The sequence below is a fragment of the Mytilus edulis genome, chromosome 8 (assembly GCF_963676685.1).
Source record: "Mytilus edulis chromosome 8, xbMytEdul2.2, whole genome shotgun sequence".
NCBI lineage: Eukaryota > Metazoa > Mollusca > Bivalvia > Mytilida > Mytilidae > Mytilus > Mytilus edulis.
In genome coordinates this window covers 79,565,359-79,853,716 of record NC_092351.1, presented here as the reverse complement: position 1 = coordinate 79,853,716, position 288,358 = coordinate 79,565,359, and the positions used below count along the sequence as shown (strand labels likewise).

Genomic DNA, 288,358 nt, shown 5'->3' with positions numbered 1-288,358 from the left:
CCTTTGATCTTGACAAAAAAGTAGTTTGGTACTGGAGGAGAGTACTGTTACTAAGATACTGTTGTGACTTAGGGAAAATACTAATGTACAAGTCACTTGGTCTGATTTAGATAAAACTAACAAAGAACTTCTGCTCAAGGACGAATATGGAACATTTGTGGAAAAAGTCCATCATCTGCATTACAAAGGTCTATGATTCAAATAACACACCAATCTAGGAAAATTATTACTATAACAATGTCTTACACAACTAGTGGGAGATATTATGGACATAATTGTGCAAATCGTGATACAAGCATGAAATTTGGTATAAAGGTTGACTAAATGATACAAAAAAAAAAAATCCGCTGCTGGCCAGAAAAAAAATCATTTTTTCAAGATGGCCACCACACATTTCGGAAATGGCGTCATTACAAATTGACAATAATTCGTTAATCCTTTTAAAAAAGGTGTGTTATACGTAAAATCCAATGTTAGATTTGATAAAAAGTAAATGACAGTTCCTAAATTACGACTACACAATACATTAATGAAACTAAAGGCGACTTCCGGTTTCAAAATGCCGGCAAAAAAGTCAAAAAATTCAATTTTTATACTTTCAAGCAACTTCACAAGGGATGTATAATCCAATGTAAGTTATGATAAAACGTAAAAAAAAGTTCTCAGTACGACGAAACAACACATAAATGAAGAAAAATAGTGACGTCCGGTTCCAAAATGGCGACAAATACGTAGAAAATATTTTTATAATTTCCATCAACTTAACAAGTGTTTACTCACTTTGTTAAGTTTAAATGCCTAGTTTAGTTAGAAAGACATATTTTATAATTATCTGATAGTTGCCTATACAACAACCCGTACAAGGAAGGTCAGAACGGTAGCATCTACAGTTACCAACACAGCTCGGTTTTCGGCTCCGCATTTCAAAATTTTCTGACACGAGGATGCAACGGCAGTCAAAGAAGTCCCTTTTGGTTTCCAACTGTCATTGATTCTTTCTTTCATCCAACCACAGTGTTCATGACTTGGAACACGTACCTGTCGAATACATGAATCAGGCTGAGCCCAAGCAACTCCTCCTTGATATACTTCTCTTTTGATGTGCTCTGGAAAAGAATCTCTTGTAGGCGGAATTGCATCACAATGCCGCTGCTTCCTGGCAAACAATTCACATCTTGCCTCGCTCCATACTTAAGCCTAAAAAAACATCCTTTACATCTGGAAAACCTTCCGTTGTTAGCCAAGCTGACCTTTTGCCTTTCTCGTGACAATTCGACAAAGTGCCACATCCACTAAATACATGGACTAAAGGAAAAGCAGCTACACAAGGACCAAACGCATGTGATATGTCACGTGTAGGAAGCCATCAAAAGTCGTTATTCCTTCCATAACCTATCCGCAATTTGTTCTACCTAATTTTGCGATTGCTGCAATTTTTGATACTATTACATCTGTGTCAGTACTACCTAAAATTACATTTTACAACACTTTTCATAATCATGTAGAACATGGACAAGCATTCGTGTATCTGCTTCTTCATGATTACAAGGGGATAGCTAGCAAGTATCTTTATTGAAAATGCAAGTAACATACACATTTGTATTAGTCTCTTAAGAAGCAATTTTGTCAGCAAGAAACTTGAACAATTTCGTGTTGTTGTCATCTTCACAGAGAAAACTACTCCATACCCTTGGTGTTCTACCAGAACCAACACCATTCCATCTGGCACAAGAATCTTGCCTTTGTCTTGTCACAGCCTTTAAATTATTCATTTAGTAAACATCAAATACAATGTCTACTTTTGAATTCTTATCGATGCAAGATTTAACATAAGGCAGTATGAAATCATTAGCATAACCATCAAATATTTTTGCCCAACTTTGTGACCTGGAATTAACCATTGCTGCCCCACCAACGATAAATGCGTCCGAATTCGGATCAGCAAATCGCAGAATGTTTCATGTAGACCCATTTGCAGCGATTTAATACCACTATTTCAAGTGACATCCTGAGATAAAGACGGGGGAGCAGTTTGGTTTCTATGGATAAAGAAATATTTCAAGTAAAACTGTTTACTGTGACAAGAAATGAAAAGTCTAGAAAAGATATAGCAATCACTTTTAAGGTTCTCTACCTTTGTTTTTGACAAAGACATTTCCAGTTTCATTTTGCGGCCAAAATAGAAAGTTGTTCTTTTTTATTTGGTTATAAAAAGCAGGTTTTCCTTCGTTTTCCATTTGTTTCAAAAGATCTTCGTATTGTTTGGACCAATATCTTGGAGTTTATTTACATATCTTGCCTGTTTCCGAATCAACAATTTCCTAAATGAAGTATTTTTTTACAAATATGACGACTCTTCTAGAAATGAATTTCCAAACTCGTTCATACTTGCAAAGCCTTTAAAGTTGTTTAAAGAAATCTTTTTGTGTTTTCGTAGAGTCTTCATTATGTCGTTCGTCTGTTTTAAAATGACCCAAACCACTAGATCTTTCAAATTAATCTTCTAGTATACTGACTCCTGGTCCAGCTACCATCTATTTGTCTAAATGGGATCTTTGATTAATCTTATGGCACCGATATCGCCCTTCACAATTGCATTATTCTGTTTTTGTGTTACAAGAAAGAAATTTACTGGTCTTATGTGCAGTGAAATTATCATTTTTAAATGCATTGCCACCTGTGGGTGATGTTCGGGAAAGGAAGTCATATCTCGGAGATGAGTCGGTAACGATCGAGCATAATTTACACGATCAAGACCTAAAACAATACGCTATCATGCTTTATATGGACTCATGAAATGAGCATAATACCAAAATCAGAAGAAGTTCTTAATTTATAATTGAACGCCAGGAATTAAACTGTGGTCGAGATGACTCTATTTCCTTACACCAGTCTTTTAAATCACTGAACGTCACAGAGTCATGACATAATTATATATTCTGAGTTTAGCTTTCATAGTCGGAAATTAACAATTTTTAAGCAAAATACATGCAGTTGTCTAATGCGCCTGTCTAGTCCTAGGTATATTTGAACATACATAACAAGTGAAACTGCGAGCTACTGCTCACTGATGATACCCCCGCCGCAAGTGGATAATATTAATAGTGTAAAAATATGCAAGTGTTCGGTAAACAGGAAGTTGTCGAGTGATGAATCTGAAAACGCATCACACGGTAAAGCTGACTTATAAAAATCCTGAAACCAAATTTCAGAAATCCTTGTATTGTAGTTCCTGAGAAAAATGTGACGAAAATTTTTAACTTGGTTATCATGTGTAAAATCATACAAGTGTTCGGTAAACAGGAAGTAGTCGAGTGATGAATCTGAAAACGCATCACACAGTATAGCTGACTTATATAAATCCTGAAACCAAATTTCAGAAATACTTGTATTGTAGTTCCTGAGAAAAATGTGACGAAAATTTTGAACTTGGCTATCGTGTGTAAAATCATACAAGTGTTCGGTAAACAGGAAGTTGTCGAGTGATGAATCTGAAAACGCATCACACGGTATAGCTGACTTATAAAAATCCTGAAACCAAATTTCAGAAATCCTTGTATTGTAGTTCCTGAGAAAAATGTGACGAAAATTTTCAACTTGTCTATCATGTGTAAAATCAGACAAGTGTTCGGTAAACAGGAAGTTGTCAAGTGATGAATCTGAAAACGCATCACACGGTATGGATGACATATATAAATGTTGATACCAAATTACAGAAAGGGTGGATGTATAGTTCCTGAGAAAAATGTGACGAAAGTTTCATGGGACGGACTGACTGACGGACGGACGGACGGACGGACTGACGGACGGACGGACTGAGGGACGGACGGACAGACAGAGGTAAAACAGTATACCCCCCCTTTTTTAAAGCGGGGGTATAAAAAGAATCTACCGTTCTTGGTGTTGCAATATTGGCTTCAGTAAGACATGTCTAACCCTATCACGCAATTTATCACCCAGAGTTTTATAACAAGTCATTTCAATGTGCAATCCACCAAACATGACGATACACTTATATTTTCCTTACATATCAGGCCATTCCCACTGAATTTGCTTAGGCATTTCCAAAAGTGGCTGATCTGCAGTTACATTTGATGTTTCTCCACATTTACTGCATTTTCGCCTTAACCATCGAATACCTGAGAATTGCCTGGTAGTGTATACAAATCGCTCTTGATCATGATGTCTATAAATAGTTTGCACATGCGCAAAAGTGTGAAACACATGTGTATCATAACCTTGAAAAATGTTATTAAACCAATTCATAATATCATTAGAAATCCAAAAACACTAAATATATAGTAAATAACCCAGGTGATGAAAAATTTTAGGTTACAATAATTCATATTTGTGAAGAAACACATTATTGGTCTTCTTGTTAATGTACATTCATGAAAAAAATTGACAAGGAATGTATTTCGGAACTTATGTCATTTTTGGAAGATGCATGTTTTGAGCTCTTGTTTACCCAATTATAGAGAGAGGAAATAATTTTGTATTTTTAATTGACGATTTATATTAATTTCGTAAATGTGCATCATAAAAATTAAGTATGACTAATTTCTTTTAATTTTACTAATATTATTGTTAATGTCTATTTCTTAAAGACGCATCTTATAGATTAGGAAATATCTCTATTTTACATTTCGATTTGAGAAAGACGTTGCCAGTAATTTGGGTAATCAGGGCTCTGTTAAAGGACGAAACGTTAGAAGGTGACTTATGGGTATATACAGAGGCATTTTGTCAAGTAATTCCATTCGTGCTTTTTTATTATTGTTAATGTCCATTTCTTAAAGACGCATCTTATACATTAGGAAATATCTTTATTTTACATTTCGATTTGAGAAAGACCAATTAAACTTTACTGAGGAGAAAGTTTTGATAAATATTTGAGGAATCTGAAATCTTCGTTAAAGGACGAACAATAAGCAGGTCTGGATGAAAATGTCCCGCTGTGGCCAGGTAATATGTCTTTAGATAAAAGAAAAGAAGATCCGATATTAATGAGATGACTCTCTATCCAAGTCACAATAACAAACCTTAGCTGTATTTGGTGGTAAACGGACAGAAAGTCACAAATTTGGTAGGACAAAAAGTCACAAATAATTTGTTGACAATTGTTTTAAAAATTAAGAGAAATATCTTGAAATATTTACTTTTAAATACATATTTTCATAATAAGTTTAGGAAATGTGTCATTATACACGCAACATCAAGATTTATTTAATTTTAATCATGCAAAAGATATATTTCTTTATTTAATTTTAATCATGCAAAAGATATATATTTCTTGACACCATGCAGCCATTTAAGTGCCAAGCCACTTTGACATTTTGTTATTTTAACAATTCTTTGATCGTCTTTGATATTGTTTTGATCAATTTTGTTTACAAAGTTGGTTTATATACAATAGCTAAAAACAAATTGTAGAAATAAGCGGTTTTTCTTCAAAGAAAATAATCAGAAAAATAAATTGCGACTTTTTGTCCGTGACTTTCTGTCCTCCATTCTATTTGGCAAAAATTTCAGGAATACTGGTCCTATACTCTTCGACTTCATATGGCCTTTTAACCTATTTTATTTGAGTGTCACAGACGAAACGCGTACACAGTTTTAATCCTAGTATCTATGTCTATCGGTTTACCCGTTTGAATGGTTTTACATTACTAATTTTTGGAGCCCTTTATAGCTTGCTGTTCGGTGTGAGCCAAGGCTCTGTGTTGAAATTTGAACCTTGACCTGTAATAGTTTACTTTTATAAATTGTTATACATATGATCATATAGTTATGATTACTATTTATTTTTTTTAAGTATCCTAAAGTTTTCGTTTATAGTTAGTTTTGTATTCACTTGACTAAGGATCTCGTTGCCACGACACTGTATATTATCCGATTGACACTAGCAACGACAAATTTATTGGGTACGTCTAAACACCGCTCAGGACCTCCTGAGTGCACTCAGGACATACAATGTGCACTCAGGACCCTTTATAGTCATCGTATTTGCACACAGGATGGATGAATATGTTTGTTACATGCTGCTTATTTAAGAGTTAGATTTTGGTAGAATTTGAAATCGAACTTAGATAGATATGTTAATTCTTGTGAAATAATGAGGGCACGTGTCACTGATTACACAACTACTGAGCCGTGAATTATCCAATCAACAAAATTGATTGGATTATGTTTATTGTTGTTTATGAATTGTGTTGTTAGTACTGTACGTGTTAGCACCCATCAGAATTGAAACTGGTCGTTATGAGAATATTGATATTGAAAATAGATTATGTTTTAACTGTACTGATGACGTTGAAGATGAAAAACATGTTTTGTTAAACTGTCCTGTATATTCAGATATTCGTAATGTTATTTTTAACCATGCTAGTATTGTTGATGAGAATTTTTTACATATGTCTGATAATGATAAATTTATATTTCTTTTACAAATGAAAATATGGTATTTTATACTGCCAAAATCTGCTATGAAATTTTAATAAAGCGAAAATGTATTTTATATTCATGATAGTTGACTTAAGTTGTATTTGTATTATAATTTAAGAAAAATTGTTTTATAGTCTCTCATAACTCTTTATAGAGTGGCTCTTGTTGTTAATTTGTGTTTTAAAAAGCTGTATATTTTATATGTAACAAGTGGTGAGACTTTAATAAAGTATTTGTCTTGTCTTGTCTGTTACGCTTAAAATGAATAGCACTATGTTATTAAGTTTTGTGAAAGTTGCAGTGTAGACATGGTAGAGACTGATAAACATTTTCTTATGGCATGCACACTTTATGACCTTTTTCATGAATGTTAAAAATTTATTAAAGATTTTTACAGCCTTGATATTTATAACAAATTTCCTGAAATAGCAAGTTTCGGGGGGGGGGGGGGGGGGGGGGGGGACTTCAAACTCTGTGCAAGAAGACTTAGTCGTGGTTTTGAACGTGGTTTGAACGGATTTCGTTTACTTACAAATCATTTAGAAATAATTACCAAATATGATAATTTTCAGAAAACGGAGACAAATTAATTTTTCAGAATTTATTTTCACATTTGAATTCGTTCAACTGAAGGCTTGTATTACAGCTAGACAAGAACAACTTTAATGAGAAAGATACATCTTACCAAATTTGTTAAAACACTCGTATTACTCAAGAATAAAATTACTGGAAAAGAACGATAAAAATGAGAAAGTTCACGTCTAACTACATGAGATTTGATTATTTGAAAAGCGTATTTTAGTAAGAACGGATTCCATTTACAAAACCAAATCTTAATTCATGAAAAGTATGACAAATTTATTTCCCTTTTCAAACTCGTTTAAGGAATTTATTACAGGACAAGAACGAGTTCTAATAGGGGAATAAATCTACCTAAATGAAATTTTGATTGAATCGTAATGTTATACATACACAGCCTCTCATTGGTTAAAAAGTCGGTTAATTATTAGAATGAATCTCAAAGACAAGAAAATAGAACAAAACACACACACACACAATTATATGAATAAGAATTAGAACAGAATGATACCAATATATTTATTTTTGAATTCAACGCTATTTTTAGTGAGTGATCTGTCCGGAAGCCCTGGAGTGCCACGGAAAAAAACTACAACTTGCGCATGAGTTACTATCTTGCGCGCAAGTTGTAATGTTTGTTCATGGAACTCCAGGGCTTCCGTACTATTGTAATATATCTAGAGATATGAAAATACGAAAGAATTATTCTTTTAAATTTTTTTAACTAAAAATAAATCTTAACTTTTTATTGCACGAAATCAGAGACATATATATGTGTATATATGTCTCTGACGAAATTTTAATAAAATACGAAAATCTGATTCTATACAAAGAATATAATAACGATTTTTTTTTATCTATTAGGTTAATGAAATAAAATGAATTTTATGAACGAAAATTTCCTATATATATAACTATATATGTACATTTCTCATATTTCTCGACTGGCTTCAATTATTACAAACACAAAGAAAAGGTTAACTTTATTTAATAGTTTTTTTTTTCTAAAACAATATATCTTCATTGTTCTTTATTTTTCAAAAGACATCTTGATTTTGCTTGTTTTCAAAGCTTACTTGTATGGGGTTTGTACCATCACTAATCACTTCTAATTATTAAAGATCAAACGACCTAATCAACATGATAATTGGTATTCAATATAATCCACGGTCATGCCTGACATATTTCCCAAAACGACACGTGCCGATGAAATCTTCAATAACTCCTTAAATGTTAAAATAATTTAATAAAAACAAAAATTATTAGATGGAAAATTAAATTATCTATCGAATGCATACCTCCACAACTCACTAAAACATATAGTTCGTGTCCTGAGTGCACTTTGTATGTCCTGAGTGCACTCAGGAGGTCCTGAGCGGTGTTTAGACGTACCGAAATTTTTTACCTATGTGACGCGCATTAATGAATAATTGTGCAATTGCATTACTTTATAATATTTAAGTGTCAATAGATGTGTTAAATATATCAGTTTACATTGCTTTATTAATATATTTTATGTTAATTGGCTAATTATCTTAAAGAATGACCATGATGAAGTGGTAAACTATAAACGACAAAGTTATTTTACCTTTTTACCTGTACGGTAAATATTTTTGACGTTATTCGTATGACGAGTCAAGTATGCATCGGACATAGACATTTATTTCAAAACCAATTGTTGGTATGACACGGGCTGTGTTCTTCTCATATATGTTACTAAACCCCTAACGGGAAAGATTGGGCATGATATTTACATGATGAAGAAATAATCTTTCAATCAGTGTAATTGAAGTCTGGAGCTGGAATGTCAGTTAACTGCTAGTAGTCTGTTGTTATTTATGTATTATTGTCATTTTTTGAATTTTCCTTGGTTTAACCCTTACATCTTGTGACGTCAGACTCGGACTTCTCTTGAACTTAATTTCAATGTATGTATTGTTATGCGTTTACTTTTCTATATTTTTAGATGTATAAGGTGAGGGTTGAGATCCCACTAACATTATTAACCCCGCTGCATTTTTGAGCCTGTCCTAAATCAGGAGCCCCTGGCCGTTGTTAGTCTTGTATGGAGACAAGGGTATATTTATCCTATTCATTAAAATGGAGTTAAAGATGATCCATCTAATTATAGAGGCATTGTTATTAATAGCTGTGTTTGAAAGTTATTCACAAAACTCCTCAATTTACGATTAGATAAATTTCTTTTAAAAAACAATGTTATCCCCCACGAACAAATAGGATATACTAAGGAAAAACGTACTGTGGATCACATGTTCATTTTAAGATCCCTTATTGAAAAACATACAAAAAAGGGAGTAAATTGATTTTAATAAAGCCTTTGGTTCAATTTGGCTGCAGGGGCTTTTCTATAAACTGAGAAACATTGGTGTAAGTGATAAATTTTATCATATATTGAAAAACATGTATGCCAATACTAAATTATGTGTCAAATTTGGTCATAATTCATAATTTGACTGATTTTTTTATTTCAATCTGATGTTAAAATATTTATTAATGAAAGAATGATTTTGATATCTCTAGTGATCCAGCAGTCTTAAATAAGAATCCATTGAGTTGTTTGTTATATGCTGATGATATGGTATTGTTATCTTCAAGTGGAAAGGGACTGCAGACCTCTCTTAATAAGCTGTCATCTTGTTGCTTGCAGTGGAACCTGAAAATAAACTATGAAAAAACTAAATGTGTGATTTTTAACACGTCTGGTCGCTTATCGAGTTCAAAATTTACTATCAATAATATCACTTTAGAAAATGTTAAACATTATAGATAGAGTTGTATTTTCAGCATCTGCTGCTTTTACAGAGGCTAAATCTGAACCTTATCATTAAGTGAATCACTTCCAAAAATTTCAACATTCATTTATATATTTGACCACACATTTCAGCCAATTTTACTGTATGGATCAGATATATGGGGTCCTGACAGTCCCTCGACACTCAAGGATTCATCTTCAATTTATAAACTATGTAATGATTTTATACTTGAAAAATTGAATGTAAAAAGTTGTAAATATACACTTGGTGTGAACTGAAAGAGCACAAATAATGCTGTCATGGAAGAAGTGGGACTTTACCAATACAATTGTATATTTTATTAAGCATCCTTAAATATTGGATAACTTTAAAAAAAAATCTGATGACATTTTACTAAAAGAAGCACTGGTACTATCTGAAAGACTGTATGAAGGTCACACTTCATGGTATAGTTATATTATTAAAGTTTTGGAGCTTCTGGATCTCACTCCCAACAGTTTACTACACAAGAGTAAATATTGTATTTTAGTCATGGGAAAACTTGAAGGATTGTATATAAAAGAATGGAAAATTAACCTTTTTTATGATGTTAGAAGTATAAATAACCCTAAAAAATAAACTCTTAGGAACAATAACGGAGAATAATCGTACACGAGGTACCACTGCTTCAAAATGTTTAAGATGATAACTTATTGGCAGTTCAAAGGCAGGTAACTGGGACTGGTTCCGGTTCTGGCTCCATCCCGTAGTGCTTCTAAGCGTGGGTACACATAGCGGCATATCATACCAACTCGTCGGAGACTTCTGCTCATCTGGATGTCCGCGTATATCCTCGCACTTAAATATAAGTTGAAGACATTCTACTTCCCCACTTACTTTTTCATAACATACACATGTTCACTGGGGTAAAGCTGATGACCGTAACTGCATTCACGGTCATCCCAAGATGTCGGATGAAAAATTAGGTCAGTTTCTGTATTGTCTGTTTAAGTGTTTCTATATCATTTTCTTTACAAATCATACATTGAAACGATGTAAATTTATAAAAGAATCACTCGAAAATCACTAATTACTTCCGAGAAATGTGCATGAAACGGGAAATTCGATTTGAAAAAATCGTTAAGATGACCGTAAATCATAATCAAAATATTTTCAAGATGACCGTAACATAAAACAAGGATGACCGTGATTGGTAAAAAGATGACCGTAACTTGTAAAGGATGACCGTAATTTGTAAAGACTGACTGTAATTTATATAGGATGACCATCAATTCTAAGAAATATCCGTATTGTATTCAAAGCTTTTTTGTTGAGTTTGTCGATCTCAATAGGGGCACAGTTAGCGGATATAAATATGTTTCATAAATTTCTTTTTTTAAACTATAATATAATTGGCCATATTTAGGATTTGTAACAATGATAGTAAATTGCATATTTCTCGTAAACAATGAAATATTTATTGATATCGACGTTAAAATTTTAACACAAATTGACAGTGATACGACGAAAATTTAAAGAAACATGAATGTGTCCCTAGTACACGGATGCCTCATCTACACTATCATTTTCTATGTTTAGTGGACTATGAAAATGGGATAAAACTGTAATTTATCAATCTTATAGTTCAGAAATTTTCGTGTCTGCCCTTCCATTATGTGAATCAAGAAAAAATTCCCCAAAACTGGTAACGATTGTATCGAAAAGAGAAAAATCGAGTGCACCTTTTTATGTTAGGGCATGTTTGGGTGTATATTTTGTCTTTAAAACGTACAAAGCAAGAGTATTTTATATAGCATCTCGCTTCAGATTCTATCATTATTATATATCAAAGCTACAGGTTGACTTTATAACGTAAAAAAATGACAGTACGAAAAGATGAAATATATGGGTCAAGTGAGATACCTATCTAATGAATCACAAAAACAGAGTAGGTGTGTTCGAATAGCTATTTTTTTCTAAAAGTACTTGACGATAGTCTTTTAATTTGGATGATGAAAATGGATATCTTCGAAAAAATATGATTTTCTTGTGTGTGATAACTAGGGTTTATAATCTTCAACCACTAAAATTGTTTAGTCTGCCCTTCCACGAAATATTTAATTAGAATTTTTTTAAATGCTTAAGAATTTTCAAAAATTCCATCTGACATCCGAACAGACAATATTTTTAAGTTGAATCAATGCAGACAAGATCATTAACTAATGCTCATTAGCTAGTAGATACATTTGTCTTTTAAAATATAACTGACATATAACGATCGATCGTAATGGTGCTATGTGGATAAATTTATCAGTTTTCAAGAGCAAAATTGGCAGAGCGTCATCCCTACAATGGCTTCCATTTCTACGATTGTGAGCATGAACTGGAGTAATGGGGAGATAATTTTGAAGAAGTAGAATCCTGACTGTATGAATAACATTTCTGTATACATTGTATATACAAATTGACAACGTTCCACCATGTGATACGCTTTTCGTACAATACTATTTTAAGGATCTACTTTGCTGGAGCTCACCTTCACTAGTTTATTAGAATGATATTTTCAAAATATTTCTGTTATTTTATTTGCACGACAAAATGAAAGACGATATAATATCAATAGGTGTACATGCATTTTTTTTGGCATTTTTAAAAATGTGTATTTATTATATGTCATTAAAAGGAATCCAAGAAACAAAAAAAAATCTTATGTCGAGCAGTTGAACTGTGCACCGCATTTTTTTCATTATGCTTGTAAGGTGTCATTTTATCGCGCTTTTGTAGCATGTTTTCCCTTCCTGTTCATTTGCATGTCTTTTGGCAAATTCATTTTAAAAATTAAACACTCTACTGTAAAAAAGATACATATGGTAATCTTTGCATTTAATTTTTTGAAGCACGTCTTATTTTCTTCTACCTATAGGATAAAACTCTCATATTAATATGTGTATACCAACACGATTAATCATTTGATACAAAAAGATAGTTATATAAATACGGATATTTCTTAGAATTGAGGGTCATCCTTTAAAAGTTACGGTCATCATTTACAAATTACGGTCATCTTAAAAGCAGTTACGGTCAGCCTTGTTATGAATCGCTGATTCTGTTACGGTCATCTCGATTGTGATTTACGGTCATCTTGGCGATTTTTTCAAATCGAATTTCCCGTTTCATGCACATTTCTCAGAAGTAAATAGTGATTTCCGAGTGATTCTTTTATAAATTTTTACATCGTTTCAATGTATGATTTGTAAAGAAAATGATATAGAAACACTTTAACAGACAATACAGAAACTGACCTAATTTTTCATCCGACATCTTGGGATGACCGTGAATGCAGTTACGGTCATCAGCTTTACCCCAGTGATGTTAAATAATGCTTAAATTTTATTATATAAATATACCCTCAATTTCTTTTTACACGGGCATTAAACGACCTAGCACGGGATTCGAACCTTGCCCCCTTAATAGTGTTGCTATCTGCATTGCACGCGATAGCCTTATCCCCATTGGTACTTGAGTGCATATCATCATACGACTAGGTAAGACATTTAAACTTAACATTGTATATGACTTGAGTTTACTCTAGAACCCTGAGCTCTTCATGAGCTGGCTCTACCTCCACTATTTCGCAATTTGAATATTTGCCTGTTTAGAAACCATAACGGAGAATAATCGTACACGAGGTACCACTGCTTCGAAATGCTCAAGATGTTAATTTATTGTCATATCGTGGGAGGTAACTGGGATTGGTTATGGTTCCGGTTCAGGCTCCACCCCGTAGTGCTCCAGTCATGAAACCACATAGCGGCATATCATACCAACTCGTCGCAGACTCCTGCTCATCTGGATGTCTGCGTATATCCTCGCACTGAAATATAAGTTGAAGACATTCTACTTCCCCACTTACTTTTTCATAACATACACATGTTAAATAATGCATAAATTTAATTATATACATATACCCCAACAGAAATTTAAACAATGGAAATTTAACGACCTTGCACGGGATTCGAGCCATTGCCCTCTTGATAGTATTGCTATCTGCATTGTAAGCTAGAGCCTTATCCCCATTGTTACCGGAGTGAATATCATCATATGGCTAGGTAAGACATTTAAACTTAAGATTGTATATGATTTGAGTTTATTCCTGATCTGAGAGCTCATCAATATCTTCCAAAACCAGTACTCAGTCAACTCAATATTCCCTACAGAGCTTACTATCATCACAATTGGAGCGGTGGATCTTCCCAGTGACATAGATGATTCTTCCACCTCCAAAAGTCTTCCTTCATCTGCATCCAAGAAGGTATCTTCTTCGTCCAGTACACAGTCTACCATCCCCAAGGGTGACTGGGGTATAGAAATATGGTCACTTGGTCTTCTCCCGACCGGCAGTAAAACGCTTGCTGAAGTGGGGCGTCCGTTTGGCTGTGCGGGATGTATCAAGTTCGCAGTCACGTCCGTCAGAAGGGGACGTTAAATCCGATGCCTCGTGTAAAGAGAGTGCCACGCTCTTTGCACGTTAAGAACCCTTGCAACAACTCTTTGAGGGGTCCGTAGGTGGCCTGTTGCAAGGCAAAATTTCTGTCCCTATCCAATATACCCTCATTTTCCAGTGGCAGTCCAAATTTCCCCGACCATAATCCTAGATGGCCTCTATTACAACAACCTACCTATTGTATTTATTGTGAACTTGTTCTCGTCCTGAATATGCATGAAATATTTGCCACTGGACGTTAAGCAACCAACAATCAATCAATCACAGTCTACCAGAGCCCCATCTCCTCTTCGTTCTCAAGAAAAGAAGGATGTCCAAAAGAAGCCAGGAAATACATCCTCTCAGAAGTCTTCTGATTCGAGGTCGCGGGGTAGGGGTCGAGGCGGAGTAACACCAGCTGTGCGTAGTCCTGGAGATCGACGACTCTCCTCGCACAACAGATTTTCAACACTTATCATCGAAACTGAAATGGAAACCGAAAGTGTTCCGTCACCCGAAAGATCACGATCTCAGGGTGAGCGAAATAAGAATGCTGGCAAACTCGACAGCATTCGCCCTTCTTTTATTAAATAATGACAAATATAATCCAATGGAATTGCCGAGGTCTTAAAATAAATCTTCTCGAGTTAACACTTCTAGTTCAGTCTTTTTTACCTATTGCATTTTGTCTTCAAGAAACTCATCTAAAAGAAAGTGACAACGTATCTTTAAAAGGATACAACATGTATAGTACATTTTCTAAGGTAGATGAACGTGCTTCAGCCGGATCATCCATTTTTGTGAAGGACAACGTCATTCATAGCACAGTCCAACTCACAACGGATCTGCAAGCAGTTGCAATTCGTTTATCATTAGACAAAACAATTACATTATGTTCGATATATATTCCACCTAATTCAATTATCGATAAAGCAAAACTCAAAAACCTCACTGATCAATTACCCTCACCATTTATACTTATGGGCGACTTCAATGCCCACAATCCATTATGGGGTAGCAAGACTCATAATGCCAAAGGTAAGATCATTGAGGACTTTGTCTCTCAAGAAGGATTATGCATTTTTAATGATGGATCTAATACGTATCTTCATCCTGGAAACGGGTCTTATTCTTCTATTGATATCACTATATGCGATCCCTCTCTGCTTCTGGATTATTCATGGCGTGTTCATGATGATCTATGTGGAAGTGATCATTTTCCAATAGTACTTGAACATCTTTTTAATTCTGCCCAACAGAGAGTACCACGTTGGAAACTTGACAAGGCGGACTGGTCCTTGTTTGAGAATCTCTGTCGAGCGGAACTTCAGTCAAAGATGTTTGAGACTGTGCAAGATCCAATTTTAACTTTTAATACAGTTCTAACGTCAATTGCTGACAGAACTATTCCTAAGACCTCGGCAAATCCAAAACATCCCATTGATGACGCATGTGATCAAGCCATTGGTGACCGTAAAAAATCTGAAAGACGGTTCAATCAACAACCAACGACGGAAAACTTGAGTAATTTCCGTATTTTTCGCGCTAAGGCACGGCGGACTTGTAGGCAAGCCCGACGAACATCCTGGAAAAAATTTGTCTCGGGGATTACATCTCGCACTCCGATGACAAAAGTTTGGAATATGGTAAATAAAATTAAAGGTAAAAATTCTAAAGCCACTGTAAAACATTTGAAAGACGGCAATAATTTATTAACATCTGAAAAGGATATTGCCAACAAACTTGGTGAAACTTTTGCGAAGTCTTCTTCTTGTAACAACTACAGGGAAGACTTTAAAAAAGTTAAAAAACAAAAAGAAAAAATTAAATTAAACTTTAAATCAAAAAATGGTGAAAATTATAATAAACTATTTTCTCTTGAAGAACTTAAAACATCTCTGTCAAAAGCCCATGATACAGCTTGTGGGCCTGATAATATTCACTACCAACTCTTAAAACACTTGCCAGATTCCTCGCTAGAAGCTCTCTTGCAGCTCATGAATAACATCTGGGAATCTGGTGATTTACCATCAATCTGGAAGCTTGCAACCGTTGTGCCTATTCCAAAACCAAGTAAAGATCATACGGATCCTATTAATTATCGACCAATTGCTCTTACCAGTTGTGTCTGTAAAACACTCGAACGGATGGTCAATGATCGCCTTGTTTGGTTCCTGGAATCCAATGGACTATTAGCCAATATCCAGTGTGGATTCCGACAGGGTCGCAGTACTCTTGATCATCTTGTTCGATTCGAATCATTTGTCCGTAATGGTTTTGCGAAAAATGAGCATGTGGTGTCGGTCTTTTTCGACCTTGAGAAGGCCTATGATACTGCATGGAAATATGGTATTTTAAAAGATCTATTTGATATGGGGTTAAAAGGCAATATGCCTAATTTTATTTCTAATTTTCTCTCTAACAGACAATTTAATGTTAGAGTTAATTCGACCATGTCTGATCTTTATGATCAAGAGATGGGTGTCCCTCAGGGCAGTATTTTATCTGTTACATTATTTAGTCTTAAAATCAACAGCCTTGTTGAAGTTTTAAAAAGTAATATTGAAGGTTCATTGTACGTTGATGATTTTTTAATATGTTACAGAGGCAAAAATATGAATAACATTGAAAGACAATTACAATTATGTCTTGGAAGAATTGAAAAATGGGCCTCGGAAAATGGTTTTAAATTTTCCACTTCAAAAACGGTCGGGATGCATTTTTGTAACAAAAGAAAATTGCATCTTGATCCAGAACTAACTTTGTACGGCAACCCAATTAAAATGGTTGATGAAACCAAATTTCTTGGTTTACTTTTCGATAAAAAGTTAACCTTTCTACCCCATATCAAAATGTTAAAAGCGAGATGTTTAAAAGCTTTAGATATTTTAAAAGTTGTCGGCAGCACTGACTGGGGTGCTGATCGCAACATTTTACTCAATTTATATAGATCTCTTGTTAGATCTAAACTAGATTATGGCTCTATAGTGTATGGCTCTGCAAGGAAGTCCTACATACAGATTCTCGATGCTGTGCATCACCAAGGTTTGCGTCTCTGTCTTGGCGCATTTAAAACCTCACCAGTTGAGAGTCTGTATGTAGAGGCTGATGAGCACTCACTCACTGACAGACGTTTGAAGCTTGGACTTCAATATGCTGTCAAACTAAAAGCCCATTCAGATAAACCTGCCTACAGCTGCGTTTTTAATCCGATTTATGAAGATATTTTTGCAAAACATGAAAATAAAATTCCTCCGTTAGGTTTACGTTTAAAACCACATTTAGCTTCTTTTGATTTAAAATCTGTTGCTCAAGTTCAAACTTGCAAATGTCCTCCATGGGAACTTCCCAAACCAAAAATGATATTTGATCTCCGTGAACACAATAAAAATAAAACAAATCCTCTTTTAATTCAGCAACACTATGCTAAAATTAAAGCCGATTATCTAGATTTTTCAACTGTCTATACTGATGGATCAAAAGATGGTGATAGAGTTGCATCTGCTGCTGTCTTCAGGGACAGAGCTGCAACCCTCCGTTTGCCATCTGATGCATCCATCTTTACTGCTGAAGCAGAAGCAATAATTTTGGCTTTGAAATTTATTGCTTCTTCAGATAAATCCAAATTTATTATATGTTCGGATTCACTTTCATGTTTACAAGCTATACGAAATACTAAAATTAAAAACCCAACAATCCTGAAAATTTTATATGTAATGAGGAATTTAAAAATTCTTCTGAAAGAAATAATATTTCTATGGGTTCCGAATCATGTTGGAATCCTTGGAAACACAGCTGTAGACCTTGAGGCAAAGAATGCCCTGGGTGACCCTCTATCTAACTGTGATATACCATATACTGATTTTAAATCTAATATTAGAGAATATGTTTTTAATATATTGAAAAATAAATGGAGTAAAAAAGATGATAATAAATTGCATGAAATTAAACCTAGTTTAGGCAAACCTTTTGATAATATTATGTGCAGAAAAGATCAGTGTGTTATTACTAGATGTCGTATTGGTCATACTAGAATAACACACGAGTATCTTTTAAAAAATGAAAATGAACCACAATGTGTTCCTTGCAACTGCAAGTATACTATTAAACATGTTTTAATTAATTGTATTGACTTTGCTGATATTCGTAAGAAGCATTTCAATGTCAATAATATGTATGATTTATTTAATAATGTTCCATTTACAAATATTGTTGCTTTTTTAAAAGAAATTGGAATTTATTATAGATTATAAAAATGTTATATTTAAATCGATTTTAATTTTTATCACGTTATTTTACTGTTGATTTTTATTTGTATATACTCAATTTGCTTTAGTCAAGAATTTTAGTATATTGAAGGACTTTTTGTCTTATTTTAAAAATATGCTTTAAATTGTAAAAATATTCGAATTAGCTCTCGCCGCGATATAGCCTTTTTGTGCTAATGCGGCGTAAAGCAACCAACAATCAATCAATCAATAAACTTAAGATTGTATATGATTTGAGTTTATTCCTTATCTGAGAGCTTATCACGAGCTGGCTCTACCTCCACTATTTCGCCCCACATCAGTAATTTGAATGATGGTCGGTTTAGGAAACATAACGGAGAATAACCGTACACGAGGTACCACTGCTTCGAAATGCTCAGGATGATAATTGATTGTCTTATCGTGGGAGGTTACTGGGATTGGTTATGGTTCTGGCTCCACCCCGTAGTGCTCCAGGCGTGGAACCACATAGCGGCATATCATACCAACTCGTCGGAGACTCCTGCTCATCTGGATGTCCGCGTATATCCTTGCATTGAAATTTAAGTCGAAGACATTCTACATCCCCACTTACTTTTTCCTAACATACACATGTTAAATAATGCATAAATTTAATTATATACATATACCCCAACAGAAACTTAAACAATGGAAGTAAGTATGGACATCACAATATAGAAACAAATTACATAACAATTACATATGTAATAATTATGTCATAATGAAATTGTCACAATTTGAAAGATTAATCATTGGTCTTTCTGTTGGTTCCTCATTTATAGAATTTAAAGAAGGATAAGTGGAATTACATCAGTTTAAAGATGTCTAATTGGGGATAAAAAAAATCGTTATATTGTGCTACCTTAATAGTATTGCTATCTGCATTGTAAGCGAGAGCCTTATCCAAATTGCTACTGGAGTGAATATCATCATACGGCTAGGTAAGACATTTAAACTTAACATTGTATGAGACTTGAGTTTACTCTAGAAATCCGAGCTCTTCATGAGCTGGCTCTACTTCCACTATTTCGCAATTTGAACATTTGCCGGTTAAGGAACCATAACGGAGAATAATCGTACACGAGGTACCACTGCTTCGAAATGCTCAAGATGATAATTTATTGTCATATCGTGGGAGGTAACTGGGATTTGTTCTGGTTCCGGCTCCATTCCGTAGTGCTTCAGGCGTGGAACCACATAGCGGCATATCATACCAACTCGTCGAAACCTTCTGCTCATCTGGATGTCCGCGTATATGCTCGCACTGAAATATAAGTTGAAGACATTCTGCTGCCCCCTTATTTATAAACAACATACACATGTTAAATAATGCATATATTTAATAATATACATGTACCCAAAACAATTTTAAACAATGGAAATTAAACGACCTTTCACGGGATTCGAACCTTTGCTCCCTTGATAGTATTAATACATGTTGCTGCATTGTAAGCGAGAGCCTTATCCTCATTGCTACCGCAGTAAATATTATAAGTAAGACATTTAAACTTTAAACGGAGAATAATCGTACACGATGTACCAAAAATGCCTAAGATGATAACTTATTGGCAGTTCAAAGGGAGGTAACTGGGACTGGTTCTGGCTCCATCCCGTAGTGCTTCTAGGCATGGAACCACTTGCTTTTTTCATAACATACATATGTTAAATAATGCTTCAATTTAAGTATATAGATATACCCCGAAACAAAGGAAATTAAACAACTTTGCACGGGATTCGAACCGTTGACCCTTTGATAGTATTGCTATCTGCATTGTTAGCGAGATCATTATCCCCATTGCTACCGCAGTGCATATCATCATATGGCTAGGTAAGACATTTAAACTTTACATTGTATATGATTTAGTTGACTCCAGCTCGCTCTACCTCGACAATTTCGCCCCGTCAGCAATTTGAATAATAGCCGGATTTGGAACCATAACGGAGAATAACACGAGGTACCACTGCTACGAAATGCTCAAGATGACAATTTATTGTCTGTTCAGGGGAGGTTCCATCCTGTAGTGCTTCTAGGCGTGGGACCACATAGCGGCATATCATTCCAACCCGTCGAAGATTCCAGCTCATCTGGATATCCGCGTATATCACTGAAATACAAGTTGAAGACATCTCTGCTTCCCGATTTACATTTTCATAACATACCCATGTTAAATAATACATCAATAAATATATAAGCCTGCATTAATATCTGAACTGTAAGCGAGAGCCTTATCCCAATTGCTACCGGTGTGAACATCAGCAGATGGATTGTTAAGACAATTAAACTTGACATTTTATATGATTGAGTTGGTCTCCAGGACTGAGAGCTCAAGTTTTGGCAGATCAGGGGAGGTAACTGGGATTAGCTCTTGGTCTGGGTCAAACCCTCAGTGCTTATAGGCTTGGGACCACATAGATACTAGTCGGGATACTCCTTCTCATCTAGATGTCCGCGTATGTCAGAGACTCCTGCTCATCTGAATAAAGGAATTACGACTACAAATACACTCATATATGCTTATTACTACTTGCCGGCATATCAACGATTTTTAGGCACAAAAGTAACCGTGAAGTCAATTGGCAATGTATCTTGCACATGGTGTATTTGTTTCTTACAAGTCTTACAAGTTTAAATTTAAACAATTGTAATTGATTTGTTCTGTTATGTTGTTTTATTTTTCTGATGAGTTATGTATCCGTGTATAGACGGTGGTAAACATTTCAGTACTAGTATCTTTACAGTTTGTGATTTGGCGACAAAATTGTTGTTGACTGCATTTGTTACATATAATATCATGTTCAAAAAACTACTTTAAAGGTTTCGACGAATTGTTTTTATGCGCCCGTCAAAATTTTGACGGGACGTATTATGGTATACAAATGTCCGGTGTCCGTCTGTCTGTCCGGCGTAAACATGTCGCACCGTCACTTGAGAACGACTTATCCAAATTTCATGAAACTTAACCTAGTTGTTTCTTATGATGGTCAAATGATCTGTATACTTTTTGGTGAAAATAAGATTAAAACTTTTTGAGTTACGGCACTTTGTAACTAAAACAGGGGGGTGTTTTTTTCACATGTCGCACCGTATCTCAAAAACGATTCTTAATTATGGCTTAAAACTTTAAACACTTCTTAGTTATATTAATCTTAATATCTGTATACTTTTTGGTGATGATTCAAAATTTTATTTTTGAGTTATTGAGTTTTTTGTAAAAAAGGGGGAGGTTTTTTTTACATGTCGCACCATATCTCCAAAACGATTTATGATTATTGCTTAAAACTTTACACATGTTTTTGTTATATTAATCTGAAGATCTGTATACTTTTTGGTGATGATTCAAAATTTCATTTTTGAGTTATTGAGTATTTTGTAAAAAAGGGGGAGGGTCTTTTTACATGTTGTGCCGTATCTGAAAAACCATTTATGATTATTGCTTAAAACTTTACACACTTCTTTGTTATATTAATCTAAAGATCTGTATACTTTTTGGTGATGATTCAAAACTTTAATTTGGAGTTATTGAGTATTTTGTTAAACAGGGGAGGTTTTTTTTACATGTCGCGCCGTATCTCAAAAATAATTTTTTATTATTGCTTAAAACTTTACACACTTCTTTGTTATATTAATCTAAAGATCTGTATACTTTTTGGTTTTGATTCAAAATTTTATTTTAGTGAAATTTATTTTTTTGTAAAAAAAACCAGGGTTGGGGATTTAACATGTCCCCGCTGTGTCTCAAAAAAAATATATGGTTGCTGCTTTAAACTTTCTCAGAAACTAGTTATGATTATTGCATAAAACTTCCACACAAGACGTCGGGCGTATCATGCGCCCATGGCGCAGCTGTTTATTTGTTGTTATGAAACTTGTATACAATGGCCTTATTTTAAGTTATGTGTATATTACACTAGCAACATGTAGGCTTAATTTCTATAGAATTAATTCTCGTGTTATTGGTTATGTACAGGCACCTACATCAGTTTGACGGCAGTTGTCCCTTGGATATATGTAATAATGTAAACACATGAATAGAAAGTAATTCAAGAGTATGGACAGTCATAGGATTGCACACAATAAGCGATACATTATTTTTTCTTTGATACACGTAAAATTATATACTAGTAAACTAACTGAATAGTCAAAATGAACCAGAATGACTCTATGAATCAAGCAAACATCCGAAAAAATATGATAGAAACTTTTAAATTTAATATAACAACACAAAAAAATGCAAATGTTCTGAGCGAGGTTCGAACCCTTTCTTCAAAACCGTCATTTATTAGTAGTTCTGTGCTCTACTGGTGGAGCTACGGCGATTCTTATCACTATAGCTCTTATTCAGAAGCTATATTGGTACAATTTTTCGATGTTACAATTTTTTCTTTAAAAAGTTGTTTTTTATGTAATAAGGACACACTAAACCAATTTCATTTTTGAAGTAAAAAGTAGTATGAGTAACAACAGTCATAAAAAGCATAACTTTTTTTTGGTTTGAAATGTCCTTCTTGGGGGATTCCCTGTTTTTTCCACATAAAAACACCCGAAAATCCGGATATTGGACTTTCATCCTTGTTTAGGGTTAAATTAACTATTGATCACACATATCATACTATATGTAAATAAAGATATTGATCAAAAAGCATTTTTATTTTTTGTTTTTATAGTAAATTTTACTCTGTTGGCACTTTTTAAAATTGGCCCTTCTGTGAAAAAAATCCTCGGCATATTGGCCCTACCTCTTTCGATGTCATACATTTTAAATGATGAATCTGAAAATAAAATTAGTTCGCACCTAAAACTGCAATCCTGCATTTCTGATTCTGGAACATTAGTTTTAAAATGTTTTACAAAAAAGCAATGAATGTGTCTAGGAAAAGCATATGACACAAACATGTCTATAAAAGATAACACACAAGCTATGTGTGATAATTTACTAGCCACTGTGCCTAATTTTATGAGTATTCCAAATGTGGGCCCACTTACAAAATCTGAATACCATGAACAAGCACAAGTTGTTGAAAACCTTGAACAAGCACAAGTTGCTGAAGACCTTGAACAAGCACAAGTTGTTGAAGACCTTGAACAAGCACAAGTTGTTGAAAACCTTGAACAAGCACAAGTTGTTGAAAACCTTGAACATGTACCAGTTGTTGAAGACCGTAAACAATCTGCGGCAAAAAAAGGAAGTAAGAGAAAAAGAAAATCATACACTTCTAAAAGAAGGATAACAAGAAAGAAAAATTCGGAAAAAATTAGAAAAGATGAAATTGTTTTCTCAATCTGTAGTTGCAAGTTTAACAGTGTTGATGAAAGGATACAATGTGACAACTGGTATCACAAAGAATGTCAGAATATTACAGCTGATCAATTGATAGATAAAACAGAAGATGATTGGTATTGCATGAAGTACTGTGAATAGATCACCAAAACAAATTCCGGAAGTTTTTGCGTTAAGTTATTTCAATTTGTTTACTTAAAAAAGACTGCTATTTTTTTCTATTCTATGAGGGAAACCTTAATAGCACAGGAACTTGTCGCAGAAAAATATTCCTATATACCTTAATTCTGAGACCAGTGCCTGTGCTTCAAATGCATATTTGCTTAACCTGAAATTTAAAAACTCAAATGTTTACATGTATTTATTCAATTTATGAAACATTTTTCCACATTGTTAGAGCTAATAGCTTGACATATAACCTGGACTAATAAGAAATCTTAAATATAGATATATATAGATAAGATGATATGTCATGATTGCCAATAAGAGACCAAAGACAAAATGTCAAGACTGCTTTTTAACCATCATCTGTTGTTTTTTTTTGTTGTTGTTATAATTTTGTACATGTATGCAGTTATGCAGCTGACAGCTGTATTACACAGGCAGACAGACACACACACACACAAACAAAAAAATATATACACAGGAATACACCAAGACAAATGAAGATTCAGATTTTAATACTATGAAGTTGTACATTTGATCTCTAAATAGATAACAGTTATATTTTAACAAGAGTTATTCATCTTTGTACTGTGCTCTGTATTTTCATATATATCTTTGTTCTCTTAAATAATAAGTATGTATGTTAAGATATTGTATGCTGTGTGGCTGGTATTAATGGTCAGATCTAAATGAGCTTTTAAATTTGATTAAAAGAAATTTTAGTCTATGCAAAAGATTACAATGGATTACATGCATCATGTATATGTTAATATACAATGTTTTATCAAAGTCTTAATTTCTTTGTTGGATTTTCAGCAGAAAATGGCTTAGCACCATTTCCACCTCCTTTACTCTTTCTGGATACTAAAGACTGTCCTAAAACAACACTGTTTATACCAGTTCTATATGTGTTTTATGTTGGATGAGTAGTAGGTCCATGGTAGAGTGATCTTTGTTGACAAAAAATGTTTTCAATTATATCACTGTTCAGTCTTGCTGGTACAACTTCAGTCTTTAGGACTTCAATGCAAAAGGTGATGAGCGACATTATCCCATGGTAAATAAAATCAAGGTCTTCTCTTGTTTCCATGGTAAGAAGACTCTTGTATCGCTTACTTATAGTGTCATTTTGACAAACTTGTTTTCCCCATGATTTATGCCAATTATATGCAATACTTAATTTCATTATTCTTTCATCACTCATATCTTTTACAGGCCGCTTATCAGTGAAAAACTCCACCAATGTACTAGAGTGTTCAAGAAATTGGATAACTGCACTTAATGCCTGCTGATCAGCTTCACCACTGAGAGACTTTCTATACATTTTCATTAAATGCAACATGTCAACATTAAGTGTTTCAAATGCCAGCTTGTTTCTCATTTTTTGAGCATTGTTAGGGAAGATGTGCTCCTGAGTTAATTTATTGTGTATTGGAAACCTACGGGTATTACGATTCCAGTTATATGCATCGATCCATATCTGCCATTGAATTGTACAGCTTTCAAATGATAATAGTCTCTGGTCATGAGCTTTTATTCCACTGGATAACACACTATTACGGATTTTTTTGATAAGATGGCAGGGGACCATGATAAAGATAATTTTTCTTAAAGGGTTTTTGTAATGTGAAGCCACCATTTTTGTCAAAAGGGGGTCATTTTCAGGAAAGCACGGTTATTGCTAGAACCGTCCATACATAAGTAAATGGGTTTAAAACCCCATTCATATAATGCATCAATGCATTTCCAGGTTGTGATAAATATGTCAGCAGGTGCAGCTTGTGCATTAGGATAATTAGCAAATGGCCAACGGAAGCCAGTTATTCCATGGAAAATGTACTGCATTACATGATTTGCTAATTTACTTTCACATTTACTTTCATTGGAACAGTGCATTAACATAACCTCAGGTTCACAATCTACCAATCCAAACAATGAGGTACCATTCCCATGGTTAACTATTTGCAGGTCCTCTTGTATGGACATTTCATCCAATAAAACACCACCATAATAGCCTTCTATTTCAACCCTCAGCCTAACAGCCTCATTTTTCATCCATGCCATCATGGTAGGAATTATACCGGGTTTTTGTTTTAAAGCATTTTTATATAAATATAGAAGACTTTCAGATGGCAAGTTTAGCCAACCATTTCTTGTAATGTTTTTGTATGCAGAAGGATTTCTGTTGTATATGGTCAGTCCCATGCATATTATTTCCTTTGGCCATCTAACACCTTTAGAATGATTATGTGATGAAGATTCAATTTTCCTCAATTGATCAGTTACATCTGTGTTTTGCTGGGTTGCTGGATTAACATTGTCCTTGTCAGAGTTTAACAGCATCTTTGATCGATCATATTTTTTTTGACGCTTGTGCTCAGAACATTTAATACAAGTATGAGATTGAGAATTTATTTGGACAGTTCTCAAACACTCTACTGTCTTAGACTTGGTGTCTGTTAAGCAGATTTCTTTAACACACAGTTTGCTTGAAGCAAATATATCAGACTCATTTGTTTCAAGAGTAGCACCATAACATAGACCAACTGTTCTTAAACTTTTAAATAGACCCTTTAACGATTTCAAAGTGAATATGATACTTTTGCCAATGAAAAAGTCAGAAAGATTTATGGCTTTCCCAGCCACAAAAAGCCCAATTAGTCTATCACTACCTATTTTCAACTCCATCAGAACTGAAGTTCCATTTAATTTTTCAATATAAAGATATCCTAATGTTTGTGTAGTGGTTGTATTTTCTAAAACATTCCATTGCTGCGGAACATATTTGTTAATATCTGCAAATCTGATATTTTCACCAGGCTGTATATCAAATTTGACCCCTTTGACACTCAGTATAAATACACCATTTTATTTCAACTTGGACTTTGTTATACATGGAAAAATGGCTTTAAGCATTTTGAATATGCAGTTCTGATTGCAAATTTCCTTTACATTTGGGATATCACTGGACGCTTTGCTATATATGCTCTCTATGGATATGTTGGGACTTCTCAGTAGTTTATTGTCATCAATATCCAGATTTTTAGATAGCCTACAAAATGTTTGTTATTTGTAAAAGACAAGGCTAAAATATGTCTTGGTTAAATATAACCTCAAAATAGGTGTTAAATATTACATGCATATTCAGGAAAAAATGAAATGAATGGTTTTCCATGAAATATTTTATTAAAGGGAACATGACAGGCTCTGATAACTAGTTGACTGTTTTAAAACCCGGTTCAAATATTTCATGCAAATTCAAGACAAGAGGTTGGTTATAACACATAGGTTATAATTCCAAATAACAGTTAATATAATGTGGCTATAAAGGAATTTGTAGCAGTGGAAATCGCATCAGATATCATACATGTATGCCCCACAAAGCAAAAACATCATGCAAACAAATGTCAAGGATAGAATTATAGATCATTGTATCAGTGGGACCACAACCATAGTTATATATCCACTTGATTTGAAGGCAGCTGCTGGAGCGTGGCATCAATTGCAATCATACCATATCTCCTTATTTTGTGGGATTAGAATGTATATAGAATATAACCATTTTCATTTGATTTTCCAGCTTCAAGGGGTTCTGCAAGTTTAGGATTTTAAAAATATCAATTACTATTCAAATAAGGATTGACATATGTTTTTGTTTTGTTTTCCCTACTCAAAATGATATTAAAATGTTATTAGAAATATGCATACCATGAACAAATAGCATTATTAGCTAAATACATCTTTTCATTCAGTTCCATACTTCAAAATTTCCCGCTTTTTAAACCTTTTGGAGTTATCTCAATATCTTATGTAAAGTCCAGAGAGAGTCTGAATGATGTCAATAAAATGGGAAAATCTGAGTTCTAAAATTAGAAACTCCTGACACATTTGACAGACCTAAAAAAACACTTATTTGGGTTTGTTTCACATTATCTGTAAAGAATTTACAATAAAGATAATAATTTATAGTCAGAGGGAAGCTGGCAGTTTTTATTTTAATAATTTTTATAATAATTCAATCACTGCGGGCTGGGTGTTGCCAAAGTTTGAGACGAATGTCAAAAAACATCCCGTTGACCGACTTCTGAGTCCTGCTTCTAATGATCCCGACAACAATGATAGTCGTGTCATATACCATTGTGTAGATAAATCAATTTAGATTTACGGCATATTAAGTTTAAGTAGGTTTGACAACGGAGAAATAAAAAAAATAACGGGAATTCGGGACTGGGTGTCATTTTTCAAAAAATTTAGTTAAGTACCTTATGTTATATTAAGGTATATAGGGAAAAAAATTTGAGACAAGTGTCACTCACCTTTGAATAAGTTCTGGTTTGTTTCCAGAAACTTTTACACCACGGCACTGTAACCATCTCTTTAGTCGGACATTACAACTGCCCTGAAAATCATTTAAATCTATTTTTGCCCCGGCAATATCTTTATCAGTTAATTTTATTTTCATAAAATCTTGAGTGGATGCCATTGCTATTCTGCTTTGTTTGCATGAGGTGCTGTCACGTGACCAATGCATGAATATTCTTCTTCTTCCGAATACGGGAGTAGACTCCTAGGTAGGAGTGTAAAACTTCCCGGAACTTGTGTGCTATTCATTACCAATTATAGTCGCCGTCACATAAAATTGGCACAATGTTTTTTGTCTAAATTTTCTTAAATATCGACCGCGTTTACTAAAGATCATGTTTTTCAATTAGCGGAATACAAATCCTGTCCAAATATCCACTACTGTCATACCTTTTATTGTGTTTGCACTGTATAATCCTGACCTTCACATAATCCAAGATTATTTTGTATGGTGGAATCCGACATTGTTATTACAGGAAGTGTTGCCGTGGAGTTCCACGTGCTCTCCATTTTCTTGTGTCTCTCGGAGCTTTTCGTCATCTTTACGTAAAAAGCGCGGGAAATTGTATCATCAATGACAATGTGATATTACCAGAGAATAACGAATGTTATGGCATAAGGGATCCTCATAGAAACCAAGATGGCGGTTTTACAATGTAAATAATCTTGAAAAATGTGAAGGTCAGGATTATACAGTGCAAACACAATACAAGAGGCTCTCAAGAGCCTGAATCGCTCACCTTAATTCGTTTGGTTAAATCTCTCATCAATGATTATTTTGGCTTTTCAATTTATTTAAATGTTTTTTGGATCGTCCTATTTTCTTCAAAAGCCAAAACAAATAATCATTTTCTCCTATGTTCTATTTTAGCCATAGGAGCTATGTTTCTTGACATACAAGGAAATAAAATATAAAATTTATACTAGATACTCTGAAACTCATTTAGCCTAAGTTTGGCTGAAATTGATACAGCAGTTTCAAAGGAGAAGATTTTTTAAAGTAAGTCAACATGATGAACAAATTATGAAAAAAGTCTTTAAAGGGCAATAACTCCTTAAGGGGTCAATTGACAATTTTTGTCAAATTGATTTAATTGAAGATCTTACTTTGCTTAACATTATTGCTGTTTACAGTTTATTTCTATCTATAATTATATTCAAGATAATAAACAAAAACAGCAAAATTTCCTTAAAATTATCAATTCAGGGGCAGCAACCCAACAACAGGTTGTCTGATTCATCTGAAAATTTCAGGGCAGATAGATCTTGACCTGATAAACAATATTACCCAACGTCATATTTGCTCTAAATGCTTTGGTTTTTGAGTTATAAGCCAAAAACTGCATTTGACCCCTATGTTCTATTTATAGCAATGGCGACCATGTTTGTTGATAGATCATAACTTCGGATACAATTTACAAACAAGATACCCTAAGGAACATTCAGTTAAAGTTTGGAAGTATTTGGCCGAGTAGTTTCAGAGGAGAAGATTTTTGTAAAAGATTACTAAGATTTACGAAAAATGGTTAAAAATTGACTATAAAGGGCAATAACTCCTAAAGGGGTCAACTGACCATTTCCGTCATGTTGACTTATTTGTAAATCTTACTTTGCTGAACATTATTGCTGTTTACAGTTTATCTCTATCTATAATAATATTCAAGATAATAACCAAAAACAGCAAAATTTCTTTAAAATTACCAATTCAGGGGCAGTAACCCAACAACAGGTTGTCTGATTCATCTGAAAATTTCAGGGCAAATAGATCTTGACCTGATAAACAATATTATCCCATGTCAGATTTACTCTAAATGCTTTGGTTTTTGAGTTATAAGCCAAAAACTGCATTTGACCCCTATGTTCTATTTTTAGCAATGGCGACCATGTTTGTTGATAGATTACAACTTCGGATACAATTTACAAACAAGATACCCTAAGGAACATTCAGTTAAAGTTTGGAAGTATTTGACCCAGTAGTTTCAGAGGAGAAGATTTTTGTAAAAGATTACTAAGATTTACGAAAAATGGTTAAAAATTGACTATAAAGGGCAATAACTCCTAAAGGGTTCAACTGACCATTTCCGTCATGTTGACTTATTTGTAAATCTTACTTTGCTGAACATTATTCCTGTTTACAGTTTATCTCTATTTATAATAATATTCAAGATAATAACCAAAAACAGCAAAATTTCCTTAAAATTACCAATTCAGGGGCAGCAACCCAACAACGGGTTGTCTGATTCATCTAAAAATTTCAGGGCAGATAGATCTTGACCTGATAAACATTATTACCCATTGTCAGATTTGCTCTAAATGCTTTGGTTTTTGAGTTATAAGCCAAAAACTGCTGACCCCTATGTTCTATTTTTAGCAATGGCGACCATGTTTGTTGATACATCAAAACTTCGGATACAATTTATAAATTAGATACCCGAAGGAACATTCAGTTAAAGTTTGAAAGTATTTGGCCCAGTAGTTTCAGAGGAGAAGATTCTTGAAATAGTTTACGACGACAGACGACGGACGCCAAGTGATGGCATAAGCTCACTTGTCCCTTCGGGACAGGTGAGCTAAAAAGGTAGGACAGTGGTGGATATTTGATTGATTGTTGGTTGCTTAACGTCCAGTGGCAAATATGTCATGCATATTCAGGACGAGAACAAGTTCACAATAAATACAATAGGTAGGTTGATACGATAGAGGCCATCTGGGATGATGGTCGGGGAAATTTAGACTGCCACAGGAAAATGAGGGTATTTTGGATAGGGACAGAAATTTTGCCTTGCAACAGGCCACCTACGGACCCCTCAAAAGAGTTGTTGCAAGGGTTCTTAACGTGCAAAGAGCGTGGCACTCTCTTTACACGAGGCATCGGATTTAACGTCCCCCTTCTGACCGGACGTGACTGCGAACTTGATACATCCCGCACAGCCAAACGGACGTCCCACTTCGGCAAGCGTTTTACTGCCGGTCGGGAGAAGACCAAGTGACCATATTTCTATACCCCAGTCACCCTTGGGGGGCAGTGGATATTTGGAAAGGATTTTAATTCCGCTAAATGAAAAACATCATCTTGAGTAAACGCGGCTGAAATTTAAAAAAAAATTGACAAAAAACATGGTGCCAATTTTACGTGACGGCGACTATAGTAACGTAGATGCCGAACTTTGCTATTTATAAGCATGAACCCCATGAACCTCTGAGGGGTTCATGAAAAAAATCAGAAGGTTCCAAATCAACATTTTGTAATGGCATTTTTGTCCTTGTGGTTGAAATATTAATATTTTTTAGATCTGACCTTTGAACTCAATTTCACAAAAATGTGACCACTTTGGTTTTGAACGACCAAACTTTTCTTATTGTACACGTTTTCCTCTTTCCATCGATATATAATTTAGATGCGTGTTTTTCCGGACCATTAAAATTTTAAAAATTGAACTCTGGTTGCAGTGCTACTAGCAACGACAAATTTATTACCTGTGTGACGTGCATCAATGAATAATTGTGCAATTACATTACTTTAAGATATTTAAGTGGCAATAAATGTGTTAAACATTCTTTATTAATATATTTTATATTAATAGGCTAATTATGTTAAAGACTGACCATGATGAAGTGGTAAACTATAAACGACAAAATTATTTTACCTGTACAGAAAACATTTTTGACGACAGTGGTATGACGAGTCAAGTATCCATCGGAACTAAACACATGCCAAAATCAGTTATGATGGTATGATACTAAACCCTTAACGGGATCAGTTTAATTAACCGACCGTGCAAGGGCTGTATAGCCAGTCAAGGTCGTTAAAAACTTCCATTTGTTGTTGTTTAATTGAAGTCTGGAGCTGGCATATCAGTTAACTGCTAGTAGTCTGTTGTTATTTATGTAATATTGTTACTTTGTTTATTTTCTTTGGTTACATTTTTGACATCAGACTCGGACTACTCTTGAACTGAATTTTAATTTACGTATTGTTATGCGTTTACTTTTCTACATTGGCTAGAGGTATAGGGGAAGGGTTGAGATCTCACAAACATGTTTAACCCCGCTGCATTTTTGCGCCTGTCCCAAGTCGGGAGCCCCTGGCCTTTGTTAGAATTATTTTTAATTTGAGTTTCTCGTGTACAATTTGGAGTTTAGTATGGCGTTTATTATCATTGATATAGTATATACATTTGTTTAGGGGCCAGCAGAAGGACGCCTCCGGGGTGCGGAAATTACTCGCTGCATTGAAGACCTGTTGGTGACCTTCTGATGTTGTCTCTTTGACACATTCCCCATTTCCATAAACAAAAAAGTGCACATACATTTCCGCGGAAGCGTGTACTGATCCACATTAAGCATAGGATTCACGGTGGTTTTGAAATCTCTTCACATACGAATTGTACCTTTTGATTTCATAACGGGGACAATTGGTGATGCCCATTCACTTGTGTCGACTGTAAATGGCATTGGTCTAGCTTTTACAAATTTCGGTAAATAAGATTTATTATCATATTTATTATATATGCCACACCTGCAACAATTAAAAAGTAGCCGTGAAGTCAATTGGCAATGGATCTGGTAAAATGGTGTATTTGTTTCTTGCAAGTCCAAATTCTAGTTGACCCATTTCAAGTGGAGATGGCTAGACACTCTCTGGTCAAAGGCTTCTACTTTTTTCTCGACTCCAGACTGATGGAATGATTTCATTGTTTTATTTCTTATTAGTTGTTCGAGCCTTCTGCTCATTATAAACTAACGCGCAAATGATGCTTTTTAAAGCTGACCTGCATGCTTTCTCTTTTTATTTTCCCCTTTTTTTCACGAGCTTTTTCGCATATTCTCCTGTATTCCTTAACCTGAGCCTCAATTTGAAGAACTCTTTCGAGGTATCTCGTTCTTATTTGATTGATTAGCGTCAGCCTTCTTCTACCCGTTTGCGATTGAAATAACATCAGTATAGAATAATTTAATTTCGGATTTCACGCAAGTTCTGATTGGCTGACGTCGTTTTGTTTATCAGCCCATAGACATAATTTTGTCAGATGACCGTGCCGTCATCTTCCTGATTTATTACGGTTTAAAATGGATTTAAGAATTAAATTTTAAGAAATGACTGCAACATTTCCCTGCCTATTCGAAATAACATCAAAAATGTGATGCACACTTTGAATAACACGCTACGCCGGTTATTCAGTGTGCACCACATTCATGTTATTTCTTCATAGACAGAAAAAATATTACAGTAATTCCTGAAATAATAAACGTTATAAAGACAGCAAATGTAATTAGCGCCAGAAACGTCAATAATTGTATAGAGGAATGAAGTAAATCTTCTCTAAGCGAACGGACAAGCGAACTCTCCGGTAGATGAACTAACGTCCATGCATATTTGTAGAAATTCATATTTCCTATAAAAAAACTTTCTTTTTCTCTTTTGGAATTCTTTATAATGACGGATTTTATTTCGTGGATTTCGTTATAAACTGGAAACAAAGAGGTATCTAATGAGACATTGTTCAGATGCTTTTACAATTGCTAAAACATCTTGCTCATAACTCGACCAGGGACAGTTTTTTTCTAGTATGTACTGTACCACTAGTTTTGGGGATTGTTAAAGATTTCAATACCGTCATGTTTTATATTATCTATATTTATTTCGTTACAAAAAGTAATGAACCTGTGCAAGTCGGCTTTATCGTACATCAATCTTTGTGGAGTGCAGACTTGATTTTTTTTTACCGGTTTTGCATTTAATACGGAGAGTACTGGACAGTGATCAGAACCTAGTTTATTATCTAAAACTGACCATTGGCTAGCGAGGCTGAGGCTACTTGTGTTCGGTTGCATATTGCAGTTTGAAATATACCTATACCGTCGTTTAAAATTATCATGTTATTTTGATCTATGACCTTTTCAATTATCACATGGCTAGGTAAGACATTTAAACTTAACATTGTATATGACTTGAGTTAACGCTAGAACTGAGAGCTCTCCACGAGCTGCATGGCTCTATCTCGACCATTTCATCCCCATCAGGAATTTGAATAATAGCCGGTTAAGGAACCATAACGGAGAATATTCGTACATGAGGTACTACTGCTTCAAAATGCTCAAGATGATAACTTATTGGCAGTTCAAAGGGAGGTTTCTGGTTCCGGCTCTGGCTCCATCCCGTAGTGCTTCTAGGCGTGGGACCACATAGCGGCATGGCATACCAACTCGTCAGAGACTTCTGCTCATCTGGATGTCCGCATATATCCTCACAATGAAATATAAGTTGAAGACATTCTACTTCCCCACTTACTTTTCCATAACATAGACATGTTAAATTATGCATAAATTTAATTATATACATATACCCTCAATTATTTTTTAAACGGGGCATCAAACGACCATGCACGGGATTCGAACCATTGCCCCCTTAATAGTATAGCTATCTGCATTGTAAGCGAGAGCCCATTGCTACTGGAGTGAATATCATCATACGACTTGGTAAGACATTTAAACTTAACATTGTATATGACTCTAGTTTACTTTAGAACTCCGAGCTCTTCATGAGCTGGCTCTACCTCCACTATTTCGCAATTTGAATATTTGCCGGTTTAGGAACCATAACGGAGAATAATCGTACACGAGGTACCACTGCTTCGAAATGCTCAAGATGATAATTTATTGGCTTTTCATGGGAGGTAACTGGGATCGGTTCCGGCTCTGGCTCCATCCCGTAGTGCTCCAGGCGTGGAACCACAAAGCGGCATGGTATATCAACTTGTCGGAGACTCCTGGACGTCCGCGTATATCCTCACACTGAAATATAAGTTGGAGACATATTCTGCTTCCCCACTTTTTTATATACACATGTTAAATAATGCATGAATTTAATTATATACATATACCACAACAGAAATTTAAACAAAGGAACTTTAACGACCTTGAACGTTATTCGAATCTTCTCCACTTACATTTAATTGTATACATATACCCTCAATTTTTTCAAGGCTTAAATATGCAAAGTCTGTGTTAAGTTTTCTGCCGGTGAAAAAGTTCATCAATCACAGGATGAAATACAAAATCATAGGAGTCTTAAGCATTGCTTTTTTCATTTCCGTGTTTTATTTCTGACTGGTCAATACTTCCTTGAACTTTAAACGACTGCATACCTAGTAAATCTATTATATCTTTCTGCATTTTATCAATGGTTGTAATAGTGAGTGCATGCATTTAAGAACTTTGAAAACGTTATCTCAACTTACTAATTTCAAGAAACTTTTCCCTAAATCCATCTCCCCACTTGGAAACACAATGTGCTTCATCAATAACAATGTTTGATATTTTTTTCAATTGCCTTTGTGCATACCGAAAAGGCCTTTTTGCTTATGAAGTTCCCTGAGATGTCCAATGATGTATTTTCTCTGATGGTACAGTGATAATAGTGCATAAATGTTTCATCAAACTTGACAGAATGCTTGTCGTATTGTTGAAGTTGCTCTGTTATGATTGATTTGGGCGGTGGTATAACAATCACAGCACTTGACTGCAACAACGGTAATGCCTCGAAAATCAGTGACTTGTCATAACCATTCCAGAAAGGATTAGTGCACTTTATAAGCATTGAAGAGGTTATATTGTGTTAGCTGGTTTGAAGAGGTTGTATTGTGTTAGCTGGTTTGAAGAGGTTGTATTGTGTTAGCTGGTTTGAAGAGGTTGTATTGTGTGAGCTGGTTTGAAGAAGTTGTATTGTGTGAGCTGGTTTGAAGAGGTTGGAAGCTCTCTTGCAGCTCATGAAGAACATCTGGGAATCTGGTGATTTACCATCAATTTGGAAGCTTGCAACCGTCGTGCCTATTCCAACATTTTACTTAATTTATATAGATCTCGTTAGATCAAAACTAGATTATGGCTCTATAGTGTATGGCTCTGCAAGGAAGTCCTACATACAAATTCTCGATGCTGTGCATCACCAGGGTTTGCGTCTCTGTCTTGGCGCATTTAAAACCTAACCAGTTGAGAGTCTGTATGTAGAGTCTGATGAGCACTCGCTCTCTAACAGACGTTTGAAGCTTGGACTTCAATATGCAGTCAAACTAAAAGCCTGTTCAGATAATCCTGCCTACAGCTATAAGTAGACGATTTGTAATTCACTTCAAGAAATAGTACGATGTTGAAACAATATTTCAGTTATTTTTTATATAACGTAAGTGGTTAAAGACATTTTGGAAAATATTGTTGGCATGTCAAAATGTTAGATTTTTAAGGTAAAGCACGATTCCCATCACACAAAAAAAAATGGAATCATACATATTTTGAAATGAATAATGTCTAGAAAGGTAAATTTATGAAACAAAAAATGTATTTACTCAAGACCACATTTTTTGTTGAGAAAGTTACTTAAATGAGACATGTTTTGCATAAGAAAAAAAATATTACAACAGATTCCAGCTGTATACGTACTCACATAACTTTTAATTTATTACTTTAAAAACATATAAAAGTTAAAAATATGTTTGTCGAATGATTCACAAATAATGAAATTAATTTAGTTATTTCTTTTGCTTGTGAAGATTGTCTATTTTTTGGCAAAATCTCATAAACGTATTTTTTTCTAGAAACTCTTGGCCCGCTAGATTGCTATTCTTTCAGGACCATCTCAACACTAATTTTTTATTGGGTTTTTACACTCCCTCATCAACTGCTCTCTTTCTTGTACATTCAGCATTTTCAGTGATCAGGTTTGTTGGAACAGGGGTGGACATGACAGTCATCGGTTCGTCCACTCATCAATATCGAATGAGTTGGTGGGCATGAACGATAATGTGCCGCTGGTGATGACTTCTTCAATGATTTGAGAGGATGAAGAGACACATGTGACCAGCCATGAGATGTTTAGGCTTATGGAGGTATCAGGACCAAAATGAGTTTGCATTTTTATGACGTATACATAGATACAAAACACCTAGAAAGTGTTTTTGGTCGAATTATAAAAATTAATAGAATTATGGACATTTTAGTGAGCTGCGATTTTTTTTTAAATAGTACCTCTTTGCAATATTTTTATGGTTTATCTAATTTAGTTCTCCTTGCAAGTTGACATACTAGTATTGTGTGTTTTTTTGTTTTTAGTCTTTCAATTATCAAAATGTAACTTCAGTGAACTAAATTTATTGATAAGTGAATTTGAGTTTAATTAAGCAACCATGGATCTAGTTTTCAAATAAAATCACTCAAAACTTTCTTTTTTGGCTTTTTAAGTAGAACTTAAAATGTGTATGTCACTCAAAATACGTGTGTTCATACATGCACTTGTTTTGAATCAGTAATTAGTATTAATTTACAAATAAAACATGATAACTGTACTTTAATGTGTCTATATTAGAGTAAAATTTTATTTAGATTTCAGTGGACACAAAAATTTTCCATTTCTACTCCTCTCGTGTCCATTTTTTTTTGTTCATTAAGAACATTTCCTTGTTTTATCTCTGTCCTCAATTCAGTCACGTCCGGTCAGATTGGGGACGTTAAATCCGATGTCTCGTGTAAAGAGAGTGCCACGCTCTTTGCACGTTAAGAACCCTTGCAACAACTCTTTGAGGGCCCTGTCCAATATACCCTCATTTTCCGGTGGCAGTCCAAATTTCCCTTACCATCATCCCAAATGGCCTTTATTATGACACGACCTACCTATTGTATTTATTGTGAACTTGTTCTCGTCCTGAATATGCATGAAATATTTGCCACTGGACGTTAAGCAAACAACAATCAATCAATCTCTGTCCTCAATTACTGTAATTTCACTACACTCGGTGTAAACCAACTAGTTGGAAAGATCCACCGTAACAAACATTTAGTTGGACAATATGTACTTCATAGTTATGTATATCAAATGAAAACTGAAAAGTGAACGTGTGCCCACTTTGCTTTAATAGCTCATTTTATTAAAGATATTGAATGAATGCAATGGAAATATAATATTTAAAATCAGATTCAACACAAGTAAACAAGTCAAATCATTTTCAGAAATATTCATACATGCTGTTCCTTCTAACATTTCTTTTTCTTTTGGTCTAGATGGACTAGGTTGCTAAAAGTTGCGCAACTTCGTTCAATTCTATATCTGTTTGACTTTCATCATCTTCTTGTAATTGAAACGTCTCCTTAGTTTTGAGAGTACTCTCTTCCTCATCTTTGTTATGTGCATCCACATGATCATCCTCAACATCATTCTTATCGTCATTATCATCATCCTCATCGTCGTGGTTGATAAGTTTCGTTGGAACTTTTGGGCCAGTTTGTTAGTTCCGGTTTTAGCATAGATTACCTTAGCCGTATTTGGCACCACTTTTTGGAACTTTGGATCCTCAATGCTCTTCAACTTTGTTCTTGTTTGGCTTTATAAATATTTTGATATGAGCGTCACTGATGAGTCTGATGTAGACGAAACGCGCGTCTGGCGTACTAAATTATAATCCTGGTACCTTTGATAACTATTTACACCACTGGGTCGATGCCACTGCTGGTGGACGTTTCGTCCCCGAGGGTATCACCAGCCCAGTAGTCAACATTTCGGTGTTGACATGAATATCAATAATGTGATCAATTTTGTAAATTTTATGTTTACAAAACTTTGAATTGTACGAAAAACTAAGGATTTTCTTATCCCAGGCATAGATTACCTTAGCCGTATTTGGCACCACTTTTTGGAATTTTGGATCCTCAATGGTCTTCAACTTTGTTCTTATTTGGCTTTATCAATATTTTGATATGAGCGTCACTGATGAGTCTGATGTAGACGAAAAGCGCGTCTGGCGTACTAAATTATAATCCTGGTACCTTTGATAACTATTGACGTATTTGCCAAAGAGGAACTTTGTGGTTAGTTGACAAATAGATATAAGATGTGGTGCGATTGCCAATGAGACAACTCTCCACAAGAGACCAAAATGACACATCCAAATAGCAATATATAAAAGGAAACATTTATAGATAAATATACGGCCTTCAACACGGAGACGTGGCTCACACCGAACAACAAGCTATAAAGGGCCCCAGAGTTACTAGTGTAAAACCATTCAAACGAGAAAACCAACGGTCTAATCTATGTAAAAAACGAGAAACACGTATACATTACATAAACAAATGACTACTGTACATCAGAATCCGAATTAGAATTAGAGGCTAAAAAGGGGGGAAACTAGGGTTTTCTGGTCAATGGACAATTTAGACAATTTAAAAGCAGTGAAAGGGAGGTAATTCAAAAACAGTTAACATACAATGTTTGGTATGTTCGGATTTACCTCTCTTGCACTACTTGTAAATATTGTATAAAGGAATGTCAGGTTTCGAACTTATTGCAAGAAAAGGGGGGGGGGGGGGGGGGGGGGGGGGGGGGGTAGTAGTAGTTTTTCAATTTTTTTCCAAATTTCTCAAATTCCAAATTTTGGAAAAGTTTAAAGATGAAATCTGTAACAGCACAATATAGCATTATATATTTGTAAGATCTTAACATTTGTTGTGTTACAGAAACTCATATAATGTCAAGAATTTGATCACAATCCAAATTCAGCGCTGTATCAAGCTTGAATGTTGTGTCCGTACTTGCCCCTACTGTTCAAATTAAATCAAATGATGCAACTTGCTCATAATGCCGATTACTAGTAGTTGTCCACACTAAAGACACTGAGACAGGACTTGTCCTTTCTGAGTTATTGTCAATTCCTGTGAGCTCGAGGCTGCCACTCGTCAGCATATATTCAATCTAATGGATAAAGATTTAAGTGATAGGCAATTGTCACAGGTAACATTTCTATCTATGGGATCAGACAATGCAAGTGTAATGATAGGTCGACAGGAAGGGTTATATGCCTACGTCTTCTTAAATGATTGTTTAACGGATGTGTTTGAATGTTCACCATGTGATCCCTGATTATCAGTATTTGTATCTATCGTGGATTGCGCGATTTTCTCAACTAATTTGAGGAGTTGCGGATAGTAATTTTTACAAAATTTTCATGATTAATTTCTTGACACTGAATCAGACCAGTCTTTATGAAGAATGTTAATTTATACAAAAGTTTATTATCTTTAGTTGATTTAATGTCAACTGTAACTGACTTGAGGGACTGGCTTTGGGATAGCGTCCGGGTGGGTAGGGGGGCTGTCAATCAGGAAATTTCTTTGTCAATGTTTTCCATTCCGCACTTGGCTCTGTAGTCTTCCATTCATTGAAATCATTGCCTATAACGGATGAAATCTTCCAAAATTCCTAAAAGCATTGCCTATAACGGATGAAATCTTCCTATCTTCACTTGATCTTAACAAACTGAGACTCAAATTAGACAACAGGAATATACTCATATTGTTAAGCACCTTATAATAGTATGCAGACTCATTGCGATTTGCCTCTAAAGTGGAAGATAGACACGGACACATTTCCATATAATGTATCATGTTGACTACACACCTGTCCGAACCGATTATTTAAGGAGCGAAAAAAAGTTTTTATATTCTGCAAATTTCTCAGACTGCAAGGATGGTTGATGTGTAACTAATCCATATGCACATTCCTGATCTGAAGACAGATATTTATTTTATTAATCGTTTTTTTTTTAACCAAACAGACAAAATGCATTGTTATGTTATAAAATTCACACCAAGTTGTATCATTATCTGTATGTAAAGAACAGAAATAATTCGAACAGTATAAGGTCTATTATTTTTAATCTCCACTCGCCAATTATATATTTTTAATTAATTAATTAAAAATAGCACCTTTAAAGTTAATAAAAGTCACCTATTAGATAAAACTTTCTCAAATTTGAAATTTAAAGATAAGCTATAAATCAGAACATTCAATCGTTGTAAATGCATATATATATATGTATATATATATAAGTATGTCTAAGTCAGTGACAACTCTACAACATGTTTATCCATCGGATCACCAGCAACTGTCAAACTCAGTATATGTTGATTATTGTTGCGAATGTCGATAAAGGCTTATAATTGAAAAAAGACTTTTTGAAATTTGAAACTGGATTTAGCCTGAATATACTCTTGCCTGGAAGAATGACTGCGCATCCAGTCCATTGCCTAGTATTTGTTTAAGCATGTGCGGAAATAATTCTTCATCAAGAAATAAACCATATTTTGATCCGCAAAAAATATTCTGCTTTTACAGTCGACCGGTCAAAATCTAAATGGTCTCCATATGTTGCGGGTGAATAGGAGTACAGGTCTTATGTTGCGGGTGAATAGGAGTACAGGTCATTTGAATTCTTGAAGTAAATATTTATTTTATAATTACTTCCCTGTATTTGGAAATGGTTGACTTACTGACAGCTACATACATACCAACATGTCCGTACTGTTGTTTGTACCGAGGGGAAAAAAGACTAGCTCTCAGATCTGTACCTACTGTCTTTTTGTTGTTGGGATGTACAAGTACCAGGCCACGTCTACTTGTATATTTATCCATCTGATGAGTTAAGCCTTTTTCAACTGATATTTATAGCTGGTTCTTATGTTGTACTGTTATACCACTGTCCCGGGTTAGGGGAGGGTTGGGATCCCGCTTACATGTTTAATCTTGCCCCATGATGTTTGTATGCAAGTCAGGAGCCCTTAATTAAGTGGTTTGTTGTTGGTTTATGTGTTACATATTTGTCTTTAGTTAATCTTGTGTACTTAAATAAGGCCATTAGTTTTCTTGTTTGAGTTGTTTTATGTTGTCATTTCGGGTCTTTTTATATCTGACAATGCGGTGTGGGCTTTGTTCATTGTTGAAAGCCGTAGTGACCTATAGTTGTTTATCTCTGTGTCATTTTGGCCTTTTGTAGAGAGTTGTCTCATTGGCAATCGTACCACATCTTCTTTTTATAGACTTGGTAAAGAATACAGAAGCAGTAGGTAACCCTAACAATGTCATACATCATAATATATGTCTAAAAATACAAAACCGATTTAAAAACATTCATAAAAGAAGAATTACATGGGACATGGTTTTATGTCTGAAGTTTATGTGATATTTTATGACATGTATTGTCCCAAAATCGACTGAGATATAAGTGATAGAAAAAGCAAGGGTTGATAAAAAACTATGTATAACCTGAAAATGCTATTGAAGGCTGGATATTTTTTTTAATTTCGGGAAAATTAATAAACAGTCGGGAAAGTAAAACATATTTCAGTTCATTCATTGCACATACACGGATCATTTTTCTCTTAAAACTGGTATAACTTCTGTCCGGTAGTTTCCTCTCACGACATAAATTGCAGTATATTTCAAAAAGTTCTTTTCAAGTATTTGTTCTGTATTTTTCCATGTTGAAAACATGCAAAATTTCTAGTTCAGGGGCCGTCCAAAAAGTTCTGACAGCCATAGGAAGGTGCATTGTTGGTGGTTTTTCTACATCTTGACATTGCGTGTCCCCTTCATAATCCTACACGACATCTTGTATATGGTTTACATCTTCCCTTTCTTCAGTTGGCTTTGGACTTTCCACTTCTGGTTTTTCGGCAGTTGTAGCTGTAGCGGTAGCCTGTGGCAACTGAAAAGGTATGCTTTTAAGAAGACGGCGAATTTGGAGTTTCCCAACGAAGGACAATTCTATTTTCCCTAGCATTTCTTTCGATTGCATTGTAAATTGATTTACAGGGAGTGTCGAAAGCATTGGTTCTATATGTTGAAAGTTTACAAACCACTTCTGCTGAATCACTGCTACACAAGAAAGAAATGTCAGTGTATCAAGAAGTTGTCTAGCAATTAGTCTTTTCTTCCTTTTGTTTAGCTTATCCATTACCGGTATAATCCAAGGGAATGCTGTTCCTCTCAGATATTTAAATTTTCGAGCAAATATCAATTGTCGCCACTCAAGTCTAGTATTATTGCCGTCTTTAACCTCTCCGCTTCTTCTTTATCCCTGGCATCAGGGGAACACAGCGCAACAAATGAATTTGGGATTAACTTGAAAGTCTTGTTTCCAGCTGCATCCCATGTTTGAATAACAGGGAAACGCACTTGTTGATTTTCAATGATACCTGGAAATTAAATGATATAAGTTTCAATATTCTCAATGCACAAGTGAAATCGGAGATCATTCAAAGTAAATTTAGCCGTAAAATTACGACCTTTCTATAACTTCGTTTATTCGATTTTGTTTATGACAATTTATTAAAATGTTTAAGATAACAACGTAAACAAGTCCAGCAAACAGACTATACATAAAATGTCCAAGTATTACTGACACACAAAGCTCTATCAGTACACAAGCAGCAATGATGAAATTCACCCTAAGCCTACCATATCATACAATAATCTATGTCCTTAGCTGCCTTTTTGTTTAAATCAAAATGTATATGTTTAGATTCTGATACTTTTAGTGGCACATGATATCTAGACCTACCATATACATATTGCTTTCCATAAAGATTCCATAAAGATGTAAACATTTGATTTAAAATGTGTAATGCTTCTTTTTTGTCTTTTGGCAAGTTATCCGGTGTTAGTGTTGCCCATTAAAATGAATAATAAAGTACCCGAATATAGAGAGGGAGCTATGTCTCCAAAACAATTATGTACAGCAAATTGAAATAAATAATGTATGTATCAATACCTGATAGAATGACATCTTGAAACTGTAGGTCTACTAGAAAAGAAACTCAAGCATTCGGATACACACTTTTGAAGCTCGTGGAGAAGCCATTTCTGTAAGCCTCATGGCTATATCTTCCCTGGAAATTTGTCCTATACTAACTCCTTTGTAAGGTGAATTAGGTTTACCTTGTAGATGTAGGAAAAAGGCATCACAGCTACCAGGAAGTACACTCTGACTGACAAACGAATCTTCCAGAAACTTTTTTATGAACTGTTTCCCCAGAATTTCACACGTACTGTCAAGGAAATTGTGAAAACCGTAGAAAGTTTCTACCTTCGAAATTGCTGTTTTGGACTTGAACCAAATTTTAAGTGGTGGTGGCCTGTCTCTGTAAATCCTAGGCCCCAACGCAAGAAATCCAAATTGGCCTGTTCTGCAGTTCATAAGACTTACTGCACCTTGGCCAATTTTTACTGCCTGTTTGTTCGATGAAGGTGGTGCAGGACTTCCCCATAACATCTTTTCAAGACATAGCTCTGAAGAGAAATATGAACATATACATTGTGCAATTTTATTTTAGGAAGCCAGTTATGAGCATTTTTCACATTTTTGTTATTATTGATCATGTTGATTAATAAATTGCAATGTATCAAGATAATTTGAAATTCCAAAGTCATGTCTGTCCAAAAGAGGATCAATCTGCCTCTTCAGTTCATTAGAATTTTCTGGTGGAATTGGACAGTTGGTGGTATGTACATTTACTGCAGTTCCATCTGCGTCTTCAACTGGAATTGGTTCATCCCAATCAATACCAAAGTCTTCTTCCTGAACTATATCAGTTTCAAACATTTCTGTAACTGCTACATTGTTACTGTTGCACAGTTGTAATGCACCCCGTAAAACAATTGCTTTTGTGTTTTTCCTCTTTCTGTTCTGATTTTGTGATTATTCCACATTTATTTGAAGGTGTCCAGAGATCTTTTGATCCTTGCCATAAATACATAATGTAGTGACCATAAGTGAATTTCACTTTCCATATCAAGGATGCCTTCCCTTTCCATAAAAGTGAACAAATCATAATATACATTGGTGCATCCACGATACATATCTAGCCAAAATCTTTCAATTCTTTAGTTGTGGACACTTTTGCCTTGTAAGATACTTCCTCTGTAAGACCCTTTTTGTAAGGTCATGAAAGTGGCCACATCTACATTCTCTGTTCCATGGTCAGTTCTTACTCTTGATGGTAAACCATATTTCTGAAAAGCTGGTAAGAACGATTGGAGAACTATTGCTGATTTATTGTTTGTTGAAATGGAAAGGAAAACTATAAGCCTACTGATTCCACCAATTCCTCCGTGTACAACAAAACGCCATCTGAAAAAAGAAAGAAATGCCTTTAAGTTTATTTCTATTAAATGTTGGGATGCATAAGCTGTAACTAGAGACTCTTTTTATAGCCAATGTTGCTCACCTTAGGTCTATGTGCATATTAAACAAAGTACAGACGGATTCATGACAAAATTGTGTTTTTTGTGATGTTTGTAGATCTTACTTTACTGAACATTCTTGCTGCTTACAATTATCTCCATCATTATTGAACTTGGCAGAGTACTTACAGTGGAAAATATTTTGTAAAATTTACTAAATTTGTTAAAAAATGACTATAGAGGTCAATTACTCCTTAAAGGGTCAATTGACCATTTTGGTCATGTTGATTTATTAGTTTCAGGAGAAGAATTTTGGTAAAGTTAACGATGACAGACCTTTTGGGCCAGGTGAGCTAAAAAGACTAGTTGTCTTCACAAGACAATGGGACGGAAGGACACACAACACGATCCCACCACTAGAATGGGTATAAAAAGGACTACCATGTTTCAAGGCTTTTTTATTTAAATCTGATCTGCCTTTTGTGGCAAATAACCTAAATATTAAGTGTAAGAAGAACCCTTGTGTAGATCAAAAGTTAACCACAGGGGGACAGACCACAGTTAAGTAGCAGTATACATATATTAATATCACCACTAATGTCAGAGTGAGATGGGGTATAAGACTTAAAAACTATGATTTTATACTATTTTTTTTACTACAAATAGGGTAGGATAACCATACATGGTTATACTATTATCTATTACAAAAATGAATAAATATTGCTTGTGCTGTTGAAGTGCTTATTCAAGTCAAATTTTAAAGAATGTCAATGATTATGAAATAATTAGAATTTTCTCTTCAACTGGTCTAACTCCTGAGCGATAATGATATCTTCATGATCTTAGCTTTCCTATGATTAAAATAAACTGTTGACACAGAAATAGGTCTGGTCTGTCCAATATTGATAGTATATATAGTCATTAGTGCATATGTTGAAATTCAACTCTCGACATTGCTTTATATGGCACTTCATACCATAAATTATTGACAATATATATATCTCCATATCATAATAAGCAAGAATGCAAAGTAATTATGTTGAGGAAATGTCGTTTCAAATATACAAGGACATGTAACATTTTCATGAAATAAGGTTACCTTAGTACAAAACCTTAGTACAAAAAGGGCAATTAACTCTTCAAAAATGGTCTGAAAAACTGACGTCATGATATGCAAATCTCCATTTGATAATAAGCAAACATGCATAAAATGTAGAGGTTATGCATACAAACTTTTTGATGCAATATTCTAAAAAAAAAGGTCAGTAACATTAATTTCTTTAAAAATGGTCCAATCAAACTGCCATTATGAAAAATGTGAATCTTCATATGGTAGATCAATGTAATAAGCAAGCAAGCATTTACAGTTTCGAGGAATTTCCATTTAAAATTGAAATATTTCAAGTCATAAAGAGCAATAACTCCTTCAGAATGGTTTAATCACACTGCCATAATGATATGCGATTCTCCATATGACAAGACTTCATGCAGTTTTGAGAAATTCCTATTTAAATTGTGACAAAAGCTAGGGTGGGGAAGACAACAATTGTAGGCCATGATGTAAATAAAATGGCTCTCATGTAAATTTGTATCAATTTCACAGATCTAGATCTAGAGATGAAACAATAATAAATACCTTATCAATTTATGATTCCCATCTACATGACATAATGAATTAGGACCTGCAACACGAAAGTTACGTCTTTGCACAACGTCACACCATCTCATTGCCACAGCTGCTGGATCAAGCCTAACAAGAGCCTCTCTCACTCTGGTTTCTTGGCAAAAGTGACCACAAACTTTTAATCTTGCTTGAATAGACCTGTAGCCTATATGGGGATTCTCTTCTTTAATTGGCTGCAGTAGCTGATCTAAATCATCATCACATATTGAGTTATACTGTTCCGTTGTTGACAGACCGTAAAACCTTAAACATTAAAAATTTCTTAGAAATCAATTATTTTAAAACACAAAAAGAAAGTTTTTCTTCACTTTTAATATTGACAATTTGTACATTTTACCCTTTATCAGATTATATAAAGTTCAGAGCATATAAACCTTGAAAATTGATTTTGGGAGTTTCAGTTCAAACAGTTTAGGAATTAGGGGCCAAAAAGGGGCCCAAATAAGCATTATTCTTGGTTTTCGCACAATAACTTTAGTATAAGTAAATAGGAATCAATGAAATTTAGACACAAGGTTTATGACCACAAAAGGAAGGTTGGGATTGATTTTGGGAGTTGAGGTCTGAACAGTTTAGGAATTAGGGGCCAAAAAGGGCCCAAGTAAGCATTATTCTTGGTTTTCGCACCATAACTTTGGTATAAGTAAATAGAAATCTATGAAATTTAAACACAAGGTTTATAACCACTAAAGGAAGGTTGGGTTTGATTTTGGGAGTTTTGGTCTCAACAGTTTAGGAATAAGGGGCCCAAAGGGTCCAAAATTGAACTTTGTTTGAGTTCATCAAAAATTGAATAATTGGGGTTCTTTGATATGCCAAATCTAACTGTGTATGTAGATTCTTAAATTTTGGTCCCGTTTTCAAATTGGTCTACATTAAGGTCCAAAGGGTCCAAAATTAAACTTAGTTTGATTTTAACAAAAATTGAATCCTTGGGGTTCTTTGATATGCTGAATCTAAAAAATGTACTTAGATTTTTGATTATTGGCCCAGTTATCAAGTTGGTCCAAATCGGGGTCCAAAATTAAACTTTCTTTGATTTCAAAGTCCAAAGGGTCCAAAATTAAACTAAGTTTGATTTTAACAAAAATTGAATTCTTGGGCTTTTTTGATATGCTGAATCTAAACATGTACTTAAATTTTTGATTATGGGCCCAGTTTTCAAGTTGGTTCAAATCAGGATCCAAAGTTATTATATTAAGTATTGTGCAATAGCAAGAAATTTTCAATTACACAGTATTGAGCAATAACAAGAAATCTTCAATTGCACAGTATTGTGCAATAGCAAGAATTTTCAATTGCACAGTATTGCGCAATATCAAGAAATCTTCAATTGCACAGTTTACAGATACAGTTAAGTCAGCTTCATATCTTGACTTACATCTAGAAATTGACAATGAGGGTCGGTTGAAGACAAAACTTTACGACAAAAGAGATGATTTCAGCTTTCCAATTGTGAACTTTCCATTTCTAAGTAGCAACATTCCAGCAGCACCTGCATACGGGGTATATATCTCTCAATTGATACGATATTCCCGTGCTTGCATTTCCTATCATGATTTTCTTGATAGAGGGTTACTGCTCACAAGGAAGCTATTAAATCAAGAGTTCCAAATGGTGAAGTTGAAATCATCCCTTCGTAAATTTTACGGACGCCATCACGAGTTGGTTGACCGTTATGGAATAACCATTTCACAAATGATATCGGATATGTTCCTCACGTCGTAACTACAATCTCCTTCCCTTTCATGAATTTGACCTACCGAATTAGACTATTTACCGGATTTGTAATCACATAAGCAACACGACGGGTGCCGCATGTGGAGCAGGATCTGCTTACCCTTCCGGAGCACCTGAGATCACCCCTAGTTTTTGGTGGGGTTCGTGTTGTTTATTCTTTAGTTTTCTATGTTGTGTCATGTGTACTATTGTTTTTCTGTTTGTCTTCTTCATTTTTAGCCATGGCGTTGTCAGTTTGTTTTAGATTTATGAGTTTGACTGTCCCTTTGGTATCTTTCGTCCCTCTCTTGTGCAATAGCAAATATTTTCAATTGCACAGTATTGCGCAATAGCAAGAAATATCTAATTGCACAATATTGTGCAATAGCCTGAAATTTTCAATTGATTGGAGTTATCTATCTTTGTCCAGAATTGTAGTTGAATCAACTTAAATCATTGTTTTATACAATATACAATGTATATTCACTTTTACTACCAACTGATAAATCAAAACAATCTTTACCATTCAGTGATAACTAGCACCTTTTGTTACATTTTAACATTTTATGATGTATTTAAATGAGTAGTTATTGTTGCAAACTCCATTCGAAATTTGAATTAAGATCAGTTTTGGAAAAAGGGAAAGGGGGATGTGAAAAAAAAATTTTGGGGGGGTTAAATTTTTCTCATTTCAGATTTCATAAATAAAAAGAAAATTTCTTCAAACATTTTTTTTAGAGGATAAATATTCAACAGCATAGTGAATTGCTCAAAGGCAAAACATATATTTTAAGTTCATTAGACCACATTCATTCTGTGTCAGAAACCTATGATGTGTCAACTATTCAGTCACAAATCAAATTTAGAGCTGAATCCAGCTTGAATATTGTGTCCATACTTGCCCCAACCGTTCAGGTTTCAACCTCTGCGGTCGTATAAAGCTGCGCCCTGTGGAGCATCTGGTTCTGTTCTCTGCAATTTTTTTTTTGGAGAATATATGCTATATTTTTTGGTACAATTTTTTTTTTATTGATATGTTTATATACATGTGTATGTGTCTGTGTGTGTAAACGTGCTTGCAAAAGTATGCGTGAACAGATATGTTAAGGTGTTTACACATTATGTGTATATGTATCCAAGTGTATGTATATGTGTATGCACATGCATGCACATGTTTGTTTATTTTTATACACATGCATATATTTATATATATGTGTATACACATGTTGGTATATTTGTACATGTAAACAGGTGTATGCACATGGCTATGTATATGTATACACATATGTATGCACATATATGTATTTGTAGATATGTTACAATTGTATATGTGTACATGTATGCACATATATGTATATTTGTATTCACATGTATACACATATGTGTATGTGTAAACGTGCGTGTATAGGTAGGGTTAGAGTTATATGTACATTTGTGTGTGTGTACAAATGTATGTTTATGTGTGTACATATGTGGTTCATGTGTGTATACATGTACACATGTATGTGCACCCCAAGGGTGACTGGGGTATAGAAATATGGCCACTTGGTCTTCTCCCGACCGGCAGTAAAACGCTTGCTGAAGTGGGGCGTCCGTTTGGCTGTGCGGGATGTATCAAGTTCGCAGTCACGTCCGTCAGAAGGGGACGTTAAATCCGATGCCTCGTGTAAAGACAGTGCCACGCTCTTTGCACGTTAAGAACCCTTGCAACAACTCTTTGAGGGGTCCGTAGGTGGCCTGTTGCAAGGCAAAATTTCTGTCCCTATCCAAGATACCCTCATTTTCCAGTGGCAGTCCAAAATTCCCCGACCATCATCCTAGATGGCCTCTATTACAACAACCTACCTATTGTATTTATTGTGAACTTGTTCTCGTCCTGAATATGCATGAAATATTTGCCACTGGACGTTAAGCAACCAATAATCAATCACATGTATGTGTGTTCAAATGTATGTGTACGTATGTTCACAATTATGTATATGTGTTCACACTTATCATAAATGAAATGAAAATTTTACTTAAGAATTTCTTCCGTCTGAATAACTGTTCGTCTGTGTTTAACTCTCTTCTTCATGGACTTTCTCAGGACTTTAATGTGTTCTACCATTCTTCTTGCGCACTCCATTTTCTCTATTCTGACCCTCCGGTGGATCGCTATCCTTGCCGTGGTCGGGGGGCTTGCGTGTCTCTGTGACCCCAAGAGCTATGCCAATTGGAGCTTCGTCTCCTGGTAGGGTTACCCATGCTGGACAGGTCGAAGGGTAGAGACCAGACTAAAGTGATCCGAACATCGTGAGATGCCCGATGTTTTAAATAAAATAGGCTCTCCAACCCGTTTGCCGTGGGTTGCTACCCGTGTCGGTGGTTGACGAGATCCTTGTGGATGAGGGCTATAGCCAGACTCCTTACGGTCAGAAAATACCCGGACGGACGAGACTATAGTTCAAAAAGCTGCTTTGGCTTCGATATCATCTAAACGGGAGGTCGGATGGACCCGGTTCGATCAATCGGCTGGTCATGTCGAGCCCTTCAGTTAATCCTTAACAATAAGCTTTCTTGTAACAATTTTCATAATATACACATGTGTTTTAAATTAAGCTATTTATATTTCGGATAACTGAAGAAGGCGATGGCTCATGGGTCAATCAAGTGGTACGCTTTCTTTTTCGCTTGATGGATACGCTCTGCTTGAGTATACTATTTTTGGAACATCTGGTGCTTTCCGCAGTGGATCTTAGGTGCTGATTTTGAGGACCAGCTACATTATATTTGGAGCTCGTTTTCAGCATTAGCACTTGATCCCGGTTCGCCACGAAAACACAGCATCGCCCTTGTAGGCACTCCGAGGTGGGTGGATGACAAGAATGGTGAATCTTTCTCCTTTCATATGGCACAACAAAACAAACCCTCTAAATCAGCTTTAATACATAAGAAAAGAAAATGTGATGATTCAGAGCCCTGTCGGGAAGATGACAGTTGGCCCAGATTTATTGTAATAAAAGGAACAGATGAAAAACCAATTTCAAAAATATCGCCCTTTGTAATTCACAAACAAATTCAAAGCGTTGCTGGTACTGTAAAAAAAGTTTCAAAAATGAGATCTGGCAATTTGTTGGTTGAATGTTCCAACAAAAGTCATTCAACAAATTTACTTACAATGACTACAATAACAAACTTTCCTGTTTCTGCCTCTCCTCATAACAGTTTGAACAGCTGTAAGGGGATCATTCGAGACAGAAGTCAATACCTTGGTGACCTTACCGTGGAAGAAATCGGTGAGGAACTTTCGAGCCAAGGTGTAACTGATGTTATTAGATTTCAAATTAAAAAGAATGGCAATATAATCAAATTAAATACATATCTTTTGACCTTTAGAACTCCAACTCCTCCTCCATCTATTACTTTAGGTTGTTTCGGAATCAGAGTTGACATGTTTATCCCTAACCCAATTCGATGCTTTACTTGTCAAAAGTTTGGGCATGGAAGCAAACAATGTCGTGGTAAGCAGAGATGCTTCAAGTGTTCTGACGAAGGACACGAGGGAACAAACTGTAACTCTGAATCTTCTAAATGCGTAAACTGTGGTGAATCCCATTTTTCATCGTCTAGGGACTGCCCTGTTTACCTTAAAGAAAAAAATATTATTAAAATTAAAACAGAAAGAAGCATCAGTTACCCAGAAGCTAAACAGATAGCTTCTGTTTCGAATGATCTCCTTGTTTCAAACAGACCATCGTACGCCAGCAAAGTTGTCCGTTCATTCAGTCACGAGAATACACAAAACTCGCATGACTTGGCCAATTGATGCGGACAATTTTACAATGCTGCCTGTTGAAACAGAACCTACCGATAAAATATTAATTCCAAGAAAACCAACATCTTCCAAAACCAGTACTCAGTCAACTCAATCTTCCCTACAGAGCTCAATATCATCAACAACAAAAAATGAGAAAAAGAAATCAAATAAAAAAGAAACAGTAGAAATACACAATTGGGTCGGTGAATCTGTCTGGGATCTTCCCAGCGACATAGATGATTCTTCCACCTCAAAAAGTCTTCCTTCATCTTCATCTAAGAAGTTAACTTCTTCGTCCAGTACACAGTCTACTAAAATCCCATCTCCTCTTCGTTCTCCAGAAAAGAAGGATGTCCAAAATAAGCCAGTAAATACATCCTCTCAGAAGTCTTCTGATTCGAGATCGCGGGGTAGGGGTCGAGGCGGAGTAAAACCAGCTGCATGTGGTCCCGGAGATCGACGACTCTCCTCGCACAACAGATTTTCAACACTTGTCGATGAAACTGAAATGGAAACCGAAAGTGTTCCGCCACCCGAAAGATCACAATCTCAGGGTGAGCGAAATAAGAATACTGGCAAACTCGACAGCATTCGCCCTTCTATCATTAAATAATGACTAATATCATCCAATGGAATTGCCGAGGTCTTAAAATAAATCTTCTCGAGTTAACACTTCTAGTTCAGTCATTTTTACCTATTGCATTTTGTCTTCAAGACACTCATCTAAAAGAAAGTGACAATGTATCTTTAAAAGGATACAACATGTATAGCACATTTTCTAAGGTAGATGAACGTGCTGCAGGCGGATCATCCATTTTTGTGAAGGACAACGTCATTCATAGCACAGTTCAACTCACCACGGATCTGCAAGCAGTTGCAATTCGTTTATCGTTAGACAAAACAATTACTTTATGTTCGATATATATTCCACCCAATTCAATTATAGATAAAGCAAAACTAAAAAACCTCACTGATCAATTACCCTCACCATTTATACTTATGGGCGACTTCAATGCTCACAATCCATTATGGGGTAGCAAGACTCATAATGCCAAAGGTAAGATCATTGAGGACTTTGTCTCTCAAGAAGGATTATGCATTTTTAATGATGGATCTAATACGTATCTTCATCCTGGAAACGGGTCTTATTCTTCTATTGATATCACTATTTGCGATCCCTCTCTGCTTCTGGATTATTCATGGCGTGTTCATGATGATCTATGTGGAAGTGATCACTTTCCAATAGTACTTGAACATCTTTTTACTTCTGCCCAACAGAGAGTACCACGTTGGAAACTTGACAAGGCGGACTGGTCCTTGTTTGAGAATCTCTGTCAAGCGGAACTTCAGTCAAAGATGTTTGAGAATGTACAAGATCCAATTTTAACTTTTAATACAGTTTTAACGTCAATTGCTGACAGAACTATTCCTAAGACCTCGGCAAATCCGAAACATCCCAGCAAACCATGGTTTGATGACGCTTGTGATCAAGCCATAGGTGACCGTAAAAAATCTGAAAGACGGTTCAATCAACAACCAACGACGGAAAACTTGAGTAATTTCCGTATTTTTCGCGCTATGGCACGGCGGACTTGTAGGCAAGCCCGACGAACATCCTGGAAAAAATTCGTCTCGGGGATTACATCTCGCACTCCGATGACAAAAGTTTGGAATATGGTAAATAAAATAAAAGGTAAAAATTCTAAAGCCACTGTAAAACATTTGAAAGACGGCAATGATTTATTAACATCTGAAAAGGATATTGCCAACAAGCTTGGTGAAACTTTTGCGAAATCTTCTTCTTGTAACAACTACAGGGAAGACTTTAAAAAAGTTAAAAAACAAAAAGAAAAAATTAAATTAAACTTTAAATCAAAAAATGGTGAAAATTATAATAAACTATTTTCTCTTGAAGAACTTAAAACATCTCTGTCAAAAGCCCATGATACAGATAATATTCACTACCAACTCTTAAAACACTTGCCAGATTCCTCGCTAGAAGCTCTCTTGCAGCTCATGAATAACATCTGGGAATCTGGTGATTTACCATCAATCTGGAAGCTTGCAACCGTCGTGCCTATTCCAAAACCCAGTAAAGATCATACGGATCCTATTAATTATCGACCAATTGCTCTTACCAGTTGTGTCTGTAAAACACTCGAACGGATGGTCAATGATCGCCTTGTTTGGTTCTTGGAATCCAATGGGCTATTAGCCAATATTCAGTGTGGATTCCGACAGGGCCGCAGTACTCTTGATCATCTTGTTCGATTCGAATCATTTGTTCGTAATGGTTTTGCGAAAAATGAACATGTGGTGTCGGTCTTTTTCGACCTTGAGAAGGCCTATGATACTGCATGGAAATATGGTATTTTAAAAGATTTATTTGATATGGGGTTGAAAGGCAATATGCCTAATTTTATTTCTAATTTTCTTTCTAACAGACAATTTAATGTTAGAGTAAATTCCACCATGTCTGATCTGTATGATCAAGAGATGGGTGTCCCTCAGGGCAGTATTTTATCTGTTACATTATTTAGTCTTAAAATCAACAGCCTTGTTGAAGTTTTAAAAAGTAATATTGAAGGTTCATTGTACGTTGATGATTTTTTAATATGTTACAGATGCAAAAATATGAATAACATAGAAAGACAATTACAATTATGTCTTGGAAGAATTGAAAAATGGGCCTCGGAAAATGGTTTTAAATTTTCCACGTCAAAAACGGTCGGGATGCATGTTTGTAACAAAAGGAAATTGCATCTTGATCCAGAACTCACTTTGTACGGCAACCCAATTAAAATGGTTGATTAAACCAAATTTCTTGGGTTAATTTTCGATAAAAAGTTAACCTTTCTACCCCATATCAAAATGTTAAAATCGAGATGCTTAAAAGCTTTAGATATTTTAAAAGTTGTCGGCAGCACTGACTGGGGTGCTGATCGCAACATTTTAATACTTAATTTATATAGATCTCTAGTTAGATCTAAACTAGATTATGGCTCTATAGTGTATGGCTCTGCAAGGAAGTCCTACATACAGATTCTCGATGCTGTGCATCACCAAGGTTTGCGTCTCTGTCTTGGCGCATTTAAAACCTCACCAGTTGAGAGTCTGTATGTAGAGGCTGATGAGCACTCACTCTCTGACAGACGTTTGAAGCTTGGACTTCAATATGCTGTCAAACTAAAAGCCTATTCAGATAATCCTGCCTACAGCTGTGTTTTTAATCCGATTTATGAAGATATTTTTGCAAAACATGAAAATAAAATTCCTCCGTTAGGTATACGTTTAAAACCACATTTAGCTTCTTTTGATTTAAAATCTGTTGCTCAAGTTAAAATTTGCAAATGTCCTCCATGGGAACTTCCCAAACCAAAAATGATATTTGATCTCCGTGAACACAATAAAAATAAAACAAATCCTCTTTTAATTCAGCAACACTATGCTGAAATTAAAGCCGATTATCTAGATTTCTCAACTGTCTATACTGATGGATCAAAAGATGGTGACAGAGTTGCATCTGCTGCTGTCTTCAGGGACAGAGCTGCAACTCTCCGTTTGCCATCTGATGCATCCATCTTTACTGCTGAAGCAGAATCAATAATTTTGGCTTTGAAATTTATTGCTTCTTCAGATAAATCCAAATTTATTATATGTTCGGATTCACTTTCATGCTTACAAGCTATACGAAATACTAAAATTAAAAACCCAACAATTCTCAAAATTTTATATATGTAATGAGGAATTTAAAAATTCTTCTGAAAGAAATAATATTTCTATGGGTTCCGAGTCATGTTGGAATCCTTGGAAACACAGCTGTAGACCTTGAGGCAAAGAATGTCCTGGGTGACCCTCTATCTAACTGTGATATACCATATACTGATTTTAAATCTAATATTAGAGAATATGTTTTTAATATATTGAAAAATAAATGGAGTAAAAAAGATGATAATAAATTGCATGAAATTAAACCTAATTTCAGGCAAACCTTTTAATAATATTATGTGCAGAACAGATCAGTGTGTTATTACTAGATGTCGTATTGGTCATACTAGAATAACACACGAGTATCTTTTAAAAAATGAAGATGAACCACAATGTGTTCCTTGCAACTGCAAGTATACTATTAAACATGTTTTAATTAATTGTATTGACTTTGCTGATATTCGTAAGAAGCATTTCAATGTCAATAATATGTATGATTTATTCAAAAATGTTCCTTTTACAAATATTGTTGCATTTTTAAAAGAAATTGGAATTTATTATAGAATATAAAACTGTTATTATATTTAAATCGTTTTTAATTTTTATCACGTTATCTTACTGTTGATTTTTATTTGTATATAATCAATTTGCTTTAGTCAAGAATTTAAGTATATTGAAGGACGTTTTGTCTTATTTTAAAATATGCTTTAAATTGTAAAAATATTCGAATTAGCTCTCGCCGCGATATAGCCTTTTTGTGCTAATGCGGCGTAAAGCAACCAACAATCAATCAATCAATCTCTATTCTGAAGACTTTGGTGTCCATCAGAAATTCTAATGCTCTTGTTAGAGAACCTAAGCTCGACAACAAGAACCCCGGAGCCATTGAGTCAAGATGATCCTTCATCCATCCATTTATGGCCGATCTATCAAGTAATGTCTCTACGGCCATCCTTGGGGATATTTTCTTGATTAACCATTGCCTGCCTAACGTGCTGTGAGGATGTTGTGTCGCGGGCAAGATACGGAAACCCCATCAGCCAAGTCTTAAATTGGTTATGTAATAACAATCTCCTGTTAGAATAACTGTCCGAATTAGCATCACTTCTTTCCTCAGCATTTCTGTCTTCTCCTGAGTTTTCAGCGTTGATATGAGTTGCTTCGAACAATACTGGTGAACTACATTGTTGTTGTTCGGCATGATCACAGTCTAAATGTCCAACAGTCTGATTGTCTGACTGTTCTGCATCATTTCGTTGGTCGAAAGGGTCACAGTCTGAATCAGCAGTGTGAATGTCCGACTGTTCTGGCTTATTAGACGAATGCTCTTCCTCTTCTGTTATTGTCTCACTAAACCATATGATTGATCTAGCAATCTTGTCAATCATTATCTTGGCTAAGATACTATCATAATTCAGGACATATTCTTTCTTGATAAGGAACTGGATGAATTTCACATCAGACATTAAATACTCAATAATTCTTGACACACTGATTGTTACTGTTTTGAAAAATCTGTCAAGGCATCTTCGTCTAGCAGTCCCCGAAACGTCTTACCTGGATCCATTCTCCTCCAGACGAAGAATGTCTGTGCCCCGTATTGTACTGCATCGGCCTTGCTGATACCTGTTTCTGTTAGTCAGAGAAATCACAGATTGCGTTATTTCTGTCAAACAGTTCAGGCTTCTTACTGGCTTGGGTCTCATTGCTATCGTAGTTGACTTCTTTTTTTTTCAGGCTGCATCACTATTTCTTCCTCACTGTCGGAAATCATAATCGTCTCCTCTGGTTCAACAACAGTTTCCTTTTTAACAGCATCTGCGCGAGCTAGCATAGTCTTCATTCTCTTTGAACCCCTCTTTATCTTATGCGACCTTGCCAAATGATCTGTCAGTCGTTTGTCATAAAGATCTTAACATCTGAGTTCAAGTAAATCTCTTACACAGGTTTTCGGTCCTGGGGAGAGTACTAGGACCGATAAATATGTGAAATAGATTGAGGTCACGTATTAAAAAAGTATTTTTAAAAACCAGCAATAAATAACACTCCACAATGCTCCTATATGAAGTCACGTTATAAAAATGTATGACCTAAAACCAACAATAAACAACGCACCGATTAAAAGCCTGAAGTATAATGATGAAGTAGAATAGAAATAAAAGTTTAGTGTTAGCGGCTAAGAATTTGGTTAGAATAACATTCTGTGATAAAATTAGGTAAAATCAAGTACTTTATGCTTGGTTTGTAGATTCCGAACGTTACTCGTAATAACGTTTTCTATGTTTCTTACAGTCCGACAAAATGGCAGATAATAGAACAGAGAAAGAAAGAGCAGATGAAGATAGAACTGAAGAAGATATGATACCCGAAGATCCAGATGTGTTTGATGAAGGTGATGGTAAGTTAAAATTCTCATTTGACTATCCGATCAAATGAATTTGACACTAAATATCCAGAAAACTTCAAACTGGTCCATCTGACAAGTTTTTTTATTTTATGTCAGCCTTTAGTTGTGTTAGACAACAGCTAAAGAAAAGAAAAAAAAAGAATATGTAAAATAGAAATCCATTTGAATTTTAACAAATTTCTACGGGACAAGTATAGCTCTCGTAGCAATTAAACCTTCAAAAGATGTATGCATATAGGCGGCACTCTTAAGTGCAGACATTCAATTGTTAATTGGTAATTTAACGGTCAAATAGTTACGTTTGCTTATGGAGATAATAATATGTAACAAATGTAACTAATGTGATAATTTTGGTTTATTTCTGTTGACGACTTGAAACATTTAAAATCCTTCAGATTTAAATCAACATGTAAAAAAACTTCCGAATTGTTTTGCATATTTTCTTAATCTGTGATATTAACCTTGTAGAGTATGTGACCATGACGAACGTTGAATTGATTTTAAAGAGAAGAGAAGACAAATTCAAAACTGCAATATTTGGGAAAATCCAAGAATTTCTTAAGATTTTTCAAAACCAAGACTAAAATAAAGGACAAATTGGAAAAGATTTAGAAGATAAAATAAAACGTGACTTTAAACTATTTGAAAGCCAGCAAAATGAAGCACTCGAACGCATTAAAAAAGAAACACAAAGTCTAAAACAGAAACAAGAAGAGGAGGCAAAAAAGATCAAAAATGAGTTAAGATCGAGTAACAAAATTCATATATGAACAATCTAAATTTCGAAACCAAATTAAAAACGATATGTGCATCTGGACTAAACAGCAAGAAGATGCCATAGCAACAATTCACCTAAAGATTGACGAAGCAAAGATCAACGATAAAAACATGTACATAAAAATTCAAGACGAGATGACCAGAGAATTCACAAAAGTCCGTCAAGATATTGAGAAAAGAGTAAATAATAATTATGAAACTCTTAATAACCAAATAGAATTAAGCAAACAAAAGTACAATGAGGATATTGAAATATTCTTAAATGAGGCAACATTTTTTATCAACACTAATCATAACGCAAATGCTGATTTTGCCTACAATAACCAAGCAATGTTTGTGCGACTGTCAGATGCTATTTCATTTCTTGGGCCAGAAGAATCACTGGCTGTTGCAACATCGACGCCCAATGTGTCACAAAATTCGATGAAAGATCCCGATGCTGACCAATCAGAGGAACAATGTCAACTTGTAAACTCGCAAAACGAATCAAATGAACCACCAAAGAAAGCGATAAAGGTCGATCTTAAAAACAGTCGAGAAATGGGAAAAGTCAACAAAAGGATATGCCTTCATATCGGAAATGTGTGAAAAACTGAATTATAAAAGAGGACATGTCAAAGATACAATTTTTAGGACAGGAGTATAACAGGGATATTGGGTTGAAACAGAATGTATGGAAAACCGAGTTTATAATAGAATCGACACTGTTTGTAAATCTAAGAATTAACACTGTTTGTAACGGTTCTAAAAAGAGTTAATGTTTTGAATAACTGAAATTGATGACTTTTTGTAATTTTCGAACAGTGTAAGGAGCTAAAAGAGTTAGGGTTAGGGGTTTTTTACGAGTTCATTTGGTGGTTCATCTCTTCAACGTCACTTTTTAGTCACGTGGTGTTTAGTAGGTGTGGCCAATTGACAATTCTTGATCCCTAACCCTAATAGATTTTAGTCCGCGTTAAATAAGTCAGTGAATTGATATGTCCTTAACCTTTTTATTAATAGATTTTAGTGCGCGTTTTATATCATTTTAGTTTCCTTTTCTATTTTGATATGGAAGCCATTGTTTTGTTACCGATTTGGATTTAATCGTTTTATCTTTGATTTTGATGACTTTAGTTATATTTTTGAGTGTGAACATTTATGTTTCTATCCGTTGGAGTAGATTATTTTTATTGTGGAGTCCCGATCTGGAATAATGTTGACAGAGGAACAGTTAGAAGCTATTAGAATACAACATATGAAAGACAGAGCTTCTGGCGGATAAGATGGAAGACTTTGGAGCTATAATTTACCTGATTATAAACTGTTCTTTAATCTTAATGATTTTTTGTTTTGAACTTTTAATTTTCGCAGATGATGACGAAGAATAACTTTTTATTTAAGTAAACATAAATGGCGAATATGTTTATATTAAACACTGTCATGTGGAATCATTTACTTTGATTTTTTGTTTGTTATTTATTTTCCCAGTTTTTTTAGGTTACAGCGTTAGGGTTAGGGTTAGGGTTTGGGTTTGGGTAAGGGTTAGGAGTACAGGCATCATTAGGGTTTAGTATTACAGACATCGTTAGGGTTAGTATTACAGACATCATTAGGGTTTGGATTACAGATATCATAAGGATTAGTATTAGACATTATTGGGGTTAGTATTACAAACATCATTAGTGTTAGGGTTATAGGTATCATAAGGGTTAGAGTTACATAGATCTTTATGATTAGGGTTACAGACATCATAAGGGTTAGTATTACAGACTCATTAGGGTCAGGGTTACAGACATGAGGGTTATTATAACTGACATCATTAGGGTTAGGGTTAGGAGTACAGGTATAATTAGGGATAGGAGTACAGGTATAATTAGGGTTAGGATTACAGACATCATAAGGGTTAGTATTACATACATCATTAAGGTTAGTATTGTATACATCATTAGGATTAACATATCCTGCTATAAAATTAATCATTTGTCTTGTATACCTAGTGTTAGACGTAAAATTATAAAAGTATTCACTAGTACATGTAATAAATTCTCCGTATGTAGCTCGAGTATTTATACTTGAAAAGATATTTGTAAAATCATGATAATTATGTCATCATCCATTTAGATGATTTATTTTTAGCATGTTTAGTGAGTTAGCAATGACGATATTCAGATTGAGTTTACATTACATTCTGCTTGACTGAATTTTGTTAAAATTATGGTCCATGTTCTTGACATCGATCATTCAAGTTGTTCCAACGCCTGCTAAATCATAATATGTAGATAACTTCGTTAAAAAATACTGAATCTTGCATTTATTGCTTATAAAATATATATTTATGATATCTCTTCTTTTTCTTCAGGTCTCTGTTTCTGCTTAAATTATTGATGAACAAGAAACAGTTGATGGAACTTCAAAAGAAAAGAAAGAATTCATTATTGCAGATAGCACTTCAGCCATGCCATTGGTGCTATGGAATGAGCAAATTGATTCGGTTCAGAGTAATGAATGTTATAACTTCAAAAATGTATCAACCAGAATATTTCAAGATAATATAAAATTATCAGCCACAACAAGGACAGTCATCAAACATATTCCACCAATGGAAAATATAACAACAAACCTGCTTCATATCAAACTACCAACAACAGTTACTGGGAACATCCACCAAGTTTCACTCAACAAAACTTACAAGTGCGGATCATGCTAATAAAATGCAATGGAAAATGACATCGGCAAAATCACAACTAAATGTACTTCATTTTCCATGAAGCAAAAAAAATGAATCTTTAAACGTGGTTTCAATTTGTAAAATAAATGTAGTCGATGATTTGGACAGCAGCCTATCAACTAAACTGACCATTTTTGATTCAGAGTTGAAAGCATGTCTTACTACTATAGATATAGGAGACCTCATAAATCAAGCAGATGACTTTGAAGACTTTATGCTGACCCTACCAAAAATGAGACTGACACATGCTAATAATATAGTTACTAGCATCTGCATTAAGGAAGACTAATTTTACAATATGCTGGAGATATGATATAACTTTGTCCTTTAAATTTGTTAGTTTTGTTTTTTGGGGGAAAAAATGATAATTATTTTTATTTAATTTATTTAACATGAACTTGGCCAAGACGCAAACTTTGGATTGTATTGATTTTGTTTACACTTGTTTACAGGAAATAAACATGCTTGATTTGAATCTTATTCTTAAATTATTTTAACTTCTACTAACTATATATCAAGAATTTATAAAATTTCATAATACAATAAAGTATAGAAATTGGGAATGTGTAAAAAAAAAAACTGATCAAAATGTGTAAAACAACCCTTAGGCCAACATTGAATGGGTCTTCAATGTGAGAAAAGTCCATCAAGAGCCTGGCTTGAGCAGGCTCCAAAACATGCATCTACTATGACGAGAAAATTGACACTGCTTGTACACGTTGAAAATACAAGAGATGAACAAACATGAAAACGACACCATTTTCGATACCAAAAAAATATAAATTACTGACTTGAAACAGGCTAAAAATGCTGCAGGTTTAAACATTTTTTGTGAGATCTGAATTTCACCTCTTGCCCTCTAGCCAATGTAGAATAAATAAACACCTATAATCTATTGAATATGAATTTTAAATCTAGGTCAAAAGAAGTCCTGGTCCTGAATTAGTTTAAAGAATTTCAACTTCGCAGTGATTTTTGTATAAGTTAAGGGGGTACAGAACACCTAAGAAAAGATAACTCTTACTCATAGTCTTATTCAATGCTACGTTTTAAAATCATGTGCAATATGCAAGCTTTTAAAAGATCATGATCAGAATGTTTACATTATTGCTAAGAGCAGCATTAAACCTATTGTTATTCATTTAATCTTTTAATCCATTTAAAGTTACTCATTTTCCATAAATGATTCTTCAAAGAGACATAATAGGGAAATTTTAGAGTGAAATAAAAGAAAACCAGGATTTTAGAAAAGGAGGGAAACAGAAAGGACCCGTTTTATTTCGTGTCTTACTTGCTAATGGCAATGCCTAGGTCTTACATAAAAAGAAATAAAGTACAAAAAGTCAAAAGTCCAAGGATGCTACCATTTGATGTCATGGGCGGGATTAAGAATGTTTTCCTGCATTTTTTTAGTTTTAATCATAGGGGGGATTAGACCGGGATTGAGTGTTTTTAAGCTCAGGATTTTGGGATGCGGGATTTCTTTTTTCGAATTTCGAAATTTAATGTCGGGATTTAAATTTATTGAAACTCTGGATTTCGTGTTTTGAAGCCTGGGCTTTCGGGATCATGCGCATTTTTTAAACCCGCACCTTTCCTGTATTTCAAAAAAGAATAAGAAAGGACGAGGTTCCAGGGAAACTTTCCGTTTATCACGTAGATGTTCGTATGTGGCTATCACGGTTTTTCATATTTATGAATTGTGTTAAGAAAATCTGAATTAGTATCCATATTGCACAATCAGAAAAATATAACGTCAACATTCATTGAAAACAGATCAGAACACACGAAAGACCCATCATATATATAATTTCCTCCAGTTATACTATTTTTAAGAGCATTTAATGTGAAAAACATATTTAGTTTCATATTAAAGTTAAGGTTAAAACTGATACATTTATTATGCTTAAAGATTCAAAAAAGAACAAAAGGGGGGATAAACAAGTGTTTACATTCTTGTGCTCAGGTATATTTCCCAACATGTTTACTATATACTATATATATGTGATTCATTTAGTTTAACATTAAGGCTTGGTAAACCACATACGTTTTGAGATTATAAATTATATTGATTGATTGTTGGTTGCTTTACGCCGCATTAGCACAAAAAGGCTATATCGCGGCGAGAGCCAATTCGAATATTTTTACAAATTTAAAGCATATTTTTAAGATAAGACAAAAAGTCCTTCAATATACTAAAATTCTAGACTAAAGCAAATTGATTATTTACAAATAAAAATCAACAGTAAGACAACGTGATAAAAATTAAAAACGACTTAAATATAATAACATTTTTATATTCTATAATAAATTCCAATTTTTTTTAAAAATGCAACAATATTTGTAAATGGAACATTATTAAATAAATCATACATATTATTGACATTGAAATGCTTCTTACGAATATCAGCAAAGTCAATACAATTAATTAAAACATGTTTAATAGTATAATTGCAGTTGCAAGGTACACATTGTGGTTCATCTTCATTTTTTAAAAGATATTCGTGTGTTATTCTAGTATGACCAATACGACATCTAGAAATAACACACTGATCTTTTCTCCACATAAAATTATTAAAAGATTTGCCTAAATTAGGTTTAATTTCATGTAATTTATTATCATCTTTTTTACTCCATTCATTTTTCAATATATAAAAAAACATATTCTCTAATATTAGATTTAAAATCAGTATATGGTATATCACAGTTAGATAAAGGGTCACCCAGGGCATTCTTTGCCTCAAGGTCTACAGCTGTGTTTCCAAGGATTCCAACATGACTCGGAACCCATAGAAATATTATTTCTTTCAGAATAATTTTTAAATTCCTTATTACATATAAAATTTTGAGAATTGTTGGGTTTTTAATTTTAGTATTTTGTATAGCTTTTAAGCATGAAAGTGAATCAGAACATATAATAAATTTGGATTTATCTGAAGAAACAATAAATTTCAAAGCCAAAATTGTTGCTTCTGCTTCAGCAGTAAAGATGGATGCATCAGATGGCAAACGGAGAGTTGCGGCTCTGTCCCTGAAGACAGCAGCAGATGCAACTCTGTCACCTTCTTTTGATCCATCAGTATAGACAGTTGCAAAATCTAGATAATCGGCTTTAATTTTAGCATAGTGTTGTTGAATTAAAAGAGGATTTGTTTTATTTTTATTGTGTTCACGGAGATCAAATATCATTTTTGGTTTGGGAAGTTCCCATGGAGGACTTTTGCATGTTTTAACTTGAACAACAGATTTTAAATCAATTGATTGATCGATTGTTGGTTGCTTAACGTCCAGTGGCAAATATTTCATGCATATTCAGGACGAGAACAAGTTCACAAAAAATACAATAGGTAGGTTTTGTCATAATAAAGTTCCCATGGAGGACATTTGCAAGTTGTAACTTGAGTAACAGATTTTAAATCAAAAGAAGCTAAATGTGGTTTTAAACGTATACCTAACGGAGGAATTTTATTTTCATGTTTTACAAAAATATCTTCATAAATCGGATTAAAAACACAGCTGTAGGCAGGATTATCTGAATAGGCTTTTAGTTTGACAGAATATTGAAGTCCAAGCTTCAAACGTCTGTTAGAGAGTTAGTGCTCATCAGACTCTACATAGATCATGTGATGACAATTGATACTTATTTTTACAATAACATTAAATAATTCAAAACAATAGTATTATTTCACACTATGTCTATGAGAGGACAACTATAGAACATGTTCATTGATAACTTTTCACTTAACTAATCTTTCTACAAAAGTCATTATATTTTAATTATTTTTTAAAACGAGTCAGTCTGACAATTATGATATCTGATCTTCTGGTGATCTCTGACACCTGTTTACACTAATGTGTATGTTACCTCGAGCTGAATGTTAGCAGTCCATTATTATGAACATGCATTATTTATTTTACAGTTTCTTGTCAAACAAATCAATGGCTGAAATGCATCAAGTGGAGCAAAATCAAAAATCAGTTTTGGGAATGCCAGTCTTTAAAATCATCAAAGGTATGTTTTTTGTCTGTATAACTTCATACCATTTGTGTTCATAGATTAATCTGTTGTTTATTCTAATTTTGTTAACCTTACATACCAAAAAATGTACCATATATTACGTTACATATATGTTTGTCTTTATATCTGAACTATTCTAGTAAAGCTATTTTTTCATGTTAATGGACCTTGGCAGTCATCAATAAAAAAACAACATTATAGGTAAAGTGTTTTCATTGTTATAGTTAAACCCGCAGTCTTACAAAACTCAGGTTGGAGCTTCTTCATTAATAAAAAAACTAACAATAGTAAACATTAATGTATATATTTTTTATTAATGAAACCTTATTACAATATGTGCTTTGTCGTTATGGTTTATTTATTTTTAATGCTTCTAGGAACAAATTGAAAGAGGCTCTTTCCACGACATACAATTTATATTTATTATAATCTGATTTTTTCCAGAGGTTAAATATACTGCAAAAGTATAAAGATGTCACTGGGAAATACACATCTGATAACAACCCCTCCTGCTTAAAGTCTACCGCAGAAAGATCTCGAAGTGGTGGAAGAATGATGACATGCAATAAGGACGAACAGGGACAAAGATAACAGATGAATTTATAAAATAAATATTGTATCAAAAGAAATATGGTTGTATTACTTAATTTGATATTGTTCCTGAGTATGTATTCATTTAATGGTTTATACCAATTATTGGTCATGTTGGTGTGAGGGTAATATCTATATTTATATATAAATAACATATGTGTATATATAATCAAAGACCTTTGGTTTTTGTGGAGATTTGTCTGCCTGTGAGTTGTTAGCAGTCATGCAGCATCTTCTTATTGTAATAATTATTGCGATCATCCTGAACACAAGTTGGATCTTATTATGTCTTCATGCTTCTTGGGATATACTTCTTTTAAGAAGGGCTTAACATTTGTTGGTCGTTAAATAAAAACTACTTTCAACTTGTGAGAATTTTTTAGAACTATATATATATTCAACATCTTCTTTCCTATGGAGATCCTTTCTGTGGTGTCAGGGATGTTGTTTCAGTAACAGTTGATGTATTTATTTAGATGTTTCCCATTTAGCTTATCTATTTGGTTTATATGTGTCTTGGTGAGAGAAAACACATTAAAAAAAGCGTACACTCAGGCTGCCTACCATCTAACAACAGCAAACATTTGGAGAGCAGGTAAAAATGTGTATGTAGCTTAATAATAAACTTCATGAATATACTTTCAACTACTATTCACCCTTGAATCAACGTTGAATGGATCTTGAAACTTCAACGTTGAAATGTAAACGTTGATTCAAATTTTCAAAATCAAACATAAATTAGACATTGTTTCAACGTCGAGAAAGCCTTGAGTGCCTGCTGGGTATAGTTATGGTTAACCATATTGAGTATATATATATATATTGTGCATTATTTTTAAATTTTGATTGTTTTTTTTAGTATCCAACTGCAACTGTTGCAAAGATACCTATACATGTATCATCAGCAGACACCATCATAGAAATACATGTATCTACTAAACCCAAGGATGCTACACCTCAGTCAGCTGCAACTTCTAAAACCATTACCAAGGACCAGGACAAATCAACATCATATTACATGCACTCTACTATACCACCAACTACTGCATCAGCGGAAAATGACATTGGTTGGAGTCGACTAAGGGTAAACATAAAGATATTGTTAGTTGGGGCAATAGGTAAGGGTGGAAACACCTCAGGCAAAGTTAGCTTTAGATGAATTTGGATATTTTTAAGGATCTTTGTCCGTCTGAAGAGCCAGATGAAGAGGGTGGATTATCCTATTTTCCGTCACTGCAAAAAGTCAGAAGAGGACAATTTATTTATTATAATCTGTTATTATAATCTATTTATACATATTTAATTAAATTTTCAATACATAAGGGAAGGTCGTTTATAATATGGATTCAAAATTAGATTGGTGTATTACCAATGTATGCATTTGGGTACTGTCAGATAAAAAAAGGCCACAAATGAAAGATGATGTGTGTTCGAAACTTTCTAAAGGACATCCATCACTGTTACCAGGAGCTTTCACCTTGTTTTGTCCACATGGTAAGCTAACGTCACAGTACCAAAATTGCACTTAGTACCCAAATTGTACATATACAAAACAATTACCTTTGGAAATCTTAAAAATTTTCTTTCAGACTAAACACATGGCATTTTTATGATTTGACATTATACACGTCTTTCAACATAGCTGAATATATTTGAATATACACAAAACGTTCACAGTAAACATCAACAGATGAAGCGTTCACTTGAAAAAGTTAATCTACGGAAACGTCGTCAAAAAGGGATCTTTTAAAAATGAGCAAACTGAATATGTTACAAGCATCCATTTTTATAAAATGGATAGTTAGCATTGACTAAGGTTAGATTGTTCTAAATATTTGGACAAAAGGAACAAAACATCTGTTATTCAATTTTTAAGGATGTGAATTTCAGTATGGATGCATTTTGGATACTCCTTATTATTGAATCCTAGATAGTTTGGAGGTCTGTTCAGACCCATTTCTATGATTCAATATGGATTCAAAATTAGATTGGTGTATTACCAATGTTATTTGAACTAATCGGGCGGAGCTTACGTTTCAATTTGCATAAGGACAGTCTATTTATAAATGTGTGTGATAAGATGATGGCCGTTACAATTATAACTATCAGCGTCACCAAACCGATATAAATTGAACTGAGTGTAAACTTTGTTAGGAATACCTGAACACTACATTAATGAGTTTATCCCAAAACACCTGTCTATAGATGGACTGGTCTTAAATAAGCGAACCGGTTAAACCCCGCCCAGTCAAGTGAAATAAATCAAGTAATAACTATATACAAGGATACATCTACGAAATAAAAACAGAATGGAAACTGTTGTCTTGATCATTAAAAAAACTTAGTTGAAAAAAACTGTCAAAATAAGTGCATTTGGGTACTGTCACGGTAAACATGTTACATTTGTATATAATTTTATAAATTCAAATACAAGAATGCATGCCTGGATATTCGCTCTCGGAGATCTTATATATAACAAGAAAGGTACTGGTTTTGATATGGTAAGGATTGATATGAAATCTTAAAATGAAAAAAATATACAAACTGAATTAGTTGTGTAGAATAAAAGTAGACTCTAATGATGACTTTCTATACAAAGTCATCATACATCTGACAACTGGAAAAAATTTAATCCAAGGTAGATTGGGAGTCATTTTGCGATTCAAAATTTGAAGCCTGTAAACGACTCGTAGATAACGTAATGAGTAAACTAGACAAACGAGGAAGAGATAAGGTGTCAAGTATAACTACAAATGACACCAATACTGAGAAAAAACAGGCTAGGGTCGTCAGATATAAAACAAAGTTAAAACAAGTGCTATTTATGTAAATAAAATATTATCAATGTGTATTGAATTTGTGCACAGCATACACTAACAGCTCATTGTGTTGGTGTTCTGTCACTAATCTTTACGAGATGTTCCTTGCAACTTCCACAACACATTTATAGTTATCTGATAATTAATTTACAGTACTCAACGTGTTTTCTTGATTCTTTTTTATATTTTCTTTATTTTTCAGTATATTGTCAGCCTTATTTTAAGTGCAGCAGTTCAGTATTTATCAAGGCATGGAATGAAAAGATATCTGCAGCAAAACTAGTCCGAGATTACTCTGATATCCAACGGCTGTTTTGACGGACAAGCTGGGGCCGTGGGACGTCAGAGTTCGTCCCATATCAAAAAGTGGATATTTGCCAACCCAAAATAGAATTCACGTCAAGTTACGAGAGGGTTCGTGGCCTCGAAACTTCAGTTTGCAGATTTTTATGCTAATTTCAGTCTTGACCCTACATAGTCAAACATGATAACAATCGCAATATACTCGGACACATTAAGTTTTTTTGCATCGTAAATGAAGGAGGTGTTCTCATTGGCAATATGGAAAGATATATAGATGATGTGATGAAAAAACTCGGGAACTTGCAGATTAAGGAGGAACAGAAAACGGTAGTTGAAAGTGTTCTTAAGAAGCAGGACACATTAGCAGTCATGCCAACCGGATACGGGAAAAGCATGTGTTATATACCGCTGCCTATTGTTACAAAGTGAATTTTTGAAAATTTATAAAATTTTATTTTCAAAGATTAGTATCGATAACATACAGCTCTATCATAAAACATGTACAATCGTAGCCCCCTTTTCTCCTACTGTTGAAACCAAGCTGTCACACCTACATTTTGTGCTTAAATGTTACAGTTGTTCGACAGTTCAGTGTTAAGTTATAAAAATATGGAATTCCCAAAATATGATAAAGATTTGAAAAGTAAGAATTTTGAAAATGTTTTTTTTTTCTTTTTTCAGGAAGACTCTACTAAGAAGCACACAGGTCTGGTCATTTTACCTTTAAAGGCTTTAATGAAAGACACAATAAGCAGTTTGAGAGAACATAATATTCCAGCATATGGATTGTTGGAAGATGCAGAGAAAGATTTAGCAGGTACATGCATTTTAATATAGGCAATATTAAATAAAGTATCTTGTATCATAGAATTAGGTTGGAAATGGGTAATATTGTCACACTGAAATAAATAGTCAACAAATCCAGGAAAACTTAACTACCAAATAAAAATGAACTAGAAGACGACCTATATTCATATATTCAAGTTTACTCTTTCTTTCAAAATTCTAAACAAAGATTGTTTGTTTAGGCTGGTTTTGGGGAAGTCTAAAATTGCTCTGACGTCCAACAGGTATTTTGACAGACACTAAGCTAAGGGGTCTGTCGTGACAAGTTAGGTTCATTTTTTCAGCGCCTATACACATTATATAAAATATATAAAAAAAAATAATCAACAAGATTTCAATATTATCGTCCGTTTTTATGTTTATCTGAATCTTTTTTTAGGTATTGGAGATGGACTTGCCAGTATACTGTTTACATCACCAGAGGTAATACCAGTGAAGTTCTGGCGGGATGTCATCACAGAGGTCTATAAATATAGGATATGTGTAGTTGCTTACGATGAGGCCCACTGTATCTCTGAATGGTAAGGGTCTGTCTGCTAACTTCAAAGGGGTGGATGTTTTTTCTCAGTCAGGAAATACTGTTTCCTCGCAAATCATGATAAATTTTATTTATCTTTTGTACGCATCATGAAAACTTATTCATTGTTTTGTTTTCGATGTAATGATAGGTTATATGGCCATGATCGTCCTGAACATGCATGAAATATTTGCCACTGGACGTTAATCAACCAACAATCAATCAATCAAAAATCATGATAAAAATGGAATTAATTTAAAGATTTAAATCATGGAGATAACTAAATGTCATATGACGAGCTACAATAATCAAAGGGGAATTAATGGTTTGATTTCTTTTTTGTTTAGGGGATTATACTTCCTTTACTTTTATAAAGATTTGGAAACTAGAATTTAAATATTGTGTTTAAGAGGATTACCAAGGTATGAAGGACTGGGCAGCTGCATGGCAGAGTCTGTCCGCAGATGAAAAGCTTTGTTATAAAGAAAAAGCTAAATTGCTCACCAACCAGACAACAGACAAACAAAAAGCAGCTAAACAACTGTTTCAGAAAATTGTTAGCCAGGTAAATAGACTCACTGTACTTTTGTTAAGCCAACTGATTTTCCTAGTTTTATTCATCGCTTATATTTAAGTTACAGAAGAGTTAACATAATATTGCTACTACTACCGGGGGTAACAACCTTGCCTGGCTATAAAGCCCTTGTACGGTTGTTGTGTAAGGTTAAAAAACTGTTGGATAAATGTGTTATTACTATCTATCGATCGATACGATTGATCCATTGATTTTTCTATCTATCTATATAATCGATATATATATAGGGTAAAACTGAAGGCATCACCATAGCCATAGCAGGCAAAATATATATGTTTGATACTAAAAATAGCATTACAGGGACATTCAATAAAAGCTGTTGACGCGAATCAGTTCAACAGACACAAGTTTCCTTAGTAAGAATGATACAGGATTGCCAAACATCGAGACACAGTCCAGTAATATCGTTGAGTGGCAGACAACACTAACCATTCCTCAGCTATAATAGTCCAAGTGTGCAACTGGTCGTCAACTGCAACTTATCAGTCCTCAGATAGAGAGTACGATGTCTTAAAGATTGTGGAACTGATTCATTGTGAAAGCCTTCATTGAATGTCCCTGCAAACGATTTTATAGTAGCTAGACTAACTGTTCAAACTATTCTAGTTACTTTGACTATGAAGAGGCCTGCACCATTACGACTAAAATACATGGCCTGTTTCGGAACTTTCCCTACATATTCGTTGAGAATCCGGAGAAAGACGCAACCTTTCATGTGTGCTTGCATATCATCTATGGCAGTTAGTATTCAATTTTTCAGAAGAGTTGTATTAATCATTCCTTCCATGACAACTCATATTTACTAAGAACGTTTACTGTACAATTTACCGATATCATCAATTTCAAATATTAAAACAATATCTGTTCAAGACTGTTTTCTATCATTTTGGCAAGCCCCATTCCATGGATAACAGACTCTTGACTTTCTTTCTGTGTCTCGAATTCTTCTAATTGCCTTGTCGTTCAGTTATAACACACATTTAGCTATGTTCTATTTTATATCTGCTCCTGAAATATTAATCTCGGTTTGATCGGAGAAATTTGGACTGCCACTGGAAAAGGAGGGTATATTGGATAGGGACAGAAATTTTGCCGTGCAACAGGCCACCTACGGACCCCTCAAAGAGTTGTTGCAAGGGTTCCTAACGTGCAAATAGCGTGGCATTCTCTTTACACGAGGCATCGAATTTAACGTCCCCCTTCTGACCGGACGTGATTGCGAACTTGATACATCCCGCAAAGCCAAAACGGACGCCCCACTTCGGCAAGCGTTTTACTGCCGGTCGGGAGAAGACCAAGTGACCATATTTCTATACCACAGTCACCCTTGGGGTATTTATTTTTGAAGTACAAGAGAATTATCCTTGCCTAGTTGGACTAGGCTCTACTGATAATGATAGATATGCTGATGTCTAACTTGGAGATCTTGATTAGGTTGGAAATTATATCAGATAGGTGGCTGATCATACATATCATGAAACAAATATGTTATATAGAAAATATTGAAATTAGTCATATGTTGTTGAGACAACAACCGAACAACATGATCATTTAATCAAAATTAAAAACAATTTCATAGTAAAATTTACATAAATAACTTTAAATGGTCTTTACAATTACTAAGTAGATGTATTCATGTATGTTGTTGAATTATGCTGAAAGTATTTACTAGTTCTTTTGACTGGGACAAAAAAACTGATCAAATTTTCAGGTTTTACAAAACAGACTAGACAAATTGAAAACTAGATCAAATGAAATCCTCGGATTGGTTGGTGTAGATGACCATAGGCTGTAACGCAGTAAGGTTACTGCTGGATCTTCACACCTACATAACTTGATTCTATATACATGTTGAGAACCTGCAATAGGAAATAGTTTTCAAAATTGTAAGAGTAAGATTTGTAGACTGTGAACTGTAACACGGATGTTGCATTTTTTAAGAGCAAACACAACTTTGTATTTAAGAGGAATAAACAGTTAACTATATAACTAACCTTCCCTGAGGCCCTCATCATGAAAATCAAACAAAATGCAAATATATACATTGCATACATTAGTATAAAAATCAAATATGATACTGTATGATATTAACGTTCAATACAAATTAAATTGATAAGATGTACTGGCAAAAGAAACATTACGACATAATCAGTTTTCAATATTATTTATACAGCTTGGTTGATTTCAATAAATGATCTGTAATTTTGTTTTTGAAAGAATTAACATTTTTTACATTTCTTAACGTTATTGGCATATTATTCCACAAGAATGGTCTAGAATACATAAAAGGTTTTTTGAACAAAATATTTTGTTTTTGGTTTAGGATTAGGAGTATGAGATTTCCTTGAACAGCATTTCTCAAGGGGCATGGATTTGGTACACGGACAGAAAGTCACAGGACGAAAAGCCACAAATGTGATAGGACAAAAAGTCACAAATAGTTTATTGGAAATTGTTGGAATATTTAACAGAAATATCTTTAAATATTTACTCTTTGATATATATGTAATCATATTAAAGTTTAGGAAAAGTTTCATTATATTTGAAATATACTTTATTTAATTTTAATCATACAAAGGATATATTAATTGGCACCATGAAGCCATTTAAGTGATTAGCCACCTTCACATTTTGTTTTTTTAACAATTATTTAATCATCTTTGATATTTTTTCGATATTTTATTTTTACAAAGTTGGTTTATATACAATAGTTTAAGAAAATTACAAAACTATTCTTGAAGAAATAAGCGTTTTTTTATTCAAAGAAAATAATCAGAAAAAAATGAACTGTGACTTTTAGTTTTGTGACTTTTGTCCGTGACTTTTTGTCTGTGACTTTTTGTTCTGTGACTTTCAGTCCTACATTCATGGATTCCTGTCTGTTTCCATACAAGTGTCAAAGATTGAACAACAAAAACATCTCTAACTTTACAGGACAGAGTAGACATTTTTCACTGTGTTTAGTTTTGTCTTTATGAACAGTGGTATACTAGACCTTTATTGTGTGGTTAGGTATGTATATTAGCATCGACAGCAGTTTTCAGAATTTGAGGTTATAAAGATTTAGTGTTTCCATACAAGTGTCAAAGATTGAACAACAAAAACATCTCAAACTTTACAGGACAGAGTAGACATTTTTCACTGTGCTTAGTTTTGTCTTTATGAACAGCGGTATACTACTGTTGCCTTTATGAAACATAATGAAACTGGTTAGAAAGATATCAGGTTGTAACTGCAAATGTTTGGTTGAGGTCCGTCTAATGTATACCATCTCTATATGTGACTTTGCAGATACTTTAAAACAATTCAGTTATAATAGCTATTCAAGGCCTATTCACAATAATATCTTGTGTAATAATTGTTTTAAGGGTTATATTAGTTGCCGGAGGATCTCGTTTCCACAACTCTAGACACTAGAAACGACAACTTTATTTACCTGTGTAACCTTTACGCGTCACCGATGATCAATTGTACAACGACATAATTTTATATCATACTAGAACACATCCGTGATATCGCGGGTCCGTGACTGAATTAAAGTATATAACTTTGCGCAAGCCTTATCTTAGTATTAGTACTGTCATCTGATAAAGTCATGCCGATTATAAGATACACAATTTTCTCTGCTTTCAAATCTTTCTGTTTGAACCCGTCGAACTGGAACTTATCAATTATTGGTAATATTAAATATTTGGAAAACAAAAGGTCCTGGAATGGAGTATTTTTTAATCAACAGCATTGTCCTATATTAGTTATAAATAAAGTTGAATTCTTTGATTCGGTGTTTTACGTCATGCCCGCTAACAAATTGAAACTTATTTTTAGTCCAAATTTTTAGTATTCGTATTGTTATCTTAGAAAGTCTTACGGATTAAAATACTACAATAGGTAACAATTTGACAATTTAGTAGTGTCAACCCTGTGATTATGACCCGTTTATATAGCATATTAATCCTAAATACACCGTTTGGTGGTGCGCCTGTCAGATGCGGAACGTACAGATAAGGTAATAGGTAACAGGTGATTATACTATTGGTATCGGTATCGGACTCGACCCGGAACTTCCTAATTATTGGCGATATTAATTACGTGGAAAACAAAAGGGCCTGGAGTGGTGTAATTGTTAATCAACACCTTTGTACTATATTAGTTGTATATAAAGTTGAATTCTTTGATTCGTCGTTTTTACGTGATGACGGCTGACAAATTGGACCTCGTAATTTTAGTATTATAGATATACGTGGCTATTTTCAAATGATTTACACTGAGGTAATGGATATTAAATATTCAAGTTACTTAAAAGGGCTACTAGACCTTTATTGTGTGGGTAGGTATGTATATTAGCATCGACAGCAGTTTCCGGAATTTGGTTATCAAGATGTAGTGTTTCCATACAAGTGTCAAAGATTAAACAACAAAAATATCTCTAACTTTACAGGACAGAGTAGACATTTTTCACTGTGCTTAGTTTTGTCTTGATGTCTAAATTATGATACCTTATGATACTGGACAAATTATTTTCCGTGTAAGCTAAATAATTTCGTCGTTGCTAGGATGAAGAGTCAAATATTCAGGTGTCGATTAAAGTCGTCTCTGGCAGTCAGAGTAAATGAAATATGTCGCAAAGGATTACCTTAAAGATAACATGTGCACGTCCAAAACAAGTGCCTGCTCTCTCGATGACGCTTGAGGTTTAGGTGCCGATTCACATACCCAAACTACTTAGATACTGTGATTTGTGACCTTAATTGAACACATCTACAAACTGACCTAACCATTATTGTAATTAGAAAAACCTAAATACGATAGATGGCTTTACTGTCTACTGACGACAAATATAAACAGTCAGAGTTTTGTACTTGTAATTCTGGTTACAAGGTCGGATACTTGGGAAATAAATATTGTATATACTAACAAAAACATTAAGTACACGTGAAGACACAGATTTTTCGCACAAGGTTTCCAAATACACATTTCCATATATGGTAAAATTTTGCGACTATGTAATATACTGGACCCCTATTGAGTGAACTTATCGCTACCCTAACAAGAAGACTTCATTTAAAGATGACCATATTATGGTATATAAATCTTCAATATCTTTAACAGTATTGTATTTTCAGCGCATATCGCCTAAATATGTTCATTCATTCGTGTTTCCGTGGCGAACCGGGATCAAGTGCTAATGCTGAAAACGAGCTCCAAATATAATGTAGCTGGTCTTCAAAATCAGCACCTAAGATCCACTGCGGAAAGCACCAGATGTTCCAAGAATAGTATACTCAAGCAGAGCGTATCCATCAAGCGAAATAGAAAGCGTACCACTTGATTGACCCATGAGCCATCGCCTTCTTCAGTTATCCGAAATATAAATAGCTTAATTTAAAACACATGAGTATATAATGAAAATTGTTACAAGAAAGCTTATTGTTGAGGATTAACTGAAGGGCTCGACATGACCAGCCGATTGATCGAACCGGGTCCATCCGACCTCCCGTTTAGATGATTTCGGAGCCAAAGCAGCTTATTTAACTATAGTCTCGTCCGTCCGGGTATTTTCTGACCGTAAGGAGTCTGGCTATAGCCCGCATCCACAAGGATCTCGTCAACCACCGACACGGGTAGCAACCCACGGCAAACGGGTTGGAGAGCCTATTTTATTCAAAACATCGGGCATCTCACGATGTTCGGATCACTTTAGTCTGGTCTCTACCCTTCGAGCTGTCCAGCATGGGTAACCCTACCAGGAGACGAAGCTCCAGCTGGCATAGCTCTTGGGATCACTGAGACACGCAAGCCCCCCCCCCCCCCCCCCCCGACCACGGCAAGGTTAGCGATCCACCGAGGGGCTTATGTACTGTGAGTAAATTGGACGAATGGACCGGTAAAAAATGACAACCATTGCACCAGGGACCATAAGAAGCTACCTCTCTTCAATGGGCCTTTTTGTAGAATTTTTGATAGAAATTGGATTAGCAAAACACGTGGATAGATTCCAAAGATTTTTGGAGTCGTTGAAGATCATTGCGAAGAAACTGAAGAGAAGGGCAAAGATGAGGCGGACAGTTGTGGAGACCGAGGAAATAGGTAAAAATTAATCGAATATATTATATATCCCATATACAGATGTGTATCCACAACTTCATGTGTAGGGAAATACATTCAAGTATGTGTTCCAACATATGTTCCAACATGTTCATTTACATTGAAATATTAGTGTGTAAAAACACAGTACATGTTATGAATATACAAACATGAAAATGCAGTACAACAATAAATGATAACACACTTATGAGAATGTGTGTGACAAACAAATATGTAAGAATGTACAAATACACACACACATTTTTAAAGTCACTTTAGTGTGTTCACAACCGTAATTTAGACTTGCCCACTATGGTGTTCTGTTTATAATTTTTCTTTTCTTTTGTAGAAACTATGATTCTTCCTGTCGACATCCAAATGTTCCCGAGTTCAAAAGCCGCCCTAACCATAAAGAAAATAAATTGCCAACAATGGTACTAGTACGCAGGTGGTTCCGTCTACATTTCATTACGTCAGAGATTATATGCTTTTATGACTTCTGCAAACCAATGCACAGAGGCCAATGGCGATGAGGAATATAACCATCAACAGCATTGACGTTTCACGAAATATGTTGCCAATTAACGAAGCGGTAATTGAATACATTCATGCGGTAACTTGATACATATATGTTAAATGGGTACACTGGCCATTTACCGCAACTTTAACGCTGCGTTAATTGGATATAGTCATGCGTTAATTCAATACATGTTTCCGGGAAATGAGTACATTGTTACCATTTAACGCAAATATTTAAGCATTTAACGCAGTGTTAACGTGCTTTTATGCACATAAGTAGTATATCTTAAACGACAAAGTTATTTTTCATTCACCTGTAGATATTATTAAAACCGTTTTCTTTTTCAAAGTCAGGAAATACTGTTTCCTCGCAAATCATGATATATTTATCTTTTGTAAACTATTCATTTTTTGTTTTCGATGTAATGATAGGTTATATGGGCATGATCGTCCTGAACATGCATTAAATATTTGCCACCGGACGTTAAGCAATCAACACTCAATCAATCAAAAATCATGATAAAAAATGGAATTACTTTAAAGATTTAAATCATGGGGATAACTTAATATCATATGACGAGCCACAATAATCAAAGGAGAATTAATGGTTTGATTTCTTTTTTGTTTAGGGAATTAGACTTCTTTCACTTTTATAAAGTTTTTGGAAACTATTATTTAAATATTGTGTTTAAGAGGATTACCAAGGTATGAATGACTGGGCATCTGCATATTAGAGTCTGTCAGCAGATGAAAAGCTTTGTTATAAAGAAAATGCTACAGTGCTCACCAAGCAGACAACAGACAAACCAAAAGCAGCTAAACTGTTTAAGAAAATTGTTAGCCAGGTAAACTCACTGTACTTTGTTAAGCCAACATAATATTGCTACTACTACCGGGGGGTTAACAACCTTGACTGGTTATAAAGCCCTTGTACGGTTGTTGCATAAGGTTAAGAAACTGTTATGTAAATGTGTAATTATTATCTATCGATCGATCCATTGATTTTTCTATCTATCAATCTATAGATATATGAAGATGTGGTATGAGTGCCATTGAGACAACTCTCCATCCAAATAGCAATTTATAAAACTTAACCATTATAGGTCAATTTACGGCCTTTAACACGGCACCTTGGCTCACACCGAACAACAAGCTATAAAGGGCGCCAATATTACTAATTTAAAACCATTCAAAAGGGAAAACCAACGTTCTAATCTATCTATCTATTGAGCATCCTAAATAAGATTGGAATTATTTGGAAATCATTCTCAACTTGTGCCTGAGCATACTTATAGTTTAAAATATACAATGTATAGCACACAACAAAAAGTGCCAACCACTAAAACTAAAGTCTCCCGACTTGAGACAGGTACAATAGTATAGGTGCAGTGATGTTAAAACATATTTCATGGATATAACTAGTATACTTTTTAACATTTCAGATAGTTGAAATTGGAGGGTACAACGTAGAGGTTGTTATCATGGACATTGATCAAAACAATGGGCAACAGCTTTTCTTTGGAGAAAAAAAAACCTGCAGCATTCTTTAATGCCCGTCTACTTGAGTTGAATCTATTTTTTATATGGACCGAAAGGGCCTGTTGTATGTCCATACGTCGTTCCATTCGCAACTTTTAGGACTCGGCTAATTATTGCTTAACTTCCTGACAAAGAATACCCGTTTAAAGGAAGAAATTCCGATAAACCGACCTCAAAGACCTGAAAATCAACCTATAGGATATATATAACTAATCAGGGGGAGAATCATCCCCAACACCGCAAAATGAAAATAGTATGGCTCCAACAAACGGTATGGGTCCCTGCTACCTGCCTGAATCCATATTTATTTTTAGTTATGCTAATGTTAGCCAAAACAATTTTACTCGACTCTACCTGCCTGTCGGATAAGCAGACGCCAATATTGACTATTCGAACCCGATTTGTTTACCCTATGTACCGAGCGGGGCTTGTTATAGGTCCATACGAGGTGCCATATGTATTGCGAATGCATTAACTAACTATGTAATGCCCTTTCTGTCATACTATGAGTAGGTCAATCCTGAGGCAGAAAATACGACAAACCAACTTACAAAGCCAGAAAACTAACATATTGGCAATAACCCATAAGAGGGAAAATCCTCGGATGAAAATCACCAGATTTCTTTTTGACTGATCAACGAAAATGAAACTCAGTGGTAAGGCCCGTCATGGGGTTGTTCAAATAAGCACATTATCACAAATGTTTAGCCAATATAAACACACTATCATTACTGATTTTTTTTTAAACAAGATAAAAACAAAAAATAAAAAAATTACAGTCCTAGATTATCAAATAATCATGAAATATATGGTCTAGTGATCAATTAATCACTATAAAACAGCCAAATAATCACATAATCAAAAAACCAATGAAGAGGCTCAGTGGTAGGGAAATGGGGCAAAATCGATTTCAATACATATCTTTCATTCAATGAGATTGCTCATTTTTGCAGTTTGAAAAATGACAGGAAACACACGACCTTAATTAAATACACACAGGTATTCCACTACACTATCTCACTAGACTCTCGCATACTAACAAATTACACTAAGTGTATAGACTAAGGTAAACAGTTACGTTAAAACAAATGATTCTTACAAACACACTAACAACATTGGGTATATACACACATGGAACACGACATACCAACATAAAGGCTACAAAATCAACATACAGCCAATATACCATAAGGTGGGAATTTGCCCACAGCTCCACTATTGCAAACCAACACCGGATATATTTGCCCTATGGACTGAGCGGGGTCTGTTATAGGTTAATATATGGGGCTAATCGCAAACCAAATATCTTGGCTAACTATTACATGACTTTTGCTTATTAATAAGGCCCTTGTAATCGCAGAAAACACAATAAACCGACCTAAAAGACCGGAAAAGCAACCTATAGACAATATACCCAGGAGATAGGTAATCTTCACCCAGCACCGCCCAGGCATGCCAAAGGGGTATGTTATGAATTAAACGTTCGCTGAGGGTCCCTGCTATCTGCCAGAATCCTAATTATTCTTAACTAAGTGAACGTAAACCAAAAACAATGCTAATCAACCCATTGGATAGCCAGACATTAAAATTGACTATGCCAACACCGGATTTATTTAATTTATTGACTGAACGGGCCTGTTGTATGTCCATACGTTGTGTCATTTGCAACTATAAGGACTAAGCTAATTATGAAATGACGTTTCCATACGAAGAAGGTCCGTCTTAAGAAAGAAAATCCAATAAACCTGGAAATCAACCTATAGGCAACATCCCATCACGTGTGGGGGTTGTTAATTTCCCCAACACCGCAATAGAGATATTTTATGGCTCAAACAAACGCCAAGAATCCCTGCCATCTGTCTGAATCCTTATAAATTCTTAATCATGCAAATTTTACCTAAAAACTATTTCAATCTACCATAGCCGCCTAGCGGATAACCAGACGCCAATATTGATCATACAAACCCGAATTTGTTTACCCTATGGACCGAGTAGACTGTTATAGGTCAACACGAGGTGTTATTTATATTGCGATTGCCCTTGCCAGCTATACGTAACGCATTTTCCTTACGAAGTAGGTCCGTCCCGAGGCAGAAAATACGATAAACCAACTTAAATGCAAGAAAACCAATATATAGGCAATAACGCACAAAGGGTGAAATCTTCAGCTGAAAATGACTACAGTGCTTTCCGCATGATCAATGAAATTTAAACTAAGTGGTAGGGATCTAGGGTGAAACGATTTCAAAATGTACTTTCATTCACTGAGATTGCTCATTTTCGCAGTTTGAAAAATGACCGGAAACCCACGACCTTAATTAAATACACACAGGTAATTCACTACACTTACATACTAGACTCTCACAAATTAGCTGTTTATAGTATGTATATATACAAACGTAATCAACTACATTAAAACATCTTATTCTGACAAAAAAAACCCAACAACATTGGGTATATTGATACATGGAACACTATAAACCAACATAAAAAGACACACAATCAACCTATAGGCATCAGGGGGGAAATATTCCCCCAGCTCCGCCAAGGCATGCCATAGGGGTATGTTATGGCTCACACGTACGCTCAGGATCCCTGATGTCTTTCTTAATCCTTTCTTATTATTAACTATGCGAACGTAAGCCAAAATCAATTTTGATAGACCTCTACAAGCCTGTCAGATAGCCAGATACCAAAATTTAGGATTTATTCCTTGGATAATTTTCATGGTTTTTGAGGGTTCAGGTGAACCACGAATTCAAATGTTCAACGAATTGCACATTTGCTATAGGCTTTGTATGCAGAGCTTGCCAAACCACGAAATCAAATACCAACGAAAATGCTGGTTTCTCAACACACAAAAAATTGAGTGACAACAACGAAAATAAATGAATCCACAGTATTGACCAAAACTAACACCGGTACTATTTGCCCTATGGACTGAGCGCGGTCTAGACCCATACGTGGTGCCATTCGCAACTCAAATATATTGGCTAAATATTACCTGACCCTTCCTCCTTAATAAGGCCCATCTTTAGCAAAAAACACGATAAACCGACCTTAACATGCTTAAAGACCAGAAAAGCAACCTACAGATTTTACTAATGAGATACGAAATATTCCTAAAGGTCCGCCAGGGCTTGCCATAGGGGTAACTAATGGCTCTTACGTATTCTAAGGGTACCTGCTGTCTTTTAGAATCCTTGCTATTCTTAACTATGCGAACGTAAGAATTTTTTTTTGATAGACCTCTACCTGCCTGTCGAATAGCCAGATACCAATATTGACCAAAACCAACACCGGATCTATTCTTCATTTAGACTGAGCGGGCCCTATTATAGATTCACGCATGGTGCCATTCGCAACTCAAATGTCTTGGCTAACTATTACATGAATTTTCCTCTGAAATTAGGCCCATCATAACGCAGAAAACCCGATAAACCGACCTAAAAGACCGGAAAAGCAACCTATAGGAGATATGAAATCTTCACATAGCACTGCCTCGGCATGTCATAGGGGTATAGTTTAAATGAAACGTTAGCTTAGGGTCTCTGCTATCTGCATGAATCCTTATTTAAACTTAAATATGATAACGTAAGCCAAAAACAATTTCAATCGGCATGTAGCAACTTATCGGATAGCCTGACACCAAAACTGACAATGCCAACATTGGATCTATTTAACCTATGTGAGTATGTTATGGGTAAAAACGAAGTGCCATGTGTATTTCAAATGCCTTTGCAAACTATGTAACGCATTTGCCTTATTGAGTAGGGCCGTCTTGAGGCAAACAGATACGATCAACCGACTTAAAAGACAAGAAAAGCAACGTAATACCTAGGAAATAGGAATCCCCCAGCACTGTCCAAGCATGTCATTGGGTTGAATTATAAATCAAACGTTTGCTGAGGGTCCCTGCTACCTGCCTGAATACTTTGCTTAATATGTATCACCTTTGTCATATTAAGTAGGGCTGTCTTGAGGCAAAAAAAAATATGACAAACCAACGTAAAAGGCCTGAAAAACAACATATAGGCAATAACCCATAAGGGGAGGGAAAACTTCAGATGAAAATGACTACAGTGCTTTTCGCATGATCAGTGAAAATGAATATCTGTGATAGGGATCTAGGGTGACACGATACATAAATCAAGGTTGTTTTGCTTGAGTGATTTACCTATACAATGCTCGGGTCTCAACGATATTTAAAACGAATTGATGCCAGTTTGAAATAGTTTAACGGGGGCGTGGCCTATTAGTTTAACGTATATTACCACCAACTTGATTTCAATTGATTGACCGCAAAGAAATCTATTTGACTGGCGTTAAAATGAATCGATATGAATTGAAATGAATTAAAAATTATTTTTAATTTTTGTCAATCTTTATCAAATGACGATTGATCTCATTTAAATAGCGTTAACACGTTTTGGCCCGTTCAAGCTAAATTCGGGTTACTAGTGGGTGTCAACACAGAAGTACTTTCCACTGAACTAGTGAGAATAGCTTCTTTAACCGAAATTTTTGAAAGAAACAAGTACACTACCATTCGGAGATTTATAGGCATCGCATACCAATCGACATTTCATGTTAGTCCCACACTACCCACTGAATACTTAATATGATTTTATACCGTTTATACATTTCTATAGAAAAAAATCAACAGAATAATTTGTAGAATTACAAAATACAAAAACATAGCATATATAAAAAGTATTGATCATGAGGAAACTAAGTAAAATGTTACTGAAATTCTATGAGAGATGTGACCGCCTATAATAAAATTAACGGTATCAATTTTCTTGCACCAGATGCGCATTTCGACATAACATGTCTCTTCAGTGATGCTCGTGGCCAAAGTATTTGAAATCCAAAGCTTATATAAAAGATGAAGAGCTATAATCCAAAAGGTCCAAAAAGTATAGCCAAATCCGTGAACGGAATCAGAGCTTTGCATGAGGGAGATACATTCCTTAATTTATAATAATTTCTATCATTTTGTAACCGCAAATTTTAATAACACAAAAAAAATCCGTATTTTCATGCCAGTACCGAAGTACTGGCTACTGGGCTGGTGATTCCCTCGGGGACTAATAGTCCACCAGTAGAGGCATCGACCCAGTGATAGTAATAAAATTAACGGAATCAATTTTCTTGCACCAGATGCGCATTTCGACATTACATGTCTCTTCAGTGATGCTCGTGGCCAAAATATTTGAAATCCAAAGCTTATATAAAAGATGAAGAGCTATAATCCAAAAGGTCCAAAAAGTATAGCCAAATCCGTAATAGGAATCAGAGCTTTGCATGAGGGAGATACATTCCTTAATTTATAATAATTTCTATCATTTTGTAACAGCAAATTTTAATAACACAAAAAAATCCGTATGTTCATGCCAGTACCGAAGTACTGGCTACTGTGCTGGTGATACCCTCGACCATTCAAAGATATTTTTAAATCATGGTCCGGTAGATATGTTTTGATTTATTTTTATACAGACAGGGATATGGTTCGAATCCCGGCGAGGGAAGAACAACAAATTTGCGAAAGCAAATTTACAGATCTAACATTGTTGGGTTGATGTTTAGACGAGTTGTATATACATGATATAAACAGCCATGTATCCCAATCACTGCTGGTGATCCGATGGATAAATCTGTTGTAGAGTTGTCACTGGCTCAGACGTACTAATAAATATAATTATTTTCTCTGACTGTATCTTACATTAATTTGTAGGATCCTTTACTATAGATAATTTGGCTGATCTGTACAAATAACATCTCCATGCCTTATATATCATGTAATGTAGTACGACGCTAGATTGAAACTGACACGGAAAGGTAACACCAGGCCACCCAAAGCATCATTTTTATGAAGCCCAGCATGGGTTCGAGTTCCGGCGAGGGAAGAACAAAACATTTGCGAAAGCAGATTTACAGATCTAACATTGTTGGGTTGATGTTTAGACGAGTTATATATATATATATATATATATATATCAGTCTAAAGATTTGCACAACGGTACTGATATAAGATGTTATAATACGAAAATGTTGTTATTAAATCGTGTTGACAAATATTTCGGCTCAACAAATGGCCTTCTTCATGACGAAGGCCATTTGTTGATCCGAAATATTTGTCAACACGATTTAATAACAACATTTTCGTATTATAACATCTTATATCAGTACAAGAAGAAGGCCATTTGTTGAGCCGAAATATTTGTCAACACGATTTAATAACAACAGTTTCGTATTATAACATCTTATATCAGTACCGTTGTGCAAATCTTTAGACTGATATAATTTTTTTCCTTATCTGCATAGTATCGCCTATTTTAGACGATCCGGTACATAGTAAATTTGCTGGTTGGTCTTTTTTATAGACTTTTATATATATATATATACAACTCGTCTAAACATCAACCCAACAATGTTAGATCTGTAAATTTGCTTTCGCAAATTTTTGGTTCTTCCCTCGCCGGGATTCGAACCCATGCTACTGTGATATCGTGACACCAAATCGCCTGCACTGCAGCCGTCCCGCTAGACCACACGATCACCTGGGCTCTCAAACAAATGAGCTTTCGCTGGCCGTGTGTTACCTTTCCACGTCAGTTTTAATCTAGCGGCGTACTGCAGTACATGATATATAAGGCATGAAGATTTTATTGTTACAGATCAGCTAAATTATCTATAGTAAAGGATCCTACAAATTAATGTAAGATACAGTCACAGAAAATAATTATATTTATAAGTACGTCTGAGTCAGTGACAACCCTACAACAGATGTATCCATCGGATCGCCATCAATGATGGTGATACATGGCTGTGTACATAATGTTATATATGGGTTAGGGTTAGGGTAAGCATAATCATCAGAAAATTTATATGATCTTTATTTATCAGACGTTATGTTTGAAAGTAGATTGAAAATTACCAGACGGAAATAAACACTCACAATTATGTTGTATTTGGTACATGTGTAGGGGAGTACACTATATGGTACAAGACGACACTGTTCAAACTTCCCCGAGTTCAATGTATTTTCAAATCGTGATCTGAAGAAGGTTGTCGACATCGTCCGGGAAGACATGTAAAAACTATGTAGGAAGAGAACAAGATCAGATGCCACTTAAATAACTGCACAGCAGATAGTCTTTCCCATAAAAACGGACAAATACACTGTCATAGATGTAATTATGGTCACTGCATCATGTAAATAGAAAAATTAACATGACACCATATGATTGATTAATTTTCTCATAACTATCATGGACCTATATCCAACGGAGTCTTGTTAATGAAAGTCGGCCATCGTCTTTTTCATAAAAAACGGCCAAATCTTGCATTTTTTTTCGGAAATATAAATGATTATTTCTTTTGATCACTTGATCAATTACAAAACTAACAAGTGTCATTTGTGTTCTCTTTTATAATGATGAAAATTAATGCACTTGTTCTATACTTTGTAGTTTGGCTGACGTCCCTCCCTTTTCTTAATAGTTTTGTCTGCCGGTCTTTGATCTTTATTTCTTTTTTTAACTTGAACCGTTATATTCCTAAAAAGATCCAGTTATGGAAATATGAGAAAGACTTTAATCCCGATTCACCAGATACTGGTGGATATAGTTCATTGAATGTTTCCGAGCACTTGCTTTCACCCCACACATTTGATGGGGTTCGTGTTGCTTCAGTGTTCTATGTTGTGTTTTATGTACTGTTATCTGTCTGGTTGTGTTTTTTTTCTTATTTAACACGGCGTTTTCAGTTTATTTTTGATGCATGAGTTTGAATGTCCCTCTGGTATTTTTTGAATAATTCTAAAGCTCCTGGTAGCTAAATAAACCACAGACATTTACACACAATTTTACATTTTTAATTCGACAGCAAATGTTCACTGAAGTAAAAATCTGTTACTGTAACTAAACATTTAACAAAATGAGTTTGAATGTTCCTTTGGTATCGTTCTCCCCTCTTTAATTGATGTCGTGGAGTATTAATTTGTCTTGTTTATGAACTAACCGAAATTAAATCTCGAACAGTTCGTCTGGTAAACACTTGTAATATTTATGATATATTTTCTTCCTATGTCTACCCGCGAGATATCGTCAGCCTTCGTCTGATCACGATTTGTTAAAACATTGAACTCAAGGACGTTTGAACAATTCTGTCCTCTAAGTATCAAATATGAAACAATGTGACAGTGATCATTCACTTTTGGCAAATTATAATCAACACTCAGAAATAGTATATAAAAATATATATCATAATATAATTTCGTTTATTTGCAATAACGTATTTTGTTAAAATGATATCTTTATTGTTGTTTTGTTTGGTTATTCATATTTTTTTTTCTCATATTTTTACATATTTTTAGTTATTATCTTTTTGATATTTTGAGTATTTTTTGTTTTTGTTACTAAACATACTTTTATAATTCTGTATAGCTTACACATGTCATTCGACTTAGACCCCAAGGGTGACTGGGGTATAGAAATATGGTCACTTGGTCTTCTCCCGACCGGCAGTAAAACGCTTGCTGAAGTGGGGCGTCCGTTTGGCTGTGCGGGATGTATCAAGTTCGCAGTCACGTCCGTCAGAAGGGGACGTTAAATCCGATGCCTCGTGTAAAGAGAATGCCACGCTCTTTGCACGTTAAGAACCCTTGCAACAACTCTTTGAGGGGTCCGTAGGTGGCCTGTTGCAAGGCAAAATTTCTGTCCCTATCCAATATACCCTCATTTTCCAGTGGCAGTCCAAATTTCCCCGACCATCATCCTAGATGGCCTCTATTACAACAACCTACCTATTGTATTTATTGTGAACTTGTTCTCGTCCTGAATATGCATGAAATATTTGCCACTGGACGTTAAGCAACCAACAATCAATCATCATTCGACTTAAACTTTCGGTAAACTTTGATTAACAATTTCGATTTATTATTATTACATGAAGAAAGCAGTATAACATATTAATTGGTATTGATGAATCTTTTTATTTATAAAATAGACATTGTGGTTGAGCAGTTAATCAGTCCTTTCCAAAAACGTTTAAGTCTCTTAAAATGTCTTGTTCAACTGAAATAACCTCTACTCCTTTCAAAATCATAACTGCCGTTTTATCTATATTAAACAAATAATTGGGCATTGCTTTACTAGTTCATGAATTTTCAAAATTAGATTTTGACGAGCATTCCTATTAGTTCCATTCTTAAAAAAAAAAGTATATATGCAAACATTTATAAATAGAGCCCCGAGCCGTGAGAGTATCCTTTTTGTCCTTTTTCGTTTATGCTGTGTTGTATTGATTGATTGATTGTTAGTTGCTTAACCTCCATTGTTAATATTTCATGCATATTCAGGACGAGAACAAGTTCACAATAAATACAATAGGTAGGTCTTGTCACAAAAGAGGCCATCTGGGGTCGGGGAAATTGCACTAGAAATGAGGGTATAATGGATATGCACAGAAATTTTGCCTTGCAACAGGCCGCCTTACAGACCCTATGCTGTGTTGTAAGAATAGTGTTTACAAAAGTTTCAAAACCAGATAGATAAGTTTTCAAATACAGACACGAAATTTGAAAAAAAAAGTATTACAAAAAATACGGTACGTCTAAGTAAGTTCACAGATTACATTTCATCAATCAACAGAACTAACACAACTGTATAATTTTTTTTTATTCGGTGCAAGCATCACCCAATAAATGATAAATTAACCCTGTTTTACAGCTAGCTTAACCGCCTTCTTGATTGACAGTTGTAAACAATTCTGGTATATTGACACGAGCAACTTAATCAAACATAATGATTTTATGTGACAGTAATAGAAATCCAGCAGAAAATGTTTCTTAAAATACAGAGCATGCATAGCATTTACAACATGTACAAGTTTCGCCTTAAAACCGGAATAGCTAATACACGCGCTTTGCCTAACCAAAATGGCCTTGATACATTTCTACCAAAAAATGAAATGCATCAATCAATAACAGGATGTATTTGTGTAGAGTTGTAACAACATGCGATTGGTTAATACAGCCTATGGCGCTTATTTGAATATTCGTTCAACCATTCAAATACTCATATAAATATCAAAGTTCTCAAAGACCGTGGCATAGTCTGCATGATGGCTCAGCATTACAAGGTAAGATTTCAAAGTATTCAGTAGTATGTAGTTTTTTCCTTTGCTTTTGTGCATGTTTTACATGTCTTTGAATAATAATGATAGTACCTACGCATTGTCATGGAACTTCTGTTTAATATGTCCTTTAAATTTATTCAAACCATTTTAGCTTTAATCCTTATGCAAATTTGTTTACATGTTAAACTATTATGATTTTAAGAAAACAAAATATGGCTTGCTAAAATACGTATATTAATGCAAACCCTACATTTTCAAATGATTTTGATTTTTTGAATACATTATTGATTTCATTATTGTAATTATTTCCAAACTTATAAATGTTAGAAACTTTGAATGGAATAAATATTGTATATACTTAAAACGAATTTTGATAGAATCATACATCTACACCACAATAACTTACTAGTAACTAATCATATGCTTGTGCATACAGTCTGAAAACTTGAAATCTCAAATCATTTGAAAATGTTTAAAATCTCCATGTTATATGGTTTCGAAAACAGTCCTCCCATCTTAATATAGACGAAATAATATGTGGATGTTTGATTATACATTAAGTGTTTAAGAAAATTGCATGTCCTTTTCTTCAAAATACTTTAACATGTTTAAACTAGTTTAAATATGCATATAGTTTTCCTTTCCATATAACGTGTGTAAATGTAGATTCAATCATTGTACAAGAAACAAAATATTGGAACAGCAATAGATCCAAATTTAATTCAAAAACGTAAATCTATAATTATTTCAAGCGCATGCTTATTCACAAACATATTAATGTTTGGCTTAACAATAATAGCAAATTAATTACAAATTCGTGAAGGTTGTGTTTTGAAATAAAAATTGATGATAATTCAAATAGTTGTATGAAAAGTATAATGCATTGAAATTGATAACAGTATATTTTTACAATTTTTGAACATTAATTTAATTCTACGACACAAACCTGTTTTAACATAAAGTGTTACATAAAATTACAATCATACAGAATTCTATGGAAAATTCAAAGCGGAAAGTCCCTAATCAAATGGCAAAATCAAAAGCTTAAACACGGCAAACGAATGGACATCGATTGTCATATTCCTGACTTGGTACAGACATTTTTCTTATGTAGAAAATAGTTGAATGAATCTGGTTTTGTAGCTAGATAAACCTCTCACATGTTTGACAGTAACATAAAATTCGATTATATTGACAACTATATGTGAATAAAATAAACAGACAAAAATATCAAAAGTTAAGTGTTGAGTTGACATGATCATCTAATTCTTGCTTATCATAACAATAGATATGTCAGTAATAATTATGCGAACGACTGGAATATAATTGAATTCACATAATATGTTTTACGTAATTTTATTATTTACAGATATATTTTGTTTTGTTGATTGTCATATTTCTATCAAGTAATACGTGCTATGCACAAGGATTGTTCGAGGATGGAGGTAATTAAATGATAAATTTTTACATGGTTATGAACATCGAATATTACAGATTTGCATATCCATTACATATCAAAGTTGTAATAGTATGATGTTGTATACACACCTTTGATGATGATAACAGATGGACGTCCGATCAAAGACTTCCTCACCTGTTTTATTGTCGGAATAAATATATTGTTTGTGATCAGAAGATTTTAATTGTAATTTGATACATTGGTTATGTGTGTATTTTTCTTCAAACAAACACACATGACTTCATTCATCTACATTAGCCATTTCTGATTGGATTTATTTTTGTTAAGTTTATTTAAAATATTACTCTCACTCATGATAAAACACCAAATGACGATTTTAATTGATTTTTACTAAATATATTTTTGGAGGTGGTACAGGGACTGATTTTCCCCTAGTTTCGGCTCTTTTACCGCTGTTACTTCTTGGGCTATTGGCGGCAGCAACACCCACTGCTACAGCAGCTCAGGCAGCCCAGGCAGCTCCGGCAGCTCCGGCTGCAGTACCTGTTATGGTTTTACCTGTAGCGCCACCACAAACCGTAACATTTGTAGTCCCTGCTGCGACTAGTAAGTATAGTTTGACAATCTTATTATACATCGCCCAACAGCATAACAAATATGTTCAATGGAAAAACAGCTCGTAATCCAAATCTGAAAAATACAGCATTTTTCTAACAGAAGCCATGCCATGAGTTCACAGTCTTTTTTTGTATGCTGATGAGAATAAAGTTTTATAAAATCTTCTGGAAGCTTATGGTTTTATTTACCTTTAAAGTTCCATCCATCCGATCAACTGCACAAAATAAAAGATTTAATCAATAGCTGGTCAACAAATACATTAAAATGTCAATGCGTTTATTGCACAGCAATTTGGTCTGTTATGGAAACTTGTATCATTGACAATCAAACTACATTTCGTTGTCAAAAACAATGCATGTAGCTTCTGTATTTCCGATTCATTTAGTCATTGTCATTAGTTTGTAACGTTTCTGAAATTAGGGTATTGCTTTGTATTTTTTTTTTAAAAATTATGTTTGTTGAAAAAAAATTAACCCATATGTTTTTTTTCTTCATTTAAATAGCGCAATGTGTTCCTGAAACTTGCCCAACTGGATTCATGGTCTTGGCAAACCAAGCAAGTAGTACAAGCTGTTATTCTGATAGTGATACTACTCTTCGATCGTGGAATGCAGCTCTGGTGAGTGTGTTAATTATTCACTATTTGGAAGACGAGGTTGTTACTTCGAACACAATCAAGAATCAAAAACCGTTTAATATATTATATATTCTGTAGGCAGAATATAAGATTACAATATAGAAATATTTGATGTTTTTATTAAACAAGTGACATTATAAAATTCTTAATACCTGACTTAAGTAATTTCCTACGTTATCATTACATAAGAAGTGTTTTGAATGACTGTATTATCTGCTTGTATATACGACGAATGACAACTTTCAAACCCTTTTGTAAAAGTGTATGTACAATGTTCTTGATCATGTCACTGAAGTGGTTCCTATATTTGACCTATAAAGTTCATTTGTTGAAAGTCGGGTTAATTTACGGTAATAGAAAGAGATAATTTGTTTGATGTTTGAAGAGCATTTGACGCTTTTTATGATGTTGATCGCAGTCGAGATCAATAGGACATAATTTAATCTTTTCAACACAATAATAGTTTGATAATAAAGTATGATAGTAGAAACAAATACCTGAATAATCTTTGACGTAATACTGGGACATAATTTGAGTCACGAGATGCATTATATGGGAGACATATGAAGATGAATAAGGAGTTTATTATGAAAAACAAAAACTGCTAAAACTTGAAAAAAACTGGCTGAGAATAAACATGATAAACGATGACTAGTTTTGACAATTCAGGAACACTTTTTTTCAAATAACAACTATCTATGTATTCACATACATATTTTGTGACGAATATCATCTTACTAATTTCAGTTGGATTGTACCATGACACCGGGTGCCTACCTGTGGAGACCAAATACTGAAGCAGAAGCCGATGCTGTTAGAAATAAATATAGCATTCGTAAGTTGAGAATGTTATTGTATTTTCTATTAAAATAAAGTTATTCATGTATTCAGTCATCTCGAATTACGAAAGAAATGTGATAACAAAGATAACAAAACATGCGATAGCAAATCTAATCCGTTAGCAAGATGTTTGAACTAATACATTAATCTGTATTACGATACACTTATATCTTCCCAAATACGTTCGAACACTAAAGACAGTTCACAGATTATGTAGCTGCTGGGGGAAGATGGGTGCATTATTTATTTTTTCTAAATAAAAGAAAAAATGTGTAAGACAGTCATTTAAAGATCAAAATTAGTTCTGTATTTAATTGTTCAATTAGCGCAATGCAAATTTTGTTAAACAAAAAGGTAAACATAGTCCCTCGACAGCGACTCGATCTACCTTAACTGTCCCTTATCTAAACCCTAACGCAATTATTGTATAAGGTCATGTGTTGCGTTCAAAGCGTTTGTCTGAATTGATCATTTTCTTAATGCTGAATTTGTGTCATCTAATTACATAGACAAATAAGGGGGATAGTTCCACTACAGCTGACTAACATTTCTCAACCATTAGGCAGTCATTTCATAAGGCAGTAGATTGTTATTGTCGCAACCAAATAATACAGGAACATCTATTTTAACATCATTTCAACAGTTTTTATTATTTTTGCAGTAATATAGTATTTTAAATCATTGTATCACATGTTCCTCAAACCGTGGTGTACAGTACAAACATTCTTTATTTAAACAAGAACTGACATTATAATAGAACTTGCAAAAGATAAGCCAACTAAATTAATTTTAATTGAGTTTAATTTTGTTAAATGTATGTATCTGTGTATCAGTGTAAGTCCTGGAATTATTGTACCCGAATCATAGTGTTTCCCTGTTTGCATGCTTACACAAACCACATCTTGCCCTAAACATTTCCGACGATGAACATATCGTACCTCATGGATTATTTATAAGTATGTCCTGTCGTACCTGACGGAAGATTTATATGTGTGTCATTTCGTACAAAATTTCTCATATTGAAAAAAACCCCATAGTAAGTTCTTTAATTGGTTAAATAAAATGCATATTCCTTTGCACACATTTTTCATTCATTGCTTTTTTCTTGGAATAATATTAAATTCTTTGCATTTCACTACAAAACAGCTGTTAACAACTATAAAAGTTCAATTTATTACAGATCTTTAGAAATTTTTCTAACGCTATGATGCGTTTTTTAATTTTTGCCAGATATTCAGAATCCTCTGGTTTTATCCATGTAGTGCATTTAAAAAAATGTCCATTTACCCCTACTTTTCTTTTCATAATTTCATTACTTATAGTTTAAAGGGTCATATTTGATTTTTTTTTATAAAATCCTTGTTATTTTTTCATTGTTATTGAAAGAAAAAAAGGTGTCAATGTTAAATACACGAAAAATGTAAAGAGAATCATATCCCGCCAAAATTTTAATGGCTTATATATAAAAAAAAAAACAAGCACACGGACACTGATTTTTTTCTGCTTTTTTAGTTCCTTTATTGATACCAATTGTTATAAAAGCTTGTTATTTTGAAACAGAGTAGCGAACATCCTCAAATAAAATTATCTCTACATAATCTACCCATTACTTGATATATCTTGTAGAATAGAACAGTATACATCAAATATTAAACATTTGTAACACTTACAACGGGTCAGAATAAAGTATCTTTCCCGTTTTGAATGACACATTTATGTTTAAAGAAAATCAATACCAATATTGCACAGAGCCATTCAGTAAAGAAATATTGACAAATAGACAGTAGCGAACAAAACAGCATTTTCCACTTTCTACATGTAGCTCTGATAAATTCTCACTCAAGAAAGAAATAAGTTCCAATTAATTCCATAATGTAAAGATAACCCCTGATTATATTGACATTTAGTCAGAAATCTTGTTACTTTAGTCTTTATTTCACGAGTGAATCTAGTGTTGTCTATTATTTATGAACTACGAAGACGATTTCAGGAACATATTTATAACATGTATAATAAATCTTCTGATTTTCGATGAAACACATTCAAATAATCTTTATTTTTACAGCCAATAATGTACCTGTATGGACCGGTGCAAATGATTTAGCCGTGGCTGATACCTTCACATTTGCCATAGAAAATAGTCCATTAAATGTAGCTACTCCTCCATTTGGAACAGGTAAATTTTACTTTTTTATGATAATTCAGGAAAAGCATATGTACACATCATACAGATAAGCAATTTAGTTTTTACGTCAATTTTTGTTAGTGTTATAAACCTTCGATTTTTTTTGACACAATTTATTCTTCAAGAGGAGCAAAATCATACTATCGGGAAAATTGACATAAATAGATATGACTGGAATGAGACAACAAACAAACGACAAACACACGCATGTGTCATTCATTTGGGGTTTTTGACACTTGAACAAATATCGATGACTATTGGGGACAGAACCGTTATCTATTATACATAAACGTTAAAACAGCACTGAAACTGTGAACAGGAGTGGGTTTTTCTTTTATGGAAACATTGCAATTTCAGTTTAGGATATCCATAACATTATTTTGTTTGACTAGTATAAGTATTTTTCTGCCTGGATCAAGATGCTTAATTGGATAGCGGCAGAGCATTTTTTTCAATTTTATTTTCTAAATACATATATGGACTGTAAACTTTAAGTATATTTACTAGCCTAGAGGATTATTATTCTATCTTTTTCTATCAAGTTATTTGTGATATCTTCAACAAGACGAGGCAACGTTTATTTTGAAGTTGGTTCATTACTTTAGTAGGAGGGTTAAACAAGACTATCTTTTATATTGGTTTGCTTCCTTTTGTGGTAATTTAAAAGACATAGTGCGAATTAAATAGACGGTAAATGATTTCAGGTGCACTTGCTCCTGGACCAAATACTGACTGTGTGCAAATACTATTCAACGACCCCAACTTTGAGTGGTCTAACGTGGCATGTGCCACCGATCTTCGCTACATATGCGAGTTACCACGAGTAAGTATGATCCTTCATTTAGCTCATGTGTGGAAGTAATCTATTTCCGTAAAAAACATTAATATATAACTACAATTAACACATCCTGAAGATTTTAGTACAAGTCTCCGGTAGGACAATCACAAGACAAAACATGCAATGAAAGATACATGTCTTAACAATAACACTGTGTTCTATGGGGAGTAGTATTTTAACACTTATTGTGATAACTCTGTTTTAAATAATCCGATTACATTTAAAATAGTCAATGTCGAGTTTTGTAAATTATTTACAGCTGTCTGCGAAAATGTCTTTGCTCCTTTAGGTCACTCATTGTGAATTATGTGTCAATTTCAAGAATGTCTATCTTATCTTGTGTTGCTTTAAGATATCATTTTCATAAACAGATTATTGATAGAGAAGTATTTGTATTTAAATTTAAGCTCTGGACTTCTCTCAAATATAATGTAAATTGTTAACGTCAAGTCACAAAAGTTCGTGGTAAGGTTAGATTTACAGATATATCCCAATATAATTGATTATTTTATCCACAATGTGCATTAGATAAAATAAAATAATTAGTATCATAACATTTTAACAAATTAACATTTTGATTAATATTAATTATAAAATTATGCAGTTTAGGCAAATCGTCAGTGTGGACTCTCTTAAACTAACAATGGACCAGCAATTGTCTTTTCTAATTTGAGAGAATTTTGAAGCAGTAAAAATGTTCAATTTAACTCTTTACCTAGGACAATTTTAAAAACGAAAACTTAAAGAGCAGAAAGTAAGAAAAATACCAGTTTTATGTGATCACAAATTCAGCCGACAAGGGTACCAGAGAAAAAAACTAGTATATGTTCTTTATAATTAACAAATATTTTCTAATCTATACATATTTACATAAATGAGGTCGTTAGTTTTTTCGTTTGAATTGTTTTGCGTTGTTATTTCGGGGCCTTTTATAGCTGACTATGCGGTATGGACTTTACTTATTGTTGAAGGCCGTACGGTGACGTATAGTTGTTAATTGCTGTGTCATATTGGTCTCTTATGGAGAGTTGTCTCATTGGCAATCATACCACTTCTTCTTTTTTTATATATACCTTGTGATCTTAATTTTTGACTTAAATGTTAGTTATTTGTATGTGATTCATAATTTATAATGTTGTATTTTTCAGAGAGTTTGTCCATAGAGAGTTTGCTGGAATCGTAGTACGTCCTGGAAACTTTATTGTTGCTGCCTGGTGTAATAAAAACATTGAAGCAGATTTTAGTTTTCTTTAAAAAAAAAAACCCAGAAGGAATATATCAAGTTATCAAAGGTACCAGGATTATAATTTAGTACGCCAGACGCGCGTTCCGTCTACATAAGACCAATCAGTGACGCTCATATCAAAATATTTATAAAGGTGTTATCATACACTTTTAGACGCAGAAAAGTTCGAGCAACGAGAAAACCCGACCTTTCCGAACCCTAACCACTCAAAAAGGCCAACATAAAAAAAAACTTTGCACAGTGCTAGTTGTGACGCTAACACACATTTTTGGATATAGAGCTTTCATTGTAATGTGTACTAGTGTTTGTCTGTTTGTCTTTGTAAGCCATGGCGTTGTCAGGGTTTTTTTTATTTATGCATTTGACTATCTGGTTTCTTTTGCTCCTCTTTTCTAGAAGATAGTCCCATACTTGCCGCCAAATTGAAAAAAAACCACCAATAGGCAATATGCCAGGTCCAATATAATGGTGAACCTAATTACTTTATAGTAACAGCATGAAATTTGCAAAGGGATAGTTATGACGCTAACAAAGGGGTATGGTTATGGAGCCATTACAAAAAATATCCCGTAAGGCCACCAAATTCAAAATGGCTACAAATAATTTCAAAAGAAGGTAAACCCAATGTTGGTGTAATTAATATCATTAATGTAACAACCAGAAACATTATACAGTGTTAGTAATGAGTTTTTTAAACACTTTTGAACATGAACAATTCAAATATGGCCACCAAATTCAAAATGGCCAACAATAGTCAAGAGGCTTAGTTCAATATATTTGTCGATTGACCACTCTATAGTAAAAGCATGAAACTTTGCATAGTGTTAGTTATATTGATAATGAACATCTTCTAAAATAAAGGCATCTTAATGAATCCATAAAAAGCATCTGTACCCCATTCATTGTTGTCTTTTGTCAGCTTGATTCAGTCTAGATCCAACATTCGGGATTGTTCATATTTTCAGTCGAAATTAACAATAGAACAGCTGCTGATGTATAGTTGTACAGAGAAGAAGACCAGAAACCCATAGTTTGTTCTTATTTAGAAATTATGATCCACTGTTAGACTATAAAACAAGATCTAGTAGACACTTTCTCCAATCATTGACTTCTTGTACTTGTTTTATACGACAGAGTGATATTCATGTCTACTTCGATGGCCAAGAGTGCCTGTTGTCGTTATATCTAAGAAGGCAATGTTTGCACAACCCATCTATCGCATAACGTTTTCACTTTGTCTGCTGTAGATAATTCAGTAGATCAAAAGATTCATTTCATGGAACCTGCATATTGTTTATCCAACATTTTTCATAGGATGTTCGAGGGTTTTCTTTTCAAATATTTGACCAATCTGAAACTAATTTGTAATACTTTTAAACCGGAGATTTGAGCTAATCATCCGTTGCATTAAAAGTGGAAGTCAAACAGCTTAAAGATGTTGCCGAAAATTCCAGCGGAAAGGCTGAAGTTGGAACAAATCTGGACCTACTATCATGCTTCATCGTTGCCGCTGGATGTGAATAAACTTTCAGCAATCTGCACTCCTTCCTCTATTTTACGAAGAGGTTAATCAGTCAATGCTACGATATTTATTGAATTCTAAAATTTGAATGCCCCACACCAACTTATTTAACTACCGTAAATTATGTATAAAATATAATTCTATAGAAAATCCCCCTACTTCCCTTTTCACGAATATGAACTGCCGAATAAGACTATTTACCGGATTTTTTAAAAACATAGGCAACACGACGGGTGCCACATTTGGATCATGATCTGCTTACCCTTCGGAGCACCTAATATCACACCCATTTTTTATGAGGTTCGTGTTGCTTAGTCTTCTGTTTTCTATATTGTGTCTTGTAAACTATTATGTGTCTGTTAGTCTTTTGTTTTTTAAGAAATGGCGTTATCAGTTTATTTTCAGTCAATGAGTTTGGCTGTCCCTTTGGTATCATCGCCTCTTCTTTCACTTTATTGTTTATAATAATTTTAATAACGTCCATATGCACATAGGACACAAGTTCCTTGAAGTTAAACACTCATATAACGGAGTTTCGTAGAGCTGTTAGAAAGCTAAATCCAGGTCAAACTCTTGATGATGGTTTTAAGCAACCCTTTCTCACAGTATAAAACTAGAACCGGATCTATTGTGAGGAAAACTTTGTCATTATGTTCGACGGCCTATACATAGAAATGGCTACGTTCAAAGCCCTTTGTAGTTTAAAAGACGATAGTTGATTGCCAGTGTTTAAGTAAATGATCAGGTTAAATTACATAGTACAGCAGATTAGGCGTCTCATTTTACAAATACAACCAGAGCAAATAAAGTTATTTTATTTACAGCCAGTAAACTTAACAATTTATTGTCAAACCCTATTATTTTATAATAAAGAGGAACATCTAGACTTTAAAATGTGCTGGTTAGAAAGGCCAAACAATCTCCTTGTTTTGTAATCCTGCTATTTAAATTGACAGTATTGATATGTGTAAGTTATATACGTGAGACTAACGCCTTGTCGATCAAACAAAGTCAGTCTATGGTTGAATAAGGAGAAACAACCAAAGACAAAAATACTAAAAATCACTGTATTTTGCGAGTCATTCAAGAGATGGAAATATCGCTCAGTGAATTGGTTCAATCTGTCTTAGAAAATTCTGTCAAACTGTCTAGATAATTTGTCGTATCGAACAGATGCTCAATCTGTAGGGTATTCTTTTATTTTGGTGACTCTGCACATTCTAAATATTGGACACGATGGACAAATAATAACAATTTGTTGGACATTGATAATAGCTTAACCCCGAGTTCAAGACGAATCAAATGTTCCTGGGAACTGGCGAGATTTTTGCGTCTAGAAAATAAGTAATTTTTTCCCTGACAAAAAAATACAAGCTGGTATAGTAACTGAAAAGAACAACCCCCATAGCTACAATGTATGCATTGTTGATCTTATGTTCACATGAGAGGGCAGATACCAGAGTGTTGTTGTGAAGTCCTTGTCACACAAGCATTTGAATTTGTATATTTTTTTTAAGTATAAAAAAACTCACATTACTTTCTTGATTATTTATTCCATCAGTTACATCGATACATACACAATAACATAATCCCCCTCTTTGATTAAGCTCTTCTGGCTTTATATCATGTATATAGCAAATATGAAACAATGAAAGGAGCGCATTTAAAAATGACAGGATTATATTAAACAAAGGAAGGAGCTTTAAATAAAGAACGGTGTTAAGTTAAACAATTAACGGATCTTTAAATACATAATTACAAAAGGAGTAATAAGCGGAGTGCAATTTAAAATACATATTCACGCTTCGCGACACTCCCCAGTCAAAGTTAAACAGTTATAAGTGTCACTGAATAAAATGTTCATAAATGTCCTGTTCCATATTTAAGTCTGACACATATGTTTGCCCATCAATGGTTGTGAGAGTTCTTTGAAAAGTTAGAATCACTGTCTGCTGAACAGTTGAGTTGTCTATGGTCATCAGGGATCTCTCATCATTTATATTATCGTCGGCATCATCACTGACTATTATAAATTCATTTGCATTATTGTTAATGTCACTCGTAGTACACGAATCATCATCTTTGCATGTAGTTTCACAATTTTCTTCTTGATCATCTGTAACTGTACAGGCATTTATTTCTTCATCACTAATATTATCCAAACTATCTAGAAATTCTTCAACACTCATCGGTGGTATTTCCTTTTGCCTTTCCGTTTCTTTGGCATCGTTTATAAGGTCAAGAATAGTATCATCCTCGCTAACATCATCATAATATTGTTCATGATCATTAATGCAACTTGGTCTTCTTTCTGCAGATAATGACTTACTTGGGGCTAACTGTACTTCCATGCCATGAATGGTAGTTAAATGATGAAACAAGTAACCTCTTCTTATAAATGTGGAACTGCATTTATCTTCTGTGCAGTCATACGACTCTAGGCCAGCATGATGTTCTTTGATATGGCGTATGAGATTCTTCTCGTATTTATATTTCTTGTAACAAATTAAGCAAGTATACATCGTGGCTATGGTAACTATGCGAATGAAGATTCATATTTAATAGATCGGTTTTTTTACAACCACATAGACACTGAATGAGAAACTCGTGCAAATCAAGCTATGTTTTAATTTCAGCTCCGTTTAAATCGAATGAGAAAATCGTGCAAAATCAAGCTCCGTTTAAATTTCAGAGATTGAATGCTTCATTGAACACACAATAACAGTTGGGCACACTCTATTCATTTAAATTATTTCTAAATATAACTTTATAACACATATTATTAACACATCACACATATATATATCGATCATAAATTTAACTTTTGAATTTTCTTTTTGGCAATTTCTGCCGCTGTCCTGATAGGTCTTTTTGACATTTCTATTTCTTTAGGAATAATTGCCAAGTCTTGTGAATTTGAATCATCATTTGAAACTTCATCTATTTCCAATGGATACAACAAATTAAGTGGACGACCAATTATATTTCCATTGGCTAATCTCACCTTAACCGACCTCAACTGACCATCATTACTTTGAATATGCTTTACAATCCTCCCCAATTTCCACATTCCTCTTGGTAAATCTTCTTTTATTTTAACTACACTCCCAATACCTGGAGATACTGTAGACTTTATTTTCCATACTTTAAGTCAATTTGTTTTCTTTCTCTTAAACTTAGTAGATATTCTTCTCTCCAAGTTTTCCAAAAAATAATTTAATATATTTTGTCCTTATTGCATAGCTTCTTCAGTTTTTCAGATGATGTTTCACACGTTTTGTAAGAAGGATCTTTCAGATCATAATCAACATCAGGAATTCCGTTTTGTGAATTAATCGCAAGGAAATGATTTGGGGTTAACGTTGTTCTCGATTGCAGTTCTTCATCGACATATACTAATGGTCTCGAATTTATCACAGCTTCTATTTCTTTCATCAGGGTCAATAATTTAACATCCGAAACGGAACGTTTTCGCAATGTTTTCCTTAGACAACGCTTTACCAGCCCAACTAAGCGTTCATAGAATCAACCCATCCAAGGTGCAAGTTCTGTTATAAATGTCCATTGAATTCCACAGCTGGACATGTAATTTTGTACTATTTCATTGTTGATAATTGTATTTTCCCAGACTGATTTAATGGTTTCACTACCTAAGTTAAACTGAGAAGCATTATCACTAATAACCTCACTTGGTGTTCCTCTTGTCGATACAAATCTACGAAATGCACAAATGAACTCCTCAGTTGTCATGTCATTCACAATTTCCGAATGAATGGCTCGTGTCACAAAACATGTAAATAAACAAATCCATCTTTTCTTCATCACAGTGCCATTCTTCACATACACTGGACCAAGGTAATCAAGACCAGTTCCTTGAAAAGGCAAGCTTCTTGAGACTCTTGATCTTGGAAAAGGAGCCATATTTGGCATTTTGAAAGGACAATGCCGTAATATTTCCTAACAGTATCTCTTCCTTGTGGAATCCAAAACTTGTTCCTACACAATGTATGAGATACACCACTATGAAATAGTTCTTTGTGAGTTTTTTCAACAAGAAGTCGAGTGAAGGTCTCCCAACGAGGAAGAAGAATAGGAAATTTAGCACATTCACTAATATCTGCATTTTCAAATCTTCCCCTGCAACGCAACAGGTTTTGATTATCTAAATAAACTCCTAATTGTACTTTTAAATTGTTCTTCTGACCTGTATGAATTGAGTTAAACACATCAGCAAAACTCTTTCTTTGAACACTTTGAATCCACATTTCCTCAGTTTTCTTGATTTCTTTAACAGATAGATATTTCTCATTATTCGAGGGAATCCTTCTGATCTTTGAAATGAATCTTTCAATCCAGGCAGTAACTCTAATAAGTTTGTGGTATGATGAGAAGCTTTTGATATCTATGTTGTATGGCATTTTATTACTCGTGATTTCTTGTCCATTTCACTAACAAATGCACTTACCTTTTAGTTTTCACTCGTTTTAAGTTCACTTTTGAATTGGTCATTAACTTTCTGATTAGCATCATCATCATCATAAATCTTTTCCCAAGTATTCTCGTCTTGTTTCAGCCAACTAGGACCGTGCCACCAAAGGTGATCACTTCTGAGTTTTTGTACTAACGTTCCACGCGTTGCGACGTCTGCTGGGTTTTCTTTAGTAGAGACATACATGAAACTTATATCTTTATGGCTTTTAATTTCTTGAACTCTATTTTCAACAAAAACTCTAAGACTTTTCTTTGTTGATAGCCATTTCAACAATCACTGTGAATCTGTCCATATAAACGTTTTGTCAATCACTAGTTTCAGTTCTGTTTTAACGAACTTCAGACTTCTAACACCAATGAGAACTGCCATCAATTCTAACTTCGGGATGGTCATACCCTGAATAGGGGCTAGCCTTGATTTTGAGAAAATTAAATCGCATTTTGTTGCGTCCCCGCTTGACTGATGAAGGTAAATCGCAGTTGAATAGGCTCTTTTCGATGCATCACAGAAACATAATAACTTATATTTCACATTATTTTGGTTAGCCTCTAATCCTATGAATCTTGGAATGGAGACATCTGAGATTTTCTTTAGTTCGGAACTTATACTAATCCATTTCAACTTATCATCTCCGCATATCTCATCATCCCATTTTAAGTTCCTTTTCCATAAATCTTGAAGAAGGATTTTCCCACTGACTATGACAGGCAAGAAGAAACACATTGGGTCAAACACTTCTGCTAATTCACTCAAGGTTTTTCTCTTTGTTGAAATTCCAGAACACATTGTATTTTTTGCCGATTTCACATATATATATAACATCAATGTCAGTATTCCAGAGATGACCAAGTACACATGTTTCAAACACATCCGTCCTGTCTTTGGTCGGCAATAATTCATTGAACATTTTACTACTGGAAACCCATTCTCTTAAATTCATTGAGGCATTAAATATATGTTTAGCTTCTGAATAAAACTCCAATGACTCAGCTACCGATGTACAACCAGAGATCAAATTATCAACATAAATTTTATCTTTTATTTTCCTGGCTATAGGCGACTGGTATTTATCTAAATGACTATAGACTGTAGCTGCTAATAGAAATGGACTTGAGATTATTCCGAAGGGAACTCTGCAAAATATATACTCCTGAAGATAAGTATCGGAAGCATACCCATCTTTGTAATTCTTTAGCCAAAGAAATCGTGTAACATCACGGTCACCTTTCTGTAATCCGACCTGGAGAAATGCCTTTTCTATGTCAGCAACAATTGCAACTTGATTCAAACGAAATCTCATGAATATTCCACAAAGATTCCTTAAAAGGACTGGTCCGCGATATAAGCACTTGTTTAGACTATTGACTTCATTATTCGGTTTTGCTGACGCATCATAGACTATTCTCAACTTCGTCGTCATTTTATTTGGCGTTATAACAGCATGATGTGGAATATAATGTTTTAATCCTTCTGTACTATGTTCTTCCACTTTTCAACTATACCTTTATCTAATTGATCTTGAATAACAGAATTATATTTTTCAAGTAATTCTGGTTTCTTTCTCATCCTTGCTATACACGATTTTAGTCTAGACAAAGCTAAATCTCTACTCACTGGTAAGTCAACATTGTCATTCTTCCATGGCCATGTCACGTAGTACCGCCCATTTGAATATTCTAACGTTTCCTTGAACATTTCTAAGACTCTAGAGTCTTTTGTCGAATTGTCATCGTCACTTATTCATATTGACTCCAAATTCCACAGATCTGTAACGTTAGGGACAGACGTAATACATGTATCAGTCTTCGGTACATTTGATCCTGTGTATGACATTATCAGAAAACTACTCTCAATATCCTCTCGTGAATAATCATTTTCTTTAGTTCTTCCTGTGATTATCCATCCCAACTTAGAAGCAAGTATATACAAGCCAGGTTAAATTTCAATCCTTTGTCCAAGAATGAAATCAAAATAGTGATCATTTCCAATCAACAAATCTACAGTAGACGTTTCGTATTGGGTTGGAATGACATCTGCTAATTCAACGTCCTTTACAAAATGTCTCACATTTTCAATCGAAGATGTATCTAATCTTCTCCGTTGAACAGTTCCACTGATAACTGGCACAATGTTAGCCGAAATTTTCAACACTTTTCCATTATTTAATCGAATACATAAACTAGTTGATGCGGTTTTCACGGTTCTGGCCTTTTCACTTCCAAACGTAACTATTGTAATTTCCTCGTCTCCTTCAGATTTTAATTTCAACTTTTGAGAAATGTAGGTTCTCTGGGATCCAGAGTCAAACAATAATCTGGTTGTTTAATTTAAAGAATCATTTGAATTGCTCACTTTAACTTTAGCGGTCTGCATAAGAACAATTTCACTAGATGATATTAGAACATTCTCCGATGCTGTTTCTCTCTGTTCACTTAAACTTGTTAATGATTGTTCCACGCCACTTCTTAATCCACTAGAAGAATGATCATATTCTTCACTCAAATGGACACTTGTTAATCCTGATCCGAACTTTTTAGGGCATAAGCTCCGGTGATGACTGTTTATAACACCACAATGTACACACAATTTTCCTTTCTTACATTCAGCTGATTTATGTGTATTTCGAAAACACTTGTAACAACTACCTTTCAGCTGAGCTTTCCTTTCATCAATGGTTTTGTATTTAGGACATTGATCACTCCAATGCTTTCCTTGACAAAATCTACACTTATCAAAATAAGATGAGCTCTGCGAAGTATCATTTCCGTTCACTACAAGTGCTTCGGCTGTACTTCTGTTTGGAAACTGACGTGATCCATTTTGGAATTTAAAAAACTTTCCTTGAAATTGATTTCGTTTTGACAAAGAATTTGCTCCGTTATTGTTTTGACTATTTTTACGATCCTTTTGAACATCATTTTTGTCTGACTTTTCCTTTGCCACTACATAATCCATAAATCTAGCACATAAAGATTTCACACACCATTTTTCTGTAGTTCCTTTTTGAATTTCAAGTTGCATCACTTCCTGTGGTAATTTTGAACGTACCATTCACACAAATATATCGTGGTTTAGAAATTTCCGCATGTAGAATTGAATTCCCTTCTTTAATTTTCGTGTATAACGTATTCCTATATCTGGTTCTAACACCTTTCATATGGCTCAAAGTCGTCATCTTGTATTCGTTTAAAGTTCACAGAATTGTTCCTAATTCCCGGGTTCCGGCACCATAAAATGTTGTGAAGTCCTTGTCACACAAGCATTTGAATTTGTATATTTTTTTTAAAGTATAAAAAACTCACATTACTTTCTTGATTATTTATTCCATCAGTTACATCGATACATACACAACAACATTATCCCCCTCTTTGATTAAGCTCTTCTGGCTTTATATAGCAAATTTGAAACAATGAAAGGAGCGCATTTAACAATGACAGGATTATATCAAACAAAGGAAGGAGCTTTGAATAAAGAACGGAGTTAAGTTAAACAATTAACGGATCTTTAAATACATAATAAGAAAACGAGTAATAAGCGGAGTGCAATTTAAAATACATATTCACGCTTCGCGACAAGTGTTGAATTTGCCTAAGATACTCCACAGACAAAATCACAACAAAATATTGATCAGAACACTTGATACAGATGTTGTATCGCCTGTGTCTTGTTTCGACAGACTGCAGATAGAACAATTGTGGAAAGGGATTTTGTCTATATGTGTTACATTTTAGTGTTATGTCGTTGTTCTCCTCTTATATTTAATGCGTTTCCCTCGGTTTTAGTTTGTTATCCCGATTTTGTTTTTTGTCCATGGATTTATGAGTTTTGAACAGCGGTATACTACTGTTGCCTTTATTTGTAACTAGTTTATTGAACTCAGAAGTCTAACAATGCATTTATTTTAATATGAAGTCAAAAAATTCACCGGTTATGACAGACAGTATCGACTTTTTATTGAAAGAATAAGATATCAGCTTGGGACAAATGGTCCGTATGGAATAACTGGCAGATGCATTTTGGCAAATTATTGAAAATCCAAATGAAGTGGCAATATCATAAACAATTAAAAGTCGTAGAACGGTTAGTTATAGTCAGGATTATACTTCGTCAAAATTATCTCCCCATTACGCCTGTTCATTTTCACAATCGTAGTAATGGAAGCCATTGTAGGGATGACGCGCTGCCAATTTTGCTCTTAAAAACCGATAAATTTATCCACATAGCACCATTACGATCCTTATATGTCAGTTGTATTTTAAAAGACAAATGTATCTATTAGCTAATGAGCATCAGTTAATGATCTTGTCTGCATTGATTCAACTTAAAACTATTAGTACGGCGGCTTTGTGAAAAAATTGTACGCATCCTGCTACAAGCATGAAATTTGGCATAGACCTTTCTCAACTATTACTCTTTTATTTCAGATAGGGAGGCATTTGAAAAAAATGTCGCACTTCCGGTAAAATCTAAAATGGCGGACTTCGTACTTAAATCAGCCCAATATCGAAGGCTTCTATGTGAAAGGGTGTTATAATCATGCTACTATCATAATATTTGTTACACACCTTTGTTTTTCACTACTTTTGGATATTTATATAGATACGATGTCTTCAAAAACCCTACTTCCGGTAAAATTTGATATGGCGGACATTGTACTAAAATAAGCTTATTTTTTAGGAAGGGTAATTGAAATATGTTTAAACATATTGCGACTTTCATTACATTGTGCAGGAACCTTTCTTTGGTGCTTCTCATGGATAAGACATATTTCTTTAAAACCCTTACTTCCGGTAATATCCAAAATGGCGGACATAGAAATATCAATTTCTTATTTATATATTCAACTTTTTTCAAAATGTAAAGAAAATGTTGTTTTTTTGTGCTGGTCATTAAATGTTTGGCTTTAAGTTAAACCACTTATTCTATTCTGTTGTAAATGTTTAAATACAAAGTTAACACTTCCGGTAAAAAAAACCAAGTTGGCGTAAGTTTCAAAGATGAGTCCTCAATCAATATCTTCGATGTAGAGTTTTGGATAGATTGATTAAATTAGATACAATCACTAAAGTACTAAAACATTTTAAAAACTACTACTACTATTCGGCCAAAAATACATGTTTATTCACGATCACCACCACATGCACACAAGGCAGTCTACGGGACACCCGATTTTCCACATTAAAGGGAAATCACTATATTGTTAATACGCATCGCTCTCGGCGCCGCTATAGTGTCGTGGCCGTATTATGACGTCGCCGTTTTCGATTCCGTCGCAGTGGTTGCTAATTTCTAAAATGGCGGCCCACTTGAAGGGACGTTTCACTAAAGCAGAAGAAAGCAAACAACGTCTTGATTTAAGAGCAACAATGAAAATGCTACTTGAAATGGAAGGCCGTACGGTGACCTATAGTTGTTAATGTCTGTGTCATTTTGGTCTCTTGTGGACAGTTGTCTCATTGGCAATTATACCGCATCTTCTTTTTTTATATACAATCACAATGTATGGCAACAAAAATAGCCGATAGTGGTCTTGATATGGTCTTGATATGTATTACCGTCCGCTCAACTCATTTTTGTATAAAAAAAAACCTTTAAGTTTACTGTAAAGTTTATATAATTTTAAATAAAATATTTATTGATTTCGCAGATTTCTTAGTTGTATGAAAACATATTGTAAAACAAAAGAGATATTAAAACTTTTTGTCGATCAGTTCAATATAATCAACACGTAAATTGGCGAATATCAAATCCGTCCGGTCTTACTATAAAGTTTAAATTTTCAGATAAGATAACTATTAATCTTGCAGATTTCTTAGTGGTATGAAAAAATAGTGTAAATCAAAAGAGACATTAACACTTTTTGTCCATGTAAAGCGTACATAAAGTGAAATCCGTCCGGTCATTTTTTTTGCTCAAAAATAATTTTTAAATTATTTTTGTTAGATTTTCATAAAAAATAGTCTTGTCAAATATTAAAATAATCTATCAAAAAACAAGAAAGTTCCGGTGAATATCCTGTCCCGATCCGGGCAATCGTCCTGTCATTTGTGTAACCCAGCTGTTGGCAGCGTATCGTCGCGATGCGGTATGTGGGATTCAGCGTATATTTTCCGGAAAAAAATTACAATATATTATTACCAAGAGAAACAGCATGTAAGCGTACAGCTTCCAGAACTTGTAGTTTTCTGTCCAGCATAGGGACGTAAACAAGAACAAGGAGTTTCTGTCGACTGTAAGTTTTCTCATATCACATGAAACGTCATGATTATATAGTCTTCTATACTACATGTTTAAACAATTCATCAAAACTTAATTTCACATTTGTATTTATCCGGCTCAGCCGGTCGGATTATACAAAGCAGGGTCAAAATTCATAAGTCAATATGTTCTAGTTCTGAATATGTATTTAACTTGCCACTGACCGTTAATGTGTGAAGTGTTTTAAATATTATTTATTTCACATGTGACGACAGAAATTATCCAAGTGTCATCCATCTTTCCTGAAATATTCCTTTGGTATCTTACGTCTCTCTTTCCCTCTCTTTTTTCTTTATCTTTTGGGGAGGTGGAGCACAAATACATGAACACGAGTGATTTGTAGAGTAATCATATATTTGCTGAAATATCAAAAGCTATTAAGAATAACGCCAGTTAAAAATCACTATAAGAAGTATTCATAATTTTACATCGGTTGCTTGCTTTCGAAATCAATGAAAATTTAGCACCGTATTATAAAATAAATCATACCCAATCTTTCTTTAATGCTTTGTAAAGGCTTACATATAACTGTACGACCAGCAGATTAAAACATACGTCATAGCAATATGGGAATATCAAACACTATGCCTATTTATTTTGGTCCTATTGATGACCACAACAACAAAAGTTCCACACTGTATATTTGGCTTTACAAGTCACCGACAAGAGAAATATTTAACACACGAATACATGTATTTATGTAGAGTAACATATCTTTCAGAGTGCTAAACTGTAACCATCACACCAGGGTCCGTTTTGTAAAAGAGTATTCAACTCATATAGAAAAATGTTTTTGTGCTGAATTTCGTGTAATATTTGCCACTGAAATATTTGCAAAAATAAAGAAAAAGACGGGGAAAAACAATACAAAAACTAGTAGTTCAGATGTAGGTGCGTGTTCAGATCTCTCAATGTGATCACTTGCCTTTCAAAAAACAGTGACATATAGAGATTGTCGGAATCCGATCATGACTGAAAAGGACAACCATTTTTGTCGAGCCTTCGACTTTAGTCGAAAAAGGGAGACATAGCGATCCTACATTCTGTCGGCGTCGGCGTCCACAAATATACAAATATTCAGTCTGTGGTTAAAAGTTTTTGAAATTTGAATAACTTTCTTAAACTATTCTGGATTTCTACCAAACTTGGATAGAAGCTTGTTTATGATCATAAGATAAGATGAGATAAGATATTTGTATTCCAATTAAAGGGCCCATGAAGAGCAAAGCAATTTATTACAATGATGTTTATAATTGTTACAATAATGAAACAATAATGACACAAATCATAAACATGAATTTAACTATTTCTTAGATGTTAATCTACAACCAGATCAGAGCCATATACATAAAAAAGGCATAACAATATATTGATCATAAGATAGTATCCAGAAGTAAATTTTGAAAAAAGAATATCCATTTTTTTCCGTATTTTACTTATAAATAGACTTAGGTTTTCTGCCAGGATTCAATACATTCACTCTGTGATTAAAGTTTTTTGTAAATTTTAATAACTTTCTTATACTGTTCTTGATTTGTACCAAACTTGGACTGAAGCTTGTTTATGATTAAAAGCTAGTATATAGAAGGAAATTTTGTTATAAATGACCTAAGTTTTTCTTCCAGTTAATATTACATTGTTACAAAAATGCATCCCGACCGTTTTTGACGTGGAAAATTTAAAACCATTTTCCGAGGCCCATTTTTCAATTCTTCCAAGACATAATTGTAATTGTCTTTCTATGTTATTCATATTTTTGCCTCTGTAACATATTAAAAAATCATCAACGTACAATGAACCTTCAATATTACTTTTTAAAACTTCAACAAGGCTGTTGATTTTAAGACTAAATAATGTAACAGATATAATACTGCCCTGAGGGACACCCATCTCTTGATCATACAGATCAGACATGGTCGAATTAACTCTAACATTAAATTGTCTGTTAGAGAGAAAATTAGAAATAAAATTAGGCATATTGCCTTTCAACCCCATATCAAATAGATCTTTTAAAATACCATATTTCCATGCAGTATCATAGGCCTTCTCAAGGTCGAAAAAGACCGACACCACATGTTCATTTTTCGCAAAACCATTACGGACAAATGATTCGAATCGAACAAGATGATCAAGAGTACTGCGGCCCTGTCGGAATCCACACTGGATATTGGCTAATAGCCCATTGGATTTAAAGAACCAAACAAGGCGATCATTGACCATCCGTTCGAGTGTTTTACAGACACAACTGGTAAGAGCAATTGGTCGATAATTAATAGGATCCGTATGATCTTTACTTGGTTTTGGAATAGGCACGACGGTTGCAAGCTTCCAGATTGATGGTAAATCACCAGATTCCCAGATGTTATTCATGAGCTGCAAGAGAGCTTCTAGCGAGGAATCGGGCAAGTGTTTTAAGAGTTGGTAGTGAATATTATCAGGCCCACAAGCTGTATCGTGGGCTTTTGACAGAGATGTTTTAAGTTCTTCAAGAGAAAATAGTTTATTATAATTTTCACCATTTTTTGATTTAAAGTTTAATTTAATTTTTTCTTTTTGTTTTTTTTAACTTTTTTAAAGTCTTCCCTTTAGTTGTTACAAGAAGAAGATTTCGCAAAAGTTTCACCAAGCTTGTTGGCAATATCCTTTTCAGATGTTAATAAATCATTGCCGTCTTTCAAATGTTTTACAGTGGCTTTAGAATTTTTACCTTTTATTTTGTTTACCATATTCCAAACTTTTGTCATCGGAGTGCGAGATGTAATCCCCGAGACAAATTTTTTCCAGGATGTTCGTCGGGCTTGCCTACAAGTCCGCCGTGCCTTCGCGCGAAAAATACGGAAATTACTTAAGTTTTCCGTCGTTGGTTGTTGATTGAACCGTCTTTCAGATTTTTTACGGTCACCTATGGCTTGATTACAAGCGTCATCAAACCATGGTTTGCTGGGATGTTTCGGATTTGCCGAGGTCTTAGGAATAGTTCTGTCAGCAATTGACGTTAAAACTGTATTAAAAGTTAAAATTGGATCTTGTACAGTCTCAAACATCTTTGACTGAAGTTCCGCTTGACAGAGATTCTCAAACAAGAACCAGTCCGCCTTGTCAAGTTTCCAACGTGGTACTCGCTGTTGGGCAGAAGTAAAAAGATGTTGAAGTACTATTGGAAAGTGATCACTTCCACATAGATCATCATGAACACGCCATGGATAATCCAGAAGCAGAGAGGGATCGCAAATAGTGATATCAATAGAAGAATAAGACCCGTTTCCAGGATGAAGATACGTATTAGATCCATCATTAAAAATGCATAATCCTTCTTGAGAGACAAAGTCCTCAATGATCTTACCTTTGGCATTATGAGTCTTGCTACCCCATAATGGATTGTGAGCATTGAAGTCGCCCATAAGTATAAATGGTGAGGGTAATTGATCAGCGAGATTTTTGAGTTTTGCTTTATCTATAATTGAATTGGGTGGAATATATATCGAACATAAAGTAATTGTTTTGTCTAATGATAAACGAATTGCAACTGCTTGCAGATCCGTGGTGAGTTGGACTGTGCTATGAATGACGTTGTCCTTCACAAAAATGGATGATCCGCCTGCAGCACGTTCATCTACCTTAGAAAATGTGCTATACATGTTGTATCCTTTTAAAGATACATTGTCACTTTCTTTTATATGAGTTTCTTGAAGACAAAATGCAATAGGTAAAAATGACTGAACTAGAAGTGTTAACTCGAGAAGATTTATTTTAAGACCTCGGCAATTCCATTGGATGATATTGGCCATTATTTGATAATAGAAGGGCGAATGCTGTCGAGTTTGCCAGCATTCTTATTTCGCTCACCCCGAGATTGTGATCTTTCGGGTGGCGGAACACTTTCGATTTCCATTTCAGTTTCGTCGATAAGTGTTGAAAATCTGTTGTGTGAGGAGAGTCGTCGGTTTCCAGGACCACACGCAGCTGGTTTTACTCCGCCTCGACCCCTACCCTGCGACCTCGAATCAGAAGACTTCTGAGAGGATGTATTTACTGGCTTCTTTTGGACATCCTTCTTTTCTGGAGAACGCAGATGACATGGGGCTCTAGTAGACTTTGTACTGGACGAAGAAGTTAACTTCTTAGATGAAGGAAGACTTTTTGAGGTGGAAGAATCATCTATGTCAGTGGGAAGATCCCAGACAGATTCACCGCTCCAATTGTGTATTTCTACTGTTTCTTTTTTATTTGATTTCTTTTGCTCATTTTTTTTTTTGGTGATGATATTGAGCTCTGTAGGGAAGATTGAGTTGACTGAGTACTGGTTTTGGAAGATTTTTGTTTTCTTGGAATTAATATTTTATCAGTAGGTTCTGTTTCAACAGGCAGCATTGTAAAATTGTCCGCATCAATTGGCCAAGTCATGCGAGTTTGTGTATTCTCGTGACTGAATGAGCGGACAACCTTGCTGGCGTACGATGGTCTGTTTGAAACAAGGAGATCATTCGAAACAGAAGCTATCTGTTTAGCTTCTGGGTAACTGATGTTTCTTTCTGTTTTAATTTTAATAATATTTTTTTCTTTAAGGTAAGCAGGGCAGTCCCTAGACGATGAAAAATGGGATTCACCACAGTTTACGCATTTAGAAGAATCAGAGTTACAGTTTGTTCCCTCGTGTCCTTCGTCAGAACACTTGAAGCATCTCTGCTTACCACGACATTGTTTGCTTCCATGCCCAAACTTTTGACAAGTAAAGCATCGAATTGGGTTAGGGATAAACATGTCAACTCTGATTCCGAAGCAACCTAAAGTAATAGATGGAGGAGGAGTTGGAGTTCTAAAGGTCAAAAGATATGTATTTAATTTGATTATATTGCCATTCTTTTTAATTTGAAATCTAATAATATCAGTTACACCTTGGCTTGAAAGTTCCTCGCCGATTTCTTCCACGGTAAGGTCACCAAGGTATTGACTTCTGTCTCGAATGATCCCCTTACAGCTGTTCAAACTGTTATGAGGAGAAGCAGAAACAGGAAAGTTTGTTATTGTAGTCATTGTAAGTAAATTTGTTGATTGACTTTTGTTGGAACATTCAACCAACAAATTGCCAGATCTCATTTTGGAAACTTTTTTTACAGTACCAGCAACGCTTTGAATTTGTTTGTGAATTACAAAGGGCGATATTTTTGAAATTGGTTTTTCATCTGTTCCTTTTATTACAATAAATCTGGGCCAACTGTCATCTTCCCGACAGGGCTCTGAATCATCACATTTTCTTTTCTTATGTATTAAAGCTGATTTAGAGGGTTTGTTTTGTTGTGCCATATGAAAGGAGAAAGATTCACCATTCTCGTCATCCACCCACCTCGGAGTGCCTACAAGGGCGATGCTGTGTTTCCGTGGCGAACCGAGATCAAGTGCTAATGCTGAAAACGAGCTCCAAATATAATGTAGCTGGTCCTCAAAATCAGCACCTAAGATCCACTTCGGAAAGCACCAGATGTTCCAAGAATAGTATACTCAAGCAGAGCGTATCCATCAAGCGAAAAAGAAAGCGTACCACTTTATTGACCCATGAGCCATCGTCTTCTTCAGTTATCCGAAATATAAATAGCTTAATTTAAAATACATGTGTATATTATGAAAATTGTTACAAGAAAGCTTATTATTGAGGATTAACTGAAGGGCTCGACATGACCAGCCGATTGATCGAACCGGGTCCATCCGACCTCCCGTTTAGATGATATCGAAGTCAAAGCAGCTTATTGAACTATAGTCTCGTCCGTCCGGGTATTTTCTGACCGTAAGGAGTCTGGCTATAGCCCTCATCCACAAGGATCTCGTCAACCACCGACACGGGTAGCAACCCACGGCAAACGGGTTGGAGAGTCTATTTTATTTAAAACATCGGGCATCTCACGATGTTCGGATCACTTTAGTCTGGTCTCAACCCTTCGACCTGTCCAGCATGGGTAACCCTACCAGGAGACGACGCTCCAGCTGTCATAGCTCTTGGGGTCACTGAGACACGCAAGCCCCCCGACCACGGCAAGGATAGCGATCCACCGGAGGGTGTTGCTTATGTGATAACAAATCCGGTAAATGGTCTAATTCGGTAGGTCACATTCATGAAAGGGAAGGGGTTTGTAGTTACGACGTAAGGAACATATCCGATATCATTTGTGAAACGGTTATTCCATAACGGTCAACCAACTCGTGATGGCGTCCGTAAAATTTACGAAGGGATGATTTCAACTTCACCATTTGGAACTCTTGGTTTAATAGCTTCCTTGTGAGCAGCAACCCTCTATCAAGAAAATCATGATAGGATATGCAAGCACGGGAATATCGTATCAATTGGGAGATATATATCCCGTATGCAGGTGCTGCTGGAATGTTGCTACTTAGAAATGGAAAGTTCACAATTGGAAAGCTGAAATCATCTCTTTTGTCGTAAAGTTTTGGTTGCACCTCAAAAAACATCTTTTAAGCTGGCTAGTTCATTGCTGCCCCTGTTATTCTCTTGGATGAACTTGTCAATTCATGTGGCCAAGGTTTAAAGAAGAAAATAACTTATGATAAAACCATAACCCCACCTTGAAGTTAGATAGTCGTTCCCTTACTATTATGAGTAAATAGGTTAAACAGCATAATTTCTATTCTGAAAAGTACATTATGTTCATGTTATACAGTATGAAATATATTTTCAAGTACTTGTACAGTCAACTATTAATACTTGCATGACCAAATAAAGATAGAAATACTACTGTCTGCTCACCCCTTGATATTATCAATAACTAAGTTATGCATCAGGTTCGGGTCATTGACCTGAACTATATATATACTAATCAATACCTCTGCATTCCTGCAGTGAGTATTGACAAGCTAAAAAGTAAGTATAATGCTATATATACATGTAATTGATGTCAAATTGTATATAGCTGAGAGGAATCTAAATAGCAATCACACTACATGAACATTCTCTTGTAATACCAACTCCATTTGTTTATTTATATATCTCTGAAATAACTGAATTCAGTATCAAGCTATCTTTTTAATAACCTATGTATAAATGTTCTTATAAGAATTACTAATTTTACAAGCTAATATAGTACCTTGCATTTTACTTCCAGAATGAAAACAATACAGGCTCGCAAGACAAATTGAAGGAACCAACCCTACCATATCCCGCTTAAGGCAGCTGTTGAAAAACAAGGGCAAACAAGAAACTACCAGCTAGATGGAAGAAGCAAATCAACCACCAAAATTGGCCTTGCTTTTTTACGATTTTCCGTTATTTTATATTATCTTATATAGCAAGTCTACTATGACTACGATTCCGATTTTTTAAACTAAAATGGTCGAAAGATTTCAGAGTAGAAAAAAAAAACTCTATGGTCGGGTTCTTGTCGCTTTGACACTTTCCCTATTTCCTTTCTCAATTTTAATGTCCATTTGTACACGGACAGAAGCCTAAACACAATTTATACATTCGAGATAGGTATTAGCATTTATATTTAAGGGGCGTATATACTCCTATTGTAATGGCTGTCGTCATGATAGGGCAAATTGGCTGCTATGCAAATTAACCCAAATTTTGACATGGATATTTTATCAAATATCGCCCCTACATCTAAAGCATGTTGACCGGAAGTAGATGGACATGTGGCATTTTCTATTCATTAAATCTACTGGTCAACTTAAGCCAATGTTGTCCTTGGGTTCAAAGTTAATTCGAAGATCTCGGTGATTTCTCCTCACTTGCGTAATAAAATAGTTATCAAAGGTACCAGGATTATAATTTTTAAATACACCAAACGCGCGTTTCGTCTACATCAGACTCATCAGGGACGCTCATATTTAAAAAGATAAAAAGCAAAACAAGGACAAATTTGAAGAGCATTGAGGATCCAAAATTCCAAAAAGGTTGTGCCAAATACGACTAAGGTAATAAACTTGTTCTTTCTCAATCTAATTAAAATTAAATCTCTCACTCGCTCATTTTTTAAAGCTTGGTCGCTGCGTGGGAGATCTAACAACATCCAGTTCAAGTTCACGTCAGAGGTTAACATCGATTATCCAATCAAAATCAAGCTCCCAAAATCTTCGCTGTGAAGTAGACTGACCCAGTCAGTTGCAATTTTCATCGACTAACCGCAAAGGGAGATCACTAATAGCAACATCCGGAACAAAATGGTAGCCTCCAGTAAGAATATCACAAATGACTTCGGGTGAATTCTCTACACCTAGACGAATTTATAGTCGATCAAACATCTGTTCTTTGTGTGTAATTTTTTATTTATTGTGACAGAAATTGACCAAAATGGTGAAGAAATAGAAAAGAAGCTCTTTCATGAAAAATATAAATTGACATTCGAGAGAGAATTTGCAATTCGTAAAGTAATCCCCGATTTTCAAACTGATGTTAATATTACAAACAATGGGGTCTGCAAGAAATGCTTTCGCCGTATTGAAAAGGTGAATCACTTACGAGAAGAGGCAACACGGCATGAGGCTGATATTATATAAACGTATTCGCAGTGTTCGTCTAACGTTTCCAATATTTCTTTGTCAAACAAAAGGCTTTTTAAGATCCCCAGCAACACCTGATCCAAGTTAAAAAAAAAAGAACAACATTTCTCTAGTTTAAAGCCAGAAAATTGGTGAAAATACCGAACTTGTAACTTGCAACTTTAAATCAGACTCACAGTCAGAGTCGTGGTGGTGTTAGACCCCTGCATCCTACATGTACCAACTTGCCAGAAGCAACCATTGCATTGCCGCTTAAAGTAACACAGAAAAGCACTAATATTTGAACATTGGTATACTACTGTTGCCTGAATGGTAAGTTTACAATAATAAGATACACAAATATGGGACTCTAGTTTGTACCTGTTGCTACTACATTGTAGTTCTTTATTAAAAAACACTGTTCTTTATTTCCTGCAATTGGTCCACTATTAGGAAATAAGGGAGGCTTGGGATATAAATGTTGCTTTTCAATGTGATTGACCCCCAAAGGTGACTGGGGAACAGAAATATGGTCACTTGGTTTTCCTCCGACCGGCAGTAAAACGCTTGCCGAAGTGGGGCGTCCGTTTGGCTGTGCGGGATGTAACGTCCGGTCAGTTTTGGGACGTTAAATCCGATGCCTCGTGTAAAGAGAGTGCCACGCTCTTTGCACGTTAAGAACCCTTGCAACAACTCTTTGAGGGGTCCGTAGGTGGCTTGTTGCAAGGCAAAATGTCTGTCCCTTTCCAATATACCGTCATTTTCCAGTGGCAGTCCAAATTTCCCCAACCATCATCCCTGATGGCCTCTGTTGTGACAAGACCTACCTGTTGTATTTATTGTGAACTTGTTCTCGTCCTGAATATGCATGACATAATTGCCACTGGACATTAAGCAACCAACAATCAATCATTCAATCAATTAGTCATTGCAATATTTCTATGACTTATTTCTTTCACTTTGGGGGCGCTTATTGGAAAAAAGGCATTATTTCAAATGACATTTTTAGTGACATTGAGGTCCTTGACCACCACTGGAGAGATATAATTTATCAGTTAAAATATTACATATTTTTCAAGTTGACCTTATGTACAATATGTGGGTTTTTTTTGCAATTGTTTAAAGCCTTATGGTTCCCTACATGTATCATTCTATTAAATAACAACCAATCCATGTTTGCCTTGGTTATAACCCCCACCCCCTGCTTTGGCAGAAGGAGATGTAATGGTATCAAATGGAAATCAGAAAAAAGCTAACTTCTGTAGCGAAATAAGGAAATCATTGTTTGTAAATGATGAGACCCCTGGTATTTTAGCTATTTCGCGTTGCGAAAAACGGATGGATTTGATCGACTGGATAGCAAAGGGAATCGATTTCGGACAAGTTCTATTCGGCGGAAGGATCAAAGGCCTATTCCACATATTATATGAAAGTCTCCGAACAAGCATGGAAGGGAAGCTAATCTGTACGCCATAGTCAAAGGTGGTACATATTGCGCCAGAGCGCCAAGCACTTTGTGTAATGAATCATTCGTCAGCAAGAACCGGATCCGTGGGATCAATGTATACTTCTGGAGTTTTAACAACTACCACATCAAAAAAAATGCAAGAAGACTTGTTTTCGTATAAGTAAATATTTTGCGATGATATACAGTATTATGATTACTTTATTTCGCTATGTGGTCCCACGCATAGATGCACTATGGGTTGAAGCAAGAGCCAGTGCAAATCCCAGTTATCTCCCCTGAACAACCAATCAATAATTATCTTGAGCATTTCGAAGCTGTGGTATCTCGTGTAAGATTTAATTCCGTTATGGTTCTTAAACGGGCTATCAAGGGGGGCAACGGTTGGAATTCCGTGCAAGGGCGGTTTTCCCATTGTTTAGAATTATTTGAGGTAAATATATTTATGTATTGTTTAACATGTGTATACATGTACTTTGAAAAAGTAATTGTGAAAGCAGAATATGTCTTCAACTTATATTTCAGTGTGAGGATAAACGGACATCCAGATGATCAGAAGTCTCCGACGAGTTGGTATGCCATGCCGCTATGTGGTCCCACGCCTAGAAGCACTACGGGTGAAGCCAGAGCCGGACCAAGAGCTAATCTCAGTTACCTCCCCAGAGCAAGTCCCAGTTAGCTCAGTAAGCATTTCCAAGCAGTTATCAATACTAATGTAGAATAAGTTTTAAAATATAAACCAATATATTTTTTTTTAAAATCCATGTATGTCTATTAAACCAAAATAATGTTTATATTTTGTTATACTTATTTAACAGGGATTAATCAAATGAAGACTATGGAAAATCAAATGGAAACAATGAAGCTGACACTTGATTAATGGTTCTTCGCTCCCTGTATGCAAAAAAGTCAATCTAAAGTCATTTTTGGCGTTAGAAATATAAAATTTTAACAAAAACGTGACCACGAGAGACAACGGTATTTCCATGAGGCTTGTTCTCCTCTTTGCAATGATATAGAATATAGCCGTGTGTTATTCCGTTAAGGCAAATCGATTAAATTTGTTGATTGGGCACCCTACGGTAAAGTTTTATTATATTTTTGTAGAATTAACTGCCATGACACAAACCCTCTTGTTAACGAAGCTTTTGCAGTAAATAATTCTATGTCTGAAGTTGGTATACTTTTGTAAAGCATATTTTAAAGAATTTAATATTAATGGAAAATATGTTGATTTTGAAAAAGCTTTTAAACTGATAAAAAAAATCACTGAAATTTTACCCATATTGTGAAGGAAGAGTAGTATATATAATTTAGTGCTCGCCTACATAAAATGATGGTTACCGATTTGATATAGAAGATTATGGTGCCAAGGCCGATGAAAAGGTTAACCAGACGACACTGACACAGTAGACAGTAATTTGGAATCTGTTATAGATTCGGTTTTACACAATATATGTGAAACAGTTCAAAAATGGAATCGAACGGTCTGATTTTAAAACAATAAATGAGGACCATTTGTTATAGATTTTTACACAACTTCCTTACATTCTAAGATTGGGATATGCATAAAGAACAAGCCTGTTACTGCTCATAAAGTCCTATTTGAAACAGTTGATTCCAAATCATAGTTTTGTTTGCCTCAAACACAAAAAAAAAATGCTGATTAGACTTTGTTTAGACATGTTCAGAAATGTTTTTTTTCCACTTATAGGTGAAAGAACATAAACCGGAGAATTTGCACCTGCAAGTATTAGAATAAAATTTGATCTACATAATTTAATTGTCAAGTACATTCAACTATGTTATTTTGTACCAAATTACAGAGAAAAAGAAGATGAAAGTATTTTTATAACATGGCCGAGACAAAATGAGGTTCCGGGTAGATTAGAAAAACTAAAAGCAATGCAACTTCTGTGGGTAGAGGAGATTCCCCCAAAAATCGAAGTTAAAGGGAAATCACACTATTTATACTACTAATAATAACTCATTGAAATTTTGTTTGTAGACAGATCATTTAGGCGGAAAAAATTTGAGGTCACCAATGTTGTTTTTGAGATATGACGTCATCAAAAAGTAAAGGATTGCGTTATACCGAAATGTCGCTCTAAAATGCTTGAAGAAGGCAAAATTATTGAAAAACGATGTAAACTGGTTTTAATAAAATAGTCAATTGTAACTTTTACTTATACACATTTCTTGGTGTTAGCCAAAATGATGCCTCCAGCTATTTTGTAGCGACTATCAGAAGGTTGATCTGATCAGGAAAAAACTGTATTCCATGACAAGGACTAGTCAAAATGAGGAGCCTCCCAAAACACCAAAAGGTTTAAGAGACATGTATTTCAAGATCTTTCTCTTATACGTCAACAAATTAATTCTGAGTTTTTGTCCTGTGTGATTTTTTTTTCTTGCGACTTTTTGTTTGTTTTAATACCCCATGTACGAGCAACGACAACATTGTTTACCTGTGTGATCTAACTTGTTGAAATCTATAATGTTCATCGATACATATTTGTTATTCAAATTCAGTAATGCTTACGACAAAATGTTTATGATATAATATCGGTGCTGTTGTAATTTACTGCCGGCTTACTTTGAAGAGCTACTTGTATTATTGAGTGATGTGCATGTACTAGCAACGACTATATTTTATTTTACATGCGAGTGTAAATAAATTTGTCGTTGCTTGTAAGTAAGTGATTTATCGAGCTGGCAGAATCCAGTTTCTTTACACAAGATATCCTAAAAATGTTATGGATTTATATATGATTCAATTGGCTCGAAAAATCTTTCAAGCTTTGTCAAGTATGTCTAGATCAATGGCTATATCTTGAGGTAAACGGACAGAAAGTCACAGGACATCAAGTCACAGATTGGATAGGACATAAAGTCACAAATAATTTGTGGACAATTGTTTTTATATATAAGAGAAATATCTTGAAATATTTACTTTTTATATACGGACCTATATCTCGCCCATGATAAAACCTAAAATGGAGAACACAGCCATGTATGAGGACGAAGGACGTGGAACGATGCAATTATTTAACCAACCTGAAACTGCAGAGGTTGATAATAGGTATTGTAACCAAAGTAAGGAACCCGTTTTGGAAAATATTCCTCATACACAAGAGTTCTCTGTTCGAAGAACCTTTTCTGGGACGAGTACAGACGTGTGGAATGACTTCCTTCAATATTTTGAAAACCTGACAGGTTTAAACAGGTGGAATGCCGAAAAGTCCAGAAGGGTCCTTTTAAGTACACTAAGAGGACAAGCTGAGACTTATGCCTATGGAATTCCATTAGTGATACAAAGAGATTACAATACACTAAAAGAAAAGATGGGAGAGAGATTCGGACATACAGCTATGAAAGAACGCTATGTAACTGAGGCCAAGCTGAGAAAAAGGCAACCTAATGAGTCGTTAAGAGACTTTGGCCAGGCAATTGAGGATTTGTATAGGAGGGCGTACCCTAGTAGTCCTGAAATAGTAGAAGAAAGCGCTATAAAATCTTTTCTAGACAAATGTGATCAGGCAGAAGATTTTCGTCTAGCCGTTAAGCGGACTAGACCTAAGACCCTGCAAGATGCCGTTTTGAGTGCAATGCAGGAAGAGTGTTTGCGGGCCGGAGAAAAAGATCTTGCTAAGGACGGCAAGATAGTAAATCGACAAATTTATGAAGTAGATGATGGGGGAGACATACAAGATGTAGCTACTAATGGGAATTCCCGAACTATAGGTTCAACAGATCACGAGGCGAATAATAGAAGTATAGAAAAGTCCCCCCATAGTTACCCGTATGATTCCGGCAGGGGGTACCGATGGCGACCCTACAGCCGAGGTAATGCAGGCGGGAGAGGGAGATACCCTAGATACGATAACCGTTCACAGAATTTCCGGGGACGAGAGGAACCTCGTAGAGATTTTGATGCCAGACCGTTAAACTAGAAGGGGCCGACACCGGAGGCCAGGTGTCGGTCACTCGTGAGCGGCCTAATGGGAATGGTGGATTTAATGGTAAACGTAAAAGGAGAAAACAGAAGAGGAGGAGGCTTAAAGAGGGTAAGCCTCTTTTAAATAGTAGTAGTAGTAGTAGTAGTGATAATAATACGTCTGGAACACTTGGCCCTTAAATTGGAGCCTCGGATAATCCGGCGGTCGTTGCATCAGATGTCCGTGTAAAAGGTGTTGGATGTATGCTGATACGGGGGCAGATAGAAGGAGCCCTTGTTATATGGAAAATTGATACAGGAGCTAAAAGCACCTTTATATCTAAGAATACTTATGATATGATGGTTGATAAGCCAGCACTTCACCCAGTGGGTGGGAATTATGTTGCAGCTAATGGACAAAAGTTGGATTGTCTTGGCAAGGCCAAGATGATTTTAACTTTTCATAACCAAGTGTTTGAACACGAGGTTGTTGTTGGCGGTGTAAGTTGTAATTTAATAGGTGAAGATTTTTATCCACATACAGATGTGGATGGGATCATGATGAGGCTAGTTTTATTATTAAGGGCAGCCGAATACCCCTAGAAGGGGGCGATGTTAGTAATAGGCCCGGGAGAGTTATAGCCCTGGAAAACATGTCAGTGTCGGCTGGGCATGAAGCTATAATTAAGTCAGGTGTGACAAATCGGGCAGGTATTACAAAAGAGAGCAGTTTAATTGGTATTTTAACACCAGAAAGACCATTTCTGGAGAAATATGGGTTAGCCATCGCTAGGACTTTAGTCGATGCAGCTAATGATGTCGTTTATACCCGAGTATTTAACCCTGGACCTAATGATGTTGTGGTTTACAAACACACCCATATGGCTTTGTTTACTCCAGTTAGTCGAATAGGACATACTTTTAATTTGAATAAGAGTAAAGATCCAGTTCTACAGGTTAACGTGGCTCCTATTAGTAACATGGCAGCCACGATACCCGAGCATTTGAATGCAGTATTAGAAAGAGGCTGTTCACACCTAAATGAAGAACAGAAAATTAAATTTAAGAATTTTCTTTTAAAGAATCAAGAGTGTTTCGCTAAACCTGGTGAAGTAGGGCGTACTCATTTGGGAACACATAAGATCAAACTGAAAGATGAAACACCTATTAGAGAACCCCCTAGACGAATACCTTTATATAAGAGACAGGCTTTGGAGGAAGAGATTGAGAAATTGGAACAACGGGGACTAATAGAAAAGTCATCAAGCCCATGGTCATCACAGACAGTTATGGTCCAGAAGAAGGACGGGACTTGGCGCATGTGTATTGATTACCGGAAATTAAACGAAAAGACCATCAAAGACGCCTACCCGCTTACACGTATTGATGAGAATCTAGATGCTTTAGATGGGGCCGAATGGTATACGTCACTCGACCTCGATATGGCCTACCATCATGTACCAATGGAAGAACCAGACAAGGAGAAAACAGCATTTGCAACACCTAGAGGTGGCCTTTATCAATTTACCACCATGCCGTTTGGGCTATGTAATGCGGCGAGTACGTTCGAAAGAATAATAGAGAAAGCACTTGCTGGACTACAGTGGCAAATAGCTGTTTTATATTTAGATGACATAGTCGTTTTTGGTAAATCGTTTGATGACCATTTTGTTAATTTAGAGAAAGTTTTGAGTAGACTGTCGGAAGCAGGTTTGAAGTTAAAACCTAAAAAATGCCATTTCTTGCAAAAAGAGATTTCTTTTTTAGGCCACATTGTCTCAAAATCTGGTATAAAGACTGATCCAGAAAAGATAAAAGCAGTAAAAAGTATGCCAAGACCCAATACCGTGACTCAGATGCGAAGTTTTCTTGGCCTGACTTCATATTACAGGAAGTTCATAAAAGACTACTCCAAAACTGCCAAGCCTCTATTTGATTTGACTAAAAAGGAAAAGACTTTTAATTGGGAAGAAGCTTGTGAAACAGCTTTTAAAGACCTCAAACTGAAGTTGATTACAGCACCCATACTGGCATATCCCCGGGCAGAAGGGTCCGAGTTTTTTTCTGGATACTGATGCCAGCGCCTATGCCATCGGGGCTGTATTATCACAAGTACAAGACGGTAAAGAGCGCGTTATCGCCTATGGTAGCCGCAGCCTAGATAAACCAGAGAGGAACTACTGTGTAACCAGAAGAGAGATGCTGGCAGTAGTCTACTTTACAAAGTATTACAAACATTATCTCCTTGGGCGTCGTTTTAAATTAAGGACAGACCATGGTTCATTAACCTGGTTGCAGAATTTTAAAGACCCGGATGGTCAAATACACAGATGGATACAACAACTGAGTCAGTTCCACATGGTAATTGAACATAGACCTGATGCCCGTCATGGTAATGCCGACGCTATGTCTCGACTTGTAACACAATCAGGAGAAATTTGTAAACAATGTGAAATGCCCTGGAATTATGTATATGATGGACCAAATGAGTTTGAAATTGAGCATATGAAAGAAAGTAAGGCTGTAGGAATGGTTTCAGACGATGATGATTTGGAACACAGAGATTTAGAGGACCCCGAAGCAAGTTGCCCTAGTCCACGACGTTTGCCCGACATTTCAGACGGCGCTACGCCCGGATTGGGTAACGATGTTTCCGGAGAAACACCAACTCTAAGAAGGGGGAGGAAGCCTAATAGACCAAAACCAGCAAAGAATAAAGATGAACCTAGTATCGATTTAAGTCTAAATTCAATTCGTGAAAAACAAGAAGCAGATGGTACCTTGAAACAAATTTTAGATTTTAAAATGAAAGATGAAAAGCCTAAATGGGAACAGATAAGTCGAGAAGGTACGGCTTTAAAGTTCTGGCTAGCTAGATGGGAAATACTTGAGATAAAAAATGATGTTTTGTGTATGTACTGGGAAGATAATACGGAAAGTGCTAGATGGAAGATCTGTTTGCCTAAAATTTTGGCTGAAACAGTTCTTTGGTACTTACATGATAACAAAACTGCTGGACATGTAGGGATAAAGAAAACTTGTGAAAAAGCGAAACTTTCACCGTTTTATTGGCAAAATATGCAAGAGTCCGTGAGGAACTATGTAAACAAATGTGAGATATGTGGAGAACGCAAAAATCCGCCTAATAAGAAGCGGCATTTCATGAAATCATATGTAGTCGGTTCCACCTTTGAGAGAATCGCTACAGATATTGCAGGACCTTTTCCTATAACTGACCATAAGAACAAATACATTTTAGTCATATGGGACTATTTCTCCAAGCTAACAGAGGCATATGCAATACCCGATACGCTAACCACAACTATCGCGGACATCCTAGTGCGAACTTGGGTTAAGAGATATGGTTGTCCATTGGAGATACATTCCGATCAAGGCAGGCAATATGAGAGTGCAATGTTCAAAGAAGTGTGCCAACTATTAGGAATACATAAGACCCGAACGACTCCTTTACATCCTCGTTCAGATGGGATGATAGAACGGATGAACAGAAGTATCAATGATATGCTCTCCAAATACATAAAATCATGCCAAAGAGACTGGGATTTATATTTGGACTTTCTCACTATGGCTTACAACTCTACTCCACATGAGAGCACCGGGATTAGCCCGCATAAATTAGTTTACGGTCAAGAGAAACGCCTTCCTTTAGAAATAATCACGGAACCTATAGATGAAAATACGGAAGAACCCCAATTTGCGTCTGATTACGTCCAAGAACTTAAAGAAAGATTGAGAAAGGCGCATGACTATGCGAGGCAACATTTGAAAATTTCGGCAGAAAGACAGAAATTATTATACAATGCCCGTGTGAAACCTAAAAATTATGAGGTTGGTGATTTGGAGGAACCAGAAAAAGAATACACCAGGACTTAAATTAAAAATTTCTAGACAATGGACTGGCCCATGGGCAGTTGTTGATAAATTTAGCGAAGTAATTTTTAAAATTCAACATTCACAGAAATCACCGCCGGTTATTATACATGGAGACAATTTAAAACCATATAGAGGAAATAAGAAACTCGATTGGGTTGCAAAAATTCCGAGAAAGCAAGTCCCGGCAGTTTTTCCAACCCTATCTCGTTTCATCGAGGATAAAGTAGACCAAACGGGAAAACAACACACGGAAAAACAAGTAGGAGGTGAAATTCCGACCAGTCCATTAATTGAAAACAAAGAAAAGTCTGAGTTAAATAATTCTCCAGATGTTGATCATGCAATAAGTCCAAACGATTCGGGCACCAGCCCTAGTACAATCCGGAGTCCGGGTGTACTCCGGACACGTGTCCGATACTTATGTAAACCTTTGCGCGGGAAAATTACTGAACCAGAACATAAACAACAAACACGCAAAGGAAGAGCAGTTAAAATACCAGCGAGATTCAAAGATTTTATACACTTGGTAGAGGAAAACGAAGCAAAGATGGATAACAATAATAATGAAAAGCATATTTGTGAGGATTGTGGGCAACAGTATGCAAACAAGAGGAATTTAAGGAGGCACAGGAATCAGGTGCATGACGAACAGGTCAGTTATGTGAAGTGCCCAGAACTCAGATGTAACAAGTTCTATTACCGAAAAGAATACTTAGCCCTTCATTTAGAGTGTGCCCATGGTTTCGGCCACAATGGAGCTAAGGAAAAAGTGAGGCAAACCAAGATGGAGAAAGGCAACAGGAGTGAACTTGAACCACGCCGCAAAGTTCGGAAGATGAGCGCTACTTGCACTAGCTCAACACTAGGGGTGTCTGTTGATGGGCCCAGTTCTATCGACAATACAGAAGGAGCCGTGGGAGGTGAACCGCCAGCACAGTCAAAGGTGACAGTTGAATCAGTCCAGTGTGTTGATTTTCTTGAAGTACATGCTGACAGTTCTGAATTCGACGATGAACAATCAAAGTCAGTAAACTCTGTTGAACAAGAGGGTGAGACATTTTTAGAACTTTTGGACAGTTTAAAGGAATTGTCAGATAACTACAGTTCAAGCAGTCACGTGACATCTGACCCTGTTGATGAGACCCCTATAACTTCAGGGCCGTCCACATCTGTACGTATTCACCCAGCAGATGAACAAGTTGCTGGCTCGTCTGGGTTATCATATGGAGAAGTGTACCAGTCGGAAAGTGAAGATGAAGCTAATAATAATGAAGAGGTCGAGGAAATTAGTGACTATTTTGAAACTGTAGAGACAATATCTATAACCTTAATCACAACAAAACACTTTCAAGGAAGTACCGGCAATTTACTTTCAGAAAGAAGAGAGCATAGGTTTGAGTCGTCATTACATCACGACCCAAGAGATTTAGACTGGGACCGCTTCTTTGGAGATGTGCAAGAGGAAATAATTAAACACGCTCAAGAGGATCATCGTAGAGAAGCAGAGGTGGAGTAACTATCAGATGACAATGCTGAGGCCGAGTAACACAAAACAGGATTACCAAGGGAGGAGAAAGACACTTTTCGAATTGCAATGTACTTTTATGTAGACAATTTTTGTTTGTCTGTTTGTAATTTTTTTATTATTCTTTTTGTTTCCATACTCTATTTTATAAGAAGTGTTTGATATGTTCGGGCATGTATTTTTATTGAATTTGGTGTCCTGTAACCCTTTCATTTTTGGTGTTGCTAGACCCTTCTCTTATTTTATAGTTTGTTTAGTAACGGTAAATATGGAGGTATTTAACGTTTTGATCCCTGATAATTTTGGAGATCTCAAGCCCTTTTATTTTCGTACAGATGTATATATTATATTGCTCCGTCCTGGATCATAATTTTGTTCAGAGTCCCAAATGTGCCATTTTGGTACCTTGTTAATGAATAGTAGCATTATGTTATATGTAGTTTTTTTAAATGGGATTCTAGTCATAAAATACACAATTCAGTATTATATTTTGTTTTATTTTTATTGATTTTGTATTGACCTTGGGGACAATCAGTTTTCTTATTGTTATATGTATTATTTTAATTGATAATTTAATAATGTTGGTGCTTAAGACCCTTAATGTTATTGGTGTCTAAAAACTAACGCCCTTTTTGGTCATTTATCTTAAATGTGCATTTAAAAGTATGACTGTATGGAGGTTGTTTGTTTGGTTTTTTTTTTGTTACGTATATCTATGCATAATATTACCTATTTGAGTTAGGATTTATTAAAATGTTGTTTATTTTATTTACATGCATGTGAACCAAGTTTTATATTGGTTTTTTTTATGAGATTTATAAGGTGCTTTATATGATATTTTTGGTGTTAAGTACTGAACAGTGGAGGTTCAGTGTTAAGAGGGGGGCTGTGTAATGTTTTTGCCCTATCATAGATTTGAAATACTCATTTTTTATATAGTTTTATAGTAATTGTGTTAAGCTCATTCAGTGCTAGTGAAATTTCATCAGAATTATTCTAGATTTGATACATTTAGTAGTAATTGCTATATTTAGATTGATCTCTTTGTTCTCAAGGAAACATGATAAGTTAAACCACATGTTGACCTATTAACCTAAATTGCTGGTGCAACTGAGCCCTTATTATGGTGCCCGGTTGCCCTGTAACTGCTTAGTCAGCAATTATTTGCCCTAGTAAAGTTTATATAATGGTGCCCTAGAGCCCTACTAAAATGATTACTCAGCAATAATATGCCCTAGTAGGGCATTAATATGCCCTAGTAGGGCATATCTTTATGTTAGTTATGTAACTGGGCAGAGTATGGTATAAAAGGAAAGAGAGAGTTAGTGCGAGAGGGGAGAGAGAAATAGAGAGTCCGATTAGTGGTTGTTCGTTATATCTACTATGTTGTTGTATATACTTTACATGTGTTTTTAATACAGTATTGAAATTTATCAGCGACTTTGTGTCTTTATCTGCAATCTAGTTTATTGAGACTACACAAGGATCCCGTATTTTTCAAGGATATACTTATTGTATTCCTTGTTCTTGTAACCAGGATTTCCCTTAAGGAGGCGCTACCAGTTTTTATCCATTGGGAAATCCTGTTTCGAAGGTGCATCACTTGTATTCGTCGTCTTGTATGCTATATCACTAGCATCTCGTCGTTATACTTATCCTGGACATACCTTAATTGTACACTTGCATTTTTTTCGATTCGTTACACACAGTTAAAACAAATTAGTCGTTGCTAGTAAATACACACCATTACACAAGGTCAATCTAAAGATAAGTAGCCGATCAAAGTAACCCTGTCATAATTTAAACGATAACGATATCAGGTTAAATAGTTTCAATATTATATACCTGGCGTCGTTAGTATACACCAATTTATGACATTGCATATACATTGACAATACATGGTACAATTACAACATCTTCTCACTGGACAGTATTGGACCAACGGCAGAAATGTGGGCGGATCGCGAGATGGTGGTACTGTTGCATCACTTATTCTTTAATATAAATATTAATTATAACAAAAACGCTTTTAAGTCATTACCCTTCAAGTAATTATTCAGTATAATAACATACATATTTAGATACGCATGAGTTTGACTGTCCCTCTGGTATTTTTCGTCCCTCTTGTGTGTATGTTTGATTTTATTTTTGTTTATATTATTTGTTTCAAACTTATTGTTCAAAGTTTACATGACAACAAATATTTCAATTGAACCTTTATAACACAGTCAATATCATGTATTTACTTTCATGGTCGAAACACAAATCTGAAATTCTTCTGATCACCTACAGTATAATTGATTGTTGGTTTCTTAACGTCGAGTGGCAAGTATTTCATGCATGTTCAGGATGAGAAAACTTAAACAATAAATACAGTAGGCAGATCTTGTAATGATGGAGGCCAACCGGGTGTTTGTCGGTGGAATTTTGACTACCACTGGAAAATGAGGGTGTTTTGGGTAGAGGCAGGGATTTTGCTTTGCAACAGGCCACCTGCGTACCCCTCAAAGAGTTGTTTCAAGGCATCGGACTTAACCTCTCCATTCTGACTGGACGTGGCTGCTAAAAAAAGGAAAATCACAGAAATAGAATGTATATGTTGTGCATATGTTTTATGTAAAAGAAAACATAGCCTGAAGCATTAACATAGTTTTATTAATTTTTAAGTTTTTTTTTGTTAGTTTTAAAAGATACGAGGTAAAGACGGATGAAAATAGCGATTCGGACGCACTACAATTTATAAAATATCATACATTTTTTAAACCATCGTGGTAATTTAAATTTGAGATTTTTTAACTTTCATAATATAGGACATAGGACCAAACAGAATTGTACAAGTTTATAGGTAAAAATCGATGTTTTATGACCACACGAAAGAGGTTTGTCTAATCTATGTGAAGTGTGGGATTTAATAGATTTTGTTTCAACAGATTCTTTTTCAAACTGAGTTTTGTTCATTAGAAGACTATATTTGTGTTTTAAACCGATCATTGTAACCCAGTATGATTTTGTTCAGTTTGGGTTTCTGGTTCTGGAACGTGATAAAAGGTCTATATAATCGTGTTGACTATTTTATTTATTGTGTCTGTTTAGTTAACGCATCATTTTTAATTATAATGGAATGTGACGGAATGTGACGAGACTGTCATCAAAGTGAGAGGGTTAGCGCTATTAAACCAGGTTTAATCCACCATTTCTACATATGAAAATGCCTGTACCAAGTCAGTTCTTGTCCATTCGTTTTTGATGCGTTTTGTTTTTAAATTTTGGCATGTGATTATGGACTTTCCGAATTGATTTTCCTCTAAGTTCAGTATTTTGGTGATTTTATGTTAATCGTTTCTTCTGTACACAGTACTCTGTTTAGGCACTTTGTAACGCTGACAGTGACTGGTAATTTTTCTAGAATTTTTACACATTTTGTTAACATATAACCTTACTAGTAATGTTACTAGTTCTTTGATCTCTAGTTTTCCTCGTAACCGCAATTTGTGTCATTTTTTGTTTGGTAGATCAATTGGGCTTTTCATCCATCTGAGTAATTCTAGTAAGAATGTAATGTTGCTATCTTCTAACCTCATCACCAATAGTTTAATAGTGTGACCGCCTCGGGTTTTCTTGTCTAATTTTAAAACAATTGTACTCTGCTCCATCGAATATCACCTTTCTGTAATAATCAATTAATGTTTTAAATTCCTTAACCCTCACCAGCTCATCTTTCTTACCCAGTAATACATGCTGCCCTTTTAAGTGTCTAATTACGTTTTACTTGATCCAAAAATTGAATTCCAATATCGATCTTTACAGTTTAATCGTGTATAGCAGCCTTAAAAGTGGTAAAAGTATCTACTGAAACATGTCAAATGTTGCACTTATATGCCAATTTCAACTGCCTTGGCTTTTAGTGAAAAGAAAAGATTTGCAAGCATTCCCATGTGTAACATTATATTGGTTCCTTGTCCCACATCTTCTGTAACTGTGAAATCCAAAATCGTTTAGGTATTAGTTTTACAAACCTTTTCAATCCTTGCATACATAATATGAGATGACATTTTGTATACTGGTGGTGTAGTGTCTTAAATCATAAACAAATCATACACAACGTTGCGAGTCTTAACCTAGCAGCCATTGGATTCTAGACCATAATACGTAAACCATCTGTTGATATGAAATGCCCTATGACTACTCCCATTTCACCGGGTGCAAAAATGTATAGCAGTCTACTTCTTGGTCCTGGACACTTTAGCATTGGGCCCTGTGCACTGTTCAATCATTTGCTTACCTCAATGGATTGATTGATTTTTGCTTTACACCGCATGACCTCTAAAATGCTGTATCGTGTCAAGACCTTATTCAAATATGGACTCTTTAACTGCTAATCATTGCAAATGTATATTTGTCCGAGCATTTGCGATGATGAGGGAGTTCCTCATACAGGTTATACATATTTTGTAGCTTCATTATGTTTATAATTCTTTCAAGATATCCTTTTTGCACAGCATTTCTCCGTTAACTTTCTTTCCTGTCGTCTCTTTTAAACATCTGCGTATTTATCTTATCCCTTACCCTTCCGGAGCACCTGAGATCACCCCTAGTTTTTAGTGGAGTTCGTGTTGTTTATTCTTTATTTTTTTATGTTGTGTCCTGTGTACTATTGTTTTTCTGTTTGTCTTTTTCATTTTTAGCCATGGCGTTGTCAGTTTGTTATAGATTGATGAGTTTGACTGTCGCTTTGGTATCTTTCGTCCCTCTTTTATCAAAGATGAAAAGAAACTTTCACTCTTGCATACGTGACACTTTTTCACCATGAGTATATTTACCAATCGAATTAAAATCAAATCTCCGCACTTGCTCCTGCACGTGGTAGATCTTAACAACTGCCGCTCGAGGGTCATATTTGCTGTAGCCAATCGGCGAAGTTGCTACAAACTGCTATTGGGCTGGAAAAGGAGTCTTGCTAGCGTTTAGAGGTCTTCTAATGTATATGAACAAAAGTGGCAGCCCCATGCGAAAACCGTTTCTTACATGAATAATAAAATTTAGAATGGAGATGGGGAATGTGTCACAGCGACAACAACCCGACCATAGAGCAGACCGAAGGCCACAAATGGGTCTTCAATGTAGCGAGAAACTCGCGCACCCGGAGGCGTTCTTCAGATGGCCCCTTAACAAATATGTATACTAGTTCAGTGATAGTAGTTTGTATAATTGCCTTCGGAGAGATTAAAATGGCATCAAGAGAAGTATGTAACCCAAGGAGAATATCAGTGAGAACAAACAGTTGTGTGTTTGCGGGTTTTCTTTCATCCAGATAAAAATCTCCCAAACCGGAGAACGTGTTGAAAAAAACAGTTTAAACTGACACTTCGGCTGCACTCACTCAGAGAGAATTGCAATAATTTCTAGTGTTGTTACTGGTTTTAAAGTTCATGCCGAAGTAGACAAGGACAGTGGTGTATGTATTAAATGTGGGTTTATATGTTAAATGGACTGTGCAATATGGCCCTAAACTCTAATTTGGCATAAACATCTGATAGACCATATCATAGGGAACATGTGTACTAAGTTTCAAGTTGATTTGACTTCAACTTAATCAAAATCTTTAACCTGAAGCGGAACAGACAGGCGAACGAATGGATGCAAAGACCAGAAAACATAATGCCCATGAATGGAGCATAAAATATATTTTGCATTTGCACCCGGCAAACATTTTTAAGTACACAACTTCATGATTGCATATGTTGCACAAGTTCGTAACATCTTATTAACAGCTGTCAATAGAAATGGAATTTACCACGTTTCAGCTACTGTAGAGTGAAATTTTGAAATTGTGTCTCAACAGCTGAGTGATAATTCATACAAACCAACATAAGAAACAGAAATAAGGTAAGTCTTTATGATTATTTTTTTTATGTTTTAATATGCGAAGTTATGTCCAATTGGTCAATATTAATTTGACAACTAATGTCTCTTTAAGAATCACCCTATTACATTTTGGGAAAACAAATCGGGTAGTGCATTCATAATTTAACAGTGTTTAATGGACACAGCAAATTTAATAACTTTGTTGTAAAACATTTATGTTGATTTATTTACACCAAATAAAAAGAAGTAAGAAAACAAACCTTTCAAGTCTTTTCCAAGGAGGGTATCAGCCGAGTCGGAGCCAGTTTGTCTTTGTACCTTTTTTGGCTGAAAAAAAAAGCCGTTGAACATCAACTTGATGGCGCAGGTTTTTGTTTTACCTTTGTATGTAACATTGTCATGGTATTCATCCATGGAACCGGTACCAAAACTTGGTGTCCTTCTACCAATCGCGTATACCCTTGTGGGATGTTGGTATCAGGGACATCAGAAATTTTCTGAAAAAAATATGAAAATTTAAGAATCCATTTATAAATTTAAACATATAGCTCATATGTTTAAATTTATAAATGGATTCTTAAATTCTTTTTTAACATTTTTAGTTAGACCTTTTAAAATACATTAAAATTGTTTGAACCACTTGAATCAGAGAATTCAATTAAAGTTATAGAATACTAAGAAGTTTTGTACCACTAGATTTCTTGATTCTATTTAGTCCTTCGAGCTGAAGGTGATGAATATTTTCTGCAGGAACTCTAGTGAAGAATTTGTTATAGCATCCATTAAATTGGTACGCTCTAGCTTTAAGATCTTTGGACATCTTTTTCATATTAACATTTGTTTGCAGCATCTTTCCTCTGCAAATTCAATTAAAATTTAACCATTAAGTATGTATAAGCTAACAGGAACCTGAATGAGTCAATTAAATCTGTGAGTAACTGCTGACTACAACGATACCGCTGTCAATGGTATACCTTTAACAGGAAGATGTTAAGTGATGCAACTGCAAATTTATCATATAGTTTAACTCACTCATATGAATCCTCGAATTTCCAATTGAGATACTGAGAAAATTTAGACGAAAATCTTTAATTAGAAGCTATTATGTGTTCAAATATATAGGTATTTGGTAAATAGTAACTTGCTTAATGATGAATCTGAAAACGCATTACATAGCTCACTCATATTAACCTTGAAACTAAGTTTCAGCAATCCTCGTAATGTAGTTCTTGAGAAAAATGTGTCGAAAAAGTTCAATGACACGGACAGAGTTAAAATTGATAACTTTTCTTTGCCTACTCCTGTAAAACAATAATTATTTTCCATCTCAAACCAAGGAAGATCAGCAAACAGACAGACGGGACAATTTCAAATAAGTATAACAGCTTCCACTTTCAGAATGAAGTATAGTTATTTACAGGCAATACACCATGATATAGAGTATACTATAGAAAGCTAGCGTAAATATGCGTAGTAGTATTTTTTTTTGAACTTTCATTTATCAATCTATCTTCAAATAATTTGAAATTAATTTAAATATGTTAAAACAGCAATTAAATATGATAGTGAAATCTTGCATGTTTGCAAAACAAACAAAAAAGTGAAAGATAACTTTCATTTATCAATCTATCTTGAAATAATTTGAATGTTGATAAAAAAACATATCTTGTATCAGCCATTTTTTTCACGAGGTAGGCCTATCACTGTAAATGAAATACTATTTTATCATCAGTCACTTAAACACTAGTGCTATTTATACATAGGACCTTATGATTTTTGTTGGTTGCTTAACGTCCAGTGGAAAATATTTCATATTTCGATATTTACATTACTATAAGACGTGTCACGGTACTTTTCTAATCCCAAATTCATGTATTTGGTTTTGATGTTATATTTGTTATTTTAATCGGATTTTATCTAATGCTTAGTCCGTTTCTGTGTATATTTTGTATAAATATTTGTACATAATCTGTTTGTGTAATTGTACTGATTACCGTTAATAAGTTGTTCTTAAAAATTTTGGTTTATGTTACTATGTGTATATGTAAAATATATAATTTCAATTGAAAAAAAATCATATAAATGTGCCACGGTGATTTTTCGTACGGGTATGGATAAAAAAAAACATGTTGACAGAAACAAGTGCCTGTGGGTTCCTCCTATAATTAACGTAGGTAAATAGGTGACGAGATACGAAGTGAAATACCTTCTCTCACTCTGAGTCCCAGGGACTGTTGTGGAAAGTAAACTTGGAATTAATAGTACAAAAATAAAAGTAAACTTGGAATTAATAGTACAAAAATAAAACACAATAAGTACATTGTTCACACACCTGTATCCTGGATTGGCTATTTTGTAACTATTCAGATTACGTAAACTACATTTTTCATGTGCAGTTGAATTAGTTTTGAAAATAATATTATCCAGCTAAATGTGTCAATAAAAACAATGTCAATCGTATCCCTCAGAGCATTCTGCCCTTTGATTTAGTTCTGAAATCAGTTGCTGGAGGATCTCGTTGCCACCGCTATTATTGTTCGTATTGTATCTTTATCTCTTGACAGCAGAAGGCTACATGTGCGAAAAGTGACTGAAAAGATTTTATCTATTTCTGCCGTCGCCATATTGGAATCGCTGTAATTCCAGTAAAGATCATCAGATAAACACCAGTGCGTCTTGCGTACATATTAAAGTCCAATCCTTTTATCAATGATGGATTATGAAGGTAGGACAGAAAGTAACAGACAAAAAGTCACAATTAATTTTTACTGACTATTTTTTTTAATAAAAAATGCTTATGTTACAAAAATAATTTTGTATTTCTCTTGAACTATTGTATAAAATCTAACTTTGCAAACAAAATATATCAAAAAAATATCAAAGTAAATCAAATAATAGTTAAAAAAACAAAATGTCAAAGTGGCTGGGCACTTAATGGCTTCATTGTGCCAAAACAATTGACACTAGCAACGACAAATTTATGTACTTGTGATCGATGGACAATTGTTGATGGCATCACCTTATAAAATAAAAATTCTATATTTAAAACTGCGTATTTTGATGTCTTAATTCAAAGCGGAGTTACTATAAAGGGCTACTTGTGTTTAACAGATTGTCCCGAATGAAGTTGTGAGGAATGTATACAAGGTAAACAGACATTAAGACCGAAAATATTTTTTTAACAATTGTTAAGATATATTGTGATATTTTCAAAATAAGGTTGGAAGAAAAATAATAATAATACTGAACTGTGACCTTTTGTCTTAAGTTCTGTCTCGTTAGTTTTAGTCCTGTGACTTTCTGTCCCACATTCAGACACTAACAACGTCAAAAATATTTTACTGTACGGTAAATAATTTTGACGTTGTCGTTATGAACAGCCACAATACAGGTGTTATAAGAATAATATCAATTATGTACCGTGTGTGATGAAATATTTCTTGATATATAATTGTTTCTTCCATGGAAATTTAATTATGTGATATTATTTCCATATGGAAATATTTTAAAATATCATAGAAGTGGAAAAAACATTACTTAAACATATGACCGTTGTACAGGATTCCAAAATTATGGAGTGTGCAATTCCGTATTTAATTACTTAGAGGTTAAAGCTTCTAGGTTGCAATATTGGCGTGGTCAAAGCGACACAAATAGTAATTTCAAACAATACCAGCCTCGTGGGAAAAGACCAGGACCAAAACAGAAGCTCACTTTTTAGTGTTTTTTTTTTATGGTACTCATGAGGCTGAAAGTTGGAGTTTTTGTTCGAGTCCTTTCTGAGAGGTTTGAAATTTCAGTTGGGCAATTTTCTTAAATATTTACAACCTGAATTAATTTTTTAAGAGCTGAGTTGCCGCTGCTTTTCCCTTTCCCTTCACAATGTCTGCGGTCATTCTTTGCGTCTATTTCTGTTTTCGAACTGTTCTTAAAAAATCGTGATCCGATATTCCCTCAAAGAAATGTATCATTTCAATAATGAATGATAAATCAACAAGTAAACAGTCATGTGTACGATTACGAAAACAGTGTGGTGAAATGATTCGGTGATAAATGAAATGTACACGAATTGCTTCAATTGTAAATTTCGTCTTAATTTAAAAAGATAAATCGTAATGAAATTAAAATTTCAGTGACCAGACATTAACCTAATTCGAATATTTTTACAATTTTAAGTATTTTGTGTTTAAAAAAAAAATAAAAGTTTATAGTAACAAATAAAAATCAACATGAAGATAAAGTGATAAAAATGAAATCGTTTTAAATTAAAAGTTGATTAGTAGTAACACAACTCATTAAAAATAGTATTATAATTAAAATTAATTATCTTTATTTTTTGCAATGCTACATTTTTTATTGTTTTATGTCTATTGTTTTGTTATTTATCTGTTTGTTTGATAATTTAGTAACAATCTTATTGTTTAGATTTTAAACTTATAGTATTCTTATCCTCAAAGATATGAGATACAATTTTTTTTTCTTCAGGATTTCTAATTGATTGTCTTAGATGAGGCTGTCTTTCACGTTGCAAGAAGGCTTGGAGAGGAGTTGCTGGTCATGCACCAAGAGGGGGATCTTAATAGAGCAAATAAATTTGCGTCCTTCAGACAGTTTATTGTGTGTGTTCACGGTAGACTTGGAGCTCGGTATCGACGTGTGATCACAAGCTGTTGCGTGTGACGCATGAGAGACAAATATCCAAATCCATTTGGACAATACAAAAGTTTCGTCGGGGGGAGGTTTAATTAAATGTTGAGCAAAACATATCTAAGTTTCTGTTTTTAAGCCCGGAAATTGTATGTTCTAGGTATTTATAGGGTTGTTAAAAAAAATACTTTGGGATTTGGTCGTTATGAAGAAATTAATGTACACTCCTGGATTTCAATTCTTCCTCTGATATTTTAGGTGATGTTTTGTTTTTGATGCTACCCCATATATTTTTATTTAATGTTCAAGATGAAAATAGCTGGAACACAAAACATGAAAAAAAATATTTGGAAATGAATTGCAAATGATCATATCTTCAAAGTAGAAAAAGTTTTCAATGAATATTAGAAATTACAAAAGAACAAACGAAAAGACTATACAAAGATAATCTCTTTTATTGCCCCTCAGTAGTCCAGTAGTCGATTGTTTTATTAAGATTTTCAAATCTAGATATTTGATTAGCCACAATGTCTCTTGTTGATGGGGGATGGTACTGGCGCCAAATGTACTGATATACGCCTTGGATCATCTGCCTCCAACTCCAGACGTCTGCTCATTCCAATGTCGTCCTCTATTTTTGAAATGACTATTTGCCTGATAAGGTCTTGGATGTAACTGTACTTTGTGTCTTCCTTTACAGGATGAACTAACCACCTTGACGTTTTTTTAGCTCACCTGACCTGAAAGGTCAAGTGAGCTTTTCTCATCACTTGGCGTCCGTCGTCCGTAAACTTTTACAAAAATCTTCTCCTTTGAAACTACTTGGCCAAATTCTACCAAACTTGGCCACAATCATCCTTGGGGTATCTAGTTTAAAAAATGTGTGGCGTGACCCGTCAAACCTACCAAGATGGCCACCATGGCTAAAAATAGAACATAGGGGTAAAATGCAGTTTTTGGCTTATAACTCAAAAACCAAAGCATTTAGAGCAAATCTGACAAGGAGTAAAATTGTTGATCAGGTCAAGCTCTATCTGCCCTGAAATTTTCAGACGAATCGGACAACCTGTTGTTGGGTTGCTGCCTGTGAAATGGTTATTTTAAGGAAATTTTGCAGTTTTTGGTTATTATCTTGAATACTATTATAGATAGAGATAAACTGTAAACAGCAATAATGTTCAGCAAAGTAAGACCTACAAATAAGTCAACATGACAAAAATGGTCAGTCGACCCCTTAAGGAGTTATTGCCCTTTATAGTAAATTTTTAACAACTTTTCGTCATTTTTTGTTACTTTTCTAAAAATCTTCTTCTCTGAAACTACTTTGCCAAATTTAACCAAACTTGGCCACAATTATCATTGTGGTTTACAGTTTAAAAATGTGTCCGATGACCCAGCCTACCAAACAAAATGGCCGACATGGCTAAAATTAGAACATAGTGGTAAAATGCAGTTTTTGCTTTATATCTTTGAAACTAAGACATTTAGGGCAAATCTTTCAAGATTTTAATGTCCACCAGAATAAGATATATCCCCTCACAAATTTTCAATTGAATCGGACAACCTGTTGTCGGGTTGCTGCCCTAAAATTGGTGATTTTAAGGAAATTTTGCAGTTTTTGGTTATTATCTTGAATACTATTATAGATAGAGATAAACTGTTAACAGCAATAATGTTCAGCAAAGTAAGATCTACAAATAAGTCAGCATGATCAAAATTGTTAGAGGACCCCTTAAGGAGTTATTGTCCTTTATAGTCAATATTGAACAACTTTTCGTCATTTTTGTAACTTGTATAAAAATCATTTCTAAAACTACTTGGCCAAATTTAACCAAACTTGGCCACAATCATAATACTAGGGTATCTTTTTTTTTTAAAGTGTCTAATGACCCCGCCTACCAACGAAGATGGCCAACATCTGTAAACACATTAACAGGTGAGCGACACAGGCTCTTGAGAGCCTCTAGTTTGGTTATAACTTCGTTGCCATCTATGAGTAGAAACTTAAATTTAAATTTAAATCTAGGCATTTGTTCAAGGTAACAGTTTCATTTTATATAGGATTTCACTCTGGTTGGCGTTAATTTCATTTGCAGTATCTGATAAGAGGCTGGACAAAAAATCAATTGTTTAGAGAGGATGGTATGATTGCTGTACTGGCAAATCATACAAACCTTAATGCATCATCTGTGTTCTTCATCACTTCTCGTTCTGCATGGGCATTGTGGTCGAGGGCAGCCAGTCTGTTCTTTGCACTGTATACTAGTTGACTGTAGCAGTGCCTTATTGAGGCATACATAAGAATAAGATTTTGGAAGTTTTCAATTTCTGATGTGCTCCTAAAACTAAAATTAAAGGGAAACTCGGCAAAAAAATCAAATATTGATATTATGTCCATTCTGTTTTTCGTTCATTTAAATAGTGTAAATTACACAATTCAGAAACGGTTTCACTGTGATTTTATTTTTTTTACAACAATTGATCATTGTGTGGATTTATTAGATTTATTAGATTAATACTGGTTTTGACCAAAGTGTTCATTAAAATGGCGGAAAAAAATATTGGTGAATCGACGTCCGAAAGGAACAATTTTTCCTAAATGATGAAACATTCGTACAAAAGAAATTTACAAAATTAAATCAGGAAATGTTTCTGAATCGGTGGTATAACGATAACGATTATAAGTGAAATAGGTTCAACAGTATATATACTTAGTCGTAGATATACACGAATTAATGTCGTTGCAAATAAATTGATCAATAAGTAAAATTACAACATCTTCTCGCTGGAAAAAAATTGTCCCAACGGATGAAATGTGGGCGGATCTATTATACAATTACATGATAGTCAAATTGGATTCACAAGGAAAGCCAGAACTGCAAATCATATGCTTATTTTAAACTGTTTTGTTGATTTTGCGGGTTTCAGACACGTTTATTATTTTTCAGTTACTATTAATCGATCGAGAAATTACGATTATCAAACGAGATTATTTCCGTAGTCGCCCCACTTCCTCGTCCAGCTCACTGAACTGTTTTGCTGAAACACAACTGAAAGAGATAAATAAAGTTATAGAAAAATGCTGCTACATTATGTACAACAGTTACTTGTAGAATAACTTTTCATTTATGTTTTTATCAAACATGTAAAATGTTAAACACAATTAGACGGTTACTTAAAAGCTGAAATGCCTGCTTTACTGATGTGAGTATTCGATGGAGGACATATGTCGGCAAGAAACAACAAGTTAAAACAGGAAGTTGATGAGAAATAGCAAAAAAGTTGTTACACATTGTATTAGCACTATAGCACATTTGGATAAATTCGAGCCCAAAAGCAAGACTGGCCCACGTAGACTTAAATGAGTGTGATGCCTACATGGACAATGATGACACAGATACTGATCTCTATATGTAACTCTGCATTGACCTGCGACATAATGATTTAATTAATTTTGAAGTCCTGAAGAGGTAGGTTATACTAAAACATTGATCCATGTAAATGAGGCAAATTAAGGTCAGATTAATCCTGGCAGTCAGACAGACATTTATACAAACTGAATGTACCATACAATCATTGCATGCACCAAATATAGTATACCAATTTCTTATAGTATTTGAGAAACACTTTTATTGCAAAAAGTTCATTTTATACATTAATAAATCTATTTCATTATTTTTTAATTGACTGTATCTCTTGAAGTACCAAAGCTACATACAGTGCAGTGAAACCTGTCTTAACCTAACCTCTTTGGGACTTAATACTTTGCTGGACAATTTAAGTTGAAAAGGGTACATGTAGGCCCTAGTCCAAAATTGTTCCGTCTGACTGCCGTTTTAGAACTTGCTGAGTTCAGCAACAAATGACATATGTTCATGGAGAAAATCATTAAAGATAAAATTGAATGGTATAAGATTGATATGCTTACTGATTTCAAGATATAAATGTGCCTACAAAATATCGAAATTACCATTAACATCTCGCTTTTCTTTTTCATAATCTTTTTTTTTCTTTTCCAATTCAGTTGTTACATCACTATCTCTCATCCCCAAGGGTGACTGGGGTATAGAAATATGGTCACTTGGTCTTCTCCCGACCGGCAGTAAAACGCTTGCTGAAGTGGGGCGTCCGTTTGGCTGTGCGGGATGTATCAAGTTCGCAGTCACGTCCGTCAGAAGGGGACGTTAAATCCGATGCCTCGTGTAAAGAGAGTGCCATGCTCTTTGCACGTTAAGAACCCTTGCAACAACTCTTTGAGGGGTCCGTAGGTGGCCTGTTGCAAGGCTAAATTTCTGTCCCTATCCAATATACCCTCATTTTCCAGTGGCAGTCCAAATTTCCCCGACCATCATCCTAGATGGCCTCTATTACAACAACCTACCTATTGTATTTATTGTGAACTTGTTCTCGTCCTGAATATGCATGAAATATTTGCCACTGGACGTTAAGCAACCAACAATCAATCAATCAATCACTATCTCTCTTTTCTGGGTTTTTTTTTGGTGTAGCTTGACTAGCTTCACGAGCTTCTGAATGTGATTCTCTGATGATCAACTGATGGTCTGTGTGATCAACCATTAAATTGTTTAAGTTAGATTTTAGCCATTCTTCCATTTTCGTTTTCCCTACAAATTATAAAATCTTAATGAAATATTCTTTCCAGTTTCTATATTTGTTCTGTAAAAAATACATTTGAAAAGGGAAAGGGTGGGGATGAGTATCATATGTATTGCCTTTTTTGGATGGATACCAGCTGACAGTCAATAGAAAGAAACAAAAACATGATCAGAGTTGGTGTAAACATTATAACTTCCTAAATTGATTGATTGTTGGTTGTTTAACGTCCAGTGGCAAATATTTCATGCATATTCAGGACGAGAACAAGTTCACAAAATATACAATAGGTAGGTTGTTGTAATAGAGGCCATCTTGGTCGGGGAAATTTGGACTGCCACTGGAAAATGAGGGTATATTGGATAAGGACAGAAATTTGGCCTTGCAACAGGCCATCTACGGACCCCTCAAAGAGTTGTTGCAAGGGTTCTTAACGTGCAAAGCGCGTGGCACTCTCCTTACACGAGACATCGGATTTAACGTCCCCCTTCTGACCGGACATGACTGCGAACTTGATACATCCCGCACAGCCAAACGGACGCCCCACTTCAGCAAGCGTTTTACTGCCGGTCGGAAGAAGACCAAGTGACCATATTTCTAGACCCCAGTCACCCTTGGGGTATAATTTCCTAAAAAGAAATCAGATAAACGTTTTAAAAATGCAGTCGACATGTTCCCACCTCGGATGGAATTGTTACTTATATTATTATTTCTGTAGGGATTAATTGAAAATATTTTGCACAAACAAACACACAAAAGGTACGAATTTTTATATATGCATTTTTTAGCTCACCTGGCCCGAAGGGCCAAGTGAGCTTTTCCCATCACTTTGCGTCCGGCGTCGTTAACTTTTACAAAAATCTTCTCCTCTGAAACTACTGGGCCAAATAAAACCAAACTTGGCCACAATCATCATTGGGGTATCTAGTTTAAAAAATGTGTGGCGTGACCCCGCCAACCAACCAAGATGGCCGCCATGGCTAAAAATAGAACATAGGGGTAAAATGCAGTTTTTGGCTTATAACTCAAAAACCAAAGCATTTAGAGCAAATCTGACAAGGGGTAAAATTGTTCATCAGGTCAAGATCTATCTGCCCTGCAATTTTCAGATGAATCGGACATTCCGTTGTTGGGTTACTGCCCCTGAAATGGTAATTTTAAGGAAATTTTGCTGTTTTTGGTTATTATCTTGAATTTTATTATAGATAGAGATAAACTGTAAACAGCAATAATGTTCAGCAAAGTAAGATCTACAAATAAGTCATCATTACTAAAATGGTCAGTTGACCACTTTAGGAGTTATTGCCCTTTATAGTCAATTTTTTAACCATTTTTGTACATCTTAGTAATCTTTTAGAAAAATCTTCTCCTCTGAAACTACTGGGCCAAATTTAACCAAACTTAGCCATAATCATCATTGGGGTATCTAGTTAAAAAATGTGTCTGGTAACCCGGCCAACAAACCAAGATGGCCGCCATGGCTAAAAATAGAACATGGGGGTAAAATGCAGTTTTTGGCTTATAACGCTAAAACAAAAGCATTAAGAGCAAATCTGACAGGAAATAAAATTGTTGATCAGGTCACGATCTATCTGCCCTGGAATTTTCAGATGAATCGGATAATCGGTTGTTAGGTTGCTGCCCCTGAATTGGTAATTTTGAGGAAATTTTGCTGTTAATTTTATTATAGATAGAGATAAACTGTAAAAAGCAATAATGTACAGCAAAGTAAGAACTAAAAATAAGTCACATGACCAAAATAGTCAATTGACCCCCTAAGGAGTTATTGCCTTTTATAGTCAATTTTTAACAATTTTCTTAAAATTTGCAGATTTTCAATAACATTTTCCACAGAAAGTACTGTTATAGATAGAGATAATTGTAAGCAGCAAGGATGTTTAGTAAAGTAAGATCTACAAACACATTACCATCACCAAAACACAATTTTGTCATGAATCCATCTGTGTCCATTGTTTAATATTCACATAGACCAAGGTGAGCGACACAGGCTCTTTAGAGCCTCTAGTTTTTAGTCTTCAATGAAAATTTCATGGCTAAATAGGGTCTCAAAAGTTGATTTTAGTATTGATAATTTTCTGACATGTAGGACTGAAGTGAAAAATATTCAGGTTTGCCACATTTGTTTTTCTCCACTAACTTATTCATTCACGTTCTAAGAAAGTGTTTTCAGCTGTCATACCTTTTTAAATGTTGGGCTATGTACGAGGGTTCAATTCCCTCCCTGAGCTTAAAATATAAATTCATGCTGGTGCAAAGAGGGTAACTTGCTCAGTGACACAGCAGAGTCCATCATGCTTCCAGGATTTATGTTTAGCTTTTCTTATGAACCAATTTGTTTATGTTGTATATCTCTGCTAGATTTTTTTCTATGTGGACACCGTCATTTTTTCCTCTCCGAACCTGCAGTTTTGTGTATATCAAAGTTAATATTCTATTCCATGTGTAATGTGAAATTCTGGGGTTTTTTGGCAAAAAATAAACTTACTGCATTACTTCCATGGAACCAACATGACAATGGGTGCCACCTAAAAGTCAAAAACAACAAAAAACGTTTTTCCATCTTTACATTTTATTTTATAATCATGATAGATGCAATTTATTTATTTATCGTGTACATTCACGACGCTATGTTTGTCATATGTAAACGATTTTACTTAATATCGTTTTTGGGATACGATTGCTGTCAAGCAATCTGTAGACTTTTACCATTGACCCTATGATACACTCCCTCACGTCATTCGTTTTATTCTAAACATTCAGCAACATCTCAGATTCTTATGATTGTCTTGCTTTAAAAGGTAAAAACAAGCAAAACAATTGAACATAAACAACTTTCCTGTAATGTTTTACTCATAATCTTCATGTGTGATATTTTCCTTGACTTATATGCGTGTTTTTAACAATACGGAAAATCAGAATTAAACAGTATTTATATTTAGTGTTTTTATAAATTTAGAAACACGTCAGAGGGAATTCCCAAATTTTGATAACTTGCGAGAGTTCTCTGAAAGCCGATCGATAATTCTATTTCTGTCACAAGAACTGAAGTGGAGTATTTCTATATTTTACCGTTATGAAACTGATATTTGATACTGTACTCTCATAAAGAAATGGAGAACCATTCATCATATCATTTAATAAACGTTCTTGTTCCAAATCGCAAGTCGCGGTTTGTTTATGTATTAATGCCCATGCGTGGTCTCACTAATTAGAGACAAAAAGAATTGTAGAGACAAAAAGCGTCAAGAAGCGACAAGAAGAATAATATTAGCAACAAGAAACTATTTAGCGACAAGAAAACATTTTTTTATTTATATTTATACTTATTCGAAATAAATATTAAAAAGATATGCAAAAGAAAACAATTTCAACGACAGAAAAATTAATTTTGATAGGGAAAAAAATTAAACTTGTAAATCTAATTCAGTTGCTACATTTATTTACATGATATTTTATATAAGGTATCACAGGAAGTATTACTTTTACTTGTGTTTTAGAACAATAATATATTTTGATTTTTATTTGTTTTTAAAACTATTTTTGTACAATATATAATTAACTTGCAAAAGCATTATTTGTGCATAATTGTCCAGAAAATACATACACAAATTGTGAAATACAAATTAAGAACTGAAATCAAACAAGAGGAAAACATAACTAAAACGTGAATATTTTTCATCATTTTATTTAGTGTATTGTCTCATTTAACGATATTTATCATGTTTATGCATATAGATTGAAGATTAAAGGAAACTGATGACAATCTTGAGTTTTCAACAGTCAGGTGTTCACTATTCGGTACAATAATTGTATATTCTGGTGCATGTAATAGATGAAGGTGTTAATGGATGTTATTGTAGCAATTAAACAAAGGACACGCACCTAGTTAATCTCATTTGATGCTCTGAATTGTGTATTACCTTAGAGTGAAGCCACAGCTAATGTTGGTCCTATCAGGAAAAATTAATTGTACAGTTAGGAAGGAAATAATATTTCATGTTTTTTTTTTATTAAATCCTTCAAAAGGAAGGTGACAAATCTTTGTTTTTATTTTCATTTTATAGCGTTTACATTTCCTTTGCTCTTACACATGTTTAATTTCTTCATATAAAAAGTACACAATCTCTTCCTCGAAATTTTTTTATTTCTTCATCTTTCAATATTATCCTAAAAAAATATTTTGATGTATGTGATAACAAAATGTATTCTTGTCGCTAAATAGCTTCTTGTTGCTTTTTGTCACTAATTTTTTTTCTTCTTGTCGCTTCTTGACGATTTTTGTCGCTAATTAGTGAGACCCCACATGCGTGTAGTTTTCCTGATTTCAAGGGGTATCAGATTGAGTGATTCCCCGCTTCATTGATTAATTTGAAACTCATGGGATTCTTTCTATGTCTGTCTGCATATGGAGGGCTATTGTTGTTGCACAATTTTAAATCATATGCATAATTTAAATTAAAATAAATGTTTCATCGTAAAAATTTCCAATAACACCCCTTCAGCAGAAATGGAATCTTCCATATTATCGTTTCGAGTTGTCTCCCTTTTCGAAGTATTGGTCAAGAAGAATTAACTCGTTAATGCCGATAAACGTCGTATTATATTAAGAACGATCTCAATGTAAACAGAGGAGTGTGTACGGAAAGGAGTCATGCCATCTGACCCAAAGGAACTTCAATAACTAAAGAGTAAGAAATGGGGTTCCTCCTAAACTGGTCCGCCGTTCTATATATAGCTTCGCACCGAAGGTCAGTGTAACGATAAGTGAACACAACAGGGGTCCAGTTTAGGGTTCCTCCTAGAATTACGGTGATAAGATACGGAAGCAAGTTAACTCGTACCGCGGCATTGGAACCAAAAAAGTTAACTTGTACTACTGGGAAGTCGTACCATTCAGAAAAATATATTAAAAAATATGTTTTATGGGTTTCTGTTTGTAAACTTAATAGAAATAAAGTTGAATTACTTGAATTTTACACAGGAGTTAAATGAAAACTTAGACAAAAATAAAGAATGTGTTAAAGCATTAATGTTTTAACTGATCTTTCAAACTAGAACATAGGCGGATCCAGGCCCCCCCCCCTTTTTCGTGGAAAAAAATTGGTTGATTATAAAGGGAATCATTGAAGCATGACTGGAGCGAGCCCCCTCTTAGGTCAGTCAGCGGGCTCCCCCTTAGGAAAAGTTCTAGATCCGCCACTGTAGAACTTAATCCAGAGGAAAGTTAAAACATTGCTTTAACTGTACTTTATTAAAATTGAACATGTTGAATATATATATATCCAATTTAAGTTAATTAAAGCTGTAATCCATGATAACAAATTGAATGCTATGTTTACAATTGTTGAAAGCCATGTGCTTTTTTTGCGGGGAAAATGCGGACCCCCTTAACAGGAATCAGTTACATTTCATTGTTATTTATAGACAGTAAAAATAATTTTGGCAATCATTTTGACTAACTGCTAAGATTTAATTATTCATGAAAAATGTTCTTCGGGTGAAACTGTTAATACTTTAATTATCTACATCTGCCACAGTATTTTCTATCCAATATACAAGGAACATTAGCTACAAATTGGTCATTGTACTTTCAAATTATATACATTTTACAGACTTAAGAGGTATTGGGTGAAAGTAACGTATATTATGTATATTCATCATTTAACACCATTTGAATGCATTTAAATAAGTTGGTACGAGTTAGCAATGGTACGAGTTTGCAATGGTACAAGTTTTTTTAGTGGTACGAGTTTACAATGGTACAGGATAACTATAATTCGATAAAACACAATAAGTACATGGCTCATACACTTGTAACGGGGATTGGCTATTCTTTAAGTTGAGTGACTATTCAGATTGTTACATTTTGCATGTGCAGTTGAATTAGTTTAGAGATTAATACTATCCAGCTGTACCAGGGTTACTGGCCAAAAATGCTTGAGACTCCCGCATGTTCATATTATTTTGCGGCAGTATTCTTGGATCTATTTTTTTCCTCTTTGATCTTTTCAATTTTGGCCAAATCTCATGCATTTGTTTAATGAAAATTTGGCAGAACAGCTATACATGTGTCAATGAAAACTATGGCAATCGTATCCCTCAGAGCATTCTGCTCTTTGATTCGCTAAAAATTAGGACAGGATAAATTTGAAGAGCCACCAGTCTTTAGATACACCTTCTGCAGTGGTGTTAAGGTAATACCGACGTTTATTTGTTTACCTGTATGTGTAAATAGTTTTGCCGTTTCTAGTGAGTAAGTAACTTTGTTCAGTTGACAGATACCAGTTAATACTCCTTTAATCTTTTAGAAAGTTATCAAATCAAAACCAACCATTTTATGTACTTTGGTTAACATAATTTTAATTTACTGTACATTATGGATAAAAATTATATTGTAATAATTTTCGTCCTGAACATGTATGAATTATTTGCCACTGGAGGATAAGCAACTAACTATCAGTCAAACATTTTACAATATTGACATTGATTGATTGTTGGTTGCTTTACGTCGTATCAGCACAACAAGGCTTTATCGCGGCGAGAGCTAATTCGAATATTTTTACAATTTAAAGCATATTTTTAAAATAAGACAAAAAGTCCTTCAATATACTTAAATTATAGACTAAAGCAAATTGATTATTTACAAATACAAATCAACAGTAAGATAACGTGATAAAAATTAAAAACGTTTTAAATATAATACATATTATTGACATTGAAATGCTTCTTACGAATATCAGTAAAGTCAATACAATTAATTAAAACATTCTTAATAGTGTACTTGCAATTGCAAGGTACACATTGTGGTTCATCTTCATTTTTTAAAATATACTCTTGTGTTATTCTAGTATGACCAATACGAAATCTTGAAATAACACACACCCTCCGGTGGATCGCTATCCTTGCCGTGGTCGGAGGGCTTGCGTGTCTCAGTGACCCCAAGAGCTATGCCAGCTGGAGCTTCGTCTCCTGGTAGGGTTACCCATGCTGGACAGGTCGAAGGGTAGAGACCAGACTAAAGTGATCCGAACATCGTGAGATGCCCGATGTTTTAAATAAAATAGGCTCTCCAACCCGTTTGCCGTGGGTTGCTACCCGTGTCGGTGGTTGACGAGATCCTTGTGGATGAGGGCTATAGCCAGACTCCTTACGGTCAGAAAATACCCGGACGGACGAGACTATAGTTTAATAAGCTGCTTTGGCTTCGAAATCATCTAAACGGGAGGTCGGATGGACCCGGTTCGATCAATCGGCTGGTCATGTCGAGCCCTTCAGTTAATCCTCAACAATAAGCTTTCTTGTAACAATTTTCATAATATACACATGTATTTTAAATTAAGCTATTTATATTTTGGATAACTGAAGAAGGCGATGGCTCATGGGTCAATCAAGTGGTACGCTTTCTTTTTCGCTTGATGGATACGCTCTGCTTGAGTATACTATTCTTGGAACATCTGGTGCTTTCCGCAGTGGATCTTGGGTGCTGATTTTGAGGACCAGCTACATTATATATGGAGCTCGTTTTCAGCATTAGCACTCGATCCCGGTTCGCCACGGAAACACAGCATCGCCCTTGTAGGCACTCCGAGGTGGGTGGATGGCAAGAATGGTGAATCTTTCTCCTTTCATATGGCACAACAAAACAAACCCTCGAAATCAGCTTTAATACATAAGAAAAGAAAATGTGATGATTCAGAGCCCTGTCGGGAAGATGACAGTTGGCCCAGATTTATTGTAATAAAAGGAACAGAAGAAAAACCAATTTCAAAAATATCGCCCTTTGTAATTCACAAACAAATTCAAAGCGTTGCTGGTACTGTTAAAAAAGTTTCAAAAATGAGATCTGGCAATTTGTTGGTTGAATGTTCCAACAAAAGTCAATCAACAAATTTACTTACAATGTCTACAATATCAAACTTTCCTGTTTCTGCCTCTCCTCATAACAGTTTGAACAGCTGTAAGGGGATCATTCGAGACAGAAGTCAATACCTTGGTGACCTTACCGTGGAAGAAATCGGTGAGGAACTTTCAAGCCAAGGTGTAACTAATGTTATTAGATTTCAAATTAAAAAGAATGGAAATATAATCAAATTAAATACTTATCTTTTGACCTTTAGAACTCCAACTCCTCCTCCATCTATTACTTTAGGTTGCTTCGGAATCAGAGTTGACATGTTTATCCCAAACCCAATTCGATGCTTTACTTGTCAAAAGTTTGGTCATGGAAGCAAACAATGTCGTGGTAAGCAGAGATGCTTCAAGTGTTCTGACGAAGGACACGAGGGAACAAACTGTCACTCTGAATCTTCTAAATGTGTAAACTGTGGTGAATCCCATTTTTCATCGTCTAGGGACTGCCCTGTTTACCTTAAAGAAAAAAATATTATTAAAATCAAAACAGAAAGAAACATTAGTTACCCAGAAGCTAAACAGATAGCTTCTGTTTCGAATGATCTCCTTGTTTCAAACAGACCATCGTACGCCAGCAAAGTTGTCCGCTCATTCTGTCACGAGAATACACAAACTCGCATGACTTGGCCAATTGATGCGGACAATTTTAAAATGCTGCCTGTTGAAACAGAACCTACCGATAGAATATTAATTCCAAGAAAACCAATATCTTCCAAAACCAGTACTCAGTCAACTCAATCTTCCCTACAGAGCTCACTATCATCACCAAAAAAAAATGAGAAAAAAAAATCAAATAAAAAAGAAACAGTAGAAATACACAATTGGAGCGGTGAATCTGTCTGGGATCTTCCAAGTGATATAGATGATTCTTCCACCTCCAAAAGTCTTCCTTCATCTGCATCCAAGAAGGTATCTTCTTCGTCCAGTAAACAGTCTACCAGAGCCCCATCTCCTCTTCGTTCTCAAGAAAAGAAGGATGTCCAAAAGAAGCCAGGAAATACATCCTCTCAGAAGTCTTCTGATTCGAGGTCGCGGGGTAGGGGTCGAGGCGGAGTAACACCAGCTGCGCGTAGTCCTGGAGATCGACGACTCTCCTCGCACAACAGATTTTCAACACTTATCATCGAAACTGAAATGGAAACCGAAAGTGTTCCGCCACCCGAAAGATCACGATCTCAGGGTGAGCGAAATAAGAATGCTGGCAAACTCGACAGCATTCGCCCTTCTTTTATTAAATAATGACAAATATAATCCAATGGAATTGCCGAGGTCTTAAAATAAATCTTCTCGAGTTAACACTTCTAGTTCAGTCTTTTTTACCTATTGCATTTTGTCTTCAAGAAACTCATCTAAAAGAAAGTGACAACGTATCTTTAAAAGGATACAACATGTATAGCACATTTTCTAAGGTAGATGAACGTGCTGCAGGCGGATCATCCATTTTTGTGAAGGACAACGTCATTCATAGCACAGTCCAACTCACAACGGATCTGCAAGCAGTTGCAATTCGTTTATCATTAGACAAAACAATTACATTATGTTCGATATATATTCCACCTAATTCAATTATCGATAAAGCAAAACTCAAAAACCTCACTGATCAATTACCCTCACCATTTATACTTATGGGCGACTTCAATGCCCACAATCCATTATGGGGTAGCAAGACTCATAATGCCAAAGGTAAGATCATTGAGGACTTTGTCTCTCAAGAAGGATTATGCATTTTTAATGATGGATCTAATACGTATCTTCATCCTGGAAACGGGTCTTATTCTTCTATTGATATCACTATATGCGATCCCTCTCTGCTCCTGGATTATTCATGGCGTGTTCATGATGATCTATGTGGAAGTGATCACTTTCCAATAGTACTTGAACATTTTTTTAATTCTGCCCAACAGAGAGTACCACGTTGGAAACTTGACAAGGCGGACTGGTCCTTGTTTGAGAATCTCTGTCGAACGGAACTTCAGTCAAAGATGTTTGAGACTGTGCAAGATCCAATTTTAACTTTTAATACAGTTCTAACGTCAATTGCTGACAGAACTATTCCTAAGACCTCGGCAAATCCAAAACATCCCAGTAAACCATGGTTTGATGACGCATGTGATCAAGCCATAGGTGACCGTAAAAAATCTGAAAGACGGTTCAATCAACAAACAACGACGGAAAACTTGAGTAATTTCCGTATTTTTCGCGCTAAGGCACGGCGGACTTGTAGGCAAGCCCGACGAACATCCTGGAAAAAATTTGTCTCGGGGATTACATCTCGCACTCCGATGACAAAAGTTTGGAATATGGTAAATAAAATAAAAGGTAAAAATTCTAAAGCCACTGTAAAACATTTGAAAGACGGCAATAATTTATTAACATCTGAAAAGGATATTGCCAACAAACTTGGTGAAACTTTTGCAAAGTCTTCTTCTTGTAACAACTACAGGGAAGACTTAAAAAAGTTAAAAAACAAAAAGAAAAAATTAAATTAAACTTTAAATCAAAAAATGGTGAAAATTATAATAAACTATTTTCTCTTGAAGAACTTAAAACATCTCTGTCAAAAGCCCATGATACAGCTTGTGGGCCTGATAATATTCACTACCAACTCTTAAAACACTTGCCAGATTCCTCGCTAGAAGCTCTCTTGCAGCTCATGAATAACATCTGGGAATCTGGTGATTTACCATCAATCTGGAAGCTTGCAACCGTCGTGCCTATTCCAAAACCAAGTAAAGATCATACGGATCCTATTAATTATCGACCAATTGCTCTTACCAGTTGTGTCTGTAAAACACTCGAACGGATGGTCAATGATCGCCTTGTTTGGTTCCTGGAATCCAATGGGCTATTAGCCAATATTCAGTGTGGATTCCGACAGGGTCGCAGTACTCTTGATCTTCTTGTTCGATTCGAATCATTTGTCCGTAATGGTTTTGCGAAAAATGAGCATGTGGTGTCGGTCTTTTTCGACCTTGAGAAGGCCTATGATACTGCATGGAAATATGGTATTTTAAAAGATCTATTTGATATGGGGTTGAAAGGCAATATGCCTAATTTTATTTCTAATTTTCTCTCTAACAGACAATTTAATGTTAGAGTTAATTCGACCATGTCTGATCTTTATGATCAAGAGATGGGTGTCCCTCAGGGCAGTATTTTATCTGTTACATTATTTAGTCTTAAAATCAACAGCCTTGTTGAAGTTTTAAAAAGTAATATTGAAGGTTCATTGTACGTTGATGATTTTTTAATATGTTACAGAGGCAAAAATATGAATAACATTGAAAGACAATTACAATTATGTCTTGGAAGAATTGAAAAATGGGCCTCGGAAAATGGTTTTAAATTTTCCACTTCAAAAACGGTCGGGATGCATTTTTGTAACAAAAGAAAATTGCATCTTGATCCAGAACTAACTTTGTACGGCAACCCAATTAAAATGGTTGATGAAACCAAATTTCTTGGGTTAATTTTCGATAAAAAGTTAACCTTTCTACCCCATATCAAAATGTTAAAAGCGAGATGTTTAAAAGCTTTAGATATTTTAAAAGTTGTCGGCAGCACTGACTGGGGTGCTGATCGCAACATTTTACTCAATTTATATAGATCTCTTGTTAGATCTAAACTAGATTATGGCTCTATAGTGTATGGCTCTGCAAGGAAGTCCTACATACAGATTCTCGATGCTGTGCATCACCAAGGTTTGCGTCTCTGTCTTGGCGCATTTAAAACCTCACCAGTTGAGAGTCTGTATGTAGAGGCTGATGAGCACTCACTCACTGACAGACGTTTGAAGCTTGGACTTCAATATGCTGTCAAACTAAAAGCCCATTCAGATAATCCTGCCTACAGCTGTGTTTTTAATCCGATTTATGAAGATATTTTTGCAAAACATGAAAATAAAATTCCTCCGTTAGGTTTACGTTTAAAACCACATTTAGCTTCTTTTGATTTAAAATCTGTTGCTCAAGTTCAAACTTGCAAATGTCCTCCATGGGAACTTCCCAAACCAAAAATGATATTTGATCTCCGTGAACACAATAAAAATAAAACAAATCCTCTTTTAATTCAGCAACACTATGCTGAAATTAAAGCCGATTATCTCGATTTTTCAATTGTCTATACTGATGGATCAAAAGATGGTGATAGAGTTGCATCTGCTGCTGTCTTCAGGGACAGAGCTGCAACCCTCCGTTTGCCATCTGATGCATCCATCTTTACTGCTGAAGCAGAAGCAATAATTTTGGCTTTGAAATTTATTGCTTCTTCAGATAAATCCAAATTTATTATATGTTCGGATTCACTTTCATGCTTACAAGCTATACGAAATACTAAAATTAAAAACCCAACAATCCTGAAAATTTTATATGTAATGAGGAATTTAAAAATTCTTCTGAAAGAAATAATATTTCTATGGGTTCCGAGTCATGTTGGAATCCTTGGAAACACAGCTGTAGACCTTGAGGCAAAGAATGCCCTGGGTGACCCTCTATCTAACTGTGATATACCATATACTGATTTTAAATCTAATATTAGAGAATATGTTTTTAATATATTGAAAAATAAATGGAGTAAAAAAGACGATAATAAATTGCATGAAATTAAACCTTATTTAGGCAAACCTTTTGATAATATTATGTGCAGAAAAGATCAGTGTGTTATTACTAGATGTCGTATTGGTCATACTAGAATAACACACGAGTATCTTTTAAAAAATGAAGATGAACCACAATGTGTTCCTTGCAACTGCAAGTATACTATTAAACATGTTTTAATTAATTGTATTGACTTTGCTGATATTCGTAAGAAGCATTTCAATGTCAATAATATGTATGATTTATTTAATAATGTTCCATTTACAAATATTGTTGCTTTTTTAAAAGAAATTGGAATTTATTATAAAATATAAAAATGTTATTATATTTAAATCGATTTTAATTTTTATCACGTTATTTTACTGTTGATTTTTATTTGTATATAATCAATTTGCTTTAGTCAAGAATTTTAGTGTATTGAAGGACCTTTTGTCTTATTTTAAAAATATGCTGTAAATTGTAAAAATATTCGAATTAGCTCTCGCCGCGATATAGCCTTTTTGTGCTAATGCGGCGTAAAGCAACCAACAATCAATCAATCAATGATTTTCAGACGGCTTTTGATACTGTTACACATACAGGGTTCAAGAGTAATCTACTAGATATTGGAGTTGGGTCTCATTTCTAATACATTATTATAAAGTGTGTAGGAAATAAGCAAATCGTGTGTCAAAATTCAAAATCCAGTAAGTGATTTTTTTCCCCATTAGATATTGGAGTCTAACAACGTGACAACCTCGGTCCTGATTTATTCAAAATTTTAATAAATGCCCAGATATTTGTCCGATACTAGAGACACAATTAATGTCAATGACAAAGATCTACATCTTTTAATGTATGCCGATGATATTCTTTTATTATCTTCATCGGCTGAAGGACTTTCTTACCTCGTTTGTCGGTGTTATTTGGGGACTTGAACTCTATTTCTTTAGGGTACCATACTGGTCTAAAACACTCAATTCCTCAGAAACCTTTCAAAACGTTTTCTTTTTCTTTTGTACACTGTTAACAAATAATATTATAATAAAATTAAATATAATGATTTGCAATTGTTTCAATACAAGTTTAAGAAAATACTAAACAATGCAAGTTTAAGAAAATACTAAACAAATAAGTATTAATGAGTTCATCATGTCACAATAAATGTGAAAAAAATATACAGTTGCATTTTTTGGCCCACACCTTTAAAAACTGATTTCGGAAAATAATAAAATTAATATTTTACTTTCTACCATTTGTTGTCTTAAACAATCCAAAGTATAAACAAGAAGCTGTCACAACGACAGCAAACCGGATTTATTAACATTTATTTGTGTCCTGGCAATATCACAAGAACCATTACTGATGAATGGTGAAAGTGAAAATCGTCAATATCAAATTTGACCTCCATTTTGTCATCAGTATCAACATATTAAAATTTGAAAAGCTTAGATTGAATGGTTCATGAGTAAATGCAACAACGTGAATGGAAACACCATTTTACGATCTTTCAAGAACCATAACTCCTGAACGGTAAAAGTCAAAATCGTCATTATTGAACTTGACCTCTATTTTGTCATCAGTAACAACATATTAAAATTTCAAAAGCTTTGGTTGAATGGTTCATGAGAAAATGCACGGACACGACGGGAAACACCATTTTTCAATCTTTCAAGAACCATAACTCCTGAACGGTAAAAGTCAAAATCGTCATTATTGAACTTGACCTCCATTTTGTCATCAGTAACAGCATATTAAAATTTCGGAAGCTTTGGTAGAACAGTTCATGCATAAATGCACGGACATGACTGGAAACTCCATTTTTCAATCTTTCAAGAACCATAACTCCTGAACGGTAAAAGTCAAATTCGTCATTATTGAACTTGACCTCCATTCTGTCATTAGTAACAACATATTAAAATTTGGGAAGCTTTGGTAGAACAGTTCATGCGTAAATGCACGAACAACTCCATTTTTCAATCTTTCAAGAACCATAACTCATGAACGGTAAAAGTCAAAATCGCCATTATTGAACTTGACCTTCGTATAGTTGTCAGTAATAACATATTAAAATTTTAAAAGCTTTGGTTGAACGGTTCATGAGTTAATGCACGGACAACATTTGATTGCCGCCCGCCCGACCGCCCGGCCGCCCGCCCGACCGCCCGCCCGCCCGCCGTACATCCCCAAATCAATAACCGACATTTTTGTCACAAAAATCCGGTTAAAAATCAATGTGTTGTAGCCAACAGGGACTAATGCCATTTCCTCTCCATTAGAAATTCCATCCCGTTCAGCATATTGCCAAAATTTATTTATCGCATCCACATCTGAACCAAATGGTTTTTATGAATTAACGACCTAAAATAGTTCATTAATATGTAGCTGAACAAAAATAAATCAGATTTTACCCGTTGTTTTCCTTAAGGATATAATGTATTCATCATATAAAAAGTGCTATTTTCCACAGATAATGATGTTCTTACATGTTTTACTCTGAAAATGACTTAAAATTCAGGAAAAAAGTATTTCGGTAGTTTTTTTTTTAAAACAAACATATCTTATATCACTCCATATAACTTTCCATTTCATCATATGCATCTATAAAATACTCTACAATCCTCAACTATTAACATAGTTTACCTTTAAACATTTCTTGCACTGATTTTACCTGATTGAATTAGCTGTGTAGCACCATAAATGGTCTTATCCCGTCTTTTATTATGTTTTTACTTTCTTCTCTCGTACATTTTTCTGTTCTCTTTATGAATTAAATCTCTATTTACTTGTTTATTCATCACACCTGGCATGTCTGGTACATATTGTTTATCCTCATTTGGCTTTTCTTCTTTTTTTTGTAGACTATTTGATTGTTCAAGTCTTTTATTTCTGAATTAATTCTATCCAGCTTTTCAATGTTTAACATAAGACAGTTTTTATTAATCAATACTTTTCTGTCATAGCATTGTTATTTTCTGTAGTTTTCTTTTCTTTCTATTTGTGAATTCAGTACACTTTCCATCTTTAGTATGGACTTTTTACACACCTTGATTTCATCTGTGATTTCTGTCATATCATTGTTTGTTTAGCACTGTTTTGCATATATACAGTCCGCCAAAAGGTAAGCACCACCTATTTTTATTGCATCGATTTTTTTTTTTAATTTCAAAAATCAATTATTCCTGAAAAAAAAGGAAAACAATCATATAGCAATTTTGCTTATGTACACCACAAACAAACCACACATATAATTGTGGTCACCTATGAAGGTTCTATGCATGTAGGTTTTTCGTTCATTTAAATAGTGTAAATTACACAATTCAGAAACGGAATTTAAGTTTCACTGTGATTTTATTTTTTTACAACAATTGATCATCGTGTGGATTTATTAGATTAATACTGGTTTTGACCAAAGTGTTCATTAAAATGGCGGAAAATAATATTGGTGAATCGACGTCCGAAAGGTACAATTTTTCCTAAATGATGAAACATTCGTACAAAAGAAATTTACAAAATTAAATCAGGAAATGTTTCTGAATCGGTGGGAAACCACTATACTGATATGAAAACTAGAAGTGTAATAAATAGAAGTTCGGATGCAATGCGCATGCCCAAGGGAAGTGGTAAACTTCGCATGTCCGGGAACCCGGAAAGTGAAAGCGAAACCAACGGGAATGAAAATAATAACAGTCCAACAATGAAAGACAAGATGGACAAGTTTTCCAACATGGAACAATCTCAAACAGGGAGTATGGCCAATTTAGCCGTGAACATTTTGCAATTGCAAGACAAAGTTAGTGGCATAGAGTTGAATAAAACCCAAAACTCATTCACAAAAAGAGTCCGATAGGACAGTAACTATCAGTGACATTCCTGAATTGTCAGACATATCCGATGATGATATGGAGTCTGAGGAGGAACAAGATGACCAATATGCTGGATGAGGTACACGAAGACTTCTTTCTACAGTTAGAGAAAGAATATGAAGAGGACACACAGTTTGGTCCTGAGATAGATAGTTCTATGGCAAAACTTGATGAAACAGCTATAGCATGTATAGAGAAACCGTTGAAAGACGAGGAGTATCAAAAGTTAGCAGACAAATATTTGGTTCCTTAAAATTGCAAAAAGATAAAGGTATATTTTCAGATTAGATAGTATATTTTAGATATAAGTATACATGTAGTTAAGATTAAAGCAAAACAAAGCAAAAAGTATATTTAAACATTAAACGATAACGGTTTTAATATAATTCTATTATCACGATTAAATGGTCAAGCATTTATGAATGCTCAATTGATTTGTTTAGGAAACTCTGGTAAAAAAAGAATTATGGAAGGTGTTAAAAACCAATTGAGAAGGAGATGTGGCGATGCAAAACTTGACTCAAACATGTAGTTCAGCATAAGTCCTGGTACTCCAGGCTTTGAACATTGTTAAGACAAAAGGGGACATGAGTGAAACGAAACCCATATTTAAAGATTTGTTTAAAGTTCTAACTCATGGGATATGTACGGCAAAAAGGAAAAGAAAGCAGATGACAAGGCCTATAGTCCCAGGAAAATACAGAAAATTGTGTAAAGTAGACATACCTATTACAGAATTTGTATTCGGGGACAACCTGGATGAAAAAGTGGACAAATTGGACAAAGATGACAAAAGTTCAGACAAGTTATCTATGGAATCAGGAGGTGGTTTTTTTTAGGGAAAAGAATGCACAAATGGTCAAAGGACAGTCATTGGGGTCCGGCAAAAAGAAAAAAAACTGACCAAAAAACAAATTCTGGCCAAAGGACAAATTCTGGGCAAAAAACAAAAAGAAACTAGAGAAACCAAATACAATGCATTAAATGCATCTGTAAGTACTTGTTGATATGGACTATTGAAATCCCAATGGGTACCAATTGCGTACCTCTACTTGCAGATTTGTTTTTATATTCCTATGAAGCAGAATTTATCCAAGGGCTTGTACAGAAAGGAGAAAATAAATTAGCCAAGTCTTTTAATTCCACCTTTCGGTATATTGATGATGTACTGTCTCTTAATAATAATAGATTCAGTGATCATTTACATTTAATATATCCAAGTGAACTTGAAATTATCATTATAAGATTGGGATATGCACAATGAACAAGCCTGCTACTGATCATAAAGTCCTAATTTAAAACAGTTGATTCCAAATTATAGTTTCGTTTGCCACACATACAAACCAACAAATAAAATGCTGATGAGGCTTTGTTTTAACACGTTCAGTAAAAAATAAAATCACAAAAATACTGAACTTAGAGGAAAATCAATTCGGAAAGTCCATAATCACATGGCAAAATCAAATAACGAATAGACAAGAACTGTCATATTCCTGACTTAGTGCAGGCATTTTCAAAAGTCGAAAATGGTGGATTAAACCTGGTTTTATAGCGCTACCCTCTCACTTTGATGAAAGTCTCATCAAATTCCGTTATATTTACATTGATGCGTTAAATAAACAGAAACAATAAATAAAATAGTCAAAATATGGGTACATCAGTCATCATCGTATAACAATTTTAAAAGGAACAATTTAACAGAACTCAAAAACATCTGACACAATAGACAGTAATTTGGAATCTGTTATATATTCGGTTTTACACAATAAATGTATAACATTTCAAAATGGAATTGAACGGTCTGATTTTAGAACAACAAATGAGGACTATTTGTTATAGATTTTTACACGAAAACTTCCTTAGATTATAAGATTGGGATATGCACAATGAACAAGCCTGCTACTGATCATAAAGTCCTAATTTGAAACAGTTGATTCCAAATCATAGTTTTGTTTGCCACACATACAAACCAACAAATAAAATGCTGATGAGGCTTTGTTTTAACATGTTCCGTAAAAAATAAAATCACAAAAATACTGAACTTAGAGGAAAATCAATTCGGAAAGTCCATAATCACATGGCAAAATCAAATAACGAATAGACAAGAACTGTCATATTCCTGACTTGGTGCAGGCATTTTCAAAAGTAGAAAATGGTGGATTAAACCTGGTTTTATAGCGCTACCCTCCCACTTTGATGAAAGTCTCATCAAATTCCGTTATATTTACATTGATGCGTTAAATAAACAGAAACAATAAATAAAATAGTCAAAATATGGGTACATCAGTCATCATCGTATAACAATTTTAAAAGGAACAATTTAACAGAACTCAAAAACATCTACTATCTACAAACACATTCATTGATATGTGTGTATTTTATACGTCACAGATTTGTCGTTCAAAGTGCATACAAACAGTTTTCAAATTTACGTAGGCAATGTTAGCATACAGGGTTAAAAATCAAAAATATGTAAGAATAAATTTCAGAAATAGACCGAGATGTAAACTAGTCCAAAAGTTATATATAGAATTTAAAAGAATCCACAAATAGTTGATTCCACTACATGATTGTGTTTCAACGTATATTGTAATACGTATCGCATATACAAAACACACCACCAAATCAAAGAGCAAATTGCTCTGAGGGATACGATTGCCATTGTTTCATTGACACATGTATGCATGTAGCTGGATAATATTATTTTCAAAACTAATTCAAGACAAATGACAAACAGACATGTAAAATAGTTACACTTTGATCCGGGTTTGGCTATTTTGTATGAACAATGTAATTAGGTCTATTGCGTTTTATTTTTGTACTATCAATACCAAGTTTACTTTCCACAACAGTCACTGACTGACTCAGAGTGAGAGATGTCAGAGAAGGTATTTTAGTTCACTCATTGGTTATTATATTTTATTAAGTGTCTGTTAGCGATGCGCCGACGTATAGTCATCAATGTGCTGATGGATCATCGTATGATGTAGATGTAGATTTCAATTCGTATCTTATCACCTTTTTTCCTACGTTAATTCTAGGAGGAACCCCATTCCTAACTCTTTAAATATTTAATTTCCTTTGGGTCAGTCATCATAGCTCCTTTTCGTACACATTTATCGGTTTAAATTGCATTCGTTTTTAATATAATACGACGTTTATTGACAGAACGAGCTAATACTCGACGTCTTGTTTATAATCAGAATTCACGGAAGTTACTGTCGGAGGGGAGACAACTCGAAACGATAATATGGAAGACTCCATTTCGCCTGAAGGGGTGTTCTACGATGTGGAATATATTTATTTTAATCTAAATGATGCATAATATGATTAAAAACTATGCAACAACAATAACCCTCAATAGCAGACATACATAGAAAAGATCCCATGAGTTATAAATTAATTAATTGAGTGGGGAATCCAGAGCAACCATTCAATCTTAAACCCCTTAAAGTCAAGAAACCTATACGCATGCGCACTATTTCCAAATCAAACCCTGCGAAGATATATTAAATGCTTATGAAACGACCTAGATGGTTCTCAATTTCTTTATGGAAGAACAATCTCAAATATCAGTTTCATAACGGTAACATATAAGAAAAACTCCACTTCAGTTCTTATATGACAGAAATTGATTTATCAGTATTCAGAGAACTCTCGCATTTTATCAAAACTGGGAATTCCCTCTGACGTGTTTCTAAATTTATAACTACACTAAATATAAATACTGCTTAATTCTGATTTTCCGTGTTTTTTTAAAAACACGCATCGAAGTCAAGGGAATTATCAAACATGAAGATTATGAAAAGAACGTTATAGGAAAGTTGATTAAGTTCAATCCCTTTGTTTGTTTTTACCTTTTAAAGCAAGACAATCATAAGAATCTGAGATGTTCCTTAATGTTTAGAATAAAACGATTGACGTGAGGGAAATTGCTCTGAGCCACCGGTATAAGTCTACAGATTGCTTGAAAGCAATCGTATCTCAAAAATGAAAGCCAATACAAACACATTGAGATGTATAAGTACCGAACCACGTCAAACGGATATCACATAAAACCAATCAACAGTAAATGTAATATTTATAATAGAGCAAAAACAAATGAAATATCTATAAATCACTTTGTTAAGTTGATAAACAACATTAGTACGCAGAATCTATACATCAAGACCATCGTGTATTATGTGTTTGTATCCCACCTATAGGTGATACACATAAATAAAGGCAACAGTAGTATACCGCTGTTCAAAACTCACAAATCCATGGACAAAAAACAAAATCGGGGCAACAAACAAAAACCGAGGAAAACGCTTTAAATATAAGAGAACAACGACACAAGCTGTTATTCTTATAGTGGTGCTACTACTCGAACGTGGGATGCAGCTCTGGTGAGTGTGTTAATTATTCACTATTTGGAAGACGAGGTTGTTACTTCGAACACAATCAAGAACCAAAAACCGTTTATTATATTATATATTATGTAGGCAGAATATAAGATTACTATACAGATATATTTGAAGTTTTTATTAAACAAGTGACATTATAAAATTCTTAATACCTGACTTAAGTAATTTCCTACGTTATCATTACATAAGAAGTGTTATGAATGACTGTATTATCTGCTTGTATATACGACGAATGACAACTTTCAAACCCTTTTGTAAAATGTGTGCAATGTTCTTGATCATGTCACTGAAGTTGTTCCTATATTTGACCTATAAAGTTCATTTGTTGAAAATCTGGTTAAATTACGGTAATCGAAAGAGATAATTTGTTTTATGTTTGAAGAGCATTTGACGCTTTTTGTGATGTTGAACGCAGTCGAGATCAATTGGACATAATTTAATCGACACAATAATAGTTTGATAATAGAGTATGATAGTAGAAACAAATACCTGAATGGTCTTTGACGTAATACTGGGACATAATTGGAGTCACGAAATGCATTATATGGGAGACATATGCAGATGAATAAGGAGTTTATTATGAAAAACAAAAACAGCTGAAACTTGAAAAAAAACTGGCTGGGAATAAACATGATTAACGATAACTAGTTTTGACAATTCAAGAACACTGTTTTTTTCAAATAACAACTATCTATGTATTCACATACAGATTTTGTGACATCAATGTACGAATATCATTTTACTAAATTTCAGGTGGCTTGTACCAGGACACCGGGTGCCTACCTGTGGAGACCAAACACTGAACAAGAAGCCGCTGCTGTTAGAAATAAATATAGCCTTCGTAAGTTGAGAATGTTATTGTATTTTCTATTAAAATAAAGTTATTCATGTATTCAGTCATCTCGAATTACGAAATAAATGTGATAACAAAGATAACAAAACATGCGATAGCAAATTTAATCCGTTAGCAAGATGTTTGAACTAATACATTAATCTGTATTACGATACAATTATCTTTTCCCAAATACGTTCGAACACTAAAGACAGTTCACAGGTTATGTAGCTGCTGGGGGAAGATGGATGCATTAAAAAAAATAAATTCTAAATAAAAGAACAAATGTGCAAGACAGTCATTTAAAGATCAAAATTAGTTCTGTATTTAATTGTTCAATTAGCGCAATGCAAATTTTGTAACACAAAAAGGTAAACTTAGTCCCTCGACAGCGACTCGATCTACCTTAACTGTCCCTTATCGAAACCCTAACGCAATCATTCTATAAGGTCATGTGTTGCGTTCAAAGTATTTGTCTAAATTGATCATTTTCTTAATGCTGAATTTGTGTCATCTAATTACATAGACAAATAAGGGGGATAGTTCCACTACAGCTGACTAACATTTCGCAGCCATTAGGCAGTCATTTCATAAGGTAGTAGATTGTTATTGTCGCACCCAAATAATACAGGAACATCTAGTTTAACATCATTTCAACAGTTTTTATTATTTTGCAGTAATATAGTATTTCAAATCATTGTATCACATGTTCCTCAAAACGTGGTGTACAGTACAAACAGTCTTCATTTAAACAAGAACTGACATTATAATAGAACGTGCAAAAGATAAGCCAACTAAATTAATTTAAATTGAGTTTAATATTGTTAAATGTATGTATCTGTGTATCAGTGTAAGTCCTGGAATTATAGTACCCAAATCATAGTGTTTCCCTGTTTGCACGCTTACACAAACCACATCTTGCCCTAAACATTTCCGACGATGAACTTATCGTAGCTCATGGATTACTTATATGTATGTTCTGTCGTACCTGACGGAAGATTGATATGTGTGTCATTTCGTACAAAATTTCTCATATTGAAAAAATAAACCATAGTAAGTTCTTCAATTGATTACATAAAATGCATATTCCTTTGCACACATTTTTCATTCATTGCTTTTTTCTTGGAATAATTTTAAATTCTTTGCATTTCACTACAAAACAGCTGTTAACAACTATAAAAGTTCAATTCATCACAGATTTTTAGACATTTTGCTAACGCTATGATGCGTTTTTGAATTTTTGCCAGATATTCAGAATCCTCTGGTTTTATCCATGTAGTGCATTACAAAAGTGTCCATTTACAACTACTTTTCTTTTCATAATTTTATAACTTATAGTTTAAAAGGTTATATTTGAAATTTTGATTTATAAAATCCTTGTTATCGTGTCATTGTTTTTAAAAGAAAAAAAAGGTTTAAATGTTAAATACATGAAAAATGTAGAGAGAATCATATCCCGCCAAATTTTCAATGGCTTATATCTAAAAAAAATATTGACAAATAAACAGTAGAGAACAAAACAACATTTACCACTTTCTACATGTAGTTCTGATAAATTCTCACTCAAAAAAGAAATAAGTTCCAATTAATTCAATAATGTAAAGATAACCTTTAAGTCAGAAAGTCAGAAATCTTGAAAACTTAAATCTTTATTTCACGAGTGTATATAGTGTGGTCTATTATTTATGAACTACGAAGGCGATTCCAGGAACATATATATAATAAATCTTTTGACTGTTGATGAAACTCATTTAATTTTCTTGTTTTTACAGCCAATAGCGTAGATGTGTGGACCGGTGCAAGAGATTTAGACGGGACATTCAGATTTGCCATACTATTAATTATCGACCAATTGCTCTTACCAGTTGTGTCTGTAAAACACTCGAACGGATGGTCAATGATCGCCTTGTTTGGTTCCTGGAATCCAATGGACTATTAGCCAATATCCAGTGTGGATTCCGACAGGGTCGCAGTACTCTTGATCATCTTGTTCGATTCGAATCATTTGTCCGTAATGGTTTTGCGAAAAATGAGCATGTGGTGTCGGTCTTTTTCGACCTTGAGAAGGCCTATGATACTGCATGGAAATATGGTATTTTAAAAGATCTATTTGATATGGGGTTGAAAGGCAATATGCCTAATTTTATTTCTAATTTTCTCTCTAACAGACAATTTAATGTTAGAGTTAATTCGACCATGTCTGATCTTTATGATCAAGAGATGGGTGTCCCTCAGGGCAGTATTTTATCTGTTACATTATTTAGTCTTAAAATCAACAGCCTTGTTGAAGTTTTAAAAAGTAATATTGAAGGTTCATTGTACGTTGATGATTTTTTAATATGTTACAGAGGCAAAAATATGAATAACATTGAAAGACAATTACAATTATGTCTTGGAAGAATTGAAAAATGGGCCTCGGAAAATGGTTTTAAATTTTCCACTTCAAAAACGGTCGGGATGCATTTTTGTAACAAAAGAAAATTGCATCTTGATCCAGAACTAACTTTGTACGGCAACCCAATTAAAATGGTTGATGAAACCAAATTTCTTGGTTTACTTTTCGATAAAAAGTTAACCTTTCTACCCCATATCAAAATGTTAAAAGCGAGATGTTTAAAAGCTTTAGATATTTTAAAAGTTGTCGGCAGCACTGACTGGGGTACTGATCGCAACATTTTACTCAATTTATATAGATCTCTTGTTAGATCTAAACTAGATTATGGCTCTATAGTGTATGGCACTGCAAGGAAGTCCTACATACAGATTCTCGATGCTGTGCATCACCAAGGTTTGCGTGTCTGTCTTGGCGCATTTAAAACCTCACCAGTTGAGAGTCTGTATGTAGAGGCTGATGAGAACTCACTCACTGACAGACGTTTGAAGCTTGGACTTCAATATGCTGTCAAACTAAAAGCCCATTCAGATAATCCTTCCTACAGCTGTGTTTTTAATCCGATTTATGAAGATATTTTTGCAAAACATGAAAATAAAATTCCTCCGTTAGGTTTACGTTTAAAACCACATTTAGCTTCTTTTGATTTAAAATATGTTGCTCAAGTTCAAACTTGCAAATGTCCTCCATGGGAACTTCCCAAACCAAAAATGATATTTGATCTCCGTGAACACAATAAAAATAAAACAAATCCTCTTTTAATTCAGCAACACTATGCTAAAATTAAAGCCGATTATCTAGATTTTTCAACTGTCTATACTGATGGATCAAAAGATGGTGATAGAGTTGCATCTGCTGCTGTCTTCAGGGACAGAGCTGCAACCCTCCGTTTGCCATCTGATGCATCCATCTTTACTGCTGAAGCAGAAGCAATAATTTTGGCTTTGAAATTTATTGCTTCTTCAGATAAATCCAAATTTATTATATGTTCGGATTCACTTTCATGTTTACAAGCTATACGAAATACTAAAATTAAAAACCCAACAATCTTGAAAATTTTATATGTAATGAGGAATTTAAAAATTCTTCTGAAAGAAATAATATTTCTATGGGTTCCGAGTCATGTTGGAATCCTTGGAAACACAGCTGTAGACCTTGAGGCAAAGAATGCCCTGGGTGACCCTCTATCTAACTGTGATATACCATATACTGATTTTAAATCTAATATTAGAGAATATGTTTTTAATATATTGAAAAATAAATGGAGTAAAAAAGATGATAATAAATTGCATGAAATTAAACCTAGTTTAGGCAAACCTTTTGATAATATTATGTGCAGAAAAGATCAGTGTGTTATTACTAGACGCCGTATTGGTCATACTAGAATAACACACGAGTATCTTTTAAAAAATGAAGATGAACCACAATGTGTTCCTTGCAACTGCAAGTATACTATTAAACATGTTTTAATTAATTGTATTGACTTTGCTGATATTCGTAAGAAGCATTTCAATGTCAATAATATGTATGATTTATTTAATAATGTTCCATTTACAAATATTGTTGCTTTTTTAAAAGAAATTGGAATTTATTATAAAATATAAAAATGTTATTATATCTAAATCGATTTTAATTTTTATCACGTTATTTTACTGTTGATTTTTATTTGTATATAATCAATTTGCTTTAGTCAAGAATTTTAGTGTATTGAAGGACCTTTTGTCTTATTTTAAAGATATGCTTTAAATTGTAAAAATATTCGAATTAGCTCTCGCCGCGATATAGCCTTTTTGTGCTAATGCGGCGTAAAGCAACCAACAATCAATCAATCAATCGTACCGCATCAGAAGGACACATATCAACTGAGCAATAATGTTTGGAACTTAGTTTTAAAAATGATGACAAAGTAACATTATGAAAATATTTTTATTAAGCTGAAATATACATTTATTCTTTACATGTTTATGTCTTGTAAGATATTTTATTTCTTTCCCGTTTTTTAACATTTGCGTCTGGAAAGTTGAAATGTTTTAACTTAATCATTTGTGTTAATGGTTAAATATAAATTAATAATGAAAATTGTTAAAATTAAATCAATAAAGGAAATTATTGCCAAGGAAGTTACAAACACTACCAGGGGATAATCCATGATGATTTCTTTTTGAGTTATATGTTTCAGCACATGTATATTTGACCCCAACTTTAGCCTGGTAAACGTGTTGTCTCCTTGTGAAATATAAAACATATTAAAAATGACTTTCTGCTAAAGTCTTTTATTTATATAAAGTTAAAACCTTCTTACTTTTAACTAGACAACACTCATGTCAGGTTTAATTCTTGTATATATGTGGATGAAAAATAAAAGTCTCCAAACATTAACATGGCAGCAATTGCTTTTACAGCCTTTAAGGCTTTGATTTAATATGTTACAGGGGCAAAAATATGAATAACATTGAAAGACAATTACAATTATGTCTTGGAAGAATTGAAAAATGGGCCTCGGAAAATGGTTTTAAATTTTCCACTTCAAAAACGGTCGGGATGCATTTTTGTAACAAAAGAAAATTGCATCTTGATCCAGAACTAACTTTGTACGGCAACCCAATTAAAATGGTTGATGAAACAAAATTTCTTGGGTTAATTTTCGATAAAAAATTAACCTTTCTACCCCATATCAAAATGTTAAAAGCGAGATGTTTAAAAGCTTTAGATATTTTAAAAGTTGTCGGCAGCACTGACTGGGGTGCTGATCGCAACATTTTACTCAATTTATATAGATCTCTTGTTAGATCTAAACTAGATTATGGCTCTATAGTGTATGGCTCTGCAAGGAAGTCCTACATACAGATTCTCGATGCTGTGCATCACCAAGGTTTGCGTCTCTGTCTTGGCGCATTTAAAACCTCACCAGTTGAGAGTCTGTATGTAGAGGCTGATGAGCACTCACTCACTGACAGACGTTTGAAGCTTGGACTTCAATATGCTGTCAAACTAAAAGCCCATTCAGATAATCCTGCCTACAGCTGTGTTTTTAATCCGATTTATGAAGATATTTTTGCAAAACATGAAAATAAAATTCCTCCGTTAGGTTTACGTTTAAAACCACATTTAGCTTCTTTTGATTTAAAATCTGTTGCTCAAGTTCAAACTTGCAAATGTCCTCCATGGGAACTTCCCAAACCAAAAATGATATTTGATCTCCGTGAACACAATACAAATAAAACAAATCCTCTTTTAATTCAGCAACACTATGCTGAAATTAAAGCCGATTATCTCGATTTTTCAACTGTCTATACTGATGGATCAAAAGATGGTGATAGAGTTGCATCTGCTGCTGTCTTCAGGGACAGAGCTGCAACCCTCCGTTTGCCATCTGATGCATCCATCTTTACTGCTGAAGCAGAAGCAATAATTTTGGCTCTGAAATTTATTGCTTCTTCAGATAAATCCAAATTTATTATATGTTCGGATTCACATTCATGCTTACAAGCTATACGAAATACTAAAATTAAAAACCCAACAATCCTGAAAATTTTATATGTAATGAGGAATTTAAAAATTCTTCTGAAAGAAATAATATTTCTATGGGTTCCGAGTCATGTTGGAATCCTTGGAAACACAGCTGTAGACCTTGAGGCAAAGAATGCCCTGGGTGACCCTCTATCTAACTGTGATATACCATATACTGATTTTAAATCTAATATTAGAGAATATGTTTTTAATATATTGAAAAATAAATGGAGTAAAAAAGACGATAATAAATTGCATGAAATTAAACCTAGTTTAGGCAAACCTTTTGATAATATTATGTGCAGAAAAGATCAGTGTGTTATTACTAGATGTCGTATTGGTCATACTAGAGTAACACACGAGTATCTTTTAAAAAATGAAGATGAACCACAATGTGTTCCTTGCAACTGCAAGTATACTATTAAACATGTTTTAATTAATTGTATTGACTTTGCTGATATTCGTAAGAAGCATTTCAATGTCAATAATATGTATGATTTATTTAATAATGTTCCATTTACAAATATTGTTGCTTTTTTAAAAGAAATTGGAATTTATTATAAAATATAAAAATGTTATTATATTTAAATCGATTTTAATTTTTATCACGTTATTTTACTGTTGATTTTTATTTGTATATAATCAATTTGCTTTAGTCAAGAATTTTAGTGTATTGAAGGACCTTTTGTCTTATTCTAAAAATATGCTTTAAATTGTAAAAATATTCGAATTAGCTCTCGCCGCGATATAGCCTTTTTGTGCTAATGCGGCGTAAAGCAACCAACAATCAATCAATCAATCAGATTTGCCATAGAAAATGGTCTACTTGATTTTGGTAACCTCCCATTTGGAGCAGGTAAATATACTTTTTTTTATGATAAAAGCAGCCGTTTATGTAATATGAACACACCATTCAGAAAAGCAATTTAGTTTTTACATCAACTTCTGTTGGTGTTATTAACCTTCGATTTTATTTAGACACACTTTATTAGGTCTTTCCACCTTTCCGTGGAAAGACCTATTGGATTTCTTCTGATTATTATTATTATTATTTTTCTTTTCTTCCGCCAACTTTTTTTTCCTTCACAGTTTTTTTTTGTTTCGCAAGATGTCGCTTAGACATATGGTATATGATATCGAACAGTTATTATGCTTTTGTAACTGACACCGCGTAACCAAAATCTTTTCAATGTAAGAGTTATCTCCCCAAACACTGTTTCTCTTGTGATCGCTTAATATTTGCAACCTTATAAGAAACCGAAAAATTTATTTTTCCAAATTGCTCGTTATATCCGGATGTTCTGTTTTATTTTGACCGAAGCTATCCGGAGACTCCATATGAGAGTTATCTCCCCTTTTGTATATGATATAAGTGATTTGCATTTCTAACTGGTAAACCATAAGTAATAGAGACCTAGGGTCTTTTGATTTAAGATCCTTGGTCCAAAAAAATGAAAATTAGGTCAAGGTCAAAGGTCAAGGTCATATTCTAAATTTTGATTTTGGCCTATTTTCACTCATTTTCATTATCCTTATAAGATACCGACAAAATATTTTTACTAAATTGTTAGTTGCGACATGTCGTAACTTATATATTTTGATTAAAAGGGTGTGTAGACATAAAATGGGAGTTTTTGCCCCTCCTATATTTAGAATTAAACGTAAAGTGATATAACTCATTAACTATACATATTACAGACCTAGGGTCTTTTGATTTGGGGTCCCTGGTTTATGACCTTGAAATATAGGTCAAGGTCATCAGTAAATTTGACGTTCTAGATTTTGACCTTTGCTCAAAATTCATATTTATACATCATTAAGCCATAGGAACTGACATTTTCAACTGAATTTTAATATTTTCATATCAAAATAGATCCTTATTGGTGGAAACACCTTCAATTGTTCTCTGAACAATTTGGTTTTTAATTCTTAAAGAGATGCAAAGTCATACTTTTGGAAAAATGGACATAAGTAGTTATGATTGATGTATGTAAATGCGACAACACACACACGACAAACACACACAAGTATCATTCATATGACTTCACATTGTATTGAACAATAGATACACATGCATGAACAAGGTCGTGAAGAATTTTATAGACTAACCAGGATTAGCCATCAACACTTTTTCATCCGGTCAACAAAAGGCTTAAAAATAAATACTGATTGATTGTTGTTTGTTTTACGTCGAAAAAGCACAAAAAGGCTATATCGCGGCGAGAGCTAATTCGAATATTTTTACAATTTAAAGCATATTTTAAAAAAAAGACAAAAAGTCCTTCAATATACTTAAATTCTAGACTAAAGCAAATTGATTATTTACAAATAAAAATCAACAGTAAGATAACGTGATAAAAATTAAAATAACATTTTTATATTCTATAATAAATTCCAATTTCTTTTAAAAATGCAACAATATTTGTAAATAGAACATTAGTAAATAAATCATACATATTATTGACATTGAAATGCTTCTTACAAATATCAGCAAAGTCAATACAATTAATTAAAACATGTTAAATAGTGTACTTGCAGTTGCAAGGTACACATTGTGGTTCATCTTCATTTTTTAAAAGATACTCGTGTGTTATTCTAGTATGACCAATACGACATCTAGAAATAACACACTGATCTTTTCTGCACATAAGAATATTGAAAGGTTTACCTAAATTAGGTTTAATTTTATGTAATTTATTATCATCTTTTTAACTCCATTCATTTTTCAATATATTCAAAACATATTCTCTAATATAAGATTTAAAATCAGTATATGGTATATCACAGTAAGATAAAGGGTCACCCAGGGCATTATTTGCCTCAAGGTCTACAGCTGTGTTTCCAAATATTCCAACATGATCTGGCACATCTTCCTATATCTATTAAAAAAAACACTGAAACTTTGAACAGGAGGTATTTTTTTCTTTTGAGAGAACATTACAATTTCGATTTAGGATATTCATAACATCATTTTGTTATGACTAGTATAAGTATGTTTCTGCTTAAACAAGATGCTTAATAAGATAGAAGCTGAGCAATGTTTTCAATTTTATTTTCTAAATCATGTAAATATGGACTTTTGAGTAGATTTACTAAAGGTATACTATTCCATCTATTTTAAAAACAAATATTCAATTACAACAGTGCCTCTAGGATAATAGTTAAGAACAAGTTATTTGTGATAACATGAAATTAATAACGTATATATCTTCAACAAGACGAGGCAAAGTATACGTTGAAGTTGGTTCATTAATTTAGTAGGACTGTTGAACAAGACTGTCTTTTATATTGGTTTTGCCCCTTTTGTGGTATTTAAAACGTAATGCGAAATAAATGGACGGTTAATTATTTCAGGCACAGCTAATGCTGACTGTGCGGCACTACAGTTCGACGGCACCACGTGGCAATGGACTGACCAGTTGTGTAACAATAATCGTCGCTACATATGCGAGTATCCACGAGTAAGTATAATCATTCAATTACCAGTTGTGTGGAAATAATCTATTTACGTAAAAAAAACATTAATATAGAACTACAAATAACACATCTCGAAGATTTCAGTACAGGTCTCGTGTAGGACAATCACAAGACAAAGCATGCAATAAAAGATACATGTCTTAAACATAACACCGTGTTTTATTATGACTAGTCTTTCAACACGTTTTGTGATAACTCTGTTTTAAATAATTCATTTACATTTAAAATAGTCAATGTCGAGTTTTGTAGATTATTAACGGGTGTCTTACTGCTTTGGATCACTCATCGTGAATCGTGTGCCAATTTGAAGAATATCTATTTTATCTTGTGTTGCTGTAGGATATCATTTTCATAAAAAGAATATTGATAAGGAGTATTTTTATTTAAATCTAAGATCTGCACTTCTCTCCAATATAATGTAAATTGTTAACGTCAAGTCACAAAAGTTCGTGGTAAGGTTAGATTTACAGATATATGCTTATATAACTGATTATTTTATCCACAATGGGCATTAGGTGAAATATAATAATTAGTATCATAGCATTTTAACAAATTAACATTTTGGTTAATATTAATTATTAAATAAGGCAATTTAGGCAAATCGTCAGTTTGGACTCTCTTAAACTAACAATGGACCAGCAATTGTCTTTTCAAATTTGAGAGACTTTTGAAGCAGTAAAACGGTTCAATTAAACTCTTTACCTAGGACACATTTTAAAGGAAAAAAACTTAAAGAGCAGAAAGTAAGATAAAAAATACTGAATTTTGAGAAAATTTTTAAATGGAAAGTCCCTAATTAAATGGTAAAATCAAAATATCAAACACATTAAACAAATGAACACTAACCGTTATTTTCATGACTTGGTACAGACATTTTTTAAAGTAGACAATGGTGGATTAAACCTGGTTGTATAGCTAACTAGACATCTCGTTTGAATGACAGTCGCATACAAATCCACCATATATATATAACTATATGTCAACGGTTCAAACATTGTTTCATTCTTGAAATAAAAAAAGTCATGTTTCACAGATTCCTTATTCAAATCAAATGATTTCAATGAATATTTATCTTCTAATGATGATATCTTCTTTAGTTTTAATTGATATAATGATAGATACAGCTGATTTGATATATCATTACAAACAAATTGACGTATAGTTGTTAATTGCTGTGTCATATTGGTCTCTTGTGGAGAGTTGTCTCATTGGCAATCATACCACATCTTCTTTTTTATATATACCTTGTGATCTTAATTTTTGACTTAAATGTTAGTTATTTGTATGTGTCTCTTACTTTATAGTGTTGTATTTTTCAGAGAGTTTGTCCATAGAGAGTTTGCTGCAATCGTAGTACGTCCTGGAAACTTTATTGTTGCTGCCTGGTGTAATAAAAACATTGAAGCAGATTTTAGTTTTCTTTAAAAAAAACAACAGAAAGAATATATCAAGTTATCAAAGTAACCAGGATTATAATTTAGTACGCCAGACGCGCGTTCCGTCTACATAAGACTCATCAGTGACGGTTATATCAAAATATTTATAAAGGTGTTATCATACACTTTTAGACGCAGAAAAGTTCGAGCAACGAGAAAACCCGACCTTTCCGAACCCTAACCACTCAAAAAGGCCAACATAAAAAAAAACTTTTCACAGTGCTAATTGTGACGTTAACACACATTTTTGGATATAGAGCTTTCATTGTAATGTGTACTAGTGTTTGTCTGTTTGTCTTTGTAAGCCATGGAGTTGTCAGTTTTTTTTATCTATGCATTTGACTATCTGGTTTCTTTTGCCCCTCTTTTCTAGAAAATAGTCCCATACTTGCCGCCAAATTGAAAATAGCCACCAATAGGCAATATGTCAGGTCCAATATATTGGTGAACTTAATAACTTTATCATAACAGCATGCATTTTGCAAAGTGATAGTTATGACGCTAACAAAGGGGTATGGTTATGGAGCCATTACAAAAAAAATCCCGTGAGGCCACCAAATTCAAAATGGCCACAAATAATTTAAAAGGAAGGTAAACCCAGTGTTGGTGTAATTAATCGCTTTAATGTAACAACCAGAAACATTATACAGTGTTAGTAATGAGTTTTTTAAACACTTTTGAACAAGAACAATTCCAATATGGCCACCAATAGTCAAGAGGCTAAGTTCAATATATTTGTCGATTGACCACTCTATAGTAAAAGCATGAAACTTTGCATAGTGTTAGTTATATTGATAATGAACATTTTCTAAAATAAATGCATCTTATTTAATCCATAAAAAGCATCTGTACCCCATTCATTGTTGTCTTTTGTCAGCTTGATTCAGTCTGGATCCAACATTCGGGATTGTTCATATTTTTAGTCGAAATTAACAATAGAACAGCTGCTGATGTATAGTTGTACAAAGAAGAAGACCAGAAACCCATAGTTTGTTCTTATTTGGAAATAATGATCCACTGTAAAACTATAAAACAAGATCTAGTAGACACTTTCTCATTGACTTCTTGTACTTGTTTTATACGACAGAGTGTTATTCATGTCTACTTCGATGGCCAATAGTGCCTGTTGTCGTTATATCCAAGAAGGCAATGTTTGCACAACCCATCTATCGCATAATGTTTTCACTGTCTGCTGTAGACACTTTGTCTGCTGTAGATAATTCAGTAGATCAAAAGATTCATTTCATGGAACCTGCATATTGTTTATCCAACATTTTTCATAGGATGTTCGAGGGTTTTCTTTTCAAACATTTGACCAATCTGAAACTAATTTGTAATACTTTTAAACCGGAGAGTTGTGCAAATCACCCGTCAGCAGAAATGTGAATAATCGAACCGGATATATCATAAATGGAAGGTGATCTCACAATTAATAACTCGGCATTTGAAGTTGCATTAAAAGTAGAAGTCCAATAGCTTAAAGATGTTTCCGAAAATTCAAGTGGAAAGGCTGAAGTTGGAACAAATCTGGACCTACTACCATGCTTCATCGTTGCCGCTAGATGTGAATAAACTTTCATTAATCTGCACTCCACCCTCTATTTTACGAAGAGGTTAAACTATCAATGCTACGATATTTATTGAATTCTAAAATTCAAATGCCCCACACACCAACTTATTTAACTACCGTAAATTATGTATAAAATATAATTCTATAGAAAATCCCCTTCCCTTGTCACGAATATGAACTGCCGAATAAGACTATTTACCGGATTTTTAAAAACATAGGCAACACGACGGGTGCCACATTTGGAGCAGGATCTGCTTACCCTTCGGAGCACCTAATATCACACCCATTTTTATGAGGTTCGTGTTGCTATATTGTGTCTTGTACAATATAATGTGTCTGTTAGTCTTTTGTTTTTTAGAAATGGCGTTGTCAGTTTATTTTCAATCAATGAGTTTGACTGTCCCTTTGGTATCATCGCCTCTCCTTTCACTTTATTGTTTATAGTAATTTCATAAACGTCCATATGTACATATAACATATAACACTCATATAACGGAGTTTCGTGGAGCTGTTAGAAAGCTAAATCCTGGTCAAACTCTTGATGATGGTTTTAAGCAACCCTTTCCCACAGTATAAAACTAGAACCGGATCTATAAGTGTGAGAAAAACTTTGTCATGATGTTCGGCGGCCTATGCATAGAAATGGCTACGTTCAAAGCCCTTTGTAGTTTAAAGACGATAGTTGATTGCCAGTGTTTAAGTAAATGATCGGGTTAAATTACATAGTACAGCAGATAAGGCGTCTCATTTTACAAATACAACCAGAGCACATAAAGTTATTTTATTTACAGCATGTAAACTTAACAATTTATTGTCAAACCCCTATTATTATATAATAAAGAGGAAAATCTAGAATTTAAAATGTGCTGCTTAGAAAGGCCAAACAATCTCCTTGTTTTGTTATCCTGCTATTTTAATTGACAGTATTGATATGTGTAAGTTATATAAGTGAGACTAACGCCTCGTCGATCAAACAACGTCAGTCTATGACTGAATAAGGAGAAACAACCAAAGAAAAAAATACTAAAAATCACTATATTTTGCGAGTCATTCAAGAGATGGAAATATCGCTAAGTGAATTGGTACAATCTGTCTTAGAAAATTCTGTCAAACTGTCTAGATAATTTGTCGTCTCGAGCATATGCTCAATCTGTAGGGTATTCTTTTATTTTGGTGACTCTGCACATTCTGAATATTGGACACGATGGACATATAATAACAATTTGTTGAACATCGATAATAGCTTAACCCCGAGTTCAAGATGAATCAAATGTTTCTGGGAACTGGCGAGATTTTTGCGTCTAGAAAATAAGTTATTTTTTTCCCTGACAAAATAATACAAGCTGGTGTAGTAACTGAAAAGAACAACCCCATTACAAATACTGCAATGCATAGCTACAATATATGCATTATTGATCTTATGTTCACATGAGAGGGCAGATACCAGAGTGTTGTATTTGCCTAAGATACTCCACAGACAAAATCACAACAAAATATTGATCAGAACACTTGATACAGATGTTGTATCGCCTGTGTCTTGTTTGAACAGACTGCAGATAGAACAATTGTGGAAAGGGTTTGTAACTAGTTGAACTCAGAAGTCTACAATAAGTTTATTTTAATATGAAGTAAACAAAATTCACCGGTATCGACTTTTTCTTGAAAGAATAAGATATCAGATTGGGACAAATGGTCCGTATGGAATAACTGGCAGATGCATTTTGGCAAATTATTGAAAATCCAAATGAAGTGGCAATATCATAAACAATTAAAAGTCGTAGAACGGTTAGTTACAGTCAGGATTATACTTCGTCAAATTTTCTCCCCATTACGCCAGTTCATTTTCACAATCGTAAGAATGGAAGCCATTGTAGGGATGACCCGCTGCCAATTTTGCTTTGAAAACCGATAAATTTATCCAAATAGCACCATTACGATCCTTATATGTCAGTTGTATTTTAAAAGACAAATGTATCTACTAGCTAATGAGCATCAGTTAATGATCTTGTCTGCATTGATTCAACTTAAAACTATTAGTACGGCGGCTTTGTGAAAAATTGTGCGCATCCTGCTACATGCATGAAATTTGTCATAGACCTTCCTCAAGTATTACTTTTTTATTTCAGATAGGGAGACATTTGAAAAAAATGTCGCACTTTCGGTAAAATCTAAAATGACGGACATCGTACTTAAATCAGCCCAATATCGAAGGCTACTATGTGAAAGGGTGTTATAATCATGGTACTATCATAATATTTGGTACACACCTTTGTTTTTTACTACTTTTGGATATTTATATAGATATGATGTCTTCAAAAACCCTACTTCCGGTAAAATTTAATATGGCGGACATTGTACTAAAATAAGCTTATTTTTTAGGGAGGGTAATTGAAATATGTTTAAACATATTGCGACTTTCATTACATTGTGCAGGAACCTTTCTTTGGTGCTTCTCATGGATAAGACATATTTCTTTAAAAACCCTTACTTCCGGTAATATCCAAAATGGCGGACATAGAAATATCAATTTCTTATTTATATATTCAACTTTTTTCAAAATGTAAAGAAAATGTTGTTTTTTGTGCTGGTCATTAAATTTTTGGCTTTAAGTTAAACCACTTATTATATTCTGTTGTAAATGTTTAAATACAAAGTTAACACTTCCGGTAAAAAAAAACAATTTGGCGTAAATTTCAAAGATGAGTCCTCAATCAATATCTTCGATGTAGAGTTTTGGATAGATTGATTAAATTAGATACAATCACTAAAGTACTAAAACATTTTAAAAACTACTACTACTATTCGGCCAAAAATACATGTTTATTCACTATCACCACCACATGCACACAAGGCAGTCTACGGGAAACCCGATTTTCCACATTAAAGGGAAATCACACTATTGTTTATACGCATCGCTCTCGGCGCCGCTATAGTGTCGTGGCCGTATTATGACATCGCCGTTTTCGATTTCGTCGCAGTGGTTGCTAATTTCTAAAATGGCGGCCCACTCGAAGGGACGTTTCACTAAAGCAGAAGAAAGCAAACCACGTTTTGATTTAAGAGCAACAATGAAAATGCTACTTGAAATGGAAGGCCGTACAATCACAATGTATGGCAACAAAAATAGCCGATAGTGGTCTTGATATGGTTTTGATATGAATTACCGTCCGCTCAACTCATTTTTGTATAAAAAAAACTTTAAGTTTACTGTAAAGTTTATATAATTTTAAATAAAATATTTATTGATCTCGCAGATTTCTTAGTTGCATGAAAACATATTGTAAAACAAAAGAGATATCAAAACTTTTTGTCGATCAGTTCAATATAATCAACACGTAAATTCGCGAATATCAAATCCGTCCGGTCTTACTATAAAGTTTAAATTTTCAGATAAGATAACTATTAATCTTGCAGCTTTCTTAGTGGTATGAAAAAATATTGTAAATCAAAAGAGACATTAACATTTTTTGTCGATGTAAAGCGTACATAAAGTTAAATCCGTCCGGTCATTTTTTTTGCTCAAAAATAATTTTTAAACTATTTTTGTTAGATTTTCATAAAAATAGTCTTGTCAAATATTAAAATAATCTATCAAATAACAAGAAAGTTCCGGTGAATATCCTGTCACAATCCGGGCAATCGTCCTGTCATTAGTGTAACCCAGCTGTTGGCAGCGTATCGTCGCGATGCGGTATGTGGGATTCAGCGTATATTTTCCGGAAAAAAATTACAATATATTATAACCAAGAGAAACAGCTTCCAGAACTTGTAGTTTTCTGTCCAGCATAGGGACGTAAACAAGAACAAGGAGTTTCTGTCGACTGCAAGTTTTCTCATATCACATGAAACGTCATGACTATATAGTCTTCCATACTACATGTTTAAACAATTCATCAAAACTTAATTTCACATTTGTATTTATCCGGCTCAGCCGGTCGGATTATACAAAGCAGGGTCAAAATTCATAAGTCAATATGTTCTAGTTCTGAATATGTATTTAACTTGCCACTGGCCGTTAATGTGTGAAGTGTTTTAAATATTATTTATTTCACATGTGACGACAGAAATTATCCAAGTGTCATCCATCTTTCCTGAAATATTCCTTTGGTATCTTACGTCTCTCTTTCCCTCTATTTTTTCTTTATCTTTTGGGGAGGTGGAGCACAAATACATGAACACGAGTGATTTGTAGAGTAATCATATATTTGCTAAAATAGCAAAAGCTATTAAGAATAACGCCAGTTAAAAATCACTGTAAGAAGTATTCAAAATTTTACATCGGTTGCTTGCTTTCGAAATCAATGAAAATTTAGCACAGTATTATAAAATAAATCATACCCAATCTTTCTTTAATGCTTTGTAAAAGCTTACATTTAACTGTACGACCAGCAGATTAAAACATACGTTATAGCAATATGGGAATTTCAAACACTATGTCTAGTTATTTTGGTCCTATTGATGACCACAACAACAATAGTTCCACACTGTATATTTGGCTTTACAAGTCATCGACAAGAGAAATATTTAACACACAAATACATGTATTTAAGTAGAGTAACATAACTTTCAGAGTGCTAAACTGTTACCATCACGTCAGGGTCCGTTTTGTAAAAGAGTATTCAACTAATATAGAAAAATGTTTTTGTCACTGACATATTTGCAAAAATAAAGAAAAAGACGGAGAAAAACAAAACAAAAAGTAGTAGTTCAGATGTAGGTGCGTGTTCAGATCTCTCACTGTGGTCACTTGCCTTTCAAAAAACAGTGACATATAGAGATTGTCGGAATCCGATCATGACTGAAAAGGACAAACATTTTTGTCGAGTCTTCGACTTTAGTCGAAAAAGGGAGACATATCGATCCTACATTCTGTCGGCGTCGGCGTCCTCAAATATTCACTCTGTGGTTAAAAGTTTTTGAAATTTGAATAACTTTCTTAAACTATTCTGGATTTCTACCAAACTTGGACAGAAGCTTGTTTATGATCATAAGATAAGATGAGATAAGATATTTTTATTCCAATAAAAGGGCCCATAAAGAGCAAAGCAATTTATTCAAATGATTTTTATAATTGTTACAATAATGAAACAATAATGACACAAATCATAAACATGAATTTAACTATTTCTTAGATGTTAATCTACAACCAGATCAGAGCCATATAAATAAAAAAGGCATAACAATATATTGATCATAAGATAGTATCCAGAAGTAAATTTTGAAAAAAGAATATCCATTTTTTCCGTATTTTACTTATAAATAGACTTAGGTTTTCTGGCAGGATACAATACATTCACTCTGTGATTAAAGTTTTTTGTAAATTTTAGTAACTTTCTTATACTATTCTGGATTGGACTGAAGCTTGTTTATGATTAACAGCTAGTATCTAGAAGGAAATTTTGTTAACATTTTGTACCTGTTTATCCGTATTTTACTTGTAAATGACCTTAGTTTTTCTTCCAGTTAATATTACATACGGTCTAGATCTACAGTTAAAGTTTTAAAAACATTTATTAGATTCATAAACTATCCTTAAGTTTTACCAATCTTGGACAGAAGCTTCTTACAATGAAAAGATAGTATTTAGCGGAATATTCTTATTGATTCATTAACAGCAAAAGAAGGCGAGACACTGGGTTCCGCGGAACCCTTACGATTTTGTTTTAATACAAAGGCAGCTGATTTTCTCTTGATACTTTGGTTCTTTAAAAATAATGGCCAAAATGATATATCAGAGTGCTGAAAATGGCACAAACAATTAATCAGTTATTTTCAAATTACCTATTATTAATCCGTATTGGGAAACAAAAGTATATATACCATATTGAAAACAGTTAAACAGTTAAGAAACATAAATGTGATAAAGAATATACATTCAAAGAAAAAGAGGTGCACCAACAGAAAATAGAAACTGCAATATTTCTCTTAATTTCATCGGATATACAATAATACAATACTAATTTATTAACATCTCACCATCAATAATATCGGATCTCAAAATTTTAACTCTTACCAAAATTTCTCATACTATCTCACAGTAATACTATAACTTGGAAGTTCTAAGCGGAACTCGAGCTTTATCTAGAACTCTTACTCGAGTTAATATTCGAACTCAAAATGATACTCGAACTTCAACTCAAAATCTAACTGGAACTCGAACTCATTAAAATGTCTTCAAATGTTATCAACACTTCACTTGTCATCTGATAAAAAAACTAGAGTTCGATAAAATATATCAACTTTTCCACAGAAACATGGAAAGATGCAGCAGAACAAGAAAATCAAAGCGCTGTAAGCACTGTAGGCAGTTAACCAAAAACCAAGGCAAACATAATTATGAAAACTGTGGCAATGTTGCTTAAAATTTGTTTTAAAAGATTTAAAAGAAGAAACATTAAACATTCATATATAATTGTACATTTATGTTCATTTAATGATTTAATCATTAAGGCAAATAATTCATATTTTATCAAGGTTTTCAATAGCAACGTATATATCAAGTATTTTTTTTTTCATGGTCATCAGTCTTGAGTCAGCAGTGGTACAGCCCTTGGATGGTGTAAACTTCCCAAAAAAACGTGTATGGTGTAATGGTGTAAGGTGTATGGTGCAATGGTGTAAGGTGTATGGTGCTATGGTGTATGGTGCTATGGTGTATGGTGTAAGGGGAATGGTGTGATGGTGTATGAGGAATGGTGTGATCGTGTAACGTGCAATCGGGAATGGTGTGAATGAATGGTGTACGACATTTCATTGGTGGAAATCGAAGTTCTTTTTATTTTAATTTTTCGTATTGTAAACATAAACAATAATAATAATAATAATTAATATTTTTCCAGAGTAGCAAATTACTATACCCGGTAGACTAAATATATATATTATAGATAAGAATACGAAAATTTTTTATTTTTAATGTGTTTATTAAAGTAATTATTTTATTTTTTCATATTCTTATTTATAGAGAACAATGGCTATAAGATTGGACACTTGTTATCACTTGCAGCTATCATAAATTAAAATAAATGATTTGTTTTAAGTAGAAGCCGTATACAGAGGTTATCCGCGCATAGGAACATTATTTTTATGTCATGGGTTATCAACATCATTTTTAACGTTGTTTCGTTCCCCATTTTTGACAGGCTCTTCATAAATATGTTTGCCTTGGATTCACGATTCTGTTTTCCAGAAAATGTTCAAACGGAAATTGTACACTGTACAGTGTTACATGTATTGCACATTTATAAGGTGTTGTATAACTATGAACAATCTCGTCAATTGTGTTAGATTTGTCATTATAAATTATAAATGATACCGTGAACGTTCGAAAAAATACTTATGCGAACAGGAATGAAATATTTCGCACTTGAAATTTAGCTACCAACAAAATCAACCAAACGACATAATATACTACATGTAACAGTATACTTTTCCAAGAAGAGAACTTCTCATTATAAAGTCATGAAAGTATCTCTCATGTCAGTCACATTGTTGGAGGATGTACTACTGGGTTAGTTTTATAAACCTTATCGCTATTTGTCTGCCATTAATAGATATGTAAAATTTCCCGTAAAATTTTGACGTCATAAAACAAAATATATGACGCCACCATGGAAAAGTGATTGTTATATGCACGAAAAGTTCAAGCAGCCGGCTCAGCCAGGATTAGCGATATGGTGAATCTTACAAAATATCCTGAACCACTGGGTTTAAATGAGCACACCTCAGCAAGCATGACTTATTTATGCGCAGATCCACCAATCAAACAATAGCCAAAATGAATTAACGGCATACCCATCCATGTTCAGAAGTTTGAAATACAGATACAGATACTGACTTCAGTGACCGTTTTATATTACGTAAACAGAAAAGAATCAAAATATTGCTGATTTGCTATGCTGCTATATAGATTTACATAATACACATGTTTAAGTGCTTATATGGTTAGTTTTGGTTGACATGTTTAAATAATTTTATTATGAGTCAGCATGGTCAGCCTGAGGTTTCAAATCACTGAAATTTTGTTGCGAGACAATATTTTGAATAAAAGAGCGAATATGGTCAGTTTTAAAAAATAATTTTATTATTTGAGTCAGCTTGAGGTATCAAATTACTGAAATTTTGTTGACTCCTTAAAATAATGTTACTATATGAGTCAGCTAGAGGTATCAAATCACTGAAATTTTGTTGACGTGTTAAACTAATTTTATTATATGAGTCAGCCTGAGCATTGTTAAGGTAACAAATCACTGAAATTTTGTTGACGCATTAAAATAATTTTATCATATGAGTCAGCTTGAGGTATCAAATCACTGAAATTTTGTTTACGTGTTAAACTAATTTTATTATATGAGTCAGCTTCAGCATTGTTGAGGTATCAAATCACTGAAATTTTGTTGACGCGTTAAAATAATTTTATCATATGAGTCAGCTTGAGGTATCAAATCACTGAAATTTTGTTTATGTGTTAAAATAATTTTATTATATGAGTCAGCTTCAGCTTTGTCATGATTGTTGAGGTATCAAATCACGGAAATTTTGTTGACGCGTTAAAATAATTTTATCATATGAGTCAGCTTGAGGTATCAAATCACTGAAATTTTGTTTACGTGTTAAACTAATTTTATTATATGAGTCAGCTTCAGCATTGTTGAGGTATCAAATCACTGAAATTTTGTTGACGAATTAAAATAATTTTATCATATGAGTCAGCTTGAGGTATCAAATCACTGAAATTTTGTTTATGTGTTAAAATAATTTTATGATATGAGTCAGCTTCAGCATTGTCATGATTGTTGAGTTATCAAATCACGGAAATTTTGTTGACGCGTTAAAATAATTTTATCATATGAGTCAGCTTGAGGTATCAAATCACTGAAATTTTGGTTATGTGTTAAACTAATTTTATTATATGAGTCAGCTTCAGCATTGTTGAGGTATCAAATCACTGAAATTTTGTTTATGTGTTAAAATAATTTTATGATATGAGTCAGCTAATGCACATCGACTCGATAGCGGAAACAACATTGACTGTTGAAAAAATTACATACTTTCCAGATACTTGTGGACAAGACAGAAACCAGTGGGTTGCCTCTGCATTGCTGTATGTCATAAATTTTCATACAAACTTGAACTCAATTAATCACAAGTTTTAAGAAAGGGGTCATTCGGAAATGGAAGCCGACTCCAAACACTCATCAGTGGAGAAATCTTGTACATGAAAAATCTTGACAGCAAATACCAGACACTTAAATGAGCCACACTCAAATTATTATTCAGCATTTAATTAATTAGAAAAAAACAACAGAAAATTTAAGTAAAAAGAAAGATGTAGCTTAAACAAACACAATAACATAATCTGATATGATGCAATCAACCAAACAACTCCATTTAACTTAAGAGGATCCCCTTCAACTGAAAATTGTGAAAATTGTTAACTATATATAATTCAAAAGTAAACATAAAGGTTTTTTTTGTTCTTGCAAATTTCAAAAGTGTACCGTTGAATTGGCCCTTATTAAATTAAATGAAATTTTCCTTGACATCTCTAATTTTTTTGTAATATATATGCCCGTAAGCCAAAACACATGCAAGTTATATACATTTATTGAGACAAGGCCTCTCTGATGAGCTGCCAACAACTCTTGGATCTCAGCATTTTGCCTTGTGCATTCAGCTGTCTCTGGTATTTACATTAACATTCTGAAAATGAGGCAGCTATCTTAAAAGATCTAGACTCGTTTGAAAGGGAGAATACAGCAAAATAATTAAAGAAATTAACATATCTATTAGGCAATTTGAGATATGAAGTTTATTTGCTTTGATATACATTGACTTTAATCTGTGTTGATGATGGTTATGATGTTGCTAACAAACTTATTTTCGCAATGACAAACTGTGATATATTGGTGAAAAAGTGCAAAAAACGACGTCGAAAAATCGTCATTATATATAGCTCCTACAACTAGAGTGAAACATACTTATTTATCCCGTTTCAAGTGTTATGATTTTTGTGATTGATTGATTGTTGGTTGCTTAATGTCCAGTGACAAATATTTCATGCATATTCATGACGATAACAAGTTCACAATAAATACTATAGGTAGGTCTTGAAATAATAGAGGCCATCTGGGATGATGGTCGGGGAAATTTGGAATGTCACTAGAAAATGAAGGTATTTTGGATAGGGACAGAAATTTTGCCTTGCAACAGGTCACCTACGAACCACTCAGAGTTGTTGCAAGGGTTCTTAACGTGTAAAGAGCGTGGCACTCTCCTTACACGAGGCATCGGATTTAACGTCTCCAATCTGACCGGACGTGACTGCGAACTTGATACATTTCTCACAGCCAAACGGACGCCCCACTTCGGCAAGCGTTTTACTGCCGGTCGGAAGAAGACTAATGCGAGAGTTCTCTGAATTCCGATAAATCTATTTCTGTCATATAGGAACTGAAGTGGAGTTTTACTTATATGTCACCGTTATCAAACTGATATTTGATATTGTACTTCCATAAAAAAATAGAGAACCATGTAGGTTTAATATACGTTCTTAGTGCATGGTTTGTTAAGGTAATTATGCGCATGCGTATAGTTTTCTTGATTTCAAGGGGTACTAGGTTAAATGGTTGCTCCGGATTCCCTACTCGATTGATAAATTTATAACTCATGGGATCCTTTCTATGTATGTCTGCTATTGACTTCTGTGACAAACATAACATATATACAAAAATACACAATACAATATTAAAATTCAAAATGTATCAGTTCAAATTATTGTTTTGGGTCTCCCGTCCTCAGTTCTAATGACTGTCTTATAAAGGAAACTGTATTTTCAGTTTGACTGTGAGATGTGGGGTTTACTATTATTTTAAGTTTAAGCATGTCATCTTAAACAGTATCTTTCCACTCTGTATTGGTTTTCATTAAGTCAAAATATGTGTTTCTATGAAAGTTATATTTAGGGCATTTGAGAAGAAAGTGTTTTTCGTTCTCTATCTTATTACAGAATTTGCAATATCTCTGATCTCTAGGGATATTAAGATGTCTACCCTTTTCTATTAAAAGAGTGTGTTCGCTAATTCTGAATTTTGTTAATAGTTTTCTGGAGTCAGAATGGTTATGTTTTAGGTAAAATTCTTGTTTCAAGTTGATCTTAATATTTTTGTATAGGAAAATTGTATTACTTTCATTTAAGTCCTCCATCTTTTTTCCAAATAGATTATTGAAAAAGACATTGGAATAAGATTTAATTTGCTTTTTATGTTATTTATTGCTGTACCTGTATTTTGTACAGTTGTTATTATTTCAGGATTAATATATAATTCTGTTAAAATATCAGTAAGGTAAGTATACCATGTATATATTCCTTCTGAGTGCATTTTTTTACACATTTCAGACGCCTCTTAATAAGGGGTTTACATTTTGGGTTTCCAGACGGGAAAAGTATAGCAATGTTTGTGAGAGTATATACTCTTCAATAGGGAGTCGACTAAGGTCTGTTCGTGTTGCTATATTTGATGAGGATTTTCTTACTACAAGTATATGTTACAGAATGAATATTGGACTTTTTCAGTGGGACTTTTGTCAATAAAAGATAACTTATCAACTGTCGGATTAGTTTTCTTTGCTCTCTCTTTAGCTCTATAATAGGTTATATATGTGTCCATATAACATACTTCAGAGTTGTATGTTAACACTGGTTTTACCATTGTTTCAAATAGATTACATGAAACATTTATAGGCAGCTCTCCAAGAGAGGATGTATATGACTTTAAAGAAAATAGTACTTTTCTAGCTTTTTGTGACAAGTCTTGTGTACTTTGTGTAAATGAACCATTACATTTTATAACATTACCTAAACATTTATATTCAGAAACATCCTCTAATGTTTCTCCGTTTATTTTTAAAGAAGTTGTCTTTTTTTTGCATTTTGATTGCCCTACTGTCATAGTTTTACTTTTTTTAGTATTCACTGTAAGTTGCCAGTTTTCACAGTAATCATTTAATTTATTTAAACTGTTTTGAAGTCCCTCTTGACTTTCTCAGATAATGATCAGATCATCAGCAAATAGAAGGCTTTCTATTTTTGATTCAATAAGAGAGACTGGGTTTGAGTCTTGGCTATTGAAGAGATCACTAATAACATTTATAAATATATTAAAGAGGGTGGGGCTTAGTGTATCTCCCCGTGGTACCCCTCTGTGAATATGGAATGGATCTGATTGTAATTTTTTATGTTTAAAGCAAATTCTAGTCTGGTTAAGTTGGTTTTTTTAATAGGTTATATAATTTTTTACCAACACCCATATTTGTTAATTTATATAATAAGCCATTTCTCCATATGGAGTCCAAGGCTTTCTTTAAATCAATGAAACAAAGATGTAGTTTTTGCTTCTTTTTGTGTATATATTTATTTATCAAAGATTTCAATATTAAAATACTATCTGTGGTCCTATGTTTTGCTCTAAATCCAAATTGGGATTTGTTGAGTTTATCTTCTAGAATATTTGTTATTCTGTTATTTATAATGGCACTAAATAATTTTGCTATGGAATTAGTTAACATTATACCCCTATAGTTGTTTGGGTATGATTTGTCCCCTGTTTGATGAACCGGTATCAAAAAAAATAGGTTCCAGTTCGTAGGGTAGCACCCAGTCGAAAGTATTAAATTGAAAAGTTTTGTTATAGCTTTTAAGGAAGGTTACGCAACTAGTGTACTTGATAATTTCATTAGGAATTGCATCAGGCCCAGCTGATTTGCCTTTTTTAATTTTTATTAATATCTTTTTAACTTCAGAATATGTTATAGGGGAGTCTGTATTCTCATTTTGGGTCAAGTTATTTTCAGCTTCTTTTAAGGATTTTTCTATGTTTGATTGGAAACCCAAGTTAACATTTTTAACAAGCGCCTTGGTTTTTGAAGTGATTTTTAGTATTTTCATAAATATACCCCACATCTCTATCTTCATTGCCTTTAGGTTTTAGTGACTTTAATGTTTTCCGGTATTCCTGTGAATTGTTACCAAAACTAATAGTTAATTTGTTATATATTGAGCCAAAAAAGTTTAGCAACACTTTTATTTTAATTTTTTTTTTTTGTTGTTTCTGGAAAAAAAAATATTCAAACATCATTGATATAATCCTTAGTTTTACCTGTAATTTAAAACAGACGTACTTTTTCCTGGTGCTTGATTTCGCGCCATTTCAGCTTTGCACGTGTAATTGACGTTTTACCTTCTGTACCTGTACACATACACCTTTGAAAAAATTGCATGGGGCGTCCCGAAAATGACCGTCAGAAAGGTCTTGGAATGGTTGATGTCGGAATGAGTGTTGCTGACATCGTGGATCGATTTAATGTGCATACGGCAACAATTTAGAGACTAACAAACAGATATCGACAAATTGCAACTGCACAGGATAGGTCGATATCCCGTAGACCAAAAAAACTATCGCCAAAGGAGGAGCGCTACCTTCGCTTTTCATCAACACGTGACAAGTTTTTTCCGGCCACAAAAATAGTGCATTGACTAAGCAGGGTTGGCAAAAACCCGGGTTTTATGAGTATTGCCCAGCCCAGTGGGTAATACTGGGAAAACCCGGGTTTTACTGGGTTATAGTGGGTAATACTGGGCAATACTGGGTAATATAAAATACTGGTCTGAATTTATAGAGAATTCAGTGATCAAACACAAATGTTATACATTTAAGATATAGATAACCTTTTTTGTTTATCTGATTATTATAACTGTAAATATAAAGCATTTTTTTTTAAATAAATATAACTCCTATTAAGAATTAACAATTCCATGAAAGAAAAATTACATTTAAATATAAATGTATATGTACTGTCACTAATTAGTCAGATTAGAATGCAGATTTGTTTATGTAACAATAATCAGCCCTTTCAATTCTTTGAGTGTTAATGACATGACCCTTAGGGTGTTTATTTAGCAATATGAATGTATTACATTTGAAATTAACAATTCACTTAACATTGCAATAAATACTTTTTTCAAAGTATGGATTATTGAAACAATGCTTGGTAATTAACCAGGTTTCCTTAATTGTGCAAATCTTGTATTCTGTCTACATAGAAGGGAATGCAATTGAATTTTTCATTCTTTTAGAAATGACTGTCAATGGTTATCTGTATAAAAAGTATATATTTAGCTGTTATACTATGAAACTACACCAAGACTTTACTATTTTGTGTTAAAATAAGCTTAAAAAATCATATTGCCCAGTAATGCCCAGTATTTCCCATTTCTGGGAGTATTGCCCAGCCCGGGAAAACCCGGGTATTCCCTCCCTTTGCCAACCCTGTGACTAAGGGCAGCTGCTGGTGTGCCTGCCAATCCTTCATTGGTGCACTAAGGGCATGGCTGAGAAATTGATTTTGAATAACAGTATATTCATTTCCGCATTTTGACCCTCCCGCGCTCCATACAAAGACAATCCTAATGAATGTGAGTTATAAACACCCATGTTGCTTCTGACATGTAATAATTCCAGTTTTTTATTATTAAAATTATATGTTGTTATGATTTTGTTAATAAAATAAAATTTCATATTTTTGTTGCTAAACTTTTTTGGCTCCGTATATATGTTTTGTTTAAATAATTTCTTTTTCTAATTGACCATTGTTTTCAACTGTTTCTTCAGGTTATAATATTTATATTTATTCACTTTGTCGCTTGGATTTTTCCGAAGAAGGTTTCCAATGTTATTTATTTGTCTGTTGTGTAAATAAATAGTATGGTCTGACCATGGCTGTTTATATTTTTTGTTATTCTTTCTTGTAAGTACTTTATCTTTTACTTTACATAATTTTTCTGATATTTTACCCAAAATAGAAGTCAGCTTCTCTGATGCTTCATTTATACCAGACAGATTTTTTGAAAAATGTTCCAAGTTCAAAATTTATAATTTTTCTTTTATTTCATTTGAAGCTAGTACTTCTATTAATTTATTTTTGATTGATTGATTGATTGTTGGTTGCTTTACGCCGCATTAGCACAAAAAGGCTATATCGCGGCGAGAGCTAATTCGAATATTTTTACAATTTAAAGCATATTTTTAAAATAAGACAAAAGGTCCTTCAATACACTAAAATTCTTGACTAAAGCAAATTGATTATATACAAATAAAAATCAACAGTAAAATAACGTGATAAAAATTAAAATCGATTTAAATATAATAACATTTTTATATTTTATAATAAATTCCAATTTCTTTTAAAAAAGCAACAATATTTGTAAATGGAACATTATTAAATAAATCATACATATTATTGACATTGAAATGCTTCTTACGAATATCAGCAAAGTCAATACAATTAATTAAAACATGTTTAATAGTATACTTGCAGTTGCAAGGAACACATTGTGGTTCATCTTCATTTTTTAAAAGATACTCGTGTGTTATTCTAGTATGACCAATACGACATCTAGTAATAACACACTGATCTTTTCTGCACATAATATTATCAAAAGGTTTGCCTAAATTAGGTTTAATTTCAAGCAATTTATTATCTTCTTTTTTACTCCATTTACTTTTCAATATATTAAAAACATATTCTCTAATATTAAATTTAAAATCAGTATATGGTATATCACAGTTAGATAGAGGGTCACCCAGGGCATTCTTTGCCTCAAGGTCTACAGCTGTGTTTCCAAGGATTCCAACATGACTCGGAACCCATAGAAATATTATTTCTTTCAGAAGAATTTTTAATTCCTCATTACATATAAAATTTGGAGAATTGTTGGGTTTTTAATTTTAGTATTTCGTATAGCTTGTAAGCATGAAAGTGAATCCGAACATATAATAAATTTGGATTTATCTGAAGAAGCAATAAATTTCAAAGCCAAAGTTATTGCTTCTGCTTCAGCAGTAAAGATGGATGCATCAGATGGCAAACGGAGAGTTGCAGCTCTGTCCCTGAAGACAGCAGCAGATGCAACTCTGTCGCCATCTTTTGATCCATCAGTATAGACAGTTGAAAAATCTTGATAATTGGCTTTAATTTCAGCATAGTGTTGCTGAATTAAAAGAGGATTTGTTTTATTTTTATTGTGTTCACGGAGATCAAATATCATTTTTGGTTTGGGAAGTTCCCATGGAGGACATTTGCAAATTTTAACTTGAGCAACAGATTTTAAATCAAAAGAAGCTAAAAGTGGTTTTAAACGTATACCTAACGGAGGAATTTTATTTTCATGTTTTGCAAAAATATCTTCATAAATCGGATTAAAAACACAGCTGTAGGCAGGATTATCTGAATAGGCTTTTAGTTTGACAGCATATTGAAGTCCAAGCTTCAAACGTCTGTTAGAGAGTGAGTGCTCATCAGCCTCTACATACAGACTCTCAACTGGTGAGGTTTTAAATGCGCCAAGACAGACGCAAACCCTGGTGATGCACAGCATCAAGAATCTGTATGTAGGACTTCCTTGCAGAGCCATACACTATAGAGCCATAATCTAGTTTAGATCTAACTAGAGATCTATATAAATTAAGTAAAATGTTGCGATCAGCACCCCAGTCAGTGCTGCCGACAACTTTTAAAATATCTAAAGCTTTTAAACATCTCGATTTTACCATTTTGATATGGGGTAGAAAGGTTAACTTTTTATCGAAAATTAACCCAAGAAATTTGGTTTCATCAACCATTTTAATTGGGTTGCCGTACAAAGTGAGTTCTGGATCAAGATGCAATTTCCTTTTGTTACAAAAATGCATCCCGACCGTTTTTGACGTGGAAAATTTAAAACCATTTTCCGAGGCCCATTTTTCAATTCTTCCAAGACATAATTGTAATTGTCTTTCTATGTTATTCATATTTTTGCCTCTGTAACATATTAAAAAATCATCAACGTACAATGAACCTTCAATATTACTTTTTAAAACTTCAACAAGGCTGTTGATTTTAAGACTAAATAATGTAACAGATAAAATACTGCCCTGAGGGACACCCATCTCTTGATCATACAGATCAGACATGGTCGAATTAACTCTAACATTAAATTGTCTGTTAGAGAGAAAATTAGAAATAAAATTAGGCATATTGCCTTTCAACCCCATATCAAATAGATCTTTTAAAATACCATATTTCCATGCAGTATCATAGGCCTTCTCAAGGTCGAAAAAGACCGACACCACATGTTCATTTTTCGTAAAACCATTACGGACAAATGATTCGAATCGAACAAGATGATCAAGAGTACTGCGGCCCTGTCGGAATCCACACTGGATATTGGCTAATAGCCCATTGGATTCCAAGAACCAAACAAGGCGACCATTGACCATCCGTTCGAGTGTTTTACAGACACAACTGGTAAGAGCAATTGGTCGATAATTAATAGGATCCGTATGATCTTTACTTGGTTTTGGAATAGGCACGACGGTTGCAAGCTTCCAGATTGATGGTAAATCACCAGATTCCCAGATGTTATTCATGAGCTGCAAGAGAGCTTCTAGCGAGGAATCTGGCAAGTGTTTTAAGAGTTGGTAGTGAATATTATCAGGCCCACAAGCTGTATCATGGGCTTTTGACAGAGATGTTTTAAGTTCTTCAAGAGAAAATAGTTTATTATAATTTTCACCATTTTTTTACTTAAAGTTTAATTTAATTTTTTCTTTTTGTTTTTTAACTTTTTTAAAGTCTTCCCTGTAGTTGTTACAAGAAGAAGACTTCGCAAAAGTTTCACCAAGCTTGTTGGCAATATCCTTTTCAGATGTTAATAAATCATTGCCGTCTTTCAAATGTTTTACATTGGCTTTAGAATTTTTACCTTTTATGTTGTTTACCATATTCCAAACTTTTGTCATCGGAGTGCGAGATGTAATCCCCGAGACAAATTTTTTCCAGGATGTTCGTCGGGCTTGCCTACATGTCCGCCGTGCCTTAGCGCGAAAAATACGGAAATTACTCAAGTTTTCCGTCGTTGGTTGTTGATTGAACCGTCTTTCAGATTTTTTACGGTCACCTATGGCTTGATCACAAGCGTCATCAAACCATGGTTTGCTGGGATGTTTCGGATTTGCCGAGGTCTTAGGAATAGTTCTGTCAGCAATTGACGTTAAAACTGTATTAAAAGTTAAAATTGGATCTTGTACAGTCTCAAACATCTTTGACTGAAGTTCCGCTTGACAGAGATTCTCAAACAAGGACCAGTCCGCCTTGTCAAATTTCCAACGTGGTACTCTCTGTTGGGCAGAAGTAAAAAGATGTTCAAGTACTATTGGAAAGTGATCACTTCCACATAGATCATCATGAACACGCCATGAATAATCCAGAAGCAGAGAGGGATCGCAAATAGTGATATCAATAGAAGAATAAGACCCGTTTCCAGGATGAAGATACGTATTAGATCCATCATTAAAAATGCATAATCCTTCTTGAGAGACAAAGTCCTCAATAATCTTAACTTTGGCATTATGAGTCTTGCTACCCCATAATGGATTGTGAGCATTGAAGTCGCCCATAAGTATAAATGGTGAGGGTAATTGATCAGTGAGGTTTTTGAGTTTTGCTTTATATATTGATTGATTGTTGGTTGCTTAACGTCCAGTGGCAAATATTTCATGCATATTCAGGACGAGAACAAGTTCACAATAAATACAATAGGTAGGTTGTTGTAATAGAGGCCATCTAGGATGATGGTCGGGGAAATTTGGACTGCCACCGGAAAATGAGGGTATATTGGATAGGGACAGAAATTTTGCCTTGCAACAGGCCACCTACGGACCCCTCAAAGAGTTGTTGCAAGGGTTCTTAACGTGCAAAGAGCGTGGCACTCTCTTTACACGAGGCATCGGATTTAACGTCCCCTTCTGACGGACGTGACTGCGAACTTGATACATCCCGCACAGCCAAACGGACGCCCCACTTCAGCAAACGTTTTACTGCCGGTCGGGAGAAGACCAAGCGACCATATTGCTATACCCCAGTCACCCTTGGGGATGCTTTATATATAATTGAATTTGGTGGAATATATATCGAACATAAAGTAATTGTTTTGTCTAATGATAAACGAATTGCAACTGCTTGCAGATCCGTGGTGAGTTGGACTGTGCTATGAATGACGTTGTCCTTCACAAAAATGGATGATCCGCCTGCAGCACGTTCATCTACCTTGGAAAATGTGCTATACATGTTGTATCCTTTTAAAGATGCATTGTCACTTTCTTTTAGATGAGTTTCTTGAAGACAAAATGCAATAGGTAAAAATGACTGAACTAGAAGTGTTAACTCGAGAAGATTTATTTTAAGACCTCGGCAATTCCATTGGATGATATTTGTCATTATTTAATAATAGAAGGGCGAATGCTGTCGAGTTTTCCAGCATTCTTATTTCGCTCACCCTGAGATTGTGATCTTTCGGGTGGCGGAACACTTTCGATTTCCATTTCAGTTTCGTCGGCAAGTGTTGAAAATCTGCCCTGATAAAGAATTGGCGTTTAGGGAGTTAGTTCGCTAAAGTTAAGTGTCAAAAGTAAGCAACTTTTTCAAAACACTAATATCGAATATATTTTGATAGGGAATTAATAAGGAATTAAAAGATCAAAACAATATATAGCTTGTTTTCGATATATTTGACATTGAAATTTGGGACGAGAACGTTCTCTCTAAATTTTCATAGCTTTATCATTGACAAGTTAATGTTCTCAAACGATTCTTGAAATCTGACAAAAATTCCAAGCGATCCCCTTGAACAAAGAGCTGCTGAAGTCCGTATATTAATATATTTTCCCCTCTGGTTTTATATGATCCGTTCATCCTGTAATAGCTCTTAAAATTCAGAAGTCGATCTTAAATTGAGGGTAAATTATATGGCCTTCCAATTATAGCCCTGTCAGAGTTTTCTCCCGCTGGCTATTTACCTTCTGACATAAGGTTAAATCGGATCATTTTACAGTCGGATTTTTTTGTAACCAGTGGATGTTTTCGAAATTGTAAGTATTGTTTAACTGTAATAAGATCATTACTTTCAATCTAAAGATGTTTTTAAAATGAATTAGTTCTGAATTCATACTAAACTTTCGATTTGAAATTTTTTAATTTATTGTATTTTTCAAACTACGGGCGCCGCCATTTTGCATAACCCACCGAAGGTGTTTATGTAACGGCGTTTCTCATTGGCTAATATGTTCAAATCTCGTTACTTTGATTACGAGATTATAAACTGAAAGCCATGCTTTCCAATGATATTAGACAAGACTAACTTTCACTTTATTTTCTCAAGGTATGATGTCATTGAAAATAGCTAATTTTAAAACACAAGATTTTGCTGGAAAAAGCTGGTAAAAGCTAAGGGAGTTAGTTTTGATTTAGATCAGCAGTTTGGTTATTACATTGATGAAATCGAATGAAGCGCATTTCAGCGCAAACGTAAACAAACATACCTCCCAGTTTTTTCTGTGATTGGAAAATCTACTTCAGGTTCCAAAACTATTTGCATTAATCAAAAGCAATAGTTGTTTTTGTTTCATTACTATATAAATATGGATATTTTATGTATGTCTAAGTATATACAAGCAATGCCTCATATAAGCACAATCTGGCACTACAGTTAATTTAGCACAGTACAAAAAAATTCACAACTCTCCTTGAAAAAAGGGGGTGCAGTAAATTTCTGAAAGTAAAAGATTAACTGATGACAGTGATAATCATGTTGCCAACAAAATTGTTATACAAAAAATGTGGATGTTGAGAAAGTTACCTACATGACCTACATATACCCTTATTGCTATTCTGTTATTGCTATTCTTAACATAGCATATTTCCTGAGAAGATATGGGGGCGGGGGGTCTCAACGTGTGAAATTATTTGGTACATGCATGCAGCTCAAGATTTCAACACCTGTGAGACACTATACCCCACCCTCAAATTATGGCAAATTCATATATTGAAAATTTGTGTTTAAGGTATATCTACATGTATATGTATTTTTTTTTTTCAGTCTCGATTAACCTTGAAAAACACTCTATCATATGGACGAGGAATACACTTACAGTTCAGATTTATTTGAAGACCTTGTGGTAAGACAGAGCTCTAAAGTAAGGGATTCTATGTTCACACATATATATTAATATAAGGCAGGTGTTACCTAATGAGCTGCTCCAGAAGGGTAAACATATATCAGGAAATATGTTTCCATATCTTCCATGAAAAATAATTTAACAAACACTGTGAATATACATTTATGTCAAGCTAGTTTTTGATGAAGTTGAAGTCCAATCAACTTGAAACGTAGAACACGTGATCTCTATGATATGATCTTTCTAATTCAAATTAGATTTGATTTTTGACCCCAATTTCACGGTCCACTGAGCATAGAAAATGATATTGGGAGTGTGGCATCCTTGTTCTATGGACACATTCTTGTTTTTCTTTTTTTCTGCATAAGGAATTAACAATGTAATGAGTTAACATATATATAATTTTGGTTTTTTGAATTTATGTCCACATACAGCATCAACTGTTAGTGGCTGTACGTTGCTGGGATAAGGCATGTAAGGAAAGCTTTATGTTATGTACTTTTGTTTACAGTTGGGACCACAAGGATTAAATTTGTATTAAATAATTGTTTGTTTAGCCCAGTCCTATATTTGGTAAGCGACTCAGACAAGATACAGACTCAGACTCAGATAGTGATGCCACACAACCTCCTGAGATTCAAAATGTAGGCTCAGATGACAATTAAGTAAGTATAGAAAAATCTAAAAATATATAATATATTCTCTATAGCTAGCTTACACTAGTGATGTGCATACATGTAAATGGAAGCTTGAAGTTTTATTTAAACGGTGCTTACCATGCTAACTGAAAGCTTAGAGTTAATTTTCATTTCATTTGAATTGTTCATTCAAATTGATATTTTACATTTTTGCACATTACTTGCACATAGTCAAGTAGTGATATACTCATATAACATTTCCAAATGTAGTACTAGTTTTGTTAACAGTTTACATATTTGTATCCTAAGCATGCTTTTATTGTATATTTAAGATACTGTCATGTTATTTGTATACTTACATGTAGTTAATATATGAGTGACCGCTTGATATTTGGTATGTCATAATAATGATTTAACATAATTTTATTGTCCCCTTTACCACACTTTCCCAGGGACAAAAATATACTGGGCATCCTTGTGTCCACATGTCTGGCCTGGTTAGTACTCTCACCGATACAATTTTTGCTACAATTTTATAAAACTTGTACAGTTTAGGTTAATTTATCAGAAATATCTTGGACAAGTTTTAAAATTGGGGCTGATCAATTTTTTAAAACAGTTATGCCCCTGATGAAAATGAAAAGATTTGAAAGTGGCAAAACAAAAACGTTGTTGGCTTCAGTAATGGATTAAAATAAAGTTAACCCAGAGGAAACCCTGCTTTTCACTGTAGTTTGCATTGGTGAAGTTATTTTGCTTTTTTAACATGCTTTTTCTTTTTATAGATGCTACATATATATCGTAATTTCTGCAACAAGTCCTTTCTTTACAATAATAAAAATAATCTAATGCACTGTGAAAGTACTTTTGTTTGTGAAGTACCAATTGTCTTGGTTTTCATTTATCATTATCCCCAGGCATAGGATTGTTTTAGCCTTATTTTGTCACATTAAATTTGTCACCTTAAATCTTGATGCAATTTTTTTTGGTTCATGATACTGTATTATTCAAACCAGAAATTTATGTCAAGGAAAGATTTTAAATTTTAAATACAGAAGACTGGAGACCAACATTCAAAATTTATGAACAATTTTCTTTTGAGAAACCACAATTGACAGAAATTGATACCAACAAAAATGAGGGTACTTTCTCAGTATTTGTGTTGCATGTAGTTCTACACTAGCTTAGTCAACTGTTAGATCAATGATTGCACGTCTACTAACATTTAATTTACAGGTAGAAGAGATAAACGTTAACCATGTACATTGTCAAACAGACATATCATCACTAATCCATGTAGATAAGCCAATTTTTAACAAATGCTTTCAAGATGAACTAAGCTTGGTATCAACATGTCATTCATTTATATTGGAAAATACATTGGCTGATGACTTAACACCAATTTATATAGAAACAGACTCACAAACATTTGAAAGTGGGGGTTTTGTTACACAGTCTCAAACGCAGACTGAATTTGGTCTAGAGAATTTGAATGAAATTATAGTAGGTACTGACAACGTTTTGTCACATTCTATTGAGTTATATAATGAAGTTGAATGATGTTTCTGAAGCCAAGGAGTGTTGCTTTTACACAAACAATAATTACTGAACAGTCTTAATTTCTCATAAAGATGAGCTCTATGATAAATATTAAAAACAAAGATGTTTTAAATTATTATGACAATCACGGAAAAAGTAAATGTGTAGAATATTTGAAAGAACTCAACAAAGCAAACCAGCAACCATCGGAAAAGGCATACATTAAATCAATTGAAAAATTACTTACTGGTATAAAACAAATAAAAAAAGTCTATTAAACGTGATGGGCCAGGAAAATATGAAAGTATTATAGACAGTTTTTATATATTTCCACAATATGATGAGTCAAAAAAAGTCCCAAAAATAAAAACCATAGATTTGCTAGACTTAAATGCTTCATTCAAAGAGGAAAAAAGTAAAAATTCTATTTTAACTGAAAAATTAGATATTTTGGAGAAAAGTAATGACACAGTTAGTAAAAATTTAGCTGAATCTGCAAATAAACTTGTGATTTGTAACAAAAAATTAAAAAGAACTGCGGGAAGAGAAAATTATCATTTAAATAAAGTCAAGAAACTTGAGAAAAAAGTAAATACCGGTAGATTTCAAGGTGACTGTTGCGAAGAAAGTAAACTAAGAATAGCCTGTTTAGAAAATCAGTTGGGTGAAAAAGATCAGGAGATGAAAGATTTACAAGAAAGTAACCAATATTTACAGGATCTATTAAATGATAATGAGGATGAAAAGGAAATGATCATTTTTTATGAAAAAAGTAAGAAATACATACCAGAGCTTAAGCAGTGTGTATCTGTCATTCCCAAAAAAATGGGTACAATTACAAAATTTCAGTGTCGCCGGCAAATAACCACAAAATGCAAGCTTAACATATGTCACAGATAATCTTTTTCGTGTTCTAAGTGATTAATATGTATACTAAAATAAAATTATATTCTTTTGTGATGTATATCGTAAATATATTTGTGTGACTTTCTATTCAATATACGGAAATCACACGAATTCCGAATGTCGCCAAGAAAAACTCCAAATATCGGTGTGAATTAAAATACTTTATTTCATCTAAATCATAATTAAATTTGCTTTTTTTATTTGACACTATATTGATTTTTATCCACAAAAATATTTTAGAATCAAAAGTTATAATATACACCTTGATTTACCCATTAAACCAATGTCGCCGATAAACGTATAACCTACCGTAACGTATCTTTAGGTACAGTCAAAACATATTTATATGATTGGAAATCATGCCCAAAGTGACTTTAAGCAAAGTTGATACATCAAATTTTAAAATCCTGCCTTTAACTTTTATTGCAATGAAATAAAAAATTAAAAAAAATCTTCTCTTTCTCTTTTTTTCGATTGTCGCATATAAGAATCCAACCTACGTAACGCGTATTTTGGAACGCACTAACCAAGAACAAATCAAAATGATGATTATTTCATTGAAATCACCCATAAAGCTTCTCAATAATCTGTTTTGAGAAAGCAACTCAACAATATTGTTACATATTTCCATGTATAATGCTCGAGGGTATAAAAATTTCAGAAAAAAAATAAATATTTGTTTTTCATTTCAAATTTTATTTGTTACCTTTTGTAGTTGTTACTTATCATATGGTACAAAAATCATTCAAAACAAACAATTCGTGTTGGCCCCAGATGACTTTTAAAATGTATACATCATTGAAAAAGTTCCAAATTATCTCCCTTTGGTGGAAAAATGCCATTTTTTGGCTTTAAAATTGAAATATCTTTTTTTAACTCATCGGTGACCTATATTTTTTAATATAATTTCCATATAAGCTGTACTTAAACTAAATTATTGTAAAATTTGAGCGATTTCTGTAATAAATTTCTTTCTTTTTTTTCGATATTACTTTTATTTCTCCTATTACTTCAACAGAAAAAAAACACCTTTACAAAAATGTATGCTTCATTCGAAGGCAGATTGTGAGCGCAAATGAACGGTGATCCCACTTTTTTATTTTATTTTTCTGTTAACTATAAGATAAAGTTCACTTATAGAAAAATATAGAGAAATCCTATATAAATGATTTAGACTCGCGAACCCCCTTTTTTTATCAGTATCAGCGGCTGCCGACACTGCCGAAAGTCATTTCTGTAGCAGACATCATTTATTATAAAGAAAACAGACAAACAAAATACAGATTTTGAGAAAAAAAAGTGAAACTGCGAGCTACTGCTCACTGATGATACCCCCGCCGCAAGTGGATAATATTAATAGTGTAAAAATATGCAAGTGTTCGGTAAACAGGAAGTTGTCGAGTGATGAATCTGAAAACGCATCACACAGTATAGCTGACTTATATAAATCCTGAAACCAAATTTCAGAAATCCTTGTATTGTAGTTCCTGAGAAAAATGTGACGAAAATTTTCAACTTGGCTATCATGTGTAAAATCATACAAGTGTTCGGTAAACAGGAAGTTGTCGAGTGATGAATCTGAAAACGCATCACACGGTATAGCTGACTTATATAAATCCTGAAACCAAATTTCAGAAATCCTTGTATTGTAGTTCCTGAGAAAAATGTGACGAAAATTTTCAACTTGGCTATCATGTGTAAAATCATACAAGTGTTCGGTAAACAGGAAGTTGTCGAGTGATGAATCTGAAAACGCATCACACGGTATAGCTGACTTATATAAATCCTGAAACCAAATTTCAGAAATCCTTGTATTGTAGTTCCTGAGAAAAATGTGACGAAAATTTTCAACTTGGCTATCATGTGTAAAATCATACAAGTGTTCGGTAAACAGGAAGTTGTCGAGTGATGAATCTGAAAACGCATCACACGGTATAGCTGACTTATATAAATCCTGAAACCAAATTTCAGAAATCCTTGTATTGTAGTTCCTGAGAAAAATGTGACGAAAATTTTCAACTTGGCTATCATGTGTAAAATCAGACAAGTGTTCGGTAAACAGGAAGTTGTCAAGTGATGAATCTGAAAACGCATCACACGGTATGGCTGACATATATAAATGTTGATACCAAATTAGAGAAAGGGTGGATGTGTAGTTCCTGAGAAAAATGTGACGAAAGTTTCATGGGACGGACTGACTGACGGACGGACTGACGGACGGACTGACGGACTGATGGACGGACTGACGGACAGACAGAGGTAAAATAGTATACCCCCCCTTTTTTAAAGCGGGGGTATAAAAATGTTGTTTTGAGAAAGGTAGGTTTTCCCTATTATGTGAGCAACATTATAACGTTTATCAGCCATTTTCTTAGATTTAAAATAGTCTACAACACAACTTGTGTAATTACGACGACAATCATAACTTTAACAGCGGTTTATGGCAAACATTTTCAAGATTATTTAGGACTCAAAAATGTAACGGAGGTTATGCAAATAAAAAAAATCTAAAGATGCATGTAAACACGATCATACCAATTGAAATTCTTGAACATTGTTATAGATACCAAATCAGTTCATCAATTATCACTAATAAAAATCAAAAGGTGATGTCAATCATAGACGACATCATTGATTTACGTAACGGAGGATAGAAATTTATGGAAAAAAAGTTTTTTTTCTCTAACAGGACTTTACTCTTTTTAGATAACGATTTACTAAGAAAAATGTTTAACTCTGTTGTCTTGTTTGTCATTTAATTCCAATATTTACATTCATTTATATGTTTGCTGTTGGTAAGAACTGGAATTGTCCGTTATGGAGGTTTTAAATGTCGTTACGGAGGATAGACATTTTCGAAATGAAACTATTTAAACTCCAAAACTTCATAGTTGAGTATAATACATACATTATGGTGTGAAGGAAGATGACATTATCTGTATAGAGCTAATAAAATTAAGTTGAACAGTATTCGGTTTAGGTAAAACATATTTTTGAGTGAAAGTTCATGAATCGTTACGGAGATTTATGACAAGAACAAGTCCATTTGACTAAAAGAAACATACAACTTGATAGAAAACAGTTTTTTAGTTTGTAATGTCATTAAATTGTTTAGAAAAGCTAGCATTAAAGAGTTAAGTGTTACTATGTATCAGCATTCAGATACTGGTTTGATATCAACCTCCGTAACAAAGATGGGGGTGTGGATTAATACAAGCATAAAAAATACATACAAGTGATTCAAAACATAAATAATAGGGTTTTTCCTAGTATTATGAAACTAAAATATTATACAGCATAACATTTCATTAGTTTAAATCTATTACTAAATAAGTTGTGAAAACTACTTATTTGAATTTTTTAAAACACTATATTAATTCAGACCTTAAAATTGGTATTTACTTTCAATATATACAGAATAATACGTATAAATCAGTTTGCTATGGTGGTAAATGTAACCCATTTCACATGAGCCTGGATTTAAATCTTGTGTTTTTCTCTAATGCATTTTTAAGATGACTTTATACAACACTTACCTCCGATACGTTCATACTTACCTTGTCTTACAAAAAATGCTAAAACTTTAAAACAGCTAAAATGGTGTAAGTAAAAATTAAAAAAATGACAGACTAGATATAGACACAGAAGAAAACAACACTCTCTCTCTGCTCAGTTGAAATTTATTTTTTAACAGTGTCTACATTCGAATTGTACCCATTTTTTGGGAATGACTGGTATATACGAAGTGTTACAAAATCAAGTTAGTGATTGATTGATTGATTGTTGGTTGCTTTACGCCGCATTAGCACAAAAAGGCTATATCGCGGCGAGAACTAATTCGAATATTTTTACAATTTAAAGCATATTTTTAAAATAAGACAAAAAGTCCTTCAATATACTAAAATTCTTGACTAAAGCAAATTGAGTATATACAAATAAAAATCAACAGTAAAATAACGTGATAAAAATTAAAATCGATTTAAATATAATAACATTTTTATATTCTATAATAAATTCCAATTTCTTTTAAAAAAGCAACAATATTTGTAAATGGAACATTATTAAAAAAATCATACATATTATTGACATTGAAATGCTTCTTACGAATATCAGCAAAGTCAATACAATTAATTAAAACATGTTTAATAGTATACTTGCAGTTGCAAGGAACACATTGTGGTTCATCTTCTTTTTTTAAAAGATACTCGTGATTTATTCTAGTATGACCAATACGACATCTAGTAATAACACACTGATCTTTTCTGCACATAATATTATTAAAAGGTTTGCCTAAATTAGGTTTAATTTCATGCAATTTATTATCATCTTTTTTACTCCATTTATTTTTCAATATATTAAAAACATATTCTCTAATATTCTAGAGTCTCTGCTGTTATAAAAGCTGTGCTGAAAATGGTTAATATAAAAACAAATAAACTACCATGCAGGACATCTGTACTGGATATGAACATTCAAAGATTATATTTGGCCCAGGCCCAGATAGTTGATATTTTTGTTAATGATCAAAACACGGTACTATTAACTGACGAAACTTCTAAATTTGGATCTAAGTTCATGGGTTACGAAGCCTGTGATTCAGAAGGGAACTTTTGGGTATTAGGGTTGAGGGACATTGAGACTAAATCGGCTAACGATACTATTAAAGTTTTTAAACAGATCTTAAACGATATAGATGAAGTGAGCCAATTAGACAATAATGAAACATCAAGAAATATCATGTCATATCGTTGCTACAATGTCTGATAGAGCTGCAACGGAAGTAAAGTTTAACGAACTGTTATCAGAATTCCGCAAAGAAACACTGCCATTGACATATTATAACTACAATACTTTCACTGAACAGGAGAAAATGTCTTTAGAAACTATGTGTATTTTTTTCTGTGGACTCCATGCTTTGGTGAATTTCGCTGATACTGCCAAAAACACACTTAAGGAATTAGAATTGGGGATATTTAATAATGAAGTCCCATGCAGTGACAAATCGTACAAGGATAATGATCCGGGAACATGCAGACTTGTGAGGACTGCATCAAAGGCTTTTGGGGAAGGATCAGGTGGAGATGAGAAAAGCGGATGCCAGGGAAAATTCAAAACTTTTGCTGCAGAATTTCTAAGGGAACATGGAATGAAAACTGTACCACTTCGCTCATTTCGAGGTTCACGTTTCAACATACTGTTTCATAATGCATCATCTGCTTTTTTTCTGTACTCTAAAATGAAGGAATTTTTGGAGAACTATGGAGCTGAAAATAGACTACTGAAATCAATTTTGTTTGATCTAAAGACAACAAAGTTCATAGCTGGCTTGAAAGCTTTAGGCCTTTTAAGTATGTTTGTAACATGCCCACTTTGGTCAGTTTTAGAAAATGGCAATGTTTCCATTATTGATATGAATGAAAAGTATTTGCAATTAGTAACATTCCTTGATGATGCCTCACAGAATGTGGCAGCATTTATGAGTGGTGACTTACTTATGTTTGGAAAAAACACTCAACTTGAAAAGGGTCCGATATACAATAGCTTAATAGGCCGTAATACTTTTGATTCTACAGTTGAAATGTTTCTTCAAGTATTATTATCAGCTTTATGCAAACACAGTCGTAAACTTTGTGCAGATCACTTACCCGAAGGGAAATTAAACAACATAAGTGAAGAAATGAAACTGAAAGTAAAAGCAGCACCCAAGACTTCATCATATGCTGAGAGTGTTTTTGGTCAGCTTGATCATTTGATACGAACAAGACCAAGTACTAAAACATTAGCTGCAGAAGCTTGTATAATGTTCCTAAATAATAAAACGCTTTCCTGGCTAGAAAGTAAAGACACACAAGAACAGCAGGAGTTGATGAAAAAGGCTTCCAAGGGAGTGAAAAATCTGCGTGACAAGTACAAAAGTCGGTTAAAGGAGATAGAAGAAAATCGAAGTGATTAATGAGACAATAGCTAGAAGGGAGGATTTGAGGAGAGAAAAGTTAAGAAAACAAGAACTATATACCACTAACATTCTTAAACATGGATTATGGCAATCAGAGAATCAAATCGACAATATGGTCCTATCATATGTGAAAAAAATCTGACAAAATAGAAGCATTAAAAGTTCAATTGAAATTCAGGAAGGAGGTATTAAACCAGATACCAGATGATAAATCTGTGTTCAATTTTACTAAAACCAAAGAGGGCACAAAATCTAGAAAGAATTTAACTGTAGAAGAATTAATAACCAACCTCAAAATGCTAGTGCGACAATCAATCGTGAGGGACAATTTAGATGAAAGCGACAAACACGTCTTAGTTGGGAAAAGAGTTAAGCATAGATTTGATACCAATGGAGAAGACCAATGGTACACTGGAAAGGTTATATCTCAGGTACAAATCTACCATAAAATAGCGACCAAACCGATATAGAAAATGTCATGTAATGATCTATTTATATGGCATATTAACAATGTTGTAGTTCTAGGCTTATACAAAGACTAATAGATATGGGGTTTACATTGAAATAAACCCATTTCTGGTCTTGATATTTAACATGCAAAATAATATTGATTCTTAGTAACCTAGATTTATATTCTCAACTGACACAAAATCTATTTGCAAGTTTCTGTATATTCCTTGGTCATGTAATTTTGCCATTGCTTAGCATGTAATTTCATATATATATTCTTATCATAACCCTGCTTATTAACACTATACTTTGTAGATGATAGCCAAGCAAACGTCATTTTCAACATCATAATATTATAATCAACTTAGTTATAACAGTCCAGGAAATTAACGCAAGTAATTGTGAATTAAATAAATAAGAAGTGTTTATTTGCATATACTGATACAGAACTAAATTAATAAATTTATAATTTGGTAAAACAATGAATGCAAGACATGTTAAATTAAATTAAGATATTATCATTGCAGTGGTATTTTCTATGTGCTTATATATACATGTATTCTATGTAAATCTCAGGTAAAATAAGTGTTTGATACATTTTAATTTATTTTACAGGTTCCTGCATTCCCAGAATGGTTCAACATTGTTTATGATGAGGACAGGGCGGTCTACACCTACCACCATCAGATGATGATTTAAGCCGTGCTGACCTCGTCATATTGATTTAATTAAATATAAAAAAAATTAACATTATTTATTTCTAAATGTTACACTTGAATTACATACTCCCAATATACCATATTAAAATTAGAGATTTCACATTATTTGCAAACATCAAGGTTCAATGAGAATGAAGAGATGGTGGTGATGCAGGATATTCATATTCCCCTGCTCAAAATCTGAAGCCTCAGAACTCATCCAGAGGTCATCTATATGTCTTCAAACAATGGAAACCCACAACTAGCAAATATGTTTGGAATTAGTTTTTCTCAGTGATTAGCATCTTTTTTTATTTTGGTTGATCTCTGTTTTCGTAGTCATAGTCATGTCATGTCATAGTATGTAGAGTCCATTTTCTCAATCTGTAGAAACACAAAAAAGATGTGGTATGATTGCCAATGAAACAACTCTCAAACCAAGACTTAAAAAAGTATTAAATATAAGCAATTATAGGTTACAGTATGGCCTTCAACTAGTATATATTACTGTTTCGGGGCTGTGCATGCCTGCTTCTGGAGTCAGGATTAATCTGCTGTTTTGAAGGTCAACTGATGTCAAATTTGTCAAAGGAGCTATATTATTGTAGTCCGGCGGCTACAAGCATATTTCAGACGAATTGTGCACATCCTGTTACAAACATGAAATTTGGCATAGACCTTCCTCAACTATTACTCTTCTTTTTCAGATAGGGAAGCATTTGAAAAAAATGTCTCACTTCCGGTAAAATCCAAAATGGCGGACGTCATACTTAAATCAGCCCAATATCGAAGGCTAGCGTGTAAAAATGTGTTATTATCATGCTACTATCATAATATTTGGTACAGACCTTTGTGTTTTACTACTTTTGGATAAATTAAATAGATTAGATGTCTTCAGAAACCCCACTTTCGGTTAAAATCCAATATGGCTGACATTGTACTTAAATAAGCTTATTTTTTAGGGAGGGTAACTGAAATGTGTTTTAATGTTTACATTGTGTATGAACCTTTCTTTGGTGTTTCTGATGGATATAATGCATAAGACATATGTCTTAAAAACCCTTTCTTCCGGGTATATCCAAAATGGCGGACAGAGAAATATCAATTTTTTTATCAAATTTTCATTTTTTTCAATATGTAAAGAAATGATTTTATTTTGTGCTGGTCATTAAACTTTTGGCTTAAAGTTATCCTCAAAACCACTTATTCTAGCATGTTGAAAATATTTAGATATAAAGTTGACACTTCCGGTTAAAAATATGACGTAAATTTCAAAGATGAGTCCTCAATCTATTTCTTCGATTTAGAGTTTTGGATAGATTGATCAAAACAAAATAAAATCACTACTATAGTACTAAAAATTATTTAAAATTATTACTATTTGGCCAAGAATACATGTTTATTCACAGTCACCATGACATGCACACATCGCAGTGCACGGGATACCCTATTTTCCACATTAAAAATGACCGCGGAATCCTTTCTTACATCCACAATGTATAAGCTTTTGACAAAATGATGAGGCCTCAAAAAGAGTTTTTCAAGTTATCCTCTTTGTCCCCGCCTGGAGTGGGTAGCATAAGAGCCAAACCCAAGCTCGTCTCCCCAAACACCTGCCTAAGTATATTGCATTATTTACATGCTGGAAAAGACTAGACCAAGTTGAGGGAATAGCCTCGAAAAGCCGTCCCTGTTGCGCAAATAGTTATTTTCTTGCTTCGTTAACCATGTTATACCCATCTGCTAAGTTTGTGCGATCTTACAGTAAAACCCCGGTGATTTAGTCTGATTAATCATCATTCTTTTTGTTAAAGTCACATCTTCAAATGCAATCAATGTCTCCCACATAGTCTTTTCCCCCCTTTCAAGCAAAGAGAGAACCATATCACAACAGGTAAAGACATGGATAACAATAAGTGTTTCAGATCACCCAGATCACTCATTGCCTAGTGCATTTGAAAGGCCATTGATAGATATTAATCCAAAGTCTTTTGCCCTCCCAAACACAACGTCTACCCCTATGTCACGGAATAGCGAAACAGTATTGACAACATCATCATTAACGACTGTTCGAATCATGACTCGTTTAAGTGCGTGTTTCACTGCATCAGACACATGCACCATGATTTTAGTGTCTGCCTCTAAATGTGAACTTGGTGCTGAACTTGAAATACATTACGTGGTGGATAAGATAGAATATCCTGACCATTTGTTGCTATAACTACCATACGCATCCAAGACTTCATCCACTCGCATTTATGTTTCAAGGTATTTTATTTAGGTAAGGACATAATACCCAATCAGCATACTCAGTAGGCCGCAATTCACAATCGGAGAGCTGATTTCCAACATTTACAAAGACTGTGGTATTGTTTCTCACATCTTAATAAATTCTGCAAAAACACATATTTTCTTGCCTTGTTAACCTAATCTGTTTCTTTTTTTTTTATCTTCCAACAAAACCACGTATCGTTTTCAATGACATTAAACATCAAATCCATATGGTGATGTTGGCTGGTCAATCATCATTCTAAATGCTATAGTCACATCTTCAAACTCCATTAATGTCACCAACGCAGTTCCTTTTCCAGCGAACGTGTTATCTTTTAATGCCTAGTGCATTTGAAAGGTCATTGATTGATATATATCTTATACTTTTCCCCTTCTAAATGCAAACCAAAGTTTGTCTGCCCTATGTCACGGAATAGCGAAACAGTAATGACATCAGTATCGACTGTTGGAGTCATGACTCAGTTAAGTCTATGTTTCACTGCATCAGACACATCTATCTTGATTCTAGTGTCAGTCTCTTCGTGTAAACATGGTGCTAAACTTGAAACATCATCAAGTGGTGGATAACACTAAACATCCTGAGCATTTGTTGCTTCAACTACCTTGTACTCAAAATTGTATTGAGCAAGCTCCTGTGAATGAAAACTTAAAAGTTCTTTCTTACTGTCGTCATCTCTCAGAAAACTTTCCCATCTTTGAGGATGTTTTTAATCCTGGGTTCGTCTGTGTATTCCCTTTCCCCTAAATGTTGCCCTTGCTTCTTTTATCAGCTTTAAAACTACCAGTATTTCGCTATTCCGTAACAAAGGGGCAGACGAACTATTGATTGTATTTGGGGAGGCAAAAATCTTTGGATTAATATCTATCAATGGCCTTTCAAATGCACTAGGCAATGAGTGATCACACACTTTTATTTCTGACCAATACCTTATGACGGGATGTGATACTGTTCTCTCTTTGCTTGAAAAGGAAAAAAAAAGACTGCGTGGGAGACATTAATGGTATTTGAAGATGTGACTTTAACATAAAGAATGGTGATTGATCAGTCTAAATTACCGGGGTTGTACTGTACAAACTTATCAGATCTAACATGATTAACGAACCAAGAAAGTCAATTTTTGCACAAAAGGGAAATCTCATTTTAAGTGAGGCTATTCCCACGACTTGTTCTAGTCTTTTCAAGCATGTAAAACGTGTAATATACTAATGCAGGTGTTTAGTGAGACGAGCTTTGGATTGACTCTTATGCTACCTAGTCTTGTCACTAATGGATTGCGAAGGGACAAAGAGGGTCCCTTTAAAAAAAACTCTTTCTGAGACCTCATCATTTTTTCAGAAGCTTGTACATTATGGATGTAAGGATTCCGCGGTTATTTTTAATGTGTAAAATCGGGTCTCCCGTGCACTGCCTTGTGTGCATGTGGTGGTGATTGTGAATAAGCATGTATTCTTGGCCAAATAGAAGTAGTTTTAAATATTTTTTAGTACTATAGTGATTTTATTTTGTTTAAATCAATCTATCCAAAACTCTACATCGAAGAAATAGATTGAGGACTCATCTTTAAAAATTTTTTGTCCGTGACTTTCTGTCCTCCATTCTATTTGGCAAAAAGGAGTAGGTCCGGTAAGGACCGATTTTGGCCTCAAATTTCAGGTTCATCTGACGAAAGATTTTGACCACTTTTAAAACACTAAAATGTCTATTTCAGTTGAATCAATTAGTATATGTGAACGATTTTAACTGATTTAATCATTTAAAACCCTCGGGGACTAATAGTCCACCAGCAGAGGCATAGACCCAGTGATAGTAATAAAATTAACGGTATCAATTTTCTTGCACCATATGCGCATTTCGACATTACATGTCTCTTCAGTGATGCTCGTGGCCAAAATATTTGAAATCCAAAGCTTATATAAAAGATGAAGAGCTATAATCCAAAAGGTTCAAAAAGTATAGCCAAATCCGTGATAGGAATCAGAGCTTTGCACGAGGGAGATACATTCCTTCTATCATTTTGTAACAGCAAATTTTAATAACACAAAAAAAATCCGAATTTTCATGCCAGTACCGAAGTACTGGCTACTGGGCTGGTGATACCCTCGACCATTCAAAGATATTTTTAAATCATGGTCCGGTAGATATGTTTTGATTTATTTTTATACAGACAGAGATATGGTTCGAATCCCGGCGAGGGAAGAACAACAAATTTGAGAAAGCAAATTTACAGATCTAACATTGTTGGGTTTATGTTCAGACGAGTTGTATATACCTGATGTAAACAGCCATGTATCCCCATCACTGCTGGTGATCCGATGGATAAATCTGTTGTAGAGTTGTCACTGGCTCAGACGTACTTAAAAATATAATTATTTTCTCTGACTGTATCTTACATTAATTTGTAGGATCCTTTACTATAGATAATTTAGCTGATCTGTACAAATAACATCTCCATGCCTTATATATCATGTACTGTAGTACAACGCTAGATTGAAACTGACACGGAAAGGTAACACCAGGCCACCCAAAGCATCATTTTTATGAAGCCCAGCATGGGTTCGAGTCACGGCGAGGGAAGAACAAAAAATTTGAGAAAGCAAATTTACATATCTAACATTGTTGGGTTGATGTTTAGACGAGTTGTATATATATATATACATGGGTTAGGGTTAGGGTAAGCATTATCATCAGAAAATTATATTATGATATTTATTTATCAGACGTTATGTTTGAAAGTAGATTGAAAATTACCAGACGGAAATAAACACTCACAATTATGTTGTATTTGGTACATGTGTAAGGGAGTACACTATATGGTACAAGACGACACTGTTCAAACTTCCCCGAGTTCAATGTATTTTCAAATCGTCATCTGAAGAAGGTTGTCGACATCGTCCGGGAAGACATGTAAAAACTATGTAGGAAGTGAACAAGATCAGATGCCACTTAAATAACCGCACAGCAGATAGTCTTTCCCATAAAAACGGACAAATACACTGTCATAGATGTAATTATGGTCACTGCATCATGTATATAGAAAAATTAACATGAAACCATATGATTGATTAATTTCCCATAACTATCATGGACCTATATCCAACGGAGTCTTGTTAATGAAAGTCGGCCATCGTCTTTTTCATAAAAACGGCCAATTACAAAACTAACAAGTTTCATTTGTGTCCTCTTTTATAATGATGGAAATTAATGCACTTTTTTATACTTTGTAGTTTGGCTGACCTCCCTTCCTTTTCGGAATAGTTTTGTCTGCCGGTCTTTGATCTTTATTTCTTTTTTTAATTGAACCGTTATATTCCTAAAAAGATCCAGTTATGGAAATATGAGAAAGACTTTAAACCCGATTTACTAGATACTGGTGGATATAGTTCATTGAATGTTTCCGAGCACTTGCTTTCACCCCACACATTTGATTGGGGTTCGTGTTGCTTCAGTGTTCTATGTTGTGTTTTATGTACTGTTATTTGTCTGGTTGTGTTTTTTTTCTTCTTATTTAACCACGGCGTTTTCAGTTTATTTTTGATGCATGAGTTTGAATGTCCCTCTGGTATTTTTGGAATAATTCTAAAGCTCATGGTAGCTAAATAAACCACAGAAATTTACACACAATTTTACATTTTTAATTCGACAGCAAATGTTCACTGAAGTAAAAATCTGTTACTATAACTTAACATTTAACAAAATGAGTTTGAATGTTCCTTTGGTATCGTTCTCCCCTCTTTAATTGATATCGTGGAGTATTAATTTGTCTTGTTTATGAACTACCCAAAATTGAATCTCGGACAGTTTGTCTGGTAAACACTTGTAATATTTATGATATATTTTCTTCCTATGTCTACCCGCGAGATATCGTCAGCCTTCGTCTGATCACGATTTGTTAAGAGATTGAACTCAAGGACGTTTGAACAGTTCTGTCCTCTAAGTATTAAATATGACACAATGTGACAGTGATCATTCACTTTTGTCAAATTATAATCAACACTCAGAAATAGTAAATAAAAATATATATCATAATATAATTTCGATTATTTGCAATAACGTATTTTGTTAAAATGATATCTTTATTGTTGTTTTGTTTGGTTATTCATATTTTTTTTCTCGTATTTTTACATATTTTTAGTTATTATCTTTTTGATATTTTGAGTATTTTTTGTTTTTGTTACTAAACATACTTTTATAATTCTGTATAGCTTACACATGTCATTCGACTTAAACTTTCGGTAAACTTTGATTAACAATTTCGATTTATTATTATTACATGAAGAAAGCAGTATAACATATTAATTGGTATTGATGAATCTTTTTATTTATAAAATAGACATTGTGGTTGAGCAGTTGATCAGTCCTTTCCAAAAACGTTTAAGTCTCTTAAAATGTCTTGTTCAACTGAAATAACCTCTACTCCTTTCAAAATCATAACTGCCGTTTTATCTATATTAAACAAATAATTTGGCATTGCTTTTTTAGTTCATGAATTTTCAAAATTAGTTTTTGACGAGCATTCCTATTAGTTCCATTCTTGCTAAAAAAGTATATATGCAAACATTTATAAATAGAGCCCCGAGCCGTGAGAGTATCCTTTTTGTCCTTTTTCGTATATGCTGTGTTGTATTGATTGATTGATTGTTGGTTGCTTAACGTCCAGTGTTAATATTTCATGCATATTCAGGACGAGAACAAGTTCACAATAAATACAATAGGTAGGTCTTGTCACAAAAGAGGCCATCTGGGGTCGTGGAAATTTGCACTAGAAATGAGGGTATAATTGATATGGACAGAAATTTTGCCTTGCAACAGGCCACCTACGAACCCTATGCTGTGTTGTAAGAATAGTGTTTACAAAGGTTTCAAAACCAGATAGATAAGTTTTCAATTACAGACACGAAATTAAAAAAAAAAGTATTACAAAAAATACGGTACGTCTAAGTAAGTTCACAGACTACATTTCATCAATCAACAGAACTAATACAACTGTATATTTTTTTTTTATTCGGTCCAAGCATCACCCAATTAATGATAAATTAACCCTGTTTCACAGCTAGCTTAACCGCCTTCTTGATTGACAGTTGTAAACAATTCTGGTATATTGACATGAGCAACTTAATCAAACATAATGATTCTATGTGACAGTAATAGAAATCCAGCAGAAAATGTTTCTTGCAATACAGAGCATGCATAGCATTTACAACATGTACAAGTTTCGCCTTAAAACCGGAATAGCTAATACACGCGCTTTACCTAACCAAAATGGCCTTGATACATTTCTACCAAAAAATGAATGCATCAATCAATAACAGGATGTATTTGTGTAGAGTTGTAACAACATGCGATTGGTTAATACAGCCTATGGCGCTTATTTGAATATTCGTTCAACCATTCAAATACTACATATAAATATCAAAGTTCTCCAAGACCGTGGCATAATCTGCATGATGGCTCAGCATTACAAGGTAAGATTTCAAAGTATTCAGTAGTATGTAGTTTTTTCCTTTGCTTTTGTGCATGTTTTACATGTCTTTGAATAATGATGATAGTACCTAACCATTGTCATGGAACTTCTGTTCAATATGTCCTTTAAATTTATTCAAACCATTTTAGCTTTAATCCTTATGCAAATTTATTTACATGTTAAACTAATTCGATTTTAAGAAAACAAAATATGGCTTGCTAAAATACGTATATTAATGCAAACCCTACATTTTCAAATGATTTTGATTTCTTGAATACATTATTGATTTCATTATTGTAATTATTTCCAAACTTATAATGTTAGAAACTTTGAATGGAATAAATATTGTATACTTAATACGAATTTTGATAGAATCATACATCTACACCACAATAACTTACCAGTAACTAATCATATGCTTGTGCATACAGTCTGAAAACTTGAAATTTCAAATCATTTGAAAATGTTTAAAATCTCCATGTTATATGGTTTCGAAAACAGTCCTCCCATCTTAATATAGACGAAATAATATGTGGATGTTTGATTATACATTAAGTGTTTAAGAAAATTGCATGTTCTTTTCTTCAAAATTACTTTAACATGTTTAAATTAGTTTGAATATGCATATAGTTTTCCTTTCCATATAACGTGTGTAGATGTAGATTCAATCATTGTACAAGAATAAAAATATTGGAACAACAATAGATCCAAATTTAATTAAAAAACGTAAATCTATAATGATTTCAAGCGCATGCTTATTCACAAACATATTAATGTTTGGCTTAACAATAATAGCAAATTAATAACAACTTCGTGAAGGTTGTGTTTTGAAATAAAAATCAAAGTGGTATGATGATAATTCAAATAATTGTATGAAAAGTATAATGCATTGAAATTGATAACAGTATATTTTTAAAATTTTTGAACATTAATTTAATTCTACGACACAAACCTGTTTTAACATAAAGTGTTACATAAAATTACAATCATACAGAATTCTATGGAAAATTCAAAGCGGAAAGTCCCTAATCAAATGGCAAAATCAAAAGCTAAAACACGGCAAACGAATGGACATCGATTGTCATATTCCTGACTTGGTACAGACATTTTTCTTATGTAGAAAATAGTTGAATGAATCTGGTTTTATAGCTAGATAAACCTCTCGCATGTTTGACAGTAACATAAAATTCGATTATATTGACAACTATATGTGAATAAAATAAACAGACAAAAATATCAAAAGTTAAGTGTTGAGTTGACATGATCATCTGATTCTTGCTTATCATAACAATAGATATGTCAGTAATAATTATGCGAACGACTGGAATATAATTGTATTCACATAATATGTTTTACGGAATTTTATTATTTACAGATATATTTTGTTTTGTTGATTGTCATATTTCTATCAAGTAATACGTGCTATGCACAGGTCATATTAGAGGGCGACACACAAGCACTTTTCGAGGATGGAGGTAATTAAATATTAAATTTTTACATCATTATGAACATCGAATATTACAGATTTGCATATCCATTACATATCATAGTTGTTATAGTATGATGTTTTATACACACCTTTGATGATGATAACAGAGGGACGTCCGATCAAAGACTTCCTCACCTGTTTTATTGTCGGAATAAATATATTGTTTGTGATAAGAAGATTTTAATTGTAATCTGATACATTGGTTATGTGTGTATTTTTCTTCAAACAAACACACATGACTTCATTCATCTACATTAGCTATTTCTGATTGGATTTATTTTTGTTAAGTTTATTTAAAATATTACTCTCACTTATGATAAAACACCAAATGACGATTTTAATTGATTTTTACTAAATATATTTTTGGAGGTGGTACAGGGACTGATTTTTCCCAATTTTTGGCTCTTTTACCGCTGTTACTTCTTGGACTATTGGCGGGAACAACACCATCTGCTACAGCAGCTCAGGCAGCTCCAGCAGCTCCGGCAGCTCCGGCTGTGCCAGTACCAGTTATGGTTGTATCTGTCCCTGTAGCGCCTAGTAAGTATAGTTTGACAATCCTATTATACATCGCCCAACAGCATAACAAATATGTTCAATGGAAAAACAGCTCGTAATCCAAATCTGAAAAATACAGCATTTTTCTAAGAGAAGCCATGCCATGAGTTCACAGTCTTTTTTTGTATGCTGATGAGGATAAAGTTTTATAAAATCTTCTGGAAGCTTATGGTTTTATGTACCTTTAAAGTTCCATCCATCCGATCAACTGTACAAAATAAAAGATTTAATCAATAGCTGGTCAACACATACATTAAAATGTAGAAACATCAACTGATGTGTATAATAAAAATGTCAATGCGTTTATTGCACAGCAATTTGGTCTGTTGTGGAAACTTGTATCATTGACAATCAAACTACATTTCGTTGTCAAAACAATGCATGTAGCTTCTGTATTTCCGATTCATTTAAGCATTGTCATTAATTTGTAACGTTTCTGAAATTACGGTATTGTTTAATATTTTTTTTATAAATTATGTTTAAAAAAAAAAATTAGCACATATGGTTTTTTTCCCATTTAAATAGCGCCGCCATGTGTTTCGGAAACTTGCCCTCCTGGATTCATGGTCTTACCAAACCAAGCAAGTAGTACAAACTGTTATTCTGATAGTGGTGCACTGCCTGCTAATAATAGAAATTGGAATCCAGCTCTGGTGAGTGTGTTAATTATTCACTATTTGGAAGACGAGGTTGTTACTTCGAACACAATCAAGAACCAAAAACCGTTTAATATATTATATATTCTGTAGGCAGAATATAAAATTTCAATACAGATATATTTGATGTTTTTATTAAACAAGTGACATTATAAAATTCTTAATACCTGACTTAAGTAATTTCCTAGAAGTGTTATAAATGACTGTATTATCTGCTTGTATATACGACGAATGACAACTTTCAAACCCTTTTGTAAAAGTGTATGTACAATGTTCTTGATCATGTCACTGAAGTTGTTCCTATATTTGACCTATAAAGTTCATTTGTTGAAAGTCTGGTTAATTTACGGTAATAGAAAGAGATAATTTGTTTGATGTTTGAAGAGCATTTGACGCTTTTTATGATGTTGATCGCAGTCGAGATCAATAGGACATAATTTAATCTTTTTAACACAATAATAGTTTGATAATAAAGTATGATAGTAGAAACAAATACCTGAATAATCTTTGACGTAATACTGGGACATAATTTGAGTCACGAGATGCATTATATGGGAGACATATGAAGATGAATAAGGAGTTTATTATAAAAAACAAAAACTGCTAAAACTTGAAAAAAACTGGCTGAGAATAAACATGATAAACGATGACTAGTTTTGACAATTCAAGAACACTTTTTTTTCAAATAACAACTATCTATGTATTCACATAAAGATTTTGTGACGAATATCATCTTACTAATTTCAGTTGGCTTGTACCATGACACCGGGTGCCTACCTGTGGAGACCAAATACTGCAGCAGAAGCCGATGCTGTTAGAAATAAATATAGCATTCGTAAGTTGAGAATGTTATTGTATTTTCTATTAAAATAAAGTTATTCATGTATTCAGTCATCTCGAATTACGAAATAAATGTGATAACAAAGATAACAAAACATGCGATAGCAAATCTAATCCGTTAGCAAGATGTTTGAACTAATACATTAATCTGTATTACGATACACTTATATCTTCCCAAATACGTTCGAACACTAAAGACAGTTCACAGATTATGTAGCTGCTGGGGGAAGATGGGTGCATTATTTATTTTTTCTAAAAAAAAGAACAAATGTGTAAGACAGTCATTTAAAGATCAAAATTAGTTCTGTATTTAATTGTTCAATTAGCGCAATGCAAAATTTTGTAAAACAAAAAGGTAAAAATAGTCCCTCGACAGCGACTCGATCTACCTTAACTGTCCCTTATCTAAACCCTAACGCAATTATTGTATAAGGTCATGTGTTGCGTTCAAAGCAGTTGTCTGAATTGATCATTTTCTTAATGCTGAATTTGTGTCCTCTAATTACATAGACAAATAAGGGGGATAGTTCCGCTACAGCTAACTGTAACATTTCTCAACCATTAGGCAGTCGTTTCATAAGGCAGTAGATTGTTATTGTCGCAACCAAATAATACAGGAACATCTATTTTAACATCATTTCAACAGTTTTTATTATTTTTGCAGTAATATAGTATTTCAAATCATTGTATCACATGTTCCTCAAAACGTGGTGTACAGTACAAACATTCTTTATTTAAACAAGAACTGACATTATAATAGAACTTGCAAAAGATAAGCCAACTAAATTAATTTAAATTGAGTTTAATATTGTTAAATGTATGTATCTGTGTATCAGTGTAAGTCCTGGAATTATAGTACCCGAATCATAGTGTTTCCCTGTTTGCACGCTTACACAAACCACATCTTGTACTAAACATTTCCGACGATGAACATATCGTACCTCATGGATTATTTATATGTATGTCCTGTCGTACCTGACGGAAGATTTATATGTGTGTCATTTCGTACAAAATTTCTCATATTGAAAAAAAAACCATAGTAAGTTCTTTAATTGGTTACATAAAATGCATATTCCTTTGCACACATTTTCATTCATTGCTTTTTTCTTGGAATAATAATAAATTCTTTGCATTTCACTACAACTATAAAAGTTCAATTTATTACAGATCTTTAGAAATTTTTCTAACGCTGTGATGCGTTTTTTAATTTTTGCCAGATATTCATCTTTATCCATCTAGTGCATTTAAAAAAATGTCCATTTACCCCTACTTTTCTTTTCATAATTTTTTTACTTATAGTTTAAAGGGTCATATTTGATTTTTTTTTTATAAAATCCTTGTTATTTTTTCATTGTTATTGAAAGAAAAAAGGTGTCAATGTTAAATACATGAAAAATGTAGAGAGAATCATATCCCGCCAAATTTTCAATGGCTTATATACAAAAAAAACAAGCACACGGACTTTGATTTTTTTCTGCTTTTTTGGTTCCTTTATTTATAACAATTGTTATAAAAGCTTGTTATTTTGAAACAGAGTAGCGAACATCCTCAAATAAAATTATCTCTACATAATCTACCAATTACTTGATATATCTTGTAGAATAGAACAGTATACATTAAATATTAAACATTTGTAACACTTACAACGGGTCAGAATAAAGTATCTTTCCCGTTTTGAATGACACATTTATGTTTAAAGAAAATCAATACCAATATTGCACAGAGCCACTCAGTAAAGAAATATTGACAAATAGACAGTAGCGAACAAAACAGCATTTTCCACTTTCTACATGTAGCTCTGATAAATTCTCACTCGAGAAAGAAATAGTTCCAATTAATTCCATAATGTAAAGATAACCTCTGATTATATTGACATTTAGTCAGAAATCTTGTTACTTTTGTCTTTATTTCACGAGTGAATCTAGTGTTGTCTATTATTTATGAACTACGAAGACGATTTCAGGAACATATTTATAACATGTATAATAAATCTTCTGATTTTCGATGAAACTCATTCAAATAATCTTTATTTTTACAGCCAATATTGTACCTGTATGGACCGGTGGAAATGATATAGCCTTGGATGGGACCTTCACATTTGCCATAGAAAATAGTCCATTAAATGCTACTCCTCCATTTGGAACAGGTAAATTTTACTTTTTTATGATAATTCAGGAAAAGCATATGTACACATCATACAGATAAGCAATTTAGTTTTTACGTCAATTTTTGTTAGTGTTATAAACCTTCGATTTTTTTTTGACACAATTTATTCTTCAAGAGGAGCAAAATCATACTATCGGGAAAATTGACATAAATAGATATGACTGGAATGAGACAACAAACAAACGACAAACACACGCATGTGTCATTCATTTGGGGTTTATGACACTTGGACACATATCGATGACTATTGGGGACAGAACCGTTATCTATTATACATAAACGTTAAAACAGCACTGAAACTGTGAACAGGAGTGGGGTTTTCTTTTATGGAAACATTGCAATTTCAGTTTAGGATATCCATAACATTATTTTGTTTGACTAGTGTAAGTATTTTTCTGCCTGGATCAAGATGCTTAATTGGATAGCGGCAGAGCATTTTTTTCAATTTTATTTTCTAAATACATATATGGACTGTAAACTTTGAGTATATTTACTAGCCTAGAGGAATTATTATTCTATCTTTTTCTATCATGTTACTTGTGATATCTTCAACAAGACGAGGCAACGTTTATTTTGAAGTTGGTTCATTACTTTAGTAGGAGGGTTAAACAAGACTATCTTTTATATTGGTTTGCTTCCTTTTGTGGTAATTTAAAAGACATAGTGCGAATTAAATAGACTGTAAATGATTTCAGGTACACTTAATCCTGCACCAAATATTGACTGTGTGCAAATACAATTCGACAGCGCCAACTGGTTTTGGGCTAACGTGGCATGTACCACGCCTCTTCGCTACATATGCGAGTTACCACGAGTAAGTATGATCCTTCATTTAGCTTATGTGTGGAAATAATCTATTTCCGTAAAAAAACATTAATATATAACTACAATTAACACATCATAAAGATTTTAGTACAAGTCTCCGGTAGGACAATCACAAGACAAAACATGCAATGAAAGATACATGTCTTAACAATAACACTGTGTTCTATGGTGAGTAGTATTTTAACACTTATTGTGATAACTCTGTTTTAAATAATCCGATTACATTTAAAATAGTCAATGTCGAGTTTTGTAGATTATTAACAGGTGTCTTGCTGCTTTGGGTCACTCATCGTGAAACGTGTGCCCATTTGAAGAATATCTATCTTATCTTGTGTTGCTGTAGGATATCATTTTCATAAAAAGATTATTGATAAAGAAGTATTTTTATTTAAATCTAAGCTCTGAACTTCTCTCCAATATAATGTAAATTGTTAACGTCAAGTCACAAAAGTTCGTGGTAAGGTTAGATTTACAAATATATGCTAATATAACTGATTATTTTATCCACAATGTGCATTAGATGAAATAGAATAATTAGTATTATAACATTTTAACACATTAACATTTTGGTTAATATTTATTATTAAAAAAGGCAATTTAGGCAAATCGTCAGTTTGGACTCTCTTAAACTAACAATGGACCAGCAATTGTCTTTTAAATTTGAGAAAATTTTGAAGCAGTAAAACTGTTCAATTTAACTCTTTACCTAGGACAAATTTAAAAACGAAAACTTAAAGAGCAGAAAGTAAGATAAAAAATACTGAACTTTGAGGAAAATTTTAAATGGAAAGTTCCTAATCAAATGGTAAAATCAATATTTCAAACGCAAAAAACGAATGGACAACAACTGCTTTTTCATGACTTTTCTGAAGTAGAAATGGTGGATTAAACCTTGTTTTATAGCTAGCTAAACCTAAAGCTTTTATCTTTTATCATATGATCATGTATACTCATACAATTTTTTTCCTCAAATATTTTTTTTAAAGACATGTCAACTAATCATAATATGAATTTTGTTTATTGTTCAATACTTTCTTTTTATTTCTCTTTTTAACATTAATGTAGTATATTAGATTTATTAGTTGAAAATTATGATCTCTGATACTTAAATTTGATGATATTAGACACTATCAAATAAAGATTATATACAATTCCAATAATTAGCTCAAATGGAAGCATGTGTGTCTGACCTTCTTGTAATCGTTTGTTACCGCAAGTTACCTTATTTCAGCACGTTTATTCTGATGGACAGTAATATATATAAGTGGCTGAATTGACGTTAATCTATTTAAAAGTATACAGAAAACTACCAGTTTTATGTGGTCACAAATTCAGCCGACAAGGGTGCCAGAGAAAAAACTAGTAAATGTTCTTTATAATTAACAAATATTTTCTAATCTGTACATCTTTACATAAATAAGGCCGTTAGTTTTTTCGTTTGAATTGTTTTGCATTGTCATTTCGGGGCCTTTAATAGCTGACTATGCGGTATAGGTTTTTCTCATGGTTGAAGACCGTACGATGACGTATAGTTGTTAATTTCTGTGTCATTTTGGTCTCTTGTGGAGAGTTGTCTCATTGGCATCATACCACATCTTCTTTTTTTATATATACCTTGTGATCTTAATTTTTGACTTAAACGTTAGGTATTTGTATGTGTCTCTTACTTTATAGTGTTGTATTTTTCAGAGAGTTTGTCCATAGAGAGTTTGCTGCAATCGTAGTACGTCCTGGAAACTTTATTGTTGCTGCCTGGTGTAATAAAAACATTGAAGCAGATTTTAGTTTTCTTTAAAAAAAATCAGAAGGAATATATCAAGTTATCAAAAGTACCAGGATTATAATTTAGTACGCCAGACGCGCGTTCCGTCTACATAAGACTAATCAGTGACGCTCATATCAAAATATTTATAAAGGTGTTATCATACACTTTTAGACGCAGAAAAGTTCGAGCAACGAGAAAACCCGACCTTTCCGAACCTTAACCACTCAAAAAGGCCAACATAAAAAAAACTTTGCACAGTGCTAGTTGTGACGCTAACACACATTTTTGGATATAGAGCTTTCATTGTAATGTGTACTAGTGTTTGTCTGTTTGTCTTTGTAAGCCATGGCGTTGTCAGGTTTTTTTTTATTTATGCATTTCACTATCTGGTTTCTTTTGCTCCTCTTTTCTAGAAGATAGTCCCATACTTGCCGCCAAATTGAAAATAGCCACCAATAGGCAATATGCCAGGTCCAATATAATGGTGAACCTAATTACTTTATAGTAACAGCATGAAATTTTGCAAAGGGATAGTTATGACGCTAACAAAGGGGTTTGGTTATGGAGCCATTACAAAAAATAGCCCGTAAGGCCACCAAATTCAAAATGGCTACAAATAATTTCAAAAGAAGGTAAACCCAATGTTGGTGTAATTAATATCATTAATGTAACAACCAGAAACATTATACAGTGTTAGTAATGAGTTTTTTAAACACTTTTGAACATGAACAATTCAAATATGGCCACCAAATTCAAAATGGCCAACAATAGTCAAGAGGCTAAGTTCAATATATTTGTCGATTGACCACTCTATAGTAAAAGCATGAAACTTTGCATAGTGTTAGTTATATTGATAATGAACATCATGAACATCTTCTAAAATAAAGGCATCTTATTGAATCCATTAAAAGCATCTGTACCCCATTCATTGTTGTCTTTTGTTAGCTTGTTTAAGTCTAGATCCAACATTCGGGATTGTTCATATTTTCATTCGAAATTAACAATAGAACAGCTGCTGATGTATAGTTGTACAGAGAAGAAGACCAGAAACCCATAGTTTGTTCTTATTTAGAAATTATGATCCACTGTTAGACTATAAAACAAGATCTAGTAGACACTTTCTCCAAGCATTGACTTCTTGTACTTGTTTTATACGACAGAGTGATATTCATGTCTACTTCGATGGCCAAGAGTGCCTGTTGTCGTTATATCTAAGAAGGCAATGTTTGCACAACCAATCTATCGCATAATGTTTTCACTTTGTCTGCTGTAGATAATTCAGTAGATCAAAAGATTCATTTCATGGAACCTGCATATTGTTTATCCAACATTTTTCATAGGATGTTCGAGGGTTTTCTTTTCAAATATTTGACCAATCTGAAACTAATTTGTAATACTTTTAAACCGGAGAGTTGAGCAAATCACCCGTCAGCAGAAATGTGAATAATCGAACCGGATATATCAAAAGTGGAAGGTGATCTCACAAATAATAACTCTGCATTTGAAGTTGCATTAAAAGTGGAAGTCAAATAGCTTAAAGATGTTGCCGAAAATTCCAGCGGAAAGGCTGAAGTTGGAACAAATCTTGCTTCATCGTTGCCGCTGGATGTGAATAAACTTTCAGCAATCTGCACTCCTTCCTTTATTTTACGAAGAGGTTAAACTATCAATGCTACGATATTTATTGAATTCTAAAATTTGAATGCCCCACACCAACTTATTTAACTACCGTAAATTATGTATAAAATATAATTCTATAGAAAATCCCCCTACTTCCCTTTTCACGAATATGAACTGCCGAATAAGACTATTTACCGGATTTTTAAAAACATAGGCAACACGACGGGTGCCACATTTGGAGCAGGATCTGCTTACCCTTCGGAGCACCTAATATCACACCCATTTTTTATGAGGTTCGTGTTGCTTAGTCTTTAGTTTTCTATATTGTGTCTTGTAAACTATTATGTGTCTGTTAGTCTTTTGTTTTTTTAGAAATGGCGTTATCAGTTTATTTTCAGTTGATCGCCTCTCCTTTCACTTTATTGTTTATAATAATTTCAATAACGTCCATATGCACATAGGACACAAGTTCCTTGAAGTTTAACACTCATATAACGGAGTTTCGTAGAGCTGTTAGAAAGCTAACTCCAGGTCAAACTCTTGATGATGGTTTTAAGCAACCCTTTCTCACAGTATAAAACTAGAACCGGATCTATTGTGAGGAAAACTTTGTCATGATGTTCGGCGGCCTATACATAGAAATGGCTACGTTCAAAGCCCTTTGTAGTTTAAAAGACGATAGTTGATTGCCAGTGTTTAAGTAAATGATCAGGTTAAATTACATAGTACAGTAGATTAGGCGTATAATAAAGAGGAAAATCTAGACTTTAAAATGTGCTGGTTAGAAAGGCCAAACAATCTCCTTGTTTTGAAATCCTGCTATTTAAATTGACAGTATTGATATGTGTAAGTTATATACGTGAGACTAACGCCTTGTCGATCAAACAAAGTCAGTCTATGGTTGAATAAGGAGAAACAACCAAAGACAAAAATACTAAAAATCACTGTATTTTGCGAGTCATTCAAGAGATGGAAATATCGCTCAGTGAATTGGTACAATCTGTCTTAGAAAATTCTGTCAAACTGTCTAGATAATTTGTCGTCTCGAACAGATGCTCAATCTGTAGGGTATTCTTTTATTTTGGTGACTCTGCACATTCTGAATATTGGACACGATGGACACATAATAACAATTTGTTGGACATTGATAATAGCTTAACCCCGAGTTCAAGACGAATCAAATGTTCCTGGGAACTGGCGAGATTTTTGCGTTTAGAAAATAAGTTATTTTTTTCCCTGACAAAATAATACAAGCTGGTATAGTAACTGAAAAGAACAACCCCATTGAAAATACTGCTGAGCATAGCTACAATGTATGCATTATTGATCTTATGTTCACATGAGAGGGCAGATACCAGAGTGTTGAATTTGCCTAAGATACTCCACAGACAAAATCACAACAAAATATTGATCAGAACACTTGATACAGATGTTGTATCGACTGTGTCTTGTTTCAACAGACTGCAGATAGAACAATTGTGGAAAGGGTTTGTAACTAGTTTATTGAACTCAGAAGTGTAACAATGCATTTATTTTAATATGAAGTCAAAAAATTCACCGGTTATGACAGACAGTATCGACTTTTACTTGAAAGAATAAGATATCAGCTTGGGACAAATGGGCCGTATGGAATAACTGGCAGATTCATTTTGGCAAATTATTGAAAATCCAAATGAAGTGGCAATATCATAAACAATTAAAAGTCGTAGAACGGTTAGTTACAGTCAGGATTATACTGTATTTAAGTATTTAGCGGAATATTCTTATTGATTTTTCCCCCTCATTTTTGTTGAGGGATTAACAAGAAAAGAAGGCGAGACACTGGGTTCCGCGGAACCCTTACGATTTTGTTTTAATACAAAGGCAGCTGATTTTCTCTTGATACATTGGTTCTTAAAAACTAATGGCCAAAATGATATATCAGAGTGCTGAAAATGGCACACACAATTAAGCAGTTATTTTCAAATTACCTATTATTAATCCGTATTGGGAAACAAAAGTGTATATGTTACAGTGAATTTGTATAATCAGTGATTATGTAGAATCCCTGATTTTTCAGGGATTATGTAGAATCACTAAACTCATTAGTGATTATATAGATTCCCTGAAAATGACCAGTGATTTTACATAATCACTGAACATTTTGATAATTATTCTACAAATTCCCTAATATGATTTCAGGGATTATCAATAATCTAAAGATCCTTTGTTTGATAAAAAATAAATATAGACATATTATTACAATTTTATTTGTAATTCCTTGAAAGATTTTATTGAACAGTTTTTATTCCTGATCTTCTTCTACATGTACTAGGTTAATCTTAAGTGAACAGTTTTTCAAGTGATATTTAATTCAATTGTTGAACCTCATTATTTCACAAACAATCAAGTATGGCACAGGCACAAATGTTGCTTGGGTTAGAGCAAACGTATGCTCAAAAGTTACTGCAAAAGTAAGGGACTTGTTGTTAAACCTATAGTTAGCAAAGAATTCACGTGGACAAATGGATCTAGTTGATATACAATCATTAAGTTTTGACGATTTTAAATACATTATGGTTTACCAAGATCATATGACAAAATTTGTTGTTCTTCGGCCTAAGAAATCAAAACGGGCAGCAGAGGTTGCAATGCAGATTCTTGATATATTTCTTCTTTTTCTTTCCCTCAAAGCCAAGGAAGTGTCGAACGTGCAAATGCTGATATCAAAGATATTACAATTACATGGATGCGGGATAATGGTGTTAAAGACTGGCCTGTTGGAATTAAATTTGTCCAATTTCAAAAAAATCCAAGCTACCACTCTGGCATTAAACGCACACCATATAAAACAATGTTTGGAGTAGAGGCAAAGGTTGGCCTAACCACATCCTCCTTGCCAGATGAAATAATTTCGCTCTTAAATACAGAGGATGATCTGAAAGATATTACCAACACAGGATTTTGTGATAACGAAGACAATACATGTGATGTCGTCGCTATCAATTGGAATATTTATATTATTAATTTCAATATTCCAATTGATAGCGACGACATCACATGTATTGTTTCTTAAAAGCCAGCGTCAAATGCAAATTCATGTTCAAATTGTAAATCAACAGTGCATGTTATTTGTGGTAAAGCAAATGGTGAAGAAGGTTATGGGACATCTGTTTTGTGCTTTTGTGTTCAAATGAACAAGAAATACAAACCGAAAGAACTAATGCAACTATGTGTACAGAAAAAAACAAGCAGAACGAATGATCAACAGATCGAACAAAGTTTTAGAGGAGGCGGACATTGGTTGTAATGTTCTGATACCAATCCCACATGTTGACAGAGGAAAGGGAGACACAAAAAACATTATAGCCATTGTTCATCAAAAGACTGAAAAAGGATATCGCTTGGCCACAAAACATGGTATCCTGCTCGGATCCTACAATAAACCAGTTCTGGGTTGCGGATTCCTTTTTTTGGTACCTTCAGATGTGTGTACTGAAAATTTTATTTCCTTAAGACGTGCTGTAAAATCCGATTCAATATGTGAAGGACAGGGTTTTTTAAAATGTGGATGTTGTGGAAAAAACAGATGTGAAACCAACAGATGGATGTGGAAAAGCAGGACAAGAGTGCAATAGTCGGTGCCATCCAAATTTAGTTTGTAAAAATAAATGATTGTTTTTAAATATTGTGCTTGACATTTTAAAATATTGTTTATAGTGCCTAACATTTTAATATATTAATATATTGTGCTGATCATTTTATTACATTGTGCTTGACATTTTATTACACTGTGCCGAACATTTTAATATTATCAGGTTATCATTTTTTAACATATTGTGCTAAACATTTTACAATGTATGTGAATAATTATGTTTTAATATGATTCTATAGAATAAATTATTTAATTTTATTTTTTTTCTTTAAAAATTAAACTAATTGTTCATTTCAGTTATTATGCATAATCCCTGACGTTTTTTCTAGTGATTATAAATAATCCCTGAAATTTTCAGTGATTATATATAATCCCTAAACTAACCAGTGATTCTACATTATCCCTGAAAATTTCAGGGATTCTACATAATCACTGATTATACAAATTCACTGTAACATATATACCGTATTGAAAACAGTTAAACAGTTAAGAAACATAAATGTGATAAAGAATATACATTCAAAGAAAAAGAGGTGCACCAACAGAAAATAGAAACTGCAATCTTTCTCTTAATTTCATCGGATATACAATAATACAATACTTATTTATTAACATCTCACCATCAATAATATCGGATCTCAAAATTTTAACTCTTACCAAAATTTCTCATACTATCTCACAGTAATATTTTTCTAAGCGGAACTCGAGCTTTATCTAGAACTCTTACTCGAGTTAATATTCGAACTCAAAATGATACTTGAACTTCAACTCAAAATCTAACTGGAACTCGAACTCATTAACATGTCTTCAAATGTTATCAACACTTCACTTGTCATCTGATAAAAAAAACTAGAGTTAGATAAAATATATCAACTTTTCCTCAGAAACATGGACAGATGTAGCAGAACAAGAACACAAAATAGTTCCGTTTATTATAAGTTAAAAGATTTATTTATTACATATCAACTGGGAACATTATATGTTCCTGATATCAATATAACTACGCGTCTTTTATTGTCAATCTGTATTAGCACTGAATTATCAGATGCATTGTATATCTTATAACGTACCAAGGTTGCGCGATTAATCGAACGGAAATATCATATATGAGTAATACATAAAGCTTTCATACCATGGCGATGAACGCTGGACATATTATGTACAATGAACACGAAACGATGTATGAAAAATGGGTGCAGGATGATAGAACTGAGACAAAAAATTGGTTTCCACAGTTCGAATAACTGACTTATGAAGCGTTGTGTAATTACGGTTATGTTAACCATTTTTTAATTCCTTACGAAAATAGTTTTTATTAACGTTTCGAGTTTATGCCATTTTAAACACGGCATTTCGGGTTTCATTTACACGGTGCGAATGGACACGCTCGTGAAATTATTCTGTCTGCAGTCTAAAAGGAACGTGTTACCTATTAGCACAAATATCCTCGGTCTTCCGAGATGAAAGATTCTTTACCTGGAAGCCGAAACTTATTTGCATAATACGGCATCATCGGAGACAAACATTCGTTTTCCCCATACAACAAATGCAATTAAGAAATACTAAAGATGACTTCAACTTTGACAATTACTTGACAATAAAATGTTACTGTATCTATATTTAACAATTCGATAGATTGATAAAAATATCAATTAATGAATAATCAAAATACCTAAAAAAAATGTTCAATCATGATATAGTTATTATATTTTAATTCAGCCCAAGCGTTGCAAGAAATGCTGTTATGCCAGCAACGTTGTTCTATAGATAACGTTAACAGAATAGTGCATAGTTCCCGCCAAAATCCGATAATAAGATTATTTCCGTTTTAACGAATTTAAGACATCGGTGACCCCTTTTTTTATTTATGCTTTTAAAATCTTCCCTGAAGCTGCAACTTATGCATAAGTTTGAAGGGAAAAACATTAGTAGATTTTTGTTTATTTGAAGAAAAATCTATTATAAATTAAAAATGGCGGGAAATGGCCAAAGGCCTCCAAAAATAAGGAAACAGAGACAATTACATGTGTTTAAGGTACAAATAACATTTGACTGTATTTGATATTCCAGTTGAATATCGTTTTTCAATAATTTTGCCATTTTAAAGCAATTTAGAGTGCTATTTTTATATTTTTGTATAACGCGATTCTTTAAGTTTTGATGACGTCATATCTCGAAAACGACATCGGTGACCCCAAAATTTTTTCCGCCTAAAATATCGTAATAAATATGATCTGTCTACATGCAAAATTTCAATGAATTATTATTAGTAGTATAAATAGTGTGATTTCCCTTTAACAACGACCGCATCTTTCTTTCTTACATCAACATGTACAAGCTTCTGCCAAAATGATGAGGCCTCAGAAAGAGTTTTTTTAAAAGGATCCTCTTTGTCCCTTCGCCATCCATTAGCGCCTGGACTGGGTAGCATAAGAGCCAATTCCAAGCTCGTTCCCCTAAACACCTGCCTTAGTTTATGCTGGAAAAGACTAGACCAAAATGAGGGAATAGCCTTAATAAGCATTCCTTTTTGCGCAAATAGTTATTTTATTGCTTCGTTAACCATGTTGACCCAATCTGTTAAATTTGTGCGCTCTTACAGTAAATTCCGGTGATTTAGGTTGATCAATCATCATTCTTTCTGTTAAAGTCACATCTTCAAATGCCACCAATGTCTCACACGCAGTCTTTTTTCTTTTCAAGCAAAGAGAGAACTGTATTACAACCGGTAAAGGCATAGATCACAATAAGTGTGTGTGATCCTCATTGCCTAGTGCATTTGAAAGGTCATTGATAGATATTAATTCAAAGTTTTTTGCCCTCCCAATCACAATCCATAGTTCGTCTGCCCCTACGTCACGGAAAAGCGAAACAGTAATGACTGTTCGAATCATGACTCGTTTAAGTTCGTATTTCACTGCATCAGATACATGCACCATGATTCTAGTGTCTGCCTCTTAATGTGAACGTGGTGCTAAACTTGAAATACATCACGTGGTGGATAATATAGAATATCCTGAGCATTTGTTGCTACAACTACCATACGCATCCGATGATTCCTTCACTCATGTTACAGTTTCAAGGTATTTTATTGAGGTAAGGACATAATACCCAATCAGCGATATACTCGTTAGGCCGCATATACAGGTTTATTCACAATCGGAGAGCTGATCTTCCACTTTACAAATACTGGTATTGTTTCTTACATTCATAATGTACAAGCTCCTGATAAGATGAAGAGGCCTCACTAAGAGTTGTCCAAAAGGGTTCCCATGGATCATATTTGTTCCTTCGCCATTCATAAGCGTCTGGACTATTTAGCATAGGAACCAATTCCAAGCTTGTTATTCATTTATACCCACCATATGGTATATTGCACGCTTTACATGCTGAAAAAGACAAGACCGAGTAGTGGGAAAAGCCTCAATTAGTCTTTCCTCTTCCAAAAACGCATGTTTTCTTGCTTTGTACTCATTCTAAATGCTAAAGTCACATCTTCAAACGCCATCCATCTCACCAACGCAGTTTCTTTTCCAGCAAAGTGTAATCTCCCAATGCCTAGTGCATTTGAAAGGTCATGTATAGATATATTACTAAAGTTCTTCCCACTTCCAAATGCAAACCAAAGTTTGTCTGCCCCTATGTCACGGAATAGAGAAACAACAATGACTTCAATATGGATTGATTGATTGATTGTTGATTGCTTTACGCCGCATTAGCACAAAAAGGCTATATCGCGGCGAGAGCTAATTCGAATATTTTTACAATTTAAAGCATATTTTTAAAATAAGACAAAAGGTCCTTCAATACACTAAAATTCTTGACTAAAGCAAATTGATTATATACAAATAAAAATCAACAGTAAAATAACGTGATAAAAATTAAAATCGATTTAAATATAATAACATTTTTATATTTTATAATAAATTCCAATTTCTTTTAAAAAAGCAACAATATTTGTAAATGGAACATTATTAAATAAATCATACATATTATTGACATTGAAATGCTTCTTACGAATATCAGCAAAGTCAATACAATTAATTAAAACATGTTTAATAGTATACTTGCAGTTGCAAGGAACACATTGTGGTTCATCTTCATTTTTTAAAAGATACTCGTGTGTCATTCTAGTATGACCAATACGACATCTAGTAATAACACACTGATCTTTTCTGCACATAATATTATCAAAAGGTTTGCCTAAATTAGGTTTAATTTCATGCAATTTATTATCGTCTTTTTTACTCCATTTATTTTTCAATATATTAAAAACATATTCAATATGGACTGTTCGAATCATGACTCAGTTGAGTATGTGTTTCACTGCATCAGACGCATACATCTTGATTCAAGTGTAAATATAAAAAAGAAGATGTGGTATGATTGCCTATGAGACAACTATCCACAAAAGGCCAAAATGACACGGACATAAATAACTATAGGTCACCGTACGGCCTTCAACAATGATCAAAGCCCATACCGCATAGTCAGCTATAAAAGGCCCCGATAAGACAATGTAAAACAATTCAAACGAGAAAACAAACGGCCTTATTTACTTAAAAAAAAATAAATAATTGAAGTCTATTCATATAACATGTATAAACATGGTGCTAAACTTGAAACATCACCAAGTGGTGGATAACTCTGAACATTACGAGCATTTGTTGCTACAACTTACTTTTCTTCAAAATTTTATTGACCAAGCTGCTGTAAATAAAAACTAAAAAGTTCTTTCTTATTGTCATCAACTCTCAGAAAACTTTGCCAATTTTCACTTTCCCCAAAATGTAGATCTTGCCTCTTGTAGCACCCTTCAAACTATCAGTATTGTCTATGTACGCATCCTAGACTACATCCAAGCAGTTTCAAGGTGTTTCGTAACGAGTATGCTGATTGGGTATTATTTCCTTACCTTAATAAAATACCTTGAAACTGTAAAAAGAGTGGATGAAATCTTTTATGAGTATAGTAGTTGTAGCAACAAATACCCAGGATATTCTATCTTATCCACCACGTGATGTATTTCAAGATTAGCACTAAGTTCACATTAAGAAGCTGACACTAGAATTATGGTGCATGTGTCTGGTGCAGTAAAACACCAACTTAAACGAGTCATGATTCGAACAGTCGTTACTGATGATGCTGTTTCGCTATTCCGTGACATAGGGGTAGACGAGCTTTGGATTGTGTTTGGATTAATATCTATCAATGGCCTTTCAAATGTACTAGGCAATGAGTGATCGCACACACTAATTGTGATCAAAGCCTTCACCGGTTGTGATACGGTTCTCTCTTTGCTTATAAAGAAAAAAAGACTGCGTGGGAGCCATTGATTGCATTTGAAGATGTGACTTTAACATAAAGAATGATGTTTGATCAACCGAAATCACATCACCTGGATTTTACTGTAAGATCGCACAAACTTATCAGATGGGGCTAACATAGTTAACGAACGAAGCAAGAAAATAAATATTTGCACAAAAGGGAAGGCTAATTGAGACTATTTCCTCAACTTGGTCTAGTATTTTCTCGCATGTAAAACGTGCAATATACTAGGGCATGTGTTTAGGGGGACGAGCTTGGAATTGGCTCTTATGCTACCCAGTCCAAGCGCTAATGGATGGCGATGGGACAAAGAGGATCCTTTTTAAAAACTCTTTCTGAGGCCTCATCATTTTGTCAAAAGCGTGTACATTGTGGATGTAAGAAAGGATGTCGCGGTCGTTGTTAATGTGGAAAATCGGGTCACCCGTGCACTGCTTTGTGTGCATGTGGTGGTGACTATGAATAAACATGTATTTTTGGCCAAAAAGTAGTGATTTTAAAAATGTTTTAGTACTATAGTGATTTTATTTTGTTTTAATCAATCTATCCAGAACTCTACATAAAAGATATGGATTGAGGACTCATCTTTGAAATGTACGCCAGATTTTTTACCGGAACTTTGTATTTAAACATTTACAACAGAATAGAATTAAGGGTTTTGAGGATAACGTAAAGCCAAAAGTTGAATGACCGGCACTAAAATCAACATTTTCTTTACATTTTGAAAAAAAGTTGAATATTTAAATAATGATTTGATATTTATATGTCCGCCATTTTGGATATTACCGGAAGTAAGGGTTTTAAAAACAAATTTCTTATACATTGTATCCATGAGAAGCACCAATGAAATGTTACTGCACAATGTAATGATAGTAGCAATACGTTAAAACACTTTTCAATTACCCTCCCTAAAAAATAAGCTTATTTTAGTACAATGTCCACCATGTTGGATTTTACCGGAAGTAGGGTTTTTGAAGACATATTATCTTTATAATGTATCTAAAAGTAGTACTTCCTTGCAGAGCCATACACTATAGAGCCATAATCTAGTTTAGATCTAACTAGAGATCTATATAAATTAAGTAACATGTTGCGATCAGCACCCCAGTCAGTACTACCGACAACTTTTAAAATAACTAATGCTTTTAAATATCTCGATTTTAACATTTGATATGGGGTAGAAAGGTTAACTTTTTATCGAAAATTAACCCACGAAATTTTGTTTCATCAACCATTTTAATTGGATTGCCGTACAAAGTGAGTTCCGGATCAAGATGCAATTTCCTTTTGTTACAAAATTGCATCCCGACCGTTTTTGACGTGGAAAATTTAAAACCATTTTCCGAGGCCCATTTTTCAATTCTTCCAAGACATAATTGTAATTGTATTTCTATGTTATTCATATTTTTGCCTCTGTAACATATCAAAAAATCATCAACGTACAATGAACTTTCAATATTACTTTTTAAAACTTCAACAAGGCTGTTGATTTTAAGATTTAATAATGTAACAGATAAAATACTGCCCTGAGGGACACCCATCTCTTGATCATACAGATTAGACATGGTCGAATTCACTCTAACATTAAATTGTTTGTTAGAGAGAAAATTAGAAATAAAATTTGGCATATATCCTTTCAATCCCATATCAAATAGATCTTTTAAAATCCCATATTTCCATGCAGTATCATAGGCCTTCTCAAGGTCGAAAAAGACCGACACCACATTTTCAATTTCGCAAAACAATTACGGACAAATGATTCGAATCGAACAAGATGATCAAAAGTACTGTGGCCCTGTCGGAATCAACACTGGATATTGGCTAATAGCCCATTTGATTCCAAGAACCAAACAAGGCGATCATTGACCATCCGTTCGAGTGTTTTACAGACACAACTGGTAAGAGCAATTGGTCGATAATTAATAGGATCCGTGTGATCTTTACTTGGTTTTGGAATAGGCACGACGGTTGCAAGCTTCCAGATTGATGGTAAATCAGCAGATTCCCAGATGTTATTCATGAGCTACAAGATAGCTTCCAGCGAGGAATTTGGCAAGTGTTTTAAGAGTTGGTAGTTAATATTATCAGGCCCACAAGCTGTATTATGGCTTTTGACACGAGATGTTCTAAGTTCTTCAAGAGAAAATAGTTTATTATAATTTGCACCATTTTTTGATTAAAAGTTTAATTTAATTGTTCTTTTTGTTTTTTAACTTATTTAAAATCTTCCCTGTAGTTGTTACAAGAAGATTTCGCAAAAGTTTCACCAAGCTTGTTGGCAATATCCTTTTCAGATGTTTATAAATCATTGCCGTCTTCAAAGGTTTTACAGTGGCTTTATAATTTTTACCTTTTATTTTTTGTACCATATTCCAAACTTTTGTCATCGGAGTGCGAGATGTTATACCCGAGACAATTATTTTTTTCCAGCATGTTCGTCGGGCTTGCCTACAAGTCCGCCGTGCCTTAGCGCGAAAAAAACGGAAATTACTCAAGCTTTACTTCCACGGTAAGGTCACCAAGGTATTGACTTCTGTCTCGAATGATCCCCTTACAGCTGTTCAAACTGTTGTGAGGAGAGGCAGAAACAGGAAAGTTTGTAATTGTAATCATTGTAAGCAAATTTGTTGATTGACTTTTGTTGGAACATTCAACCAACAAACTGCCAGATCTCATTTTTGAAACTTTTTTTTACAGTACCAGCAACGCTTTGAATTTGTTTGTGAATTGCGAAGGGTGATATTTTTGAAATTGGTTTTTCAACTTTTCCTTTTATTACAATAAATCTAGGTCAACTGTCATCTTCCCGACAGAGCACTGAATCATCACATTTTCTTTTCTTATGTATAAAAGCTGATTTAGAGGGTTGGTTTTGTTGTGCCATATGAAAGGAGAAAGATTCACCATTCTTGTCATCCGTCCACCTCGGAGTGCCTACAAGGGCGAACCGGGATCAAGTCCTAATGCTGAAAACGAGCTCCAAATATAATGTAGCTGGTCCTCAAAATCAGCACCTAAGATAAGATCCACTGCGGAAAGCACCAGATGTTTCCAAGAATAGTATACTCAAGCAAAGCGTATCTATTAAGCGAAATAGAAAGCGTACCACTTGATTGACCCATGAGCCATCGTCTTCTTCAGTTATCCGAAATATAAATAGCTTAATTTAAAACACATGTGTATATAATAAAAATTGTTACAAGAAAGCTTATTGTTGAAAATGAACTGAAGGGCTCGACATGACCAGCCGATTGATCGAACCGGGTCTATCCGACCTCCCGTTTAGATGATATCGGAGCCAAAGCAGCTTATTGATCTATAGTCTCGTCCGTCCGGGTATTTTCTGACCGTAAGGAGTCCGGCTATAGCCCTCATCCACAAGGATCTCGTCAACCACCGACACGGGTAGCAACCCACGGCAAACGGGTTGGAGAGCCTATTGTATTTAAAACATCGGGCATCTCACGATGTTCGGATCACTTTAGTCTGGTCTCTACCCTTCGACCTGTCCGGCATGGGTAACCCTACCAGGAGACGAAGCTCCAGCTGGCATGGATCTTGGGGTCACTGAGACACGCAAGCCCCCCCCCCCCCCCAACAATGGCAAGGATAGCGATCCACCGGAGGGCTTGTATAAAATGTAAAATATAATAATTATTACTGTTTCGACTACTTTATTGTATTCCTAAAGAATTCTTCATGAATTAGAACAGTAATTCCCACTGTTAAGAAGTCATACTCTATTGTGATTTTATTATTTAGGATAGATTTTTGGGGTGTGATAAGCAGACTCGAAAACATGTGTGATATCAATCAAGTAATTCAAAACAAAACACAAACATAAATATTTAAATAGCTGCCAATAACAAAATAAATAATAGGCGAATGTGAGTACTAATGTTAACCTACATCAGGTAATAAACGACGCGTAGTTTTAGTAGAAAAAGACTTGAGTAAAGTGTCACATACATATATTTATTAAAGTTAGGTACACTGGTATGTAAACATTACCACGTGTTTGTGTTTATTATTGTACATTTGTTGAAAGGATATAATTGGTTCAATGATACTTGATTGATGTGTATTCGATATTGTATAACATTTTTAAGCGGATATGACAGCATAGGAGCAGCGTGTATGACAATATGAACAAATCATGTGTGCATTTGGAAAATAGTGACCCAAAGAATAATTTTGAAATCGAACATTAGATAATTTTATCATTTAAGTAGATCTCTTCTGATTCCTTCTTCTCCAGGTCAACCCATCGAACTCATTGAACCCACAACAAAAGATCTTATCATCACCTGCACCATCTTCTACTGCTTCTGCCACAATAAGGGTTAAATCTTCAGAAAGTCGTCCGGTGTTGCATTTTATCTTCAGGAAACAGAGTCTATTGCCCGTGGTAGAAACAGTTGTGACTATGCTCTGGTAACAACGGTCGACATTACGTACTTAAAGAAGACAGCAAAGGGCTTGAAGACACGGATTATTTTCCACGACAAGCCGTATACTGACAGTGTGCATATTAATACAATCTTTCATTCAGAAAAGCAGAATGATCACAGGACATTAAAAATAAGTTGTCTAAGTTATTTGAATAAGTGTACTGAATCTCAATCAAAATCTTTATGAAAGGGTGCATGTAGCTCTTTTAATATAAACTACAAAATGTTTAACTGCACACGTTTGCTTTCTTGAAATGGAATTACGTGAATTTACATATATCTGATATTTTTTGGTATTGTCAAATACGCCTTGCACGTCATATAAACATTCTTTCCAGAAAGTCAAAATCACATGTAGGAAAACTAAAAAACGCCTTTTTTTCAAACAGAATGAGGATAGAAAAATGGAAACCATTCTTCCCCGAGTTATATTTGCTCCTTGCAAGGTTTCTTTTATGATCCATAAAAACAGCTGATGATGCAGAATATGAGTCTAAGACTTTTAAATCAATGCTTGGCAGTATAAACCAATATTTAGAGGGAGAAGGCTCAACAGTAAACATAATAGAGAACACGGAATTTTACTATTCCAGGAACATTCTGACATCAAAAAGGAAATATCTGCGCCAACAAGGAAAAGGAAATAGGCCCAACCACGAAGCGTCAATTACTTAAGAGGAAAGATATCAGAAAAAATAGACAAAAAACAAAATAATTATTGTTCGTAAAATGTCAGAAATTCATGTGCATAATACCATAAAATACAACACCAAATTTTGATGCTAATGATATTTCTGCTTTATTGTTTTCCTGAGTAGAATTCTCATATAAAAATGTTGCCCGACAAGACGAAATGCCCATGCAGCCTAAGCCACAGGTACATGAATCAAGTTAATCGAACGCACCTCGATAGCAGCCACCATATTTTGAGTACGCAAATATTTTTCTCCAAACTAACTGAAATATGAACTAAAGTGACACAAACTTGTCAATGAATATGACCTACCGAATTAGACTATTTACCGGATTTGTAATCACTTAAGCAACACGACGGGTGCCACATGTGGAGCAGGATCTGCTTACCCTTCCGGAGCACCTGAGATCACCCCTAGTTTTTTGTGGGGTTCGTGTTGTTTATTCTTTAGTTTTCTATGTTGTGTCGTGTGTTCTATTGTTTTTCTGTTTGTCTTTTTTATTTTTAGCCATGGCGTTGTCAGTTTGTTTTAGATTTATGAGTTTGACTGTCCCTTTGGTATCTTTCGTCCCTCTTTTGTCAACCAATGAAAGCTTGAGTAGTTAAAACATCATGTCCAAGGAGGGATGAAAAATTTACCTAAATTAACTAACTATTGGAGTTTAAAAGGGACACATATCTGAATACCATTATATTGCGGTAACCAAAACAAAACAACAATGGCCGCCAAAACAACCCGATCTCAAATAAACACAAACGTAGAGAGCCTTGTTAAGTTTTATAATGTAACAGAAACATATAAAAATAGTCAGAAATCTTCAAACGGAAAGATACCCCAAGGGTGACTGGGGTATAGAAATATGGTCACTTGGTCTTCTCCCGACCGGCAGTAAAACGCTTGCTGAAGTGGGGCGTCCGTTTGGCTTTGCGGGATGTATCAAGTTCGCAGTCACGTCCGTCAGAAGGGGACGTTAAATCCGATGCCTCGTGTAAGGAGAGTGCCACGCTCTTTGCACGTTAAGAACCCTTGCAACAACTCTTTGAGGGGTCCGTAGGTGGCATGTTGCAAGGCCAAATTTCTGTCCCTATCCAATATACCCTCATTTTCCAGTGGCAGTCCAAATTTCCCCGACCATCATCCTAGATGGCCTCTATTACAACAACCTACCTATTGTATTTATTGTGAACTTGTTCTCGTCCTGAATATGCATGAAATATTTGCCACTGGACGTTAAGCAACCAACAATCAATCAATCAATCAAACGGAAAGATAATCCCCTTCGAATATCATGAATATATTGATAAATCGTTCTACAAACAAAAAGGAAACTGTGCCAGATTTATAACATCAAATACAAGAATTCATGCATGGATATCTGCGTTCGGAGATATATTTACAACAAGGAAGGCAATGGTTTTGATGTCACATGGATTGATAAGAAAGCTGAAAATGAGAAAATTATTCAAACTGAATTTGTTGTGTCCAACAGCTTAGACTCTGATGATGACTTTCTTTACAAAATAATTATATATCTTACCACTGGAAAATTTTGATCCAAGGAAAAGGTTGGGAGACATTTTGTAACAACAAATTTCAAGCCTGTCAACAACTGGTCGATAATCTAATTAATAAAGACAAAAAAGGAAATGACAACTGTGTAAGTGTCATTTCAAATGACACCAATACTGACAGAAACTAATCCAAAAATTCTTCTTACCAGTTCAATGACAAATTATGAGAAAGATAATGAAAATCACAAGACTGAAAATAAGGATAAAACACTGAATAAAAGTGAAAAACATGCTCCCGTTACAAATGCTACAAATAAAGATGAAAATTATATAAATTTACCAGAACAGGTTGATTCAAATGCAGTCCTAATGATTAACAACAGGTTAGACATTTTTGAAGAATCTTTAGTCAAAATTACTTCAACTCTGGCCAACACAATAGACATTTTAGGAAGAAATCATACAGATACTCTGCAGGAACTTCGAAAAATCAAAAAATCAAAAGGTTCATCTGAGACACTCCAACTTGAAATAAAACTATTTGAAAATCAAATAAAATGAAAAGAAGATATGATTAGTTCATTAAGAAAAGAAGTTCAACAACTTAATGAATTACAAGATAGAAACCAAAAGAAGTATGCAAAAGAACTTGAAAACACAAAAACTGAACATCAAAATCATATCAGTGTAATTAGAGAAGAAAAAATTCAATCAAACATAGACACTGAGAAACTTTCCCTAAAACTTGAACAAATACAAAATGATAAAGACAACTTGAAAATGACCTTCAAAGAGCGGATAGACGACAAAGACAAAACAATTCACAACCTTCAAGACAGAATTCAGTCATTTCTGTATGGTCGTGACGGAGAGCCATGGAAAAAACAAACAAAAAGGGTATCTCAAGATAACAACTCTTCCTTCAACAATGATCAACCAGAAGAAAACTTGGCATCTAATCTTGATCTAACAGCTGAACCCCAAAACAGCTCTGATAGAATTTCTCTCACAACTGATGAGAGCCTGACATCAATCCAACAACATTTAGATATAAACAAAAGTAATTCGCAAAATAACAAGAATGATGGGGACATACCCTATAAAACACCAAAATCTTCAGTAAATGGTGCATATTTAAATAATGCAAAACTCGATACTATTTTCTATCACGATTCTATTGGCCACAAGGTAGACATTAAAAGATTGTTAGCAGGCTCTGGACAAAGAGGTCTCAAACAAACAACATACAGAATAGAAAACGTTATTGAAGCATTAGATGATATTTCTTCGGCAAGATCAATTATTATTCATGTCGGAATTAATGACATCAAAGTGAGAGATGATTCGGCAGAAGATATATTCCCTAGATACGAAGAAATGGTAAACAAAGCTTTAGGTAAAGCAAATAGTGTTGTGCTTTCTTTAGTTATCCCAACTAAATACACCTTGTTAAATAAAAAGAGTCAAGCATTGAATGAAATGATAAAATTAAAATTTGCAACAACATCTACATTACTTATATGTGAAAATAATAATTTCACAGCTGACAATGGAGATGTTATGGAAAATTTGTACTCTGACTCCATTCGTTTATCTATATATCAAGGCACTGGGGTTCTTGCTGGAAATATAAAAAAAAACATGTTTCCACAAAGGCAATCGGAGAACAAGAGAGTGAGTAAGACTGATCACAGTACAAACTATAGAGGACGTACTAAGTACAATTACAACCACAGACTCAATAATACAGGCTACAACAAAAGTCACCAATACAAGGGTGATAACACTAGGAGGCCATTGTATAACAATAATTGGTATACTCAAGATGATAAGACAGAACTTAGCCATTACAGAAATGATAGTATAAGAAAATCATTTGATTACGACAATTCATACAATACTGATGGAGAAGTTAACTACTACAGAAATTATGACAACAGAACATCTCAATACAACCAATCATACAGACATGAAATGGATAGAGACCTTAGCCAAAGTCAGATTTCTAACTTAGCGACCAGTACTGCATCTGCATTTGCAAATGTATTTAAATGTAATTAAATTTTCAATCATTGCACAAAAAGTGTGAAGACAATCATAATAGTTGTTGTTAAAAAGAATGTTTTTCCTTTTAAATTTAAGAAACTTGTGAATATATACATGTTGATTTAGGCCAGAGGGTCTTGTGTACTTTAAGTAACGGAAAAAATACTTTAAAGTCCCATTTTCTTTTTACATAGATAGAAGAATTAAAAAGATGTAAATTCTAGATTTCTTATAAAATTTATTTCATATTTTTGGTTTTCTCTCTTAGACATTAATCTATTTGCTAGGTAAAGAGGGATAACTCTAGCTGTTTATTTTAAAAGCTTTAATTTGAAATTTTATTATGAATGAAACAGTTCTAATTAATAACTATTACAAAATATATCTCATTGTGGTACAACAATGAACAATTGATACAATTTTAAAAGAACTATACATTTGCTAATTGCATTAGCTAATTAGGTTAATGAGAACCCTATCCTTGTTCATGATGTTTGTTTGTTTTGTAACTCAAAAATATGTGTATTAAAGTGTCAAGAAATGTATCAATTACTTCATGGAAAGTTAATGGTTTATTTAGAAAATTAAGTGGAGCCAGGATATGTAAACTAGATGATGAAAATTTTAGTAATATAATGACATCTGATATTGTATGTTTATCAGAGACACATGCCTCCTCAAAGGATATTTTATTTTATAATGGATACAAATGTTTTACTAACTGCAGACAGTCTAAAACTAATAGAGTATGGGGAGGTTTATCCACTTTTATTAAAAGGGAAATTTTGCAAGGTGTTAAATTAATTGATAAAACAATGAGTGACATGATGGGGTTTAAACTTGACAAAAATTATTTTGGCTTTGAGAAAAATCTATTCATCTGCTCCATGTATATACCGCCCAGTAACTCATCATACACTATGCGAACTAATTGCGATAAACAAATATTTGAAAAACTAGAGCAAGATATTACCAAATTTTCTTAAGAGGGAAATATTGCTTTAATTGGTGATTTGAATGCCCATATCAATGTTAGTGAGTCTGATTATATTACAAATGAAATTGACGACAGCCTAGATGATTTTTTACCTATAAATTACATAGCAGATGCTGTGCTTAAATCAAGAAGTACTGAGATATCACAAAACACCAAGTTATGGTAAACAATTAATAGAGTTGTGCATTTCTGCTCAATTAAGAATTTTAAATGGAAGAACTTTAGGAGATTCCAAGAGAAAAGTTACATTTTTTAATCATAATGGAACTTCTATTGATGACTACTGTATTTGCAGCTCTGGGTTCTTGCCAAGTATCATAAATTTTTCAATAAATAAATTTGACCCAACAGTATCAGATCATTGTCCAATAACAGTAAATATTATGTCTCAAATAAAAAGACAACCCCCAGAAAACTTAAAAACTCCTTTAAAGTGCATAAAATGGAGTACTGAATATGAAAATACATTTAAATTAAACTTATTAAAAACTGACTTCCAACCAATTATTTCTGATATAGAAAGCTTAGCAGAAATTCCTGTTCAAAATAACTTGTCCAGTGTAGAAGAAAAAATTAATGAATATGTTTCTAACATATCATCTTTATTGTATACTGCTGCTTTTCTTGGCCCAAAACGATCAACGTTCAGGAATAACAAAAGTAAATTCCGAAAAGTTAAAAAAACCCTACTATAATAATGAATGTGAAGCACAATTTAGAGCTTTAAAACACCATACTAGGAAATTGTGTAAAGAACCATGGAATAAACAACTAAGATTAGAAGTTATGTCCAAAAATAAGGTACTTAATAAATTAATAAGGAAAAACTATAGACAATTTAGAAATAAAATGCTGACAAAAATTTTGGAATCAAATAATTCTTCAGATGAGTTTTGGAAAACTGTTAAAACTTTAAAGAAAAAAGAATTGAATGATCCTAGTTCAAACATTCAAGCTAAAGAATGGTTTGAATTCTTCAAAAATCTAATGAATACTACCCATGACAAAAATTCTGATTTCAAATCATGCACTGATGATAAATTTTTGAATAATTGCAACAAAAATTTAAATGTTAGGATAACTGCAGAGGAAGTGCTTCTTGCTCTGAAAGCCTTGAAAAATAAGAAATCATGTGGTTCTGATGGATTAACAAATGAAATGTTGAAAATATCTTGTACTATAAATGCCAACATGTATGTAAAATTATTTAACGTAATTCTTTTTACTGGCATATATCCTTCTAAATGGAGAGAAAATTACATTAAACCAGTATTCAAAGGAGGATGTGTTAATAACCCCTCAAACTACAGAGGTATAGCACTTTCTAGCTGCTTAGGAAAATTTTTCTCAAGAGTTTTGTATAACCGTTTAGAAAAGTATTCAGAAAATAATAATATTATCTGTCGTGAACAGATTGGATTCAAAAAAGGATGCAGAACTAGTGATCACATTCTTACTTTAAAAACTATTATTGATAAGGCTTTTAAATCAAACAAAAGAATATATGCATGTTTTACTGATTTTAAAAAAGCTTTTGACACTATAAATAGAGAGGCTCTGTTGCACAAACTTGCTGAATATAACATAAATGGACCATTCTTTAATATTCTAAAAGATATGTACAAAGAAGTTTTATTTCCAGTTAAAGTCACTGAAGGCATTACTAATATGTTCCCTTCCACAGTTGGAGTAAAACAAGGCTGCATTCTAAGTCCTACCTTATTTTTTTTTATATAAATTATTTAACCTCAATGTTTGATAACACATGTGATCCTGTAACATTACATGACATAAAATTGTCTAGTCTTTTATATGCTGATGACTTAGTATTAATATCAGAATCCTCAGAAGGTTTACAAAACTGTATAAACAAGTTATATACTTATTGTGAAAAATGGAACTTGACTGTCAATCTTGACAAGACAAAAACAATGATATTTAATAAAAGTGGTAAAAAACTTACTAAAGACAAGTTTGTATTGAATAATGAAGTAATTGAAATGTTGCACAGAATATAAATATTTAGGTATACTATTCAAGCCATCAGGAATTTTCACTAATGCAGTAAATCTCCTATGTAAAAAAGTTTCTAAGGCATTGTTTTGTATAAAAAAATACTCTACTTAGATAAGATGGATGTTTTTTCCCATATGCAACTATTTAATTCTTGTGTTAGCCCAATATTACTGTATTGTAGTGATATATGGTCGCTAAATATTGTGAAGAACAACAAAACTCTTGAATCTCAATATTGATCTATGGAATCAGTAAAACTCCAAATCAAATTTGCGAAAGGTCTTCTAAATGTTAATTCAAAGGCAGTAAATACAGCTGTATTAGCTGAATTGGGAATGTACCCCATTGGTATACAGGCCCTTACGTCTTCTGTAGGATTTTGGTTACATATTTTAAAGTCAAATGAAAATGAGTCATTATTATATAATGTTTATAAAGCTAACAAGCAGTTAAATGATGGATTTGCTTCAAAAGTTAAAATGCTACTTTCAAAATTGAATTTCACTCATGTTTGGGAAAATCAATGTACCTTTTCTAAAAAAAGATTACTTTTAGCCATCGTGAAGAAGCTCAATGAAAATTACATTATATTTTGGAGAAATTGTCTCTTTAATGATGATAATTCAATAAATGGAAATAAACTAAGAACCTACAGAAAATTTAAAGTAAAGTATGAACTAGAAAAGTACCTTTTATTGAATTTAGATAAAAATGTTACAAAAAATTATGCTAAAATAAGAATTAGTAATAGTATGCTGGCTGTTGAACGTGGTAGATACAACAAAACAGCTTTAGAAAATAGAATATGTCCTTTATGCCATAAAGAGGTGGAAGATGAATTTCATTTTATCATAACATGTTCAGAAATTAATAAAACTAGGATCAAAATGTTTGATGAAATATCTAGTATTGTCCCCTGTTTTAATTCAATGAGTGAAGAAAACAAATTTGATTTTATCTTTTCCTGCGAAGAATGTGATATTTTACTTATCATTGTTAACTACATAAGTGAAATGTATAATGATAGAAACAATTATAATGTCAATATATGAACTGTGTAATTGATGGCTCAACTTATAATGTTATATATATTATAACATATTTTTTGTAACATAAGCATAAATTTTAAATTGATAATTTTAAAGAGGAGGCATGCTGTCAAAAATATTATTATAATTAATACTAATAATCTATGTTTTTGTTTTTCTTTCAATGCTACATAACATTTTTGTAGTGTTTAATGACTATCGTTTTGTATTTAATATGCCACTGTTTGTTTGTTTGTTTTTGTTGTATATTTTAGTAACAATCCTATTGTTTGGATTTTATACTAATAAAAATTCTTATTCTTATTCTCTCTTATTCATGAAACACAAAATCTGCAATATGATAGGAGAGAGATACAGAAAGACAGATGCAGGAGGTGTGATAAGTTCTGTAAGATATGTAGACAATTTCTAAAGGTCAAATCATGCTAAGAAAGGATTTTTTTCTTACCTGCAATATCTGTAGTAGTATTTGTTTCTCTCGTTAACTCATATTCTGTTACTTCGCTTAGTCAAAATTTGGACAACTCTTTCATTTAAACATATTCAAGATACTTCTTTGGTTGATAAAAACATGGACAAGGACACATTAAACTTTGACTTAAAACAATTCTGATCTAACAGATCAACAAATATCAACTCTAACACACTGTTTCAATATCAACGTGAACAACAGGAAAGGTTTTCCAAAGACAAAAGTGAGTAAGGCTACACTGATGTCTACCAATACAAAAAATGCCCCACCTATCAGAAATTAATTTTATCTGAACAGGCAATAGTTGGAGTTACTCAAATATGACATAATTGAAGAATCAAATAGTGAATGAGAGACATGAGTCGTCATGTGTCAAACGAACAGGGCAGCTAACATATAGTTGTGATTTTATATCCCTTAACCAGATCTCGGCAACAACATTTTACTCTATGACTTTAGTACGCTGGATCTTTTCGCTGGCTATTGACAGTGCTGCATTTATCTGCCAAGTTAAGGTTATCAATGAAAGAGACCTCATTTTGGAATAGCATCTGCACCCGCTTCATTCTATGTGTCTGAAACTACTATCGCAAAGTCATTAAAACGTTTGCATGCATAGCCAAACCTCTAATATATTTTACAAAGAAAGGATGTTCCATTCGAATGGTCAAATATGCATTCCTTCATTGATTTATGCACCAAAATTCCACGACCGTTAATACCGTATTGTGCTAGGACAAATATTGGAAATGTACAAAGTTGAAGAGCATTGAGGATCCAAAATTCTCAAAAATTGTGTCAATAAACCTGATGTAGATTCTATTTCCCATTAGAGTACAAACATAAAAAATAATTAAAATACAGGGGTTGTGCCTACATAACAAGGACCTGGAAAAGGTCCAGACAAAAATAAGAAAGGCAAAGAATCTTTGAAACGAAGTGTTCAAATTACGCAAGAGGACGAACCTTTCGCTAGTTGTAGTAAGCCATAGGTCACGAGAAAAACTTTTAAAAGTAAACAATTTCAAGCTGAGTAGGATGCGTTACTGAAAATAATATTTGCTGTCTTATCTCGTAATAGTGTGTCTGCATTAAAATAGTAGTGGTACTGCAGGTCTATATTATGACCCCCATAGTTGTGTACAAGCACTTAAAGATAATGACATAAATGGTCGAAAATTACCAAAATGTTGTCAATTTGTTTGAAACTGATGATATGTCTGAACATGAGAGTAATGATGACCAATACAACTGGTTGTTGAAAGGTATGCCAACAAAATTTGAGGACGATGGCCGGTTTGATTCTGAGGTCAACCTTTCGATAGCATCAGTAATTGAAAAAGAAAATGTATGAAAAAGTATGATGTTACATCTTCGAGTAAAGATAGTGATAAACCTAGTAACTGTAAAGCTTCAGTACCCAGAAATGTGGCAATTTTCTAGAGCCAAGAAAAAGGATTTAATTTCTCAGAATATTCAAAAGCTAACAGGGATAGTCTCTTTGATTAAGGTGGCAGAATTATTACGAGGGAAAAATCCTTCTGTTATAAGACAATGACTTTCCAACATTTAATTGATCTGAAAGTCATTATCTTTGAAAGACTAAAACAAACACACCAGGACGTGTTTTATCCGGGATGAAGCCAATCTGTCATGTCAATCTGTTCTAGACTAATTTTGATTTTAATTTGGTAAAGATTTGGAATCAGGAATTTACACTGACCACATTCCATCTGTTATAAAAGTAAACCATGCCATATTAATGAATTATTCATCGCCAGTTCCAGAACCTCAGGAGTTAGTTTTTACAGAGTTTCAGACGTCCAAGAGTTGGCTTTTCTCTAGATCATGCATTCATTGTGTGATCTGGTGAATCACAAAGTTTTAATAACGAGAAGCCGTACAACCAGGCTCAATCTCACAAGTCAAAATGTTCCCTGGTAATAGATATACAAGTGTAGCTGTCCGACAACCATCATTGCGGACTTCCATAAGTTGTAATGTTGACACGGTCATAAAGGGGGATATAACCCTTCATAGAAAACACAGTGGAGAGAAAAAAACAACTAAGCAATATATAGCAATTTAACCTGATGATAGCGGGAAAAGGGAGATAAGTCAAATAATAATTTAGGCCCAAGACCACAATTAATTCATCTATCATTTCTTGATAACGTTTTGTCGCATTAAAAAAAATTGCCTATTCTTTTTGTCTAATTTTCTGTGTGTGTAATGAACAGTACAAGTACAAAAATATATGCAATTTTCAGAAAAAAGTGCATGTTTACATCATACAAATTTACATATAAAAATACACATCCACACCCCTATAGGCAAGTCAAGAGATGTTCCGAAAAGTGTAAATATTAGTTTTTTGCACCTGACGTAATCACTCTTTCCTTATCAAAATTAGTTAAAATAAAACATCCAAAAGTTTATTTCAGCTCTCTTCTTTCATTTCCAACCCAGAATAGCTAACAATTGCATGAGAAAGGGAAAGAAAAAAAATAAAGAAATCAAAGCCCTGTAAGCGCTGTAGGCAGTTAACCAAAAACCAATGCAAACATAATTATGAAAACTGTGGCAATGTTGCTTCAATTTTTTTTTAAAGAATTAAAAAAAAAAGAACAAACATTTAACATTCATATATCATGTATATTGTACATTCATGTTCATTTAATGAATTCACCATTAAGGCAAAAAAATTCGTATTTTATCAAGGTTTTCAAAAGCAACAAATATATCAAGTATATTTTTTTCATGGTCATGAGTCTGCAGTGGTACAAGTTCGCAATGATTGCAGTTGTTCTAGTTGATAGTTAACGTTGGTATAAGTTGACTGTTAGTTGTTCAAGTTAACTATAGTACAAGCTTGTTTAAGTATGAATGGACTTGCTTCCCTTGAAAGAAAACTGAGATTGTTTTCTGCAGTACAAAAGTTATGAGACCCAAATCAGACAAATGTTTACTACTACAGGGAACAAAGTTGGGGTCTAACTGACCTGTCCATAGTAAATGTAAATGACCCCACCTTCATCCTAAATCCATGATGTGTAAGTTTTGGAATAAAATGGCAGGTAATTATAAAACAGTTGGTCAAACATTCTTGGGCTTGAAAGATATGTTTTCTTAAAAAAGAGCCATATCAAAATGAAAATTTTTATAGGACCAGATATAATTCCAAATATAATTAAGGTGAATTCTTAAAACCTACTAATTGTTTTCCATCAATAAAATTTTATAATAAAAAAGAAATAATTGTAATATAATGCTGTTACAGTCTCCAAAAGAAAGCTCCCATAATTATTCATTCCCATGGTAGCCTGAATTTGGGCAAAGTTTAGTACATATTGGTTAAGTCTAGCAAAGTAATATGCATATGTGACGCCTATGAGATTGACCTTGAATGACACACAAGAGGGGTGCCTATTAGATTGACCTTGAATGACACACAAGAGGGGTGGGGTGACCCTAGAGACTTTTGATTTTTTTTATTGTCCCATACATGAATATATATGGTTTAGGAGTGAGGATCTCAACCGTTATCAAGGTTTTTGAACAAGAGGGGATGGGGTGACCCCTATATTTCATTTGATTTGTTATATTGTCCCATACATGAATATATATGATTGAGGGTGGGGATCTCATCTGTTTCCAATTTATCAAACAGGAGGGGTTAGGTAGACCCTAAGGACTCTCCCTATATTTCATTTGATTAGTTCTTTTGTCCCATACATGAATATATATGGTTTAATTAAAAGGTGGGAATCTCGACTGTTTACAAGTTCCCAAACAGGAGGGGTTAGGTTGACCCTAAGGACTCTCCCTATATTTCATTTGATTAGCTCTTTTGTCCCATACATGAATATATATGGTTTAATTAAAAGGTGGGAATCTCTTCTGTTTACAAGTTCACAAACAGGAGGGGTGGGGTGACCACAGCGACTCCCCTATATTTCATTTGATTTAGAGGTGGGGATCTCAACTGTTTCCAAATTCTCAAACAGGAGAGTTGGGGTGACCACATGGACTACCCCATATTTAATTTGATTTGTTATAGTCCCATATATGAGTAATGGTTAAAGTGTGAGGATCTAGACTGATTCCAAGTTCTCAAACAGTGACCCTAGGGACTCCCTTTATAATTCATTTGATTTGTTATATTGTTCCATACATGAATATATGTGGTTTATGGTTGGGGGTCTCGACTGTTTTCAAATTCTCAACAGAAAGGGGTAGAGTAGCCCCATGAACTCGTCGGAGTCTCCAGCTATATTTCATATAAAAGGGGGTAGGAGGGGTCCTGATCCCGAAATACCGGGCTTAAAAACACCAGATCCCGAAATCCCAGGGTTAAAAACACGAAATCCCGAGCTTAAAAATACCGGATCCCAGAGTCCCGATAAAGGTCCTATCCCCCCTCTCATATGATTTGTTATGTATTGTCCCATACAAGAATGTATATGGTTTAGGGGTGGGGACCTCAACCGTTTCCAAGTTCTCAAAAAGGAGGGGTGGAGTGACTGCGGGGACTTCCCCTACTTTACATTTGATTTATTATATTGTTCCATACATGAATATATATGGTTTAGGGGTGGGGATCTTGACCTTTTCAAAGTTCACAAACAGGAGGGGCGGGGTGACCCAAGGGACTCCCCCAGTATTTCATTTGTTTAGTTATATAGTCCCATACATTAATGTATATGTTTGAGGGGTGGGGATCTCATCCGTTTCAAAGTTATTAAACAGGAGGGGTAGAGTGACCCAAAGGACTCCACCTATATATCATATGACTTGTTTACATTCAGGTATCATATAATCTAGTTGCACTATTTGTGAAAATAAAGTAAGAAACTTCCAGCTATTTTAAATGACCCTTAAAAATTGAGAAAAAAAAATACCCATTGAAATTGCAGGAATATGTTTAGACTTTAAAAGCATCTCACATGCATTATCAACATTTATCATTGATAAAGAAAATGTATACTGTCACCAGGAACATATTTATTGTTAGATATACTGTTCCCAGCTGTCACATTCTATTGGATATTGACATTAAAATTTGTCAAAAAGTAATTTTGAGTTTCTGTACAAAATATTTTCTGCTTTTTCTTTCTTTAACATATATCTTTTGGTTTTCAATTCTAGTGTTTATATGTATTTACCATGCATAGATGTATTTTGTCACCTGTATGGAAATTTGTTAGTTGATCGCCAAATCCGGAATTACTCTTATCAGCTTCCTGAATCGGATCCGATATTGTAATTGGCATCCATACGATTTTACTCGAATTTACACATTATTTGTCGGCGATTTTCTGTATAAAGCTAGCGGTTAAACAAAATGAACATCGCTGTCATGAATAATAATCATGATGAAAATAAGTTTTGAGATCGTTTATTTGGAGACTTTGGTAACAAAGTTTGCAAAGTTATTTATTATTTTCTTTAAAGTGGCATGTCGGGCGTAGCTAGTAACCAAGTCGAAAGTCCGACTGCAAAAGTGGAAGGTCGCGGACCTCGGGTCGCTGCTAATTTGAACCCCTGTCTACATATTGAAAAGATACGCAAATTTCGTCTTCTAAATCAAAATTGCCGCCAACAGTATGAATTTTAATAGACTACTGACGTCGTTGACTACGTATTGATGACACACAATTTTCCTACGACTTTTGCCATTTAGGAAATCTAAATTACTAGCTGTCTTTAGACATTTTCGGCGATTAAATATTTCATACATTTGTTCTTTGACATCTTAGCCAAAAGTTCAGAGGATAATAAACTACATAAGGATTCCTAATGTGCTCTACTTCCTACGTGCAACTTCAAAACTTTTGGATAAATCGACGATCATTTAAGGTTTTTCTGGTCATATTTTTTGTAATCCAGAATTAAAAGTATGAAAAAACTGTTCAATTACTTATAAATAACTTACTATTCAGCTAGATAATAACAATGGCACGTATTTCAGCATTTATTGGGTAGAACACAAATCAAGGGTGCTCGAATAAGGCAGCTTAACTGCCTAAAATACACTATAATTAAAGGGAACTATATTCGTGAACAACGAAAAGCGGGGTCATTAATTGTGGTCTTGGGCCAACTTGATTTCGTGATAAAGTCGGAAATCCACATGCACTTTTTACCACATTCATAATTCAATATATATGTATAGTATGGTGTAAGTTGAAGAAAGGGTAACATCTCAATCAATGATGAAGTTGAAGTCAAATTAATTTTAAACTTAAAACACAACCGTGATATCGGAGGACCGTGACTGAATTAAAGTACTATATAACTATGCGTAAGCCTTATTTTAGTATTGGGATTGTCATCTGATAAAGTCATGCTGATTATAAGATGCACAGTTTTCTCTGCTTTTAAAATCTTTCTGTTTGAATCCGTCAACTTGGAACATCAATTATTGGTAATATTAGTTATTCGGAAAATCAAAGGTCCTGGAATGGAGTATTTTTTAATCAACAGCATTGTCCTATATTTATTAATTTAGTTATAAATAAAGTCGAATTCTTTGATTCGCTGTTTTATATCATGCCCGCTAACAAATAGAAAACTGTACCTATAGGCCTTATTTTAAGTCCAGATTTTTAGTATTCGTATTGTCATCTTAGAAAGTCTTACTGCTTAAAATACTACAACAGGGAACAATTTGACAATGATTGAATTTAGTAGTGTAAACCCTGTGATTATGACCCGTGTATATAGCAAAATCTGAATACACTGTTTGGTGGTGCACCTGTCAGATGAGAAACGTACACATAAGGTAATAGGAAACAGGTGAATATACTATTGGTATCGGTATCGGATACGACCCGGAACTTGTTAATTATTGGCAATATATATTAATTATGTGGAAAACAAAAGGGTCTGGAATGGGGTAATTTTTAATCAACACCATTGTCCTGTATTGGGTATATATAATATTGAATTCTTTGATTTGTCATTTTTACCCCATGACGGCTGACAAATTGGACCTTCTTATTTTCCTATACGCCGCTTATTTTAAGTCCAGATTTTTAGTATTAGTATTTTCATCTTAGAAAGTCTTACTGCTTAAAATACTGCAATAGGACACAATTTGACAATGATTGTATTTATTGATTGATTGATTGATTGTTGGTTGCTTTACACCGCATTAGCACAAAAAGGCTATATCGCGGCGAGAGCTAATTCGAATATTTTACAATGTAAAGCATATTTTTAAAATAAGACAAAAATTGATTTTTTACAAATCAATATGAGTAAAATAACGTGATAAAAATTAAAAACGACTTAAATATAATAACATTTTTATATTCTATAATAAATTCCAATTTCTTTTAAAAATGCAACAATATTTGTAAATGGAACATTATTAAATAAATCATACATATTGTTGACATTGAAATGCTTCTTACGAATATCAGCAAAGTCAATACAATTAATTAAAACATGTTTAATAGTATACTTGCAGTTGCAAGGTACACATTGTGGTTCATCTTCATTTTTTAAAAGATACTCGTGTGTTATTCTAGTATGACCAATACGACATCTAGAAATAATACACTGATCTTTTCTGCACATAAAATTATTAAAATGTTTACCTATATTAGGTTTAATTTCATGTAATTTATTATCATCTTTTTTACTCCATTCATTTTTTAAAATATTAAACACATATTCTCTAATATTAGATTTAAAATCAGTGTATGGTATATCACAGTTAGATAAAGGGTCACCCAGGGCATGCTTTGCCTCAAGGTCTACAGCTGTGTTTCCAAGGATTCCAACATGACTCGGAACCCATAGAAATATTATTTCTTTCAGAAGAATTTTTAAATTCCTCATTACATATAAAATTTGGAGAATTGTTGGGTTTTTAATTTTAGTATTTTGTATAGCTTGTAAGCATGAAAGTGAATCAGAACATATAATAAATTTGGATTTATCTGAAGAAGCAATAAATTTTAAAGCCAAAATTATTGCTTCTGCTTCAGCAGTAAAGATGGATACATCAGATGGCAAACGGAGAGTTGCAGCTCTGTCCCTGAAGACAGCAGCAGATGCAACTATGTCGCCATCTTTTGATCCATCAGTATAGACAGTTGAAAAATCTGGATAATTGGCTTTAATTTCAGCATAGTGTTGCTGAATTAAAAGAGGATTTGTTTTATTTTTATTGTGTTCACGGAGATCAAATATCATTTTTGGTTTGGGAAGTTCCCATGGAGGACACTTGCAAATTTTAACTTGAGCAACAGATTTTAAATCAAAAGAAGCTAAATGTGGTTTTAAACGTATACCTAACGGAGGAATTTTATTTTCATGTTTTGCAAAAATATCTTCATAAATCGGATTAAAAACACAGCTGTAGGCAGGATTATCTGAATAGGCTTTTAGTTTGACAGCATATTGAAGTCCAAGCTTTAAACGTCTGTTAGAGAGTGAGTGCTCATCAGCCTCTACATACAGACTCTCAACTGGTGAGGTTTTAAATGCGCCAAGACAGAGACGCAAACCCTGGTGATGCACAGCATCAAGAATCTGTATGTAGGACTTCCTTGCAGAGCCATAATCTAGTTTAGATCTAACTAGAAATCTATATAAATTAAGTAAAATGTTGCGATCAGCACCCCAGTCAGTACTGCCGACAACTTTTAAAATATCTAATGCTTTTAAACATCTTGATTTTACCATTTTGATATGGGGTAGAAAGGTTAACTTTTTATCGAAAATTAACCCAAGAAATTTGGTTTCATCAACCATTTTAATTGGGTTGCCATACAAAGTGAGTTCTGGATCAAGATGCAATTTCCTTTTGTTACAAAAATGCATCCCGACCGTTTTTGACGTGGAAAATTTAAAACCATTTTCCGAGGCCCATTTTTCAATTCTTCCAAGACATAATTGTAATTGTAATGTTATTCATATTTTTGCCTCTGTAACATATTAAAAAATCATCAACGTACAATGAACCTTCAATATTACTTTTTAAAACTTCAACAAGGCTGTTGATTTTAAGACTAAATAATGTAACAGATAAAATACTGCCCTGAGGGACACCCATCTCTCGAAAAAATTGATCTTGTACAGTCTCAAACATCTTTGACTGAAGTTCTGCTTGACAGAGATTCTCAAACAAGGACCAGTCCGCCTTGTCAAGTTTCCAACGTGGTACTCTCTGTTGGGCAGAAGTGAAAAGATGTTCAAGTACTATTGGAAAGTGATCACTTCCACATAGATCATCATGAACACGCCATGAATAATCCAGAAGCAGAGAGGGATCGCAAATAATGATATCAATAGAAGAATAAGACCCGTTTCCAGGATGAAGATACGTATTAGATCCATCATTAAAAATGCATAATCCTTCTTGAGAGACAAAGTCCTCAATGATCTTACCTTTGGCATTAAAAGTCTTGCTACCCCATAACGGATTGTGAGCATTGAAGTCGCCCATAAGTATAAATGTTGAGGGTAATTGATCAGTGAGGTTTTTGAGTTTTGCTTTATCTATAATTGAATTGGGTGGAATATATATCGAACATAAAGTAATTGTTTTGTCTAATGATAAACGAATTGCAACTGCTTGCAGATCCGTGGTGAGTTGGACTGTGCTATGAATGACGTTGTCCTTCACAAAAATGGATGATCCGCCTGCAGCACGTTCATCTACTTTAGAAAATGTGCTATACATGTTGTATCCTTTTAAAGATACATTGTCACTTTCTTTAAGATGAGTTTCTTGAAGACAAAATGCAATAGGTAAAAATGACTGAACTAGAAGTGTTAACTCGAGAAGATTTATTTTAAGACCTCGGCAATTCCATTGGATGATATTTGTCATTATTTAATAATAGAAGGGCGAATGCTGTCGAGTTTGCCAGCATTCTTATTTCGCTCACCCTGAGATTGTGATCTTTCGGGTGGCGGAACACTTTCGATTTCCATTTCAGTTTCGTCGACAAGTGTTGAAAATCTGTTGTGCGAGGAGAGTCGTCGATCTCCTGGACCACACGCAGCTGGTTTTACTCCGCCTCGACCCCTACCCCGCGACCTCGAATCAGAAGACCTCTGGGAGGATGTATTTACTGGCTTCTTTTGGAAATCCTTCTTTTCTTGAGAACGAAGAGGAGATGGGGCTCTAGTAGACTTTGTACTGGACGAAGAAGTTAACTTCTTAGATGAAGGAAGACTTTTTGAGGTGGAAGAATCATCTATGTCAGTGGGAAGATCCCAGACAGATTCACCGCTCCAATTGTGTATTTCTACTGTTTCTTTTTTATTTGATTTCTTTTTCTCATTTTTTTTGGTGATGATATTGAGCTCTGTAGGGAAGATTGAGTTGACTGAGTACTGGTTTTGGAAGATTTTGGTTTTCTTGGAATTAATATTTTATCGGTAGGTTCTGTTTCAACAGGCAGCATTGCAAAATTGTCCGCATCAATTGGCCAAGTCATGCGAGTTTGTGTATTCTCGTGACTGAATGAGCGGACAACTTTGCTGGCGTACGCCGGTCTGTTTGAAACAAGGAGATCATTCGAAACAGAAGCTATCTGTTTAGCTTCTGGGTAACTGATGTTTCTTTCTGTTTTAATCTTAATAATATTTTTTTCTTTAAGGTAAACAGGGCAGTCCCTAGACGATGAAAAATGGGATTCACCACAGTTTACGCATTTAGAAGATTCAGAGTTACAGTTTGTTCCCTCGTGTCCTTCGTCAGAACACTTGAAGCATCTCTGCTTACCACGACATTGTTTGCTTCCATGCCCAAACTTTTGACAAGTAAAGCATCGAATTGGGTTAGGGATAAACATGTCAACTCTGATTCCGAAGCAACCTAAAGTAATAGATGGAGGAGGAGTTGGAGTTCTAAAGGTCAAAAGATATGTATTTAATTTGATTATATTGCCATTCTTTTTAATTTGAAATCTAATAACATCAGTTACACCTTGGCTTGACAGTTCCTCGCCGATTTCTTCCACGGTAAGGTCACCAAGGTATTGACTTCTGTCTCGAATGATCCCCTTACAGCTGTTCAAACTGTTATGAGGAGAGGCAGAAACAGGAACGTTTGTTATTGTAGTCATTGTAAGTAAATTTGTTGATTGACTTTTGTTTGAACATTCAACCAACAAATTGCCAGATCTCATTTTGGAAACTTTTTTTTACAGTACCAGCAACGCTTTGAATTTGTTTGTGAATTACAAAGGGCGATATTTTTGAAATTGGTTTTTCATCTGTTCCTTTTATTACAATCAATCTGGGCCAACTGTCATCTTCCCGACAGGGCTCTGAATCATCACATTTTCTTTTCTTATGTATTAAAGCTGATTTAGAGGGTTTGTTTTGTTGTGCCATATGAAAGGAGAAAGATTCACCATTCTTGTCATCCACCCACCTCGGAGTGCCTACAAGGGCGATGCTGTGTTTCCGTGGCGAACCGGGATCAAGTGCTAATGCTGAAAACGAGCTCCAAATTTAATGTAGCTGGTCCTCAAAATCAGCACCCAAGATCCACTGCGGAAAGTACCAGATGTTCCAAGAATAGTACACTCAAGCAGAGCGTATCCATCAAGCGAAAAAAAAAGCGTACCACTTGATTGACCCATGAGCCATCGCCTTCTTCAGTTATCCGAAATATAAATAGCTTAATTTAAAATACATGTGTATATTATGAAAATTGTTACAAGAAAGCTTATTGTTGAGGATTAACTGAAGGGCTCGACATGACCAGCCGATTGATCGAACCGGGTCCATCCGACCTCCCGTTTAGATAATATCGAAGCCAAAGCAGCTTATTGAACTATAGTCTCGTCCGTCCGGGTATTTTCTGACCGTAAGGAGTCTGGCTATAGCCCTCATCCACAAGGATCTCGTCAACCACCGACACGGGTAGCAACCCACGGCAAACGGGTTGGAGAGCCTATTTTATTTAAAACATCGGGCATCTCACGATGTTCGGATCACTTTAGTCTGGTCTCTACCCTTCGACCTGTCCAGCATGGGTAACCCTACCAGGAGACGAAGCTCCAGCTGGCATAGCTATTGGGGTCACTGAGACACGCAAGCCCCCCGACCACGGCAAGGATAGCGATCCACCGGAGGGTTGTATGGCATGATTGATTGATTGATTGATTGATTGATTGTTGGTTGCTTAACGTCCAGTGGCAAATAGTCCATGCATATTCAGGACGAGAACAAGTTCACAATAAATACAATAGGTAGGTTGTTGTAATAGAGGCCATCTAGGATGATGGTCGGGGAAGTTTGGACTGCCACTGGAAAATGAGGGTATATTGGATAGGGACAGAAATTTTGCCTTGCAACAGGCCACCTACGGACCCCTCAAAGAGTTGTTGCAAGGGTTCTTAACGTGCAAAGAGCGTAGCACTCTCTTTACACGAGGCATCGGATTTAACGTCCCCTTCTGACGGACGTGACTGCGAACTTGATACATCCCGCACAGCCATACGGACGCCCCACTTCAGCCAGCGTTTTACTGCCGGTCGGGAGAAGACCAAGTGACCATATTTCTATTCCCCAGTCTCGGTCTTGATACACTGAACTATAATATTATAAGAAGTAGATGATAACTCGGTTCCTTTTAAATTATACGGATGCTATGATACTAATTGTCATAAACATGATTAAGACAATGTTTTTCTGTTGTCAGTTTGATCCACTTGAGCAAAATTATTGCTTCTGCTTCAGCAGTAAAGATGGATGCATCAGATGACAAACGGAGAGTTGCAGCTCTGTCCCTGAAGACAGCAGCAGATCCATCAGTATAGATAGTTAAAAAATCTGGATAATTGGCTTTAATTTCAGCATAGTGTTGCTGAATTGAAAGAGGATTTGTTTTATTTTTATTGTGTTCACGGAGATCAAATATCATTTTTGGTTTGGGAAGTTCCCATGATTGAAGGAGCAGGGCCAAATAAGGTGTAATTACCCTTGAGGCGAGGATATTTGAGATTTTTGTTTTAAGCCATTTATTTGATACACTAGCCTCTGTGTTAGGACGACACATTATTAATTATAGGTCAATCTTAAAGAATCATACTGCCCCAGGAATAAAGTGTGAGGATAAAAAGTTCTGCATTTTTAAGCACCAAGACGGTCATTAGGCTAGTACATGGACAAATATTATTAAATCATTTTAATAATTTCTACAGCACTAATGTCAAAGTTTATCTTGATCTCTGCCTTGATACACTGAACCAAAATATTCTAAGAAGTAGATGATGACTCGGATGATTATGCCTATGATACCTATTGTCATTAAGACAATGTTTTTCTGTTGTCAGTTTGATCCACTTGAGCATGCTGAACGAGTGACAGTCCTTATATCCACATTGGAATGTGAAACTTTAGCTTAAGTATTTATTAAAATAACGGAATTAAAAGTTTTCAAATTATTTTTGGCATCAAAACTTTCAGATCGATGTCAGTTTGACAAAAACAATGCACTTTTCTATTAAAGCCGGTATTTACCTTTACTCGTCCTTGGCGTGAGACATAAGCCACATAATTATCGATTATTTTATATTCTATCACCTGTGTATTGTTAAAATAAATCAAACCATTATATCCGACAACTTGGTAAAATCATAACAACTTGTTCTCGCATACCGGACTCGTTCGATACACTCGGGCTTCTACTTATTTGGCAATTATGTATATCATTATAGTTTATTTTCAATTGAGTAATAGTGCGCTCAGAAAATTGTATTTAGACAATGTAGACAATTGGAAAAACGTGTAAAATATCGTACAAAATAGTTCCGACTCTTCAGACAATCAAACTATTATCGTCACAAATAATAGTTCTGTAAACAATTCAAATGACGGAAATATTCCAACAAACGATGATTCCAACCGTGTTTTAGAAGAAAGTGTTAATTCAGCAAATATAAATTCTGCTTCAAATTCAGCGCCGCGGATTAATCTGGACATAAACACTCCAACGTCTGCGCAAGTGCAAGAGGCAGCTCCCGCCCAAATTAACAACATGTTGTTGATAAACACAATAGAACTTTGTTAACAAACTTTGAAACACGTTAATAGTAGACAGAGTATGCTGCAAGAGACAATACCATCTTTTAATTTACAGTCAGCTACAATGTATGACGGCATCCTTCATGCCTCATTCTACAACAACCCAAATGGCCGAACCGTCCCTGTCAACAAACCGTTTCGCCCAAAATGGCCAAAACGACTCGTAGAGAATGCCAGTATACTCAGTTAAGTCGTTTGGTGTGCCGGCTTCACCCATCAGCGACACAGATATGATTTCGCCGGAAATCAGGCAGAATATCATCACAGGTAAAGATGTGAATTTAAACACACTATTGATACCAAACTATGAAATTCCCATTAAGAAGAAAACATCAGAAAATTATGACCGTTTGATAAGGAACTTGTCCCTAGATGAATTCATGATTGTTTTTGGCCGTTTTAAAAGGATTATGTGCTCGGCTTTCCCGTCTAGGGGAGAGGAATTGTAACTTTATCTGGCCCACATTGTAGAAACAGCTAACATTTGGCCATACAAATTTTTCGAGTATCACAGAATGTTTTCGGCTAAATGTGCAACTATGCTTCTTCAGCATAATCTAAAAATTGATTGGTCGAAGGGTGACTTTGAATTACGCCAAACAATTTGTGCTGGTTCCAAAGTAAATTCCTGTTCTTTCTGCAGTTCGACTCTGCATACTTCAGCTATGTGTCAATTGATTGATTGATTGTTGGTTGCTTTACGCCGCATTAGCACAAAAAGGCTATATCGCGGCGAGAGCTAATTCGAATATTTTTACAATTTAAAGCATATTTTTAAAATAAAACAAAAGGTCCTTCAATACACTAAAATTTTTGACTAAAGCAAATTGATTATATACAAATAAAAATCAACAGTAAAATAACGTGATAAAAATTAAAATCGATTTAAATATAATAACATTTTTATATTTTATAATAAATTCCAATTTCTTTTAAAAAAGCAACAATATTTGTAAATGGAACATTATTAAATAAATCATACATATTATTGACATTGAAATGCTTCTTACGAATATCAGCAAAGTCAATACAATTAATTAAAACATGTTTAATAGTATACTTGCAGTTGCAAGGAACACATTGTGGTTCATCTTCATTTTTTAAAAGATACTCGTGTGTTATTCTAGTATGACCAATACGACATCTAGTAATAACACACTGATCTTTTCTGCACATAATATTATCAAAAGGTTTGCCTAAATTAGGTTTAATTTCATGCAATTTATTATCGTCTTTTTTACTCCATTTATTTTTCAATATATTAAAAACATATTCTCTAATATTAGATTTAAAATCAGTATATGGTATATCACAGTTAGATAGAGGGTCACCCAGGGCATTCTTTGCCTCAAGGTCTACAGCTGTGTTTCCAAGGATTCCAACATGACTCGGAACCCATAGAAATATTATTTCTTTCAGAAGAATTTTTAAATTCCTCATTACATATAAAATTTTCAGGATTGTTGGGTTTTTAATTTTAGTATTTCGTATAGCTTGTAAGCATGAAAGTGAATCCGAACATATAATAAATTTGGATTTATCTGAAGAAGCAATAAATTTCAAAGCCAAAATTATTGCTTCTGCTTCAGCAGTAAAGATGGATGCATCAGATGGCAAACGGAGGGTTGCAGCTCTGTCCCTGAAGACAGCAGCAGATGCAACTCTATCACCATCTTTTGATCCATCAGTATAGACAGTTGAAAAATCGAGATAATCGGCTTTAATTTCAGCATAGTGTTGCTGAATTAAAAGAGGATTTGTTTTATTTTTATTGTGTTCACGGAGATCAAATATCATTTTTGGTTTGGGAAGTTCCCATGGAGGACATTTGCAAGTTTGAACTTGAGCAACAGATCTTAAATCAAAAGAAGCTAAATGTGGTTTTAAACGTAAACCTAACGGAGGAATTTTATTTTCATGTTTTGCAAAAATATCTTCATAAATCGGATTAAAAACACAGCTGTAGGCAGGATTATCTGAATGGGCTTTTAGTTTGACAGCATATTGAAGTCCAAGCTTCAAACGTCTGTCAGTGAGTGAGTGCTCATCAGCCTCTACATACAGACTCTCAACTGGTGAGGTTTTAAATGCGCCAAGACAGAGACGCAAACCTTGGTGATGCACAGCATCGATAATCTGTATGTAGGACTTCCTTGCAGAGCCATACACTATAGAGCCATAATCTAGTTTAGATCTAACAAGAGATCTATATAAATTGAGTAAAATGTTGCGATCAGCACCCCAGTCAGTGCTGCCGACAACTTTTAAAATATCTAAAGCTTTTAAACATCTCGATTTTAACATTTTGATATGGGGTAGAAAGGTTAACTTTTTATCGAAAATTAACCCAAGAAATTTGGTTTCATCAACCATTTTAATTGGGTTGCCGTACAAAGTTAGTTCTGGATCAAGATGCAATTTTCTTTTGTTACAAAAATGCATCCCGACCGTTTTTGAAGTGGAAAATTTAAAACCATTTTCCGAGGCCCATTTTTCAATTCTTCCAAGACATAATTGTAATTGTCTTTCAATGTTATTCATATTTTTGCCTCTGTAACATATTTAAAAATCATCAACGTACAATGAACCTTCAATATAACTTTTTAAAACTTCAACAAGGCTGTTGATTTTAAGACTAAATAATGTAACAGATAAAATACTGCCCTGAGGGACACCCATCTCTTGATCATAAAGATCAGACATGGTCGAATTAACTCTAACATTAAATTGTCTGTTAGAGAGAAAATTAGAAATAAAATTAGGCATATTGCCTTTCAACCCCATAACAAATAGATCTTTTAAAATACCATATTTCCATGCAGTATCATAGGCCTTCTCAAGGTCGAAAAAGACCGACACCACATGCTCATTTTTCGCAAAACCATTACGGACAAATGATTCGAATCGAACAAGATGATCAAGAGTACTGCGGCCCTGTCGGAATCCACACTGAATATTGGCTAATAGCCCATTGGATTCCAACAACCAAACAAGGCGATCATTGACCATCCGTTCGAGTGTTTTACAGACACAACTGGTAAGAGCAATTGGTCGATAATTAATAGGATCCGTATGATCTTTACTTGGTTTTGGAATAGGCACGACGGTTGCAAGCTTCCAGATTGATGGTAAATCACCAGATTCCCAGATGTTATTCATGAGCTGCAAGAGAGCTTCTAGCGAGGAATCTGGCAAGTGTTTTAAGAGTTGGTAGTGAATATTATCAGGCCCACAAGCTGTATCATGGGCTTTTGACAGAGATGTTTTAAGTTCTTCAAGAGAAAATAGTTTATTATAATTTTCACCATTTTTTGATTTAAAGTTTAATTTAATTTTTTCTTTTTGTTTTTTTAACTTATTTAAAGTCTTCCCTGTAGTTGTTACAAGAAGAAGACTTTGCAAAAGTTTCACCAAGTTTGTTGGCAATATCCTTTTCAGATGTTAATAAATTATTGCCGTCTTTCAAATGTTTTACAGTGGCTTTAGAATTTTTACCTTTTATTTTATTTACCATATTCCAAACTTTTGTCATCGGAGTGCGAGATGTAATCCCCGAGACAAATTTTTTCCAGGATGTTCGTCGGGCTTGCCTACAAGTCCGCCGTGCCTTAGCGCGAAAAATACGGAAATTACTCAAGTTTTCCGTCGTTGGTTGTTGATTGAACCGTCTTTCAGATTTTTTACGGTCACCTATGGCTTGATCACATGCGTCATCAAACCATGGTTTACTGGGATGTTTTGGATTTGCCGAGGTCTTAGGAATAGTTCTGTCAGCAATTGACGTTAGAACTGTATTAAAAGTTAAAATTGGATCTTGCACAGTCTCAAACATCTTTGACTGAAGTTCCGTTCGACAGAGATTCTCAAACAAGGACCAGTCCGCCTTGTCAAGTTTCCAACGTGGTACTCTCTGTTGGGCAGAATTAAAAAAATGTTCAAGTACTATTGGAAAGTGATCACTTCCACATAGATCATCATGAACACGCCATGAATAATCCAGGAGCAGAGAGGGATCGCATATAGTGATATCAATAGAAGGATAAGACCCGTTTCCAGGATGAAGATACGTATTAGATCCATCATTAAAAATGCATAATCATTCTTGAGAGACAAAGTCCTCAATGATCTTACCTTTGGCATTATGAGTCTTGCTACCCCATAATGGATTGTGGGCATTGAAGTCGCCCATAAGTATAAATGGTGAGGGTAATTGATCAGTGAGGTTTTTGAGTTTTGCTTTATCGATAATTGAATTAGGTGGAATATATATCGAACATAATGTAATTGTTTTGTCTAATGATAAACGAATTGCAACTGCTTGCAGATCCGTTGTGAGTTGGACTGTGCTATGAATGACGTTGTCCTTCACAAAAATGGATGATCCGCCTGCAGCACGTTCATCTACCTTAGAACATGTGCTATACATGTTGTATCCTTTTAAAGATACGTTGTCACTTTCTTTTAGATGAGTTTCTTGAAGACAAAATGCATTAGGTAAAAAAGACTGAACTAGAAGTGTTAACTCGAGAAGATTTATTTTAAGACCTCGGCAATTCCATTGGATTATATTTGTCATTATTTAATAAAAGAAGGGCGAATGCTGTCGAGTTTGCCAGCATTCTTATTTCGCTCACCCTGAGATCGTGATCTTTCGGGTGGCGGAACACTTTCGGTTTCCATTTCAGTTTCGATGATAAGTGTTGAAAATCTGTTGTGCGAGGAGAGTCGTCGATCTCCAGGACTACGCGCAGCTGGTGTTACTCCGCCTCGACCCCTACCCCGCGACCTCGAATCAGAAGACTTCTGAGAGGATGTATTTCCTGGCTTCTTTTGGACATCCTTCTTTTCTTGAGAACGAAGAGGAGATGGGGCTCTGGTAGACTGTTTACTGGACGAAGAAGATACCTTCTTGGATGCAGATGAAGGAAGACTTTTGGAGGTGGAAGAATCATCTATATCACTGGGAAGATCCCAGACAGATTCACCGCTCCAATTGTGTATTTCTACTGTTTCTTTTTTATTTGATTTTTTTTTCACATTTTTTTTTGGTGATGATAGTGAGCTCTGTAGGGAAGATTGAGTTGACTGATTACTGGTTTTGGAAGATATTGGTTTTCTTGGAATTAATATTCTATCGGTAGGTTCTGTTTCAACAGGCAGCATTTTAAAATTGTCCGCATCAATTGGCCAAGTCATGCGAGTTTGTGTATTCTCGTGACTGAATGAGCGGACAACTTTGCTGGCGTACGATGGTCTGTTTGAAACAAGGAGATCATTCGAAACAGAAGCTATCTGTTTAGCTTCTGGGTAACTAATGTTTCTTTCTGTTTTAATTTTAATAATATTTTTTTCTTTAAGGTAAACAGGGCAGTCCCTAGACGATGAAAAATGGGATTCACCACAGTTTACACATTTAGAAGATTCAGAGTGACAGTTTGTTCCCTCGTGTCCTTCGTCAGAACACTTGAAGCATCTCTGCTTACCACGACATTGTTTGCTTCCATGACCAAACTTTTGACAAGTAAAGCATCGAATTGGGTTTGGGATAAACATGTCAACTCTGATTCCGAAGCAACCTAAAGTAATAGATGGAGGAGGAGTTGGAGTTCTAAAGGTCAAAAGATAAGTATTTAATTTGATTATATTTCCATTCTTTTTAATTTGAAATCTAATAACATTAGTTACACCTTGGCTTGAAAGTTCCTCACCGATTTCGTCCACGGTAAGGTCACCAAGGTATTGACTTCTGTCTCGAATGATCCCCTTGCAGCTGTTCAAACTGTTATGAGGAGAGGCAGAAACAGGAAAGTTTGATATTGTAGACATTGTAAGTAAATTTGTTGATTGACTTTTGTTGGAACATTCAACCAACAAATTGCCAGATCTCATTTTTGAAACTTTTTTAACAGTACCAGCAACGCTTTGAATTTGTTTGTGAATTACAAAGGGCGATATTTTTGAAATTGGTTTTTCTTCTGTTCCTTTTATTACAATAAATCTGGGCCAACTGTCATCTTCCCGACAGGGCTCTGAATCATCACATTTTCTTTTCTTATGTATTAAAGCTGATTTCGAGGGTTTGTTTTGTTGTGCCATATGAAAGGAGAAAGATTCACCATTCTTGCCATCCACCCACCTCGGAGTGCCTACAAGGGCGATGCTGTGTTTCCGTGGCGAACCGGGATCGAGTGCTAATGCTGAAAACGAGCTCCATATATAATGTAGCTGGTCCTCAAAATCAGCACCCAAGATCCACTGCGGAAAGCACCAGATGTTCCAAGAATAGTATACTCAAGCAGAGCGTATCCATCAAGCGAAAAAGAAAGCGTACCACTTGATTGACCCATGAGCCATCGCCTTCTTCAGTTATCCAAAATATAAATAGCTTAATTTAAAATACATGTGTATATTATGAAAATTGTTACAAGAAAGCTTATTGTTGAGGATTAACTGAAGGGCTCGACATGACCAGCCGATTGATCGAACCGGGTCCATCCGACCTCCCGTTTAGATGATTTCGAAGCCAAAGCAGCTTATTGAACTATAGTCTCGTCCGTCCGGGTATTTTCTGACCGTAAGGAGTCTGGCTATAGCCCTCATCCACAAGGATCTCGTCAACCACCGACACGGGTAGCTATGTGTCAAATGAAAACCTCTAATCAACACGCCATGTCCATTGCCAACTCATCAAAAGGGTCAGATTCTCTAGGCCGAGATATTGTATGGCATGAAGGTCAACAGCTATGTAACAACTTTAGTTGGGCACGTGGTTGTCAAAAAACATACTGCAAATATCTTCAAGTGTGTAAATTGTGCAAGGCTAAAAGTCATGGGAAATTCAATTGCATTAAATTTCAAGACTCAACAAAACAGGGCCAGCTAAATCAAACACCAGCACCAGTCAAAAAACAATGACTTCCTGTTGCCACATCACCTGTTAATTATACTCAATTATCTTTTAGAGTTACAAAATCACCCTAATAGGGATTTTTCCTCTTTTTTATGTAACAGTATACAATATGGATTTGATATGCTTGTTTCTGAATCAGATATCATTACTTATGAATGTAAAAATGCTCTCTCTGCTAGGAAGGATCCAGAAACTGTTCAGGCACTTATTAATGATAACTTAAAAAAGGGTTTATAAATGGTCCTTTTGATATCCCTCCTTTCACTGCTTATCATGCTTATAGAGTGAGTCCCATTGGCATTGCTACTCACAAGTATTCATTTAAGAAAAAACTGATTCTGGATCTTTCCTCGCCGCATAACAAAGAAGAACACTTTAGTATTAATGATTTAATTGACAAAGATTTATGTTCTCTGTCTTACATTAAGTTGGACGATGCAATAAATGTAATTCAAAACTATGGACCAAAAAGCATATGCTGCAAAGTCGACTGCCTATAAGTCCAAAACAATGTCATCTTTTTTGTTTTAAATGGAACAATAAATATTATAACTATGTAAAGTTACCTTTTGGTTGTCGTTCAAGTCCAAGACTTTTTGACATGTTATCCACAAGCATATGCTGGATAGCCAAGAACAATTATAATAAAGATGTTATTTTTCATTTATTGGATGATTTTTTCACCATAGATAAACCCAATTTTTGTGGTGAAAGAACTATGTCTTTATTATCATTAGTTTTTAACAAATTAAATATACCATTATCTGCTAAAAAGACAGTAGGCCCAGTCTTTTTAACTTGAATATTTGGGTATTATTTTAGACACTGTTAACATTGTAAGCTCGTCTGCCACAAGACAAAATTGTTCGTATTACTAATTTTATCAAAACAATGATGCATAAACGAACTTGTACTAGGAAAGACTTGAAACAATTATTGGGTCACCTAAATTTTGCCAGTCGTGTTATATTACCAGGCCGTGCATTTGTGACTTACTTATATAAACTTATGTCAACAGTTAAGAAAGTTATCATTATGTACATCTTAACAAGGAATACAAAGCAGATCTACAGATGTGGTTAAAATTCCTAACAAATTGGAATGGTATACATTTATTTTATGACAATCAACTGACTACAGCATCTAGTATTTCGTTATATACTGATGCTTCATCTACTATTGGTTTTGGTGTTTTTTTCAAAAACAAATGGTTTTATGATAAATGGCCAGAATAATTGCCAAGTATTAAAGACTAATCAGAATCGATGGCTTTTTTAAGAACTATACCCTATAGTGGTCGCAGCTATTTTATGGGGTAAACAGTGGTGCGGAAAAAAGATACTTTTTTATTGTGACAATGCTGCTACAGTTCATATCATTAAAAAAGGTCGCTCTAAAGAACCATGCATAATGAAACTTAAGAGACGCTTAACAATGTGTGCTGTTTATAACAATTTTGCCGTTTTTAGTGAACATGTACCTGGTGCGAGTAACATTATAGCAGATGCTTTATCTCGTTTTCAGATAAACAAATTCCGGGAACTAGCACCAGAAGCCGAGATGGATCCAACACCTTGTCCGCCACTGTCCGAGTTTTTTTTAGACTGCACAATAGACAGTTTGTGGAAATATTCCCTCTCCAATAACACAACTAGTGTATATAAGACAGGAATCGAACTATATACTAGATTTCTTTTGTTAGATGGATTGACTTGGGATAAAGACAGTATCCCACCTGTGTCAGAAACCTTGCTTATGCGCTTCGTAGCATATTGTGCTGAACACAAACAATTATGTCATTCTACAATTAAATTATATTTATGTGGCATAAGGTTTCATTTTTTAAAGTATGGAGGTTTTAATCCATTAATAAGTTTCGGAAAGCCTCTTGAGTGTCTTAAAACAATTTTAATTGCTTTAAAGAAAAAAACAAGGGTCTACTGTCAAACGCAAACGTTTACCTATTACTATCATGTCTATTTTGTCAAAAATGTGTTAATTACTACTTACATGTATTTTTGGTAATTTTTATAGTATTATGTTGGAGGCTGCGTGTACAACAGCCTTTTTTTTTAAGATGTGGTGAATTCACTGTAATGAACCAGTTTGATCCTGAATGTAACTTATGCTGCAGTGATTTGCAAATCACTGCTGACTGTATTTTTGTAACTCTTAAAAAGTCTAAAACTGATCCTTTTAGACAAGGAATTACTATTCCACTTTATAAAACAGGTTGTTCAATTTGTCCTGTTTTATCAATATTGAAATACAATCAGTTGATGCAGTCTGTGTACTCCTCTAATACTGAGGCTTTTTTCATCTCTAAAGATATAAAACCTTTAAACAGGAAAAGTTTTCATTTCACATGTCAAATTAGGCTTATCTTGTGATTCCTACAATGGACACTCCTTTAGAATTGGTGCAGCTATATCTGCTCAAGAAGCCCGTCTTGAAGATAATTTAATCCAAACACTTGGTAGATGGTTATCTAATTGTTACACGAGGTATATTCATACTTCTCCTAATGTTCTTAAGAAAGCTCAAAAACAATTAGCAGAGACAGACAGAAGTTAGGTTAAATTGTACTGGCAACAAAGGTTCCCCTTGGGGGCTACAGCTGCTTCACACCTGTATTTGGCCAATTCGATACAACTTCTACACATTAGCCATTGTATCTCATCCCCCAAGTTTTAAATTTTCTATCTAAATGAAAAGGAGGATAACTCAATTTTTATTTCAAAAGTGTCAAACAACAACAACAACAACAATACTTTATTTTAAGAGGGTTACAGTTTGCACTTGTGTAAAACCAGCAATGCAGTTTTCCATAGGAACTGCCTAAATTGCATATGCAGTCACTCTTCATTCAGGAAGTTTTGAGGAGAATGTTATATTTCCCTGGAAAGGAGACATGCACTACTTTTTTTTGCACTAATAAAAACATATAGCTGTGCGGCATATTTTCAAGTTTTACTGCCCTCCATTTATAAACATTGCAGGTTCGCACTGAATTTTTCCATTAAATTTGACTCAACACCCAAATGTCTTCCAGTCCTCCTGAAAAATAAGTTAAATAAATAGAAATTTTTATTTATATCCATTTAATTCTCCAATCAAGTCTTAATTAAAAAAACATTACTTTGCATCCATGGCAACAACTATGTAAACAGTAGCAGTATTTTATGCACATTCAATTTCTCCCCAAAAGAGGCGTGACTTGCAAATCACACGTGATTTACAAAGTGCAACCTATACTGTACTTTCAAATCCCTTTTAGTATCAAAATATTCTTATATTCTTGTTGTTATTTATGTAAGTAATAGAAAATAATAAGTTACAATGGTAGTTTTTTCATTATTGTATTTTTATAGTACTTCTAGTAACTATACCCTGTTTGCGGCAAGATGTGTTTTTTTCCTGTTCACTATTTTTTTTTTTATTATTCAAATTATTATTTTTTTTGTCTACTTAATAAACTCATTATATATTTGTGTTTTTCTTGTGCCTTTGTGTAATAGCTATTTGAATCATGGTTAGTTTTACTACAATCTGTTTATTTTGTAGAATTTTTGTCTTCTTTATGTACTATACCATAAAATGCATAAAAAGTTGTCATACAAGCTTCAAAAAACTATCCCTATAACAAAAACATACACCTTATCTTTACTTTCTGTTTATGTTATAGCACACAAGCCTGTCAGCACTGATAAAAAAATTAAATGAAGAGAGGTCAAATTATATGAACTTGTCAAATTACAAAATAATGAGATTAGCCATCATGATGATTTTTATATGATTTATATAAAAAATCTTACATCTGGGGTCACCTTCAGTTCCATCAGATATAAACAAAAAACTTAGTCATTCATGATAGTTTAGTTGTAAGGTCCTATATTTGATGTTTAAATATTAAAATACTGGAATAAAGTGCATTTCAAACAATTCTTACAATAACAATGGGTCTAATCCCATGGCGTCTAAGGAAATACACATTTCAGAAAGGAAACAAGCCATATAATAAGGGGAAAAAATACAGAAATAAGACTTTACCTGCTGAAAAAGGCAAATTTGTGAGACTACCAAAAGATTTGTATGACTTAGTGACTAAATCTGTTCATAAAAAGAATGTTAAACTAATTCCTGCCTCTACAAAGTCAGCTCGCTTTCTAAGGCCGAAGCCTCCGACAAAAACCGAAGTTGAAAAATGTGCTGAAAATGAAACAAAAACAGGGTAAGAATACTTTTTTTGTTATTAAGCTTTCAAAAATAATTAAACTTGCTTAAAAAAGCCATTTATAAACAACTATGAAGAAAAAGGCATGTGTCTTATATGCCAATTCTTTAAATGTGACATCTGAAGAAAATGCAAGCTAGGATTAAACTTATTTTAAAATTTCTAGTCCTATATATATTTTCAAGAGCTAAATAGTACATGGTTTTTATATATAATATATATAAAAACACAGGCAAAGAAAAAAATATGCACTTTTGAGAGTACATTTGATAAAAAAGCTTATTTAAAGAAAACACTATTGTAAGGGAGGTAATTCAAAATAAAATTATTTTCACATTTTCCAAACTTAGTTTAACAAATAAAAAACTAATTCACTTCAATTTTGGCAACATTTTTCAACTTCAGGTCAGAGAAAAATAGTTTTCGACTCCTTCGGATTAATGAACTTGAACAGATGTGGAATGAGGTTTTCATAGAACACAGACAAATATCCCCTATGTGTACAGGGTTCATATCATGGGATTTAAGTGCAGAGCAGCAAAGAGGGGCTGCCTGGAGGGAAAAGGCAAGCTGCAATGAGTGTTCTTACCATTCAAAAATGTTCAACCTTTACAATGAGGTGATCGCTAAGAAACGTGGTCGTCGAACAGCAGCTATTAATCTATCCATACAAGTCGCACTTAATCACATAGCTATCAGCACAACTGGTCTACAGAAATTATTTCTTGGTTCTAATATACCAGCTCCTTCCACTTCAAGTATGCAACACAGTGCTAATGTTGTTTCTGAAATTATAGAAGAGTACAATCAAAAGGATTTGGTTCAGAAAAGAAAATTAATTAAGGAAATAAACATATTAAGAGGTGATAATCCTAATATTATTAACATTCAGGCCGACGGAATGTACAATAACCCTATTTATTCCGGAATGGGTAAAACACCAGTTCAACCAGCTACACAATGTACATATAACATGTTAGAAAATAATACTTATAAGCACAGTATGGTAAGCACAAGACAAGTGTCTAAGCTTTGCTCAAATAAGAGTGAACATAAAACAAAAACAAAAGTTAAATCTCACAAAGGTCACTGTTCCGCAAACATTGAAATGCATGACAGCATAGGCAGTGAGGAGCGATGGACTAAAGACTGCTTGTTAGACCTGAAAAATGATGGTCTGGAAGTTCAAGAAATTACCACTGACCCTGACAGCAGTGCATTTAGAGCTGCAGAGTCTCTTTTTAAAGCTGGTACAACCAATACTCAGCCAATTCATTTTCTAGATACAAGACATGTGTCCGCAAATCATAGAAATTTTATTAAAAAAATGTCAGGTCTGAAGGAAATAATGCCGGCACGATTAGTTTCAGAGAAAGATAAAATGCTAAAAAGGTTTGCATTAGATATGGCAGCACGTTGTCAGGCAGAGTACAATGCTGCCTTTGATAAATTCAATATGGACTCTGTACGGGTAAAAGTTCACCTATCATATGCATGTCATGCTATAGTTTCTTGCTATCAGGGTGATCATAACGGGTGTACAAAATATTCCCTTGTTTGTTAAATAGGAACAGTTTGAAGACATGGACTGAAAAATCAGCTTATCTGAAAAATAACTTTAAATTAAATAAATCAGAGAACACAGCAGCATTGTTACGTGAATGCGTAAAATATCGCCTTGGACCTACCATGCTAAACCGTACATGCAAAAACACTAACACACAAAAAGCTGAAGCAACTAACCGTGCAATAAGTGCAACTGTACCTAGCAATGTAACATTTACCAGAAACTATAAAGGAAGGGTACATACAGCTATACACAATGTAAATAATGGCCCTGGAGAATCCATCGTTAAACTCTGTAAAGCGGCTGGGGTTCCCATCGAACCAGGAAGTCGTGCTGCCCGAGGTCTGAAAAATATTCAACAACACAATGAAAAACATAAATTATATAAGCAGTCAAAGCAGTACACAGATCAGAGATGCTAAAAAAAGCATGAACTATATAAAATATATGATGAGTATCAAGAGGAAAAAGACTACGAGAAAAACAAACTTTTACCAACAAAACGGGTGGCCGCAAAACAGCCTCAAGAGTATTCGTTTGCCAAAAAACTCCGATCAAGACATGTTAAAAATAAATAAATTACCTGCATCAGATAAGACAACACGGTAAATGATATTTGTACACTGTTTTGTCCGTCTACAGAAAATTCTCTCTATGTTTATACTGTGCGACTCTAAAATCAGGTGCTCCGGTTTAATACATTTGGGGTTATGGCAAAGGTGTGAAATATCTAAAGGATCACCGTTTGGAGAGAAACGGGGAAGATTTTCTTTTAATATTCTTTTATCTAGCATATAAGATAATCTGTGAGCTCTTTCAAGAGTTCTAGTGCCATCAGGCCAATTCATAACTTTTTTCCCATAGATCCCATGCTCCAAAGCTCCAACCCACACTGTACAGTCATAATTTCCATAATTTTTTCACTTTTCTTAGACAAAGCTAAAGCCAATGCATTCCAAAATGATTCCATGTTGTTTCTGTAAAATGAAAACCCAAAAGGGGTCCGAAATTGGGATCCCAGGGAGGCTGAGGGGTGAATTCCCATTATTTACCTTATAGGTTGCACTTGTGTAAAACCAGCAATGCAGTTTTCCATAGGAACTGCCTAAATTGCATTTGCAGTCACTCTTCATTCAGGAAGTTTTGAGGAGAATGTTATATTTCCCGGAAAGGAGACATGCACTACTTTTTTTGGCACTAATAAAAACATATAGCTGTGCGGCATATTTTCAAGTTTTACTGCCCTCCATTTATAAACATTGCAGGTTCGCACTGAATTTTTCCATTAAATTTGACTCAACACCCAAATGTCTTCCAGTCCTCCTGAAAAATAAGTTAAATAAATAGAAATTTTTATTTATATCCATTTAATTCTCCAATCAAGTCTTAATTAAAAAAAAATTACTTTGCATCCATGGCAACAACTATGTAAACAGTAGCAGTATTTTATGCACATTCAATTTCTCCCCAAAAGAGGCGTGACTTGCAAATCACACGTGATTTACAAAGTGCAACCTATACAGTTAGCTATATAACTAATCTTCCCTGATAGTCCAGTCGATTTGTGCAGATTTTTGACAAAATTGCTCAGATTGTGGTAAAAGCATGAAATTTGGCATAGTAGTAGTATATGGCATGGACAACATTTTAAGCTATGGACCCAATCTGAAAGTCGAAATTGGCGGAAGAGGCGGCCATTTTAAAATGGCGGCCGTTTGATCTCAATAGATTAATAATAAAAAATCATGAAAATGATATTAGAGAAGATATTGACATGAAATCTGGTTAATAGAATAACAGTGCTGAATCCAATTGTCTTGTAGAACAAAAGTTTTGGAAATATTACCCATATTGAATGGCGGCCATCTTGAAAAATCTTTTTTTTTAAGCCAAAATATGTAGTCATTATTCGAAATAATAAAAAAAAATGCATTGTGGAAGATATACAAATGTATTTGTTTGAGCTATATAAACAGGACAAAAAGCGAGCCTATCCCCCTCTCAAGTTATTCTTCTGTTTTGTAGCGGGTACAAAAGCATTAAAACGCGGACACGAAGAGGATCATAAAATGAACTATTACTCTGAAAGCAATATTCGTGCAACCGCTTGTTCAACATAGAATAACAGGAGAATTTTATTTTATACGTACAAAAAAAGGAAGAAAATATTCGCATACCAGTCGTTTATAATAGTTGGCTGATTACTGGATAATTCGTTTTGTTGATATTGTTCATTTGAAACAACTTTCAAAAACCTTTATTGCAGACATAATGAATTTTATATCATACAAGTAATGTTATAAGAACATCAACTGCTCAAATGTTCTCAATTGGCGTTAAAAATATCTAACAATAAATGAAATGTACATGTTTTGTCAAACCAAACTCTGTTTATCATATTCTATCACATTGTCCTCCACATTAACATAGAGTAGTACAACTTAATACTGCCTTTACACATTTGATTCCTTAGTAACCGTGTTCACTTTGACTTATAAGTTAAGCGCTTGCGGCAGTAAATTATTATATAGTCATATGGTATATTCATCACTGATGACAAGGACTGTCATCTGAGGACTTCATATATATTGATTTTTTGGTAGCCATCTTGAATGATGGCCATTTTGAAAACATGAATTTCCAATATATCATTAATATTTTATTCGCTAATCTTATTAATTCACTGTTTGCATTCATACTTTATTTACTAATTTATATTGGATATTCACAAAGAGGTCAGATAAGGCATGCACATGTTTACAAAATTAATATATCAGTATCAAAATTTCTCTTACTTACACGTTTGCCTAAGTAACTTTTTAAAACAGAAATTACGTATATATTATATAATTTATGACCGAAAGTTTTTTTTTTTGAAAAGATCAAAATTGTAGATTTCGAAAACACTGGAACTAGATATCAAAAAAACATAATGGGCACTTAGACTGGAAGGAATGTGTGAAACGGCAAGAGAGGACATGTAAGGGTTTGCAATGCCAAGCAGACACAAACAGAATTAACAGTCATAGACATTTGAGCTGGCAATCACTTTTATGATGCAAGCATACGAAGATGTTGGGTCTTGAATTGGTTTTCCTTTCGCTCAATTCGAAACAGTTGAATGAGGGCTATGGAACTGCAGAAGCACTCCAGAATCACAAGGCAAAATGGCACAAATCATGTCAAACAAATTGTCAGACCTCAAAATATTTCATCAGCAAAATGAAAAACATACTTCTGATGTTGAAGATAAGTTGCCAATTGAAAGGAAACAATAAGTAACCAGACACTGTAAAGTGGAACTGGATAAAAAAAAGAACAATGACTGCAATGTTGTTTTTCTGTGGTGATGTATCTGAAGATCTCCATGATACATCGACATTTTCAAATCGACAAAAAAAGGGCATGACTGCACTTGTACTACAAGACATATTCCCTTAGCCAAAGTAAAAGCTGGAGATGTCAAATCACCAGTATCATGCTTGATGATTAATGAAACTTGACAACATCGCAAATAGACAGAATAAAAGACACAGAAAGAAAGCCAGGAATCTTTTATCCCTGGAGTTGTGCTTTCCTAAATAATAAAATACATTGATGGCACACGGTCTGGAAGAGGTATTGTACCAATCTCCTTGCAGATCACGCTAAATTGTACAGTAAACGCCTGGAACATCTTGGAGTTATCATGGAAGGAAGAACTGATTCAACGCAGTTAACACAATTGGAATGAAGCTGTCATAGGATATCTATAAGCATACAAGCAAGATAAATAAGTGCTCTTGATTTTCAACAAATGTAATCGTGAAGCTCTGAAACAGACCTAATAATAAAAGGGTAAAAATGAAGGCATCACCATAGCCATAGCAGGCAAAATATATATGCTTGATACTAAGAATAACTTTACAGGGACACTCAATAACAGCTGTTGACACGAATCAGTTCAACAGACATAAGTTTCCTTAGTAAGAATGATACAGGATGGCCAAACATTGAGACACAGTCCAGAAATATCGTTGAGTGGCAGACAAGACATACCATTTCTCAGCTATAATAGTTCAATGGTGCAACTCGTCGTTGAAAGGATACAACTGCAACTTATCAGTCCTCAGATAGAGAGTAAGATGTCTCAAAGATTGTGAAACTGATTCATTTGGAAAGCCTACATTGAATGTCCCTGTAAACTTTTTTATAGTAACAAGCTTAACTCTTCAAACTATTCTAGTTACTTTGACAGAGGCCTTCATCATCACGACTAAAAGTCATAGTCTGTTTCAGAACTTCCCAAACATATTCGTTGAGAATCCGGAGAAAGACGCGACCTTTCATGAGTGTTTGCATATCATCTATGGCAGCTAGTATTCAATTTTTCAGAAGTGTTGTATTAATCATTCCTTCCATGACAACTCATATTTACTAAGAACGTGTACTGTACAATTTACCAATATCATCAATTTCAAATATTGAAACAACATCTGTTCCAGATTGTGAGCCGTCACTGTTTTCTATCAATTTGGCGAGCCCCATTCCATTGATAACAGATTCTGCTCCTGAAATATTAATCTCCAGCACTCAGAGTCTGGCTAAAAGAACAATGGTTAGTAGTTCAAGTGACAGTCACATACTCTATTGTCGATCATAATTGTCGAGACTTCATGATGATAGTCAGATACCTCATCACAATGAAAGAAAAAAATCCCTGCAATCATATTGTTCTTGTTAATTCATCACAACCGTGGTTGGTTATTTTACTGGTATTTTCAATCCGTGACTCATCTTAGACTTTTTTCGTTTTTCCTGACAAAATATATTTTGATCTTAAGATTTGCTTTGACAGGATAAGTACATTTTGCCTTGTGATTCTCCCATTACATGGCCTTCATCAACTTGGAACAGTTGTATGCTTACAAAAATGACTGATTACCAGCTCAAATGTCTATGTCTGCTCTTTTTGTATTTGATTGGCATTGTACCTTATTTGAGCACTAGGTGAATATATCCTATATGAATAGCAACAGTCATAAATAAACAATGATAAATGATTAGCAAAACAAGTTGTAAATGCATATAAAACTTAGTATTAATTCAAAAAACAATTTAGGATAGCGAATAATGATATATTGGAAATTTACGTTTCCAAAATAACCACCGTTCAAGATGGCCACCTAATTATACTTCGATAGTCCTCAGTTGATATTCTTTGTCATAAGATATACGAAGGTTTATCAAAATTGGTATAGTAATATATTTTTCATATTTTTCTAATAATTTTTATAAATTTTTTGGACATGATTTCAAAATGGCCGCCCAAATTTTATGCTTTTACCACAATCTGAGCAATTGTTTCACAAATCGACTGGACTATGAGGCCCTCATCATGAGAAATCATACAAAATGCAAACATAAACATTGCATACATTAGTATAAAAAGTCAAAAGTCTGCTGTTGTATTTTTCTATGGTCGGGTTGTTGTCTCTTTGGCACATTCCCCATTTCCATTCTCAATTTTAAGTATGATAATAATGTTTAGTACAACTTGATAAAATGTGATGTAAAAAAAATAAACATGATGACATGATCAGTTTTAATATTATTGATACAGCTACGTTGATTTCAATAAATGATCTGTTATTTTGTATTTGAAAGAATTAACATTTGTAATATTTCTTAACAGTATTGGCAAATTATTCCACAAGAATGGTCCAGAATACATAAAAGATTTTTTGAACCATTCTGTTTTTGGTTTAGGGAGTATGAGGTTTCCTTGAACAGCATTTCTCAAGGGGTATGGATTTATGTCTGAAACATAACGAAACTTGTTAGTAAGATATGATGGGGCATCATTTTTAATGCACTTAAATGTCATCACTAACTTATGATAGTTTATTCTCTGTTAAACTGTCATCCAGTTTAAGTGTTTGAATAAAGGTGCAGAAGGAGCGAATGGGTCTGTTTCTAGTATTAATCTAGCAGCCCTCTTTTGTAATTTTAATATCCTTTTTAAACCCTCACAGCTACAACTACTCCACACTATACAACAATTATCAATTAGTGGCAAGATATAACCATTATAGAATAATTTTCTGCAGTCTAGATTTAGAATTTGTTTAATCTTTAATAGTGTATATAGTCTAGATGATATTTTTGAGCAGATCACATCAATTTGGTTTGTCCATGTGAGGTAATGGTCAATTTTAATTCCTAAAAGACTTTCGCATGTGGAAGATTGTATCACTTGATTGTTAATAGTTAAACAACTCTCATTGTAATGTGGCATTGCTCTTTGCTTCGTTCCAATAATCATATATTTTGTTTTATTTTTATTGATGAACATATTGTTATCATTGCACCATTCCTCTACACCATGTAAATCTTCTTGTACCTTTGACTGTAGAGTTTGATAACAATTACCAGAAAGATGTAAAGTTGAATCATCGGCATATAAATCAGTGCAACAATTTTTCATATAAATAGGAAGGTCGTTTATGTATAATTTAAAAAGATGGGGGCCTAATATGGAGCCTTGGGGAACACCATACTTGATATAAAGTTTTTCAGAATGGGCATTACCAATTTGTACTTGTTGAGTTCTTTCATTCAAATATAATTTAAAAAAAGGAACAGCAGTATTATCAAATCCATAAATTTCAAGTTTTTTACAGAGAATATCGTGATCTACTACATCAAAAGCTTTCTTAAAATCCAACAGGACTGCTAAGATGATATTACTATCATTCATATCCTGTATCCATTTATCTATGATATTGATAAGGGCAGTTTGGCAAGAGTGTTCTTGTCGAAACCCAGACTGTGCTGGGTGTAAAAGATCTAATCTTTTTAGGTAGTCATACAAATGTTTTGAAAACATGCTTTTCTCAAAGTTTTGATAAAACGGGAAGTACAGAAATTGGTCTATAGTTTGTTGCCATGAATTTTTCACCAGCTTTAAAAACAGGGGTTACTCTTGCATTCTTTAAAACACTGGGTAATGTACTTGTATCTATTATTCTGTTAAAAATTAAGTTAAAGATGACGTTATGAAAGGAGCACTCAATTTAAAAAATTTTGGTCCTATGTTATCAGATCCGGTGGATTTATTAATGTCAAGTTTGATCATCTCATTAAATAGACCATTATAGCTGTTAGTCCCCAGTTTTTCCAAGTTGTAATTTGTTATGTAAATATGTATATATGTTGTGAGATTACACATGCTTAGTAGTAATACAATATGTCTTTTAATCTATTGTTTGTTAACATAGATAGATTCAAAGTATGATAGAAGTGCTGATATAAATCCGTGAGACAGCAAAACAAAAGAATCTTTGTTAAAATGGTACATATCTTAGAAGCAGCATCAGGTCAACTTGGCAATAGTATTTTAGTACGACAGTAAAGGACTTATAAGTTGGTATAGTTTGCTCAGGTCACTTTGTAGTTTGGTATATAAGTCATGCAAATAAAGTAACAGGTTGGAAAAGGTCCAAGATTGGTTTTCTTATACATGTATCAAGTTCCATCATTGTGGTATATGCCATGAGATATTTACTAGGCTGTTCGTACATGTTAGATATCTTGATAAATATTGGGTTCATTACATTAGGAAATTACAGGTCTTTAAACAATAATAAACAGTTGTAAATATCGTACATAGTAAAAAATAGTGCGGGAAAAGTTTCATTCATGAAAATGAATGAAACGCTGTCTCGCGTAGATTTCTTTTGATTTTCTCTTCAGCCAATGGCTGATCCGCAAAGTAGTGTTTGTGATACTTATTTTCAAAATGAAGTTAAATTCATCTGAATTGTCGGTGAACGTTCATTCCTTTTGTATTTAAGCTGTAATATTATCAAAAGAGTAGCAACTCAAAATATCCAAGAATCAGAATTCGAACACTAGTACTACATTATCTTGGAGCAGAACATTGCGATAGTCTGTCTCACCAGTAGTTGAGGCCGACGCCTAAGGAAAGTAGCTATAGCAAACTTTCCAAAAAGGGAAGTTTGTTGTAATGCTAATACGCGAACTGAATCCGCATATGATGACTAAGAGATTGATCCATGTCCCTAGATAAGAGTTATATAAGGGTCATGACTGATTTTGAATTAGAACATTAGCAAACTGGCATTACATTGTATCATTTTTCATCCATGCCTTAAAAAATTGACGAGAAAGCTTTTTTACCAGGATTATCCCACTAAGACAATGTTCACACACTAAACTGACTTTGTTTTACACTCAGCCAAACCCCTAATGAAGGCAAGTAACACTTGATTTTTTTTAAACCTCGCATTCGCCTCGGGTGACTATGGTATTTTTCGTGTTATAACTGATCTGTCCAGACTTTTCAAATACACAATATGTATTTATCTATAACTAGATACTAATTTTCACAAAATACACAACCTTATAGATGCAAATTTAAAAACCCTGTTTCAGCGGTTGAATTTTGTTTTTTTTCAAAGATAGAAAAAATATTGAAATAATTTGATAAACTGGTGTTTTATAGTTTAGAACATAATTCTGTAACATACTGTAGTGAATCACTATGCACAATATGAAAGTTTATGGATGTGAAAAGGTCAAGGCCACTTCTTCTTTTGCTTTGTCATAAATGTAACAAGTTGCTTTCTTTAAAAAAAGAAAAGCAATACATGAACCTAAGACCGCTGACTGCCGGGTCACCAAAAGATTATTGCTGAATTTGTGTTTGCTTTTGAATTGAAATAATTGACTGTGAATAGAAGAAGCCAGTTGAAAGTTTATATTTACAGCTTCTATTTGAAAAGTTATTTTAAAGCTCGACTATTTTATTTATTACTTCGGAATGTACATAATTTTTACGATTATAACCCTTTGGCAAATCCTAATTTCTACTAACCGGATGACTTATGCAAATTGCACAAACCTATCGCAATATAAATTTATGCACTCAGTTTGCTTTATAATCTGGAATTCTGGATGCATTTATTTAATCTATCATATCTTTATATTTTGTTTCCTACATGAATGCCTTTATATTCTCAACTTGTATTTGAAGCTGTCTTTACTCATGGTAGATGTTGTATGCCGTGAAACCTGTGGCATGCAATTGATTGGGACCTCTTATGAAAAGACTTATTTTGGTCTCATAAAACATCTCAAATTTTAAGGATTTCCTGATTTTACTTAAATCAATTCAAACATTCTACAGGGAAACTTAGTTTTGCCGAAGAATTTCTGAATTCAGAAGTTTATGAATACTTGTACACACTATCAAAATAACCAATTTATATAAAAAGGTATGTATATATAAAAAGATACCAGAATTAAAATGATGTACGCCAGGCACGAGTTAAGTCTACAAAAAAGCATCAGTGATGCTCGAATAAAAAAAATTAAAATAAAATTGAGAATGGAAATGGGGAATGTGCCAAAGAGACAACAACCCGACCATAGAAAAAAACAACAGCAGAAGGTCACCAACAGGTCTTCAATGTAGCGAGAAATTCCCGCACCCGGAGGCGTCCTTCAACTGGCCTCTAAACAAATATATACTAGTTCAGTGATAATGAACGCCATACTAATTTCCAAATTGTACACCAGAAACTAAAATTAAAATAATACAAGACTAACAAAGGCCAGAGGCTCCTGACTTGGGACAGGCGCAAAAATGCGGCGGGGTTAAACATGTTTGTGAGATCTCAACCCTCCCCCTATACATCTAGCCAATGTAAAAAAGTAAACGCATAACAATACGCACATTAAAATTCAGTTCAAGAGAAGTCCGAGTCTGATGTCAGAAGATGTAACCAAAGAAAATAAACAAAATGACAATAATACACAAATAACAACAGACTACTAGCAGTTAACTGACATGCCAGCTCCAGACTTCAGTTAAACTGACTGAAAGATTATGATTTCATCATATGAACATCAGGCACAATCCTTCCCGTTAGGGGTTTAGTATCATACCATCATAACATATATGAGAAGAACATAACCCGTGTCATGCCAACAACTGGTTTTTGAATAAATCTGTTTAGTTCCGATGCAAAGACCCTATAAGTGAATCAATATTAACGCCAAAATATGCAATCTTTAATGACCTGACTACAGTATCGTAACTATATCCCTTCTTAATAAGTCTATTCAAAGGTTTTGTTAGTTTTTGAGGTGAATACTGACACCTTTGTGCTTTATAAAGAATATTTCCATAAAAAATTGGATGTGAAATACCTGAACGTATAATAAGTCTGCATGTTGAGCTATATTTACGAATGATGTCCTTATACCGATGATAAAATTTAGTAAATGTTTTGACTAGTTTGTGATATCGAAACCCCTGGTGTAATAATTTTTCAGTAATACATAAATTTCTCTCGTTAAAATCTAAAACATTGTTACATACACGAGCCAATCGTACAAGTTGAGATATATAAAATATAAAAAGGCTAAATACATTACAAAGTTAAGGAATCTATTCCTTGGATTTACAATCCTTAGCTTTTCGAAAAGATCAAAGTTTATAATAGGACAGTGACTCAAAAAAGAAACAAAAGAGAAACAACTCGGGGTCAGAATACCGTTAGTAATGATGACCGTGCTTGAAAGTCACATGTAAAGCTCTTTCTGTCGTGTCCTGAATTAAGATAACAAAAACGAAAATAAGCTTTCACAAGTGAATTTAATAGTTTTGGATGCAAGGAGTATTTTAGCGCACGAAATAGTAAATAGAAAGCATCTCACTGATACATATTTGCGTCATAACATATCTTAATCTAATAGTTGAATTCGAATGTCAAACGGCCTACATTAAATGTTTTGACTCCAGATTCATTGACATTTTATCCGGAATTTTTTAGAACGCAAACCGATAGTGTGCTTTTGAAATGTGATCTATAATGTGAATGAATCAAGACGGGAAGGATACTAGCAGTTGGTCAACACAATGAATACAATTTTCAAAACCGTACCATAGTACAACTATGTAGATGCTATAAGGTTAAACTATTAACACAAACAAAAAAAAATTGAATTAAAATTTTATAATAAAGTAACGTTCCTGTTAGTATATTTTTTCAAATTCTTTTGAATATATATATAATAACAATAAACACGAACGTCGAGTATTTACGGATGGACAGTTTATTTATCGAATGAATCTATTTTTAAATTCTAACATTCCACTATGTGAATATATTACTATACAAAATATAAGCAAAGACTTCTAAATCCATACTAAAACAGTATAAAATAATCAACATTATGGTTGTAATTAAATTTTGTTGTGATTATTGTAAATTATTTTTACGGTTGTTGTGAGCTGCAAGGATTTAAAATCATGCTTTAAGAATTGAAAACACACAAGTAGTTTTATTCACGACCGTTTAAAATTTAAATATTTAATAAATTTATCTTACTTTCCGTTTTATGGATATATATTCAAATACAAAAAAATAAAGAATAATTACTCATAAAACCTAAATACTAAAATGGTATGAAATAATTAACATAAAAATATGATTATTGTTTATAAACAATTTTTTTTGTAGGATGAAAGAATTTATTTAGATTTAATTTTTATGCTTCCTTTACAAATGAATATTAAAAATACCAAAACAGAGTATCTTGTCATATAAAAAACTTATTTCTTAATTGCAACTCTGAGAATATTCTGATTTCAATCATTGTTAGTTTCTTCAGAAACACAAATTCAGTTATATTTTGTATATATTTCTTTGATTCCGATTGAATTAAATACTTTTGATAAGAATATTATCTTTCTGTTTTCCGATCTAATATTAATATTCTAACCGGAATGTTCTCTCCCGTAAGTCTATAATGAAATACACAGTATCACGTGGTTAAATCTTCAAACATAATTAGTTTACATGTTA

General features: G+C 34.0%; 4 protein-coding genes, 2 long non-coding RNA genes and 1 pseudogene across 7 annotated transcripts; 4 read left to right on the top strand and 3 right to left on the bottom strand.

Annotated features, from left to right (window-relative positions):
• Positions 1–44,867: 44,867 nt before the first annotated feature.
• LOC139484408 (uncharacterized) lies at positions 44,868–50,869 on the bottom strand (annotated as a pseudogene).
• A 41,690-nt stretch (positions 50,870–92,559) lies between these two features.
• LOC139486349 (tetranectin-like) lies at positions 92,560–225,905 on the top strand. 2 transcript variants are annotated; one of them, XM_071271221.1, is made up of 5 exons: positions 92,560–92,773; positions 93,539–93,626; positions 95,697–95,807; positions 96,521–96,639; positions 97,803–97,892. In XM_071271221.1, exons 1-5 carry the CDS (start codon positions 92,693–92,695, stop codon positions 97,815–97,817), a joined length of 414 nt encoding a protein of 137 aa, XP_071127322.1. In that variant the 5' UTR covers positions 92,560–92,692; the 3' UTR covers positions 97,818–97,892. The 2 variants fall into 2 exon arrangements, with proteins under 2 accessions (XP_071127322.1, XP_071127321.1); XM_071271220.1 differs by lacking the exons at positions 96,521–96,639; positions 97,803–97,892 and adding exons at positions 223,997–224,115; positions 225,816–225,905 and having other exon boundaries at positions 92,645–92,773.
• On the top strand, positions 175,266–177,007 carry LOC139487129 (uncharacterized). The gene is made up of 2 exons (XR_011655763.1): positions 175,266–175,582; positions 176,918–177,007. It is a non-coding gene; the product is annotated as an uncharacterized lncRNA (long non-coding RNA).
• LOC139486656 (uncharacterized) lies at positions 217,049–223,803 on the top strand. The gene is made up of 7 exons (XM_071271580.1): positions 217,049–217,593; positions 218,968–219,067; positions 219,451–219,621; positions 220,165–220,292; positions 221,043–221,130; positions 223,174–223,281; positions 223,799–223,803. Exons 1-7 carry the CDS (start codon positions 217,468–217,470, stop codon positions 223,801–223,803), a joined length of 726 nt encoding a protein of 241 aa, XP_071127681.1. The 5' UTR covers positions 217,049–217,467.
• Positions 225,906–243,700: 17,795 nt separating the features above from the next.
• Positions 243,701–245,191, top strand: LOC139484407 (putative uncharacterized protein DDB_G0289263). Its single transcript, XM_071268141.1, has one exon. It carries the CDS (start codon positions 243,701–243,703, stop codon positions 245,189–245,191), a length of 1,491 nt encoding a protein of 496 aa, XP_071124242.1.
• A 14,365-nt stretch (positions 245,192–259,556) lies between these two features.
• Positions 259,557–269,597, bottom strand: LOC139484406 (micronuclear linker histone polyprotein-like). Its single transcript, XM_071268140.1, has 3 exons — positions 269,457–269,597; positions 268,406–268,835; positions 259,557–260,038 (listed from the first exon to the last, which is right to left on the bottom strand). The coding sequence occupies exons 1-3, from the start codon at positions 269,595–269,597 to the stop codon at positions 259,557–259,559; spliced, it is 1,053 nt and encodes a 350-aa protein (XP_071124241.1).
• Positions 269,598–273,335: 3,738 nt separating this feature from the next.
• On the bottom strand, positions 273,336–276,814 carry LOC139487128 (uncharacterized). The gene is made up of 3 exons (XR_011655762.1): positions 276,727–276,814; positions 275,505–275,700; positions 273,336–273,738 (listed from the first exon to the last, which is right to left on the bottom strand). It is a non-coding gene; the product is annotated as an uncharacterized lncRNA (long non-coding RNA).
• Between the last annotated feature and the right edge of the window lie 11,544 nt (positions 276,815–288,358).

Coding starts and splice junctions, on each gene's coding strand:
- LOC139486349 (XM_071271220.1), top strand. CDS start 92,693: ATGGTCTTGGCAAACCAAGCAAGTAGTACAAGCTGTTATTCTGATAGT. Junction 92,774..93,538: donor GATCGTGGAATGCAGCTCTG/GTGAGTGTGTTA, acceptor TACTAATTTCAG/TTGGATTGTACCATGACACC. Junction 95,808..223,996: donor TACTCCTCCATTTGGAACAG/GTAAATTTTACT, acceptor AAATGATTTCAG/GTACACTTAATCCTGCACCA.
- LOC139486656 (XM_071271580.1), top strand. CDS start 217,468: ATGCGATTGGTTAATACAGCCTATGGCGCTTATTTGAATATTCGTTCA. Junction 219,068..219,450: donor AGCACTTTTCGAGGATGGAG/GTAATTAAATAT, acceptor ATATTTTTGGAG/GTGGTACAGGGACTGATTTT. Junction 221,131..223,173: donor TAGAAATAAATATAGCATTC/GTAAGTTGAGAA, acceptor TTATTTTTACAG/CCAATATTGTACCTGTATGG.
- LOC139484407 (XM_071268141.1), top strand. CDS start 243,701: ATGATTAGTTCATTAAGAAAAGAAGTTCAACAACTTAATGAATTACAA.
- LOC139484406 (XM_071268140.1), bottom strand. CDS start 269,597: ATGTCTACAATATCAAACTTTCCTGTTTCTGCCTCTCCTCATAACAGT. Junction 268,836..269,456: donor AGGAACTTTCAAGCCAAGGT/GTAACTAATGTT, acceptor TCTTCCCTACAG/AGCTCACTATCATCACCAAA. Junction 260,039..268,405: donor CGAAAGATCACGATCTCAGG/GTGAGCGAAATA, acceptor TCTTCCCTACAG/AGCTCAATATCATCACCAAA.